At 53.4% G+C, this 285,078-nt stretch overlaps 1 protein-coding gene across 4 annotated transcripts; it reads left to right on the top strand.

Annotated features, from left to right (window-relative positions):
• The first annotated feature begins 69,236 nt into the window (after positions 1 to 69,236).
• ROBO3 (roundabout guidance receptor 3) lies at positions 69,237 to 283,635 on the top strand. 4 transcript variants are annotated; one of them, XM_030538524.1, is made up of 29 exons: positions 69,237 to 69,369; positions 173,290 to 173,616; positions 227,548 to 227,705; positions 228,448 to 228,568; positions 231,169 to 231,307; positions 232,026 to 232,153; positions 232,783 to 232,794; positions 239,828 to 239,952; positions 243,977 to 244,148; positions 259,310 to 259,515; positions 264,918 to 264,999; positions 267,083 to 267,251; positions 267,832 to 267,998; positions 268,747 to 268,868; positions 269,228 to 269,444; positions 270,129 to 270,247; positions 270,458 to 270,629; positions 271,154 to 271,348; positions 273,356 to 273,379; positions 273,881 to 273,923; positions 274,036 to 274,190; positions 274,581 to 274,856; positions 275,230 to 275,389; positions 277,055 to 277,282; positions 280,589 to 280,770; positions 281,059 to 281,166; positions 281,453 to 281,629; positions 282,258 to 282,409; positions 283,229 to 283,635. In XM_030538524.1, the coding sequence occupies exons 1-29, from the start codon at positions 69,252 to 69,254 to the stop codon at positions 283,238 to 283,240; spliced, it is 4,266 nt and encodes a 1,421-aa protein (XP_030394384.1). In that variant the 5' UTR covers positions 69,237 to 69,251; the 3' UTR covers positions 283,241 to 283,635. The 4 variants fall into 4 exon arrangements, with proteins under 4 accessions (XP_030394384.1, XP_030394385.1, XP_030394387.1 ...); XM_030538526.1 differs by lacking the exon at positions 69,237 to 69,369 and adding an exon at positions 144,984 to 145,186; XM_030538525.1 differs by lacking the exon at positions 232,783 to 232,794.
• Positions 283,636 to 285,078: the final 1,443 nt, after the last annotated feature.

The raw sequence follows: 285,078 nt of genomic DNA, 5'->3' as shown, positions 1-285,078 counted from the left end.
GCAACTGCAGACTCTGGATCTGACTACTAGGTCTGGCTGCCCATGACCGGCTGTGCCATCAGCCAACGAGCACAATCGGAGGGAATCTATTAGGACTGACTCTTCCCAGGAATACTGTGTCGGGGGACTTGCCCCACACTACCCAGGCACATTCCTAGCATCTATAGCCCCAGATTCAGGGCCTGACTCTTGCATTCATGAGTCCTTTGTGCCCGCGCACAGTGAGCGCCAAATTCTGCATTCGGAGAGCATCACATTTTACATCCTCTTCCCCCAGGTGTAAATAACTGCGTATTGGCAGGGCAGGCAAGATCCAGATCCTTGGCTTTTGCTGTGGAATCAGAGCAAAGAGCTGCTCCTTCCACAGACAAGCTGCGCAGAGCCCTCTGGCACATGGCATGCCTCATTATGTGTCTCGGCACAGTCCCCCCCCCTGCGCTGTGACTCCTGGATGCCCCCACATTACCCAGCCGCGCTTGTTTGTGGGTCACTGCTGTTATCTCTGTCCCAAGTTACAAGAGTCATAAAATTATCCTCCAAAGGGAGACAATGCAGCAGATGCCGCCTTCCATATTCCCTCAAGCCCCAGACATGCACATGATCAATAGCAGAACCAAATAGACGTGTCAGAAGCCCTTCTGGAGTGGGCGATGGGTCCCAGCAATCTCCATTAAGACATGGCCAAATATCTGCTTCTAAAATCTTAGTGTGCTCACAGTCCCACTTTTAATAAACCACCACAAACAAGTCACTCATTTAAATTTAACAAGACAGTTATTGGGTGTTAATCAAGTGACGATTGATTAGTTAAAAACCGTTTATCGCGTTCTAACTGCATAATGCGCTGGGGTGGAGCTGTGGAACCGATGTTCTGAATATTCGGCCTGGTGACTAGTTAGCAGACATTAGCCACTCCGTGAAATGGAAATAAAGCGTGTGACAGCACCAGGGGAGGGTGGAGCACTGTCACAGCACCTGCAGCAAGCCCCACGCCGAGAAACTCTTGGGGTGGGCGGGGAAGAGGGTGTTTAACCTGACTGAATGGAAGCTGCTGTACCCAAAAGCTGTTCGCTAATGATGCTTTATACACAAGGACCCTTCTTTAACTTCCCCATTCCCCAGGTGCTGGGAGTGGTGGAAGGAAGGACACGCAGATCCTGGGTGCTGTTCATTTTTACACAATAAACTGCAGACAGATATGTGAGCCACACAGAGAGCTGGTTCCTGGGAACAGACCGAGGCAGGGCCGGGGCTCAGCCAGGACTAGGCAGGGGCAGTGGGAGCACTCTTCCCTGGTGTTTACAAATCCAGCTGCCCTGGCTAGGAATTGCTTATCTTTGGACAATGGGGCACAGCCAGGATAATTTGGTGTGTGATCATTGTCACGCCCCCCTCCTTTGTCTTCCTTTCAGAGCCAATATCCCAGACCCAGATGGGTTAATACATAATGCAGGTGGGCAAGTAATTGGCTGCCTTTGTATAGCAGTCAGTCATGGCTCCCTGTCCTCTGATCCCCTATTAGTGGCCATGCAAACACTCCTTCCACCTAATTAAGCACAGCTTTGAAACCTCCCTTCCCAATGATGTTCCGGCCCCAAACTAGCAATTCACACATGAGCCACTACCTGTTAAACCAACAGCCTCCCTCTCTTCTGGGGCACACATCCCTTACCTCCTCCGGGTGACCCAGCTGCTGGAGATGTTTGGGCCCTGAAGGGAGGACGAGATGATAAATGATCTCTGCAAACTCTATATTAAAGAGGTGAAAATGGGATGTTAATATACCCCAAGCCGCCCATCTAGGGAACACATGGGCTCCAGCTTCCCCAATGCCCTGAAACAATGGCAATGTGCAAGGCTTGGGTGAGATGACACCTCTGTGCAAAGAGCACAGTGCTGCCTAGCCTTCACCCATGGTGCAGATGGGGAGTGCAGTGGCACATGTCTGACGGCTCTGCCAGGGCTCAGCCTCTGCACGAAGGGGTCACATCGCTTAGGTGCTTAACAGACCTGCAAGGCAGAGTTGTTCTGATTTCAGTTGCTTTTTCTTTGGGCCTGAAACTTAAGCCCAGGAATTTGAGAAAGTCCCTTCGCTTCCAAGTAGATCTGCTTCCCTCTGACCGATTCCAGATGGACAGAGATTGGCTTCTGGCACCTGAAGCTCCAGGCCCCATTGGGGACTGAAGTTTTTACCTCCAATTCCAGAGTGACAGTAGTGTTAGGGACTTTAACTCAGATGGCAAAGTTTGTTTGACCGCAAGAGAGACAGGCAACACCAGCAAGGTTTGATTAAAAGCTCTTTATTGACAAGTGCATGCATTAATAGAGAGCAGCTTGTTTTTCGAGAGAACCAGCCCGCATTTTACATTTTAGTATAAGCCTATATACACAGTTTTGTTGCGTTATAAATTATTTACTGGAGCAACCCACCCCCTTTTTTTAACAACTAGAAACTAGACACCTTTAGTATACATGCATGCCTAAAGTTAGAAATGTAGGGGAGTTAAAAAACAAACAAAGAACAAAACCAGGGAGTGAAGACAAGGAGGCTGGGAAACTAGGGCTCTTATTAGTTCTTCGAACGAGCTGCTTCCAACACAGCATATCTGGTACTATGCTAGGAATGCAGCTTTTTTCTTATTTTACTTTTTTTCAGCACTTGTGAGACATGCTGCTGCTTCTCCGTGTTTTCCACTCAGGGATTACCCACAAACCTTTGTTAGCCTGACTTTGGTTAGGTTGGCATACCTGGTTTTGTCTGCAATATTTTTATTTAGGCCTAACAGTAGCAAGCACTTCAATCACTCTCCACCGGGTCCCTGACTAGCCATATCCAGCACCTGCCTCTGTTAACGTGTGGCGCACACTGGAGGTTTGAGTCACAGATCAGTGTAAAAGGGGAACTCTACCCATCCAATGTTCCTGCTCAAAAGCTTGGAGAGATCTCAATGCCTGGATGTTAAAGAGGTGCTCAGAGCTCCGGGAAGTGAATGAAAAGGCCCTGAAATATCATCATCATAAAAACTTTTGCTTGCGAGTGGTTCAGCGGCTAGGGCACAAGGCTGGCGTTGTAGAGAGCTGGGTTCAATTCCCCCCCCCCCAGGGGACTGTGGGCAAGCCTCTCTGCAGCAGTGCACTCTGATAATGGCACTTCCCCCTTGAACAGGGGTTTTGGGTGTGGGTGGGTGCATGGACAATTATGAGGTGCAAATTGTCCTGTAGTGACTCGAGCGTAAGCACCAACCTCATTGGCTGTGAGTTCTATTTAGATTTCACCAACTGTCTATCAAGTGTTAACTCCTCAGGCATTATAACAGCCTCAATATGAAGTCCCAGACAGTGCTCATGGATACTCCGAGCTGTCTCACCACCCTGGTGAGGCTACCTGTGTTATAGGTGGTCCCTCACAAGAAGAATCACAGCAATATTCAGGTTCTTCCAAGGGCCAGTCACTTACCCTAGGTCAATTTTACTTTAGAGCTCACACCAAAGACAACGCTTGTAGCTGATCCTATAATAAGTTATCTAAAGGTTGGAAAAGGAAACAAGGGTTATTTACGAGGTTAAAGTGTGTAACCAGCGTGTAGTCGAGCAGACTCACCCCTGCGGCGCCTCCTGCTGGTGACTCCTGGGAATTAGCTTGTTCCAACTCTGGAGCGCCCTCTGCAGGCTGGTGATCCACCTGTTCTCTGGCCCCTGTGTCCCTCCCTGGACCCAGTGCCCTTTTACATGGAGTGCTGCCCCCTGGCAGTAATCCCTTTCTCTCAGGGTCTCCCCTCCCTGGGAAACCCCCACCCTCTATTCCCACCTTGCCTCAGTATATGGCTACTGCCAGTCATCATCTAGCCCCCACACCCTGGGGCAGACTGCAGTATCAGCCTACTCATCACTGGCAAGGTTGGGTTTGGACCTGCTGCCTTGGCCTACCCCTGGGCTGTCCTCTGCAATGCCCTAGTACACCTTGGCCTTCTGCTAGGTCGCAGCCTGGGGCTTTCCAGGCTAGAGCTCTCCAGCTTCTCAACCTGTCCCCAGCCCTGCTCCACTCAGGTACCCTGTATCTGGCTCCCTGCAGCCAAGCCCATCTCCCTGTACAAACAGAGAGAGACTCCTCCTTCTGGCTTCCCTGGCCTTCTTATAAGGCCCTGCTGCTCAGTTTGGTGTGTGGCCCCAGCTGCAGCCACTTCCCCCAATCAGCCCAGCTGAAAAGCTGCTTTCTCCAACCACAGCCCCCTCCCAGGGCTGTTTTTAACCCTTCAGGGCAGGAGCTGGGGTCCACCCTGCTATGCACAGATACACACACACAAATTCCAGTTTTAAGTTTCAAAAAGTAATAGAAGCTTCAATAATAAGCGAGCTCTCTGGGTAGGTCTACACAGGGATTGAAGACCCAGGGTACAGTCACAGTTGGCTCAAATCAGCTGACTTATTAGCCTCATGGGGCTCAAACTGAGGGACTAAAAAATTGCTGTGTAGACATTTAGTCTGAGGCTGGAGCTTGAGTTCCAGGAACCCTGAGTAGGGGGGAAGATCTCAGAGCCAGAACATCTGCACAGCAATTTTTCAGCACCAGAGCCCGAGCACTGCCAGCCTGAGGGCTTGTCTACATCAGAAAGTTGCAGCGCTGGTGAGGGAGTTACAGCGCTGCAACTTTGAAGGTGTACACATCTGCAGGGCACCACCAGCGCTGCAACTCCCTGTTTGCAGCGCTGGCCGTACTCCCGTTTTGTCTCGGGTGTAGAGGATCCAGCGCTGGTGATCCAGCGCTGGTAATCCAATGTAGACACTTACCAGCGCTTTTCTTGACCTCCGTGGAAGGAGGAAGCCTCTGGTAATCAAGCTGGTCTCCTTTCCCGGTTTGCTCTCTCGTTCCCGGAACCCCGAGCAAGCAGGTCTCCTTCCCTGCGGTTTGCTGGGTGGCTCCGGGAACGCGAGAGCAAACCGCGGCGAAGCTGGTCTCCTTTCCCGGTTTGCTCTCTCGTTCCCGGAACCCCGAGCAAGCAGGTCTCCTTCCCTGCGGTTTGCTGGGTGGCTCCGGGAACGCGAGAGCAAACCGCGGCGAAGCTGGTCTCCTTTCCCGGTTTGCTCTCTCGTTCCCGGAACCCCGAGCAAGCAGGTCTCCTTCCCTGCGGTTTGCTGGGTGGCTCCGGGAACGCGAGAGCAAACCGCGGAGAAGCTGATCTCCTTTCCCGGTTTGCTCTCTCGTTCCCGGAACCCCGAGCAAGCAGGTCTCCTTCCCTGCGGTTTGCTGGGTGGCTCCGGGAACGCGAGAGCAAACCGCGGCGAAGCTGGTTTCCTTTCCCGGTTTGCTCTCTCGTTCCCGGAACCCCGAGCAAGCAGGTCTCCTTCCCTGCGGTTTGCTGGGTGGCTCCGGGAACGCGAGAGCAAACCGCGGCGAAGCTGGTCTCCTTCCCCGGTTTGCTCTCGCGTTCCCGGAACCCCCCTTGAAGCCGCCCAACAGCGCTGCAGTGTGGCCACATCTAACACCACTTGCAGCGCTGGTTGCTGTAAGTGTGGCCACTCTGCAGCGCTGGCCCTATACAGCTGTACTAATACAGCTGTAACAACCAGCGCTGCAAAATTTTAGATGTAGACATGGCCTGAGTCAGCTGACCCAGGCCAGCTGTGGGTTTTTATCCCTGTGCAGATGTACCCTATGTGTCCTTTAGGGCTAGGCCAGGCAAAGCACTGGGGATATTATACTTATCCTTAGTAATCCTTGCTCCCTACCCTGGCATTCAAACCACATAAAGATACATTTCCTCCTTGTTAGGGGGTTTTATTCCCTTCCCCACTTCTGCTTTGAGCTGCAAACTCAGCTGATGGGAGAAATTCACTTGTAAAACTAATCTGGGGGAAGGGGGGGGAAGGTGAATAAACAATGAAGTCTTTTGTCTTCTTTAATGTTCCTCCACTCTCCACACTCAGCAGGAGGGTTTTGGCCAAGGTGCAGTGGCAGAGTCTCCTGTACTTGCAGATTTATTAGGTTCACCTGTAAGATCTCCGGGCCTGACAGGTACAATGGCTGCTAGCTGTCCCTGCTGCTGATGGACCAGAGTCTGTTTCATTTAAAGAAAACAAAACCCTTCTCCAGAAATCTCGCCCAGCTCAATGTAGTTGTGTGGCGTTGCAGAGCATGCCCCTATTTTTCTCCCTTTGGGTTCCTATTTATTGATCTCAGACACTGACTGGTGTGCAGAAACTTTTGGGAGATACCTGGTTTTGGACAAGTGATCATATCTTATATCGGGTAGTCAAGCTTATCCCCGGTGGGCAACAGCCAGCACAGCCTGGGGATCAGCACTTTGGAGCTTTCTGATACCTTCATGTATTAGCCCTACCCCTGCTAGTGCTTTGAAGGATTTAATCTTTTATGCTTTGATCCATTTGTGACAGAGCGACCTTGATATTTTCAAAAACACCAGAGTGACTGTGGGCTTGGCTACACTTGCAAGTTACAGAGCAATAAAGGAGCCCCGGGCACCCTAGCTCACTCCCCATCCACAGCGGCAAGGCATATAGAGCGCTCTGACTCCACGGCTACAGCGCTGATGGTTCTCCATCTCGGTGAGTGGAATAACATTTGCTGCGCCCCCGCTGGAGCACCGTGGTGCCAGTGTGAACGAGGTGTTGCATTACTGCGCTGTGATCCACCTCTGGAAAAGTCCCATAATCCCCTTAAGTCAAGTATCCCATCTTGTCGTTGTTTTTGAATCACTGTAGGAATGCGGAAATGCCCTTTGAAAGCTCCATTTTTGACAGCTGGCTGCTTATCTGCTCCAAGGCAAAGCGACCATTAGTGTGGAATACTGTGTGTGTGAAAGAGAGGGGGGTTCTGCTGCTGTCTGAACTTACAAGACAGCATGCTGACATGCTCTCAGCCCCCCCAAAACCCACTCTCTGTCCCCACACATACACAAAACACACTCCCTGTCGCACTCCACCCCCCTCCCCATTTGAAAAGCACGTTGCAGTCACTTGCATGCTGGGATAGCTGCCCATAATGCACTGCTCCCAATGCCGCTGCAAGTGCCACAAATGTGGCCACGCCAGTGCGCTTGAAGCTGTTCGCGTGGACAGACAGCAGCGCTTTCCCTACCTTGCTGAACGAAGGCAGGTTTAACTCACAGTGGTCTACATCGGCAAGTGTAGCCATGCCCTTTGAGACGTATCTAATTTTCAAAAGCGATTTATGCGCTGAGGAGCCAAGACACACTGACAGGCTCTCAAGTCACTTTTGAAAATGAGACTTAAGCTCTGTCTACACTCAGGGCCGGCGCAACCATTTAGGCGGACTAGGCGGTTGCCTAGGGCGCCGAGATTTGGGGGTGCCAAAAAGTGCCCCCCCCCAATTTTTTTTAAATGGTTGAGCAGCCGCTGCTGCTGGGACAGAGAGGGAGTCTGAGCTGCCAGCGGCAGCCGGCAGCCCAGGGTGTCCCCTGGGTCAGGGCACTGCCGGAGGGGGCGGCAGGCAGCTCCTGTGGAGCTGCCGCAGTGGTGCCTGCAGGTGATCCGGTGATCCGCGGCTCCAGTGTAGCTGCCGCAGTGGTGCCTGCGGAGGGTCCGGTGATCCGCAGCTCCAGTGGAGCTGCCGCAGTCGTGCCTGCGGATGGTCAGCTGCTCACACGACTCCACTGCGGCAGCTCCACCTTAGCCACGGAGCACCGGACCTTCCGCAGGCACCACTGCGGCAGCTCCACCGGAGCCGTGGGACCAGTGCGCGGGGCGGCAAAATTGCCGTCTGCCTAGGGCGCTCAAAACCCTAGTGCTGGTCCTGTCTACACTACAGCCTACGTTGGCAAAACTTATGTTGCTCAGGGGTATGAATAATCCACCCCCCTGCACGACATAAGTTACACCAACATAAGCACTTGTGTGCACAGCGCTTTGTCGGCAGTAGAGCTTACAGAGACATAGCTACCACCGCTAACAGAGGTGGGGATTTTATGCTGACAGGAGAGCTGCAGCACTGTACACATCCTAGGCTGCTAGGTCACTGAGGTGCTTTTGAACATTCAGTGATTTAATCCCTTGTCTAAATATGTTTTGATGTCCAATAGGGTTGTGTGTCAATAGGATCAATAGGGTTGTGACATTCTATACCTTGGGGGAGCGGTCTGCAATATGTAATTGTGATATTGCAGATAAGGCAGGCCATGTGAGGTATCAGGGGAAAGGTTATGATCTGCTGAAAAAGCAGCAAAGAATCCTGTGGCACCTTATAGACTAACAGACGTTTTGGAGCATGAGCTTTCGTGGGTGAATACCCACTTCCTCAGTCGCTGTCCTGTCTAATTATGTATATCAGTGCCTATGAAGTTATGAGATTAGGTTGTATGGTTGTCAGTAAAACATGCTGTAAATTGGGGAATCAACCAGATATTAGCTTCCCCAGAGACAACAGCAAGGAAAGTAACCAACACCCTGGCAGGGTGTCAAACAACCATCAACAGCTATTGTCCAGCAAGGAGTTACAATTCAATGACTCACCTCCATGAGGCCACACCAGGGGAATTGCTCAGCCTTGCCTGGGGATACAGCAATGCTCCCCAGCCATGCCTGGACTTGTGTTCTCCAAGCACATGGATTGAGGATATGAAACAGAACACAGGGGGCCCATGCTTGGCCTTTCTCCCACCCCCACCTATGCTGCAAGCAACAAGGATACTCTGAAGACTCCAGCAGAGGAGACTGGCTCAGGTTTCAAGGATGAAACCTGTATACCATGAACTGCAATATCAAGTGGGGTGAGAAAAACTGCTTAATCTAGATGTTGCCCAGTCTAATAGGGTTGAGAGTTTAGACTGCGCTCTTATATTTTGTTTTCTTTTGGTAACTACTCTGACTTTTTCCCTGTCACTTAAAATCTATCTTTTGTAATCTATAAACTGTTTTTACTGTTTATCTTTACCAGTGAGTTTGCCTGAAGTGTGTAGTAAATCTGCTCAGGTTTGCAAAGGCTGGTATATATCTATTTTCCCTTTATGAAGTGGTGAACCAATGAATAAATTTGCACTGCTCATCTTGAGCAGTGCAAGATGGTATATTCCTGAGGTTCAAGGCTGGGAGCTGGAAGGATTCGGCTGGTGCCTTTCTCTGTGTGATTTATGAGTGGCTCTGGGAGCATTCATGCAATCTAGCTGGGTGTGGGGCTCCACATGTGGTTGTACTGAGTGATAACAGCACCTGGAGGGGATTGCTGCTTGTCACTGTCAAAGCATTGTGAGAGACAGCCCAGACTGGAGAGTTAAGGGAGCACGGCAGTCCCACAGTCGCAGGCTGCACCCCACAGATACTGTCACAAGAATGTTTATAAACTATCTAATCTCATCTACTGTGCTGTCTCATTAATCAAATTCCACTAACATACCTGGAGTCTTTGACCAGGTCTACACTATCAACTCACATTGCTATAACTACCCCACTCAGGGGTGGGAAAAATCCAGACCCCCGAGCGACACAGTTATAGCCATCTAACCCCCAGTGTAGACAGTGCTAAGTCGACTGGAGGGCTTCAGAGTTTTAAGTGTAGACCTGCCCTTACTCTCCCTTTCCCGCTTTGCTCTTTATCTCTCTGTTAGGTTTTATCTACACTACAGTGTTGCTCAGGGGTGTGAATACACCGCCCTCCTGAAAGATATGTTACACCGACATAAGCGCTTGTGTGCACAGCGCTATGTCGGTGGGCGAGCTTCTCAGAGCTCTGTGTTGGCTGACTCCCGCAATAAGGGCCCTTCCTATCCATTGCCATATATTTGCCTATTTTAGACTTTAGTCCAAAAAGGGAGGTTTGTATGAAAAATGACAGTGTAAATATGCCATAACCTCTGGGTAGTTTTCTCCAAAGTCCTACACAACCTCTGAGAATTATATTTCCCAAACCAGATGTAATCATAGGTGCCGGCTTCCTCTGGGCCCAGGAGGGATGCTCAACCCCCCCGCTCTGCACCTAGCTTGCAGGCCTCCCAGAAGCAGTGAAGGTCAGTGACACCAGTGCTACTCTGAGCCTACCCCAGAGGGGAAAATGAGAGATTTGCTAAGCTTCCTGCTGCCCTCACGGTGACCAGCAGAGTGCCCCCCCCCCGTGGCTTGCCACCCCAGGCACGCGCTTGGCGTGCCTAGTGCCTGGAGCCACCCCTGGTTTGCATCCGCCGTTCACTGTGGATGAAAACACATCAAAGCTGCTGCATGAAAGTCTCTTAAAAATCTGGTCCTTATTCGTATTTGTATTCCTTCAAAAGTCCAGCTTGACCTGGAGCATCTGGGAGTGGGTGGGAGATTGGCAGATCACTGCCCAGCCTTACTGAATATTTCCTACTTGCTGCTTCATCAGCAAACCTCATCCTAACAGCAGCACCACCTGGGCAGCAGCAGGAGGAGGCCGCAGTCATTATTCTGCGTTAATAGGCAGCCTGAGCTCCTGCAGTGGCATTTGATTCTGTTGCCAGTTCACAGTGTCTCTTTGAATCATCCCTGTCTGACTCCTTGAACACAGGCCTCTAGGTCTGTTTCACATGTGCTCTGTTTTTCCTGGTCTACCTGGAAATTGATGCCATTTTTATTAACAACCCCCAAGTCTCCCCCAGCAGCACGGCACGTGGAATTCACACTCAGCAGTCACGCCACATACCAGGGTGTATAAATATTCAAACCAATGAATTTTTCAGACAGCTGAGCAGATATAGTCAACAGACAGAGAGAGAGAGAGAGACTCAGCCTCCCTAGGGATATGATAATAGGCAGAACTGATAGGGATTTACATTCCCAGCATAGGCACTGAGAAGCACGGGGGTTTGAATTTCATTCATTTGCCCATACAAATGTCTTGTCACTTGCCATTATGCTCCTATTCACCAGCCTGCAGCTAGTTAGCACATGGCCCTGTTTGTGCCAGTGGCATCTGAGCGGAGGCCATGGGAGAGTTGCTATCATTCAGCAGCTGCATGATCAATGCCAGGGCAAGCTCCCGGGCCAAAAATTTGTACCACCCAGCAAGCAAAGCAAAGTGTCCCTTGGAAATAGCCATTTCAGCCCGGCCAGGGTGATGTAAGGCTTGTTTTAGACAACCCAGCTGACCTCTCTCGCTGAGAGCGGCACTAGCACTGGATCTTAGCAAAGGAAAGGTGTGACGTGGGCAGGTCATGGCAGAGTGTGTTCAGGCCAATTCACTCGTGTATGAATATAGCTCCAATATAAGAGTGTGTTTGGCGTTTAAACTCCATGAAAGCTAACAGAACATTACTCGCCTTGTTTTCACTCAGTTGTATCCTATTAGAGTGCACTAGCCCCCATTTACATTGCGTACACCCCTGTAACCAAATAACCCACCAACGAAGCCTTGTGAATGCTAGTGAAGGACTTTAACAGAAAAGTGCTAAGTTCAAAGAGGCCCTTGTGTGAGTGACCAGAGGTCAGAGACTCAGAGTGCGTTCCTCACTCGCCCTCACCAGAGGGAAAGCCCCCGGGGGTGGAGGCATTGGCAACTTGCTTTCTGTCAGAAGAAGCTATACGCAGCATTCTAGGAAAGCTCCTTCATCTCTGCACCGTTTGGACTCTTGCAGGGAAGTGCACCGGATGCAAAGCGGAGAGCCCCAGAGACAAGCTGGGTCCCCTGACAAGCCTTTTGGGAAAGTGGCAGTTTATGACATCACTGCCACGATTGGGAATTACAAACTGTAACTTGCCAGAGCATACATTTTACCTGCTTGAACCTCTCAATAACTCACTTCCTTTTCTTAGCTGATAAACCTTTAGTTAGTTTACTATAGCACTGGCTGCCAGCGTTGTCTTTGGTGTAACATCCAGAGGATCAATAGATCTGGGTAAGTGACTGGTCTCTTGGGACTGGGAGCAACCGGATGTGCTGTGATTTTTGGTTTGTGACCTTTTATCACAAAGTCCAGGTTGTCTGGGTGGCAGGATAGTCTGGAGAGTGGAAGGCACTGTCTGTGACTCCATGGTAAGGCTGGTATAGTCATCAAAGGTTCTTTTCATTTTACATGGGGAATTGTGTCTCTCCCCTCCCTTACATTCCCCTTGCCTGCCTCACCCATCCCTTGCCCTACACCCTGCAATGAGGTTCAGTCAAATGCAGGGACTACAGTTGTGGCTGGCACCTGTAAAGGTGGGGAGGGTAGGCGGGGGAGGTCACTTATGCCTTCCCACCCTGGCAAAGAGCAGCTACACTCTGACCTGATACATACACTCTCATGCACCCAGCTGTTCAGGCTATAAACTGTTCCAAACAATTAAACATACTATTCCAAAAGCAGAGAGGCCAGTGTGGGTGAGCGGTTAGCCCATTGCACTGGGACTCAAGAGACCTGGGTTCCATTGCTGGCTCTGCTGCCGGAGGACCGTGTACATGTCACTTCGCATCTCTGAGCCTCAGTTTTTCCATCTGTGAAATGGGGACAATGATACCGCTCCCCCTTTGTGAAGTGCTCTGGGATCTAGTGATGAAATGAGCTCTGTAAGAGCTAGAAATTGTCATAGAGCAAACGAATGTAGAGAGCGGCTGGCACACAAGCCATGCTGGCAGGAGGCGCAGTTCCAATGCACCACCACCTGGCACAGTGCAAGTGCCCCTTCGACAGCGAGGGGCCTATGGTCCACTTCATCCCTATTCCCTTGGCAGCCTTCAGATGGATGGGGGCCAGGCTGCCTAGGCTCTGCTCTGCTGTGCAGTCTCTAGCATGCTTGGCTGTCCTTCCTTCTGTTCTCTCATGCTCCTGGCAAGCTGGAGGTGACTTTGCAATGTGAGAGGGCATCAACAGAAGCCAGTGGTACACATGCACTGGAGTTTGCATGGATGCTTTTGAAAACATGAACGAATGTGATTTGGCAGCAGGTGTACAGAGATGTGTCCTGGAGCAGGGAGGGGAAAGTGATTGCTTTATAACTCCTATGAGGCCAGCCCGGAAATGGTGGTCTCGCTTCTGGACACCCCAGTTCTGAGAAGATGTTGGTAAGCTGAAAGGGACCCAGCAAAGAGAAACAAGAATGGTCACGGAGCTGGCGGGACTGCTTCAGGGAGAACACTCAGAAGAATTATATCAGTGTCACAAGGCTAAGTGGGTCCATGATGCAAGGTCCATGCAAGGTCCATGATGCAAGGTCCATGATGCAAGAACCTGGAAGAGACAAGCACTATTATGGGCGTATGGGTCAGATGTGCTGCCCACCCTGCCTGGTGTGAATCTGGCCAACTTTATAACTACAGATGACCTTCATCTCATCATTTGTGTTCCATGTGGGCTCTCCTTAAAGCTAGCCGTAATCCTCTAGCTTGAGCGGTGCTGCGTGGAAAAGGTCCGTCTCTATTTGCATGGTAATGAAGTGCCGCTGAAGGTGCTCTCCGGAATGGTTAGCCACACTGCAGAGTGGCTAATGGACACGTCTGCAAGACTTAGGGGAAATTAATACTTCCAGACAATCTAATCTATTCACATGGTGATGTATGTTTGCAACAGGAAGAGAGATTGTTTGACATAAGCTATTAACAGACAATGAATATGGTCCCTGACACTCTGTGTTAATGAACAGACTTCGCAGTCAGGAAGTGACCCTCTTGTGAAAGGACCCTCCAAAGGAGCAGGGGCTGGGGTGACTGGGGACCACAGACAGATGCTCTTAGATGCCTGGCTTGTTGCTCTTTTCTCCAACAGGGGTCAGAGGCAGTGCAGCTTTCCTTTCAGGTTGGAGATCCAGGTAACCTGATTATACTCAGTGACGGTGGTGAGTTTCAGCCCAGCTGTGCATTCAGCAGGGTGTGGCCATCTTTCAGTGTTAGGATTTTCAGAAAAATTGCCAATAAAAATAGTTTGATTGAAGTCCCAGTGAACTGGGGTCCAGTGTCTCCAGGCAGTTGCCGGCTGCTTCACTCAGAGCAAACGGACCTTACATCTGAGGCAGATGAGAAAAGTGAAGGTCCTGGGTCATAAGGCTGATGGCAGCTGAGGTCTTCTCCGACACAGTGTCACTCATGAGCTGAGTAGCAAAAGGAAACGAGCGAAGGACCACCAAGCAGCGGTTATGTTGGCACAAGGGTAATGTAACTAGAAGAAAGTCGATTAATCCGAGAAAGGGAATTGAGATGAGATGACTGTGATTAGCATCCTAGGGCCCCATTGCCTGAGTCATCTGAAGCTAGGCTGGACCAAGCCCCAGAGAACAGGCTGTGTGGACAGTGTATACAGCGTAATGAGGATGGAGATCCATAAGCACAACCAGGGCTGGCCTTAGGGAAAAAGATGCCCTGGACGAACTTGTATTTTGTTGCCCCTGGCCCCCACTGCCTCCTCAGACTTCCCCCTCTCCCATCACCCATGGCCCCTGCTGCCTTCCCCCTCATTGCCCCAAGCTCCCTTCTGTGGCCTCGCACCCTAGGACCACCTCACTCCTTGCTTCTTGACCTCTGACCACAGCGGCCTAGGTGGTCATCCATGTTGCCCACCCATAAGACCAGCCCTGGGCACAGCACAGCAGCCGCTGCAGGGCTCTCTGTGCCCTAATATGCCCCTTCAAAGGCACTTGCTTGGAGGGGCCGGGGGCGGTGAAAGCCTTCCCCAGCCAATATCCCTACAGGCAGTTTGCAGGGAGCCAGATGGCTCTGCAGAGAAATGGAGCAGACTGCAGCTGCCTTCAGTTCTGAATACAGAAGAGTGGCCCCGTAGAATGACTTGGCTCAAAACGGAGCATTGCATGCTGGGCCCCTCACCGCCGCATTCAGAATGAGGGATGCCATGAGCCACAGTCTAGGATATCGTGGGACAAGGTTAGCTCCTGCTATGGCTGCTCTGTAGCCCCACCCTTTTCATCCCCAACCTTAACCTCTCTTTAATATACCTTACGTTTTGGGGGAGAGGGATTCACTCAATTCCAGGGAATTCCTTAGGCCTCTTTCAGGCACAGAATCCTTTCCAGGAGTTAGCTCTGTGGAATCAATGTAATGACGCTGCCGTATCTAGCAGTCGGGTCAGTCAGGCGGGATGTTGGTAATGGCCAACATCATTTCTGCTATAATGTTGGGTTCCTTTTAATGCTGACAAGGAGATAAAATTCTTGCTCACATTGGGGAAACTTCAAGTGGAAGTTAATAGTAAAGGTACAAACTCATTAATACGTAAGTGCCATGAGCACCCAGGTTCTGGACAGCACCACTTCAGGAGCAGAGATGCATTTGTAAATTCTCCCCTCAGTAAGTCTGACAGATCGAATAGCGATGCCGATCTCAGCTGTGTTTTATACTCTCTAAGAATTACTGCTCCCAGCCCTCCCTCTGGCTGGGAGAGATAAGGCCTGTAAAGAACTCGTGGTGCTGATAAATAGGAATGAACTGGGGTATGCTGTTATTTTTCCTGCTTCGGAGTCTTCAGTTCCTTTGCTTTAGAGTTTTCGGAAATATATTTTTCTAATAAATGTTCTTAGCGAGCTCAGTAAAAAAACACTGTCTCCTTAAGAATAAAGCTGGGAGGAATTTAACTTTAAATGTCAGTCTGGAGGCTCTTTTCTTCTTTTCAGATTAACTTTTTAATTAGAAACTGTGGGGAAAGCTGGCCTTGAACTTGCTTTCCCTTGTAGCAACAAGCCACCAGCCCCAGCCTGTGGCTGGCACCTCTTCTTTCAGCTCTGGCTTGCAGGATGTTTCTCTCCATGCTCAGCCTCAATAGTCTCCTGCTTAAATCCATCTCCGTTCTCCTGGCCTCCCCCTTTTCTCCACCTATGTATCTCCTCTCAGCCCCTGCAGCTTACGCCCTTTGGGTCCCTGGCTTTGCCACTCCCTGGCAGGGACGGAGGCATGGATTCAGGCTGGCTGAAACTCAGTAGAGAGATGACACTGGATAGCACAGGGAAGTGCTTGGTGGTGACTAAGTGCCAAATTCTGTGCCCATTGAGGGCAGTGGAAAGCCTCCCATTGACTTCTCTGGGCATTGGATTGGTCCATAAAGGGGGAGGGGAAAGCCAGTGATCCAAGTATTGGGGGGACTATGTCCAGGACCTGCCAAAGAGGCCCTGTGTGTAGGGACCTCCGTCTCTGTAACACACGGCAGCGCCACTCAGTCCCCAAACGGAAGCTATGGAAAGACCCAGCAGTGTTCCCAAGCACCGTCCTGCAGCACCCACAGGCAGATACAAAATTCCCAAACTGAGCCCTGATCCCAGAGGTGGGGTAAGATTTATTGGGGCCTTGGGCACAAAGAACATTGCCCGCCCCCCACACCCTGGGAATTGGGGGGCCAGAACCAGGGATGGGGGGGTTAGAGGGGCCATGCCCCACTTTTTAACATTGGCATAGTATCCTCAGGCAGGTGTGGAGCAGCAGCCATGTTGCACCCCCAAACTGCCAACCTCAGATAAGAGGCAACAGAAGAAGCAGTGTGGCATAAAGTCCATGCAGCGGTGGGGACAGCCGACACCAGGAGCTGGAGAACCCAGCCTGGGGGTTGGGGAGCAGCCTGGCAGTAGAGGCACCCAGAGGGGGCAGCCTGCACCAGGAGCAGGAGGGACCCAGAGGGGGCAGCCTAGCAGTAGGAACTGGGTGCAGACTTTCAGCGAGCCATGTGGAGTGTGGCAGACGCTAATGCTGGGCCAGTAGCAGTGGGACCTGCCTGGCTCCTAGGTGCCTGTGACCTTCCCAGAGCCCCCCATAGGGTGACCAGATAGCAAATGTGAAAAATTGGGATGGTGGTGAGGGGTAATAGGTCCTGAATAGCCAAAGCCTTCAATATTGGGACCGTCCCTATAGAAGCAGGACATCTGGTCACTCTAGCTCCCTACCACCTCCCAGCCAGGGCTGGGCCTCCTCTCCCCGCTGGACCGGAGCCCCTCCCCCGGTGTCCCACCGGCAGCCACATGCCCCTTGGGGGCATGGACACAGGCCGGATGCTGCTCTCTGACACCCCAGCTGGACTTTCCCCAAGGCAGGCAGAGCATCCGGGGCTTCCTGCAGCAGCCCAGGCTCCCTGGGCGGCTCTCACTGCTACCCAGCTCCAGCTTCTGGCCCAGCCAGGGAGTGGGGCCTGCGGGAGAAGAGGAGCAGGGGTCATGGCCACCGTTCCGGCACCCCACCCTTTTACCCAGTTTCCAGTGCTTCTGCGGCAGGGCCCTGGCCACGGCTCCGTAGGCTCATGTGTGAATCTGCCACTGCCTGATCCACATACCCAGCTGCTGCTGGGTCCTTCCTGACTCCCTCCCAGTAAAACCAGAGCGGAAGTCTGCTGTCTCCATGAGCTGGTGAGTACAGCTGATAGGCCCTACATATAGAGGTCTCCCCACGGGATGGGGGAGCAGGCAGATACAGTGTTGGACCATGAAGGAGCTTAGCCAACCTGTGAACGCTTCAGACAGCCTATGGAGAATGGCTGCTATCAGCAAGGCATGTGACCAGATCACATGATACTAAATTCCATTTTGGTATGTGTATTTTTCCAGAAACTGGGCTGGAAACTTAGCTAACTACTCCTAACCCTTAATCTCTGGCATTTTGTACATAACAGGTTAGGAGCCAGAGGGAAAGTGGCGGTGACTACCAGTGGCAACAGGGTGCACACAACCCCTTGTCCAGCTGCATACAACACATAGACAGAAGTCCCCTGAGTAGCTAGTACCACTGGAGCCTGTGCCAACTGACATCTGTCCGCATAAGGGATGTGCTGTGCACAACCCATTCGCTCACCAATTCTCCCATCAGTGTAGTGCAGAGGCAGAATCCAGCTTTTGGCAGCTGGACCTGGAAGATGAAGATGGGGGATGTGATGGACAGAAGCTGCCTGGAAAGGTAGATCCTTCTTGTTTCCTCACAGCAGGTGGCTGCTGTTTGTAAAAGCCTAAAGTGATAAATTGCAAAGCCTGGGGCTGGGGGGCAGCATTAAGAGAGGGCTGGTTTCATATCCCAACACAGCTATGTGGCCATTCTTCCACAGGCTGTTAAATGACTTTCTGGGTTGCCACTTTCATTGCTCCATTTCCACCAGGGGGGAATGCGTGGAGCAGAGCCATTCACCCAGGACACCAGGCTGTCATGACAGCAATCTGCACCCAGATGACACCGCTATAATATGTGCTAATTATGCAGCAGCCGGCCTCAGCCATGGCAAGACGGGGAAATGATAAAAGTCAACAGTTGATCTTTAAAATTTTAATGAAGTGGAAATAATGTCTGAGCGAGCATGTGAGGAGCAGGGAGCAGGAGAGCTGCTCTTCAGTCTAAACAGATTAAAAAACTCCAGGGGATCAAGGCAGATTAACATGTCCAGTGCTAACACTAGTGGCCCTGACTGATGTTTGGAAGGGGGCTGTGCAAACCATCTCACAAGAGAAACTAACCTCTTCTCTGGAAGCCCTGAGCAAACAAACACTAATCGCAGAATAAAGGGACAATTACCTGCCATGGCTGCAGTAATGAATCTACTAACAAGAATATACTCTCCTGGCTGCTGCCACCCAGCTCCCAGGCTCTCTCTGTTTGCCGAGCTGATTAACAGGAACAAATCGGGGAGATTATTATCAGGAACAAGCACAGCTCTTTGTCTGGAGTCCCCTGGTTTGGACGCAACAGAAGGAAGCCAAGCTTGCTCCAGAATTGCATTTCTGCCATGATTCTCATCAGGTGACTCCTTGTCTCCTGTAGGAGATGGGTTTGCTGAAGTGACTGAAAGTGACCAGCCTCTTTCAAAAGCCAGAGCATGACTGCAGCCCCTTTGCTCATCTTCCCCTTGGCACCCTGTACATTAAACGGCCAGGGCCTGATTCTGACCTAGGTTACTGGTGTCAATCCACTGGCATTGCTCCTGCGCGGTCCCCGTGTCGGCGAGAGGCATTTGCTGTCAAAGCTAAGGAAGCCTATGCCCCTTTGGTTAGGCAAAACTTCCCCACTCCTGCTCATCAGATGCATCCTTGCTTCTCTCAGAGCTGTGCGCCGTGCAGGGCCTGCATGCATCAACCCCACTCAGTATAGCAATCCAGCCTTTAGTCCCAAGGCTCTGGATCACCGGGTCAAGGGCCCCATCTGACAGATGGCATCTCCCTCCCCCTGCCCAGGACAGACAGAGAACAGACTCTGGGCTACCAACACAGCCTGGGACCACAAGAACAAACAGGTTCCTTACCCAAGCGTGGTAAGCCCCCCACATCCCATCCCCCCAACCGAGGGGGCAGCGACCATCTCTGCCACCCACTTCTCCTAACCAACCAGCTTCACCTCTGTCCTGTCTGGGCTAAGTCTCGGCCAGTGGGCTCCGGCCCCAATCTTAGTCCCAGCCAGGCACTCGGGAAGCACAGACCTGCCCAGCACTGGGGAATGGGGATTCCTCTCACCAAGAGCTTTACTATTATTTTCAAAAGAGAGGAGGCTGGTCTGGTCTAATCCGCTGTGGAGAGAAACCAGGCTGGTGCCCGTTGAATGCCTGTCTCTTTAATCCACTCCTTTAGCCCAGCCTCAGATTGCCCTCAGGATGGGAGTTAGAGTCCCTGGCCTGCACAGATCTATGCAGGCCAGGTAACTGGTAGCTGGTAACATCTGCACCCTCTAATCCTGTGACCTGCCGCTCCTGCCAGGGGCAGCAGGCATGCATGCCAGTACTCACCAGCATGCTCAGCCTGAGGCTAGGGTCCCCACAGCAGAACTGGGCTTTCACACTCATTCACACATCAATAAAGACATTCAGCTCCTTATTGCAAGACCATTTGCCCTCCCACAAACATTCCTGCTGCTGCCACCTCCCACAAACATTCCTTTCCAAGTTGTATAGTGGTTTTTCGTATGTCGCAACCTTCAGAAAGCCCCAGATGATGGCTGGCCAAGCCAGGGTTGCATGTTGTACCTATGGGCTGCAGAAAACAAAGTTCCCTGGTGCTATAGGAGTTCGTGAGCCATTGTCTCTGGGAGGAAATTAGACCATTGTGCACTGAAGGGATTCACCATGTGGAGAAAGGATTCAATGAGCTTCCTTACACCATAGCCAAGCAACCTCAAGCTGACACATATTCTGGACCTGATGCTGTGTTAGCTTGCACTGGTGCAAATAAAGTGTAACTCTCTGGAAGCCACCAGAGCTACCCCAGTGCACAACCAGTGGAAGTGAAGGGAGAGTCAGACCCAAATCTGTATGGGAACAATGCCACTCATGCACTGCTGTGGAAGTGATCATAATCATTGTAATTTGAGGGCTATAGCCTCTCAAGCGGATAAAGCATCTAAGTTGCTGCATGTGCCATGAACCCTGCTATTATAGCATGAAATCAAACACGTGGAGTGATAGAAGGCCCATGAGCTGAAATCAACCGTACAAGAAGCGAGTACAATGGGCCGTGTTTGAATTGCTCTGAATAGAATGTAAGTTACAATACTTTCAGTAATCTGGATAAACAGTGATAAGCCCGGAGAAAATAAGCCCCATTTAAAGTGGGCAGAAGAGAGAGCGACTGAAGCAAATGTAATAAACCGTGATCCATCCGCATTGGAGACTGCAATCAAAGTGAGCCAGAGGAATGTGATGGAGATAAACTGCAATCAAAGAGGGCTGAATGCACGGAGAGGGAATTGAGGTGGAGAGAGAGAACTAGGCTGAATACATCTTTTGGAATAAACCTCATTCAGCCAGAGCTCATTAAATCTCACTTGCTATAAGTGTGATGCCTCGAACAGCTATGAAGTGGGGGGCGTGGGGGAAAATCGCAGCCAGCAACGGAGATTGAACTGAAACAAACAATCACAGAGCTGCTGATTACATGGGGCTGAGAGCAGATGAGGAGCCCTGCAAAGTACAGAGTGGGAGAGGAAGGAGATGAAGGCAAGATTATCTGCAATTTGATTTTATTAGCCTCATTCAGAAAGTTTTTCCAGCTCCTGACGGCGGGACTCACTCTGCCCTGCAAAGCCAGAGCCCTTACCAACTCCATTCAGGATCTCTGTCCCCATGGCCTGGCCCTGGGCTGAGCTAGAATAATGGATGGGAATCTCTCAGGTTCTCAACATTGCATGCGTGGATTTTTGAACTGAAATCTCAAGCACTAAATTAGAGCTGGAGAATTTGATTCCCCAGATGTGCTTTCATTTTACCCTTTTCTTCCAAATCTCTCGTCCTCCCCCTCTCTCCTCCTGGGCTGCAGCTTTGCCATCCTAGAGCCTGGGCGGGGGCTTTCAGAAGTTAGATGTAGGGAACACAACTGTAACAACATATATCGTGTAACGCAGGAGAGGGAAGTGCCCAGCATTCTTGGGCACAAGATGTGCCCCTCCCCAGACATTACTGCCCTATGGGGAAAGGTCTTCAGCAGAATAATGTGCACTCTGGGCACCAGTCTCACACCTGCTATTAAATCTGACACTTGAGGTTTTGGTTCTAGGTAGACTAGGCGCAGCCTCAGCTCTGTGATCCAGGCGGAAGGCATTTCTTCATGCAGAGTGTTTGCAGAATTGCCCTCCTGCTGCTGCCCACTGAAATAATAATGCTTAGCTCTTTGGGAGGCCACCCTCCATACCATTCAAAGCATTCTGTAAAGTCAGGTCAATATCATTATCCCCGCACTTGGGGGCGGGGACCTGCGGCACAGACAGGGGAAGTGACTTGCCCAGGCTCATGCAGGAAGTCGGTGGTGGGCTCATTCCTGCTCCTTTCATTCCTGCGCCATGCACTCACCTTCTGCTAACACACTAGAGATCAAACCAGCCAATAGGAACAAGTGGGGCAACAGCAAATCTGAAACGAATATTGCAGAATAGTCACAGAAAGTGGCATTAAGAATTTTCATTTGCACCATGAACCTAACTGAAAGAGTTCCTCCCATCAGGCAGAGACATACTGTGTGGCCTCTGCATCTTCCGTTTCAAATACTGAAATTTCCCAGTGAAGAGCAATCCACAGCCCAAGGACAATCCAAATATTTTCCTTGGGCTGCGGATCGCTTGGCAAATATTTCTGCATACAGAATCAGTTCAGTGAAATTGACCCCTGTGTACAGACAATTCACACAGAGAGCAAGAGGTGCCATTTCTCAGGCCACGTCCACACTACAGAGTAAAATCAAAATTAATAAAATCGATTTTATAAAACAGATTTTACGCGTCCACACTAGGGCACATTACTTCGGTAGTGTGCGTCCATGGTCCCAGGCTACCATCGATTTCCAGAGCGGTGCACTCTGGGTAGCTCAGTAAAAGAATGGGACCAATAACTTCGATTTCCGTCCACACTAACCCTAAATCGATTTAGTAATATTGATTTTAGGGTTACTCCTTTCGTTTAGCTGGAGTACAGAAATCGATTTTAAGACCCCTTAAAATCGATTTTAAGTGCCTTGTAGTGTGGACGGGTACAGCGTTAAATCGATTTAATGCTGTTTAAATCAATTTAACGCTGTAGTGTGGACCTGGCCTCAGAGAACTCATTCGCTGTGGGTTATTCACCAGGCTCTAATCAGACCTCTCTGGGGCAGCTTAACCTACAAGAGACAAAAGCAGACATGGCCCAGACCCAGAAGATTCATAGATTCCAAGGCCAGAAGGGACCATTGTGATCATCTCGCCTGACCTCCTGTATAGCACCTGCCAGAGACCTGCCCCACAATAATTCCCAGAGCAGAGCTTTTAGAAAAACATGCAGTCTTGATTTAAAAATCATCAGAGATGGAGAATCCACCAGGACCCTTGGTAAATTGTTCCAGTGGTTAATTACCCTCACTGTCAAATATCTACGCCTTACTTCCAGTCTGAATTTGTCTAGCTTCAGCTTCCAGCCATTGGACTGTGTTAAACCTTTTCCTGCTAGCTTGAGGAGCCCATTATTAAATATTTGTTCCCCAGGTAGGTACTTATAGATTGTGATCAAGTCACCCCTGAACCTTCTGTTTGCTGAGCTAAATAGACTGAATTCTTTGAGCCTATCACTAAAGGCGTTGTGAGGGGTTATCACTCCCAGGGTGCACTCTGGGAGCTGTTGGAACCTCTGTGTCCCCCAACCATTCAGCTGGGTTGGTTTCTCACACTGTTCTCATGATTCAGTCAGTCTCTCCAGGCAGGGGCGGCTCTAGACATTTTGCCACCCCAAGCACAGAGGGTCCGCTGAAGCTGCGGGACCAGCGGACCCTCCGCAGGCACGACGCCAAAGGCATGCTGCCTGCCACCCTAGCGGCGACCGGCAGAGCGCCCCCTGCGGCTTGCTGGTCCAGGAACGCACTTGGAGCACTGGTGCCTGGAGCCGCCCCTATCTCCAGGGACTATCATCCAACACGACAGCAGATAGCACCACTCACCCAGCTGAGTTACCTGAGTGCTTTACCTAAGCCACTCATGGATAAACAGGAGTCCCCTAGGTGACTTCCCAGCTCCCCAACCTTACATCCCTACTGGAGTATAAACCCAATATTATACCATCTTGCACTGCACAGGGATCTGTACGATGCAAGGCCATTAATTAATTCGTTCCCCCCTCGAGGTGGGGAAGATACACAACAGCCTTTCTTTACAGAGCTAGGATTCCCAGACACTTCACTCAAAAACCACTGGTTAAGATAAAACAGAGAACAAGTTTATTAAGTACAGAAAGATAGATTTTAAGTGATTATAAGTGATAGCAAACAGATCAAAGCAGATTCCCTGGCAAATAAACAAAAATGCAAACTAAGCCGAATATACTGGACAGATGGGGGTTGATTGAGCAATTTCTCACCCCGACTGATGCTACAACAGGGCTTGCAGATTCTTAAGGCACAAATTGCATCTGCCTTGCAGCTTGGGTTCCCATCCCTCATTCCAAGTCATATGTCTTTCAGAGCTTCTTTCAGGTGTTGAGTTGTGGGGGAGTGAAGACAAATTATGATGTCACTCCCCATGTTATACAGTATCTCCATATGGTGGGATCCCTTTGTTCCAAGCTAAGTTCCCAGCCCAGTTTTTGAAAAAATACAGGCACCCAAATGGAATTTAGTATCATGTGGTCTGGTCACATACCCTGGCTGCTATCAGCAAGGCATGCAATTCTCCATAGGCTGTCTGAAGCATTCACAGGCTGGCTAAGCTCTTCCATGGTCCATTGTCTTTGTCGATGGGCCATCAACATTAGCGCTTTCATTGCTGTACCTGAAAGGCTACCTGTGGGTGTTTTCAACTTCACATATTTCAGTAGCACATACATATCAAAACTTTATAACTTCACATACAATGATAACATATACAATCCAATAGGGGTATTAATTATCAGTAGATCAAGACTTTTAGAATGATACCTTACAAGGCATACTTTGTACAAGATGCCACTTAATTATATCATGATCATACCATTATCATATTGCTATGGTGAATGTGGAGTGCTGGAGTGTCATAGGCATGTTTTCTAATCCTCAAATTATTCTGGTGGCTCTCCTCTGAACCTGCTCCAACCTAACAACATCTTTCTTGAATTGTGGGCACCAGATCTGGACTCAGTGTTCCATCAGGGTTTGCACCAGTGTCAAATACAGCAGTAAAACAACATCTCTGATCCTACTCCAGATTCCCCTGTTTATGTATCCCAAGATCACATCAGCTCTTTTGGCCACAGTGTCACTCTAGGAGCTCAAGTTAAGGATATTATTCACTACAACCCCCAACTCTTTGTCAGAGTCACTGCTTCCCAGCATAGAGTCCTCCATCCTATCATGTACAGCCTACATTCTTTGGTCCCAGATGTATAACTTTACATTTAGCCATATTAAAATGTATATTGTTTGCTTGCACCCAGTTTACCAAGTGATTCAGATTGCTCTGTATCACTGACCTGAGCTGACATTTACCCCTCCTCCTATTTTTTACACTCGGCCACAGGGATTCTCTGGTGTGCCAATCAGCACAGAGCCCCAGTGAGGAGGTCTGTGGGTTGCACCCTGGAGGGATACCAGGGAGGTTTGGACAGAAATCTGGATCCCAGTGTAAGTGCAGCTATCAGGCTCTGGTGACTCTAGTCATTCCCCGGTTCTGCTGTCCAGTGAGGCCCTTCTAGCCAAAGCGATTCACCAGAAGTCCATGGCTTGCAGGGTTGCTACCATTAAGATGAGAAACTGGAGATACAGGTCAGGTCTGTTCTTGGTGTGATCCTGTTTATTCATAAAAAACATGCACAAAATCCTGTTTCCCTGAACACAGCAGAAACAAGCGGCAGCAGGCAGAAATCCCCAGTCTGCTCTTCCAGCAAGCTCTGTGCTCAACAAGGTCTGTCTCTTTGCTTCCTTTCAGGGTCATGCTCCCAACATCTGCTGCCTTTCTCTGCCCAACACACATAACCTACAGCCAGGAATTAGCAGCCAGGGAAACCCCTGTTAATCTACCTGCCATGGAGCCTAGCCCAGATCCTCAAAGGTATTTAGGCATCTAACTCCCAGAGAAATCAATGGGCCCAGGTGCCTTGGGCAGTCACTCCAAAGGCCCCAGCTGCTTTTACTATATAAAAGAGTTTGATTGTGCCTTCTGTTGAGCCTGAGGTAGCTTGACAGTCACTGGCTATAAAAAGGTCTGCAGCTGTCTTTGGAATTAAGAGTGTGGTAGCCATGTCAGTCCCAGGATATTAGAGAGATGAGGTGAGTGAGTCCATTTTTATTGGACTTCTGCTGGAGAGCTAGACAAGCTTTCGAGCCTCACAGAGCTCTTCCTTTGGGCTGGGCTTGAGGAAGAGCTCTGTGTAGTATGAAATCTTCTCTTTCACCCACATAAGTTGGTCCAATAAAAGCTATTAACTCACCCCCGGCCTCTTTGGAATCAAGACTCACCTGAAGGCTTCCATTAGCTCCTTTCTGCCTGACAGCCCCATGAGAGTATTCAGAACAGCACTAGCTGTGGCAGAGGGAACTCTGCAAAGACCAGCAAATTCATCTCACAGCCACACCGGCCGTCAAACAACTGTCGACTTTCGGCCACTACCAATTTGAGCTGGAGTGATACTGGCGGAAGGCCGTCTAACTTCAGAGCGATGAGCTACAGAAATTGTATAACACAGACAATGTGTGAAACTCCCCAACCGCTGCCCCTGCTCCATTTAATATTCCAGCGGAACGTCGCTGCTCATTTAAATTATTGTGGAGAATAATTGTTTTGATACTTGTTTGATAACCTGTTATTTTCAGGTAATTTATTTCCCACTTTTTCCGCCTGATGGATGCGCCTGCGTCCCTGAGCGCCCCAAGCTGTGGCAGGAGCGATGGAAAGGCTTTGTGTTACTCTGGAATTAATATTTATTTGGTTTCTTTACTTACCCAAGAACAAGAGAGAATATGAATAATACATAGGCCCAAAGATGCCCAGATAGTAGGCTTCACATTCTGAATGCCATGAGGATCCAGGGGATGTGGGAGAAAGCGAGGAGCACAGGCGGGCATCACACACGCAAACGGGAACTAGGGCAAAGGGAGGGCTTGGCTCATGGCCAAGGTATTATAGGTATTGTGACGGGTTGGATCACAGAACCCCCCTTGGGAGCTGCCACCTGATCTGCCAAGACTACTTCTGTGCCTGCCTTCCTGCCCCATCAGCTTAGGACTTCAGGGCCCTGTCTGGTTTGAGCCAGACCCGCTAGCCTGCTGCAAACCTAGACCCAGGTCTGAACCACGTCCCCTGACAGCTGTAGAGTTACCTGAAAGCAGCTAACAGAAGTGTTCCTGCCTTTAACACTCAGATGCCCAACTCGTAATGGGGTCTAAACCCAAATAAATCCATTTTACCCATGTGACGATGCAGTTCTGGTGGGACCCAACTGAGAGTGCCAACTCAGGACTAATTCCTTAAACAGGGCAGTTACAGCCCAAGGCTGGGGTTTTTCCACCTTTAAGGCAAAACAAACCAGCTAGACAAAAAGGACTTGGGTTACACCCCACTGGCTAACCACAAGTTACTCAAGCAATTTCCTTAGACATGCCAGTCTCCCAGTATCACCACCAGTGCCACTCATCCTGGGGATGAATGGTTATGAAAACCAACACCCAATAAAAGAAAAAGGTTCTCTCGATCCCAAAGAATCAAGCCCCAGACCCAGGTCAATATACACATCAGATCTTACCCATAAATCATGCTGTTGCCAATCCTCTAGAATCTAAAATCTAAAGGTTTCTTCATAAAAGGAAAAAGATAGAGATGAGAGCTAGAACTGGTTAAATAGACTCGATTACATACAGTAATGGCAAAGTTCTTGGTTCAGGCTTGTAGCAGTGATGGAATAAACTGCAGGTTCCAATCAAGTCTCTGGAGTACATCCACAGCTGGGATGGGTCAACAGTCCTTTATTCAGAGCTTCAGTTTGCAGCAAAGTCCCTCCAGAGGTAAGAAGCAGGATTGAAGACAAGATGGAGATGAGGCATCAGATTTTTATAATATTTTCCAGGTGTAAGAACCTCTTTGTCCTTACTGTGGAAAATTACAGCAAAATGGAGTCTGGAGCCACATGGGCAAGTCCCTGCATACTTTGCTGAGGCCATGGCTACACTAGAGAGTTGCAGCGCTGGTGAGGGGGTTACAGCGCTGCAACTTAGGATGTGGCCACACTTGCAAAGCACGGCCAGCGCTGCAACTCCCTGGTTGCAGCGCTGGCTGTACACCCGGTCGAGCCTCGGGTGTAGCGATTCCAGCACTGGTGATCCAGCGCTGGTCAGCAAGTGTGGACCCCATCAGCGCTTTTATTGACCTCCGGGGTATAAGGAGGTATCCCAGAATTCCTGTCCACAACAAACCGGAAGAAAGGGGGAGCTCGGAGTTCAGCCAAACTGCTTATTTAAAAAACAAACACAGCTCCTGTTTGCTGAGCGAGTGGAGGCAGGCAGGGGAATTACTTTGGAATGTTCACAGCTGTTTGCTTGAAGAGAGAAACAGCATGCTCACACGGCAGAGGGGGAGGGGGAAGTCCATGTTGAGCAGATGATTATCTGGTCTGACAGCTATTTAGGAGTACATAATTTGCATTTAGTGAGTGAGAGAGGGGTGGGGGAAGGGGGTCAGAACTTTTAAAATGATTGAAGGTAGGCAATGTGTGTCTTCCAGTCCTTAGAACTTGCAAGGCAGGGAGCTGAGAACAGTGTCAGCTCCAAAAATCCATTCTCTCTGTCTCCCCCATGCTCCCTGTCACATTCCACCCCACCCCCATCTTTTGAAAAGCACGTTGCAGCCACTTGAATGCTGGGATAGCTGCCCACAATGCACCACTCCCAACAGCGCTGCAAATGCTGCAAATGTGGCCACACTGCAGCGCTGGTAGCTGTCAGTGTGGCCACACTGTAAGTGTAGCCATGGCCTGAGTTACAAGGCGGATCTGCCTTCTCTCAATGGGTCAATTGTGTAGCTGATGGTCCTTAATGGGCCATCAAGCAGGCTAGGCAGAGCTGACACCAACTTGTCTGGGGTGTTTCCCAGCAGCACAGCACAAATTTGAAATACAGACAGTATAGAGCCAATACTTATAACTTCAACTACAAAATGATACATACTTATAGACAGCATAATTATAACCAGCAACCCATAACCTGGTCTTAGACACCTTATATGACCCCTTTTACATAAGATTTGGTGCCACTACAGGACCTTGGTTGCAACCATGTTCCATATGGTCCCAGATTATATCAATAACGTCACAACCTAGTATAAAGCTTATACAGGGTAAACTCATAAATTGTTCACCCTTTATAACACTGATAGAGAGATATGCACAGCTGTTTGCCCACCCAGGTATTAACACATACTCTGGGTTAATTAATAAGTAAAAAGTGATTTTATTAAACACAGAAAGCAGGATTTAAGTGGTTCCAAGTAGTGACAGACAGAACAAAGGTTACCAAGCAAAATAAAATAAAACACGCAAATCTATGTCTAATCAAACTGAATACAGATAATCTCACCCTCAGAGATGCTTCAGTAAGTTTTTTTCCTCAGACTGGACACGTTCCAGGCCTGGGCACAATTCTTTCCCCTGGTACAGCTCTTGTTCCAGCTCAGGTGGTAGCTATAGGATTCTTCATGATGACTCTCCCCTTTGTTCTGTTCCACCCATTTATATATCTTTTGCACTGGGGGGAATCCTTTGTCCGTCTCTGGGTTCCCACCCCCTCCTTCTCAATGGAAAGACACCAGGTTAAAGATGGATTCCAGTTCAGGTGACATGATCACATGTCACTGTAAGACTTCAAGCCTTCCTTCCTCCCAGCCTGACTCACAGGAAGGCCTGACTGCAAACAGAGCTATCCATAGTCAATTGTCCTGGTTGATAGGAGCCATCAAGATTCCAAACCACCATTAATGGCCCACACTTTGCATAATTACAATAGGCCCTCAGAGTTATATTTCATATTTCTAGTTTCAGATACAAGAGTGGTACATTTATACAAACAGGATGATCACACTTAGTAGATTATAAGCTTTGTAATCAAGGCTGGTGCTTCCATTAGGCGACCCTAGGCAGTCGCCTAGGACGCCAGGATTCGGGGGCAGCATTTTGTGCACTCCCCACAGGGCGCGAGAGAGCTTCTGGTTCCACTCCCGTCGCGCTACTGAAGAAGGACCTTCTGCCGACGTGCCGCGGAAAACAGCGGCAGGCAATTGAGCAGCTCAATGACTGCCGCTGTCGCCTGCGGCATTTCGGCAGAGGGTCCTTCTTCGGCAACGCGATGGGAGTGGAACCGGAAGCTTCCGTGCACCCCATGGGGAGCGCACAACATGCTGCCCCCCGAGTTCTGCCTAGGGCATCAGAAACCCTGGCGCCGCTCCTGTTTGTAATGATACCTTACAAGACACCTTTTGCATGAAGCATATTCCAGTTACATTATATTCACTCATTAGCATATATTTATAAAATCATATAAAGTGCAACGTCACAGGTATTATAGGTAAAATAGAAATGGAGTCATTATGGGTCTTGGGGAGAGAAATAGGGAGATGTTCAAACGGACACAGAGGCATAACCGCAGAGCCAAGAGAAAGGGAACTGATGTGTGGAGCTCTCGCCTCCCCTGTGGAGAGATGTGCTGGCTGGTGAGGGGCCCGCTGATGGCCGTATGGAGTGTTTGTCATGGCAGAAGGTCACGTGACATCAGACGGTTCCTAGGTAGTGTAACGGCCCAGAGAGGAAAGCCCAGGTGCACCCCTTGCAGCAGCGCACGAACCTGGTGGTGGGGGCTGTGAAAACCAGTTCTACAGCCTGGGAGCTTAGAAGGGGCCAGCCCTGGTGCTCCACTGCTTTTCCCAAACATAAGGGCGACCCCAGCTGCAGACACTCCCTGTGACTACAGTAGTTAAAATAAGGTAAATGTACCACTGAAATGTACAGCCCTATGGAGAAAACACACACACACACACACACACACACACACACACACACACACACACACACACACACACACACACACACACACCTATCTCTCCCTCAGAACAGCCAGGCAGTGCTTGCAGGGAGCTGGTCCTCATGCCTCCTTTCCCCCTAGAAATGAGTGCTGAATGCCAATCATTCATCTTTTTCTATCGTACTCAGGGTCTGGTATATTCCACACTTCTATAGCTGCAGAACACATTGCAGAATCCACCACTTGCCACAGATTTAATAAAGCATTTAATCAGAATCTCTGCTGTCATTAAAAAAAAATTACATTTTTAGACCCTGAGGTTACAAACAAACCATTCTAAACACAATAGAACTTACACAATGTAGCATCATCTGCCTGAGTCTGTAGAAAGCCTGAAACAATAGCTCTGAGAGACACGAGCTGCCCTGCTCAATCTCAGTTGAGCGTTGATTCTGAAGCATAATGATGTCACTTTAACTGTCAACACTGTGAAGCATTTCACTGCTGGTCATTTCAGCAGAAACACGTGTTTACTTCAGTTAGTCTGCCTCCCCTGGGCCAGAAGCCCCGCCTCCCACCCAGCTGCCAAAGCCTCCAGCTTCCCTGTCACCACACAACTGCAACGATACAACTCTGTTGTGTGAGTACAGCTGTCACAGAAGACAAGGTGGGAGAGGTAGTAGCTTTTTTTGGACACACCTTGTCTCTAATATCCTGGGTCCAACACAGCTACGCTGCAAACAATGGTCACAGAAAACAGTTCCGTGCTGTGTCCAGTTCTGGTGCCCACAATTCGAGAAGGATGATTATAAATTGGAGAGGGTTCAGAGAAGAGCCACAAGAACAATAAGAGAATTAGAAAACCTGCCTTGTAGAGATAGACTCAAAGAGCTCAATCGGTGTATCTTAACAAAGAGAAGGTTAAGGGGTGACATGATCACAGTTTATAAGTATCTATGTGGGGAACAAATATTTACTAATGGGCTCTTCAGTCTAGCAGAGAAAGGTCTAACACGAGCCAATGGCTGGATCTTGAAACTAGATAAATTCAGACTGGGAATAAGATGTACATTTTCGACAATGAGGGTAATTAACCACTGGAACAATTTACCAAGGGACACAGTGGATTCTCCATTACCCACCATTTTAAAATCAAGATTGGATGTTTTTTCTAGCTTTGCTCTAGGAATTATTTGGGGCAGTTCCCTGGCCTGTGTTATACAGAAGGTCAGACTAGATGATCATAATGGCCCCAGCTGGCCTTGGAATCTATGAATCTATGAATCTACGAATTGGAACTCACAAGCCTCTACTCCAGAAACAAAAGGCCTCTAATGAGCAGACCAAGTCAATAACCTGGCTACGAAACTGCATACAGCACCTGCACTGCTTTGTGGGGCTCCTCCAGGGCCCAATCCGGTGTACACAGACCCAACGGCATGTCTGGTGTCTCACCATTGTAGGATAGATGATTGGTTCAGGCCAGGCTGGCTTGTAGTTTAATGGCACAACATACCTGTGTGTGACCCTCATCTGCTCACTGTTTCTCATCAGCATGGACACTGGAATTAGTTGGTTAATGCAGCCATCAATGTCATGAGATAAAGGGCTGAAGCATACAGACATTTCTTATCAGCCCCTGATTAGAGGCTGGCTGGTCTGTAAGTGTTCAGTAATGTGTTCCAATTGTACGCGGCATGCTGGTGATAGGCTTGTCAGCTTAGTCCAAGGAGGGGCTGTGTGTACCCTTCGATTGACAGTGACATCCCACTTCCTCTCACTCGCTACTTTGAAATGAAGAAGCAGAGCGGTTGCTTCTCTAATAAATCACCCAGCTCCAGCCAGCAGAGCTCTCTGCTGATCTCTAGGCCCATCCCATGGGCTGGCTGTCCAGGGGACTGCACCTTCGGGGGAAGGAATCCTGGGAACAAGGCCGAGGAAGTGATGGAGATGGGCAGCTGGGAAAGATTTACACCCACAAACAGATCTACGAGGATTCGTCAGAGACAGTTAATGCTGTGAAAACGGGGGACAGATGGAAGTTTGTGACTGACAGACACACCAACAAACAGCTGGGGAATGTAGCCCTGAGCCCCTGTCATGGAGAGCATGGGAATGGTATCAGACTCCCCTGGGAATCATAGAATCCTACGACTGGAAGGGACCCCGAGAGGCCATCTACTCCAGTCCCCTGCACTCTTGGCAGGACTAAGTATTATCTAGATGAGTGCTGGACAACCTGCGGCCAGCTGCCCGCCACTTCCCGCAGCTCCCATTGGCCGGGAACGGCGAACCACAGCCACTAGGAGCTGCGACTGTGGACGGTCAACATCAGCAAAATGTCTTATGGGCCACTATCAGATTACCCTGATGGGCTGCAGGTTTGCCCACTACTGATCTAGACCATCCCTGACAGGTGTATGTCTAACCTGCTCTTAAAAATATCCACAGATGGAGATTCCACAACCTCCCTAGGCAATTTATTCCAGTGCTTAACCACCCTGACAGTTAGGAAGTTTTTCCTAATGTCCAACCTAAATCGCTCTTGCTGCAATTTAAGCCCATTGCTTCTTGTCCTATCCTCAGAGGTTAAGGAGAACAATTTACCTCCTTCTTCCTTGTAACAACCTTTTGTGTACTTGAAAACTGTTATCATGTCCCCTCTGTCTTCTCTTCTCCAGATTAAACAAACCCATTTTTTTTCAATATTCCCTCATAGATCATGTTTTCTAGACCTTTAATCATTTTTGTTGGTCTTCTCTGGACTTTCTCCAATTTGCCCACATCTTTCCTGAAATGTGGTACCCAGAACTGGACACAATACTCCAGTTGAAGCCTAATCAGCCCGGAGTAGAGCGGAAAAATTACTTCTTGTGTCTTGCTTACATTTCTGCAAATACATCCCAGAATGATGTTTGCTTTTTTTGCAACAGTGTTACACTGTTGACTCAAATTTAGCTTGTGATCTATTATGACCCCCAGATCCCTTTCCATAGTACTCCTTCCTAGGCAGTCACTACCCATTTTGTATGTGTGCAACTGATTGTTCCTTCCTAAGTGGAGTACTTTGCATTTGTCCTTATTTAATGTCATCCTATTTACTTCAGATCATTTCTCCAGTTTGTCCAGATCATTTTGAATTTTAATTCTATCCCCCTAAATGCTTGCAACCCCTCCCAGCTTGGTGTCATCCTCAAACTATATAAGTGTACTCTCTATGCCATTATCTAAATCATTGATAACGATATTGAACAGAACTGGATCCAGAGCTGATCCCTGCAGGACCTCACTTGATATGCTCTTTCAGCTTGATGGTGAACCACTGATAACTACTCTCTGGGAACGGTTTTCAAACCAGTTATGCACCCACCTTATAGCACCTCCCTCTAGGTTATATTTCCCTAATTTTTTCATAAGCAGGTCATGCGAGACAGTATAAAAAACCTTATTAAATTCAAGATATACCACATCTATTGCTTCCCCCCATCCACAAGGCTTGTTACCCTGTCAGAGAAAGCCATTAGTTTGGTTTGACATGATGTATTCTTGATAAATCCATGCTGACTGTTACTTATCACCTCACTATCTTCTAAATGTTTGCAAATGGATTGCTGAATTATTTGCTCCATTATCTTTCCAGTTACTGAAGTTAAACTGACTGGTTTGTAATTCCCCAGGTTGTCCTTATTCCTCTTTTTCTACATTGGCCCTATATTTGCCCTTTTCTAGTCTTCTGGAATCTCTCCAGTCTTCCATGACTTTTCGAAGATAATCGCTAATGGCTCAGATATCTTCTCAGTCAGCTCTTTGAGTATTCTAGGATGTATTTCATCAGGCCCTGGAGACTTGAAGGCATCTAACTCGTCTAAGTAATTTTTAACTTGTTCTTTTCCTCTTTAGCCTCTGATCCTACCTCCTTTTCACTGGCCTTCATTAAGTTAGATATCCAATTGTTACTAAACTTTTTGGTGAAAACTAAAATGAAAAAGTCATTTAGCACTTCTGCCATTTCCACATTTTCTGTTATTGTCCCCGCAATTCCCCCTTATTGAGTAACAGGCCTACCCTGTCCTTGGTCTTCCTCTTGCTTCTAATATATTTGTAGACTGTTTTCTTGTTACCCTTCATGTCTTTAGCTAGTTTAATCTCGTTTTGTTTCTTGGCCTTTCTAATTTTGTCCCTCCATACTTGGGTTATTTGATCATATTCATCCTTTGTAATTTGACCCAGTTTCTAATTTTTGTAGGACTCTTTTTTGAATTTCAGATATTTGAAGAGCTCATGGTTAGCTACGGTGATCTCTTGCCATACTTCCTATCTTTCCTATGCACTGGGGTAGTTTGCTCTTGTGCCCTTAATAATGTCTCTTTGACATAATTGAAAACCTTTGTTACATCTGATGGATAAAGGGCCACCTCTGTGGTGTTTGGTGGGGCTGAAAAAAGCCATATCCATCCTGGATTTTTCTTTGCATTTAATTCCACCCCATAACTCCCTGTCCTGCACTCTCATTTCAGCTCCTGAATGGGGCTTATGCCCTTGAAGTAGCAGCAAGACAGGTGCCTGTTGTGTCCCCTGAAATCATGATTAAACCCAGCTATTCTGAGCCTTCCCCCAGGCAAGGAGTAGAAATGGTCAATCCTTGGGATTGTCATTCCCCGGAACATTCTGACATGTGGAGGAGGGGAGAGGGGAAGGTAACATCATTCCAAATTGGAACAAAAACAAAAAATGGAAATTTCCTACTATATAATTTTTTAAAAAAATCTTGGGTTGAGTAAACATTTCACATCAATAAAATGAAGACTTTTCATTTGACTTTTGACTTTTTGGAGTATATTATCTTTCGTAATATAACGTAAATAAAATGCATTTTGAAATGAAATGTTGTTTCCAACTAAAACATTGAAATGTTCAATTCAGACAATTAGAGTGACAAGGTGGGTAATAGAGACAAGCTTTCAAACTAGGCACAGATCTTCTTCAGGTTTGCAAGGGGTACTCAAGAGTGCCACAGCTAAATACAAGGTGGACCAGATTGTTTAGCACAAGAAGTTAACATACACTGTAGGAGACTGTTGCAGGTGAAGTGATCAGTTAACACTTCTGCAGTCATAGGACAGAAAAGGGGGGTTAGTAGGTTACAGATTGTTGTAATCAACCATAAATCAGGGGTGCTGGGCTAGGGTGGGAGAGACAGGGGGCCATGGCCCCATCACTTTTTACTGAGTCCCTAGCTGTGGAATTTATAAACTCATGTATACCGAATTGCTTTGATTCAAGGAGGTTGTTAGATGTTTGGCTGTGTGTGTGTTCTCTCTGTGTGCCATCCCAGCTCTGCGCAGACTGCTAGCACAGCAGGCCTCGACAGAACCGTCCAATGACCACAAGATCTGTTTAGGCGTGAAGGCGCTTAGTCAGGTTTATTGTCGACGATGCACAGTATTGGTGCCTTATATTTTTTACAAGTACATTCAGTACATGTATGCCCGTGACAATGGACACAGCTTAGTTAGTGGAAGGACTTTCCACTATCACCTAGGCTGGCCAAAGATACTCTGAGATACCTCTTTAAGCCCGATGCCAACTCTGTCCACATAGCCATTCAAATGACACCATCATAAGACTTAATCACATCAGCCACGCCATCAGGGGCTCATTCACCTGCACATCTACCAATGTGATATATGCCATCATCTGCCAGCAATGCCCCTCTGCCACGTACATTGGCCAAACCGGACAGTCTTTACAAATCTGACATCAGGAATCATAACATTCAAAAACCTGTAGGAGAACACTTCAACCTCTCTGGCCACTCAGTAACAGATTTAAAGGCGGCAATATTGCAACAGAAAAGCTTCACAAACAGACTCCAATGAGAAACTGCTGAACTTAAATTAATATGCAAACTAAACACCATCAGCTTAGGTTTGAATAGACACAGGGAATGGCTGAGCCATTGAATCTATTTCCCCATCTTAAGTATTCTCATACTTTGTTGTCAAAGTGTCTGAAATGGGCTATCTTGATTATCACTTCAAAAGTTTTTTTTCTCTGGCTGATTATAGCTCATCTTAATTAATTAGCCTCTTAGAGTGAGTATGACAACCCCCACCTTTTCATGTTCTCTGTATGTATACATATCTCCTCACTATATGTTCCATTCTATGCATCCGATGAAGTGGGTCGTAGCCCATGAAAGCTTATGCTCAAATAAATTTGTTAGTCTCTAAGGTGTCACAAGTACTTCTGTTCTTTTTGCCAATACAAACAAGTTATTTATTGCCAGGTGCCACCCTCTGACGTATCTAGGTGTCCCCATTACCTTGTCCATGTTGGTTCGAACAAAACATCTCTATCCATCATGCTGTCATCCTGACCGTATCTTTAAGATGGGTCAGCGTGTTTCTGTTCTCTTTGGGGGATGTGTTGGGATTGAGGTGTTCTGGTACCACCCTTCTGGAATATGTTTGTGTGTGTGTGTGTGTGTGTTCTGTGCCTAGCACTTCTTAGGAACGTGTGTTTCTGCAATATTAGCCCTGTTCTTGCCAGGTTCCGTGAACAGGTCCAGCTTCTAGCTCACAACCTAATTTTGTTTTATTTTAGCAAAACTTTGACCACTGCTTTAGCTCAGGCCTCATACCAAGCCTCTGATACAAGCATTTATGTTTCAGGCCTTCAGAGGTTACATGCTGTACATAGCCCGTGGGGTTTCAAGTTTTGTATATCAAAGAAACTGACTGGAAGGGATTTAGAAGCTTTGCAGAAACATCCAATACAATTTCTAAATGATGTTGGTTCGAAGAGATCACAAGCTCCACTGACACAACCTGCAAAGTTTGTCGGGTCAGTAGTTGATAGGGCTTAAAAGCTGGGCAGATTCAACAGCATTTGGTGCAGCCAAATAGCTCCTGTTGAATATACAAGACAACTTCCTGCTGTGAAGCATTCAGTGTCTGCAGGCACTGCTGCCTGTCCAGCTTGCAAGGTGCATAAGTGCATCCTGTCCCTTACACGCTGTGCAGGCCTCTCCAGCAGCTCTTGGAAGCTCCATGCTTCGGGCACAGAGTTCTCAAGGTCCATTGGCATCTGCAGCTGTGACCACCAGTGTATCCTATAATCCAGTGGCCTTACTGTTTATAGAAAGTGTCATGCTGGCTGCTGCATGGGGTCCAATATGACAAAGATGCAGCAGTGATTTGGTCATTTATAAAAATGGAAAAAGTTGTTAAAAATTAATTCACAAAGCCACCTGCCTTCAGTGGGATCCTGTTGGTTATTAGTTGAATGGTATTAATTAAAACAGACATTTGCAATGACTATTCATTCTCACTTATATTCTATATACTAACCAGACCCTCTCAATCATCCCCATCTACCCACAACTCTGCATGTCGTCAGTGTGCTTTCTTTCTGTACAGATCCCATTCATAGCTAGATTCCTGGACAAAACTTAATTCAGTCCGGAAGCAGCACCAACTCCCAGGGAGATGTTTCCATAGGCAGACTTATTACTGACAAACTGTTTGCTGAACCTTAATTAGTTGCTGGGGGATGGAAGCTATGAAAGGCTCTCAAATATATTTTAATCTACTGAGCAGATGCATGTCGGTAACTGATTATGAATCATTTTACGGCACAGGAGTGCTATGATCCAATGAGAAGCTGACAGATGTTCATGCTCACAGGAGAGGGTTCTCCTACAAGTGGCCACACTCAGATGAATCAGTTACCAGGAAGGAAAAACAGTCCTGAAAAGCAGATGAGGACCCACGGGCACAGCAATTATGTCCTGCCAAAAATAGCAAAGATGGTTCAGGGCTGGAAATCTGGGCTCCGAGCCCCAAGTTTCTGATGGAGCTGTTTGTGGTCCTGACTGCGATGATGTCACTCAGAAAAAGTCACAGTGCCACACATGTAACTTCATGATCTTGTGTCATCACGATCTCACTGGGCTCTGGACACAGGTAAGTGGGGCTGGTTTTAGGAGCAGATGACCTGGACAACTGCCGGGGGTGCCGAGATTGGGGGATGCTGGGCTTGGAGGGCTGTTAGCGACAAAAGAGAAAGTAGAATGTATGAAGGAACATGTTTCAGGTATTCCATATGTTGATTCATTTTTCACTAACCTCCTAGAATGTTCTGAGCCTTTGTAGAATCTCGTGGAACCTTCCAGACTTTCTGAGAACTACTTTCTCCTTAATCCTCCTAGAACATTGTCAGCCATGCCCTTGTGGGTATATAAGGGAAGGGGGCATTGCCAGGAGGTTCAAGGAGATGTAAGAATGAACTGAAGCGAAGTGAGAGCCCAGCTGCGATATTGCGAACCTTGTTTTATTGTGTAATTGTGAAAGTGCACTTGTGTTTTAAGACTTGAAGATATAAGTAGCAACTAATAAAGGACATATTCAACGAGATACCAGAGATATCTATCGAACCCCTATCTACACAACAATAAAAGAAATAATGTAACTTCTTTTGGCATGCTGAACACGTAATGTTTGATGACTTTCTAAGACTGCGGAACATAGACTTTTGCTCTCCCTAATACTGTCTCTTTCCTCCTGTAGAAAATAAAAGATGCCCCGAAGAAGCCTTCAGGAGCTCAGTATCAAGAAGTGAAAAGCTCAATTGCAATGTAGTTTACAGCAAGGGACAAATTGAATGGGAAAATATCTGAAACAGAACAACATAGACCGGGCTTTAGGCAGTAGCAATCATCCTAGTGCAGAAAAAATTGAGGAGCAAAGCGTAAATGATGGAAGTCCTAGTACTAAGCCCACGTCCAGACTAACCCGCGGCATCGGCGGGTTAAAATCAATAGCTCGGGGATCAATATATCGCGTCTAGTCTGGACGCGATGTATCGATCCCCGAGCGCGCTTACATCGATTCCGGAACTCCATCAATCTGAACGGAGTTCCGGAATCGACACGGAGAGCCACGGACATCGATGCCGCGCCGTCCAGACTGGTGAGTACCTCGATTTTAGAAATTCAACTTCAGCTACGTTATTCCCGTAGCTGAAGTTGCGTATCTAAAATCGATTTTAATACCTAGTCTGGACGTGGCCTAAGGAATTAGCAGATTTCCCTGAAGATAAGGAATGAAGATGTGAGGAAAGTGATGGAGAATCATCCGCTGTTCCTGGTGGTGTACAGGGGAGTGATGATAAAGAATGGGGGCTCACATGAAAAGGAGAGTAATGACAAAGAAGAATATGGTTTACATTAAAAGGAGAGAAACAATAAAGAAGAATCAGTCTCGCATGATGACAGAAATGGCAGTGAGAAAAATTGCACACCACAATTCAATACATCTGATCCTGCTAATGGCTCAGATATCTCCTCAGTCACCTCCCTGAGTATTCTAGGATGTATTTCATCAGGCCCTGGTGGCTTGAAGACATCTAACTTGTCTAAGTAATTTTTAACTTGTTCTTTCCCTCTTTAGCCTCTGATCCTACCTCCTTTTCACTGGCCTTCATTAAGTTAGATATCCAATTGCTACTAAACTTTCTGGTGAAAACTAAAATGAAAAAGTCATGTAGCACTTCTGCCATTTCCACATTTTCTGTTATTGTCCCCCCAAGTCCCCCTTATTGAGTAACAGGCATTTTTCCTCATTTTCAAGCTAAATTATCCTCTTTGGTGGTGGTGGTGTTTTTTTCATTTCAATCGATTGCTTCCAGCTCCCTCTACTCAGGTCATGCAAACACACAGGACGGCCATGCTGGCTCAGAGCTGAGGTCTGGCTGGCCCAGTAGCCTGTCACTGACAGTGACCAGTGAATGAACTAGCATCCCTGTAATGGTCAATTATGGGTAGGGCCCTACCAAATTCACAGCCATGAAAAACACATCACAGACCATGAAGTCTGGTCTCTTCCTATGAAATCCAGTCTTTTTTGTGCTTTTACCCTATACTATACAGATTTCACAGGGGAGACCAGCGTTTCTCAAATTGGGGGTCCTGACGCAAAAGGGAATTCCTGGGGGGGATCACAAGGTTATTTTAGAGGAGTTGCAGTATTGCTGCCCTTACTTCTGCATTGCCTTCAGAGCTGGGCGGCCGGAGAGCATAACCTGTCGGCTCACACCCAGCTCTGAAGGCAGCACACCACCAGCAGCAGCGCAGAAGTAAGGGTAGCAATACCACAACCCCCCCTCCACAATAATCTTGCAAACCCCCGCCATACACACACACACACACACCTCTTTTTGGGTCAGGACCCCTACAATTACAACACTGACATTTTAGATTTAAATAGCTGAAATCATGACATTTATGATTTTAAAAATCCTATGACCATGAAATTGACCAAAAAGGACAGTGAATTTGGTAGATCCCTAATTATGGGATAACCTGTCCTAGGGGAACTTATTTCCTGACCCCTGCTGGAGAGTGGCAGTGGGCTACAGGGCCACCCCGAGGAGCTTTGAGATATTACCTGAGGGCTAGATTGCGACTCAAACTATGTCACAGAGCGAAGCCAGGAGGACAAGAGACCCCTTGACACCCTGCATGGCTACCCAGACCTGGGATCTGGGCATAAAGGAGCAGGCAGGCAAGTGGGCGAGGAGCGCCAGGGAATGGGCAGAGCCCAAACCACCCCAACGTGTCAACTTCTGATGTAGGCAACAAATTACCAACCCACCAAACAAGGGTAACCAGAGAGGGGTCTGTGCCTCAGAGGAGTATTTCCGAGGTGCAAGGCCCCATAGCTTTGACATTTCAATGTACAACACAACCAGAACTAAAGTCTATTGCCAAAAAAGCTGAGGTCACCTTTCTCCATGCAGCTCTGTTTTTCTCCAGAGGTCCCTTTGAATGATGCATTAAGGGAGGTTTTTCCATTTAATTGCCTTGTTTTCTTAAGCAAAGAGAAAATCCCACTGCTGCTGCCCCATTAGGGTGACCAGATTTTATAGGGACACCTCTGATATTTGGGAGCTTTGTCTTACATAGGCTCCTATTACCCCCCACCCGCTGTGCCGGTTATGCACACTTGCTGTCTGGTCACCCCATGCCCCATTGGCAGATGGGCTGTAGCGACAGACTAGTTTGTATATGTCTCACTGCCCTCTACTGAAGGGAACTGGAACTGCTAGGGTGATGATGATTCTCCTTTAGCTCACTTGGCCGTGGCCAGCGCTTTCGGAGAAGAAGAGCTCAAGTTCTAGTCTCACCATCTCTGTGAAAGTCTCATTGGCCCTGACATGCAGCACAATGGCAGCCACAAAGTCCCAGCTGGCTACAGATTTGCTACTCTCCTGTTTCAACAGCAGGCTCTTGTGCCTGTACAGTCAAAGGAGAGCAAAGAGCCCTATTCCCAGCCACACCAGAGACCCAGCAACCCCCACCTACATGCAGAAAGGACCTGGCACCAGTGCTCCGTGGGGGGCTGAGTTCCATATGGTGTGTGCTCCAGCACATCCTGTGATGCCCCATAATTTCACAGGGATCCTGTCCCTCTCTGAACACAGAGGGCCAGATTTTCAAGGGTATTTTAGGCATGCAGGGCCAATGTGCTGCTAGGGCCTGCGCTAATGCCCACTGGAGTCACAAGATCCCGATTAGCTCTGGCTGTGGTTCGCTGGGAGGTAACTGGGGCTGAAATGGTATTTCACTGGAAAATGCCAATTCGTCAAAACCAAAACGTTTTGTGGAAACATTGGTGTCAACGAAACTTTCACCAGGGGAGTGTCTAAGGGCCAGGGTGGGATTTATAGTCAAAACCAGGGAGAGCAGACACTACCTTAGAAAAGCCAGTAGCCCAGGAGTTTAAGGCCCTTGACTAGGGGTATTCTACACTGAATGAGACATCCACGGCTGGCCAGTGACAGTGACTCGGGCTAGCAGGGCTCAGGCCGTGTGGCTGCTTCATTGCAGTGTAGATGTTCCGGCTGGGACTGCAGGCCAAGCTCTGGAACTGACTCTTCCTCCTCGCAGGGTCCTAATGCCCAGGCTCCAGCCCGAGCCTGGACATCTACACTGCACTTAAATGGCCCTGCAGCCCGAGCCCTGTGAACCAGAATCAGCTGGCATGGGCCAGCTGCAGATTTTTAATTGCAGTGTAGACATACCCTAGGAGGCCCTGCTCTGAGCCAGGCAGAGCAGGTGATGAGCTATTCCCAAAGGTCCTGGTTTCATCCCAGAATGACCAAATACAGAAACATGAGTATTTAAAAAAAACAACAACAAGGAGTCTGGTGGCACCTTAAAGACTAACAGATTTATTTGGGCATAAGCTTTTGTGAGTATCTGAAGAAGTGAGGTTTTTTTACCCACGAGAGCTTATGCCCAAATAAATCTGTTAGTCTTTAAGGTGCCACTGGACTCCTTGTTGTTTCTGTGGATACAGACTAACATGGCTACCTCCGGACATTTAAAAAAAACCGATTTTTCTTTTCAAACCAGCTCCAGCGCCTGGCTGCCCTCCCATTGCAAGTGACCGGCATGCACAGACTGCACTCCCCTGCAATTGCTAACTGAATACGGGTAACTGATTCCCATCTCATTGATAGTGACAGTCTTTGGTTACTGCTCATTACCATCGACTGCTGTCAATCACCATCTCAGTGCTCTGATTGCTGTTCATTAGCTACCCTTTCTTACCGTTAATTGCCCATCTTCATCTGTGTACCATCTCTCCGCTCGGCTAATTACATTTTGGGTGCTGTTTTATTGAAACTGGTTGGCCTTTCACCCCCACTTTTAACCACTTCCCCCTACACACTCTTTTTACCACTTTATATGATTATTTTTATTAATGTAGCAACTAGAGACCCCAGCTGAGCTCAGGACCCCATTGTGCTTGGCGCTGCACGTACAATAGTGACAGACGCTCTCTGTCAATTGAGATAACGGGCAGGCTGCTAGCCCCGGGGAAGTGAGGCACAGAGAAATTAAGTACATTGCTGAGGGTCACACGGGTCCGGAGCAGAGCCAGGAATTGAATCCAGCTCCCCTAGAATCTTAATCTAGGACCTTAACTGCAAGATTAAAAAAAAAAAAATAATGGAGATATCCTATCTCCTAGAACTGGAAGGGACCTTGAAAGGTCATCAAGTCCAGCCCCCCACCTTCACTATCAGGACCAAGTAGTGATTTTGCCCCAGATCCTCAAGTGGTGCCCTTAAGGATTGAACTCACAACCCTGGGTTTAGCTGCCTGTGGCCTGCTCTCGCATTCCCTTGTAGCCATAGCAATCCTGGGATTCAAACCAGCCTGGCTGAGAGCAGCAGCTGGGCCAGTTAGGGTTACCTGGACACCAGGCCTAGTTGTTTTGTTTAACTTGCCCATTAAAACAATGAACCATTTAGTAAGATGGCTGCTCGATGCACCTAGTATGCTCCAGGTCGAGTTTTCAACCAGAGGGACTCTGCATGCCTTTGGCAGTCCAGCCCTATGGGGAACCAACTGAGCCAGAAGGAAAGAAGCAGCTGAATGCAGCACTGGCCCCATCACATCCATCCCCCTTTCATTCCCGCCACATCCACATGACAGGGCCTCTCCCTGGGAAATTATTGGAGCACTAAACCTTCTTCCCACCCAGACGGTCTCTGTTCAGTGTGTTAGGAAGGGCACATTCTCTGTCTGTACACTCTGTGATGTTGGCAGGCCTTAAAGCCAATTGCAGTGTTACCAATCCTCATGATTTTGGCATGAGTCTCATGATCATTATCGTTTTCCTTAAAGACCCAGCTCCTGGAGTCAAGTGGAGCTCAAATGATTTCAGCCTTCATTCTTAAAGAAAAAGTAAGTTTCTAGTCCTCGTAGCTGTGAAGAAAGCTTCAAAATGTGACCCCAGTAGACCCTAAAGGCCCAGAAAGCAGAAGGAAAATAAAAGGAACCCCAAATTCAGTATTTTTACATAATCTTGTGATTTGAAAGCCAATCACATGATTTTGGTGAGCCTGACTCAGGATTTTTTAAGATTTGGGGCTGGCAATGCTGCACACAGGACATCAGAGGCGCAGGGGGCCCTGCTAAGCTGGGGAGATGTGGGGCAGGGGGCCCTCATAAGCTAGGGGACATGTGGGGCAGGGGGCCCTGCTAAGCTGGGAAGATGTGGGGCAGGGTTAGGGGAAGGGCCTGGGACCCAGGAGGGTTGTGCATCCTTCATGACCCTGCCCCATCCATTTTCTTTGCAGACCCCTGGCTGCGGGAACTGCATGGAAACCAGAGGCTGTGTTAGAGCTGAGATCTAATGGTACGTCTGCACATTGAGCAGGAGCAAGGCCTGATTAACCTTTTGTGGACCCAGTGCCAAACATATTTGTTGGCAATGGAGCATGGTGCAGGGAGGTTGGTCCTTGGAGTGAGGGGCTGGCTGGGGCAATGGGGCATGGCACGGCTGGGATGGCTCTGCTGTGCCCAGCCCAGTGCAAGGGCACTGCTTACAAACTAGTAGTCACCAGATGCACACTGGCCTGCCCAGCTCTGTGCTGCCAGCATGCTCCTTCCCCTCGGGGGTGTGCCCAAGCTGGGCACACCACCACCCCTGCCCAGCACCCCACACAGCTTCCCAATGGCCCAGCACCCCACACAGAAACCCCACTCCCAAGTACCACAACACACACAGATCTCCCCCATACTCCCATCCCCACAGTCTCAAGTACACACCACCTCACAGATTTTCCCCAGTGCGCTCCCAACAGACCCCCTACTGCCTAGCTTCGCACAACACACAAACCTCCCCCATTGCCCAGAGCCCCCACACAGCGCAGCACCTCCTCACAGACCCCTCCAGAGACCCATTCCCCCCACCCTGACCCCAGGCCACCCTCAATGGCCTTACTGATCATCAGTTGGTAAGAGCAAACGAACAAATGCCCAATTTACCAAAAAAGTCATGTTTGCTCCCCTAGCAGGCACAGAGGAATGTTTGTGGGGGGCAGCGATATGAGGTGCCAGGGAGCGGGGCTCGGGGGGGTCAGCACCAACCCCAGGCAGTGCGGCACTCGGGGGGGGGTGGAGGGAGAAGGGTGATTCCCGAGCAGTGGTGTGGGGGGGGGGGCAGCAGCTGTGCACAGAGCTCGGGGGTAGGGGTGGGGTCAGCAGCAAAGCTCGCGAGGGGGTCAGCCCCAGCCCCAGATAGCATGGAGCTGGGAGGGCGGGAACAGCAGTTCCAATTGGGTAGCGCAGAGCTCCAGCTCTCAGCCCCAGCCCCGGCTGTGGGCTGCATGGGGCACGGAACTGTGTGGGCTCAGCCCTGGGCAGTGGTGGCTCTGGTGAGCCCTTCGGGTAGGGAGGTGGCTTGGCTGAGCCCCTGGCCATCCTGTCAGGATGTTAGGTCACTTTACCTGGAGGGGCCCAGCCAACCTCCCCCCTGCCATTGGTCCCCGCACTGGCTGAGACTGGCCCGGATTTTCCACTGGTCCCAGGCGGCTCAGCCCCGGGGATGGAGGCAGGCGGGGCGCCCACAGGTGGTGGGCAGCAGAGATTGCTGGGAGCCGGAGCTGCACTGGGGTCTGGACAGGGCGCAGAGAGAAGTCCTTGGCCAGCCTGCGAGCCAACAGGAGTGAGTAGTGGGGAGGGTCAAGGGGTCAGAGAGGAGCCAGCAGGCTGGTGGGGCTGGGCTGAGGCCCCTTTGGAGCCCAGGTAAGCCCAGTACTGAGTGGGAGGTGGGAATTCCAGTGCTAGGAGACATATCTGCACATGCTCTGGTTGAACTGGAGCACAAAAAATAGCACATGGCCATGGCAGCACAAATAGTGGGAGGGCCGAACTGAGCCAACCTGAGTACGATCCCCTTGGAGACACTAGCTCCATACCCAGGGGCTATCAGATCCCCCCCTTTGTGCTGCCCTGGCCAGATCTATTTCTATATGTCAGCCCTAGCACGGTACATCTGCTCCAGCTGGAATTTCCCCTCCTGCTTGACATGTCAACGTTCTTTGGAGCTGCTGTGTTTAGTGGGGCTCTGGTTCCTCCCAAGTTTTTGACTGATCTCCTTTCCAGAAGTTGCCCCAGAATGCCCTTCTCTTGCTGGCCATGGAGCCTATCCTGCCATGTGTAAGCAGGGTCAGACTGAACTGTACCCCGACTTCTGGTGGTGAGCTGTGGCAAGCAGTCCCCCGCCTAGCATGATGGACTGCTTGCCCAAGTGGTCACTTTGGCTGCTGTGGGATCCCCAGTCTCTGTTATTGGGGCAGGAGTAATAAAGTGTTGTTATCCTGGTTATGTGACTCAAGGACGGTAGATCTATACTTGGCATTTTATGATGGAGGGACTCGCCCTCAACTAAGTAGCACTCGCTAGGCAAGGGACATGAGTTCCAAAGCCCAGTGACCTGAGAGAGGCTGGGGATAGATATGTGCACCTTGTGGTGTGTGCTGCTTCTGAGGGCCCCAAACACCACTTTGATATCTCTTGCCACTGTGTAATAACCAAGCTAATTTTGACTCTATTAGGAGTCTTGTTAAATGCTGCAGAGATGAAATCTCTGATATCTAGGTCTATGCATGATACCTACTTTGGACTAGGGGTTCTGAGTGCACCAGCACTGAGGCTCCCCTAGTAACAGCTGAAATCACTGAGATCTGTGTTGAGGGGGAAGAGCTGAAGACATAGTGGTGAGCAGCTAGCAGGACTGCTAGTGGAGAGGCATGGCTAGCAGGACAGCTAGTGGAGAGGCACCGCCAGCAGGATGGCTGGTGGAGAGGTCCGGCTGGTGGTGAAAACTGCAGAAGAACCCCATGGAGAGGCGTGGCAATCAGCCATCAAGCTGAGCAGCGGAGCATGTAAGATGCCCCCCTTATACCTCCCCCACTTCCACCCAGGCTGGGAGGTAAACTCTTCAGATGAACTTTAGAACTCAGGGGTGGGGGGGAGGGGCGGGGCTGCACTGACCAAAGACAGAAACTGCAGGAGGGCCGACTTTGGGTCGGCTGGACTTCAGACCCTGAGGGGAAAAGGACATGTTAAGATAAGTTCCTGTCTGCATCCTAAAAGACTTGCCCATACCGGTATAGCCCTGGCCTCTTCAGTGTTAAAGGCATTCTGAACTATATGCATTTCCTCACCTTTTGGGGGCGAAGCCAGACTTTCAGGCACCTGCTCCCCTACTTGGTGTAAACTTTGCTTGTACCAATCAGAATCGAACACACACAGTTTTTGGGCCCCGTCCCCTATGACACTTCTATGATGTCATAGTGGGTATTTTAGGCTGGTCTGCCATGTGCAGGCAGAAGAGGAGAAAGAAAAACGAATCCTGTGTACCTTGTGCACACCCGTAACCGAGCCTGATCACCTCGAAGCCTCTCTCAGCTCACGTGTTTTAAGCAGAGTTTCTACGTTTGCCGGTCGTTATGAGTTGGTTTGTATTCATAAGTATTGGTTATTACTAAATGCTGCATCCGTGTTTATAAATATTGTTTACTGCATCTTTGTTTATAAATATTGTTTAATAGTAAATACTTTAGCCATTGTATGTTTTAAGTTCCATTAACCCTATTAGCTAATCATACGCTGCTCCTCTACCCCTTGTAACTATCCCCAATAAAACTTTTAATTAATTAATTTTAGTTGTGTGCGTGCCTGCAGTTTGCATCGTGACCCAGACCCTCCTTGCATCCCTTACCTATACAGTCTATTGCCATGTGCAGCCTGGTAAATAACGGCTCTGCATTTTTCTTTCGCCCCTAAAAGTACGTGGCAATCTACAGGACACTGCTAAACTTACTTGGGGGTGGATCTTTTGCTCATGGTTTGTGTTATGAATCCTGTTTGTGGTGTTCCCCCAACCTAATGCCGCATTGTTTCCCTCCTTTATTATTCCTTCCTTTGCTACACTCAGACTCTGTGCTTGTGAGAGGGGAAGTATTGCCTCTTAGAGGTGCCTGGGGGCTGGAGAGGGGATGCAATTGTCCCAGGTCACTGGGTGGGGGCTCGAGCCGGATTTGCTTTGTGTTATTGAAACGGAACCCCTAGATACTGAACCCGGCCCTTGTTGCTGCTCCCTCTGGTGGGCAGAAGGGTTACATGGGCAAGAGTCAGTGTGCTTCCCTCTGGAGGATGCCCCCTGCAACAGCTGCTGAGCCACAAGCAATTCCAACTCCAGCCATTGTCATGGTAACAACCCTCACAAACAAGGTGTTCTCCTCCCTTGCCTGCAGGAACATTTCCTGACCCTCCCTGTGTCCCCCCAAAGGCCTCTCTTGCCCCGTGAGCAGAGTTTGGTGATTTCCAGTTGCCTTTGCAGAGGTGTGCAGCATGCCTTCCCTTGCAGCCGCCTCACGCCAGCCCCAAGCCTTCTCTACTCATGATCTGCTGCGTCTCAGTGGGCAGGCTGTAAACTCTCTGGGAAAGCTGTGTGAGAAGAAACCAAGGGGACGGAGCAGGTGCCACTTTTACTCCTGCATCATGCTGACCTTGTTTCTCTAGCAGGGTGTTACAGTGGCTTCTGGGTGGGACCTAACACCCAAGAACTGCCCCCTTGTGGTCTAAACCCTTATAATTAGGATAAGGGAGATAATCCCAATATCCAGACCAAATTACAGGTTGGGTAACTGCATTTTGCTTCCTTGAATTCCTCCACCCCTCCATGGGTCTGAGTGTGTGTATTACTGTCCTGCACTGCCCAGCCTAACTTGTTCTGCAGCGCCAAACAGCTGTCATGTTCCACCCCAGAGATGGCTGCCTTTCATTGCAGGGAGAGTGCTCACTGTGTGGATTTCGCAAAGTACTCTTGGATCCTGCAGGATGAGATGGATGCTGGGTAATATTACTGCCTAGACACGATCAGCATAGCAGAGCCATCAGTATTGACCATCAGAACCCAGAGTTCCTACAGCAAGTTCCTACTCCCAGACATGCAAGCGTCTCAGATCTCATATATGGGAACTGCTGACTCTGTCACGGTGACTGTTGTGCCATGTGCAGGGAAGGAGGCTTGTGGGTAACAGACACACTTGTAGAACTCAGGAGCAGATCACAACCAGGGAAAGGGATATGTTCATCAGACAATGCATTCTCAACCAGTAATTCAACACCTTTGGAAAATCGGCCCTGTATGGTACCCAAGGAAAAGACCTAGTGGTCCCTGCCATGCCCCAGCAGGTACCAACATCCACATACAGATCATAGCCATTGGAGCGGGGAGCTGGCCCAGCAAACAAGCTGATGCTTCCATAGATAAATCTGCCTCATCAGGAGGGACGGAGTGGAGAATGCATTGTCTGGAAAGAGAACAGACAGCTCTTATTTATCTGATAATCAAAGGACAAGAGAGAAATGGAATTGGAAAAGGAAGAGAGAACAGTGTCTGCCTCGCTCGCAAATTAATCAGCAATCCCCTCTGAGCATGACGGGGAGCACAGGGCTACAAGGGAGTCACATCTGTCTGCAAACCTTGGGCCGAAATGAGGTCTAGCGGCAGCCGGAGCTGGACAATCATTTCAGACTCGGGCTGAGTCCTTGTTCCGTACACATCTCAGTTTAGAAATAAATAGGCCATTCCAAGCTAAATGAAAATAGATGACTCTGTGCTTCCCTGGAACACACCAGGCCTGCACTTCTGAGCAGTGGGGAGTGCTGATGTTCCGCCCTGGGATCGACCAGGGGCCCTATCATTCACACCTTTTAAATGCTACAATCCCATCATACCCCTAATAGTCTGTAGTGTTGCCCACCCAGCTAGAGAGGGTGGGAAGCAGCCTCCATAATGTCAGCAGCCTTAGATTTCTGAGACAAGCATCACATCAAGCTCACATAATAAACAGATCAGACAGAGAAAGGCAAGAGCCCTCAAAGTGCCTTTGTGATTAAAAGATCAAGAGTGGGCTCCTTGTATTGCAGGCTGCTCTAATCAGCTGGCTCTGAAGACAGGCAACCAAAGCAACCGGAGTAAATGCTGAGATTAAAATCCCTGCTAATCAAACTGCTTTTGAGGAAGATGGAAGTGAAGTGACGGTGGCTTGTCATCTCTGGCCAGGGGCTGGGGCAAGCGGGGCTGCCCTGCTCAGTCTGGGACGAGGATGAGGATGGGAAAAGCAGCACCACAGCTAGGTAGTCTGACCCCTTGCTGCAACAGGGGCATTTTAGGGCAGGTCACTGGAATGTCGCAGAGTCAGGTACCAAGATCTTTTTGGTCCTGCTCTCTGGGGCTCAGGCCATTAGACAGCAGAAAACACCTACTGGACTCAGCTCAGCACTGACACACAGGGTGGAAGTGTCATTGTCTGCCATGCCAGAGCCAGGAATTCCAGGTGAAGCTGGACATGCACGGAGCTGGGTGCAGAGGCCTTTCCTGCAGAGCTGTAAATACACTGAACTGTGGCTGTTTTGCTTGTGTTCAGCTCCCAGCCAGGAAGGGAGAGTTGCTGGGAATACTGCTGTGCTAATGTCATTTAAAATAAAATGATGTGCTCAGCATCCAGCAAGGTGACTTTAGACCAGTGAGGAACTTGACAAAGATGAGTTCCGGGGATGACAGCTTCACCGCTGGACTGGTGTCACCTTCCTACCTATCCCCAAGAGACAGATGGCTACCGAGCCTTGGCTATCTCCAGTGATGGAGACTCTGCTGCCTCACTTAGCACCTTGGTTTGCGTGATGAGCCAGTCTCATGTCTTTGTCAGGGACTCCCCTGCAGCAGACCAGGCCTGTGGCCACTCGCTTTGTCTGCCTTGGGACCGGATGGTGACTGAGCCCAGCTCTGTTCAGAAGCTCCCATTATGTGCATGCAGGTGGGCGTGATACTCTCTCCTGCCGCCTGCTCTCCACACTGATCACAACTAGCAAACGCCGGGTCAGTTTTTGCAGCTCCCCTCTTCACTTAAATAATTACACCAGCCACAGCAGCTTGCATTGCGACAGTGCCGAAAAGGCCGGCCTCCTTAGGAACCAGCACCCCTTAGTGCTTGGCGCTGTAGCCTCTGTAACAGAGACAGTCCCTGCCTCCAAGGAGCTTGCAGTCCCATTCCCAGGTTAGTATGCAATGCAAGATCCTCATGACCTTTCTAGGGCATGCCTCCCTGAGCTGCTCAGGGGGGTGTTCCAGGTTAGATGCCGGGCCATGTTTTCCAATGAATATACAAGGCCTTTCATCCTGAGTGCAGTGGCACCCTGTCAAACTAACTGTGAAATCAGACAATTGCCTCCTTAAAAATCTTTCAGATCCAGCATCCTTTTAATCTACTGTTATCCCAATTAGAGAGTCTTCAATAGAAATAATAGCATTGCACATCACAGTGTCAGTCCTCCTGCCATCTGCCCTTGGGTTTTTAATCAACATGCAGAACTCTGCTTTGGCACTTTCTCCTGCAGGCCAGGCGTTTCATTAGCAGACCCTACCAGACTGCAAAGGCAATGACAGGAAAGTCATTTCCAAAGGAACAAATGGCGGTTGGATTTAGAATGCAGCCCTCTCTTTCAGGCTCACAAGCCGTCTTGGCCTTGCTAGAGAATCTTCCCCCAGTCACCACGGCAGCCATGCAGGCTGGCCAAGCCAAGCTGTCTCTGAGCTGCGGAACTCCCCTCTCACATGGATTCAACAGAACTGGGAGAAGATGCTGAGGCTCCCTGCAGATCAGGAAGTTTTGGGGCCTAAGTAGATTTTAGGAGAGGGAGAAACACCAACAGTAAAAATGTAACTAATCATAGCCCCACTCGTGCAGATTACCTGGATCAGCCCTGGTACCTTCAGCCCCACAACCTCAGGCCTCTGCCAATTCAGCTATGGGAGTTCTTACAGCACATGAAGCAGGCCACCAGCTGGGGCGTGACATGCCCAAGCTTGTGGATTATGCGGGCACTGGGCATTACCCATTGTGTAAGTGTGGCCTATATTCTGTGGTCCCAGATGTTTACATTAAAACACATACCGTTCGTTTGCACCCAGTTTACCGAATGATCAGATTGCTCTCAGTCAGTGACCTGTTCTCTTCAGTATTTACCATTCCCCCATTCTGTGGGTTATCTGCAGGCTTCAGAGATGATGTTATGTTTTGGGACCCCATCAACAACACATCCACTCAATGAAGTCTAAATAATAGGATGGGTGAACTAGAGTGCCTCATATTAAATGAGGATATTGATATAATAGGAATCTCAGAAACTTGGTGAAATGAGGCTAATCAATGGGACACAGGATACAAAACATATCAGAAGGACAGAACAGGTCATGTTGGTTGGGGAGTGGCACTATATGTGAAAGAAAGCGTAGAATCGAAGTAAAAATCTTAAATGAACCAAACTGTGCCATAGAATCTCTGTGGTGTCACAGACCCAGACCAGTGGGGTACAGGAGTCTGGTAATGGGCAAATATACTGGTCACTGGATGAGTAGTTTTCTGTTCCCTGAGTGACCAGAGCAGGGGCTGCACTAGAGTAATCAGGAACCTGCTAGAACCGATTAAGGCAGACAGGCTGATTAGATCACCTGCAGCCAATCAAGGCAGGCTAATCAGGGCACCTGGGTTTAAAAAGGAGCTCACTCCAGTCAGGCGAGGAGAAGCCAGTGGAGAGGAAGTGTATGTGAGAAGCTGGGAAGCAAGAGGCACAAGATGCTGAGAGTGAGAGGGTGTGCTGCTGGAGGACTAAAGAGTACAAGCGTTATGAGCCCTCGTCCAGACTAACCCGCGGCATCGGCGGGTTAAAATCGATAGCTCGGGGATCGATATATATCGTCTAGTCTGGACGCAATGTATCGATCCCCGAGCGCGCTTACATCGATTCCGGAACTCCATCAATCCGAACGGAGTTCCGGAATCGACACGGAGAGCCGCGGACATCGATGCCGCGCCGTCCAGACTGGTGAGTACCTCGATTTTAGAAATTCGACTTCAGCTACGTTATTCCCGTAGCTGAAGTTGCGTATCTAAAATCGATTTTAATACCTAGTCTGGACACCAGGAGAAAGGTCCTGTGGTGAGGATAAAGACGGTGTTTGGAGCAGGCCATGGGGAAGTAGCCCAGGGAGTTGTAGCTGTCATGCAGCTGTTACAGGAGGCACTCTAGACAGCTGCAGTCCACAGGGCCCTGGGTTGGAACCCGGAGTAGAGGGCAGGCCTGGGTTCCCCCCAGACCTCCCAACTCCTGATCAGACACAGGAGAAATTGAGCCAGACTGTGGGTTCCTCCAGATGGGAAAATCACTGAGGTGAGCAAATCCGCCAATAAGAGCAGGACCCACCAAGGTAGAGGAGGAACTTTGTCACAACAGATAGTAATTCCATGCTCAAATAATAGAAATATAGCAGTAGGGATATGTTACTGACCACCTGACCAGGATGGTGATAGTGACTGTGAAATGCTCAGAGGCTATTAAAATAAAAAAATTCAATAGTAATGGGGGATTTCAACTATCCCCATAATAACTGGGTACATGTCACCTCAGGACGGGATGCAGAGATAGTTTCTTGATGCCTTAAATGACTGCTTCTTGGAGCAGCTAGTCCTAGAACCCATGAGAGGAGAGGAAATTCTTCATTTAGTCCTAAATAGAGCACAGGATCTGATTTAAGAGGTGAATATAGCTGGACCACTTGATAATAGTGACCATAATAATTAAATTTAACATCCCTGTGGCAGGAAAAATACCATAGTAGCCAAACACTGTAGCATTTAATTTCAGAAAGGGGAACTACACAAAAACGAGGAGGTTAGTGAAACAGAAATTAAAAAGTACTGTACCAAAAGTGAAATCCCTGCAGGCTGATGGAAACTTTTTAAAGACACCATAATAGAGGCTCAACTTACTATGTTTTTTAAATTAGGGTATACATTTAAGAGAACTAAAAGAGTGCCACCATGGCTAAACAACAAAGTAAAAAGAAGCAGTGAGAGGCAAAAAGGCATCCTTTAAAAAGTGGAAGTTAAATCCCAGTGAGGAAAATAGAAAGGAGGAGCATAAGCTCTGGTCAATGAAGTATAAAAATATAATTAGGAAGGCCAAAAGAATTTGAAGAACAGTGAGCCAAAGACTCAAAAAGTAATAGCAAAAAAATTAAGTACAACTGAAGCAGGAAGCCTGCTAAAAAACCAGTGGGGCCACCAGATGATCGAGGCGCTAAAGGAGCACTCAAAGATGATAAGGCAATTGTGGAGAAACCAGATGAATTCTTTGCAGAGGTCTTCATGGTGGAGGATGTGAGGGAGATTCCCAAACCTAAGCCATTCTTTTTAGGTGATAAATCTGAGGAACTATCCCAGACTGAGGTGTTGTTAGAGGCGGTTTTGGAACAAACTGATAAACTAAACAGTAATAAGTCTCCAGGACCTGATGGTATTCACCCAAGAGTTCTGAAGGAACTCAAATGTGTAATTGCAGAACTACTAACTGTAGTCTGTAACCTATCATTTAAATCAGTTTCTGTACCAAATGACTGAACGATAGCTAATGTGACGCCAATTTTTTAAAAGGGCTCCAGAGGTGATCTCGTCGATTACAGGCCAGCAAGCCTGAATTCATTACCAGGCAAACTGATTGAAACAATAGTAAAGAACAAAATTATCAGACACACAGATGAACATAATTTGCTGGGGAAGAGTCAACATGTTTTTTGTAAAGGGGTATCATGCCTCACTAATCTACTAGTTGATTTAGTTGGGGATTGGTCCTGCTTTGATGACCCCGAGATCCCTTCCAACGCTGGTATTCTATAATTTTAAGAGGGAAGGTCCACTCATGGGTTGGTAACTGGTTAAAAGGTAGGAAACAAAGGATAGGAATAAATGGTTAGTTTCAGAATGGAGAGAGGTAAATAGTGGCATCCTCCAGGGGTTGGTACTGGGACCAGTCCTATTCAACATATTCATAAATGATCTGGGAAAAGGGGTAAACTGTGAGTTGCCAAAATTTGAAGATGATACAAAATTGCTCAAAGCAGTGAAGTCCCAGGTTAACTGTGAGGAACTACAAAAGGATCTCTCAAAACTGGGTGACTGGGCAACAGAATGGCAGATGAAATTCAGTGTAGATAAATGCAAAGTAATACACAGTGGAAAACATAATTCCAACTATACATATAAAATGATAGCATCTAAATAGGTTGGAGTCATTGTGAATAGTTCTCTGAAAACATCCACTCAATGTGCAGCGGCAGTCAAAAAAGCTAACAATGTTAGGCATCGTTAAGAAAGGGATAGATAATAAGACAGAAAATATCATATTGCCGCTATGTAAATCCATGGTACGCCCACACCTTGAATACTGTGTGCAGATGTGGTTGCCCCATCTAAAAAAAAATATATATATTGGAATTGAGAAAGGTTCAGAAAACAGCAACAAAAATGATTAGGGGTATGGAACAGCTTCCGTATGAGAAGAGGTTAATAAGACTGGGACTGTACAGCTTGGAAAAGAGACAACTAAGGAGGGATACGAGGGAGAGGTCTATAAAATCATGACTGGGGTGGAGAAAGTAAATAAGGAAGTGTTATGAGAAGGAGTGAATAACACAAGAACTAGGGATCACCAAACAAAATTAATAGTCAGCCGATTTAAAACAAACAAAAGTAAGTATTTTTTCACACAGTGCACAGTCTCAGACACAGGTAATGCCATTTTCGGCCGAGTGCCACTCCCCACTCCTTTGCCCAATCGATTCCTTCCTAAATAGATCTTAACATTTCAATGGTGGGAATCATCCCGCCAGATTTCAGTGATACCAACTAAATCAGTGCCAAACCCCGACCCCATTCTCTCTTCCACCCCTCAGCTCTGTGGCTCCTCAGTCTTCTGCAAAGGAGACCACCTGCTGTTTCTCAGCATCCGGCAGGGTGACATAACATTGAGCTTTGTGGGAGCTGCTGGACTTGCAGGGCTAGAGGAGGGGAACAGGGAAGTTAATTGGGATATGGGATTGGAGGGGGACTCCTGGACCAAATGTCAGGCTAGTTCTACCACCACCCCTTGGGACTTTCCTGATCCTCTACAAACCTAGCAGTACCCATATCTACGCCTGCCCACAAGCATCCATTACACACTGATGAGGCTAAAGGTGGGTGAGTGATGGGACTCCACCCTAAGAGAAGAGCAGACTCTGGGCCTGTCACTTGAAAGTGGTGTCCATGGAGAGGCTGCGAGCGGGTCACAGGCGCAGCTCAGCTGGATCGGGGACACCTGGCAATAAGCCTTTTTCCCAAATTTTTTTCTCATGGACTCCCTCCGGAACTGAGTTAAGGTTGTTAGGGAGCCCTATCTGTCCATGCCTGATCATCCTGGGATTTACTTTAACTATGGATTTCTGGGTTTAGCACACTTGTTTCTGGGATAATTACAACATCATTGACAGGTTTCAGAGTAGCAGCTGTGTTAATCTGTATCAGCAAAAAGAACAGGAGTACTTGTGGCACCTTAGAGACTAACAAATTTATTTGAGCATAAGCTTTTGTGGGCTACAGCCCACTTCATCAGATGCATAGAATGGAACATATAGTGAGGATATATATATAAGCCCTCCCCCAGCGCCTCTCACCCACTGGCGGGCCCCACAGATCAGCGCCTCCGCCTCCCACCCACCGCAAACAGCTGTTTAGCTGCATGCAGAAGCCTGGGAGGGAAAGGGGAGGCGCAAGGATGCAGCGTGCTAGGGGGAATGGGTGGAACTGGAGGCGAAGAGGCAGGGCAGGGTGAAGCAGGGGTGGGAAGAGGTGGGGCGTGGGCAGGGCCTTGGGGGAAGGGGTGGAACTGGGGGGCAAGAGGCAGGGCGAGGGCAGGGCCTTGGGGGAAGGGGTGGAGTGGGGGAAGGGCCTGGGCACAGCTGGGGATCAAGCACCCCCCGACTCTTTGAAAAGTCAGCGCCTGCGATCACCAGATCCCTCTCAGGGGCCCTCTTGCAGTAACCGGGGTGGCTAGTCCCCCAGTCCCTGCTACAGAGAGGTTCAGTAAACTCTCCAGGCCTTGAGAGATTCCCACTGGACTGAAGCATTGGGACAGGTTTGTCCAGCTCTTGCTTCACCCCATGTTACTGACCCAGCCCTAATGAAATCATGGTCTGGAAGGCGTCCCCTGCCTGGAGGAGCCAGCCAGGACAGGCTTTGGCCATGGCAGAGTGCTGGAAATGTCTCCCCATGAGTCACATCCACCACTGAGAAGAATGGAGCAGTCTCAGAGCAGACTCTGCACAGCGGTTCTATGCAGGGCAAGGGTGCCTTTCACAGGGTCAGATTCTGCCCCCTTCCTCACACTGGGAGGTACCGTATTCATGTGAATAGACCCAGGGCCTTCAAGGGGGCTGCTTGCGGGAATGGGTTACAGCTCATCATGCATGCTACAGAGAGGGGCCTTTCAGCTCCCTAGTGCTCCAGCCAGCTGACCAGCAGTTTCACCAATTCCTAATGTGAGGCACCAGCCTCCTTTGGATTAACTAGGCAGAGTATCTGCTTCTGATGCCGACTATTGTTGTGCCTTTGGGAATGCTCCCTGGTGCAGGGGGAGCCGGGCTGGGAGGTCCCTTTACTCTTTTAGTGGGTCTCTGACACGCTGGCAGCTTGCCCACGCTGAAAGCATGAGAAACAAGACACTTTCCATCTGCCAAGTGCCATCCACCAGCTACAGAATCCAGGCTCTAATATAAGATTTTCCTGGTGCATCCCCTGATGGGAACTGTGAAACCACCTGCCCCCACCCACCCCACTCCCTGATAAACCTGAGCCATTCTGGCATGTTAAGGACCTGTCAGGAAGCAATGCTAATGGGTTAAGAGACATGGGAGAGCCGCCACTCAGGAGATATGCATGGGGAGGGAGAGAGAAAAATTCCCTATCACACAGCTACACATTTTCTTATTCTTGTGTCTGAACCCTAAGAGTAGCTGCCCTAAGGCCAGTCTGTTCGGCAAGGAGCTCCCTACTCGGATGCAGGGCAGTGTGTAATACAGGGAGGCACCATTTCACCCCCTGGCCCTGGACCTAATGAATGATTGTTTCAAGAAGGGGCATAACTCCAGATCTGCCCCATTCTCACCACCCAGCCTGTCTGGGGCTGGAGCTCTGCACTGCCCCCTTTGAGAGCGTGCACTTAGGCTGCTGGGGGTGAGCAGCTAATGGAGGGAGAGCGAGCCGAGATTTGTGAGCTGCCCGCCCTCCCATGGATAAAGCAGCTGAGCAGGAGACACGGCTCCCTGGCACTACGGGGGAAGGGGCACTTCCAGCTGGCTTCAAACAGCAACATGGGCAGGTTCAGGGGAAGCAGTTTCTGCAGCAGGGAGCAAAGAAGTGACACCTCATCCTGGGGGAGAAACACTGCAAGGAGAGGGGGCCAAGGAAACCAGGGCATGAGGGTGTGGAAAGAAGAAACTCCTCAGAAACTGAAGTGTGGGACCTGAAATACCTGTGCATGGAGGAGGAGGGAGGCACAAGAGCTTCCCCCGAACAGCCCTTCATCTCACCTGTTGCTGAGCTCCCAGGCAAGGTGCTCACCAGCACCACAGACTCTTTGCTCTCACTGGCCCTCCAGGTCAGAGTGCCTGATCAGTGCATTGCCAGGCCAGGCAAGCTGCTCTGGGGCTGGGAGCTCTGTGACATCCACCGAGGTCTGGTGAGGGAAGGGTCAGCATCATTGTCCCTACGAAACAGACAGAGAAACTGAGGCATGCTGGGCTAAATCCATCCCGGCTACCATATTAATTCTAGCGGAAGCAGAATCAGCCACTTTGGGACTGGCCGATGATCACATAGGAGTCTGTGCCAGTCACGATAGCAAGCCATGGCCTGATTCTCTGCAACTCCCCTCCTGATACAGGGAAGGGGGTGCACTAAAGTGACTGTATCTGAGACCCTAAGAACACTCCAATGCCGGCTAGCCCAAAAGGTGGCCTGTAATAGATCACTGGGGAACTAATAACTCACTAATCATTGATATTTTGCATGATGTACATCTAGTAAACCCACAAAGGACATTACAGATCTAGGCTGGAAATAGGTTCTTAATACGTGTTTGGCAAGCAGTGCCACAGCCACGCCTGTACCAGACAGAGGCACCTGCTTGACTGTGTCAGTGATGTGAGACCACAGACAAAGAAAAGTACATTTACTTGCAAGGTGAACAAATCCATCAAGAGACGCGTCCCTTGGCCAAGGGGGCTGAAGCCTCTGGGAACGGAACAGAGGGGAGAAACCTGCTTAGGCAAAGATTTTCACTTGCTGAAATTAAGTGTTAGTCTTAGAAATGTCATTTTACTTGTATGTGATTGTTTGTAACCCTTTCAATCCTTACTCCTTATACTAGGAGTCACCTAACCATAGGACCTTTGATTTAATACATGTATTTTATTTTTACTGTAAACCAATTCAAAACTTCAATTAAAACACTTTGTTAACCCTAGTTAAGCTGCTGGGTACTGTCTTTTTGAGGGAGCAACAAACTTAATAATGACCATAAGTGTCCAGTCAGAGCTGGACACTCCAGGACAGACAGTTTGGGGGAAATTCGAGAATGGGAGGGTGCTGGCGTTAATCTGCAAAAATCACCTGGGTGCTGGAAGCCAGGATGGGCCATGCATGCGTTCAGGCTGGCTGTTGGTGTCAGGGCTGTAAGAACAGAAGCACAGCACTGAAGGCACCCAGAGTTGCAGGGCAGGTGATGACACAACCCCTTGCTGGTCTGGGCTGAATTGCAAAGCAGCCCAATACTGCCTTGCAATCTCCATATCCCAGGGCTGTGCAGGACCTGGCCTGGCCTCTGGAATAAACTAGACAAAGCTCAGGCTCTAGAATCCTAGCTCATGCTTTATCCACTAGGTGCCAGGGAACCCCTCTGAGAGGATGGGACTCACCTTTGGAGTGCCTCCTGTCAGCTGGGTGTGATGCTGCAAGTTCTCAGCCAGCAGATGCCACCATAGAGGGTTGACCTCCCTAGACAGGTCTTCAGAGGCTCAGCCCTCCAGCCAAGTCACACCCAAACAGTTTCAAATGGATGAACTCCTTCCAGGGCAGCAAAGAATTCAGCACTCTGTCTGCCCTCACCAGAGTCTTCAGCCCTGGCTCTGGGCCCCTTTAAGCCCTGCCCTTCACTTGGGCTTCCCAACAGAGCCTTGTCCTTCTCAGCTCTTAGACCACTTGGCTAATGACCAGTGTGGGGAGCCAGTCCCACCACCCACCACTCCAGGTTACAGCCCAGGCACTCTTCTCACAGCTGCCACACACACTGCTCCTTTCAGTTTGCTTCAGCTATTCCCAGGCCCTTTTCCCATGCAGCCCCCTCCTCTTCACCTGACCTCAGGGATGAAGGTTTCTAGCACCATCGGTGCCTCCAGGTAGCAGGTAAGGGGTAGGTTTGGCTGGCCCAGCCAGTCCTCATGTTGGCGGTAGCCTGCCAGCATTTCTCTACCCAGAGCTAGGCCACAGATATCTGGCCTCTCCGGTGGCTGGTTTTTAAGTGAGCTCTGCAGTTGGGCTTTTCTACTTCCTGTCCTGCGTTGTGACCTCTGGGGGGCAGGTGCAGGATCCATGGGCTCCACCCACATTGGTGCTAGGGGAGGATCATCCCTCAGCGGGGCTGTGAGGTATCCCACCACCTTGCTACATAGGACCACGGGGCCTCAAAGGGCCTGGTGCACCCTGTCACATCCTCTGACAGCTCTCAATTTACATATATCAGGAGAGGCCAAATTTACTGATCCTCTGAGCCACATAGGACAATCTTCAGAACTTTGAGAGCTGAGGCACGCCTGCAGGAGCTCAGGGCTTCTTCCCCGCAGGAGGCACCTGCCAGGGCTTGGGGCTTCAGTCCTGCTCCTTCCTAAGCCCTGAACCCCAGCAGGCATGCCTCACAGAGATGAAGCCCTGAAACCTCCCTATCTGCCCCAACCACCTTGCTGCAAGGCAGAGGTCCCAAGCTCCCCTCCTCCCAAGTCTGGTAGGTGGAGAATGCAGGGAGTTGTGGGGGGCTCCCGAGGCACACTTTAACTGTAAAAGAGCCCCATGCAGCTCACAAGCCATAGTTTGGCTATCCCTGACAAAAATACAGACTGAAGAATTGTTATTTGTGGCCTGTCTGGACTTCAACAACGGCTTCCCAGTTGTGGGACTTATGGGCCCTCCAGCACATGTGACTCTGGGATCCCTTCTGGACCAAGCATGCAGCCAGGATGGCATTAGCTCTAGTGGTAGAAGCAGGACCATGAGCATCAGGACTCCTGGGCTCTCATCTGAGTTAAAGTCATCATTATAAGAACTTTCCAAATGTTTGATAGCAAGGGCATTCAGATAAGGCACCCAACTAGCTGTAACACAGCTGCTGGATTGATAGTGGCCTCTCCTCTCCTTTTCTTTGGAGATGAAGTGCTGCTTTTGGATCAGAACTTCAAAGAGCTTTAAGCTTGTGCAGCCAACTTCACTCTTTGAAGAGCCCTGTGCTGGTGGAGCTGGAGATGGCTCCCTGCATTGTGCTGGTTTCACACATAACATCTGTGATCCCCTTCACCACCTCACTACGCTTTTCTCTTCTCACAGGAGTGCCCCAATTTCGTGGTCTGGGGCAGGGAGTTTTGTATGTGGAGATATGCTAGCTCTATGCCAACAGAAACGGGCAGAATTGGAGGCACATGGAAACTTATTGAAAGATAGGGAGGGGTGACCAATTACCTTCAGAGAGCTAAGTGTCTAACCAGGAATGTATTAAAGGCCCCAAAGTTCTGTTAATGCAGAGATATGGTTGCCCTGTTAAAGGTTCTTCAGGCCCTTCCTGGAAATACAAGGGGGTCCTTGCCCCCTCCCCATCCCGAGTTGGAGTCACTGCTGCCCCATTCCTGTCCTCCTTGTGTGAGACTCATTCTTCTCCTGTCCCCAGTCATTCCCTGAGAGATGTGCTGTGAATGGGAAGCATGTCATACTCCCCGCACTGCCCAGCCTAGGCAGGACAAGGGCCATTGGGAGAGGGAAGAAGACCGTGTGGCAGGTTTAAATGGGAGGTAAAACTGTGATGCTGACAGGCTACCCCACCCCAATCCCCCTTTCCCTCTGTCACCCACCTTCATGTTCCCACTCCCAACTTCTTACTCCTCTCCTTCCATGCCCCTCAGTCTCCATTCTCTTCTCCTGGCCTGAGCTCTTGCAAAATCTCTCCCCTCCTATTAATCCTCTTCCCCTAATCCCATCTCCTCTCACAGCAGCCCCAAACCTTTCTCCCCCTATTGCTTCCCCATAATTCCCACTCCACTCATCTCCCTGCACCCTCGCAATCCCTACACTACTCCAATCCCATTATCCACCCCCTCACATTCCTCATCCCTGCTCTGACCCCCATATTCTCTAGCTCTGCACCAAAACCATTATGAGAATATGAAAATGTTCTGAGCAGCTCATACTAAGGGCTGGGTATTAGGAATCCCTTCATCAAATGACCCAATGATTGCTTTCCTCTGATCACACTCGGTCCCATTGTTCACAATGATGACTTTATCTTAACTGCTTACTAGAATCTTTCATTTTACCTATATTTAATCAATGATCATTTCCCTGAAAATACTTCTAGAGTCAGAGTCTGCAAAGAGATTTTAGAGCACTCTAAAATATCACTCTTAAACCAGAAACATTGGTCTCAGGGTGAAACTTCCAGAAGGAGCCCCTGTAGAAGGCAAGGATCACATATAAGACACAACCCCTGAAAGCCGACAAGGAGAGGGCTTTGACCTCATAGGACATGGGTACAGCTAGGTTCAATAACCACAGCATGTCTTCTTGAGCTACCCAATTATCAGACCAGGAGGCTGCTTGACAACCTCTTTGGCTGTTAACAGCCTTTTAATATTGCAACACGTGCATTTTATTCTCTTTGGCTTGAGCTACTGACTTGCCAGTTGGAACTGCTAACTTAACAATGAGTAAATTTTTACTATAACCCCACCCCCCATCACCCCAAATAAGCAGTGAGTGCTATGCAATAGCTCTGATAAACCCGAGTGACTGATATCAGTTGGGGAGGATTCAGACCATCCTTTGAGACACAGTATGCACAAAAAAATTTAGAAGAACCTGGTGATTTTGTACATGTGTTTTAGGGGGGCTGTACCCTAGAAACCCTTTGTTCAAATGACCTCAAATCTGATTACTAGCCCTGCCCTGTACCCCCCTGGGAAATGGAAAATTTGAAGACAATCCAAGTCAGCAAGTGGGTTTTAGAGAACTTAGAAGAGTTGTCTTTTATACAGGAAGTAACTCTGTAATTATAGCAGAGCTGCTGCTTTACTATAATACTGCCAGTGAAATATTGGCCCCAGTGGAGTCAATGGGAGTTTTGCCATACACTTTAATATGAACAGGTGTGATGAGATGAAGGGGGACAGGTGGACCAATTAACTGCCTAAGCTGCACCTGGAGGAGGAGTTAGGGAACAACAAGGACTAATTAAAGGATGAGGCCCAGCTGGGACAGGAGCAGGTAAGGCTAGGATAAAGCCAGGTAGATGAGGGCAGAAGGGGGCTGTAAGGAGGATGTAGTCGTTCTCCTTGGGGTTAGAGTGAGAAGGGGGCTTGACCTTAAGGAGGATGGAGAAGGAGCCTGCTAGAAGCAATCTAGGAAGATGTCCAGGGAAGAAGCAGTAGCAAAGGTGGGACAGTGCAGACCTTAGCCATTGGTTTTAGGGTTCTGGGCTGAACCCTGGAGTAGAGGGTGAGCCTGGGTTCCCCTACCACCCACTAGGGGAAGTAGCACCATTGAGGGGTAGTGGATTGGAAAACTGCCTGGGATGGTAATGAGACTTTGGTACACAAACCCAGAAGGGGAAAACTACCTTGACCTGGCTAGAGGGCGAAGCCATGAAGAGGGAGCTGTCAAGTCCCGAGAGAGAGCACCCACAGGAAGGGATGTCAGACTGGCAGATCTAATCCCTAGCTGTGGCCACAAGGAGGCGATCCAGAGGTGAGTAGAGCATCCCATTACACCAGCATTTCACCAAGCATATCTAATCCTGTGGACTGTGTCTGGCTCTAAAGGCCAGAATTGGAAAAGTTCTGCATGCTCAGGAGTGAGAAACTCAAGTGACTGAGATAAGCATACTGTGAAGGAATAAGGTAGTCTTCAGTGTTTCTGATTGGTCCTGTGGGTTGTTGGATCTCTTTACTGTGAACGTTCTTGCTATAAATTTTGAGATGAGGTGTTTTTAATCTTAATTTATAATTTTCTGTTCTTTTTAAAAGGTTATTTTTTTTAAATCTAAATGCTCATGTGAGGCTTTGTCTACACTGGCAACTGAATGACAAAGCTTTTGTCTTTCAGAGGTGTGGTGGTGGGGGGGAAACACCCCAAAAGACAAAAGTTTTGCTGACAACAGGAGCTAGCGTGAACAGCCCCAATGCAAACGCTGCTAGTTGGGGTGGAAGTTTTTTTGTCACAGCAGCTACACTGTGCAACTTTTAGCAGCACGGCTATAGCGACATAGCTGTGTTGTTAAAAGTTGTGTAGTGCAGACATACCCTAAGATTCTTACAGCCGTAACTCTGAAAAGGCTGGGTATATACAGACAGATCTACACCTCAAACTTTTGCTGGTGAAGCTGGGGTGTGACACTTCCCCCCCTCCCCCTAAAACATTTCTGTACTGGCCAAAGACATAGGGAACTGATGTGCCACTGTATGGAATATGGGAGATGTTCTATGATATTATGGATACCAATATTATAAAATTGCAATGAGTTGTCAGATATGCCGTGTGAGGTATCTGTGAAAATGTTATAATTGACCAAGTAGGATAATCTTGTTTATATGCTGGTATCATCATTGTATTGGGAGTTACAGATATACCCTACATATCTATATTTCAAACTTGTGCTGTGTCTCTGGGTGACACCCCCAGACAGGTTGGTATCAGCGCTGAGCCTGCTTGAGGGTGAGCCTGGGTTCCCTTACCACCTATTAGCAGGGGGGAGGGATAGCTTAGTGGTTTGAGCATTGGCTTGTTAAACCCAGGGTTGTGAGTTCAATGCTTGAGGAGGTAATCTGGGGCAAAAACCTGTCTGGGGATTGGTCCTGCTTTGAGCAGGGGGTGGGACTAGATCTCCTGTGGTTCCTTCCAACCCTGATATTCTATGATTGATGGGACATCACTGTACAACAGTGATTCTCAAACTCTTGTACTGGTGACCCCTTTATCCTACTTGGATGGACAGCAAGTTTCTGAGTGTGTGATTTCCCCCCCCGCTTCTGAATTATAAACACTTTTATAACACCATTATAAATGCTAGAGGAAAAGCAGGGTTTGGGGGGCAGGCTGACAGCTCACAACCCCCCCACATAACCACCTCATGACCCCAAAAGCATCCTGACCCCCAGCTTGAGAACCCCTACTGTACAATGAACCCATTCAAAGGGCCAGGGGCTGCACCTTATGATTCAGATGCAGAGGCATGTTTATGGATAGAACTCAAGGTTTCCATGCCATGTGCTGGGCAGCTTGTGTTTGGAACAAAGGAAATACAAGCGGGCACATGGAAAAGACTGGAAAAGGCAGCTGCATCTATTCTTCTCCATTTTGTCTTCATTCCTGCTGCTTACCTCTGGAGGAACTTAGCTACAAATCAAACTCTGAACAAAGAACTGAATGACCCATCCATGCTGCGGATGTTGTCCACAGTGACTTTCAAGCCAGCACACTCACCAGAACTGCTAAGAACCTGATACACGGACTTTGAATCATTGTATGTATGTGACTGCTTTACCATTTAACAACGCTCTTCTTGTTCGTTCGTTTTTTCTTTATTATAAATCTTTAGTTTTAGACATTAAAAGAAGTAGTAAGATCCAAACTAATACTGATGTGGCAATGGGGCTGGCCCTTGGGTTCAGAAGACCATGTTGTATCATGAGCAGAGTTTTTAAATAACTTCTCACTGTACTGGACTTCTACGCTGACATGGAGCCAGAGAACTGGAATGCAGTAAAGGGGGCTGAGTGATTATTTTTCCTTCTTGATAACCAGTGTGGGGATCAGAAGCACAGTCTGTGATTAGTTGGGGAGTTTAACTTCAGTATTACTCCCAGTCCTGGGAGTATCTGCTCTCCTTTTTGCAGCCTGCCCTGACCTTGGCATTCCCAGTGAGGGCTGCCCCAGGCACACTGAGTCACAACTGGTATATGCTATACCTGCATCTACACTAGGAGGGTTTGCCAGTAGAGCTCTACCTAATAACTATACCCGCAAACCTTTTCTAGGGTAGACTAGGTGCAGTAGTGTGGTGTTGCTGACAGCTCCAGTGTTCTTGAAAACCTTTCAACACTCCAGTCACTGAAATGCATTTTCAGCCCTAGCTCCAGCTGAACAAAGTTGTTCGTCTTGCCATTTGGAATTCCAGCACCAGAAGATCATTAAGATTCAAGGTGAGTAACAAAGCTCTCAGGATGCAATCAGAGTCCCTTTAAACATCAGGGAAGAGCGCACACAGATTTATTACCAGCCTGATTACTACACATTAAATCACTGCAATATTTGTATTTTCAAAGAATAAACAATAGGATCAACCTTTAAAGGCCTTTATTAGACTGGAATTCATTTGCCCCAGAGTCCAAGTTAAGCTGGAATTGGTTACACTGGCAGCTTTAGGGTGGGGTTTTCATTCTTGTTTTCTCCCCTCACCTTACATATGTTAACTTCTATAGACTCAGATTCCTTTATTTCTTGTCTCCTCCATGGTAATACCGCAGTCATATTAACAGGCTGGGAAGTGATCTTAAAAAATGTCCCATTCTTGGTATTGCCAATCCCAAATATTTCAAAAACACAAGTCGGGCCATCCATAATCATGAACAGGGCTTAAAAATCATGATTTTTTTTCAAAATATTTTTTGGCTTTTTTAAGGCCTTCTGGGTCATGTTTTCCAGTTTTTTCTCTCCAACCAGGAGGGCAAGAAACTTACGTTTCCATGTAAATGGAAACTGAGAGTCCCATATTCACATGACTCTAAGAACTGGGGATTTAAGTGAACCACCAACTGGCAGGAGACTTACAATGAATCTTGAGTGTTGGCCACTCTGCTGCCTGCCTGGAAACTAGCAGTTACCACAGTTTCACCTGAATTATCTTGTCAGGTTTGAAGCCCATTGGTTGTTGCAAGAGGCTAGCAGGTCTGGGAAAGAAAGCAGCTAGCTTTCTGGTTGATTTGTTTTTTTTAAAGTGATTAAACACGGAAACTTCTGCTGTGGGTGGAAAAATAATGGTCTCTGGTGCAGGGTGAGCATCACATCAGTCCGGGGTAAAGCCCCTTGCTTGGTGGTGACATGCTGGTAGAAAAGTGGTGCTCGGTGCTACCAAGTTAGGTTTGCAGCCAGCCTCAGCATGCGGCACCTGACTTTGGAGGGCTATGAGGGAGGGGAAGGAGAGATGCTGTCTTTCAGCAGGAGCAGTGTTCACAGAGTTAGCAATGGGAGAGCATTCTGAGCAAACAGTCACTCCTTATGGCCTAAATGTACCTGGCACATTCCAAAGTCTTTAAAGACAAGAGGTCAGAAACCCTTCACTGGCACCTGTACAACACAGGAGTGGCTCTGCTGATGTAAATATTTACAGTGGTGCAAAGCTGAGGTGAGAGGAATATTGAGGCCCTGATCCAGGCCCAAAAAACATGGAACTGAACTCCAGCACAATTAGGGTGACCAGAAGGCCCAATTTTATAGGGACAGTCCTGATTGTGGGGGCTTTTTCTTTTATAGGCACCTATTACCCCTTCACCCCCTGTCTGGTCCCCCTAAGCACAATGCACAGGACAAGGAGATGGAGAGCAGAAGCCAGTGGCATGGCTCAGGGGAGGGGAAGGAGATGATCTGACTGACAGTGTTCTGGATGGACAGGAGTGGAGGCACCAACACATTCACCAGGGTGATCTATCCCCTGGCGCAGCACTAGAGCTGAGATGTACCTTGTGACTTTCCACCTTTCTTTCTTCTGAAACATTCAGTGGATTCTCAGAGCTGTACAGGGCACCAATGGACACGCAGGTCACAATATACAGTGCAAAGAGACAGAACAGAGAGAAAAGGAAAGGTGAGGTTGTGTTTTGTATTTACCAGCACTAAAGGACAATTACTGGGGCTGGTTGCTGTCATGCTGAACTATTTATATTGCAGCACACAGGTGTCGGCAATAAACTGGAACCACTGTATTGATGGCTTTTGCGACTGTTTGCAGGTAGCAGTAAATGGCTGTATCAGCAAGTGACTGCATGGCTGACTGTACGTGCGGGTGACTGGACTGTGGCTGTATGTGTAACTGTCAGAAGGAATGCCACCCAGAATTTTCTTTTCTTGATGCCAATAGCAGGGAATGTGCCAATGCAGAGCTCACAAAGGGCAGGGCTGGCTGGTGCAGGAGCTGGGACGCTTGACCTCTTTCAAAGCAGAGGACAGGAGCTGTGAGGGGAAGTTTCATGATGAGGAGATAGTGGAGTCCCAGCTGCTGGCATTCACACCTTCGGCCCTCCTCGGTGTGTACATGCCACCACTTTAGATGCCCTCTGACTCAGTGTCTAGGCTGCTGTAGGTTAGGCCTTGTGTCTACCAGCAAAGTTGTGCCAGCTGAACCACACTGACCTCGTTAAATCCGTGCAAACGCCTCACTCAGCCCCGCTGCAACCTTGTCATCCTTCCTCGTGTCCATAAATGCTGGAATTAACCCGCACCAGACTAAGTGCCTCTACCCCGCGGGGCGTTTGCACCTTGCCAGGGCGCCCGGCGCTGCGCCCGGGGCCAGCGGAGCCAGGGGCCATGGCACGGTGCAGCGCGGAGAGCGGCTCTCTGCGGGCAGCCCCCGCTCTGCAGCGCGCAGGGACTGGAGCCGGGGCCGCCCCGCCCTCCGCCAGCCCCCCACCCACCCACGGGGGGGTTCTTAATCCGGCAATTAAACATTTATTGGCGCCCGCACCTGCTTTCCGCGCCCCCCGGGAGCCCCGCGCGGCCGGCAAGGAGGCTGCGGCGCCGCCAGCTCAGAGCGCGCTGGCTGCTCGGGCGGCGCCAGGCGGCTCCGGCTGCCGGGACCGCGGGCCCCCGCCGCCGCCGCCGTCATGCTGCGCTACCTGCTCAAGACGCTGCTGCAGATGAACCTGTTCGCGGACTCGCTGGCGGGGGACGTGGGCAACTCCTCCGAGCTGCTGCTGCTCGGCCTCAACGGCTCGCTGCCCGCGCTGGACCTGGCCAACTTCACCAGCGCCAACGGTAGGTAGGAGCTGGGCCGCTGCGCCCGGCGCACGGGCTGCCCGGCCGCGGCTCGGCTCGGGGCTGGGCTGGCCAAGTGCCGGGCGCAGCCGGGGGTCGGAGCCTGGGCTGAGATCTTCGCGGCGGCGGCTGGTTCGCAGGGACCGTGCAAAGCGCGGGGCGGTGGGTGCGAGGCTGTCCCGGGTCAGCAGCGCGGGGCGGTGGGTGCGAGGCTGTCCCGGGTCAGCAGCCCGGGGAAGGGGGGGGTGCGAGGCTGTCCCGGGACAGCAGCCCGGGGAAGGGGGGGGTGCGAGGCTGTCCCGGGACAGCAGCCCGGGGAAGGGGGGTGTGTGTGTGTGCGCGCGCGAGGCTGTCCCGGGACAGCAGCCCTGGGGCGGGTGTGTGTGTGTGTGCGCGCGCGAGGCTGTCCCGGGACAGCAGCCCTGGGGCGGGGGAGTGGGGTGTGCGCAAGGCTGTCCCGGGACAGCAGCCCTGGGGGGGACGGGGGTGCGAGGCTGGCCCGGGTCAGCAGCCCTTGGGGGGAAAGGGGTGCGAGGCTGGTCCGGGACAGCAGCACGTGTGCAAGCGCCTGTCCCTGCCACCGCATGTGCGCGTCTCTCGTAACGGCGCGTGTTTCCCGGTTTCTCTTCTGGTTGGGATCTTCACTCTTCGGCAGCCCCCGGACTCTGCCCCCGCAGATCCCGGCTAGCATCTTGGGAGGCGCCCAAAGGATTTGCCAAGTCCCATTTTCAAAGGTGATTTAGGCACTTAGGAGCTTTTCACTTCAACGCAGGTTCCTGGTCCCTTTTGAAAATGGGACTTCGGCGCTGGGTCACTTAGACACGTGATTAAAATGTTACCCCCCCCCCCTCCCGGGATAACACCAAAAAGGAGCATCGCTGTGGGAGGGGGGCTCTCCAGGCGAGAGCTGCGCTGTCCCGGCTGTGACAGTGGTGCCAGGAGCGGTTTGTTGTGTTGGGGTGTTTTTATGAAATGGGTGCGCTATAGGAGTGGGGCGCCTAGAGAGCCTCTTGCGGGGCGGATCAGTTGGGTTTGTTCCCCTGTACGGAGGGTGATAGGGCCGGCCAGCGCCCTCTGGTAGCCAACACTGGTAAATAACTTGCGCCCGATTTTTTCCTCCTGGTTTGTATAACTTTGCAACTCAGAAGCGGTGCGCGCCAAACTAGTTCCTAGGGGCGAGCGAAGCCAGGGGTGACGGCCCTCAGCGCTGCTCAGAACCTGGATGCTACACTGGTAGGTGGTGTGTAAATGCCTTGGATGGACCGTTCACATTTTGCAAATCCAGACCGGGGTTTGTTGAATATTGGACGCAGTCCTTCTGGTGCAGGGACAGATAAACCATGCGTGTCTGGTCTCCTACCTATGACATACAGATGTCTTCCCCGACCTCCTGGCCTGGTTCATTGATGCCATGGAGATTAACTATGTCCAGGTGAGTTGCTTACAGCACCCTGTGCCTGAATGCTCTGGGGGTAGCCAAACACCTGTGCCCTCCTTAAGTGATTTCAGGTCTGTTTAACAATAACACCAGCAGCCTGCACTGTCCCCATGGCCTGGGCCCTTCAGCATAGCCCCAGGTAGGCGAGTGCCCTGCACTGTTCCTGTAGAACCTTTCAGGGCTGCAGTGGGGCTGCCCCGATCTCCTGGCCCTGCTGTGTCCCACTGCCATCCCTAGTGGACTTCTCACCCCATCCGGTAAGCAGCGTCTCTCCAGGGCATTGGGCTGTCGTTTGGAGCTGAACTGGGCTGAATATGGGAATCTCTTGCCCAGGAAAGGACCAGGAGCCCTGGCCTGATGTCACATGTCCCTGGACCTGACAGGTTTGACTCCCAGTTCTTCCTCCTCCGTTTGGTGTATTTTCCATAAAGCCCTCATGCTCTGGGGCAGCTGTGGGGGGAGATGATGGTGTTCCTCATGATCTGGAGGCTCTCAGCCTCACTGAAGGTCCTTCAGCTCACTGTGGCACACTCAAAAGGCTTTATGTTCCCTGCCTATCACAGCTGTGACACTGAGGCATTATCCCTGCCCCTCTAACCCCCACCCCCCATCCAGCTAGCAAGAGACCCTGTCAATGTAAATAACACACAGTGCTTCTCAATGTGGTGCATTCACGTGTCTTTTGAAATAGCGACTCCCTGGCTCACAGGAGCTGGGACAGCTGTGCTGCCCAGCAGGAGCTGAAATGCTGCGGCCCCAGCATCCAGCCCCGCAGCGATTTATCCATTTACTGGAAGGAATTAAGTAGGGGGGAGAGAGAGGAGGAATTCTTCCCCTTCTTGAAAGAAGCTGTCAGTTTGCACTGGTGCATCTCATGGGGAGCCAGCCTCCTGGAAAGCCCCAGCTTTTCCTGGAAAGGCTTTAATTGCTCTGAACAAGGAGCGAGGAACGGGGCGGGGTGTCAGCCCTTCATGGCCATGTAAGTACCAGCTGGGAAATACTGCGAGGTGACTACTATCCACTGCATTGCCCATTGTACCAAAGTAGGTTAACACAGCCGTGTAGATCCTGCTCAGAACTTTGATGCTCTTCAAGTGCCACTGGAAACTTGACTTTTGGGAGAGATTACAATGATGGGGATGCAGGTAAAGGGGGAATTTTACCCAGCCTGGCCAATCAGAGGGGTAGGAACAATAACCGTCAGCGGGCTCTTTTCTCATTGGAAGCACCACCAAAGAGTGTTTGGACCTTGGAGGAGAATGGTCACTGCTCCTGCTTACACACGGTCCCCTGCCCTGCACCTGCTGCTCAGAATGCCCTTTCCTCTTCCACTGATTATTGGGGAGGTGTATACTGGGCATGGGCCCTTTATCCATCTTTTCCCCCAGTGTGAGCATCCAGCCACATCAAACGGATGAGTCTAGGGCCCTAGGCCAACCTGGGTATTCCACAGCTGCTGAGTTTGTCATTGATTCCACTTCTGGTCCCAGCACAGAGCTCCACTAATCACCACTAAAACCCCCTGGACCTGATCCTTGGTGTCCGTGAGCATAAATCAGCACATTGACTTCAGTGGTGCTGTGGTGATCTACACCAGCCGAGGCTCTGGGAACCAGCTCTAAGCAATGCAGTGTGACCTGCCTGAGCCAGCAGCCAGCCAGAAACAACAGGTGTGAGCAGTGTGACTAGACCAGGGGTGAAAGCAACTCACAGGACTTCCCAGTACAGCCAGAGTCCTGGGTGGGGTGGCCTCATCTGGAAGAGGCGGGGCCTCAACCAGAAGAGACGGGGCCTCAAGATTTAAAGCCCCTGAGGCACCAGCTGTGGCTGGGAGTCCCAGGGCCTTTAAATCACCCAGAGGGCTCCCATCTGCCGAGGTGACTGGTAGCCCCCGGGGCGAACTAAAGGGCCCAAGACTCCAGCTGCCATGGAGCTCCGGGGCCTTTAAATGCTGGCCCCAGCCTGCCCGCCCTTTAAATCCCTGCTGCAGAAGCTGATGCGGTCTGGCACGGCGTACTGGCTTTTGCCGGTATGTCATACTGGACCATACCAGCTTACTTTCACCTCTGGACTAGACTCATCCCTTTCAGGTTGCTGGGGTGTTAACGCTGCAGCCCAGGGATATTAGTGGTGAGCTTTACACTGTCAGCTGTTTCACTGATGGCCTTTAAGCAGTGACACAGCCAGTGGTTTTCTTCCACAATCCCAGATGACCTCCCCAGACTGCCCCTGCCCAGCTGCTTAACCTTGCTGTTTCTGCCGTGCAGCTAATGTCTTTAAGGACCGAAATGAGTTTGTTATCTTGATACAATTTATCATAACCCCAGGGCCTTGCCGCCCTGGCTCATCCTTAAGGTCCCATGGGGGATCCTTTGCTACTATTTGCAAAAGTCTGAGGCTCCAGCATGGGGCGCGGCTGGTAGATCTCTAGGGGAACCTGCCCTGTAGCTGTAGAGGGGTCTGGGACATTGCCCTTGTAAACTCCAGGCGTAATGCTGCTCCTGCTCCTGGCCTGTGTCTGTTGGGGGGAGAGGGGCTCCATGTGAGGGGAAGGCAGAAGGTCTGTGACTAAGAAGTGTCTGGTACAATACAGGAGGCAGCAATGCTGCCAGTTGGCCCTGCAGCTTCCTAATGAACTGCTTCTGTTCCCCAGAGGAACAGCGAAGCTGCTCCAAAGGGCTGGCAAAGCTTTATGCACAAAGGTTGTGTGGCACAACTGGGGAATGCTGGCTTCAGCTTTAGCATCAGCTTTTTATTCAGGTGATTTGGCAACTTTTCAGGACAGTTGGAATAACAGAGCTGGCAGCTGTCTGTGGAAACCATTATCCTTAGGGAAGGAAGAAAAACTGCATGAAGACCCTTTGCAGACCTGGCCTGGCTCCTGCAGAGCCAAATTCTCAGCAGTCTTTCTATTGGGCCCATGGTGGGCTCCCCTTGGGGACACGCCACAGCGAACTGAACAAGACCTGCAATTCCTAAAACAGGGAGGAAATGGCTCCTGCTGCCTGTCCAAATGGGCAAAGAGTCACATTAGCTGAGGCCTTGTCTACCTGGGAAAGTTGCACTAGATGTACTTAAGGTGTGAATTTAAACTGGTTTAATTAAACCAGTGCAAACCCCTGTGTGGACACATTTGAGTTTAGTTTAATCAGGAGTTGTTTAAGAATGATTTACTAGAGGTCCAAAAAGGTACAATCAAGGAAGAAGGCCGGACTGGTTAAAAAGCTGACCTGGTTTAGAGGGGAAGTCAAGGCAAACAGACACACACACACACACCCCAAATGGAAGAAGGGAGAAGTCAGTAGTAATAAATATAAATCAGAAGCTGGGAATTGTAGAAAATTGATAAAGGAAGCAAGGGGACAGAAGCAGAACTCTATGGCCAGCAGAGTTATGGACAATAAGAAGGAGCTTTTAAAATATGTTAGGAACAAAAAGAGTCCTAACAATGGCATTGGTCCCTTACTAGATGGAAATGTAGAATTACTAGTAATAATTCAGAAAAGGCAGAAGTGTTCAGAAATCCAGATAACTTGCATCCAAGAAAAAAGCTGTCTGAGAAACTTGCTGGATCATTCATGTCGATTTTCTTAAGTCTTGGAACACTGGCCAAGTTCCAGAAGACTGGAGGAAAGATAATGTTGTGTCAATATTCAAAAAGGGTAAACAGGATGACCTAGGTAATTTTAGGCCTGTCAGTCTGATATGGATCCTGGGCAAGATAATGGAGCAGTTGATACAGGACTCGATTATTAAAGAAGGGTTTTATAATTGATGCGAATCAACATGGGTTTATGGAAAATAAATAGTGTCACACTAAGTTGGTCTCTTTTTCTGATGAGATTATAAGTTAGGTTGATAAAGGTAATAGTGTTGATGTAATATACATAGGCTTCAGATTTGGAACTGCATAATATTTTTATTAATAAAACTAGAACAATATAAAATTAACATGGCACACATTAAATGGATTAAAAATTGGCTGATAGGTCTCAAAAGTTAATTGTAAACAGGGAATCACTGAATGGGTGTGTTTCGAGTGGGGTTTCGCAGGGATCGATTCTTGGCCCTACGCTATTTAACATTTTTATTAATGACCCAGAAGAAAACATAAAATCATCACTGATAAAGTTTGCAGATGGCCCAAAAATTGGGGGAATGGTAAATAATGAAGAGGACAGCTCACTGAGACAGCGTGATCTGGATCGCTTGGGAATCTGGGCGCAAGCCAACAGTCTGTGGTTTAATGTGGCTAAATGTAAATGTATTGGAACAAAGAATGTAAGCCATACTTATAGGATGGGGGACTCAGTGACCCTGGAAAATATTTAGGGGTCACGATGGATAATCAACTGAGCATGAACTCCCAGTGTGATGTTGTGGCCAAAAGGGCTAATGCGATCCTTGGATTTATAAACAGGGGAATCTCTAGGGTAGGAGGAGAGAGGGTTTTTAACCTCTGTATTTGGCACTGGTACACCTGCTACTGGAATACCGTTTCCAGTTCTGGTGCCCCCAGTTCAAGAAGGATGTTGATAAGTTGGAGAGGGTTCAGAGAAGAGCCATGAGAATGATTAAAGGATTGGAAAACATGTTCTTGGGGCCACACTGCTGCGGATCTGGGAAGGTGCGACCTGCTCAGGGAGGGTGCAGGGGCCTGCCTGGCTTTGAGGAGAGCAGGCTTTCTCCCAGTGCAGCCAGGTGACCTGTTCTGTTGCAGGTAGGATATTGTAATGAAGAGTATTGCCTCCATCGCCTTGGAAACTGCTTCCCTCCTGCTGGCGCCTCTCGGCAGGAGGCAGCTAATCAGAAGGCGCCATGCTGAGCCGCCTTTGCAGCCCTCTCACACGGAACTTGCACTGATGCCGCCCAGGTTACGACTGCACGTCACAGAGGTGAGGGCCAGGCGGGTGACATCAGACATCAGGCCTATTGGCCTGGGAGGCCAGAGGCTAACAGCACGTGGGCTGCCTGCTACCAGCTTTGTGTGCATGGATCAGGGGGACATGAGGGAGGCGCTGAGCATGCTGGGTGGAGACTCCCACATTTCCCTGCCTCAGGAGGTCTAATCAGGGCTGCGGGAATTGGAGAGCCAGGAACCAGCCGGGGCAGCAGCCAAGAGGTGTGTGTGCAGGCAGGGAGGAGTGATTCCCGGCCATCTGCAATGCACCCAAGGGCATGAATGTGTCACAGGTGCCCCAGACCCCGTTAGGGAGCTGCACTGGGGGCCCCTGGCAGAGATTCTCTAAATCATCCACTTCTGAAAACCAAACTCCTGGGCTGTCAACTGGCCCCCATGTGTCTACCCCACAATTCCAGCACCTACAGCTTGCAGCTTGGCCCTGACTGAGGGCAGGGGGAGCCGTTGGTCTTTCTATTAAAACAGCTAACTGCCTGAGAGCCAGGTCTGCAAAGCGAACAAACTGTTCTCTGTTTCTGCAGGGGCAGAAAAGGGTTAATGTTCACACTAGGGTAAGGGGAAGCCGCTGACCTGCCCTGGAGAAATGACCTGAGCTGCTAGGCCTGGGCTCAGCCAGAGGCTGGTTGTCTGCTGGTGAAGAGCATCAGAACTGACCCGTCCTGGGGAGAGAGGAAGAATGGGCCCTGTGGTGTATGGCCCGTCCCCTAGGAAACCCTGAGTCAATTCCCTGCTCTGCCACAGACTCCCTCTGTGGCCTTGGTCAAGGCTTTTAATCTGTCTGCACTCAGCTCCCCCTCTGCACGGTGGGGCAATGGCCTTGCCCTGCCGCACAGGGGTTGTGTGATGGTTGTGAGGTGATGGGGGCCATGGAGGTACCACTTATGCTCTGGTGACAGCTTGGATTGCCAGGGGAGGCAGATGTGATTTCTCTTCTTGGCTCCATCCCTGCATGGTCTAGGACAAGCCACTGCCCCTCTCTGGGCAACTGATCCCCATGTGTACAGCACGCCTGGTGAGGGCCAGTTTAATTAGTGTCTAAGGTGCTTTGAGATCTCTGGAGGGAAGGGCAGAGTGTTGTCATCAATGACAGTGAGCCTTGGGGAGTTAATTTCTGTGCCCCCTTATGGAGGGGAGCAGGGTTTGCTTGACAAGCTGAAGCTGGGAGGAATTGTTTTCCTTTGCGGGGGAAGGAGGGTGTTATCTCCAGCAGGGAGCAGATGCTGGTTTGACATGCAGCATGGAAAGCCGGGCCGGAGCCCAGATCTCTCCAGCATCCTCTGTGCTGGACAATGATGCAAAAAAACCGTTTCACCTCTTAACAGTGTCCTCATCCTCTTTAACTGTGCCCTTTGTCCCTAGCTGTCCAGTGCCCGCAGGCTCTCTCGTGTGTTTCTTGCTTCTGATAGAAATTTTCTTGTCTGCTCATTTTTATCTTTTGGTGATTTGCTGGTCAGATTCCCTGTTACATCCTAATTTCCACCTTTCATTTCCCCCTGGCCAGTGATCCAGAACTCAGGGCACGTGCCTTTTGTCGTCTGATTAGTGACCCCAGAGCTTGATCTCTGGGTTTGGCTCTTCAGCCTCACATGTAACCAGGCAGGTGTGTCTCTGGTCTGCATGCCTCCTTGCGAGTTGGGTGGGTGGGTGTGTTTGTGCCTCCAGGAACCGGAGATGGGTCCTTATGTCTCCCTCATACTAGACTCAAGTTTTTAATTCCCTCACTTTTGCCCTCAGGACTTTCTGATGAGCCTCCTCCTGTTCTGGAGTCGTGTGGCTCCTGACTACACTGGTCCCTTCCTCCCCCATCCCTGCTGAGCTTAGACCTTGGCCACATGAGGAAATGAGGTTGGTCTAACCAAGTCACTCAGGATGTGAAGAGTCCACACCCCTGAGAGACACAGTTAAACTGACTTCACCCCTGGTGTAGACAGGGAGAATTCCCCATCGCCCTAGCCATCACCTCTTGGGGGAGTGCAGCGGGAGCATGTCAGGTGTAGACCAGCCCTCAGGGGAACTGGTGTTTAGTGGCTTAACAATTGTCACCTCTTGAACCAACTCCTCTGCACGGTTCTTAGGGCTGAGTTGTGTGTCCCCTGCCCTCCTGCCTGCTCTGGAGACCTGTTCCAAGGGGCAATCCTTTAAAGTGTCAAGCAGCTGTTTCTCCCTCTCCTGTCCTGCTGTGAGGTTTGACCCCTGTATAGGTGCTATGTGAACAACTCCTCCGTTGCGATCACTTTATTCAGCTCTGCCTCCAATCTCTCCAGCGTTGCAGCCTCAGTCTCCTGTCCTTGGTTTGCAGGCTGGCAGTACAACCCCACTGCGGTATTTCAATTCCTAGGACTTGGGATTTGCCTTCCTGCAGACTCTCTAATGAAATCCCATTTGGATCCCACAGTAGAGTCTACGGAAACGTCTAGGTACAGTGCTAGCCGCCCCCTCCCTCCCCCTGCCCCCAAACAACCTGTCCCTGGGATAGTTCATAGCCAGGTATTATAGTTCCCACTGAAGTTTGTCATTCAGGGGTGCAGCCAGTTGCAGTCTGGTGGGGGGGCGGGATTTATGGGGTTGTGTTAATAAAGGAAATGCTGAGTTAGGAACAGCAGCCCCGGCTGCCAGCCTCCACATTCTCCTGGCATGGAGAAGGAGTTGGATTAGCCCTGGGGGCACTGCCAGGAACATTGGCTGATACATCACTGCTTCCAGGGAGTTGGGGGGGCTGTTATCCCCCAGCACATGCTGGCCCGTGGGCCAGCCCCACTGGCACACAGATCAGCTAGGCTGGGGCAGGAAGAGCCAGGAGGCAGGCAGAGCACCCCTGGGGCAGGTTTGGGGTTTCCTGCTCTGCTATGTGAGGGCAGAGTATTGACAAAGAGTCAGATCCCCAGCTGGTGTTAATCAGCCTCCCGCGGTGTTTGCTGTGTGTTGCTTTACACCCAGTTGGATCTGGCCCTCTATGCCCCTCCATAGGGCTGGCTGCATGGGACTCAGCTAGCCCAGTGATGATGCTGGGCAGGAACCGAGACCGACAGGAGAGAAAGCCAGCAGATTTGGGGGATTAGCTGCCATGGCAGGGCTCCTTCCACAGGAGCTGGCAGCTTCCCTCGGCAGCGGAGGGGTTAATGGGTTGCCGGTCAGGTGCTGATGGCCCTGCTGGTGCTGTGCCATGGGGAGTCTGTGGTGGCTCAGCGTGGGGTACAGGTGTGCCTGAGGCCAGGCCTCTCTGACCTGGCCGAGCAGGTCTGTGTCCCCTCTGAAGGGCCTGTTAGTGAGAGGCTGCTAGGGCACTGGGCTCGGCAGCTGGGTTACAGCCCCCCTTCCTGGTGAACTTTCTCACTAATTAGCTCCAGCAGCGGGAGTGGAAAAGAGATGGCGCTTGGCTGGCGGGGGTGAGGAGACAGCAGGGCCGAGGGGAAGCACCAGCCCCGGCACGTGCAGCGCGCTGGGCCTGGCTTTGAACAAGGGCCTTGCAGGGGCTGCCTTTGCCCAGGGCTGTGCTCTCTGCTCCTCCTGGGGGCTGAGGTGCCAGGGTAACACTGCTCATCACTGCCCCACCGGGGTCTGGAGCAGCGTGTGCAGCGCTGGGGGGTGAAAATCACATCAGGCTCTGAAAACCAGGAAAGTGACTGAAAACTGCCAGCTTGGAAATGCCAATGCAGAGCTCATTCCTTGGGCTGTGAGCTCGCTGGGCTCCAGCTTCATGTCCCAGCCCCCAGGGCTAAAACATATTAAAGTTTGAAATGGAAGCCAGGGTTCTCCCAGGATCTCCTGACTCCAGCTGGATGGATCTAAACTGTTCTCAGTGGTGGCGGATGACAGAACAAGAAGCAATGGTCTCAAGTTGCAGTGGGGGTGGTTTAGGTTGGATATTAGGAAACACTATTTCACTAGGAGGGTGGTGAAGCACTGGAATGGGTTACCTAGGGAGGTGGTGGAATCTCCTTCCTTAGAGATTTTTAAGGTCAGGCTTGACAAAGCCCTGGCTGGGATGATTTAGTTGGGAATTGGTCCTGCTTTGAGCAGGAGGTTGGACTAGACCTTCTGAGGTCCCTTCCAACCCTGATATTCTATGGCACCGGGCACCTCAGCCTGGCGTCATTGCTGCGCTCTGGGGCGCAAAGGAAGAGCCCAGCTCCCCAGAGTGCTGGGGGTGGAGGCCCCCAATCTGGGCTAGGCTGCGCTTCCCACTGGCTCTCTCTGGGATCTGCATGCTGGACTGTGACTGCAAGCCCCTTTTCCTGCAGCTGGACTCCTGGCAGTGCCCCCCAGTGGGGAGCCAGCCTGGGCACAGAGGCATAGCTCAGCCACATCTGCAAGCAGAAGCACTGGGCTGGGCCAGCCGGGGCTGAGGTTGACATTAATGCAGTCTCATAAAAGTGCCTGTCCCACTGGGACCCAGCCAGGAGCCTTGCCCTTCCCTGCCCCACTCCCTGCCCTGTTCCCCCACCCCCCAGCAGTCCCTGGCTGAGCCCAGGAGCTGCTGGCCAGACTGCAGGGTTAGGGGTGTCGCAGCGGGAGTGAGGGGAGAAGTGGGGGGCTCTGGGGAGAGGAGAGGGCAGTGGGGGGCACTCGGGCACCACAGGACACAGGCGGTGGTGTGGGGGTCTGGGTGGGGCAGAGGCCTGTCCCTTGCTCTAGGGGCCGGGGACATCTATGGGGGCCACGGGCTCTTACACTGACACCTGCCTGTGGCCCCCATAGATGTCTGGGGCCTGGCTCTCTCCTGCTGCATCTCATGGGGATCAGCTGCGGTAGCGTGACCAGAGACTAAGTGTGAAAAAATGGCATGGAGGTGGGGGGTAATAGGCGCCTCTATAAGCCAAAGCCTTGGATAGTGGGACTGTCCCTATAAAATCAGGACATCTGGTCACCCTAAGCTGTGGTGACAGCTCATCTTGGTGCTGTGAGAGGGGGGTGGGTTTCACTTCCCCAGACAAGGAGCTGAGCCTGCCCCAGGGCACATGACACTCATTCCCTGTGAGGATAACCCAGCTGGGCTCTAGGGGCACCTCAGTGGAAGCCCCCCAACTCCTCCCCCAGGGGAGCCTGGCTGGGCCATGCAGGTGCCCCCAGTGGGTGGAGCTTGGGCAAATACTGTCCCTTATGTTTGCAGTCCCCACCCCCCATCTGATCTGGGACAGCCCCTTTGAACCCACATCATTAGGGCTGCATGAGTGTCCAGCGGCTGTGGTGATGGGAGTTGTAGCAATGTGTCTGTGACATAACCCTGGAGGATCAGACATTCATTGCTCCAGCCAACTCCTGGGCTGCACATCCACTGCGGGGTGCCCCATGCCCCACAGGAATGGGCCTTTGCTCCCAGGTGTCAGCTTTGCCAAGCGGTGTCCTCTCAGGAGGGGGGGTTGAGGCCCTCGCTTCCCAGCCCCATCCTGTCCTGCCCACAGCATTTCCTGTGCTGGAAATGGGACCTGGAGCCTGGATTCCTTTGGAAGGGGAGGAGTATGTGTGTTGTGAGTGTGAGCACACACGTGAGTGGTGTGCATGGATGAGCACACTTGTGTGCATCTATGAGTGAGAGCACACAAGTGTGAGCATGCACGTGATTGGTGCGTGTGTGAGCATGAATGTGACCATGCATATGTGTGATGGGTGCTTGTGCATGAGTGTAGGTGACCAGACAGCAAGTGTGAAAAATCAGGATGGGGGTGGCGGGTAATAGGAGCCTATATAAGAAAAAGGCCCCCAAATTGGGACTGTCCCTATAAAATTGGGACATCTGGTCACCCTAATATGAATGTGAGCACGTGCATGGGCGTCTGCATCTGTCCCCCTGAGCCCAGGTCACTTTGCGGGACCAGAGAGAAGGGAGCACTCACCATGGCCATAGCCGGGCAGGTATGTTGGGTAACGGTGACACCCAGTGGCCATTTGGGGTAAGTACAGCACCCTGTTGGCTGTATTGGGAATGCTGCGCTGGGATAGGACACTGACCCCACAAAATCCATCGGGCCGCCTCATTCTGTCCGTCCATTTGTCTATCTCAAAGGAAACCCCACTGACTCACAGGGCAGGTTTGTGACACCCCAGTGGGGCCTGGCTGCTCCCCCTTTGCCTAACTCCCCGGCAGGCCTGCAGGACGCCAGCTACTGCCAGTGTTACCCCTACAGCATTCAGACCCATCGGCCGGGACACAAACCATGATCAGGGCTGCCCTCGCTCTCTTAGCCTTTCAGTATCTGAGCCCTCAGGCCACACTGCATCACCTTTACAAGCTTTTCTTCACAATCACAAAGGCTTTTTCTAGTGGAAGCCAAGAATTTCCTATAGTCCCATGACTCCAGGAGTTGGTGCCTTAAGAGAAAGGCCAAAGGGGAGTTGGTGACATGGCTGTTGACTGAAGTGTCCCCTCTTTGGAGAGCATATTTGGCTGCCCCCCATCTCTGCTCCCTTCCCCAGCTCACCCCAGGGCCCTTTTCTTCCCACTTCTGAGGTAGGTGGATGAGCATACTGGGAAGCTCCCCTCTGCAGAGCACCTCTCTCCTCTGGGCCCTGCAAGCCTGCAGCCAGAGTTTCCATACGGCCCTGCTCACCCTGGGATCAAAAGTCGAAGGATGAAGACCCACCCCCTCCAAGCATGGAGTGCAGATTCCCAGAACACCTTGAACTAATGAGAACTGTCTCTTTAAGAAGAGAGGAAGACTGGCCCAGTGGTTAAGGTGTTGAGCAGGGAGACCAGGCTTGTCTGTGCCTCAGTTCCCTCTGTGTACAGCCGAGAAGACAGCACGGCCCTGTTGTACCGGGTGTGAGGCTAAATCCAGCAGTGACGGTGAGGTGCACGCACTGCAGCAGCGGGGGCCATGTCACTAGAGCCCTAGAAATCCACGGATATCTGCTTTATATCTGCGAGTATCCGCATCCGCGGATGCGAATATCTGCAGATCGTTTTTGCGGATTGGCTGCGGATACAAATTTTGTATCTGCACAGGGCTCTGCGTGCCACTGCCTCTGAGAGATAAGCACGGGGTGTGGCACTTCCCTGCAGAGGGGGCTTGAGGCCGTGAGCAGGGGGCGGCCATGCCTGTGTGCGCTCAGATCCCGACTGTCATGCTTTCTTGGAGGGCCCAGGACTGTGAGTCACTTGTTACCCTTCCCCCCAGTGAGAGAGAGAGGCTGCTGGTGCTGAGCTGGGTGCCCCTCCCCACTCTGTCAATCACCCAAACAATCTCCTCTGGGCTCTGCCAGCTCTTACATTGCTTTGCAGGGTAACAACAAATGCACCTCTGGGTCCCTCTCGCTCCACTAAAAGGATCCCCCAGCATCCAGCCCTTACCCACTGGCCACCCAGAGCAATGACCAGGTAAACTGTCCCTGAAGAGATGGTGTATGCACAGCGTGATTGGCACAGCTCTGGGCAGGTCCATTAGCACAGCACGCAGATATGTGTACAGTGAATCAATCATATCTTTAGTCTCAAAGGTTAAGTATTAGTGAGGGAAGATGAGACGTGGAAAGAGAAATGGTGACACCTATAAACCAAAACACAAACGCAACCCTTGCTCTGCACTTGTCCGTGGTTACCCTCTCTGCTTCCTACGGGCCATTTTCTCCCAGAGATTCAGCCTTTGGTAGGGCTGCCGGTTTCCATGAATACCCCACACCCTTTCAGGGGTTTCCTCAGTTAATGTGTCCTTTTGCCTTCCCCTTATGCTACCCCCGAGTCAGTAAAATCCACTAATGCTTCTTCTCTGGTGCCTGCTGATGTCACACATCCCTCTTCTTTCTTAGCACTTGATTCAAGCTGGGGATGGAGGCATGTGAGTGAGCTAGATGGCCTGGTCTGGGAGAAAACCTGTCCCTGCTAGAGGCTCAGACCTTGACACAGGCTATATTTTTTGCTACATACATGTAACTTTTAGTCCCATCCGTATATACAACTCACAGTGATATTGAAGACTAGTGTGGCATCGGCTTTCCTTTGACAGCTCACACGGCATTCTGTCTGGATAAATATTATGACAGCAGTGTGCTGGGCATAGTGAGTTTGGCAGGCCTGTTAGAAGTTCCTGATGCTGAGCAGTGAACCCTTTGCCAGCTGGCTCCACCATCTTACACTGATGTGGTGCATGTCTCTGCCCGGGACTGAGCTGGTGTGAAGAACTGGCCTTCTCGGTGCACGAGCCCAGAACTCTGCTCTGTGTGCTCGAGTGCCACCTGGTGACAGGTGGGCTATGTACAGCCAGACAAGCTATCGAGCACCCAGTAACCTAACCCCAGTTTGGTCAGGTCTGGCGCTAGCTGCTTCAGGGACTCACTAATACAATGTGGAGCCTTTCCTCTGTAGGGCCCCGCTTTGAATCCAGCCCAGCGCAGCAGGGATACCAGCCCTGCCTAGCTAACAGCCACTGGTGGCTCCCAGGTGCAGCTCCCCCATGCCAGACTCACTCCCAGGCTTTGCGCTGGATTATGAGCTCTGCCAGGGCCATGTCCAGCAGAATGGGGCCCTGATCTCAGCTGGGGGCTCCTCCTGCAGGGGCCAGCATCATTGCCGCATCCATGGGGGGGTCAGCGCATCCATGGGGGGGTCAGCCCATCACACAAACCCCACCCATCTGCTTTGGTTTGCAGTGTTGGCCACGGCATATAAAATACTGTGATATGCGGGGGGCTGAGCTGGATATTGAAGTTTTGGAGCTGGTGATGCGGCAGCTGAAAGACATTGCTCCTGCCACAGCTCTAGGCGCGGTTCTGCCAGCCACCCCCCCTCCCCGAGGTCATTCTGCCCTGATTACCTGCACCACCAGCTGTGACACCTGTCAGCAGCCCCCTCCACAAAGCAGGTCCCTGTCCTGTCCCTGGTGCAGTGCTGTCCCCTGGTGGCCATGCAGTGCTGCTCACTCCTCACCACAATTCCTTTTGCAGCCCGCTGGCCCCAGGATCCCTAGTCAGGAGTGGTGGAAGCTTCTTAAAAGTGAGGGGACCTCTGTGCCCAAAGAGGGGCCTTCCTCCCAAGGCCTGTTCCCTGCACTGCCCCTTCCCCCTAAGGCCCTGCACCCACACCACCTCTTCCCCCTAAAATCCTGCCCATGCTTGCTCTTCTCTGACCCCTCCTCACCCTCACTCACCCTTATGGCCAGAAAAGGGGCCTTCCCTGTTCCATTGCCCCTGTCCCCCGTCACTTAGGGTACATCTACACACTGAGCTGGAGGGGTAAATTCCCGCTGGTGGAGACGTACCTGTGATAGCTCTCATCCCAGTAGTGCCCTAACAGAGTGTTGCCGCAGCAGCGCACCGGGCTGGCCACCAAGGACAATCCTGGCCTAAGTTCCCTGTAAGCTGCGCAACCACACAGCAGCCTATTAAGCACCGTGCAGTTGCTCAGGTAACCTGCATGGGAGGGGTGCCATGCATCTGAAGTGGTGGGGGTTTTTACCCACAAAAACTTATGCCCAAATAAATCATAGAATCATAGAATATCAGGGTTGGAAGGGAACCTCAGAAGGTCATCTAGTCCAACCCCCTGCTCAAAGCAGGACCAATCCCCAACTAAATCATCCCAGCCAGGGCTTTGTCAAGCCTGACCTTAAAAACCTCTAAGGATGGAGATTCCACCATCTCCCTAGGTGACCCATTCCAGTGCTTTGCCACCCTCCTAGTGAAAAAGTTTTTCCCAATATCCAACCTAAACCTTCCCCACTGCAACTTGAGACCATTACTCCTTGTTCTGTCATGTGCCACCACTGAGAATAATCTAGATCCATCCTCTTTGGAACCCCCTTTCAGGTTGTTGCCCTCTGCTGTACTCTCTCCAATTTTTCCACATCCTTCTTGTAGTGTGGGGCCCAAAACTGGACACAGTACTCCAGATGAGGCCTCACCAATGCTGAATAGAGGGGAATGATCACGTCCCTCAATCTGCTGGCAATGCCCCTACTTATACAGCCCAAAATGCTGTTAGCCTTCTTGGCAACAAGGGCACACTGTTGACTCATATCTAGCTTCTCGTCCACTGTAACCCATACGTCCTTTTCTGTAGAACTGCTGCCTAGCCACTCGGTCCCTAGTCTGTAACAGTGAATGGGATTCTTCCATCCTAAGTGCAGGACTCTGCACTTGTCCTTGTTGAACCTCATCAGATTTCTTTTGGCCCAATCCTCTAATTTGTCTAGGTCCCTCTGTATCCTAGCCCTACCTTCCAGTGTATCTATCACTCCTCCCAGTTTAGTGTCATCTGCAAACTTGCTTAGGTGCAATCCACACCATCCTCCAGATCGTTAATGAAGATATTAAATAAAACCAGCCCCAGGACCAACCCTTGGGGCACTCCACTTGATACTGGGTGCCACCTAGACATGGAGCCATCGATCACTATCCGTTGAGCCCAACGATCTAGCCAGCTTTCTATTCACCATATAGTCCACTCATCCAGCCCATATTTCTTTCTTTAACTTGCTGGCAGAGGGTTAAGGTGGAGGGGTGTCAAGGCTCTGGCTGGGGATGTGGGCTCTGGGCTGGGGGGAAGAGGCACCTGTGCCTGGGGCTGGCTTGGCCCACACCACCCTGGCCACAGCTGGGGCCATGCCTGGGCCCGATCTGGCCAGAGCTGGGTCCGGGCTGCTCCAGCTGTGGCAGGTCTGGGCTGCAGCCTGAGTTGTGGCTGGGGGAGGGGCACCCCTCCTGCAGCAGGTTGAGGACCAGGCTAGGTGGGGTCCGGGGAAGGGGCGCCCCTCCCCTGGCTGCAGCAGATCTCCGGGCAGGTTCCCTAAGCAAGGCGCTAAATAGCCTGCTGCGTAGCCGCGCAGCTGACAGGGAACTTAGTCTGGCACCACAAGCTGGCGTGACCCCCTGCTCAGTGCAGGCGCGCCCATGGAAGAGGGTTATCCCATCTCCTGGGAGAGCAGGTCCACAGGTACCCAGGTGCCTGGCTCCAGCTCATAGGGCCTCCGTGAGGGGAGGGAGGGGCAGCAGAGGCTGATGCCTGGGTCATGTTGGCACAGAAGAAACAGACAGGGCAGCCTAGCCTCTGGCCAAGCCCAGCCCGTTTCTTCTCCCACAATGCCACTGGGCCACATGATCCATTTGCTGCATCATGGAGCCAGTTCCTGCTGGCCAGTAGGTCACAGCAGGGCAGGGCTTCCAAGGTACTGGCTCTGCCAGAATCTTGCTTGACCTGGAGAGTCTCCATGGATTGGATTGTGCCCTGTCCCTGTCCTCGACCTTGTCCGAGGGCCAGACAAACTCCCAGTCCCAGAAGAACCCCTAAGCTGGGCTGGAGGAGCAGACACAGGCCAGCTGAAGATAACCTCCAAGAGCCCCTGCCCTGTGTGCTGGTGCTGGCCCCTGGACCAGCTCCCACTCAGCGGCTGCCCAGCCACAGCACCAGGCCCCACTGGCTCTATGGAGGGAGGAGCGTTATTGTGAGCTGATGTGAGAATGATTTTTCTTTACATGCAATTTCCTTAAAATCCCCCATGGGCCCTTGGCAATGCACACCTGGGCCCTTAGCATCACATTCCCAGGCCCTCAGCCTTGCACGCCTGGGCCCTCAGCCTTGCACACATGGGCCCTTGGCTAGAAAGAAGGTGCCTGCCATCCATGTGCTCCTACTCTGCAACTATTGGTGCTAGTGCCCTTCATCCCTAGGGCGCCCTACTGTTGCCATGGCCGACCTGCTTGTGCTCCATCCCCAGGGCGAGAGCAGGAGGCCCCACCTTTGAAATGCAAAAAAGCCAGTATCCCCACCCCCCGACAAGGCAAGCCTTCTGCCACCCCAGCCGCCAACCACAAGGCAACTCCGCAGTTCCCCCTTCACCAGCCCTTAGAGAGAGAACTCGTATAGATCCGATTGATAACAGTGCATGTCTCTGTGCTCTTTCCTGACTCAAACCCTCTCTCACATGCACACATGTGGTGCACTTGTGTGTTAGTGGGCAGGCAGCTGCTGTGTTTTCAGCAGTTTTGATCAGTTATCGCTTAAACTGCGGAAGCGGGAACGCTGAAGCATCTTTAGCTGGACACACAAACTGTCCACAGTAGCCATTCCAGTGTATTATTATAATAATGCAAATCTTTAGACCCGCATGAAAAAACCCCAGCAGATTCAGTTATTTTTCTTGCAGTTAGCCAGGCCGTAACCCTAGCTCCACCGGCTCGGGTGTGACCTGGAACCAGCACTCCAAACCCGGGCTGGGATTTCACAGCCATTCATATTGATCACGGTGCTTGGGAGCAGAGGTGGCTGCCCAGAGGTTAGGGGAGGCTGCAGGGGAGAGCAGAGACGGGACAAAACGGAAGAGGAGCTGGCTGCATGCAGCAAGTGAACCGGGGAGCAATGGGAGACAAAGGCTTTTGGCCAACTGGGTGCCTGATGCCCACGAGAGTAGTGGAAGCAGTTTGGCAGGCGCGGTGCAGGGGGGCAAGCTGGGAGTGTGCTTGGGGACGGGGGTCGGTGATGCGGTTGTTACCCAGAGCCTCTTGTCCACCAAGTTTCTGAGGCCCAGAACTTCAAGGGTTCCACCAAGTTTGAACCCTAGATCCCCTGGAGGCTGGGCCAGAGAGGTTAAGGAGCCAGCTCCGGCTGGCCCCGGGGGTCTTGGCGGATGACTGAGCTACATGAGCAATGAGCATTCAAACCCTGGGGCTGCCAGGGTAGCCACAGGACTCCAGGAGTCTGACGTGGGGCAGTTCCATGGAGCCCACCTGCTCCAGTGCTGAACTGCCTTAGTCTGGCCTCCCTCCTGGACCAGGGCTACCTCTGCCCCTCACTCTGAGCCCATCCATAGCACAGTCTAGTGGACAGTGCTGGTGACAGTCATCCCCTCCTGCCGGCCCTCATTCTGTGCTGCTCCCAGAAGCAGCTGGAACGGCTCTACAGCCCGGGGGAGGGAAGGGAGGGGAGGGGGGGGAGGGGGTCTCCAAGTTCTGTCCCCGCCCCGAGCACCGACTCTGCAGCTCCCATTAGCTGGGAATTGAAGCCAATGGGAGCTGCAGGGGCAGTGCCTGCGGGCAGTGGCATGTGGAGACCCCTGGGCCCCTCACCTAGATGCCGCTGCCAGAGGGGTGTGCTGGTCATTTTTGGGAGCCACCTGAGGTAAGCACTGAACCGCTGACCTCCTCCTGCACCCCAACCCCCTCCCCTAGCCTAGAGCCACACCCAAACTCCCTCCCAGAGCCCACACCCCCTCTTGGAACCCAACTCACTCCCAGAATCTGACTCCTTACCTCCTCCTGCACCCCAACCCCCTGCCCATCCCAGAGCATGCACCATGCACCTAACCTCCCTCCCAGACCCTGACCTCTCACCCCCTCTTGCACTCAAACTCTCCCAGAACCTGCACCCTGCACCGCTTTCTGCAACCCCCTGCCTCCACCCAGAGCATGTACCCTGCACCCAAACTCCCTCCCAGAGCCCAATCTCTTACCCCCTTCTGAACCCAAACTCACTCCCAGAGTCTGACTCCTCACCTCCTCTTGCACCCCAACCTCCTGCCTCAGCCCAGAGCATGGGGTGCACCCAAGCTCCCTCCCAGAGCCCGACCTCTCACCCTCTCCTGCACTCAAACCCTCCCAGACCCCAACCCCCTGCCCCAGCCCAGAGCATGCACTCTTCACCCAAACTTCCTCCCAGACAGTGGTTTCCCCAGGAACTGAAATTAGTGGGGGTGTTCGAATTTCCAGGGGGGATGTCAAGACAATGAGATATATAAAAGAGATGTTTTGTTAGGAAGATGCAAATTTAACATAAGAATAATGCAAGTTACACCAAAACACACAACAGATCTAGATTTCTAAAAAAATATAAATAAAAAATAAGTTTTTAATTTAAATTGACTCAGTAACTGGTTAAAAGATGGGAAACAAAGAGTAGGAATAAATTATTCAGAATGGAGAGAGATAAATAGTGGTATCCCTGAGGGGTCAGTACTGGAACCATTACTGTTCAACATACACATAAATGATCTGGAAAAATGGGTAAACAGTGAGGTGGCAAAAGTTGCCGATGATATAAAACTATTCAAGATAGTTAAGTTCCAGGCAGACTGCAAAGAATTACGAAGGGATCTCACAAAACTGGATGACTGGGCAACAAAAAAGGCAGATGAAATTCAATGTTGATAAATGCAAAGTAATGGACGTTGGAAAACAATCTCAACTATACATACAAAATGAAAGAGTCTGAATTAGCTGTTACCACTCAAGAAAGAGATCTGGGGGTCATTGTGGCTAGTTCTCTGAAAACATCCACTCAATGAGCAGCGGCAGTCAATGATTCCCAACATTCTGTTGGCTTTTTAAAAAAGAACAGGAGTACTTGTGACACCTTAGAGACTAACAAATTTATTTGCGCATAAGCTTTCATGGGCTACAGGCCACTTCATCGGATGTAGCCCACGAAAGCTTATGCTCACATAAATTTGTTAGTCTCTAAGGTGCCACAAGTACTCCTGTTCTTTTTGCAGATACAGACTAACACGGCTGCTACTCTGAAACCTTTGCTTTCTTAAGAAAAGGATAGATAATAAGACCGAAAATATCATATTGCCTCTATATAAATCCATGGTACGTGCACACCTTGAATATTGTGTGCAGATCTGGTCACTCCATCCCAAAAAAGATTTCTTGGAAATGAAAAAGATACAGAGATGGGCAACTAAAATGATTAGGGGTATGAAACAAGAGGAGAAATTAAAATGACTGGGAATTTTCAGCTTAGAAAAGAGACAACTAAGGGGGGATATGATAGAGGTCTATAAAATCTTGACTGATGCGAAGACAGTGAATAAGGAAATGTTATTTAATCCTTCACATAACACAAGAACTAGCAGTCACCCAAAGAAAGTAATGGGTAGCAGGGTTTGTTTTGTTTTGTTTTTTTAAAAAGGAGTACTTCTTCATACAACATGAAGTCAACCTGTGGAATTCTTTGCCAGGGGATGCTGTGAAGACCAAAACTATAACAGGATTAAAAAAAGAACTAGATAAATTCCTGGAGAATAGGTCCATTAGTGGCTATTAGCCAGGATGGGGAGGGATGGAACACCATGTTCTGAGTGTCCCTAGCCTGTTTGCCAGAAGTTGGGAATGGGCAACAGGGGATGGATCACTTGATGATTACCTGTTCTGTTCATTCCCTCTGAAGCACCTGGCCTTGACCACTGTCGGAAGACAGGATACTGGGCTATATGCACCATTGGTCTGACCCAGTGGGACCATTCTTATGTAAAAATTAATTATAATAATAAAAATGTTTAGTACAGAAACTCCCCAACATAATGATCTTTCAAGATAGCAACAATGTGAGATAACAACCTTGGTGAATAATGCATTTTAAAAATCTTGGCCTACTAGGAAACATATTTATGTAAGTTTCCATTCCCAGTCACCAATCGAGCATTCTGGAGCAAGGTCACTAAAATATAGTCCAGCAAACAAATGTTTATTTAACATGCCCCTCACTTTTCCCTCCACCGCACCCCACTCACCGGTGTTGTCCTTGGTCAGTGGAGACTCAGAGTTCAGAGGTGCTTTCACGTGAGTACACCTTCCAGGTGGGGGGCAAAAAGGCACCTTGCTCGTTTCTCCAGCTGCTCACTATTCGCTCTGACCACTGTTGTTCGCTGGGCCACCGTTCACTCCATCGCTCTGTTGCCGATGGCCCTGTGCCGTCACCTTCTGCTGCCACCTGCCACTGTGACCTCTGCGAGTTGGTCTCTTGAGGTTCCAGCTCTCAATGATTTCAGCTGAGTTCTCAGTGGGGGAACCTTGCTGGGAGTGCAGTCTGGGCTGTCTTTTACACAAAAACACTGTTCCCATAGCAGGACTAAGCACTTAGACCTGATTATCAGTGATTTCAGCTGTGGTGGTAACTTAACAGAACAAAAGACTATCTATGGAGCCTAATCACCGCTGTCTTTAAACAGTGGGAGAGGAACAGGTCCCCACCCTCTCTTTTGATGCCCTCAATCAGCACAGGCTAAGTACAGTTCAACTTCCCTTTACTCATACAATAAGAACAACAACATTTCATTCCCCCACCCCAACCCCTCACATTCAAGTGATTTGTAACCCAACCCCAGCCAAAATATATCACTTGGGCCACACAGCTCTGTTTGCTGGATACCTAGGTAGATTAGATGTGAATGTAAATACAGTCTGGTCCTGAAGCCTTTCCCTCCATCTCATCATTAGCTGTCAGGGAGAGCTCATTTAGACTTTGCTTACAAATCATTTGAAATTATTAGGTTGGCCAACATCACCGAAATGAATGCGCTGACATTGTCATAAAAAACCACAGCTATATAAGGAAGCTAGTCTATGTTCATATTTTTCAAATCTATTATACCTTCAGATACATGTATTTTATCATAACTATATATGCTTTTAAAGTGTGTATTAATGTTTCAGCTTCAATTCAAATTTCCAAACAGTCGCTAAATTGGCATGTTTCAGAGTAGCAACCGTGTGAGTCTGTATCCACAAAAAGAACAGGAGTACTTGTGGCAGCCTAGGGACTAACAAATGTATTTGAGCATAAGCTTTCATGGGCCCACTTCATCGGACGCATAGAATGGAACTTATAGGGAGGAGATATATATACATACAGAGAACATGAAAAGGTGGGACTTGCCCAACCAACTCTAAGAGGCTAATTAATTAAGATGTGCTATTGTCAGCAGGAGAAAAAAAAAAGTTTGTAATGATAATCAAGATAGCCCATTTAAGACAGTTTGACAAGAAGGTGTGAGGATACTTAACATGGGGCAATAGATTCAATGTGTGTAATGGCTCAGCCATTTCCAGTCTCTGTTTAAGCCTAAATTGATTGTATCTAGTTTGCATATTAATTCAAGTTCAGCTGTTTCTAGTTGGAATCTGTTTTTGAAGCTTTTCTGTTGCAAAATTGCCACCTTTAAATCTGTTACTGAATGGCCAGAGAGGTTGAAATGTTCTCCTACTGGTTTTTGAATGTTATGATTCCTGATGTCAGATTTGTGTCCATTTATCCTTTGGCATAGAGACTGACTGGTTTGGCCAATGTACATGGCAGAGGGGCATTGCTGGCACATGATGGCATATATCACATTGGTAGATGTGCAGGTGAACAAGCCCCTGATGGCGTGGCTGATGTGCTTAGGTCCTATGATGGTGTCACTTGAATAGATATGTGGACAGAGTTGGCATCGGGCTTTGTTGCAAGGATAGGTTCCTGGGTTAGTGTTTTTGTTCAGTGGTATGTGGTTGCTGGTGAGTATGTGCTTCAGGTTGGGGGGCTGTCTGTAAGTGAGGACTGGTCTGTCTCCCCAGATCTGTGAGAGTGAGGGATCATCTTTCAGGATAGGTTGTAGATCTTTGATGATACACTGGAAAGGTTTTAGTTGGGTGAAGAAAGTAATGGCTAGTGGCGTTCTGGTATTTTCTATGTTGGGCCTGTCTTGTAGTAGGTGACTTCTGGGTACTCTTCTGGCTCTGTCAATCTGTTTTTTCACTTCAGCAGGTGGGTATTGTAGTTTTAAGAATGCTTGATAGAGATCTTGTAGGTGTTTGTCTCTGTCTGACGGATTGGAGCAAATACGGTTGTATCTTAGAGCTTAGCTGTAGACAATGGATCATGTGGTGTGTCCTGGATGGAAGCTGGAGGCATGTAGGTAAGTATAGTGGTCAGTAGGTTTCCGGTATAGGGTGGTGTTTACGTGACCATAGTTTATTAGCACAGTAGTGTCTAGGAAATGGACCGCTTGTGTGGATTAGTCTAGGCTGAAGTTGATGGTGGGATGGAAATTGTTGAAATCATGGTGGAATTGCTCAAGGGCTTCTTTTCCATGGGTCCAGATGATGAAGATGTCATCAATGTAGTGCAAGTAGAGTAGGGGTGTTAGGAGATGAGAGCTAAGGAAGCTTTGTTCTAAGTCAGCCCTAAAGATGTTGGCATCCTGTGGGGCCTTGCGAGTACCCATAGCAGTGCCACTGACTTGAAGGTATACATTGTCCCCAAATGTGAAATAGTTGTGGGTGAGGACAAAGTCACAAAGTTCAGCCACCAGGTTTGGCATGTAACTAGTTCCAAAAGCTGGGGAGGGAGTTGGGGAAATTCAAGGGGGGTGTAGGGAAATCACTGCTCCCAGAGTCCGACCTCTCACCCCCTCCTGAACCCCAACTCACTCCCAGAGCCTGACTCCTCACTGCCTCCCGCACCCCATCCCTCTGCTGCAGCCCAGTGAAAGTGAGTCAGGGTGGGGGAGAATGAGCGACAGAGGAATGGGGATGGAGTGAGCAGGAGGTAGGGCCTTGGAGAAAGAGCGGGGTAGGGGGCAGGGCAGGGGTCTTTGGGTTTGCGCAGTTAGACAGTTGGCAACGCTACCGGGCCGGCATGTGGAAGCTCTGGCCGTGCCGGAAGAGTGTGCCCAGCAGTGCAGCTGGCAGCTCGCTGGGCACCAGCCAGCGCAGGCGCAGCACCGCCCAAATGTCAGGCGGCCTGCGTCTGGGCGCGCGTGGGGGTCTGGAATTGCTGTCGGCGGGTCTGATTGCAGTAACCAGTGCAGAAGCTGCTGCTGTCTAGCCGCCTTCCCATTCCCAGGCACAGCCACCCACGCTGTGCAACTGGACCCACGCAGCGGCCCAGCTCCCGCGTCTTTCGTTTCCGAAGGGCGAGAGCAGGCTGCAAAGAGCCTCTCTCTACCCAGCTCCACCCCAGGGGAGCAAATGCTGCTGTCTCCACAGCCCACAGCAGAGGGCACCAAAGCCTCACCAAGTGGTTTCCTTACCACTGTCTGGAGCAGGGCTCATTTCTGGACTAAGAAAAGAAGCGTTTGCCATTCAGTGTTACTTTTCCTGCATATAAAATTCATGGTGAATTCTTATCCCCTGTGGTCAGCCAGGCGCTCTGTTAATGCGACAGGGGCGCGAACTGTGTCGATGCCCGGACAAGTATCAGAGGGGTAGCCATGATAGTCTAGATCTGTAAAAGCAGCAAAGAGTCCCGTGGCACCTTATAGACTGACAGACGTATTGGAGCATGAGCTTTTGTGGGTGAATCCCCACTTCGTGTGACGCATGTCTGATGCAGGGACAGAGTGACGGAAAGGGAATGCCCTGAGCAGAGCTGGGCAAAGAGGATGAGACGTGGCAGGGACAGCAATACCAGCTTGTTAACAAAACGCTTTGCTGTCTTGCATCCTTGTTTGCCCTGTGCTGCAGGTCAGCACAGCTGAGCCCCCCCGTCGCTCCCACAGAAGCTGTGCATATAGCATAGCGGGGGGCGAGGGGGTTAGCAGGCAGGAATGCTCCTGGGAAGAATGGAAAGCTGTTTTTGCAGGATAGTCACTGAAAGTGAATTTTAGGCCCATGGCTCTAGGCACTCCCCAAGGGGAGCTGGAGCCAACGTATCCCCCTGGGTGAAGGAATAGTTCACCTGAGCTGTTCCCACCCAGCACCAAGCCCAGACCCCTGATAGGGCCTGTACCCACCCAGCTCTGATCCCAGACACCTGACATGGCCTGTACCCGCCAAGCCCAGACCCCTGACATGGCCTGAACCCACCCAGCTCTGAGCCCAGACTCCTGACATGACCTGTACCCACCAAGCCCAGACCCCTGACATGGCCTGTACCCACCCAGCTCTGAGCCCAGACCCCTGACATGGCCTGTACCCGCCAAGCCCAGACCCCTGACATGGCCTGTACCCGCCAAGCCCAGACCCCTGACGTGGCCTGTACCCACCCAGCCCTGAGCCCAGACCCCTGACATGGCCTGTACCCACCCAGCTCTGAGCCCAGACACCTGACATGGCCTGTACCCACCCAGCCCAGACCCCTGACATGGCTTGTACCCACCCAGCTCTGATCCCAGACCCTTGACATGGCCTGTGGTGTGGGAATCCCCACAGGCACAGAGGGAGCTGTTAGGCCCCAGGGCTGCCCAGAGGATTGAGGGGACCTGGGGAAAAGCAGGGGAGCTGCAGCACTTGTACTCACCCGGCAGTGATCTGGGTCTTCAGTGGCATTTTAGTGGCTGGGGGCCCTTCAGTGCTGCTGAAGACGCGGAGCGACTGAAGGGCCCCCTGCCGCCAAAATGCCACCAAAGACCTCGACCGCTGCTGGGCCAGGGCTCGTGTGGCCCCTGCGGGGCCCGAGGCCTGGGGAAAATTGCCCCACTTTCCCCCCTCAAACAACCCTGCTTGGCCCAAGGTATGGGGGAGCCCCATGGGCACAATGGGAGCTGCCAGGAGCAGGGTGTGGGGAGCCCCGTGGGCACAGATAGATGATCTGGAATCAATGATCTGGAAGAATATATAAAATTTCTGGTAAAGTTTGCAGATGACAAATTAGTGGGGCGGTGAATAAGGACAGATGGGTTCTACAAAAGCAATCTGTCACATGGGAAACAGACATTTAAACAACACAGAGCAAAGCAAGGTCATACATCTGGGACCAAAGAATATGGGTCACGCCTGGGGGAGGGGAGCCCACACCCTGGACTCTGAAAAGGATGTCAGGGTCATGCGGAAACCAACTGGCCACATGCTCCTAGTGCAATGCTGTGGATAAGAGAGCAAACGCGATCGTTGGATGTATAATGTAATGTTGGGTAGGGAGCACCAACTGCATGATCTTAGTGAGACCGTTACCGGATCCTTTGTCCAGTTCTGGTGTCAATCCTCTGAGATAAGAAGGAAGTTTTAAAATGTATTAGGAACGGAAAGAATCCTGACAATCGTACAGTCCATTACTAGATGGAAATGGTAGAATTATCAATAATAATGCAGAAAAGGCAGAAGTGTTCACTAAATATTTCTGTTCTGTATTTGGGGAAAAAAACAGCTGATACAGTCATGTGATGATAACGCTCTTTCCATTCCGCCAGTATCTCTGGAGGATGTGAAACAGAAGCGACTACAGTTGGACATTTTAAAATTAATAGGTTCAGATCATTTGCATTCAAGAGTTTTCAAAGAACTGGCTGGATTTCCAATGAGTCTTGGAGCACTGGGGACATTCCAGGAGCCTGGATGAAAGCTAACGTGGCAATTTTTAAAAAATGGTAAATGGGATGACAAGGGTAATTACAGCTCTGCCAGCCTGACATTGATCCTGGGCAACATAAGGGAGCGGTTGATAATAGGATTTGATTAATAAAGAATTAAAGGAGCATAATATAATTAATGCCAATCAACATGGGTTTATGGAAAACAGAACCTGTCAAACTAACTTGCCATCTGTTTTTCATGAGATTACAAATTTGGCTGATAAAGTAACAGTGTTGATGTAATCAACTTAGACTTCTGTAAGGCGTTGGACTTGATACCACACAACATTTTGATTAAAAAACTGGAATGATATAAGATAACGTGGCACACATTAAATGGATTAAAAACTGTCTAACTGATAGTTCTCAAAATGTAATTTAAATGGGGAATCATCACCAAGCAGGTGAGTTTCCAGTGAGATCCCACAGGAATTGATTCTGGCTCTACATCAGGGGTGGGCAAACTTTTTGGCCCGAGGGCCACATCAGAGTGTGGAAATTGTATGGTAGGCCATGAAAGCTCACAGAACTGGGGATTGGGGTGCAGGAGGGGGTGAGGGCTCCTGCTGGGGGGTGTGGGCTCTGGGGTGGGGCCAGAAATGAGGAGTTCAGGGTGCAGGAGGGGGCTGCAGGCTGAGGCAAGGGATTGTGGGCTCTGGCTGGGGGTGTGGGCTCTTGGCTGGGGCTGGGGATGAGGGGTTGGGGACACAGAAGAGTGCTTCAAGCTGGGACCAAAGGGTTCAGAGGGTGGGAGGGGGATCAGGGCTGGGGCAGGGGGTTGGGGTGCAGGAGGGGGTCAGGAGTGCAGGCTCTGGGTGGCGCTTAACTCAAGCAGCTCTCAGAAGCAGCAGCATGTTCCTCCTCCGCCTCCTATGTGGTGGCGTGGCCAGTCGGCTCTGCGCGCTGCCCTGTCCGCAGGCAACCCCCATGCAGCTCCCACTGTCCACGGTTCCCGCCCAATGGGAGCTGCAGGGGTAGCGCTTGGGGAAGGGGCAGCGTGCAGAGCCCCTTGGCTGCCCCAATGTGTAGGAGCTGGAGAGGGGACATGCCACTGCTTCTGGGAGCCATGTGGAGCTAGGCAAACCCTGGACCCCACTCCCCAGCGGGAGCTTGAGAGCCAAATTAAAACATTTGGAGGGCCAGATGTGGCCCCCGGACCATAGTTTGCCCACCGCTGCTCTACACTGTTTAACATTTTTATCTATGATCTGGAAGAAAACATAAAATATTTGCAGATGGCACAAAAATTGGGGCCGTGGTAAACAATGAAGAGGACAGGTCACTAATTCAGAGCGATCTGGATTGCTTGGTAAAGCATTTTGATATGGCTAAATATAAACATATAGGAACAGAGAACATAAGCCATATGTACAGGATGGGGGACGCGACTCTGACAAAATTTAGGGATTGTGGTGGATAATCAGCTGAACATGAGCTCTCAGTGTGATGCTGTGGCCAAAAGCAATTCTTGTTCTAGGAATTGTTTGCGGGGAAATTCGATGGCCTGTGCTATATAGAGGGTCAGACTAGATGATCATAATGGTCCTTTCTGGCCTTGGAATCTAGGAATCATCCAATCAGGGACAGACACTGTAGCAGGTGACCTAGGTGACCAGTCACACAGCCCAGCAGGTGAATGGGAAGTCCTCCCAGCAGACATGTCCTGATTCTTCCATGCTTGGGACATATCACCCAGCTGTGGTGACAAGTGGTTGCAGATACTTCCATGGGCACCATTCCATGGCCAAGCTCTTTGTGGGGAGAAGCTGGCCTGTGTCCAGCTCCCGGTGATCGGTGTTGCTCTCTGTGTGCCTGCTCTCCCAGCTGGCGCAAGCCCCCTAGCTGCACACCAGGCTGGGTTGCCAACACCTGGAGCTGATGGTTCTAGCTGAGCATTAATTATGTAGTTTTTCAGGAGGCTAATGAACCCCTGTGCTTGCCTTATCCCTGAGCTCAGCTATGATCAGCTGGCTGTGTGGACAGCTCCACATCACATAGAAACACGCCCTGCACAAAGGCTGTTTGCCCAAACTGGGCAGGCTCCCTAGGGGGTGACCTGTGACTGAAACCAGTGCAAGTTGGGTTCCTTCCCTCACTGCCCCATCTGCCTGAGAGCTCCCCAAGTGCCCAGCCACCCCTGTGTCCTCCTCACTCCTCTGGCTGCTCCAGCAGGGAGGGTAATGCAGACCCCTACTCTAAAAGATCAGCTAGGTGGGCCAGCTGCCTTCTGTTGCTCCTGGCATGGAGCAGATACACCTCTCCTCAAAACCTCCCTCCCTGCTCAAGGCCCCTGATCTGCATTTGTTCTCCACTGATTAATTTCTCCCCGTGCTTCCCAGAGGAGGGGAAATGCCAGTGATAAATTGCAGACTCTGACCTTCAGGATGACCTGTCAATAACTGCAATCTGTGATCACCCATGATCTCGCACAGCACCTAGAGCTCCTAGGGACCCCGATTCCCCCTTCCCACCCACTCTCCCCTCCCAGCGATAACCAGATGTTTCCCAGAGCAGGTGCCCCCATCTGAGGGTCATCGTCTGGCCCGCAGGCTCTGTCCCACCTAGCCATGGAGGGGGGCTGCATTGACCACTGGGCCAAGCTGCCCCCATGGACCTGATCCAGAAACAATACAGAGTAGGTGTGGAGAGAAAGGGGGGGGCAGCACCAGAGAGGGGGCACCATCCTCACCACAAGCAGCCGTACCCCCCAGGCGGGCTTCGTTGCCCATCTGACCCCCCCAGTCAGGCTCCATCACCCCTCTGTGGACACTCCTCCCTCCACCCCTACTTGACCGCCTCACCTGGTTCCACTATTCTACGTCCCACCTGTTCCTTGCTGGCAGGAGTGGCAGCTGCCCCTGCCGCACCGGCACTGGACAAGCTGCAGAGCAGCTCTCTTGGGAAAGTTACCCCTTGTTCCCCGCTGCTGGCCAGGGCATGGAGCTGATACCTTATGGGCAGTGGAATCTCCTCTGCAGGCAGCATTTGTCCTGGGGCTCCTACTTTCTTTGACTAGACCATTGGTTTGTACGTGGGGTCTGGAGGGCCTGTTCCCTACTAGCCCAGCCCACTGAGGAGCAATGGGCAATGCTGAGAACACCTGTGATGGACAACCTGCTGCAGCCACGCCTTGGCCCAGACCGCTTCTAGACAGCCCCAAAGCTAGCTGGGTTCCTTGCCTTGGGAGTAGGGTCTCTCCTGCAGCTCTAGGTCCTGGGGTGTGGGCAGGAGCTGGGGCTCACTGGGATTGGAATTGGAGCTGGGCCATGAGGCCCCTTGAGAACAATCAGAGCTGAAGTTTCAGGCTGCTGCTCTCTGTTCCCATGGAGGCCCTTAGGTGACAGTTCAGTGACCTCTAACCAGGATGCAGCTATGCAGATGTCTGCCCCAGTCCACCTGCCCTTCGTCTCCCTCCCACCTCTGCTGTGCTGCTCTGGTCCCTGGTAAAGATGGGGGAAGGTGTCAGTGAGGTGCAGCCCAGACATAGCTGCTGCATCATCTTTTATCTCCTCTAACAGGGGCCTGGGACTCTGATCACATCTATTATTGAGCTGCTCAGCGACAACAGAACAGCACTGGCCAATCTCCAGTGCAGGCCCAGCCTGGCAGAGGTGTTTTCCCTGTGAGGGGTCGCTGTCTGTATTGAGCATGGGCTGGGGCCTCACCAACCTTGCCGTGCTGCCAAGCCCAGGGAAAGGGCTGATGTGAGGGTCGGGGGGTGGAGGGCTGCTTGGAGGGACTATGTGTCTGGCTGGGGCTCCTCACTCATAATCCTACTCTGCGCTCAGCCCTGTGTGGGGCAGGGACACAGGACTACCCATAGGGCACTAGCACTGCAAGTCCACAAAGGTGCCAGCTGGGTACCTCCCACCTCTCGAGGTACCTGGCATTTACACAGGGCCAGAGGGATGAGTCAAACCGTTCTGAGATAGTAGTTCGCAGTGGTTCACAGTCAAGCTGGAAGGGCATAGCAAGTGGGGTCCTGCAGGTGCCAGCTCTGGATCTGGTTCAGTTCAATATCTTCATCAGTGATTTAGATAGTAGCATAGAGAGTACACTTATGAAGTCTGCAGACAATACCAAGTTGGGAGTGGTTGCAAGTGCTTTGTAGGATAGGGGTTAAAATTCAAAATGGTCTGGACAAACTGGAGAAATGGTCTGAAGTCAATAGGATGAAATTCAATAAGGACTAATGCAAAGTACTCCATTTAGGAAGGAACAATCAGTTGCACACATACAAATTTGGAAATGACTGCTTAGGAAGGGGTACTGCGGAAAGGGATCTGGGGGTCATAGTGGATCACATGCGAAATATGAGTCAACAATGTAACGCTGTTGCAAAAAAAGCAATCTTCATTCTGGGATGTATTACTAGGAGTGTTGTAAGCATGACACGAGAAGTCATTCTTCCACTCTACCCTGTGCAGATTAGGCCTCAGCTGGAATATTGTGTCCAGTTCTGGGCACCACATTTCAGGAAAGATGTGGACAAATTAGAGAAAGTCCAGAGAAGAGCAACAAAAATGATGAAAGATCTAGAAATCATGACCTATGAGGGAAGACTGAAAAAACTGGGTTTGTTCAGTCTGGAGAAGAGAATACTGAGAGGGGACATAATAACAGTTTAAGTACCTAAAAGTTTGTTACAAGAAGGAAGGACAAAAATTGTTCTCCTTAACCTCTGAGGATAGGACAAGAAGCAATGGGCTTGAATTGCAGCAAGGATAGTATAGGTGGACATTAGGAAAAACTTCCTAACTCTCAGGGTGGTTAAGCACTGGAATAAATTGCCTAGGGAGGTTGCAGAATCTCCATCATTGGAGAGTTTTAAGAGCAGGTTAGACAAACACCTACCAGGGATGGTCTGGATAATACTTAGTCCTGCCATGAATGCAGGGGACGGGACTAGATGACTTTTTGAGGTCCCTACCAGTCCTATGATTCTAGGATTCCTCTGACATCTTAGTCAGGGACAGCTCTTCAGATTTGGCACCTAAAAAGAATGGTTCAGGTGTGGTAATCTCCCTCATGTTCTCTGCAGTGAAGACTGATGCAAAGAATTCATTTAATTCCTCTGCAACATTCTTGTCTCCCTGGAGTGCTCCTTTAGCATCTCGATCGTCCAGTGGCTGCACTGACTTTTTTTGGCAGGCTTCCTGCTTCTGATATTGCTGTTAGTATTTGAGTCTTTTGCTAGTTGCTCTGCAAATTCTTTTTTGGCCTGCCTGATTGTACTGGTCCACTGGACTTGCCAGAGATTATGGTCCTTTGTAAGTGAAAGAATAAAATGGATCTAAAATCTGAGCAGAGAGGCTGGTCTCCACATTGCTCAGATGTGGCTGGGCTCACTCTTTTGGGCACCAGGGTGCCTAGGGTGTGTTGGTCTGAGCACCGGGCTGCACAGTGATGCCAGGGGCAGGGCAAGGCTAGCTAGAGAGGCAAGGTGACGAAAGAGAAGAAATGGAAGGAGGAAGAACAGAGCTTGCCATTAGGGCAGGGGCTGGCAAGAAAGGTTTTGCAGGGGGGGCAAAATCTGAAACTGAGGCCCCTGCCCTTCCAAAAAAGTGACCATGGAGCTGGTGAGGGAGTGCTCCTCAGGGTGTGTGTGGGGGCACAAGGTGGAAGTTTCGCCTAGGGCGCGAAACATCCTTGCACCGGCCCTGACAGCTGGCCCGTGCCAGCTGACTCGCTCTAAGGGGCTGTTTAATTGCAGTGTAGTTGTTTGGGCTCAGGCAAGAGGCCATGTTCTAGGACCCTGCAAGGTGGGAGGGTCCCAGAGTTTGGGCTGAAGCCCGCACCTGAATGACTACACCATACTTAGCCCCGTGATCCTGAGTCAGCTGGCATGGGCCAGCTGCAGGTGTGTGTCCTCGGCCACAAACTCACTATGCAACCTTAGGCAAGTAACATTGCCTCTTTTGCCTCCTTTTTTCCATAGTAAAACAGGAATAAATTCCACCACCCCCCAGGAGTGTAGCAAAGCCAAATCCATTGCTTGGGAGGCAATAAATGCTTATGGATGGCACAGGAGCATCCAACATTGAACCTTATTGAACCTCTCAGGAGCCCCTTCTGCCATTGGCTGGGATGTGCCGCCCTTTGGCAGCAGCCGAGAATGTGAGGTGCAGTATATCTGCCAAGAATGTCACAGACCTCGGGGAATTACTGACAAAACGGCTTTGCTGACGGGCTGTGACCTCTGACCTCAAGTCATGGATTAAATTTGGGACATATCTGTTATTCCACCTGGGAAATATGTAAAGGTCAAATGACAAATGGAGAGATTTTTCTCTCCCCCTCCCCACTTCAGAGCTCATTAGAGAGATGCCTGTCAGGCTCCTAAGACAACAGCACAGGGATTTCACAGAGAACATACGAGGAGTTTAACAAGGATCCCCATGGAGCATTGGTGTCAGTGCCCCTCTGCCAACAGAGTGGAATTCTTGTTCCAATGAGTTGCATGTGCTGACTCTGTGGCAGTGAAATGGCATTCCCTGCTCTGTGCTTCGCAGCCTAGTGACTAGGCTAAGCTAGGGCTGGGGGGATCCTTGTCCCATCTTGGGGGGAAGGGATGTTTGGGAGAGGAAGGACGGTGCAGCGGTTCGTGTGCTGGCCTCGGGAGACCTGGATTCAGTTCCTGCTCTGCCATAGCCATCCTCTTACCTTGGGCAAGTCACTTATGTCTCTATGTGCCTCCCTTCCCCATTAGTAAAATGGGGACAAGAGCACCGCCCTACCCCCCACAGGGCTGTGAGAATTAATATAGTAAAGATTGTGAGATGCTCCGATACCACAGTGACGGGGAAGTACCAAATTGAGATGGACAGCGGTGTCTGTGGAGCAGCAGTCACCACACGCTTGGTTTTTCGGCATCCCCAAGTCCTCGCGGTAGTAAGTTTCATGTTCCTTGTTGCTTGAAGTAAATGCTGATGTGTCGTAGTTCTTGGTCTCTGACTTCTGGAACAAGATCCTGGGATTTAAAATAAACAGGATGGCAGAACCCAACTAGGAACTGCAAGGCAGAGACTATGGTGTTCAAACCAGCGGCCCATCTACTCTGTATCCTGTCTCTGATTGTGGCTGGTATCAGATGCTGCCCACAGGGAAAAGCTCTCTGTAGCTTTCAGCAATGAAATCTGGATGTTCTCATTCTGCATATAAAAGTCCAATCCTTTTTTCAAACTTGCCAGCTCTTTCCCTCACTAATATCTTGTGGCAGTGAGTTCCACAGACTAACCTTGCATTGGGTGAAAAAGCAGTTCCTTGTCCCAGTTTTAAATGTGCTGCCTTTCATTTTAATTGAATAGTCCCTCTTCCTTCTATCAGGTGTCAGGGCAGATCTAGGCACACAAATGATGTTCTCTCCCATTCATTAGTATTTGTACCTTTATCAAGTCCCTTCTTATTTGTCTCCTCTCTCAAGTAAATGGTCTTAATCTCCTACAGTTCCTCTCTATTGGGAGCCTCTGAATTCCCTGAATTTATGCTCTATCCTTTTGGAGCCGGGATGGCTAGAATAGCACATAGTGTTCATGGAGAAGGGATACCCGTGATTTATAGAATGGCATTATTTGGAGCGGCGAGCGCTGCTGATTATTAAGGTTGCCTGATATTTCCCACAGTAATACCCTATTTTTACTTGCTTAAAACATTGCTAAACTCTAACTGTTCAGGCTGAAATTTTCCATGCTGTCTGCCTGCCTCAGGCCTCTATTTATTTATTTGTTTGTTTGTTTTTAGTGTCAGCCAAAATGGTTCAGCCATTTCCAAGAATAAGACTGGGAAAAAAATACATTGTTTTGCCATGTTGAAAAACTTCCTTTGAAAAACATTCCCCCGGCCCCATGCTTTGGAGCAGGAGAGTGGCCCTCGTACCTTTGCGTGCCCCAGTGAATATCCACCCGAATCTGGCCAAGTGATAAGCCTTTGAAAAATTACAGTTTGCAGACGCTCAGCAGAGACTTCTTGGAGCTTTGCAGCTGGGGGGAGGGATAGCTCAGTGGTTTGAGCATTGGCCTGCTAAACCCAGGGTTGTGAGCTTAATCCTTGAGGGGGCCATTTAGGGAACTGGGGTAAAAATCTGAGAATTGGTCCTGATTTGAGCAGGGGGTTGGACTAGATGCTCTCCTGAGGTCCCTTCCAATGCTAACATTCTGTGAACTCAGAAAATTCCATCCACACTGAGCATGCTCTGTCTCATCACCGCTCCTGGCGCTGAGCGGACTGTGTGCACCATTCCCCACAGAATGACTGAGCCCCAGATTCTGGGGCCAGATGGGACTTTCCCTGCAATTGCTGCTCCTGGCTGCTGTCCCTCCTGTGCTCTCAATGACCCCCTGCAGGCATCTAGGCAGTATGAAGGAGGAAGATACTGTACCACTCGTCAGCACTGAGGGGACATGAGTCAGATTGTGGGGAGGCAGGAATAGATTGGGACCAGGAGCCTGGCAGACTGGGGCTGGGAAGAGTAACTTGGACTGGGAGCTGAGGGAGGTAGGTATGGACTGGGGCAGAGGGAGAGTAGGAGTGACTGGGGAACCCATGTGTTAGGGAAGGAAATGGAATTGTGGCTGAGGGGAGACAGATCTGATCAGGAGCCAGGGTTGCAGGGGGAGAACAAGGACTGGCTGGACAAGTATCACGGGGCAGCCGTGTTAGTCTGGATCTGTAAAAAGCAGCAAAGAGTCCCGTGGCACCTTATAGACTAACAGACGTATTGGAGCATGAGCTTTCGTGGGTGAATACCCACTTCAAGGAACCAGGGACAGGGTGGATTTGGGTGAGGAGCCCTGGGAGAGAGACTGGGAGTGGGAGGGAGGGGGAATGGGGATGAGGAGGATAACTAGGGGCCAAGCCAGCGGGGTGGAGAGACAGACCAGATGAGGATCTGGGAAGAACTTGGGCTGTCTGGGCTGGAGACTGGGATGGGGGAGCCTGTGATGCAGTGTCTACCCCACACAAGACCTGAAGAGGTTCTGGGGGCCCAAGGGGCCAATTAACCACCTTAGCTGCACTGGAGGAGGAGCCAGGGAGCAGGGAGGACTAATTAAAGATGAGGCTCAGCTGCAGAGGGACAGGAGGGGCCTGTCAAAAACCCAGTAGCAAAAAGCCAAAGGGGGCTGCAGAGAGAGAGGCTGCAGGGACACTCAGGGTGAGCGAAGACAAGGTGGGAGGTAGCCCAAGGATACAGCAGTAAGGGGTCAGGACTGTGCAGACCCTGATTGCTTGTTGTAGGGTCCCTGGGCTGGAACCCAGTGTAGAGGGTGGGGTCTAGGTTCCCCTTGCAGCCACTGGCTGTGGTGCTGTTAATGGGCAATGAAAGGGAAGACTGCCTGGGACAGTGGGTCCTGACAGACCTAGATACACACACGAGCCCCTAGAAGGAGAGGATTACAGGGACCAGCCAAGCCACGAAGCAGAAGCAGATGAGTCCCAAGAGAGTGAGACTGAGAGTAACAGAGAGCAACTGCAGGAAGGGGTGTCAGCCTGGCGGAGCTAATTCCCAAATATGGCCAGAAGGAGGCGCTGTAGTGGTGACCGGGCCCCAAGGGGGAGACTAGGACTGGCTGGGGAATGAAACTGGGACTGGGATAAGAGGCCTGAGGAGTGGAGACTAGGGCTGGGTAGGTGAGAAGCCAGGGGTGGGAAGGGACGGGTTGGAGGGAAAGGGCCAGAAGAGTCTGTGCTCAATAGAGCACACTCCTTTCCAAGGAGGAGAGGAACCCAACTCCCCTGAGTCTCTCCATTCCTCTGCTGTCAGCAAACATCTGTGAGCTCCCGGTAAAGTGCATCTCATCTTCTCCCGTTGCTGCTCCACGCAGGGAATGACAAGCTGCAGCTGTTATCTTAGCTCAGGGGGCAGAGGGCTGTGTGGTGGGTGTAAACGTTCCAGTCCTGTGGATGGCCCATCCTGGTGTCAGTATGAAGCCACATGGTGTTTCCCTGTTTGCTTTTTTAAAACCCTAGAAAATCACACACACACACGATTATATTAAGGTTGCAAAGTCAAGCACTCAGAAGATGGGAAATGCCAGCATGAGGACTGCCTGTGTAACTTTTATCTGGCATTGTGATATAGGCTTGATACAGTGATGGTGAGGGAGGCAGAGAGCTGTCATGTACCAGAGACTGGCTTATTGATAGAAGACAAAAGGTGTCAGTTTTCATGGTCAATTTTCATTATGGCCAAAGGGCCAGGGACCATGCATTCACAAGCTTTGAGCTCACCTGAGAGGCAAAACAGAAGGAATCAGTAGTCAGGGTGCAATCAGGGGTGCTGGAATGGGTGGGAGGGGGAAACCAGGGGGCAATGGGCTATGCCCTCCCCCTTTTTACCTACCATAAGGACAAGCGAGGGGGAGGGACGTGGCCTTGGGGGAAAGGGGTGGGATGGGGGTGTGGCCTCAGGTGGAAGGGGTGGTGTGGGGGTTGGCCCTTGGGGGAGGGGTGGTGTGAGGATGGGGTCTCAGAGAGCAGGGGTAGTGCAAGGGGTGGGGCCAGGGTTCAGGTGCTCATTCCCCCCGCCTCCCCCACACATACACTGATAGGAAGCTTCCGCTGCTCCTGGATGCAATACACCCAGCTGCAGGGGGGGCCTGCCTGTGCAGTGCAGTCAGAGAAGGGTTAAAGGAAGTTGTGGTTGATGGGGAACATGTGGTTTCAGAGTCAGGTCTACCTTGCCAGGCAAAATGGTTTCCAAAGACTTGCTTTTGCAAAGACAGGAAAACCACATACATTATTTTCTCTGGGGATGTCAGGCTCTTTTACATTGTTTCCTTTCCCTCTCCCCTGCTTTCTCCAGCTCTGACACCACCTTCCTTCACAGCCCTGCAAAGGTCTGTCTGACCAGTGTAACTGTTGGGATGGCAGGCTCTATTAAGCAGAACAACATGATTTATTTGGGGATTGGTCCTGCTTTGAGCAGGGGGTGGGACTAGATGACATCCTGAGGTCCCTTCCAACACTGATATTCAGTGATTCTGTGAACACTGTGGATTCCTGTGACCCCACAGCCTGCTGTGAGCTGTTGGGTTCTAGGCCAGCACCGCAGAATACTGTTGTGTAATTATGGCTGATAGTCTCTCTGATAAAAATGTTACATAGTGTTAGACCAAGAACCAATCTGTGCTGGATCCCACTGGAAACACACCTGCTTGATAAGGAATCTCCATTCACAGTTACATGTTGAGAGCTATCAGTTAGCCAGTTTTTTAATCCATTTAATGGGTGCTATCTTAATTTTATAGCATTCTAGTTTTTTTTTTAATCAAAATTTCATGTCGAACCAAATCAGACACCTTACAGAAGTCTACGTTTATGATGTCATCACTATTACCTTTATCAAAAAAGATATCAAGTTAGTTTGACAGGCTCTATTTTCCTTAAACTATGTTGACTGGCATCAATTACATTGCCCTCCTTTAATTCTTTATTGATTGAGTTCCATATCAGCCGCTCTATCATCTTGCCCAGATATGATGTGAGATTGACAGGTAATAATTACCTGGGTTATCCCATTTACCCCTTTGAAAAGTTACCATAACAATAGCTTTCTTCCAGTTGTTGGGAACTTTCCCAGTGCTCTCAGACTTATTGAAAATTAACATTAACACTCCAGTCAGTTCCTCAGCCAGCTCTTTTAAAACTCTTGGTTGCAAGTTCTTTGGGTCGGCTAATTTAAAAATGTCTAACTTTAATAGCATGCAGTGCTGTTGTTTAGCAGGCCATTTCAAATTGAATGGTCTCTTGAAATATGTGTTAACTACATATGCTAAACAGTCGGTTCCACCTTGTATTTTGCAGTGACACTCTGAGTAGGTTTCCCAGACCTGAAGAGCTCTGTGTAAGCTCAAAAACTTCTCTGTCTGACCGACAGATGTTCCAATAAAATATATTACCTCACTCACCTTGTTGTTCTAAGTCTAGTAGCTTCTGTTTAGCATCCTCCAGCGATACTGGTGGAATGGAAAGAGCATTAACATCACCATTTGATGAGACTGTATCAGCTGTTTTTCCGCCAAATACAGAATGAAAATATTTAGTGAACACTTCTTCCTTATTAATTAGAGATATATCTATCTCCTAGAACTGGAAGGGACCTTGCAAGGTCATCGAGTCCAGCCCCCTGCCTTCACTAGCAGGACCAATTTTTGCCCTAGATCCCTAAGTGGCCCCCTCAAGGATTGAGCTCACACCATGGGTTTAGCAGGCCAATGCTCAAACCACTGATCTATCCCTCCCCCCATGAGTGATCTCTCTCTCCCCCCGATGATTGATGATTCTACCATTTCCATCTAGTAATGGACTGTACCATTGTCAGGATTCTTTCTGTTCCTAATACATTTTAAAACTTCCTTCTTATCTCAGAGGATTGACACCAGAACTGGACACAGTATCCGGTAGCGGTCTCACTAAGATCATGCAGTTGATGCCATCTCCCTACCCAACATTACACTATACATCCAAGGATCGCGTTTGCTCTCTTATCCACAGCATTGCGCTAGGAGCATGTGGCCAGTTGGTTTCCACATGACCCTGACGGCCTTTTCAGAGTCACTGCTTTCCTGGGTGCAGGCTCCCCTGCATGATTAGGCATGACCCATATTTTTTGGTCCCAGATGTATGACCTTGCTTTTGTCTGTGTTGTTCAAATGTCCTTGTTTCCCATGCAGGGTGGATAAAAATGAATGATAGTATTAAAAAATCTAAAAAAATTGATTTTTTTTAAATTGGATTTTTTTGATAAAATGCTATCTGAAGATAGTTTTAATTAACATACATTATAGCTCAAAGATATCTCATCATGGAATAGGGATTATAAATTCTAGTTCTATAGTATGAGACAATATATTTGTGTAACGTTTAAGAAAAGTTCTGTAAATGAGTTCCAATAGTTCATAGATTAGGGACCCAATTTTATGGGGTTCCAGGGGCTTCTGTATAGATTATTTAGGTTAATCTTCCTTTCTACCCAATGGGACTCAGTGCTCAGTCTAGAAAATACCATCTGAGAGGCTTAGTTCTGCATTTCTCAAACTGTGGATTTGTCTCTCCAGAGGTAACTTGCTTGTTAACAGCAAAAATGTTTTTAAATAAATAAATAATGTATAGAGGTGAGAAATAACTGACCTCAACCCTATTGTCCCTCTACAAATTTGTGTACACAGAGGCAATCACCTACCTCTCTCTCATAGTGCCAAGTTTCAAAAAGTTCAATGAATAGAAGATTGTTGGGGGTGGAATAGATCTGGACAAGGAGAAGAAGTCTGGAGATAAATGTGAGAAGGGAGGGGCGTATGCTTGTTTTTTTAAAATATTATATGTTTGCTGTTGAAGAAAAAAATCCAGAATACAAAACATTGTTTTAGTTAAATAAAACAATTTAAATGTCTGTCTGGTGAACTTCTCCTCCTAATACAGCCTGGCAAGAAAATCCTCCAAATATTAATGATTAACCTGTTGAATTGGAGATAGTTCAGCTCCCAATGGCTTCATAAATATCTGCTTCAATTACCTTTGGTAAATGAAATAACCAAACAATCATTCATTTTCTGATATAGCTGCAAAACTAATCGGAAAGGATTTCAAAATACATCCCTGTTTAAAAATGTATGGTGTGTACCTTCTAAGAATGAAACCTACATCTATCTCTGAGTTGTGAAGAATATGTGTTAAGGTTATAACAACCAGCAAGAATGCACTTTTATGTAGAAAACCATGATTAAATTGACTCTTCCTGACTTGTGATTTAAATCATGATTTAAGTCAGTTTGATTTAAATCAAATCCACCTTTTCCCATGTGACCCAGAACCAACCTGTCCTTATTCACCACCCCATCAATTTGTCATCCACAAATTTTACCAGCAATTTTATATATTCTTCCAGAACATTGATAGTGATACTGAATAGCATCTGTCCATCTGTACCTGTGGGGCTCCCACACACCCTGCTCCTGGCAGCTCCCTCTGTGCTCATGGAGTTTCCCATACTGGGTTCGGAGTGTGGGAGGGGGTCAGGGCTGGTGCAGAGGGTTGGGGTGCAGGGCGTGAGGGCTCTGGCTGGGGATGAGGGGCTCAGGGATGGGGAGAAAGGACTCCTCGCCACCCAGCTCTGTCTCCCTGCAGCAGTACCTGGGCTGCAGGGGAGAGTCACTTCTCCCCAGGCCAAGGCAGGCCTGGGCTGGGCTGGGACACTGCGACAGGTCCAGTGCTTGGGGAGAAGCGTCGCAGCTCTGAGCACCTGCGCAGTGCTTAATAGGCAGCTGCATGGCAGTGCAGCTGAGAGGGAACTTAGCCCAGGAGTCCCAGCCCAGGCAGCTGTCTCTGCTGCTGTTGGAATACACGAGCTGTGTCAGAACCCTATGGAGCTGCAGGGTCTTGTAGGGTTTAGTGTCTTCACAGCCACGGGACCCAGACTTGTGCCCCTCAGCAAGCTCAGAGCCTTCCTACATTCCAGATGCTCTGCTGGGTTGGACGCAAAGTTCCAGAAGCTCACGTGTTACAGCAGCTGATTCTGGCAAATACAGGCTTTGGAGACCAGCAACTCTGCAGAGTTTTCATAGAGTGGAATAGCTCTAAAATGAACCTACCAAACTCTCCAGAACGTGTCCAAGGAACCAGTCCTCCCAGAGTAGAAGAGCATAAGCCTTTTGTAGATTTCACAGTGCAGAAAATATTGGCAAGGCATTCGCTCAGTTACCCCAGGCTGTAGGAACATCTGGCAGAGGAGCACATAAGAGAAAGCCCAGGCTGGTTGATTAGGACCTGGGGAGGGGTCAGAACACAGGGGCAACCAGAGCAGGAAAGAAAACTGATCTCAACACCACCCTTCTCCTGTCCTCTCTTGGAGGCTCTGATCTCCATTTGCTCTGCAGATCCTCACCAGACTCGCACAAAGACTCTGTTGAACAGACCGAGGATGGAGTTAGCAGGGCAAGACTGAATTTGTATTTCCTCTCATTGTCATCAAGACTTCTGTCTTACAGCATCACTACAGGCCTTGGTGATAGGGCCTGTGTGTTGCACGATCAAATCAGCTGCTGTTTGTGCTGCAGCCAGGGTCAAATTGGCTCATTGTGGGCCAGGCACAGTTTCCCACGTACCAGTATTAAGGAGTTAGGCCTGGAGAACTGATGTGACTAGAAAAACAAACACGTGTTGGCTTATGAATTCAGGAGACTCAGGAAGGGGGCACTATGGATCCATGAGGGGTAGGAGTCAAGGAAGGGTGCTGGGGTATTGCTTGTGGGCTCACTGGGGCTGGGAGGCTGTTGTGGGACCATCGTATGATGCTCTGAGCTCACAGGGCCGTGAGATAGCTCTGTGGACAAGCTTGCATTGCCATAAGTGGACCTGATAGTTCTTCTCCATCTCTAAGGTCTATAACTCCGGGAGCAGCTGGCCCCTGGGGGTCAGCGAGCTGTGAGGTGCTGGGTGGGCTCTGGAGCCAACATTGGCTCAGCCCCATTGCATGATGTTTGCTCAACTGTCAATTTAACAGAGTCAACAGTCATGGAAAATTCCCACTCTGGGCAATGAGGGCAGGTCCCTCTTGCTGAGGGAACCTTAACTTCCCAGTACCCTCACATGGATGTCCTGGCTTTAGTGTTTCTGGATGTCTCCCGATGGGAAAATACTCCTGCTTATTATCCATCCTTTTAATATAAGTGGAGTGGTACCCTGGGTAATATTAAGCTGTCTAACACTTCCTATTGTAATCCTCCCTTTTCATGACTTTGGCAAACTAACTGGGCTGAAATTTCCCTGCTTTGGTCTCTGTTTCAGGTTGAATTGGTTTGGGATGCTTGAGCCAATGCAGCTGCACTGTTCAGCTCCTGCCATCTCTCCACTCACATCCCCACTATCCCACTTCATCCCAACACACTACGACCCGTCTTCTCACACTCCTTTGGCAAATCCTCTCCCTGCCCCAATCCCCAGCATCCCTGCTCCCAGACCATCTATTCCTGCTCCCACCTCCCACTCCCCTTCCCTCCCAGCCCAGTCCTTGCTTAGCAGCTTTTCTAAATAAACAATGCAAAAAATCCTGTGGCACCTTATAGACTAACAGACGTTTTGGAGCATGAGCTTTCGTGGGTGACGAAGCGGGTATTCACCCACGAAAGCTCATGCTCCAAAACGTCTGTTAGTCTATGGCCACGTCCAGACTATGTATTAAAATCGATTTTAGATACGCATCTTCAGCTACGGGAATAACGTAGCTGAAGTCGAATTTCTAAAATCGAGGTACTCACCAGTCTGGACGGCGCGGCATCGATGTCCGCGGCTCTCCGTGTCGATTCCGGAACTCCGTTCGGGTTGATGGAGTTCCGGAATCGATGTAAGCGCGCTCGGGGATCGATACATCGCGTCCAGACTAGACGCGATATATCGATCCCCGAGCTATCGATTTTAACCCGCCGATGCCGCGGGTTAGTCTGGACGAGGGCTATAAGGTGCCACAGGATTTTTTGCTGCTTTTACAGATCCAGACTAACACCCCTCTGATACTAAATAAACAATGTCTCACTTTAGGGCAGGGTTCCCACCCCTGATCTTAGCAAGTGGCAGGAGCAGAGGTGTTTGGGGCAGCAAGATCCTGGTGTATCAATCACATGGTGAGATTTCCTCTCCTTTTATAAGCTAGGAGACTAACCTGCTTGGGGAGCAAATTGGCTTTAGTCCCTAGGCAATGTGATTGATTTGGGGTTCATTCTCTAGGCTGATGAAAAATGGCTTTTGCCTGTAGGGAGTGGAAAGATTGTTCAGTGACAATTGTGCCTGGTGGGAACCCCCCAGGACTTGCTCCATAGAGGTTACACCAGGGAATAACAATGGAAATTCCTTTGGAGAATGTCCCTAGCAGCATCAGCTGTACTTCGCTGGATGAGCCTGCAGCTGAAAGGTTCCCTCTGCTTGGCTAATGTGCCGCACATCAGACTCACTTCCAGCCTGATTGCAAATGTAGTCCTTGAAAAGAGAAGCTGCCACTTCAGAGGCCCATTGCAGCCCATTTGCATCGGTCCAGGTGGTATTATTGACCTTCCCTCCTTCAGGATGTATCTCTGTAATCACAGCCAGGGCAGGCATCACTGGTGTGACCTTTCCCCACTGCCAGCTAATGAGGTTATTCTAGTCAAGAAACAGCTTTGGCAATCCAATCAGGATTGATGCTTGTAAATCAAAGCTCCCTCCAAATCCCTCACCAAACTCTTTGTCTCTGGCTGCCCAAGGGAGATTAAAGGCTAGAGGATTCCACGCTGCACAGTGCAAGACAAATGAGCTTCTCGTAAACAGACGTTTCTCTTGCTCTCAGCCTGGATGGGGTTGAGGTGAGGTGCACATACTGCTCCAGCTCCCACCTGAGAAGCCGAGGAGTTTGGCAGAGGTGCCAATCAAAGCATTTACTCTCCTTCAGCGATCAGTTTCTCCAGCTCAAGGATCTTTCCAGGGATTCAGTAGCTTCCTCTGTGGGAGAAGAATGTACAGACTGTCTGACCGAGGGCACAGGACAGCAGCAGGGTCCATGTAACCCATGAGATGAGTCTGGCTAGTCGCTTCTCTGGCTCCCCTCACTACAATGTCTGAGCACCTCAGAAAGGCCCATGAAATTATCCTCCTAGCCCCCAGGAGGCAGGAAAAGACCATTGCCCCCACGGCACAGACAGTGACAGAGGCAAAGCAGAGCCTAGTGACTAGAAACGTTGGGGGAACCATTGTTGAGTGAATGGAGGAGGAAATGTGTGAATTGGTGTTTGAACCTGGAAGTGAATTGCAGTGTAACCCTGGTGTGCACTTCCCTAAACATCCTCCGTGCCCTCCAACAGGAATGCTGAATGTTAGCTTGACTTTGCTGAAACCAAATTGGCAGCAACACAGCGCCAGTTGTGAATATCCTAATCAATACAGCATTCAAAATTCAGGCTTTAAGGCACATAACTAACATACACTGCTATTATACTCTGAAAAGTACACGTCTTAGTTACATGCCCTGGGGCACACGTTTTGAATTGTGCATTGGATTGTAATTTTTGCAATTCAATGGACCAAGAACACAATACTGAAGAAATTTGCAAAGACACTGGAATAACAAATATACTCAAGAATTTCTCAATCTGTTCATGGATAATTCAACAACAGAAAAAATGGCAAAGTTAATGGAGAAAGATGTCGTTTTGGATTATTCACTCAAGTCTAGCAGACATTATTCCCTGCAATGCATTGTGTATCCATCTGTTATATATGACAATAAAAGACACTACTCTCCGGATAGTGCTGTTTGTGAGCTCATCGTTATATTTTATAACACCTCCTCTGGCTATGGCTTGTTGGAACTCACAAGCTAAGCAAGGTCAGGCTGGGTTAGTACTTGCATGGGAGGTCTCCAGGGAACACCTAGGAGCGGTGGAGAGATGTTAGTCATGGAGCACAGTTCCCCAGAGTGGAGGAGACGTCTTTGAGATGAGACAGAAGAGTGATGTACTCTGTAAAAATTCCATAGTGCTCTTAGGAAGAGCAGGGCCTGATATTTTGCCAGATTCTGATTTGCTGCTCACCACCACAGAATAGGCTGAATTTCTGCAATAAGGGGTAGTGATTCCTAGTGTTAAAATCTCCATCACTTGAACTCTTTAAACCAAGACTTGGCATTTTTCTATAAAGTCTTCTCAAGTGCATCAAGGTATTCATCTCAGTGCAGGAGTCAGGGGGTGAAGTTCTGCAGGAGGTCAGACTAGATCAGTGGTTCTCAACCCGTGACCTGCTTGCAGCCCAATCATCTCACAGCCCATGTCACATCATCAGAGTCATACAGGTAGCCTATATGTTGTGTGGCTGCAGACCGCATAACACACAGAGAGCTGCATGTGCAGCCCACAATGGTCGATAGGTTGAGAACCACTGGACTAGATGATCACAATGGTCCCTTCTGACCATCTAGGCATCTGTGAATTAAGAATAAGAATACCTAGCTGCTCTTATACAGCACTCTCCATCTATAGAACCCAAAACTTCTTACCAAGAAGATAAGTATCACAATTTTGCCAGGAAGTGGCTACTAATTTAGGTGTCTCTGTTTTTGGATGCCCAAGTTGAGAATCCAAAGATCTTATTTTCACAGATTTTAGCACCCACATCTCCAGCTGAAGTCAATGGGAGATGCAGGGACTCAGCACTAGAGCTGGCCAAAATTTACAAATTTGCTTTTATTCCAATTCAAAACGAGATGAAATTCACCAGCGTTTCCCAGTGAGACAGTGAAATGTCATTTCAGAAACACCAAAATAATGCTGTTCCTGACATGAAATGTACAAATGGCATTCTTGTCAATTTCATGTCTGCTATTCTCCGAATCAGTTTCATTGCTGGCATGCCCTCTGTGCAGGGTGGGCGGGATGGCAGCAGGATGGTGGGGTATGGCGTTAGAGGGTGGGATATAGTGTGTGATGTCAATGAGATGGTAGAATACATTGTTACATTTGCACTGTGATGTTATAGGAACTCCAGGGCTGCCATGTGAACCCTACCTTCCATCGAGGAGCAGTTACTCACCTGAGTAGTGCCACTGCCGTGTATAACCACTGGCCAGAGCTAGGCAATGGCATTGTGCTTCCTTCTGTGCGCCTTCGCCTCCAAGGCTGTGGCATATCTGTGACATGGAAATAAAGACGAGCTGCAGCCCTGTTTGCCTTTGTTTTTCATCTGGTACAAATGGTCCCATCTGCATTCCCCATTCCCTCCTGCCCTAGCTGCTTTTCCAGGACTGCCTCAGCCCAGCCTCCCTGAGGAAGCTGAGGACATTACCCCACCAGCTCCCAGGGCTTTAGGCTGATGCTAATGATCCCTTTAATTGCTAGTTTGACTCTTGGCATGACCAGCTTTTTGGTTGGCTGTTCATCATTCCAACTGTTTGCAACTGATGTAACATTGACTTTTTCAGTTGCCGCTTTGCCCACTAATTTCATTAATATTTGTTTGTTTTCCCCACTCGGAACAGTTTGTTCATTCCACAGGGAGCCTTGTTCGGGGCTCGGATCTCCGCTGCCTGTGTACCGCTGTCTCACAAGCTTCAAATGCCGTTTGTATTTCGCTCAGGGCTCTCACTGACTATCAAGCTGCTGTTATTTAAACAATAGCATATTTATTATTCCACTGAGTACTGGGTATGTGACGTGAACCACTGAGAGACCCGTGCAGGACTTCCTATGCGAGGGGGGATCATTAGGAGGGCTGGGACTCAGTCATCAAACAGAATAACTGGTGGGAAATAAGTAGGGTTGGAGTGGGGCTTGCAAGATGAACCCGGCTTTGATGTACAGAGAGAGCAGTGCCCAAAGAGACATCTAACCAAGTGTTGGGAGAGCCGGTTTGATGGCTCTGCTCTGAATGATGCCCATTTTTTATCTTGTGTGTCAACGCTCAGCCCTCATTATCCGTGTGTGTGTGTGTGTGTGCGTGCGCGCGCGCGAGGAGGTCAAGCACATTACCACGGGCTGTTCTCCAGCCCCACAAGTGCACTCGTCTTGCAAGCCACCAACCACAATCCATAAACAGCCCCATTGTCGCGCACGGCGGACAGTTTGTCTCGATATCGTTTTGGAAGCGAACGTAGTCTGAAAGCAGATACGCCTCCTGTCTGCTTGTAAAGATCAGCACCTCATCCTCTCGTGGTGGTTGTGGAACGGATGTTCAAATTTCAAGGGGCTTGGCTGCCCACCATGTCCTCCTAGAAAAAGAGTTATACCATAGGGGCCTATTACTTCACATCAAATTGCCTCAAGGGATAAGAGCTCCATATAAAGCAATTACCCAGGCTATTAAAAGGATTGATGTAGTTGTGCAAACATTTTCAGCAGCGTTAACAACTCTGCTGGGGAAGAAAAATCTAACCACTGTGTCCCTGCTTAGTAATAGTTCCGATATTTCTGTTGCAGGCCAGGTGAAGGCTCCTGGTTAACACTATCCAAGTCTCATTTGTTACCTGTCCAGAGCAACCTGCTCACTGGCAGATGCTGTCTGTGGTGTGCACCTGCCGTCTTCCATCTTTTCCAGCAGAATCCGTTATTAAGCTGCATCAGGACGAGGTGATGGCAGATCTTCTCACCAGCTGCTCCTTGTCTGAAACACAACTTGGAAGATTTCTGCCCGGAGTGTTTTAAATACAGGAAATAACCCAGTGTTCTTCTTTGAGTGATTGCTCATGTGTATTCCACAACAGGTGTGCGTGCTCGCCACGTGCACCAGTGCTGGAAGTTTTTCCCCTAGCAGTACCCACAGGGGGGCGCCCCTAGTGACACCTGGAGTGGCACCTCCATGGCGCGGTATAAGGGGCTCTGTGCACTCCCCCCACCCTGGAACTACTCTGCTCCAGCTTGGCTGCAGGTTTCCTCTAGAACTCTCGTTCATTCATCCAGGGGCAGCTCTAGGGTTTTTGCTGCCCCAAACAAACAAATTTTTGGCCGCCCCGCCTTTTTTTTTGGCTTTTACATGTTTGCACTTTGCAATAGTTTTTTTTTTGACTGTTTAAAATTTAAAAACAAGAAAAGAGAATTTGTAGTTAGTGAAATAAAACAATTTCCTACTAGTGCCCCCATTTAATTTTAACAAAATCACAATTACAAACGTGTACTTAGGGCCACCCCACAGGCCCTAAGTACCACGTTCATTACAGGGGTCCCAGGCACCCAGCGCCCCGACGATCAGGACATCAGTGTAAACCTCGTAGCCCTTTGTCCGCGGGGTGTCAGCCAGGGGAGCGTATTGTTCGAGTTTATGCGTTAAAAGAAAGCGTAATGCTATAGCAGTGTTTGGAGTGAAAAAATCATTTCTTGCTATAAATTCTAATACTTTTAGAGGAGACATTTTAGGACTTATTAGCTTAGATAAAGCTATGTCTGATTCAGACGCAAGCAGCTGCCAGCAACTCCGGACCCAGAGAGGCAGCAGCACACACAGATTTCTCCTGTCCTGTAACCTCTGCTTAGTGGAAATCGGGTGTATGGGTAGAGGGAAGGGGGACACCCTGCCATTAATCAGCGTCCACCCTCACACCCCGCAGAGCAGACAGGAGGACGCTCCCGGTCTGGAGTGGTCAGAGGGTGGCGGGGGGGGGAGACAGGAACAGCAGCAGCTACATATGTGGAGCAGGATGGAGGAGGGGCTCCCCCTGCTCTGGAGCTAGAGCTGGTCAAACATTTTCTGACAGTGCAGGTTTCTGTTGGGAGATGCCAACTGGATGGAATTAATACATTCCACAGGAGTGTGTCAATCCCATCAAACTTCCAATGGAGACTGGGCAGGCAGACTGGATCCCTGAGCTCCCCAGCTAGATGGCTCCCGGGATGTCTGGAAGGCAGGCTCCTTGGGCACCCAGCTTTTGGGCTGGCAGGCTCCCTGGGCACCCGGCTTTTGGGCTGACAGGCTCCTTGGGCTGCCCAGCTTTCAATCTGACAAGCTCCTTGGGCTGGCCAGCTTTCAGGCTGGCAGGCTCCCTAGGCACCCGGCTTTCGGGCTGGCAGGCTCCCTGGGCACTCGGCTTTTCACTAGGAGGGTAGTGAAGCACTGGAATGGGTTACCTAGGGAGGTGGTGGAATCTCCTTCTTTAGAGGTTTTTAAGGCCCAGCTTGACAAAGCCCTGGCTGGGATGATTTAGTTGAGGTTGGTCCTGCTTTGAGCAGGGAGTTGGACTAGACGACCTCCTGATGTCCTTTTCAACCCTGATATTCTATAATTCTATGATTGCACCCTGCCTGCTCCAGGACGTGAGGCCTCGTGCATCCAGCCTCCCATTCTGTCACTATTTTTTTGCTGGCGTATCTCATCTCAAACTGATGTCTAATTAGATGTCCACCCACAGCCCTAGGTCTTTTACAGCAACCCTATTGCCTGGGTTCCTTCCATCCACTGAAGGTCTGTGTTTCAGATCGTTCTACCCCAGGCATATCAGCCACATTTTGCTAAGTCCGCCTGGTTTAGTTATCTCCTGTCCATTCTCTGGTCTCTGCGGGTGGCTCGGAATGATGTCTCTGCCCTGAGTTGGTGCCCATAGCTCCTGCTAAGTTAATATCATCGGTGACTTTCATTAATGTGCCCTTTCCTCCCTCTGCCAAATCATTAATGAGGATATTAAATCCAGTGGCTCTTAGCACTGAACACTGTCATTTATCATTACCCCTTGTTATTGGTCTTTTATCTAGTTTTTGATCCACACTTGTTCCTGTCCAACCCAATTTTAATTACATTTTTCATTAAGATTTCATGAGACTCCACTTCAAATGCATTAATAAAGCAGATACAGCATATCCACAGCATGCCCTTTGTCGATTCATTTTGTAATTCAGGCCAGAAAAGTAATCACATTTGTCTGGCAAGACGTACTTTTTATGTCCCTCTGTTACTGTGGAGCAAATTTCCATTTCTTTCGAGATGGGTTTCCTTCTGGTTTGCTTCTTCCTTTCCCTAGGGATGGGGGTCCTGGGATGCTGTCTGCCGGGATTGCATTGTTTCCATGGCTGGAATATCGGTGTTTGTCATTTCCTTTGCCAGCATGGGCACTCATTTCCTTAGCACACAGGGGTACATGACACACTGTGTCATAGAATCATAGACTATCAGGGTTGGAAGGGACCTCAGGAGGTCATCTAGTCCAATCCCCAGCTCAAAGCAGGACCAATGCCCAACTAAATCATCCCAGCCAGGGCTTTGTCAAGCCAGGCCTTAAAAACCTCTAAGGAAGGAGATTCCACCACCTCCATAGGTAACCCATTCCAGTGCTTCACCACCCTCCCAGTGAAAAAGTTTTTCCTAATATCCAACCTAGACCTCCCCCACTGCAACTTGAGACCATTGCTCCTTGTTCTGTCATCTAATACCACTGAGAACAGTCTAGATCCATCCTCTTTGGAACCCCCTTTCAGATAGTTGAAAGCAGCTATCAAATCCCACCTCATTCTTCTCTTCTGCAGACTAAACAATCCCAGTTCCCTCAGCCTCTCCTCATAAGTCATGTGCTCCAGACCTCTAATCATTTTTGTTGCCCTCCACTGGACTCTTTCCAATTTTTCCACATCCTTCTTGTAATGTGGGGCCCAAAACTGGACACAGCGCTCCAGATGAGGCCTCACCAATGTCAAATAGAGGGGAATAATCACATCCCTCAATCTGCTGGCAATGCCCCTACTTATACAGCCCAAAATGCCGTTAGCCTTCTTGGCAACAAGGGCACACTGTTGACTCATATCCAGCTTCTCATCCACTGGAACTCCTAGGTCCTTTTCTGCAGAACTGCTGCCTAGCCATTCAGTCCCCAGTCTATAACAGTGCATGGGATGCACTGGCTGATTCCTGTGAGAACCGTTCCAGGAGTGCTGTGTAGCTGTGTATCTGTAATCAGGTCGTCAAAGCTTCCAGGTGCCAGTGGGTGGTGCTCGAGGGCAGGTAGCAGAGTTCCTAGGGGGGAGTAAAATCTTGGTTTTACCCGCAAATGGCTTCCTCTGTGCCACTGTGAACAGAGGACAGACCAGCTTGCCAGCCACAGTTGTTTACATGGGGCTTCCCAGATAGGGCCAAATCTTCAGAAAGGGTGAAATTCAGTCAATGCAGAGAGGCCAGCACAAGGCCTAGGCCACACCTAATCCTCTTAAACCCTGTTTTGAGGCCCTGTGCCCAGCATCAGTTTCACCCACTGGGACCCAGCTCCTTGCTTGCTGTGTGTTCAATGCCTGGCACTGACACTAGGGTGCTGGGCCCGGGGCATGAGTGACACCCAGGTCTCGGCCTTGGCTCCTGAGCTGGGGCACAGCAGCTGCACTGCCCTGAGCAGGAGTGACCCTGAGGCAGTCTGCAGCTCCTGGCTTCTGCAGGACCCCAGTGCATTCAGGCAGTTTAGGATTCTCTCCTGGGTTTGTGTCAGGTTAGGGACTGTGCCTGTGACAGCACAGGGCACCAGCCAGCCCCCAGAGAGCCTCTTCCTGTGTCTCAAACATGCAGTGCTCAGAAGAACTCCTGGCTTTAGGCGCTTCCTGTACCATTCTGCCTCATTGCTCCAATGACACCATTTGCATGTGCCTTGCTGAGAGGCGCTGGCGCAGAGAGAGAGCAGCAGTCCCCACGATTCTGCAATCAGCGATAAAGTGGGGATGAGAAGAAGCAGCTGCCACGTGCTGTGAGTGTGATGGGGAAAGGGACAAGAGCAGCGCTGGGGCGCTCTGCCAGGGCCGCTGAGTCACACAGCTGGGGGCTGTGCTCCCCTCACTCCATGCGGGCTGGTGGCGGGTAAGCCATCGCAACCCTGGGTAGTGATTGGGGGAGGTGCGGGATGTAGCTGTGTGTAGGGCAAAGGGCTGCCAATGGGAGCAATTTGATTCATGGCGGGAGGGCAGAAGCACCAGGATGTTTAGGAAGGGATAAAGCTTGGTGGGGCAAAACTGCAAGTGGCCTGGAATGAAATGAGCAAGTGGGGAACCTGGAGAGCCCTGCCTGGGAAGAGCGGGTGCTCTGAGAGGTGGAAATACCATCTGAAATCAAAGCTAGCGATGTAAAAGAGCTGCTATATCGCCAAGCCCATCGGTGTCCAGCAGCAGCATATGCTGGGTGACCTGGGTAGGTGGCTGGATAGATGTGACAGTGGCTGCATTTGCTCCCCTGATGCTACATGCAGCTCACGAGCCAAGAGGAAGCAGTGCAGGGCTCTAGCCGTTGGCAGAGTAACATTCCAGCAGAGAGCCAAGGAGACCTGGCTGGAGACCAGGTCCTCATTTGTAACAACAGCTTCCCCAACGTTGACTGGAGCATGAGAACAGCCTCACCACCACGTGGAGAACTGGGTAGGGTGACCAGACAGCAAGTGTGAAAAATCAGGATGGGGGTGGGGGCTAATATGAGCCTGTATAAGAAAAAGATTCCAAAATTGGGACATCTGGTCACCCTGGAACTGGGTGAAGTCCTCTCTGAATGCAAACGTGAGCTGTGCATTGATTCATGCTCCTGGGAGCCAGCGAGCAGGTGAGAGGGCCAGCCAGAGGGCTGGTCCCAGCCTCAGGGTGAAGCCTACTCCCCTGGAATATTTACTAGGCTCCTCCTGGCCCCTCTCCAGGGCTGCATCACTCGGGTTGGAGTGTGCAAGGAGCTGCTGATTGCCAGCAGATTACATCAGCTGGTATTGATCATCCTGCCATTTATTACCTCATCCCACCACTGGGAAGAAAATGACTTTGCTGCACATTATGCAGTAGTTCCAATTCCTGAGCCGTGCTCCAGGGCCAGGAGAGTGGGACACCAATGATGAAGCTTAGGGGAGCTCTAGGTCTCCCCCTGCTCCTGCAGTGATAACAGAGCACACATCCGACTCCAGGGGGATTTGCATGTACTGTGCAGGAATCTGGGGTCCCCACTTATACACAACAGCTTGGCAGCCCTCTCTGTGCACACAGCTGTTGCTCTCCTGCCCTGTGCATAGCAACAAGGCGCCGTGCTGGGGCAGGCAGGAGTGAGTGGAGGAGCTGGCGTCCCCAGACACTTGGGAGACTTGCTCCTTCCATCCAGGCTTAGTGCCCCTGGGTTGACCAGGTCCCCAGGTGCTTGCTTTCCAGTGCTGGCAGGGGGCTGGAGCCCAGTTCAGCCCATGCAGAGCAGCCCTCTCCACCTACTCACGTCTCTCCCATTTGCTGCTGCTGTGCCCAGCTGGGCACGCAGCTCTTCGGTGACGTGCGTTGGGAACTCAGTGGGAGCGAAGTCCAGCCCTGGAGCTCCCCTGCTCTGCCCAGGCCTCAGGGCCTCCTGTTGAAAGGCCACCTGCCATCCTTGTCCTGCAGTTCTGCATCCTCTTTCTGACCGGTCACAGAGGCTCCCTGCAGGTGGGAGGGTGGGACTCTTCCCATGCTCAGGGCAATGAAGTTCCTTCCTCCCCATTGGCTGCTTGGCAGGGGGACACCTACTCCACATGGCTGGGGAGGAGAGTGCCATCTTGGGGACATGGGCCATTCGGCCACCTGCTCTGCCTGATGTGTCTGCCTCAGGCAGGCAGCTCCAGGGCCTGGTGTTCTGGGTGCAGCCAGCTGCCCCAGTGGCAGTCTGGACCCTGACAGGGCAGGGTGGCTTGTGGTGACCATGAGCACTGTGCTGCCTTCCCAGCTGCCTCAGAGCAGAGCAGCGTGCGAGGAACCAGGGTGAGGTGACAGGGAATCCAGAGCCTGGTGGGGCCTGGGGAACTGGACAGGCCCGGCCGGGGACATTGGCACACCTGGCTGGCATTTCAGGCATTAAGTATTCTCCAGGCCGTTCCTGTGGCCTTGTGCTCACCACATCTTTCTAGATCTTGGTAGAGGTTTCACAAGACAACCGCTCTCATCAGCAGGTGTGACCAGGAACTCCCCAGCCCCCTGTGAGTGGAGACACCTCAGAACTGGCTGGAATTGGACCCGCTGGGAATGTAGAGCAATAATGATAATTGGATAAACATCGGCCCAGTGTCAGTTCTAATGGCCCAGGGTTGACACATGCATAGACTGAGCCCGGCTGCTCGGAGCTGAATAGAAACTGACTTTCCATTTGCTGAGTTCCTGGAGAGGACAGGCCCCCTCACACGTAGTGTTTGTGTGCCTGAGTCGGTGTGGGTGTGTGACAGAGTCCGTGGGTGGCAATGCCATTGTGGGTGTGTGAACAGCTCCGGGGGCTGCTGGGAGGTAATGGAACAGGGCGTGGAGGTTGTAACGATGCTGCCTTTGGTGAGACACTTCTGAGAGTATCAATTTAGGACAAATTGCTTAGAGCAGGGCAGTTACAGCCCAGACTGGGGGTCCTTCACTACTACGGCAAACCAAACCAGCCAGCCAGAGAGGACTTTGGTTTTACCCCCCTGGCTAACCATAAGTCATACAAGTAATTTCCTTAGACACTCCAGTTTCCCAGCATCACCACCAGTGCCACTTGTTAAGGGGACACATGATTATGAAAACCAACACCCCAGTAAAAGAAAAAAGGTTCCTCTGATGCCAAAGGACCAAGCCCCAGACCCAGGTCAATATACAAATCAGATCTTACCCACAAATCACGCTGTTGCCAATTCTTTAGAATCTAAAATCTAAAGGTTTATTCATAAAAGGAAAAAAAGATGTAGATGAGAGCTAGAGTTGGTTAAATGGACTCAATTACATACAGTAATGGCAAAGTTCTTGGTTCAGGCTTGTAGCAGTGATGGAATAAACTGCAGGTTCAACTCAAGTCTCTGGAGTACATCCACAACTGGGATGGGTCATCAGTCCTTTGTTCGGAGCTTCAGTTTGTAGCAAAGTCCCTCCAGAGGTTAGAAGCAGGACTGAAGACAAAATGGAGATGATGCGGCTGCCGTTAGTCCTTTTGCCATGTGGCTTGTTCTTTCTTTGTTCCAACCACAAGCCGCCCAGCACTTGGCATGGAAGAACCTTAGAGCTCTGTTCATAGACATGTCACTGCAAGCCTTGCTGAGTCACAAGGTGTATCTGCCTTCTCTCAGTGGGTCAGTTGTATAGCTAATGGTCCTTAATGGGCCACCAAGCAGGCTAGGCAGAGCTGACGCCACATATTCTAGGGTATCACCCAGAAGCACAGCACAAGTTTGAAATACAGACAGTATAGAGCCAATACTTATAACTTTAAAAACAAAAATGATACATGCATACAGACAGCATAATCATACATAACTTTGTCATGGACACTTTACTTAACCTCCTTTGTACAAGATTTGGTGCCACTATATGACCTTGGTTGCAGCAATGATCTATACGGTCACAGTCCATGTAATTTCCACTACATGCGTCTGACAAAGTGGGTATTCACCCACGAAAGCTCATGCTCCAAAACGTCTGTTAGTCTATAAGGTGCCACAGGATTCTTTGCTGCTTTTACAGTCCATGTCAATAATGTCACAGAGGTGGAGCTGTGTGTTACTGGGACCATGGATCTGAATGTAGCTCTGTCTGTGTGCATGGGAATCAGTTTCCACTAGTTGAGGATTGGGCCCATGAGTGGGAGAGTCTTTCTGGATTAGAGAGAGTGGTTGAGGGTCAGTCGGGGTTAGCTGTCCTGTCTCAGCCCTGCTCCCGTTGAGTCAGCCTTCAAAGTGATGGGTGTTAACCTGTGTCCACACTAGGGAAAATGTTGAGGTTCTGCCAGAGCCCAACTGCCAAAGTATCATTTCTCTGTTCCCATGGTGCTCGGTTCCCCCAGGAGAAAGTGCCTGCAGCCCAGCCCCATGGAGCCACCACAGGACACCACTCTTCCAGCGCAAGCCTATGGGGGATGGGGCAGAGGTGACGTGGGGGGGGCATGCAGGGTCATGTGCCCCCCCATTTGCTGATTGGCTTGTACTGAGCACGCTCACATGGATTGTACATGCATAGTAACGCTGTTGAAGCCAGCTGCCCTCACTCTGCCCCCTCTTCCCCCACAATCATCTCTCCAGGGGAGAGGGGTGGGGGAGTGGCTGGATTCTCTCCTGCCTTGTGGCCTCAGGCTCACTTAACCCTGTGCAAAGTGAGTACAACAGGTGGCTGAAGCAGCGTGGTTGCACTTTACATGCACTTTGCACAGCAGCGAGTGGGAGGTGAGAGGGCAGGACAGGGAGAATCCAACCAAAGGAAAAGAACAAAGGATCTGGAAAAGTGGGACAGAACAATAGAGAAACAGAACAGCAGACAGCCTTGTCTGCATTAGGAAGGGTTTGCTGGTATAGATATACCTTCCTAGTGCAGACACATACTGTCAAAGAGTGCTTTTGCCGATAGAACTTAAACCAGTTCCCCAAATGGAGTTAGGGATTTTTTTCCTGGACTAAGTGTGGGGAGGGTGGGAATCACACCCCAACAGACATAGCTTTGCCACCAAATTATGTAAGTGTAGACCAAGCTTAAAACGGATGAGAGAAAGAGAGAGACCGTACAGAAGAAAAGACAAATGGAAGCAACAGAACCTGGAGTGAGAGTAGCCTGTGGAACTCACTCTCACAGCTCCTCAAGGCCAAGAGCTTAGCATAGTTTTGAGAAGGTCCATACAGCTCTGTGGGTGATGAGAGTATCCACAGCTACATGAGCAGGCTTAACATTTCAGGATTTACAGCCATAAAGCAACCTGTAACTGCTTAGGGTTAGGAGGGAACGTCGCCCATGTACAGGTTATTCCACCATTGTCCACTAGGGGGTCTCTTTCACCTTCCTCCAAACATCTGGGGCTGGCCATTGACAGACAGGACGCTGGTCTGATCTGGTCTGGCAATTCCTGCCATCCTTCCATGAGTCCATGGCAAGGGGGCCTCCAGCAAAGCTGGTTTGCAGCCGCAGGCTGAAATGTCACGGCCCATGCTGGGGAGGGGCCTAGAGAAGTGTCACAGGGATCAGAGCTATGGCAGCTTCACTTCCTCTTCCAGATCATTCATAAAGAGAACGAGGCCATTCGCAGATCACAGCACACTGGAAGGTATTGAGGGCAGCAGAGAGCACGTGGAAATAATACGAAGAGACACAGGCAGGAAATCCCACGCACCTGCGGAGCTCTCTGGGGGAAGTGATACGCTGGCACACTCCCTTTCCGTGAGCAGTGATGTTGAAAGACGCCAGGGCTGGAGGCTGGGGAGCTTGCAGCAGGACATGGGTGCCAAAAAAATAAATAAGATAAAGCAAATTTGGGCCCATGGGCCTGAGGCAAAGTCCACTGCACTCAGTGGGAAACCCATGGGTAGAAGCATCACTCCACAGAGCCAGACTGTCTGTATCTGCTGAGACCCAGTTCTGGGCACCTCAGGGAGAGACAACTACTGACATTTGCTGGAGGGCCTGGCTCAGGTGGGGTGGGGGCACATCACTGAAAGATCTCTTGTAGTTTGGCTAAGAGGGGACGAGAGCCTGCTAGCGGCCGAAGAGATAAACCCCAAGGAGGAGATAGCTGAGCTGGGGTAGTTGAAGGGGAGCAATGAGGATGGAATTAAGGAAGACATGGGACAAATATGAGGAGACCTCCCAGGCAGAGGGCCTGATACTGATGATATAGTCTAGGAAATGTACAGGGTGCATCACTGTCCATGGAACAGGGCATGTCCCAGCATCAAGAAGCTGATGGATCTGAGCACTGACCCACTCCCAGCAATGTTGCAGCTGGGGGAGGCTGTGGAGACCCTAGTGAAGGAAGGAAGTCACATGGAGGTGATATTTCAAGGAGGAAGGAAGATGCCTGGCAGATGTGTGTGTGCGGGGGGGGGGGAGGGGAGTTGTTCCAGGTTTAGAGGTTCAGCCTGAAGAAGGCCTCAAAGTGCAACAGAGCGATCCCAAGCTGGGGCGAGGGGTGCAGGGAGAGCCCAAGGAAATGAGCCCAGAGATAGGTGTGGTGAGGGGAAACTGGCAGGGCCTGGGGAGTGAAGATAAAGAGCTTGGCTTTGATGCAGTAAAGGATAGGAACGTGGAGAAGGGGCTGGAGATGGGGGCGCTGTGTGGGAGCCGTGGCTGAGTGGGACAGTCCTATAGCGTTCAGCACAGACAGGCAGGGTTACAGAGCTGTGGAATCATCTCCCAAGGGAAGTCTGGAAACCGCCTCCCTTGGGACCTGTAGCCACAGGCTGGATGCCCCTCTCAGAAGTGCCATACGGAGCAGTCCTGCATTGCCCTGGGAAAGGCTGGCTGAGCTTACTGGCCTTTTCCATCTCTAGCACTCCGATCCTCTGCATGAGCAGGGGCACAGGGCCGGCTGCGATGGGAACGCAGCAACTGGTGCCCGAGTGAGGTACACTTGCGTCGACGGACAGACAACTAGACATGGAGCTGCCAGAGTGAAAAGCCCAGGAGGATGCAGAAAGACTGGAGCAATGAGGAGAGGAGGGAGGATGCAGAAGGAGAAAGGGGTCCTCAGGATATAGAAAGACCTGGAAGCACCTTTGCTTCTCTGGGGATTCACAGGCCAGTGCCTCTGCTAGACTGATTTTACCAACCGCCCTATTTTTTGCTCTCTGCCTGTCACCAGTTTCTCTCCTCCTCTGGGGGAGCTGCTGTTGTCACCACAAAACCCCTCTGACAGCTCCATTCCTATTGCCTGTCCCCAGGCAAAGATCCTGCTTCCAACAGCCCTTTCTTGTGAGTGTGAAGGTTTGTGGGGGTAGGGGGTGTGTGCCTGTGTGCATATATGTATATACGTAGGGATGTGTGTAGGTTTTAGCACCAAAAGTATCCTACAAGGTAATGGCAGTTTTCTGGCTTACAGACAGATTTTCCCCCATGCAATCAATGGAATGGCAAACCCACCTTTGATGATGACAGGGTTAGCACAACCCTCAAAGCGACCGATCGAAGCCACAGTCACACTGCGTTCTAGGCTGGGATTTCCAAAGCAGCCGAGGCCAGATGCCTGCCTGCCCTCCCCTGACTCCATTAGAGCGATCAGCTGCTATTAATATCCTTGATCACAAAAGGCCATTGATGGGCTCTGGCAGAGCTACACTTCAGTAACTCCGTTCTTTCACCCCTGAGATGTCTGAGCCGCTAGCACCCTAGTGCTGGGTGATGGCCCGTTTACCACAAAGGGTCTCTCATGCAGGGTCTTGCAGGATTTCTTTAGCTGCTCCTGTGCAGCACTCATGCAGGTAAGGCTGCTAGGGATTGCAATGTGACAGTCTTGGTTCCAGAGCACTCAGCTCCGTGCCTCTGTTTCCTCTGAACTGATTGGTGAGGTTGGGCCACTTCCCATCTGACTGAGTCTTATGTGAGGCAGAACTGGGTTAACCCACCCCGGCAGGGGCCTTTCCAGCTGAGAATTGCAGAGGTGAGGGCTGCCCTCTTGACCGAGGGGCTGCACCTGCCTTTTCTTACTGGAGTTTGCAGAGGACCCCACTTGATCTGATGAGACAGCATTCAGAGGTGGATTCAGGCATGGCCAGGCTGGATTAGCTCTGTGTGCTCTGCTTGGGGTTCCCCCCAAACACATCTGAGAGCTTCCTGCCCCTGTCCTGCAGAGATTGCACCGACTGCCACATCACTTCCCAGGGCAGCCATAAAAGCCCTTTGTGATTTGGGCCCTGTGTGCCGAGCCACCTCTCCTCTCCCTCCGCACTGGGCCCCTACAGCGGAGATCAGAAGCTGCTTGTGCCTCCTCCATAGACCTCTCGCCTCATGGGCTGGGCACTCTGGTATTCATCCCCACTGCTCCTGCAGCCCCTACTCTTGTTGACCTCCTGGGCTTGCCCAAGGCCCCTCTCTCTATCCCCAGGCTCTTTGGGAGCAGGGGAGGAAATGTAGGAGTTCCTTGGGGTGGCAGAAGAGCATCTGATTGCAATTGCTGATGCTGGGGGACGGATATTCCATCCTATTAGGTAGTCACTCTAAGTGCACATGATGGACTAACAGATGTATTGGAGCATAAGCTTTCGTGGGTGAATACCCACTTCATCAGACACAAGTGCGTATTCACCCATGAAAGCTTATGCGCCAATACTTGTGTTAGTCTAAAAGGTGCCACAGGACTTTGTTGCTTTTTACGGATCCAGACTAACACGGCCACCCCTCGGATAAGTGCACATGGACACTGCTGGGACATCATAAACTGTGTAAATAAATCAGAACCAGGCCCTGATTTCCACCCTGACCCCTGTCTTGTTAAAGATCAAAGCAGGCTCAATGGCTTGTTAGCCAAGACTCCACCCTGCTGTCCTCAGGCACATTGCAGGCCATTGGGGCGATGCTGCTTGGCTCCTCAGTGCCCTGCCTTTCTGTGGTCTGTGTGCAGAGGGCGCCCTTTCTCCACCTTCTTTTATCTGAGTCTTAATTGTGCTGAGTATCAGAGGGGTAGCCGTGTTAGTCTGGATCTGTAAAAGCAGCAAAGAATCCTGTGGCACCTTATAGACTAACAGAGGTTTTGGAGCATGAGCTTTTGTGGGTGAATACCCACTTGTGTCTGATGAAGTGGGTATTCACCCACAAAAGCTCATGCTCCAATACTTCTGTTAGTCTATCGTGCACTTAGAGTTGTGCTGGGCTCCTTCCCTCTGGATCTCTGGATGCAGTTAACAATTCTCCTTCCACGGGCCACCCCCTGCAACTGATCATCGATTGCAGCCACTCAGCACATGTTGCCTTAGGGGAAGTCTGCCGGAACTCACAACAATTTCTCCGTTATCTCCTTCAGAATCCTCTCCGTCTCCTTACAGGAAATAGACTCTGGGCTCCAATTCTGAAATATCCTGAACAGAGGGAGAGGGGGGGAACCTCTTAGCAAAGAATGTGGCCCAGGGGTCAGCTGGCTACGCAAGCAATGGAAAAGTTTTCAATCTCATCTCTAAGAATCATAGAACAGTAGCTGACGAAGGGAGACCCTTGAATTCTCCCATTAGACCCGTGGCTTTTTCTCCCGCTGCCAGGATGTTACTTTAAAAGAAGAGAATCTCTTAAATGAATTTCTTTATACATGTGGATTTGATCAGGCAAGGTGTAAAACCTCACCTGCTTTCTGATCCCAATGGTATACATTTACTAGCTGAAAACAGCCCATGAGGAGAATAGCCAGCCAGGGACAATGGAAAGCAGGGAGGAATTTTGGCAAAATTGCCAACAAAAATGTGCAGTGGTCTGATCCTGTCTCTTTAGACTTTCTGCTGAGTGTTTTACCCACAGGCATGGGGTTTCTCCTTTCTCTCTCCTGTTCTGCTTGCCTTCATTCTTCCCAGGAGAAATCATCCCGTTGTAATTCATAGGAGATGGTAGTGGTTGGGGGGAAAACTTAACTATGTATTAGTTTAATAGCATGAACAGTAATCCAGCCCAACCTCCCATCGCATTCAGGTTGTAAACTCTCCCTCCCCCAGTACGCAATGAGACCTTGTAGCAAACTGCAGGGCAAGTCCTATCGCACACTCAATTAACCTCCCCAGAGCCCTTGATATAACTGACTTTGCAGCAGGCGTGAGGAACAAACAAGAGATTTCTACACGGCTTGAGAATGATGAATCCATCAATAATAGCACATTGCTTGCTCCCCAGACCTGAGGCTGGGCCCAGGAGCTTACTAATTAACCATCTCTCTTCACATTTGTAAGTGCCCAGGCTAATAGCATTAAATGGTTGGTGAGTTTCATTAATGTGCCCGCAGGATAGTAGCCGTGCAGGTCCCAGGGTATGAGAGAGACAAGGGGGTGATAGCTTGTATTGGACCCACTTCTGTTGGTGAGAGAGACCAGCTGCGGAGCCGCACCCAGCTCGTCTTCAGAGTTATGTTGTGTTGTTTAGCAGAAGTAGTTAAGTAAGTGCTCATCTCTCCCACCTTCTATTGAGCTGTGACACTCCCAGTAAGTTTCCGAGACCCGAAGCAGAGCTCTGGATAGTTCGAAAGCGTGTCTCTCTCACCAGGAGAAGATACTCCCTACCCCGCCATGTCTCATTAAAGATGTAGGTGTTTTAGCCGTGAAGAAACTGGCTTGGAAACGTGGGTGATGGGATGTGATGGGATCTGTGGAGGGCACTTGCCTTTTTCGGTGGAAGAAACAAACAAGCCTTTGTGAGCGGCTCCACCAACTGTAGACCCTGCATCCAGTTATGCGGCATGCTCCTGACGGCAGGAAGGTTAGATGTGGCAGCATGAACACAGGTGTCCCTGGAGACTGTTGGCAGCGTGGACCCAAAGAGCATTGAATGGGCTGATGTGCCAGTTCATGGGGGTTCCGATGTGAAATGAGATTCAGGTGCTGAGTCCAAATAAACCCAGATCTGAGCCTCTATCCTACCACCCTTCACCCTAGATACCCTCTCTCCAACAGGTCCAGACGCTTCTTAGAGTATACGCCATGGGCCAGTGGCCTTGCCCTCCACATCTATCCAGATGTCTTTGGACCCTCACTCCTTGCCTGGGCTCTTCGGGATACTGGGCTGGCCACTCCTTCAGCCTCTGTCTTTGAAGGAGATGGCAAGGAGAGCCTGGCCTCTCCCCTAAGTCCTCTGGCTCTTCCGGCAGCCTCGTCCCCACACCCTACAGCAGTGAGGTGGAGGCTGCTGAATGGGGGATGCGGCCTGCTGCCCAGAAGATGCCAGGGGGCCTTGCTGCCCCCAGTGATAGAAGATGGAGGAGAAAGCCAGCCAGCCCCTCCAGCCTTCCCAATGAGGCACATTGAGAGAGGGCTGGAGGCTTCTTCTTGTTAAAATAAACTCAGTAGCCCAAGCTGGAGAGCTAGGAGGGCTTTGGAGACCCTGGAACCTCTGGAGACCTGGGGTTTGGCTAAGCGGGCCTGAAAGCTGGTGCCATGAGGGATGAAAGGAAGGAGGGGATATGGTACAAGTTTGCCATTTGTGCTCCACTGATGGGTTCCCATGGATGGTGGGACATGGCTGACAGTGCTGGCTTTAGAACAAGGGCCCTGGTGAGATGAAAAGACGTCCTTGTGACAGCTGTTCCCAGATGTGGCAGTGGATCCCAGAGAAAGGCTCTTTGTGTGCGTTGTTGTTCCGGCACAAAAGCATGATGTTCAGTAAAGGCGGCTCACATCCAACCGCCACCAGCCACGTTAAAGCACTAGGAAATCCACAGCGCCTATGGGAAGCATGTTCTTCATGTGACCCCACCCCTGTGCCATTCATCTCAAACATGAGCAAACATACCTGAACAACCTTAACCACTCCCATAGTGAGGCCAACCTCCAGACTTCAAGTCTTTGTTCCTTTCCTACCTGCAGCCTTGTTTTAAAATGACTGTTTTCACAATTAAGGATTTCCATAGAATCATAGAATACCAGGGTTGGAAGGGATCTCAGGAGGTCATCTAGTCCCACCTCCTGATCAGAGCAGAACTAATCCCCAACTAAATCATCCCAGCCAGGGATTTGTCAAGCCTGACCCTAAAGACCTCTAAGGAAGAAGATTCAACCACCTCCCCAGGGAACCCATTCCAGTGCTTCACCACTCTTCCAGTGAAAAAGTTTTTCCTAATATCCAACCTAAACCTCTCCCACTGCAATTTAGGACCATTACTCCTTGTTCTGTCAACTGGTACCACTGAGAACAGTCTAGATCCTTCCTCTTTGGAACCCCCTTTCAGATAGTTAAAAGCAGCTATCAAATCCTCCCTCATTCTTCTCTTCTGCAGACTAAACAATCCCAGTTCCCTCAGCCTCTCCTCATAAGTCATGTGCTCCAGCCCCTAATAATTTTTGTTGCCCTCCACTGGACTCTTTCCAATTTTTCCACATCCTTCTTATAGTGTGGGGCCCAAAACTGGACACACTATTCCAGAGGAGGCCTCACTGATGCCAAATAGAGGGGAATGATCACGTCCCTCAATCTGCTGGCAATGCCCCTACTTATACAGCCCAAAATGCCGTTAGCCTTCTTAGCGACAAGAGCACACTGTTGACTCATATCCAGCTTCTCGTCCACTGTAACCCCTACGTCCTTTTCTACAGAACTGCTGCCTAGCCATTCAGTCCCTAGTTTGTAGCGGTGCCTGGGATTCTTCCGTCCTAAGTGCAGGACTCTGCACTTGTCCTTGTTGAACCTCATCAGGTTTCTTTTGGCCCAATCCTCTAATTTGTGTAGGTCCCTCTGTATCCTATCCTTACCCTCCAGTGTATCTACCTCTCCTCCCAGTTTAGTGTCATCTGCAAACTTGCTGAGGATGCAGTCCACGCCATCCACGCCATGATCATGGGTAAAAGTTTCCAGCGTACCCAAATGACTTAGGAGTCCCATTAACTGTTGATGACAATTAGACTCTTTCGTGCCCGAGTCACTTTTGAAAATGGGACTGCAGCCCTTAGTCATTTAGACACTTTAGAAAATTGTGGCCCATGCCTCCAGTGCTATTTCCTAGATTCACAGAGGATCCATTGGGCTTATCTAGTCTGAACCCTGGTAGAACATGGGCTAGAGAACTTCACCCAATGACCCCTACATGAAGTCCATAACACCTGGTTGAGCTTGATGGCTCTACTAATGGTTTTGGATATTTATGGGTCTAGTAATTTTTCAGAGGGGCATTTGGCTCTGTGCAACACAGAAATCTGCTCCCCACCCAGCAGGACTTAGAAGTGCTAAAAAGCTAACACCTGGGTTCTAGAACCCCCATCCAAGGATTTCTCCCAGCCCTCGAGGCAACTCAGCTCCATCCTAGTAGTTATGAATGTTAGAGAAATATGACCGTGATTTATGCAAATCCAATAAGGGTTCCCTAATGCCTTTTAGATCTAAATCAGGATGATGTTGAGATGTGTTTTTTCAGGCTGAACGGTGCCCATCTAACATTAATCCCCTGCAACAATCCCCTGGTGTGCTTTCAAAGATTCACATACATAACAATTCTATTCATGAGGGATAGTCAGGAGAGGATAGATTATGCTGGAGCAAGTTGGGGCTCTTCTGATTAGAATTTAAAAGTCAGGAGAGTCTGTTGTTAACTATGCTAATTAGCTGCCTCTTTTTCTTGATCCAAATTCTACAGGGCACTCTAAAGTTCTCCCAGGCCCGTGTGATGTCTAATGAGGGGATATTTGTGTTTTTGAATTAAGAATTTAGCATGCCACAGTAAGCATTTTACAAAACAAATCAACAATTACCATGCTATGGTGTTTGACCTCACTGTGGCATCTGCAGTGTTCCCTATACACCTCTACCTCTATATAATGCTGTCCTTGGAAGCCAAAAAATCTTACCACGTTATAGGTGAAACCGCATTATATTGAACTTGCTTTGATCCACCGGAGTGTGCAGCCCCGCATCCCCGGAGCGCTGCTTTACCACGTTATATCCAAATTCGTGTTAGATCAGGTGGCGTTATATTGAGGTAGCAGTGTATTTTGAAGGGGAAATGCTGCCACATATTTAACTGCCACAGGTGGGATAGATTTTTGTATTGCATTTGGGATATACTAATATAGAAACATTTAGGGGATGATCTGAACTTGCTGAATATTCTATCAGAGAACAGAAGTAGAAGGAACAGGGAGTTATATTATATTTTAAGATGCTAAGAATCCATGACTACCAAATTTGATCTGTCTTCTACAAATCAATCATATTTAACACAGGAATTAGAAGTGACAATAGAAGACTTTCCCTTATATTCAGCTAATCTGCATTATAGATTTCAATACCAAATACTAGCAATAGTTTGCACAGCAGATTGATTGGCTGGAACACAACGCAGGTATCTCTTGAGTACGGCAATGGAGTTACTATGTAGTAACATCCCAAGACACGTACATCTAGGCCCCTAGTTTAGCAAAACTTTGTTGCCTGGGGTTGTTATGGTGCTTTTGCTCTTAGCAAGTTACAGTAAGGCTGACTCCATTTTCCCATCTCGGTAATGTGGCCTTTGTAGGTACAGTCAATAGACTGCAGATAACCTTCGATCCACCATAGTCATCAAGTTCTGTATCCTAACCCTGTGCCAGAGATTTGGTCCTGTGGGTTGTTTCCAGAATGTACAAAAAAGGGTTAAACATAGAGGGTGAAATCTTGGCCCAGTGACAAAATGCCCATTGACTAGGGGTTTTCTCCGAGTCCTTTGCCAACTTGGGATGTATGAAATGGTGGCTGAATGTCCAGAACAGGCATATGGGACAGCAGCAGCTGCCTAGACAATATGTGTCGAGGTGACTGATAATGACATAGGAGCATTTTTAATGTAGATCTGGCTTCATTTTGTTCAAAACTGGAGGGAAATGATCAAGTCTGTGCAGTGTGAAGTTGCAGATAGAGACTTCAGAGGACTGTTGAATTGGTTTCTGCCACTGATTACCCATAAGAGGAAATTGAAACTTCTGGAGTCGGTGTTTGGAACGTGGGATATAGACGCACAAGAGTTCTCAGTGAAGAAACTCTGCCTTGGTGATAACTTGTGTGAGCTGAGTGCCTGTTGAAGTGTTTCTACTAAATGCTGTTCCTTGATCCGCAAATGATCTAGGGTGTTTCTGTCTTGTAGTTACATAGAGAAGTCCATGAAGGCAGACGACAACTGATTGCGAGCTGGTTTACACCACGGAAAAAGTCTCCAATGGTCCCCAGACTTTGGGCCCATCCCACCTTGTAACACAAATGACTTCCTGACCAGAAGGGGAACCTGGTATCTGGGATCTTGGAAAGTCAATGAGAATGTCGGCACTGGACCAGGTATCTGATTACCTCCTTCCATAGTTAGAGAGTGCTCTCTAGGTCAGGGTGTTGTCTGGTCTCCTGAGGGAGCAAAGTGTCTTTACCAGACACCAGGTTGGAAGGACTAGAAGAAGGGAAGCATAGAAGAAGGTTCAGAGTGTTGCCATGTGGGTCTCCAATTTTGGAGTTTCTGTAAAATAGAACCAGCTTCACACATACCAAGTGACAATGTTCCAGTTATGGAATTCCCGCTTGGGAAGGTTAATACCTCCTTAGGTTTTCAGTCTTTGGAGCCGCAACAAACTAATTCCTGTCTCTCGTCATTCCTTCTAAAATTTCTGCTTCTTCTCTCTCGCTCTGTTTTATACCAGCTAGCTAAAGGTGCTGGCAGGACTTGTAGGCAGAGCAGTACTCAGGAATGCCCTCCCTTTGGACTGAGGTGACTCAGCCAAACGGAGGGAATGATGAGCTGTATCCCTCAAGGGCTTAGCGTTAAGCTGGGTCAAAGAGGCTGTGCATTTAGCAATATTAGTTTAGGTGGAAAACGCTGACGTCTCTTTTTATGGGATGGATAAAATCTCATCTGATGAATTTAGTGCTCTCCAAGCCTTCAGAGTGATGCTAGCTCATGCTGTATGTAAAATCTACCTCAGGAAGGGGCTGGGTAGACAGGTCGGCCAGTGTTACTGGAATAATCTTTCCATGGAGCTAGACGGTAGGAATCCTAGTTGAGGGTTTCCAGGATTTTTGACATCTGCCCATGTGCCATGTGCCTGATTCAGCTGAGGAGTCAGGCAGTGATGTACAGAATACCCAAGGGAAGGGGCAATGGGTGGCAGTCAGATTACATGGTGGGTCTCCAGGTCAGGGTGTCAATTTAACTGAGCAACAGAGTTTATGTTAATGCTCTTCATATTCTCCATTTCCTGCAATCCCATCTTCCCCCTTAGTATGTCTGTTGTCAGCATGTGCCAGAGCCTCTGCTCACTTGTCGCTCCTGGAGAAACTTAGAAACAATCCCGAAGCAGCACTTTTTCAGGGCCTATAGTATCATGGGCTGTGCTGCCAGAGAGGCAGCAGCTTAGCTAGTGTACGTTCACAGATGCTGGTCCCACACTGGCTCTGTCATAGTCCTGGACTATGGAACTAAAGGGAGCAGAGACACGCTGGCTTGTGCTCCACAAACAGAGCAGGGAAAAGATCAATGTCTGTCAAGTGGGAAAGGATGAGAGCAAGAGAGAGAAAAAGGATGTGTTCAGGCTCTTAGGAGACAGTTCCCCTTTACTATGACTCAATTAAAGAAGCCTCTGAAAAGGTCTGTGGGTGCCTCTCCTTTAATTAGTGGTGTCTTAAACCACAGAATTTTTGGCTTGCTAATTTGTGCTCCGGAGACCAGCAGCAGTGGGAGTCCAGGAAGAGTCTGAGCGGGTGAACAGGCCGGGCGTATGTAGAGGTGTAAGCTAGCGGGGTGAGAACAGAAGCTCTCTGGCGCCTTCTATAGGTGAAATGAGAGAACCGAAGGGTGCGTCCTACCTGCTGCCAGGTATAATTTGCCTGCACTTCAGAGGAGTCCCATAAAGTGCCCAGCGGCACCGTCTGGAATTTCCCTGTGTCCCAGTAACCGGGCTGTGTAGCTGCAGATGGATGCGAGGGTGAGAATTCATGGTGCTTGTTCAGAGGGAAACTGAGCCACCCTGAGCTGGAAGCTGGGCCCAACATGGCAAGTAGGAAGAATGGTGATTTCTTGTGGAGTCTGAGTTTGGCTCTGGCAAACGACGCTCTAATTAAGCATCTTGGACTCCATCGGCCAACCGGACGGGACCTGGCAGTGGGAGCTGAGCTGAGCAGGGGAGTGGTTGCAGTAAACTGGAGGGGAACTGTCCATGGATAGCTGTGGGCCAGAGAAGACCAGATGGAGCCAGTATCAGCAGGCTGGAGCCCATCTCCCTTTGCTCCTGGGGACGCTTGCCCAAGATGGGATTGGATGGAGTGGTGGGGGAGGGCTCCTGCTGGCAGTCAGGGCATTGGGGAGCCCAGCCAGCTGGTTGGGTTGTTTCTTTCTTTTTCCCAAACCAAACTGGCTGCGTCCAGAGTTCTTCGGTCCCTGGAGCACTCTCCCCCAGTGCAGCAGGGTGCTTCAAAGTTAATTCCTAGAGCGGCAGTGTGAATGGGGTTCCAGATGGGGGCTCAGGCCAAATGCCTCACTGCAGCAGGGACTCCAGACATCCTGTTGCACCTGGTCCTTGCTGCTATTGATTCCTGGCAGAAGGTCACCTAGCACGACCTGAGCAGTGAGGAGGAAGCTGCAGAAGGGGTCCTGGAGGCAGCCAAACACCTTACTTTGTTTCTGTTTTAAACGAATTAAAGCAGCCAACATGTTCTCTGGCTGCTGAACAATTAAATTACACACCCGACTGGGCGGCCACTCAGCACGACTTTGACACAGTCAAGGTCCAGCGAGCAGAGGAAGCCGCACTTGTGATGCAGGCTGATCAGAAGTAGAGATGGAGCAGCCCCAGCTCGGGGGTGTCTCCCCTGGGGAGGGCCAGGTACATGGCGAGGTTGGTTAGGGATTAAAACATAGTTTCCAGAAGTCATTTCCTACTGGCATTAGACAAGCAGCCCTTGCCTGTGCTGATCAGGCCGGCATCTGGGCTGAAGGGTGAGACTGGGAGTCATTTTTAAATGGATATTTTTGACGCCTCTGTAAGAATTCCTTACCATTCTGACTGCCACTGGGGCACAAGCAAACAACGTTGCAGCACCCAACGATGCCAAGTAAAATCACTTGTAGCCTGACTGACTGGCCTTAGCATTAACATATACTCTACGAATTAAGTCAGGGCAGGTCTCTGGCCCGTGTCCTACAGGAGGGCAGATTAGATGGTCACAGTGGTCCCTTCCGGCTAATCTGAGACTCTCTGAATATGCCTGGTAGGACTTGCTCTGCCCTGGCAAAGTGGAGGTTTGGCTCTGTGGGCTTGTCTACATCACAAAGTTGCAGCGCTGGTGAGGGGGTTACAGCGCTGCAACTTAGGAGGTGTACACATCTGCAGGGCATCACCAGCGCTGCAACTCCCTGTTTGCAGCGCTGGCCGTACTCCCGTTTTGTCTCGGGTGTAGAGGATCACCAGCGCTGGTAATCAAGTGTAGACACTTACCAGCGCTTTTCTTGACCTCCGTGGAATAAGCAGGTATCGCAGCATACCTGAGGAAGCCTCTCTGGTAATCAAGCAGGTCTCCTTCCCCGGTTTGCTCTCGCGTTCCCCGAACCCCCGAGCAAGCAGGTCTCCTTCCCTGCGGTTTGCAGGGGGGTTCGGGGAACGCGAGAGCAAACCGCGGGGAAGCAGGTCTCCTTCCCCGGTTTGCTCTCGTGTTCCCCGAACCCCCGAGCAAGCAGGTCTCCTTCCCTGCAGTTTGCGGGGGGGTTCGGGGAACGCGAGAGCAAACCGTGGGGAAGCAGGTCTCCTTCCCCAGTTTGCTCTCACGTTCCCCGAACCCCCGTGCAAGCAGGTCTCCTTCCCTGCGGTTTGCTCTCGCGTTCCCCGAACCCCCCTTGAAGCCGCCCAACAGCGCTGCAGTGTGGCCACATCTAACACCACTTGCAGCGCTGGTTGCTGTAAGTGTGGCCACTCTGCAGCGCTGGCCCTATACAGCTGTACTAATACAGCTGTAACAACCAGCGCTGCAAAATTTTAGATGTAGACATACCCTGTGTGTGTCTTGACTGGGGAAGCTCATGATTTTACAGACCTGCTTGTAGCGATCTGGCTCGAGTCACTGCTGCTTTTGACTGGCTTTGGGCAGTGGAACCAGGCACAGGACCTCTGGCAGCAGCAGGTCTATGTGGAGGAGGATACAGTGGCACTGCCAGTTGTTTGGTAGGGCCCATTGGTGCCTCCCAGGCCATGGGTCAAATATGCCCTCCCCGGGTAGAGGCCTCTGGGAAGACAGCAGTCCAAGCATTCCCTGCCCTCCACAGAGGGAAAGCCCCCAGAAATGCAGCGGCCCCCATTGGCACAGGGAATGCCAGGTGAAAGATACCAATAGAGGCAGACTATGGGAAGCATGGAGGTGCTTAGCAGGTAGGATCTCAGCTGGGTTAGATGTGCACAAGGAGGAAGGATGGAGAACTGTGGCATTGAGGAACACCAAGAGGAGCTGGAAAAACCAAAGTGAAATGTGTATGGAGCCTAGAAGCCTGCTGTTGGGCCCCTCCCTTGACAAGATGAGCGGGGATCAGGCTGAGAAAGTCCCAAGGGAATTTATTAATTCTCCAGGAAGAAACAGCCAACGATTCTGATCAGTGGCTCCATAATGGAGAACCAGGCAGGAAATAGGAGGAGGAGGAGAATGAAGCTTATCTTGGAGGATGCTGGGAAATTCATGCTTATTATAGATCATGTGGAAACAATTCATTCCCTGCCCCCAATGAAGGGAGTTTTAGTACAATCAATAATAGCTGCAGGGGAAGTAAAGACAGGAGTGGCAAGTGCCAAAGGACGGCTGATACTGGAGAACAATCGGTGGCTGTAGTGATGGTGCAGAGATGTGGGTGCTCTGGATTCACGGAGTGATGTATGTCTGCTGTTCGGAGTGGACAGTCACTGTTTATGCAGAAGGGTTATGCTCAGAGCCTGCAGGGCTAACTGGGCGGGCTGTAAACCAGACAGGAAAGGGGCATTAAAGATGATGTTTAGATCAGATAACCCAGCATACCAAACATACCAACATACCAGATGAGACTCAAGATGACATCACTCTGCAGCAAGTTAAATAAGTAATAAGAACAGGTGTGCCAGTGGACTTAGGCGCATGTACACAAATGGCAGGAGTGTGGGAAGCAAACAAGAGCCAGAGGCGGATCTGAAGGACAGCAACACCCATTATGGGCATGAAACCTGGGCGGGGGGAGAGCAGGGGCATGGAAACAGAGGCAGAGGAGTGAGACTTTCCTTGCAAAGTATCTGCTAAGCCAGCAGATGGTAATGAAATGCTTTTGAGAATGATACAAGGGATTCAGCACCGAGGAGGAATTACAGACAGCATCTGCACCAGGTCTGACAGAGTAGGAGAACCACAGGACACGTGTTCTCCTGGGGAACTAGCTGCGCTAACAGTTGGGCAACCAATACAGTCCGACATGCACAATCAAGAGGTTCTTAGGATCCGTGGAGGGCAGCGTTCTGACCCAGAAAAAGGAGGAAGCCACCTTGCCCTTTCCTCCTCACAGTGAGAAGGGGAGGGGACAGAAGACTGTTCCCACCGCTCACTCACCGATACTGGTGCTCAATGCAGTAAGGAATTATTTCACAGAATGCTGCTGTTCATGGATGTTGGGTTTCAGGAGGGAAAATTGGGGGGAATTAAAAAAATCCCATTAAGAAGAAAAGAATCAGGACAGGCAGGAGACCAGCGCGCACCTCGGCCTGCGTGTCGTTGAATGTGTCTGAATGCCACTTCCTGTGACTGGTTCAGACTGGGAGCTTGTTGGAGTGGGAACGTGTTTTCTTCCATGTTTGTGCAGTGCCACTCGGACAGCGCTGGTCTGTGAAATCACCAACCCCCCGAGGAGGGCTTGGGTATGAGCACAGCTGTGTACAATGAAAACTGCCCCAAAGACCCCAAACAAAAGCAGTCTATGGAGTTAGGAGTTGCCGTACAGAAGAGAGGTGCCTCAGGGTCACAACAGCTCTGGCTCTTGCTTAATGCTTTCCTTGGTCACCAGGAAGAGGGAGTAGGATGCACAAGAATTAATCTTGCAGATAGATGCTAATCTGGGAGTAGTGCACACCAGTGAGGATGGAGAGAGAATAGGAAAAATGAGGGAAGGAGAATCCAGAGCATGTGGGAAGGGTGGTTTGGGAAACAAGCCCTAATTGCTGCCTTGTTCAGGACCCAGACTGCAGAATCATAGAATATCAGGGTTGGATAGGACCTCAGAAGGTCATCTAGTCCAACCCCCAGACAGATTTTAACCACAGTTCCCTAAATGGCCCCCTCAAGGATTGAGCTTACAACCCTAGGTTTAGTAGGCTAAGGTGCAAACCACTGAGCTATCCCTCTCTCCCAAGTCCTTAAGTGCAGGGCTCCTTACATCAAGATCTGGATTCTGGGTTCTGCTAAAGCCACCTTGACTCACGTAAAGGAGTCTACACCAGCGCTGACACTGCACAGCCCGAGTTTTCTCCAAAGGTGGGCAGGGAGCCCTGACTGGGTCGCTTGGATGCAGTGGAGAAGTGGAACCTTTGGATTAGGGTGCTGCATAGCTATAGAAGGTAACATTCATATTGGCCAGTCTCCGCTCTCCAATAGGAGTGTGCATGCTGCAGGGTCAGCTCACCTACAGCCTGAGTGAACATCAAACCAGGCTCTTGACCCTTCCATAATGCTGGAAACGGGCCCACGGTAACACTCACTTCCATGTACACATTCCACATGCTCCTGTCCCTAGTATCTGAGAGCCTCACAAACACCCAGGGCCTTCCCAAGGGCTGCTGAGAACTGGGGGTCTTGGGCCATTGATGTGGCCTGAGGTCACTCACCCAACTGCTGGGGCATGTGAGTTTATTTTCAAGTGCTGCTAGCAAGCCAGGGTGTAAAGCTGTCACAGCTCCCTATACCCCTGCCAGGCTGGTGCCCGTTCATGTATTAGCAGGTGTGCCTTTTCAGCACTTTCTTGGCTCCAGGATGAACATCCATTCCGTGCAAGTTTCACCCATTGTTGGATATTTAATTCTTTGCTCAAAACCTGCGGAGAATGTTGTACTACAAAGGGCCATTTCCATTTCCATCTCTTTCAGTCTGCCTCCGAGACAGCGGCTTTGCTGCAGCAGGATCTCTGAGGCAGGGCTGGCAGCAGAGAAGGAATGAATGAACTGTCTGCTCTCCTGTGCTGATGAATGTCACCATCATCTCTATAGTCGAGCCAGGCAGCATTGCAACAGATTTCATCTTTGCCTCCCTTCATTAAGAGCTCCTGGCTTCCTCTCCATCACTCTTGCCCTTCATTTTAGGGTGAGAAGCTGCGGGGAAAACGTTCTTATCGCTGTGTGAGAACCTGCCATTAGTACGTCTCCTTGCTGGGCGATCTGTCGCTGCCCTCTTGCCACTGAAGGGTGCATCAAAGGCCAATCCATCACTTGGCAGAGCCAAAGGGCACAGGAGCTGCGGTGACACGTTTAAAAAGTGATCACGCTGGTTCGGAGCGGATTAATCGAGGACAGGAACCTCCCGGCTGGAGCTGCTGTCCGCCCCGGTGCCAGGCTCGCTTGGCACAGACTGCGGCTAAGGCGCAGGTGGGGAGATCAGCTGGGCAGCCTGGCATGGGGCTGGGCCAAAGAGGAGGCAGCAGCTCTGCAGGGCAGGGGGTTCCCGTGTGTGCACAGGGAACCCGGGCTGCCGCCTGGCCTCGCTCATTGAGATGCAAATGTCCGTGTGCCCGGGAGGCTCCTCGCCTCGTGCGCAAAGCAGGCGCGGTCTCCAAGCGTGCCCGGGGCGCCAAGCCCCTAGTGCACCCCCGGGGTGTGTGGGATACCCCAGCCCCAGGGGCCCCAGAGGCAGAACTGCCTCTACCCTGCTGCTCATGCCCCCTGCCCGGCTCCCGGGGCTCCTGCCTTGCCCCTGCGCGCTGGGGGGTGGAGGTGGGGGGCTGTTCACACACACCCCGGAGCCGGCGCCTCGCTGGGCTCGGGCAGGCTCCGGGGTTGGTGCGTGGCCCTGCGGCGAGGAGAACAGACTTCCCCCCCTCCCCGCCCCGGCCCTGCAGGCGGAGCCCCCGGCCCTCCCCGCGCGCCGCTCCTGCCCGGCAGGTCGGTGTCTCTTTAAGGCGGCGGGGGAGGACTCAGCCTGACAATGGGCCGGGGCAGCCGAGTTGAGGCAAGTTCCCGGCGCTGCAGCCGCCCGGGCGCGGGCTGAGCGGGGGGCAGCGGCTGCGCCTCTGCGGTGGATTATCGCCGGGAGCAGCGGATCCTGGGGCGGGAACGGGGCTGGCAGCGAAAGAATTAATTAATCCCCTGCCCCCACCCCGGAGTCCCCCCCCCTCCAGTGCGCGCCGCCCCCTCCCTCCCGAGTCCCCCCCAGTGCGCACCGCCCCCTCCTGCCCGACCCCCGGGACCGATCAGCAGCCCCCGGGCTCCAGGTCCTTCCCCCACCCCAGTGCGCCTCGCCCCCCCCCACGGGCGCCCCTCTGCTGGGTCTCCTGTGCGTCCTCCTTTCCGCCCGGCTCCCGGCGCTGTCTGCGCCCCGCCGGGATCAACGGGGCTGAGGATTTCCCGGCTCGGCTCGGCTCGGCTCGCCCTGCCCCTCGGGATGTGGCCCTGGAAGGACGGGGCCATGCGGCGGCGGCGGCTGCTCTTGGTGCGGAGCCTCCTGTGTCTGGTGCCGGCTCTCCTGGGACCAACTTTCGGTAAGACCCCGCCGGAGCGGCTCGTGCGCCCTGGGTCTGGGGAGGGGCCCGGAGCCCCCGGCCCACCGGGTGCAGCTCCCCGGCCCGGCTGGGCACCTCTCCGGCGCCCTGAACGCCGCATCCAAAGGTGCCCTGAGCCGGGCTGGTGTCGGCGATCGCCCCAGCCGAGCTCCCGGCTGCGCCTCCGGTCTGCGGGCTCGGGGGAAGCCGAGAGCGGCCGCCAGCCTAGTCCCTCTGCTCCGGGCAGCGGCTGCAGCGAGTGGGACCTCCCCGCCTCCTGTGCTAGCTGAGTGGGCACAAGGAACAGCGGGCGCTGGGCTTGTCTGGCAGCCCCGTGCAGCTGCTCTGTTCCCTGCGGACCGAACCTGGGTCTTGCCTGGCGCCCATCCCCGTCTTCGCTGAGCCTGGGCCAGGCTGGGTGGGGTCCTGTGCGCAGCCTGTCAATGCTCACCTTGTGCAGGTGGGGAAACTGAGTCATGGGGCAATGAAGTGACTTGTCTCAGGTCACGCTGTGGGTCAGTGGCGGTAGAATCAGCTCCCCCCAAGTCCCACCTGCGAGGCCGCCCGTCTGCCCCAGGGAGCTGGCTGTTGTGGCTCTGTCCGTCTCTTGGCCATTGGTACTGAGCACCTTTCCTCCGCTTGGGCTGCTGGCTGTAAAATCACCAAGAGGCGGGAGGGTTTGGCTGGTACGGTGCCAATGGGCAATGTGCCCTGCCCCCAGGCAGTCCTGTGCTTCTCTGCTGGCAAGGAGGGAGAGTTGCCAGCGCAGGGCACCATTCTGCCAGCACTGCCCTAGGGGTGGGTCCTGGGGTGATAAAGGCTCGTGTAGGGTGTGGGTCATGGGAGGAGGCCTGGAGTGGTGGAGTCAAGGCAACTCTCTTCTCCTGCTCCCCATCCCCCTGAAATCCAAGCCGTTGACATTTAAATGTCCCCACTCCAAGCCCTTGATTTGTGGCCTTTTTTACTGAATTTACCATCACTGGATCCTCACCAACCTATTTCCAGTGACAGCGGGTGTGCTGGCCTTGTCAATTCTCAGGCTGGAAAAGACACTGGCTGTGCAGCAGTTCTCCGCCTGGCTGCATCTTGCCAACAGTGTCACTGCAGTTTGAGTGGCAGCAGCAGCGGGGCTCTGCAGCATTTCTAGGGGGATGTGTGAACTCAGGAGCCAGGAGGACCTCTTTATACTGTCTCTGCGATTCCCTCAAAGGGAGCATGTCTCCTTTTCAAAGAGATGATACTGAGAGCAAAAGTGACTGAATCCACCCACTAGAGGAAGTAGCAAGATCAGTGCCTCCTAGAGCTCATCAGCCAGAAAAGCCCAATTAGTCAAAACAAAAACTTTTCCTGGGAGCCTCTGGGTTTTTGCCAAAGCTTTCTCAGGTCCAGGATGGAGTTTCGGACAGATAGGTAGACAGACCCGCACCCCAGAATAGTCCAGCCGTTGTGACACTCGCCTGAGCTGAGTTTGCCCAGTTCAGAGCAGGGACTTAATCCTGAGTCTCCTACAGCCGAGCTGAGTGTCCTGACCATCGGGCTAGAGTCTGTCTCTCTGGCTCAATGAATATTTCATTATTTATACTGAGTCGGGGGAAGGGGAGAAATACACATTCAACTCCCTGCTCTGACATGGCCTGTTTTTTGTTCCAACGAAGAAGGAAAACAAATGCTGAAACCTCAACATTTTTTGCAAAACATAATTATTGTTTTCTGGCCAGCCCTAGCTCCAACCCTGTCATTTCCGGGAGCAAGTGCTCCACCAGCACCAGAAGGGAGTCTGAAATGTAGTGCTTGAAACAAAGCTGGAAACCAGGTCATTATTCCAACCAGGGCCAGTCCTTTACCATAAATAGAGGAACATGCAAGGGGGAGGGGATCTGGGGGGATGGGGACATTGAGTGACAGGTAGTCTGAGCAGGATTCCTCTGCCACCATCCTCCCCATCCCTCACTCCCCCCAAGACCCTCAACAATTAAAATGATTTCAGCACTGAGTTAGTCTACGCTCCAGATGTTGCTGTCACTGGTATCAATGCTTCTATTCTGTGTATGATGAGCCCTGGAGGAGCACTGTTAATCTTGAAGGATAACTTTCTCTCTATCAAAAAGAGCTGATGGATTCTCTCTAGCAGCACTGGCATTCAGAGGACAAGCAGTGACTCTCTGGTACAGCTGTATGTATGTGAGCAAACATTCAGGAGTTTGCAGTAATTCATTAATGTTTGCGTGCGGGAAGCCATCCAAATAGACAGTACAATGACCAGCGCAGCATCTGTAGGCAAACCTGTTGGAATGAGCTAGCATGCATGTTTATAAAGTCACAATCTTAATGTGATGGAATTGGTACATCTTCCTCTGCAACTTCTAGGCTGCTGTATTGTTTGCAAGAGGCTTTGCATGTTTTTTTAGAAAAGATATAGGGGAAGACGGGGCTCTCACAACAACAAAAATCATGCAGAGAGGTTGTTTGTGAGCATCAAGACACAAGAGTGTCATTCATTATAAATGCTGCCAGTTCTCAATAATCTTTTCTTGCCAAACCAGTCTCCTTTTGAAATCACAGTCCATCCCTTGGCCTTCGAGGTTATTCACTGTGTTACATCTCTGGGTTTGATTGTCCTTGCAGCTCATGGTATTTATTTATTGATGTCTTCAAAAAGACCTGAAGGGAATCTGGTGCTGAAGAAAGTGCAGCCTGCAGGCTCTGCCCCAAGTAAAGTAATTTGTGTAGGCAAGTGCTGTGCACATCCCATTATGCATTGCCAGTGCACCTCAGTCCTGACCCGTAGCACCCCCTGTTGATCTAGACGTAGACAACTCTTGCCATGGGCTAGTTGGGCTGGATTATGCAATAGTTTTGGGATGTAGATTATAGAAGTCTAGGATGAGATGATCAAACTTCTGCTCCTAAACACCTCCAGGATCTGATCTTGAGCTTTCTAGCAGGGAACTATTGGGGTCAGATTCTTCAGAGGAGCTGAGTGCATTGGGTGCAGGACTCTGAAAATCTGGCCTTATGGGCACTAACCCTTGCTGTCCTGCCCAGCACACCCCTCCTAGGAAGAGCTGGTTTCTTGTCATTTGTAAATATCAGTGCTTTGGGATTGGGATAGCCCTGAATGTTGCAGCTGTTGGTTCAAGACAGTGACTTCTGTTGGATGCTGATAGGTTTGGGTGAGGCCACGTACCATACCAGGGAAAGAGAGTAGATACAGTTGGTGTTGGGTTAGTTCATTATGTGCTTATTCCATTGAATATCAGGGTTGGAAGGGACCTCATCTAGTCCAACCCCCTGCTTAAAAGTAGGGCCAATCCCCAGACAGATTTTTACCCTAGATCCGTAAGTGGCCCCTTCAAGGATTGAACTCATAACTCTGGGTTTAGTAAGCTAGTGCTCAAACCACTGAGCTATCCATTCCTGGTAAGACAGGTGCTGTGTTAATGAAACTCAGGCCACGTCCAGACTAGGGTATTAAAATTGATTTTAGATACGCAACTTCAGCTACGTGAATAACGTAGCTGAAGTCGAATTTCTAAAATCGAGGTACTCACCCGTCCAGACGGCGTGGCATCGATGTTCGCGGCTCTCCATGTCGATTCCGGAACTCCGTTCAGGTTGATGGAGTTCCGGAATCGATGTAAGCGCGCTCGGGGATCGATACATCGCGTCCAGACTAGACGCGATATATCGATCCCCGAGCAATTGATTTTAACCCACCGATGCCGCGGGTTAGTCTGGACGTGGGCTCAGTCATTCTAAGGTCCCAGGTTGCTTTGCAGACTACATAGGACTCTCTTCATTCCCTCAGAAATGCAGCCATCTGCTGCGCTTTCAAGTCGCCAAGCCACGCTCCAGGACTTTCCCCACACTGGAGCAGTGTCCACACAGGACATTACTGCACAGCAAGCTGATGTGCTGTAGATTCACACACCTGACTTGCCATGTAGACAAGCTCGAAGCACCCTGGCCAAATTCTAACTTGGGTAGTTACAATCCTCTTTAAACTAGAACAGGAAATGAAGGAGAATCCTGTAGCCAGGGGAAATTTAAGGAGGCAGATTTGGCTGGGATGCCAAGGTTAATGCTGCTACTCTTACGGCATGGCCTAGCTAAGAGCACATCATTTTGATGTCTGTCTTATGTCTAAATCAGACTACTCCCCACCCTAGGAGCACAGGGTCTCCGAGTCCTGGGCTCGGCACGGAGCAGGGCTTTCACCATAGCAAAGACCACATCTTAAGAGAGCTCCCCACACCTCTCCCATATCAGCCCTTTGTCACCTAGATCAATCGCTTATGGGGAAGGTCATATCGGGAAAGCGATTATGTCTTGTGCTGACTTTAAAGCGCTGAGTGTTTTGTCCTTTTTGGAGTGAAAACGTTCTTTTTGCTCTTTATTTCTTCTCCTTTAATCTGCAGCAGAAGCCCATGCTAAGGGCAGCGGGGCTGGCTCGTCCGTGCTTTCAGTTGCTTTCATAGGCCTTTTAATTGCAGTGAAAAGCTTTGATAGCTGTAGAAGCAGCTAGGGCCAAGGAGCCGGGACCATGTTACCAGCCAGCTTCCCAGGGACCATCAACAATTACTCCATGGATCGATGTGGTCTGTGAATAACAACTGAGGTGTTGCTTGTATATAGCAATAATAGAAACCCCCTGATTGTTTCACTTCAAATCTACAAAGATCCACACACACACACTCCCATCCCGTTTGGAAGATCCAGAGAGAAACCTGGAGTGTATTTGGATGTTTTCCAGCTCAGCGGTGCTGGGTTGGCCTGGCTCTGCAATTTACGATGGTGGCAGATTAACCTTGGTGAGATGATGGGGAGGAGTGATGTGGCAGCCCTGAATTTCTCTTTAATCACACGCCAATACTTTTGGGTCGCTTTCCAAGGCTGACGGGGGCACTCCAGGATGGCTGCTGACCGGGAGACAGGAAGATCCGCCTGTATGTGGTTTATTGGGGTGGTGCCCAAGGCAGCAGAAGCTGAGACCTAGTCACTGATGTTCTTGGCACCATTTTTTTCTGGATAGTGCTCACACTCTGCACTCGTTCTCCTCTGCTCTGACAGCAGAAGTCCAGGCTCTGTCGGGGGATTGATTGGTACCAAACTAGAAAAATGACCGTCAGCAGAGGCCAGGGCCGGCTCTAGCCATTTCGCCACCCCAAGCACGGCGGCACGCAGACGTAGCTGCGGATGCTCCACCGGAGCCGCAGGACTGGCGGACCCTCTGCAGGCACGCCTGCGGGAGGTCCACCGGAGCCGCCTGCCACCCTCCCGGCAACCAGCAGAGCGCCCCCCGCGGCATGCTGCCCCAAGCACGCGCTTGGCATGCTGGGGCCTGGAGCCGGTCCTGGCAGAGGCTGCAAGTTGTCTGGTCTTTTTTTAATGTCACCCTTAATTAATTTAAAATCTTTTAGAGGCTGAACCCTGATTTCTAGAGTGTTGACGTCCAATCCCTAAGTGTATGAGAGTCATTTGTAATGTGCCTTGTGACTCTTCAGGAAGAAAAGCTGGTAAGAAGCACCAGCTGTGGGAGACCGCTCATGTGACAGCAGGAGCCAAACAGTGGCTTTGATGTCGCTCCAGAAGGAAGAAATACGCACTGCTCAGGACAACTGCTTTTCGCTGGGCTCAGGCTTGTCGGATGGGGACACACATGGGGTTTGCTCACTGAGGAAGCTGATTGCATGAATGGCTGGCTCTTCTGTGCCTCATCACACCAATCAGCGCAGCCCACACAGCAGCACTCTTTGTGTCAGTCCCCTTTGGGCAAGTCCACGCGGAGCTGTGTCCGTGCTGCTGCATGCTGGGACTCCCGTGCATCACCCATAGTGCTGAGCCCCGCTGCATGCTGGGATGTGGATGTACTGAATCCATAGGAGCCAGCTATGTTGCCGGGAGTGTGGAGGCTTTGGAGAGATTTCAGGCTGCCAGGCCCTGTACTCTGGGATGTAGCTGGGGCTGGTTTGCGGCACTCTCTGCGGCTGGGCAGTAATGGGGTGTCGCAGTGGCCTGTGGTGGCTGCGTGGGTAGGAAAGAGCTCAGCATGGCTCTCGGCTCCTGGGGGCAGGTGGGGCTGGCTAGGGCCTCGGGCCCCCACTCCTGGAATCGGGATCCCAGTGGAGTCGCTGCTTAAATACAAAGTTTCCAGCCTTCTGGGCTGTGAAGAAAGGCTTGAGAAGGAGCCCTGTGTTACCGAGGCGGTTTGTCCGTGAAGCCTGTGAGGATAGCTCTGAGTGGTAACCTTATAGACTAACAGATGTATTGGAGCATGAGCTTTCGTGGGTGACTACCCACTTCGTCAGACGCATGACGTGGTGTGACCTGCCTCATTACTCTCTGGGGGTGCTGGCTCTGAGCCCTGAACCCCTGATGGCCCAGCCAACCCCCAGCAGAGGGCTCCCCAGTCCTGTCTTCACTAGGGAAAGTGGGTGACTGTAAGCTGGGTTTAGATAACTCAACCGCTTCTCCTAGTCAAGGCAAACCCTGGTGTGGCAGGAGGGGAAGGGTGCAGCCCTTCCCAACAGAGCCCTCCCAATAGCTGGGAGGTACACCTCCTGGCCTCTCTGTGCAGGGGAGGAGGCGTCTGCTGCCGCTCTTGGAGAATAAGTAGGCTCTGTGCAGCTGCCCTTGCTTCTGTAGGAGGTGCCCCCCGCCCACCACACATATGCACACACTGCTGCTCCTGGTGGGGCCAGCGCGCTGTCCCCACAGTTATTGTCTAGAGCCCCACTTCGGGCGGACCCACGCCCGCCATGCTGCCAGCGGCTCCAACAAGCAGCACAGCTGGAGAGCAGCTGGGTCTGAGCAGAGCACTGGTTCTCTACCACTTGACACTATCAAAACTCTCTCTCTCAGCCACAACTACTGTCCTGCCCCAGTCCAGCCGCAGCTGGTGTGAGTCGGCCCAGCAAGAGATTCAGTACGGCACTTCGGTGGGTCACTGAGCCTGGCCTGAGAGGTTTGGGGCATTCCCACAGACCCAAGGGAATATTTCTGCAGTGTCCTGAAGGGGGACCTGAGGAGCGTCGGGCAGAGCAGGTATCTAAGCTGTGTCTGAGCTGAAGCATTGCAGAGGACAGCTTTTCCCCCTGTGGATGTGGTGTCCCACCACAGAGTCCATTAAACCTTCTTCTCGGTTCTAGAGGCTGGGAGCTGCCAGAACCTTGTCTGCACTAGGGCTCTCGCTGCCCCCATCACCGCAGGGGGACTCCTGTAGAGCTCCCTCATGGAGGCACTGCCTTGGGCCTCGCCTGTGCCTGTCATTGACAGTGCCCCAGCACCCTGTGCCACTCAGCTCATGTTGAGCCCCACTTGCCCTGGCTAACGCTCTCAGTTGGACTGTGGTTCTGGGCACCAATTCAGTTGTGCCCATCCCTGGCACCCACAGCTGGGAATGGGCAGCTCGCTTCCCCCAAGAACACTCCTCCCCTCCTGGGGCAGGGCTAGGAAAGTGCTTTTAAAATAAAGGGTCTGTTCCTTTGGCCAGAGATGCTGGGTGACCTGGAGCTGTAACCAGGTCCAGGCGTGGCTCTGGTCTGAGGGACACCACTAGACAGAGCAGAGAAGGCACATAACATTCAGGGCAGGGCTGCGGACGTGGCCCTGGAGTAGACTCACTGGCTCCTAGCAGCTAGCAATGGCAGTTTGTGCTGGAGCTCAGTTACCTAGTGCCAGTTCCCCCTGCCTGGCGCGTGCACGTGCTCCCACAGTTCAGGACTGGGCCCCACCCTTACGCTGCTTTCTAAACCGCCAACTTCCCTTCTGAAGGGAGTTGGGAGGAGGGGATTCCTGTGGTGTAAAAACTTGCAGAGGGGATAACCCAGTCCTCCTATTGAGAGTAGCCTTATCTGTGTTCTCCAGGGAGTACGGCCCAGAGCCCCTCAGCAGCGTGATTTGCCTTCTTCTCATGCTAAGAGTTTGCTCTGCTCCCTGCGTGGCTTTCAGCAAAGGTGCAGGGGCCGTGTTAGAAATAAATTGAATTGGTCATAAACCCAGGGTTGTGAGTTAAATCCTTGAGGGGGCCATTGAGGGAACGGGGGCAAAAATCTGTCTGGGGATTGGTCCTGCTTTGAGCAGGGGGTGGGACTGGATGATCTCCTGAGGTCCCTTCCAACGTGGATATTCTATGATAAATCACCCAGTCTGTCCACACTGTGTCATGTCGCAAAACAACTGTGAGTGGCGCCCCCGTCAGCTTCCTTCCCTGCTATGCTGGGGGTGGGGGAGCTGGGTAGGGCCATCTCCTTCTTGTTCTCTGGGAACACCCATTTTGTCTGCCCTTAGTTGTTGCGGGAGGGGGCTGCTCTATTGTGAAGCCCATTCTATTTCCGCTGCCCTAATCAGGGAGGGTGAATTTGCAACTGAATTCCCAGGCTCTGTTAGGGACAGTAAAGGGGGCGGGGAAGGGAGTAGGTTGACTTTTTTTAAAGAGGAAAGCAGCATTGTTGTGGGGTCGGCGCATTCTTTGGCTATTGGGATCAAGACAGATTAGCTGGTTTAGGGGCTTTTTTGAGACATGGCTATAGCAACAGCTGCAGTCAGGATCAGAATGTGTGAGGGCTCCAGGACCCTGAATGCCGAAGCACCAAACAAGTTGAAATTTACATGGGGAGCAACAGTGGGGGTCAGCTAATGAGTAACCAAGGGCGTCCCTCTCAGATGCAACTGTTTCCTTCAAGGACTCCGCGGGGAGGTGGGGAGAGCTGGGGCTGCAGAGGTGGCGAGGGCCAGGGTGGAGTCTGTTAGCTTCAAAGTCAATGCAGGTGCTCTTGGAGATGCAGACACAAGCTGGCTGGGATCTAAGCTCTGTGCTGCAAAGTCTTTCCCGGGCCTGAAGGGTTAATACGCTAGAATCCTCCTGATTTCATTTTCATAAACATCTGCTAAAAGCAGGAGATTTAGCTTTCCTGTTCCTAGGGGATTTACGGGGCAGGAGTCAGATCTCTGGGGAGGTTTATTCTCATCCCAGGATTAACCATCTCCAGAGTTCTGCTGGCTTTGCCCATGTGACGTACTTAGCAATCAGCTGTGGTTAACGGGCTGGGCAGAAGTTCTTTGATCCAAAGCGTTTCATTCCAAAGGGCTGTGGGTGTTGCTGGGGGAGTGTGCAGTAGTAGAGCGCCTGGGATGCGCCATCCTGCCAGAAATCCCTGGGTGCTGCTGGGGGGGAATTGCAGGGCTCTGACGGGAGCCATGCTTGTTCCACAAGGCCAGGGCATTGATGCTCAACGTGGGCGCTCACCAGCATGGGGTCACTCTTAGAATAGCTTTCTCGTTCATAACTCACCAAAAACGCTCTCCGTGCCAGAGTGCCGCTCGCTGCCAAGTTGGCCCGTGGGCAGGCCCTCTGGGAACCTGCAGCCAGACCTCCTGAGGCTGGCGTGATGCAGGGTCAGCTGGAGTAGGGTCCCCACAGAAAACCCAGGTGTGCAAATTGCCCGGAGCTGCATCAAGTGCCCTTGCTGAGTCCTCCTCCCCAGTCACTGCTCTACCCAGGAGCAGCAGGCGTGTTGGGTAGAACAGCAGTGCCCCCGCCCCACATGCTCCACAAGTACCAGGAGCCTGATTCTACCTCTCCCAGTCTGGCGGCCGGCCGGGGGTGGGTGTCCCTAGGGCAGGCACTCCCATTAGAAGGTGAAGACCCTGCTGGTCACAGTGCTGGCCTGGAGGATGAGAGGGGCTGAGTAATATTCTCTCTGTCCCCTCGGCCCAGGCGTGTGCTGCAAGCAGTTTGTTTTTCTCTCCTCCTCTGTCCAGCACTGACCTTCCCCTCCCAAGCTCTGGCTCTTTCTATGGGGTAGCCTTTCCCCTTCCACTGGCAGCTCTGGGGCTGAGCTGGTGCTAATGACACTGTCCCATGTTCTCCTGAGTCTAGGTTCCTGCCCATGCAGGGCTTCCTGGAGACCACCTCAGCCCTATCAGGCCTGCCTTAGCACCATTTCTGCAGCTACGCCCTCGCCTCCCACAATCCCTTCCCCTTGCTTCAGCTCAGGGATGGGCCCTGGCTGCTCCTGCCAAAGCTCCCTTCCCTCTGAGCTGGCACTGGTCCCAATGCCACTTTGTGGTGGTACGATGGCATCGTCAGCCACCCAGTGCCCCCTAAATTCAGATGTAAATCCTAGGCCCTAACCACCTGTGGCCACTGGAGCGCACACGTCACTTTTCGTCTGCCGGGGCTGCTAACTCTGGTGCCCAGCTAATTCCACTGTGCCTCCTTCAGTTCCTCTTGTGCTTTCCCTTGGAGGCAGGGGTGCTCAGTGCCTGCCTTAAAATGGTTTCCAAATCTAAAATAAATGCTAGCTGCACATTGTCAAGGAGCTGCAGCAGAAGGCTAGACATACCCTACAGAATAGAGGAGGACAGTAAGTCTGCATGGTTCCTGAAAGTTGCTGACTTCGAATGTTTGTGGCATCAAGTTACTGAACCAGTTTCCTTCAAACTTGGCTTCTTTTGTAGATTCGTTGAGGCCATCAAGCCAGTGATGTTAACAGCTTTTTTTCCTTTTTTTTTTTAACCCTCTTCATGGTTTAAGCAGGCCTCGGGGCTCACCTGAGCTGGTTTGTGCTCGTGGTATGCACAGTATACTCAGATGAGTAGAAGACTTTCCCTGGCAAGTGGTGACCTAAACCATTGCCTTCTTCAAGACTTCATTTGCTCTTCAATGAAAGCTCAGGTTTCTGTCGCTGGGGATTGGGATGAGAGCTGATGCAGTGCCTCCTTCCAAGTCTGCAGACAGATCGCGCTGCTGTTGCTGCTTGCTGATCTGGCACATGGCAGCTGGGTGAGATTAGCAAGACTCGAGTCAGTTCTGCTGCTCCTGTGTCGGACCCTGTGGGCAGCCAGGAAGCTGGATAAGGCCGTGAGCAGCAGCAGAGAGGCAGACGTTGAGCTCTTAATGGAGGAGAAGGGCATAAATAGGGGGATTAGAATGGGGGAGCCCCTCCCTCCTGTTCCTTTCCAGAGTGGCAGCAGCTGGGAGGCCTCAGGGGAAAGGCTCTCCCTTGCAGGAGCCCGAGGGAAGGTGGCCATTGGATTTCGGAGATCCACCAGCCGGAGAGTGCAATGGAAATGTTGGATAGTCCGTGCGCAGGGCTCAGAGACCGCACCTGGCAGGAGCCCCAGCACCTCCATCCCTACAGCTGGGCTTTCGTCCTTGAGCATTGCCTTGGCCCTTGCTGTTGGGAGGGCGTGTCTGGTGAGCCCTAGGTGCACCCTTAGCCTACAGGACTTGGACCATATTCAGCCTCTGCCTCCGGCTGATGAGCGCCGAGGGGTACGGCCATGCTGCAGCTAGAGTGAGCCTCCCAGCCCAGGTAGACAGATTCAAAGTAGCTGGGTGAGCTAGTGGCTGCACCGGTGGAGGCTTGGGCTAGCTTGGGTGGCTAGCCTGAGGGTCTGCTGGTGCCGCAATGGCCACACTGGAGTGAGTCTGTCCACCCCGGCTGGGAGGCTTGCTGCAGCTACAGTGTGGACGTTCCCTGTGTGGCCTGCAAGCCCAGAGATCACTGGTGCTGCTGATGGGCACAGGCTGGAAACTAGGCCTTGTTGGTTGTAGAAGTGGGGACTCTGGGTTCCCCACCTTTGTAAAACAACCCCGGTTACAGCAGCAGTGGGAGACCTGGGAGTTCAGGGCAGGATTTTATGCCAGGCCTGCTCCCCAGTTTACATTCATTCCCGTGTGCTGCAGCTCAGGGCTCTCAGCTTCCCTACATGTGCATTGAAGTCTGGAGAAGGAACAGAGCTCTCCATGGAACGTGTGCTCACGTATCATCGTTCATGTCTGTGCTAATACGGATGTGATGACATGATGGCGTTAAAGGCTGGATATGCTCCACAATCTCCTCTCCCACTGCTGGGCAGAACCACTGAACCTAGCGTCTGTGTCTTTGGATCCCATGTCAAGGAGAATGGGGTTCTGAAGGGATGATGCTGCAGACCTTGCAGTCTGGTAGAACAACTAGTATGTAGCCCTGCCAGGGTGAAGGATTGGCTGCATCTTGGGTTCAGGATAATAATCCATTGATCAAGTCACCAGAGATTCAGTTGTGTCCTTCGGGGCAGCTCTCAGCTAGAGAAGGCCCAGGAAATGGATAAATCAGCTCGTTCGCTGGGGTATGCGGAAGCCTGGGAAGCTAGTGGGGCCTCGCTGTAACCTGGGGTTGTTACTAAAATCCTGATTCCTGCAGCAGTCCGATCCCCAGTGCTTGTTCTCTTCTGGCTCTGTTCATCCAGTCGGATGCAAGGACTCCAGGTGATGCAGGTGGATGCATGCTCTGGTGTCAGCTGGTTCTGCTGTCGGACTAGCCCAGGCGAATCCCGTAACTCGGCAGAGTTGACATTCCTTGCTGTTGCTTTGAGATGACGACTTCTGAGAGTTCACACAGATGCTGCCGAAGGGAACTAGTGATTCTGAGCCGCTGGCAGAGTTCATTAGTGGAGCGAAAGGTTGGCTGGAGGAGGGGTACTGTGATAGTCTCCTACTTGGGATGCTAATTGGACAGTCACAGAGTGCAAGCCGCTGGCTCCAGCAGCAAGCCCTGCTTGGAGCAGGCCTGCCTCTCTTGCTGTAGCTGCGTGTGTTTGAAACCGCGTCGTTCCGTTAATGAGAACTTTGCTTCTGTGTGGGTCTCTGTTACCAGCAATGGCAGCAGTTTAATCACTATCAAACTTTGCAAACTATGGCAGGTACGTTTATAGCCTTCTGGGATCCTAACGGCTCCCACATGTGGCTAATTTGAAGCCTGTTCTGCTCCCCGTCACTTGTCACTTTGAAACTGCTTGTGCAGGACCGTGCGGGGCCTATGTGGCTGCTTTGCAAATGTGCCCTCAACTTCCTGTCTCCAGGTGAGACTCACTAAGAGAAGGCAGCGTGGAGGCCCGGTGCTGCCTGAGACAGCATGGCCTTTCTGGTAAGGTGCCGACTGGGACCCAGAATACCTGGTATCAATGCCTACCTCTGCCACCGACTCTCTGTGGGACCCTGATCAAGTCACCCAGTCTCTGTGTCTTAGCACTCGTCTGGCTGGGAAGAGCCAGCCTTCCTTTCTCCCACCCTTTGTCTTGTCTATTTAGATCACCAGCAAGTTGGAACAGAGCTTGGCTCTTGCTCTATCTGTGCAGCACCAGGCCCAATGAGCCCCTGCTCGCAGCCGGAGCCTAGATGCTGCTGTAATATGGTGTCTGGTCTGAGGGAAGAGTGCCGCTAGCAGATCGTCACTAGCCCCTGTGCTCAGCAACTGCAGTTGCTGCCCTGAGTCAGGGTTCTGGGGTGACGTTCACGCTGTCTCTAGGTGTGTGAAAGGGGGAACATCACTTCTTCAGCCCAGTGATGGGCCCTCGTCCCTGGCACTCCATGAACTCTAAGGCAAAGTAAAGGATCCAGGTGATCCTGAACTCCTGGGGGGGACGAGATTATAAACAGCTGCCAAGAAGGCGATGCCCCTGCTGGAACATGGCTTCTCTTTGCAAACGTAGTAACCACTGAAAGGGCTGGAGCAGCAAAATAGCCGGTTACATCCTCACCAAAGCTCCAGAGAAGCATGTTGGAGTCTCCATCCTGGGTTCTCTGCTGTCCCATCCACCCAGCTTCTTGCCAGCTGCTGGTGCCTTTCATAGCTGGGAAGTCCCGAGTCTGTCGTACAGGAGCAGGAGTGCTGGGGCTGGGCAGGGTCGGCGATGCCTTGAAATGACACCCTGGAGAGTCCTGACTGCTCTTTGTAATTGAAGGGTCTCTAACCTTCACCCGGGCAGTCCTCTGGGCATAGGAGGAGGGTATATCATACAGAGACCCTCACAAAAAGGGGTCAGAGGGCTAGGATTAGAAACCCCAAGCTCCCTGGGAGGACTCCAGGACACATAGGGGCATCCCTTCAACTCCTTAGCACTTGTGGGAAATTCATCAGCTGTCTGCAGAGCTCACACATGGCTGCTAAGTTCTGGGCCCGCCATTGGACAGGGTATGCAAATGACTTAGTTTGAGCTAACTTGGCTATTTGGATAGCCACAGCCCTCACTCAGCCTGTGGGCGATGGGGGGCGAAGGAGTACTGCCGAGAGGTGCCTGTCTGACAGCCCTCTGGTCACCCCACAGACCCAGCCCTGCCAGCTGGCTTCACCCCTATTGGGAGATACTGGGGTAATAGGTGACACTCTCTCCATGGCTCAGGCAGCTCTTGGCCTCTGCTTGCTAACTGGCCCACTCAGCAAAGCGTGATGGGGAGTTTGTGACATGGAAGCTGGGCCTGAGAACTACCAAACTCATCTCATCTCAGGGCCACCCAGCACTGGTCAGATGGGAACAGGGTGGATTTGACTTAAATCAAGTCAGGAAGACTCGATTTAATCATGGCTTTCTACATAAAAGTGCATTCTTGTTGGTTGTTATATCTCTTTATACATATTCTTCACAACTCAGAGATAAATGTAGGTTTCATTTTTAGAAGATACACACTATACATTTTTAAAGTGATTTATTTTGAAAATTTTTCAGATGAGTTTTACAGCGATCTCAGAAAATGACTGATTGGATGTTTCATTTACCAAAGGTAATTGAAGCCAATAGTTCACCTCCCAATGACTTCATAAATATCTCCAATTCAACAGGTTAATCATTAATATGTGGAGGATTTTCTTGCCATGCTGTATTAGGAGGAGAACATCACCAGACAGACACTTAAACTGTTTATTTAACTAAAACAGCAACGTTAAGTATGCTGGATTTTTTTCTTCAACAGCAAACATATAATATTTTAACAAAACAAGCACCTGAGTTTTTGAATTTAGTAAAACATTCAAGTTTTTTTTTAATCGGGTTTGTTTTTGTTAAAGTTATTTTTAACTAAAATAGTTAATTGAAATATTAAAAAAAAAATTAAATCAACTATGTCAGCCAGGGCAACATGAGAAACTTAAAATATTGGCTTCTGCAGCTAACTTAGTCACCTTCACCTTCATTTTCCTGTTTGTTCATAATCTGGGAAAGAAAAACAAGCTTTCCTGCTTTTTCAGATCCCAAACGATTTTGTCTATTTGGAATGAATTAGTCCAAAGGAAGAAAATATTCTTTCTACACCAGTAGAAGCAGCTACTGCTGTTAAAAGTGAGATTATCACTTCAACAGTCTCTGAATCCAAGTGCTTAAGTGACTTCCTCCATCACTGGTGTAACTTGCTTTAAAACATCATCAGCAAACCTATATTTCTTGAATGGTTCTTATTCCCAAACTGGGTCTCACTTATGGCCTGATGCCATTATAGGTTTTCCCTTCTAGTGAGCGAATGGAATGTTAGATCTCAAATCAATGAAGGCTACACTCAGAAGGACCTCAAGACTTCTGGAATATGCTGCTCAAACAGTTTCACTTCTGTTTCTACTGCCTGTCCCTCCCGTCCCACGTTTATCTCCAGACTTCTTCTCCTTGTCCAGATCTATTCCACCTCCAACAATCTTCTATTCATTGAACTTTTTAAAACTTTGCACTTCTAGAGAGAGGTAGGGGATTGACTCTGTGAACACAAATTTGCAGAGGAATAATAAGGTTGAGGTCTGTTATTTCTCACCCTTATATATTATTTATTTATTTAAATAATTTTTTTTTGCTGTTTACAAGCATGTTACCTCTGGAGACACAAACCAACAGTTTGAGAACTGCAAAACTAAGCATCTCTGATGGTATCTACTAGACTGAGCACAGAGTCCCATTGGGTAGATAGAAAGATTAACCTAAATCATCTATACAGAAGCCCCTGGAACCCCATAGAACTGGGTCCCTAATCCATGAACTATTGGAACTCATTTACAAAACTTTTCTTAAACATTACATGACTATATTGTCTCATACTATAAATTTAGAATTTATAATCCCTATTCCATGATGAGATAGCTTTGAGCTATAATGTATCTTAATTAAAACTATCTTAAGATAGATTTTTCCCTCAAAAAGCATTTTATCAAAAAATTTGATTTAAATAAAAAAAAAATCTGATTTTATGTTTAAAAAAAAATTGTTGATTTTTATCCATCCTGGCTCGGCTGGATTCAAACCATTGACCTGCAGGGTCCCTCCATAGCACATTAGCAGGGCTCCAAGGCAGCTGGTGTGTACGAGAAGCCCCAATGGGAGAGCTGGGGTGGGGACACGGTTGTATTTGGAGGTGGGAGCCGTGCCCTCAAGGCTTTGTCCTGGACACCCCAGGGTCACAAGTCAGCTGGCCCATTCCTGGCACGCTGATTTTTTTTGGCCCACTGCGTCTGCCTGTTAACCACGCTCAGCTCCTAGCGGTGGTGGTGCCACGAAGCTCTAATCCGGCTTGCGTCTCTTTGGACGCAGCTGCTGAGCCACTCTTGGGGAGGAAAGGGAGGTGCTCTGTAATTCTCCCTCTCGCCAATGGATTTAGCCTGGATGCTGGGGGTTTCCAGCAGCACTCGGTCACCCATGATGCAGGGAGGTTGTTCTTTGGGCCCCTGTTCCAATATCAGTGACAGCGTGAAGGTGTCTCTGGGAGCCCTGCAGAGGGGGTTCATGATAACCACATAGCCCTCACCGAGCAGTGCCTCCTGCAGGCAGACGGGGGCACTGGGTTCGCAGGAGGGCTTTGCGGGGGGTTACAGGAAATCAAAACTAGAAGCCAGAAGGAAATTCCCCTTCCGAGCAGGACAGGTTAAACTGCAGCTCCCAGGAGTGAATGATGCTTCCAGCCAGCCTAGGAGCTGCCAGACCGGGATTGCCAGAGCGCAGGAGAGGAGCAGGCTGTGATCTGGGGCCCAGGAGGATCCAGAGCGGGGTCAGGTGCGAGGGCTGTGGGGTGGGGCATGGGAGCGGCTGTCATTGCTCTAGCTGGCAGCCTGGTCTCTCTGCTGCTGATGGGAACGGCCCAGCGGGGAGCCGGGCACTGGCCTGCTTGTGTCGGAGGACAGGTGATGCCCCCTTGCTGTGTACAGTCTGGGCTGGGGCTGAATATGTTGCTGCCCTTGGATCATTCCACTCCCCCACACTTTCAGGGGGAGGGGACAGTGGCTGGGCTGGAGCCTTACTCATAGTGGGAGGAGGGCATCATTCAGGGGGCAGACTTCCCCCAAAGCTACATGGCCAGGCCAGGGCTGTGCTGCTGCAGCAGGTCCTGAGGGAGATGGGACCTGCTATGGTGGCGAGGACACTGCCAGGCCGGTGTGTCTCAGAGGCATTTCTCCAGAATGAGCGCTCAAGGCCTGACACCAGCCTGTCTGGAGTGTGGTCTCTTCCCCAAGTGAGCAATAAATAAACCAAGCTAAGCTCAGCCCTTCTCCCCATGCTCCTCCCTCAGGTCTACTCAGCCCACACCCTAGGTCCCCTCTCCATAGGGATCTAATGCCAACTCTGTGATATCTGGGAGGGGTAGTGAGTCAACAGAACTCACGGGCTGGGGTGCTGCAGGCAAATACTGCTGCCTTGTTAGAGTCTGGCTGGGGGAGGAAATGGCACCCTGAATTTAATTAGCCAAACCTTCTGTCTTGTTCACAAGTGTCGTCCAGATGAGCATAACACAAGGATGGGCAAACTACGGCCCATGGGCCACATCCGGCATGTGGGACCATCCTTTCCGGCCCCCGAGTTCCTGGTCTGGGAGGCTCTCCCCCCTTCCCGCTGTTCCCCCTCCCCCACAGACTCAGCTCGCTCACTCCACCGCTGGCACAATGCTCTGGGCGGCAGGGCTGTGAGCTCATAGAGCGGTAAGGGGGCAGGGAGCGGGGGGGGGGGGGTTGGATAGAGGGCAGGGGAGTTTGGGGCGGTGGTTGGGGTGTGGATGATGGTTGGGGGGAAGAAGGCGTTGAATGGGGGCAGGGGTTCTGGGGGGCAGTCAGGAAAGAGGGGGATTGGATGGGGTGGCAGGGGGCAGTCAGGGTCAGGTGTTCTGGGGGCCATCAGGGGACAGGGAGAAGGGGTGTTTGGATGAGGCAGGGGTCCCGGGGGGGCGGTCAGGAACGAGAGGAGGCATTGGATGGGGCAGTAGGGGTCCGGGGGCAGTCAGGGAACAGGGGTCCCAGAGGGGCCGTCAGGGAACAGGGCGGGTTAGATGGGGCAGGAGTCCCGGGGATGGGGGGGGCAGACCACGACTCCCTCCCCTAACCGGCTCTTCATACAATTTACGAAACCCGATGCGGCCCTCGGGCCAAAAAGTTTGCCTGCCCCTGGTGTAACAGCTCTTGAGCTAGGCCAATTGAGGAAAAAGCAGAATCTGGAAGCGCTCACTTTGGGAAAAACCTCCCTACCAGCGCAGGCTCCTGTAAAGACCTCCGAAAACACAGCTGCTCACTGCAATCCATGCCACTGCGACAGGATACCGCTTGCTGTTCCCCTGATTCGGCGTGTATTTAAGGAAGCCGTTCCTTTTAACGCAGTGAAATTTGAGGCAGGCCACCTGCAGCAGCATGCTGTTGAGATGATTTTGGTGGGCTGGAGTAAGTTTAGGCCTTAATGTGGGTTGTCGTCATTTCAAGTTTGAATCAGTTTATTTTTTAGCTCCCTGCCCGCCTTGTTGGTATGACTCGGTAGCTCTGCTAGCAGCGTCCAGCAGTCACTGGTGGGTATGGCCTCTCGGTGCCCAGGGCCTTGCTGTGCTGGAGAAGGAAGGGTCCCAGCGCATGGCGGGTGGGAGAGCCCGGACAGGGTGGGGCGAGGCTGAGCGTGGGAGCAGGCAGAGGAGAGGTTCTGGAGGAAGGTGCTGCGTGAGTTGTGGAGCCAGGCGGCTGCAGTATTGGGCTGGATGTTTGTTCCAAGCAGGCAGCGGTGAACGAGTGGGGCTGTGCCTGGAGGGAGGCACCCGCCCTTCTGGCCTGGCCCAGAGCAGGAACAGGCCGGCCCCGTGACCTCACAGAGCAAAAATGCTTTAAGTAAATATTTAGCCTTGGCCCTGCCTGTGGTGCAGGGGGTTGGGGGGGAGGCTTTGTTTCCTGTATTCCCAGCTGGAGGGCCACGTCCGGCATCTGACCCACTGAGGGAGGCAGGAACAGCGGGGAGCATCTGCTCTCAGCAGCTGGGAGCCCTCTCTGACACTGTCAGCCTGGGCCCGCAGTTCAGAGCTTGGCGAGGGGCTGGGGACTGGCTCACGTGCCAAGGAGATTGGGCCGGCTGAAGCCAAGTGCGGTGTGTCTGAGAGAGGGAGCAGGAAGGAAGGGGCCCAGGTGCCATGTGTTCTCATGGAGACTGGCTCGTTTGTCCACTGTGCAAACCTCTGTGCCTGGCACTGCAGGAGGATTCACAGCATCTGGCGAATGTGGGATGCTGGAAGCAGACAGGCTACAGAAGAGGCTAAATGGGGCTAGTGCAGCATTCTGACCTAGCCCTGATGGCGTGGGCCAGACCCGCAGAGCTGCTGTGGGAGTTGGCAGTGCCTGGGGTGGTCTGGTTCGTGCTCAGTGGGGACTGTGAGATCTGACAGTCCTGCAGGGCTAATGCTCGTGCTTCTGAACACCCCAAGCTCTGGGGCTCTGACCACCTTCTCCTGGTGGGGATGCTGCAGCCTGATGCATCTCACTTTCAGGACGTTTCTTCCAGTGTTTTAGTGCGAACTGTGTTACCCCCAACTCTTACCCAGCTGATCCTTCTGCCCTTGGCATTAGCACTGCTCGAAAACTTGTGGGTTCCCACCGTGTCCCCGCCATGCCCTAGCTGTCTGTCTGCTGTGCTGGCTTCCCACTGTACCTGGCTTCTCCTGCCCACTGACTGCGGGTCCGATTCTTTCCCCAGAGGCATTGGTTGCTTTTTCCCTGGTGGGAGTTCAGTTTTTAATTTCTCCCATCCCTGTGCTACTTCATCCATCTCACAAGTTTCTGCAGCTCCTCCCGCTTCAGCTCTGTTGTCTCGTGCTCATTCCACTATTAATAGACTATGAAGAACACACCTGGGCGCTGGGCTGTGGGGGGGGAGGTGTGCCATGTCAAAGGAGCTACTGCCTCCAGCTGGGATCAGACTGATGTTTGCTCCCCTCCCTGTCTGTGAAACACAGTGCGCCCGACCGCTGCTCCTTGCAGGACCCCGTAGATCCTCCCTGCAGTTTTCACTCCATGTCCCGGTCCAGGCCTGCTTGAATTAATTTGTCCAGGGCGATGTGCGCTGCAATAGCACATGCTTGGCTAATGCTAATGTATCCCACATGCAGCCGCTTCACGGCAGAACTGTGATGTTCCCGACTCAGTCTGGCAGAAGCTGTTCTTCTCAAAGGCCTCAGATCCGCATCTGCTTCCTATTTCCTGGCCCTCCTGTCTCTCTCCCCGGATTTTTTCTGGTCTGTTATTAGCAGCAGAAGTTAGAGGAAATTGTCAGGATTGTGCTGCTCCAGGGTTTGAAAACTGGACCACCCCACCGAACCCCGCACCTCCCAGCTGTCTGATATTTCCGCAGGGGCCGTGTGTCCGGGTTGTGAACAGGCTACTTGCCGGGCAGCCGAAGCGGCAACACAGACACTTGAGCTTGAAGCAGAAAATCAGTATTAAAGTCTGAGGCTTTGGGCTGGAAGGCTGGTTCTCAGCTATTCCCAAAGCTGGTCTGCCTTGTGTAGCTGCTGGCCCTGCAGTCTCTGCCAGGCTCGGAGAGTCACGCTGGGTGCTCTCGTCCTCGCATGTTCTCCCCACCGGTATGAGGCTTTGCAGGCTGGCTGCAGCCCTAGGGGATCTCCATGCCTCCAGCCATCGTAGCGGAGGGCATAATTCTGAGCTCATGGGTCCCACTGGGATGAAGCGTAATCCTGCTGGTGAGGATGCTGGAGAAGGAAAAAGCCCAGCGTGACTCTTGGATGCCCGGCTGAGTCTGCAGGGCTGGTGGCTAGAAACATGCCTGTTTCCCTGCTCCCAGATCCAATGTGTGAAGCCAAGCTTAGGAGCCAGTAGTGCTATTGCTGGAGAAACTTCCTGGGTGAATACGTCACTAGGGTAACCCCACTGCTTCCCCAGATTGTTCCACTCGCCTCCGAACATTCCCTCCTTCTGGGATGTCCCGTGAAGGGGATTAGCACCCACACTGTATTAGGGCTCTGTTTATAAAGAGTTAATGCGTGGCTGAGAGATCTTTCCAAGCACAGAGGTGAGCAGTAGGATGTGCTCTAGAAAGCTGTAAGCAGCCTGTCGGAGTCTCACAATTGATGAACCGTTTATTAAAACATCCATAAATGGTTTATTAACCTGGTGTATCTGGGCCCTCACTTGGCAGCGTGCCCTCGTCAATTACAGCATTAATGTACAGCACCAGCTCTGCCCTTCCCCGGGGGCCCAGCTCACTAGCCCGGGGCCTGGCTTTAAGGCTGGATCTTGCCCAGCACCGAGCACGTTGGCACTTAATCAACGTGGTGTATTTTGTGTGTTGTGAGAGGTGTGTACCGTGCTCCTGGGGGAGCCACGTGATGCGCAGGTGGAGGGACACGCTCCCCGTGGACTGGCTGGTTGAGTAAACATATAGTGAACTGATGAGGATGATGGCTTGGCACAGATGCAGACGCCAGCTTCTCCTTCCAGCCCAGGACAGTAGAAAAGCTATTGCTTTCTCTTGCCATGAGAGACGCAGAGCCCAGTCCCCCCCCGTGGCCGTCCCTGGGGCTGTGTGGTTGGCAAGCTCCTTGGCTGCCATTCACCGGTGAGATGCCAGCGCAGCTGGGAGGCGCTGGCAGGCCCCCAGGGGCGAGGCAGTCAGTGACTGTGGGTTTCTCAGCCTTTTCGTTTCCAAGCAGATCCTGGGGATGTTTTTCAGTCTGTTGTGGGTTCTGGTGGAAGGATGTGAGATTTGGGAGGGGAGGGTGCAGGAGCAGAGGAAATAAAACGGGGGATGGGGAGAGGAGCAGGAAGGAAGGGGCCTGACGTAAGGAAGGGGATGTCACAGGTGCGGGGGTGGGGAGCAGAGGGGAGAGTGAGGAACTGGTGACTGAGCTGACTCGTGGGAGGCCTGGATTTCATTCTCTTCTCTGCCACTGACTTGCTGTGACCTTGGACGAGTCCCTTCCCGTCCCTCCAACTTTGACTTGTCTAGTTAGGGTGGGATTGTCCGAAGTCCCTGAGTCACTTGGAGCATGTGGATCAATGGGACTTGTTCTGAGGAGCCTGGGAGCTCCTGGAAATCTGACTTGGACAAGACGGGACTGTCTGTCATTGTCTCTGCAGCCCCCAGCATGGGGGGGCCCACTGGACATTCCCGTAATGCACAGAATTAGCAATAAAAACAAGGGGGGCCAGGTTCTCTGGCGTTAACGCCGAGTTGAGTGTTGGAATTTGGGCAGGTCAGCAGAACATGGATTGCTTGGCTTAAGGTGATTGAATGCCCTACCCCTGCCCTGATCTCCCAGGCAGAGGGTCTAAGACTTCCCTGGCGTGAGGTGGCCAGTCTGTAGCAGAGATGGGAACTGACATTTCACTGCTGGGTGAGTCCAGGTCAGACGTGCTCCATCCTTGGGTCATCACCACAAACTGGGCTGGGGCTCTGGCTGAGTTCCTCTGGATTCTGTCCCCCGGTGCATCCTCACCAGGGGCAGGCTCTGCTCTCAATTATATCTTGGCTATCTCCCTGTCTTCAGTGGGGCTCAGGGGGGCAGGGGGCTGAGGGCAGAACTGGGTTCAGTAACGGGAGCTGAGTTAACAGCTCACCTAGGGTTCTCAGGACTGAATGGATCCAGCTTGTGATGGCAGTCTCAGTGGCTCTTCGGTTTTCAGGTGTGTCCCCACGATGTCCCCGCCGGAGTGCGACCCCTCATACTCAGCTCTGTGCAGCTGCTGGGGTGATGCAGGCCTTGCCAAGGAGCTGGCAGTCTGGGCTGCACACGCCCACCTAGCAAGGGGCGGGGTAAGGGCTAGATCTAAAACATGCCCCTGGTTTGTGTGTGTGTGTGAAGACAGACATGTACATTTGCCGTGCCCTACCATGCTTTAGCCAGCTGATGATTTGGTGGGCTTGAGGTGGACTCTGCAGGGCTACCAGGAGGAAGAATCAGAGCGGTGCCCCTGTGGCCGCAGAAGCAGCTCTGAGACACAAGCAGCAGACTGGCTGGGCTGGTGTCCCAGGGAGTGCAGCATGCACTTTCGGGCCAGAGGAAGGAACAGACTGAGCCATCTCACCACGAGGGGCCCATGAGCAGGGAGGGAGCAGGGCTTGGTGTGAATGGATCAGGGCTACGGGGTGGGGGGATGCTGAAGAGGGGACGAACCATGGGGATGAGCCAGAGACCCTCAGCTGACATCTCTGGCAGGGACCCAGGGGGGCTCCAGGTGGTGGCTGTTCCTACAGCCCGACTGGGGACCAGGCTGCCTGCGGACTCTGGCGACGTCTCCAGCCAGCCAATTGTTTCTGAGCTGGGGCCTTGCCATGGGAGTCCCTGAGTGGGAGCCTGGTGTCGACAGAGCCGTGGGACCTCAGATGTTGTGAGGCTTTTAAACGGACTCATTTACAAACTTTCTGAGAGAGCCCCTTTAAACAGCCATCCCAGATCGCGTCCACAGAATTGAGCAGGGTCTCTTGGCTTCTAGTGAGGGGTGATTAGATGAGGGAGAAACTGGCTAGACAGGGCAGATAGTGCCCCAGTTCCACACACGCTGCTTCCTAATGCCCAGCGCAAGCAAAGCAGGTGAGTCGAGAGGTGTCGAACTCTCACCAGTAGAGCCCTGTCAGGTGTTCCCTGTGACCCACGGCTGGGGTTCCTAGGCATTACTCCAATGCAAGAATAGCAGGTTCAGGCTTTTCAGACAACAACGTGGCTGGTTGTGTTAGGTGGTTGATGTCCCTTTAAAAACACCCTGGCTAGGGATGTAGCTTGTTTAGGGTCAGTGAAGCCCTTCTGGCCCTGATGCTGTAATCCATGGTCAGGCCGGGGATGCAGGCAGGCCATTGGCGTTGCTTGTGATGAGCAGGGAGAAGGTGGAGGGAATGGGGTGTTAAAAGGTGTCTGTGCTAAGTCCTCCCCCTCAGTGAATCTCCATGCACTCCTAGCTAGCGCTGCACTTCCGGTGGGTGCGGGGACCAGAGCTGTTCACTGTGTCAGCCTCGGGGGGCTGGGAAGGAAGGAAGTGGCTGCAGAATCAGCTGGTGATGCTGTGCTGTGCAATGCTCTGTCTAAGGTGCTGAAAACTTCTCAACGTAGGCTCATAAACACTGACTAACAGGGTTAGTACAGTCTGTAGCGCTCCTCGGACTCTCCTACTCCAGCTGCACAGCTGTCTGGTGAACGGGGCACACCCCACACAATGAGGCACCAACGTGTTACATGCCATGTCACATGGTGTCATGTGTCACAAAGGGGACCCAACAGACATCATGTCGCTTAGGTGCATGGGCAGCACTCTGCACAGGGAGGGATCCCGGAGAACTGCACCGATCCGCCCCCTGCAGTGCGTTAGCCAGCTGCCCAGATACCTCGCACGGCAAATGGCTCCTGCGAGCGGGTATGTTTGGCTGACAAAGTTTCAGCAGGAAGGCCTGGCTAGTGGTGTAGATACCAGAAGTAAGGGCCAGCCCGAGGCAGGGGGAGGAGCACCGAGATCTCTGGCAAGGTGGGCAGAAAAGGTTTTGTAAAATTATGGTTTTGTTTGAAAAGGCATTTTCTTGGGGGGGGGGTGTTGGCTGACCAATACCGCAGCTCTGCCAGGTTTTCCCGTGTGCTCAGCTGTACTGCCTGTCACACACTGCCATCAGCCTGGCAGCGCTGAGCTTGCGGGGTAATTATGCTTTGATAGTAATCGGGTTAACTTTCAGTAAGAACAATAATTTCTCCTTTGTGGGGACATGAGAATCCCAGCAGGAGAGGCCGAAGCATCCTAAAAGTGGGGGGAGCATAGCCTCCTGCCCCCCCCCCCATTCCAGCACCCCCGGATCCCAGCATCTCTCATCACTCTGGAGATGTCCCCTAAGGGACTTTTCAGGTGGTGAGGGGCAGATCACTCACCGTGAGTCTGACATCCGCTAGCTGCCCCAGTGCAGACTTGTAGCAAGACTGGTGGCGTGTGAACTCCCCTCCCCTACTGCCTCCCTGCCTACCCCACCGCACTCTCCATGGGCCATTTGCTTCTTGCTTATCTGCTGATTTCATGATACGGACACTTGCCCCAAAGAAGCTAGACTGAGACCCCAATTCACTGAGATTGGTCCACTGATCAGCTTAGACGTGACAACAGAGTTCCCTCTGCCCTGAGCTGGGTGTGATGTTCTCAGTGCTCTGACAGCAATGGCCACGTGCAGGGAGCTGTGCCGGTGCATAGGGACGCCCCATCCTTACTAGCATCCAGACTGTGACTCTGCTGTGACTGACGTGCCAAAGGTTGAGGGTGCAGTCTTCAGGGCAGGTTGCAGGCATTGCGTGCTCTCAAAGTGGCTATGCCACGAGCCGGAGACTGGGCGCAGCCTGGAACAGTCGAGAGCTTTCCCCATGAATCCTATCAGGGAAATGAATAAAATGCTCCTGTCTGAGCATGTCCCAACCAGCCAGCTTGCTAGGCTCTTCCTGGGAGCTCGGGCCGTGTGGTTCTCCGCTGCCATGGAGCAAACAAGGCAAGATGGCTGAGCAGGCTGTGAACCTTGAGGGGCCACTCACTTGGCCTAACCTGGTGTGTTGGGCCCATAAGAGGCAGCCATTGCCCTGCTGGCTGGGGGAGCCTGTATTCCAGCCTGGCTGAGCTGGGGTGTCGGAGGAGTACGATGCAGTGAGAGCTGGAGCTGTCGAATGAAGTGCTCATCTGCAAGCTGCTTGTGCATGCGACTTCCCTGCCCCTCTCTTGTAATGTCCCCGGAGGTTTGCCCTGAGCTCGACAGATGATTGGTGTGACGATCGCCGTGCTAAGAAAGGCCTCCTGGTGTAAAAGGTATGAGGCTTACGCTCTGCTCTCAAAAGGGCAGGAAGCTGTAGGGCAGCCAGCTCAGTGACGGTATTCGGGACACCGAGTTCCTGGGGTGACTCCTCCGGGCACACCTGTGCTGTGGTGCTGTTTCCCATGCTGGGTGCAAGACAGGGCTAAATATAGACCCAGAGCCACCAGCTGCAGACAGCCTACTTCCACCAGGGCTCCTGGTAGCCACCCAAGGACTTATCAATACTGGTCTGCTCTTCCAGCCCCTTCACAGGATCCCTGTGCTCTGGCCCTGCCTGCCTTGGGGTTCCCCTTCTGCCTCCTTCCCCAAGCTGGAAAAGCTCCTTTCCTTGTCTCTGAGTATGGGCTGTAGCGTGTTCTCCCAGAAGGGATCAGGAGAACTTGGCTTCAGTGAGACTGTAGGTCAGAAAGCGAAACGAACGATAAAAGGAACAAAGAGCTCCCCAGGTCCTGGGCCCCAGGATTCCAGCGTGCAGAGAGGCCATCGGGAAATGGTACAGAACCCCTGGGAACGTGAGCTTCTCTCTCAGGTGTTTAGTGTTCTTGGCACTGCCTGGGTAGACTCCTGGAGTCCCAGCCCCTTGTGATGGGAACCCCCGGGATACAGCCTGAAACTGGGGTACTGCTTGTCACGGAGTGTGGGGAGTCCAGTCCTGCACCCCTCTTCCTGGGACCCACAGTGACTCTCAGCCAGCCAGTAAAACAGAAGGTTTATTGGACAACAGGAACACAGGTTACAGCAGAGCTTGCAGGCACAGTCAGGACCCCTCCACCGAGTCCTTCTGGGCTTTCAGGGTGCTTGGATCCTAGCTAGGATACCCTGAATTCTGCCCACACAGCCCCAAGCCCAAACTCAAACTGCTTCCCTCCTGCCACTCCCTTCCTTTGTCCCCCTTCCCGGGCAAAGGTGTTGACCTTTCCCCTCCCTTACCTAGCTCAGGTTACAGGCTCCGGTATCGGCCATCCCCTAAAGTCCTCCCCTGCTCTCCCATTCCCCATACAGACAGCCCCTACTCCATCACACTGCTGTGCCCCCTTAACTCTCCAGCCTGGGCTGTCTCTCACAATGCTTTGCTAGTGACAAGCAGGAAACCACTCCAGGTGCTGTTATCCCCACACCCAGCTAGATTGCATGGATGCTTCCAGAGCCACCCATGAATCACACACAGAAAGGCACCAGCCAAATCCCCCCAGCTCCGCAGCCTTACGCCCCAGAGCTGAACTACCGTCTTACCCTGGTCAGAAGCTTGCCCAGTGTAAGTTTATTACCCTGTCTGCCCCTCCCTCAATGTGGAGAGGATATGCACCGGCCTTTGTAAACTGAGCTGAGCTTGCCCAAGCTCTTCAACCAAAACACACTGTTTTAGGTAAAATATAAACAAATTTATAAACTACAGAAAGATAAATGTAAGTGATTATAAGTGGTAGGCATGAAAGGTCAGAGATCGTTACCAAAGAAAATAAAAGGTAAGCACACAGTGTAAATCTTAAACCTTATTAGACTAGGCAGTATTTGAATCAAGCAGTTTTCTCACCCCACTGGATGTTACAGTTCTTAATACACAGGCTTCTCCCTTAAGCCTGGGACCAGTCCCCTCAGCCGAAGTCTTTGTCTTCACAATGTTCTCTTTGCTTCCAGCATAGGTGGAGGAGGAGAAAGGCCGTGGCATGATGCCGCTGTCCATTATTTTATACCCTCAGTCCACGTGCCTGGAAAATTCTAGCCCAGACACGTGCTGGTGGGCTTTGCAGAGTCACAGGTTGGAGCTATCCCCCTGGCCTGGTCTTCTGCAACTGGGTCAGAGCTGAGCAGTTCCCATTGTTTGATGCTTGTGCAACTGTCATTGATTGTAAATCCCTTGATAGTGACTCCCTTGCTGATTAATTGTCATTGAACACCCTCCTGGGAGTGGTTCATCTCCTTTGTATGGTACTAGCAAATTACAACATTTTTCAGTAACAACCATACAGCAAAATCTCATAACTGACAATATACATATTTGGACAGAACAATGGGTTTCAGCAGATCCTAACTTTCCATAAGAGATCTTTGTATGAAATATACATAATTGTTTGACAGGGTGAATATTGGTGTTCCAGGGGCTGCTTTGAGGTACAGAGTGCCACATCCCCTACTCCAGCCATGTGGCCGCACAGCCCTGTTGAGACCAGGGTTGCTGAGGGTCATTGTCTCCATTCCCAATGGCATGGCTGTTAATCCCCTTGGGAGCTCTGCCCTTCCCAGCTGGAGCCCTCACCCTGATCTCTGCTCTCTCTTCTGCCTCTCAGGCTCCCGCCCTCGGCTCGAAGACTTTTCTCCAAGGATAGTCGAGCACCCCTCCGACCTCATCGTTTCCAAGGGGGAGCCGGCGACGCTGAACTGCAAGGCGGAGGGGCGTCCCACCCCGATAATCGAATGGTACAAGGATGGGGAGCGGGTGGAGACGGACAAGGAGGACCCGCGATCCCATCGCATGCTGCTGCCTAGTGGTTCCCTCTTCTTCCTGCGCATCGTCCACGGCAGGAGGAGCAAACCCGATGAGGGCGTGTACGTGTGCGTGGCCAGGAACTACCTGGGCGAGGCCGTGAGCCGGAACGCATCGCTGGAGGTGGCCAGTGAGTGGGGTTCTGGGCACACTCTCAGGGGGTTAACACATGTGATGCTTTGCTGGGTCTGCACCGTGCAGAGGGCCCAGGATGTGGGAAGTCGTGTTCTAGGCTCCAGGGCAGAATTTGGCCCGATGACTTTCCCGGTTGTTTTAGAGCTACAGGAATACCCCGCTGGGGCTGGCTCCTACTCGCTCTGCTAAGAGGCTCCGTTTCCACAGGGCTAGTGGCAGCGCAGCTCAGCCTGGCCAGGGCTCTGCTGTGCTGTTGTGCCAGCTGCCTTGCTGGATAAGTGCATTCCTGCCGAGAGGGGTGGTGGTGCCTTCCTAAACATGTGCTGCTGGCTGGTATGGTGGGTCAGTGTCACCCCGCTGGCCATGGTTATTATAGGCACTGGGCAATGGGGATGTTTGAATGTATGACGATGTCATGTTCTTTCCTGCTAGCACTCAGCATCTTGCCCCAGTTCTCTGACGCGACTCTGTGAGGAGTTAACACCGCAAGGCCGTTTACACGGCGCTCTTGGCTTTGTGCCCGCAGTCTGAGGAGACCGTGCTGTGTCTCTCTGGGCTGGAGACTTTCTCAGCATTAATCAACCCTGTTTTCCCAGCCGAGCCCTGCAGTCTGAGTACGTTTCCAAAAGTTGCCAAGTTGATGGGCAACCCCGGCAAGCCCATAACAACACCCTCTGCCCAGCTCTGCAGGCCTCAGCCCCCTCAGGAGAAACCCCGAGCCCTGCTTGCAGTGCATTCGATTTTCAGCGGGAAGCACCCTGTCCCATAGAGGCCCTGAGTGCAGACCAGCAAAGGAAGACAGGCTGCCTTCAGCCGGACCCCCAGGGAGAGGGGGCCTCTGAGTGTTACCTGCACAACTTAGGGCTCCTACCCCCTACATTTCTTGTGGGCACTCAGGAAGTAAGGGACCCAACTCTACCCCTCTGTGGGCTCAGGGCTAACACCCATTCCCAGTGGGCTCAGGGCTGTATGGGTCTCTGGGGCTTTTTACCAGTGAAAGAGCCTTACACAGTAATAACCTATATTTATTAACACTCAGTCAACAGACTCCACACGCTAAGCATACATTGCCCACTGCTCCTAATAAGGCAGACAAACTTTTCCGGGTGGCCAGGCAGAATCACGTTGTCCAGGGCTCCAGCTTCTGCACAGTATGGTCAGCGGGGTGTGATGGTTTTGGCAGTTTTGACCTTGGGCTGTGTTCTCAAGTTAGGGTCCAAAGAATTTCCCTTTGGACCCTAGTTTATATAGTTAAAATTTGGGTCCTGCTTAGCCGTACCTTAGCCAGTCGTTTTACACTGAAGTCCTACAAAATGCTATTTTCCACCCATCCTAGCTCAATATAAAACACTTCTTTAACCAATCACGCCCCACCACCTTAATTGATTCAAATCTTGCAAAATGAGTTATGCCATAGGCGCCAACTTTTCTCTTTCCCCGCCCCTGGCCCCGCTCCCATTCCAAACCCATCCCCAAAGTCCCCACCCTAACTCCGCCCCCTCCCTGCCCTTACTGGATCCCTTCCCCAAATCCCTGACCCACCTCTTTCCCCCAGTATGCGGCGTTCCCCCCTCCGCCCCCACGAATTAGCTGTGTCACGGCGCAAGGGCTGGGAGGGAGGAGAAGCAGGATGCAGCGGCATGCTCACGGTGGAGGCGAGTTGGATCAGGGGTATGGGGCGGGGTCACCGGGAGCTGCCGGTGGGTGCTCAGCACTCGCCAATTTTTTTCTGTGGGTGCTCTGGCCCCTCTCTGCCCCTATTGGACCCCTTCCCCAAATCCCTGCCCCGGCCCCACCTCTTCCCCAATGCGCTGCGTTCCCCCTCCTTCCCAGCTGCGCGAATCAGCTGTTTCGCAGTGCAAACGCTGGGAGCTAGGGGGAAAAAGCGGGCATGCAGCACGCTCAGGGGAGGAGGCAGAGCAGAGGTGGAGGTGAGCTGGGCGGGGGTTGGGGATCTGCTGATGGGTGCTGAGCACCCACCAATTCTTCCCCATGGTCCGGAGCGCCCACAGAGTCAGCACCTATGAGTTATGCAACAGACCAAAACAATAAAAGAATCAGCCAGAGATCACACAGATAAACAGTAGAAAAGTAGGGACCGCAAAGGCCAAACAATAGAAGTAGATTTCACAAATACAAGTGTTGATAAGTGGTTCCTTGCCAGGCAGAATGCTGTCAAACAAAGTTTTCTTTAAATGCCTTAAGATCTGTTTCTTTATCCGGTGACGGTGGGTACTCTTAGGACAGGAGTGCCTTCCTAACAGCCCGATAATACACCGTTTTGGTGCAATTTAGATGGAACATGAGGATGTGACTCTCTGCACCTTAGCTCATGGCTGCTGTTTTTACTGCAGAAAAAGGCCTCAGACCTGATGGGGGGTGAGCATCCTGCAGGAACCTGCCTATCTCACATGCGCAGCTCCCTCCCTGCTCTGCTCTCTGCCTCTGGAAAGCAGAGAGATGCTTCCTCCCTGGGCATCCTGAGCGCAGATATCCCCGGGGCTCTTCTCCACTGCAGTCCTGCAGCCTAATCAATCCTTGTGCCTGCTAGGGACAAAGCTTAACCTCATCCCTACCACAACCCAAGCGGGGCCTCTTCTTTATGTCACCCCATTACCCCGTTCCTGAGATCTGCACTGATGCTAGTTGGAGCCCTCTGTGTTCCATGGGATAGGCTGCAGAATCCATTCCTCGTCGAGAGGCCAGGTTCCATTTTGCATTATAAACTTGATTCCAGACAGGATGTGAACTGATGCAGTGCTGTCTGCCTGAGTCTGCAGCCAGCCTGAAACAATAGCTGTGACTGCCCTATTCATTTCAGTGGGACGTTAACTCTGAAACCTGAAAGGAGTCGTTTCAGTGTCGCTCAGCTCCAGTATTTCTCCTACTGTCTCAAGATGTCCTCTCCCCAGCGGCCTGACCGTCCACGGCTCCCTGCCGCTGGCTCCTACCATGCCTCTGCGTGTTGTGCACACCAGCTCTGCCACGTGTTGCAAACTGACCGTGGGGGGGTGGGGGCTGCATAAAGCAAACAGAACGAGGTATCAAAGCAATACAGCGGCTGCTAAACTGACTGGTTCGTGTTCCGTTCTGTAGAACCCACCAGTTCAAACTTCAATGAAGCAGGAACAGACTCTCCCGTCAGTGCAGAACCCAGGGGCCTTGCCCTGGGAACTGTGGGATAAGCAGGGCTTTGGTGAGCACGAACGATAAGATAGGCAAAGACAGCTGACAGCACTTGGAAGCTAAAAGGACCTTGCCGGCTTGAAAAGTCATTAGTTTCAAGAAGTGAGCTGAATGTGGTTTCAGAGCTGCGCCTGCCCTGAGACCCCCCCCCACTCCTCTGGCTTTAATAGTCCCATTGACTGTGTTGATCTCACTCACACACTGGGGTGACTGACGATTAACCACACACAGGGGCAAGGCAGCGCCTCTGCCTCCTCTGACAGGTCTAGTTTGCTGGTGCTGGCACAGCGACCTGCCTTGTGGGTCCTGCTTGAAGCTGGGTGAGCTGCACAACTGGATCAGGGCCAGAGATCAAACTCGAGTCTGTCGGTCTCTTGGCTGCTGGTGACTTGGGAGCTGCTGGGGTGGGTTACTGGTCTGCTTGCCTCATCGCTCTAAGAGTTGCAGATCTGACATACTGCTCCTAATTGGCAGAGGCAGCCTCTGCTCTTTAGCCTCGTTTAGGGGAAGGTTTCTCCTGGTTAGATTCCTTTGTGCTCCTGAGCTGTCAGCTATGAGCAGCCCAGTCCATCAGTCACCTGCTCCTGACGTGGGGTCTTTTCACATGCCTTCAGGATTAGCTTCCGAGAATTCCCCCAGCCCGATAATGGGCCAGAGCCTTGGGAATATCTCTGTCCCCAGGCACCCAGGTATGCGCTCCCCTTTGGCTGGAAGCACCAACCCTACAGAGAGGGACTCATATCTGCGATCAGATTCTTTTCTCTGGCCTATCTGCAGCTGTTCCTTTGTGCTCCTGACTCGGAGGTGAACAAACACTCCTGATTAGTCAGCTTTGTCCACAGCCGTCAGTGGCAGACTACATTCCAGGCAGGCTGGGATGTGTCTTTCCTACCTCTCTGAGGGGATTCTGTGCTCCTCCAGCCAAAGAAACCCTGGCTGTATTTATCTGCCCTGACCTCCCAACCAGTCTCCTCTGTGCTGTTCCTTGGTGCCCTGACCCCATTGTCTTCCCTAATGGCTCTACAGAGACAAAGATCTGCAAACAAACAGTGCAAACCCCAGCCCGGGACAGTGGCACAAGATAAATGGCCGTGTTACCTGTGACAAGGCCGTGTAATGTCACTCGCCGCATAGGAAATGAAATGTCATTTCTGCTAAGCCCAACATTACAGGCTGAGACCCGGCATTAGCAGAGCTCAGGAGCAGACAGGGCTGATACGAACCTAGGTGATTTGTTGCTGGGCTGATAAATCGCAGTCTAAATAAAGCTATCAAAGGAGCGTGCTGCAGCCAGGGTCATTGTTCAAAATGCAGCCGTCAGATAAGGGAGATCTATAAAAGGCTCCCGAGAAGCAAGCACACAGGGTTGAGTTATTCCAAGGCTCGCAAGGATTTGCGTGCAGCAGCTTTGGAGCCTTGGAGGTGCTTGGATTTGCTCCCAGCAGTTAGTTTGTAGAACCCGAATCATTTGGAACGTGGAAGCATCCAATAAATAAACGAAACGGACACTTGGTCAAATGAGGCTGTGATTCCTCCAGCTGCCTCTCAGAGCCGGACACAAACCCCAGCCCTGAGCCCATTAGAGCTTTACAAACCAGCTCGATTCCTGTCTCTTCCCCAGTGCCCCAATATTAGGGATGGGACAGATAATAAGACAGAAAATCTAATGCCACTATATAAATCCCTGGTACACCCACAGCTTGAATACTGGCTGCCGTTCTCGTCACCCCATCTCAAAAAGGATATATTAGAATTGGAAAAGGTGCAGAGAAGCACAACAAAAATGATTAGGGGTATGGAACAGCTTCCATCTGAGGAGAGATTTCCAAGGGACGTTCTGAAAGCCAGAAGTATAACAGGATTCAAAAAAGAATTTGATAAGTTCATGGGTGATAGGTCCATTAATGGTTATTAGCCAAGAACACAGCCCCATGCCCTGGGTGTCCCTACGCTTCTGACTGGCAGAAACTGGGACTGGATGACGGGATGGATCCATTGATAATTGCCCTGTTCTGTTCATTCCCTCTGAAGCACCTGGCACTGAGCTAGGTGGATTCTAATGTTCTTAATATGGGCATGATGTAGTAGTGCTCCGCCACTCCCCACCCCTTCCAATGCAGCGGTGCCTCTCTCTTCTGGCTGGCTGCCTGCAGGGCAGGGCATGCTCTCTCCTGGCTGTGTGGGCCTGAGTTATTCTCTTTGCAGGATACAGGTGGGGGGTTCCCGATGTCCCTCTTCTACCACATGCTCCTCCGGGGAGCTGAGCCAAGAACCATGGACCTTCTGCTCCAGAAGCAAGGCCTCTGCTGCCCACGTGAGCTGTGGGAGAGTCCCTGTTTTCACTAGTGCATGTTGACTGGTCTCCTGGAGTGCAGCGAACACAGCAGCCCTGGAGTTACAAAGTGCTGGATCCCTGCCCGAAGGCTGGCGAGGCCTGGCTTTCATGTTCAGGGGAGTCCTGCCATGCTCTGAGCCTGCTGCAGCTGCTCCTGCCCTGTGCACTCCTGGCAGGGAAGGGTGAATAGACCGGCACTCTCGAGGTAATGGGCTCCAAGCTCGTTAGGCCAGTAACAGCGAAGAGGAAAGGAGCTGCTGGGGGTGTTGTCAGGGGAAGGGAGGAGCGTGTGGGTGGCCAGATGAAGAGAGAGCTGGAAATCTGGGTCCAGCTAGTATCCCAAGGGAGCAGTGGGTTAGGTGGGGGTTCTTAGCTCAGGCCTTCAGTGCACCTGCCCCTTGCTTCCCAGGCAGTGCTGGCCCCCACCTGCCAGTACTGACGCAGCCAGGTGGGGCAAGCACAGGGAGCACCTCTGACCTTACGGCCTTTGTCTCGTGCCAGAAGCTCACAGGGTTAGATTTGGGGCTGGGGGAAGGGAAGCCGGCGCTGTGTGTGACTGAGGACACGCTGACAGCTCCAGGCGGAGCTGCCCAGGCAGCGGCTCGGAACAGCAGCCGGCCATCTCCAAACGGGAATTATTTATTGATTTTTGTGTCACTTCTCAGTCCATTACCCAGACAGGAGGCATTTATGTAATTTGGAGAGGGAGCAGCTGCGGGACAAACAGAATAGCAGCAGCTCCCTCCCGCCCCCGCCCCCCAGCCAGGGCTGCCCTGGGAGAGGAGGGAACTGGGGGGCAGGAGCAGTCTCGGGGGGCTGAGGGAGCCGTGACTCGGTGCTGACAGCCCGTCAGGGCGTTGACGCTGGCGCTGGAAGCAGCGGCTGGAACCTTGTGCTGACAGGCTAATTTTAGAAATTCCTAATGGATTTCAGATGTTTTGACCTTGTGATTTTGAAATTTGGGGCTGTGGAGCTGGCTGAAGATAACAATAAACCAATGATGCAGACACCCCAGAGCGCTCTGTCTTCCCCTGGCGCATTCACAGACAGGGCTCTGGCAGGAATAACTGTGTAGCGCGGCCACTTACCAAGCCTTGTAATCAGACGGCCGCCTGGCTTGCAAGCTATTCTCTCACTTGGCCAGCAATTTCTCTTCCTAGTGCTTACAGGACCTCCTAGTGGTAAAGTGCAGCCGCTCCAGGAGGGGCTAGTGGAGGAGAGCATGTTATTAGAGCTCTTCCTTTAAGGGCTTCCAAACCAGGGGGAATGGGAAGAGAGCTGCTTAGCTGGGGCCTGCGCTAGGAAATGAGTGCTGGCTACCAGGGGGAAGGAATTAAGTCATTTCCTAAGTAACGGGAGCCCTTTGGGTGACCCTCTTAGCCTCCCATCCGCAGGCAGAATGTGCTTGGGCAGATTAGACGCTTTGTGTTTGAAACGTGAAAGGGTCACTTGGGTTCCGAGTTAGAAACTCGGAAAAACTCCTTTCCCTTGTGGTCTCAGATCGTGGTTGTTACTGAGAGAGGGGCAGACGTGGCTTGATGATTTTCGCCTGTTACATTTGGGCCAGAGAGGTCTGGTATCTCTCTTCTCTTGCATGTTCCAACTGAGGATGAGAAATGGTGGGGCTGTTATTTACATTACAAATTTCCACTGCTTGATAAATCCACCCTCTCCCCTGGCTCCGAACCACCAAAGTTGTTGTGCGTGTGCTCAGCTTTGGAGTGGTGCCACTCCTGCTAGCCAACGGGAAAATCATTTGCATAGAGTTAATCAGCGTTTCCAATGGTGGGTGAAATTGATTGTGTTGCAGCCATGCAATCCCATTCTCCTCTAAAGAGGCTCAAAGATGTGTTGATCTGATGCCTGCATTGATTGCCACAAAGGCTTGATCCCATGCAAACTCTTCCGGCACAGGTTCACACAATGGCTAGGCTCCCAAAGGCTGCTTTCTAGCTGAAATGTTTTCAAGATCAGTGTAACATGTCCCAGAGGTTGCAGACGCTCCTGTTAGCTCAGAGGCACCCACTTGGAGACATAAGCCATTCCCAGTGCCCGGATTCTGCCAGCAGCAGCGGGGAGAACAGGCAACATGTTCTGAGAGTTTCTAAGGCAGTAAGATGAGTAAAATGAATGTAAAGGGGGAAGCAGGAGTAGAGCTGGCCATTGTGATGGATCTCAGGGTACCCAGAACTCTGCGTCGCCTTGTTATCCCCCTGCCTCCAGCGTGAGGGAGTTTTGTCTGTGGTGACTGGGTGTCCACTTCCTGGTAGCGCCAGCCTTTCAGCACTCAGGCACTCTCCTGAGGGTTCAAAAAAGAACTAGAGAAGTTCATGGAGGACAGGTCTAACAATGGCTATTAGCCGGGATGGGCAGGGATGGTGTCCCTAGCCTCTGTTTGCCAGAAGCTGGGAATGGGCGGCAGGGGATGGATCACTTGACAATTACCTGTTCTGTTCATTTCCTCTGGGGCACCTGGCATTGGCCACTGTCAGAAGACAGGATACTGGGCTAGATGGACCTTTGGTCTGACCAAGTCTGGCTGTTCTTATGTTCTCCTCTGGGCTGTGCCAGGCCTAACTTCACCTTGCAGTTAGCGATAGGTGCCCCCCAGTCCCCGACTCCCCTTGAAGCACTCCCCTGTGATATCCAGCCCCTGACACTGGCTACGCACAGAAATCCCAGAGCCTCTGCCCCCAAAGGTGCAGGGACCCCAGTTAAACCACAGCTCCTGTATAACGCATGGCACTGCGTTATACAAATGGCTACAATACAAAACAAAATAATAAAACATGAACTAGGGCCAACACTTGTTAATGGTTCCCTCTTCTAGCTGATAAAGTGGGTTCCCCGCACCCCCAAAGTTCAGTCTGTTGCGAGGCTGGCTGGCTTCACGGGAACCAGGATCTGGTCTTCCATGAAACACGCCGTGCTCCACAAGCTGTCTCCTCAGCGAATGGACCCACTCGACGTTACACTGAAACAGTCTTTTTCTGTGTCCACAGACAGGCGACCCCCATCTGGTACCATGTCCCTTCTTCCCCTCCAAGTGGTTTTGGTTGTTTGCAGTTGTCTGTGATGGTTTTCCATTGACTGGCCTGGGATAGGGCTGTGGTGGTGAACTGAGCCTAGCATAGCATCACCAGCTGACAGGGAGGGGTGGCAGCTCCTGCCTGCATACAGGCCATCACCCAGTGATATCAGTGCCTGCTGATGCCCCTTAGCGTTAAGCCCATAAGATATAAACCTCGATATAGGTACGTTATTCCTTAAGTGTCGCCCATGCACATATCCTGCCATGGTTACGAGCATCAGAAGGTTCAATAAACTCAACTTCCGATGGAGATCTTCCGTGTTGTCCTTTATGGACGAATCCTCTGCAAGCCATGTATTTGATGTAGTGAGTTTGTCAGGTCTGAGACAAGAGTTGTTTGCAAAGACCAGGGGACCCTTTGTCAAAGGGGCCTGTTTGTCACAGTCGGAAACTTGGTTTAGTCAGAAAATGCTGGTTCACTGGAGCAAAATGTTTTGCTGATTCTGTGGCAGATTCAGCAAAACTTTTACTGAAACGCCTGCCCAGGATCCAGCAAAGAGCATCCACCAGTGCCCTGCCATGGAGTGGGAGGAGGGATAGGCCCAGCTCCCAGTGAGGCTGTCCTGGAGCCATGCAGATTGCCCTAGGTGAGGGACCCCAGGCTTCCAGACTCCCAGGCCAGCTGTCTGCCTTCTTGGGCTGCCCCGGAACAGCAGCCCCTGGAGCCAGTCTCAGGACTTCCAAGCTAGCCGGGACCCCAGGAGCCCCAAGAGCCCAGGCTGTGGGCGCTGACAGGCTCTCTTCACAGCTGCTGAGTGCCACAGACATTCTTGTCAGTTTCACAGCTCCTGTTTAGACAAGAATGTCAGTTTCACATACTTCCTTTTGAGAATATTGTATTTCCCTGTTTCCAGAACAAAACACTGACACTTCTCCGAACTGAATTCCCCCCCAGGTGTTGGCCAGCTATAGATACAACTTCCAGGCTTTTGTTCTCCAGCTTACAGAAGCCTAAAAAAAGTGCACACCCATTTCTCCCCTTTGCAGGCCTCGAACCTCACTTGTAGGGATCTGAGCACTTCTCATCTGGGCTCAGCTTCTTAGAAATCCCATTGAAGAGCTTGGCAGTTTGGTGTTTGCTCCCCAAGTCGCACCAGAGATGCCTCAGCACCATGGTGCTGGCCTCTGGCCACCTGGCAGCAGGCTAGATGCTGTCTTGGGGGGTGCTCTCTGTTCTGGCGGTGAAGGAGAGCAGTAGCTGGTACTGGAAGCCACATGTGCGCTGGAGACTGCATGCTGAGCGCCCCTATATGCAGTGCTAGGTGATTTCCAGTAAGTAAACAGGAAAAGGACAAGAAAAGGCCACGGGTGCAGGGACCTGGGGATTGTGGGGAGGCTTTGGCAGACTAGCAGTCCTTGATTGCTCTTGCAGCACTAGCCTGTCTCAGCGCTAATGATTGCCTCTCAAGGAGAAGCTTGCTCAGGTTCTGCCCGACACCCCCAATCCTGTTCACATGGCTGCCCCCACCCAAGGTCTGGATGGGGGATGAGTTAAAGGAGCATTTCACTGTCCTGCACGTGTGTGTGTGGTGGGGGAAGGCAAAGGGGGCAGGGGAATGAAGAGAACGTACTCAAGCAATTTCTCCTTTTGAATCACACAAACGGGAAGCACATTCTGCTTTTCTCAATTCAAATATTTCTCTAGCGGCGCTTTTTTTTGGTTCCCTAAAAAACATCCCTAGGCTGCTGAATGTTAAAATGTGCAGCCAGGTTTGCAGCCAAAAGGCAGCGAAGGGCAGTCGTCGTGAGGAGGAAACGAAAAGCAACGAAGACAAAGCAGTTTGATTTTGCTTGTATGCACATTGGGAAACATCTTCGCTGAGTTTGGATTTGGGCAGCCGGTGCTGGCACAGTGGAATTGTCTGTCAGAATGACCCACTCAGCAGTGAGTGGTGGTGGACTATGGGGGAGGAGTGTATTTTTAAAAAAATAAAATCTGGATTTTTTGGTTTTTTTTGGCATACTGTTGACCTTACAATGTGGCCTTTGTTCCTGGTGTTGTGCTGTGGTTGGTTCTGGAAAACAAACAAAAACCTGTTGTGTTGAAGCAAGCTGGAGCTGGCCAATTTTTTTCAAATGAAAAGGGTGTTTTTTTTGTTTTTGTTTTTAAAGGCCTTTTTTTTCAAAAATGAAATTTTTCACCAAAAAAGCCATTTGTGAACATTTTTTGTGCCTTTCACAATTAAAAAAAAAACACGTTAGCAAACAGACAATTGAAAATTTTTGTTCACCAAAAATCTGGTTTTAGGTCAACCAAAAAATTAATAGTCATTTTGTATGAAAGGAAGCAGGTGCTTGGGGCAGCCAATACAAAGGGGCAGCACGTGCGGGTCTTCGGCGGGAATTCGGCAGCGGGTCCCTCGGTCTCTCTCTTCTTCTTTGAGCTGCCGCCAAAGTGCTGTTGAAGAGGAAGAGAGGGAGCGAAGGACCGGCTGCTGAACTGCTACTGAAGACCGGAGCTGCGCAATTGAGCTGCTGCTGAAGTGCCGCCGATCGGCTTTTTTTTTGCTGCTTGGGGTGGCAGAAAACCTGGAGATGGCCCTGGCCGTGCCTAGAAACTGCTTCTCCACATGCACTAACTCCATCTCTCCCCGTGTGCATGCAGCAGGCTCTGCCCACCCTGCACATGCTGCCTTTGGTGCAGGCCCTGGGCATGGCCGCATGGCCCATTTCTCTTCTTCACATTTTCCTGTTTTTAAAATAAATGAATCCCCCTTCCACTGTCATGTTGAGGGGCACTGTTAAGCATGGAATCATAGACTATCAAGGTTGGAAGGGACCTCAGGAGGTCATCTAGTCCAACCTCCTGCTCAAAGCAGGACCAATCCCCAGACAGATTTTTACCCCAGATCCCTAATTGGCCCTCTCAAGTATTGAATTCACAACCATGGGTTTAGCAGGCCAATGCTCAAACCACTGAGCTCTCCCTCCCTCTCAAGCATGGGCCCAAGGAGACTCTGCAGCTAGGGTCCAATGTTCAGCACGAAGCCAGATCTCTGATGTGCCTTCCTGGCCTGTCAGGCTGGGCGGGGCACTGCACGCTGGCACTGGGGGAGATTAGGATCTGCTAAAACCTTAGCAGGTGCCTACTTTACCCACTGAGTGACTTTAACCGGCTGCCTTCACAGCTTGCTCAGGGCCTGTGAGCAACCAGCCTTACAGTGCTCCACACCCAGCTTGCTTTCCGTTAACTCCACGAAGGCTGAAGGGATTTTCCTCAAGCTTCCCACCAGAGCTGGGCCCTGGGCCTGGAGCCAGCAGCACAAACTCTAAAGCCAAGGCGCAGAGCGAACCAGAGCCATGAGCATGTGGAGACAGGTTCAAATGGGAGGCTCAGCACATGGGTGGGAACAGCCTGGCGTGGCCCATCTATCCTGCGGGGCCTACACCACATTCTGCTGCCTGACTGGTGCTTTGCTCAAGTCTAAGTGTCCTGGGGCTCCCATCAGTCCCTTGGGAGGTTACTTCAGAGCCCACTACGCCTTGCCATGTGGGATCACCCCACAAGGCCCAGGATAAACAGTCCCTTCCCTGGTATGCGACTGGGCACTGCCCGCAATATCTCAGCCCTCCACTTCCCTGCAGATGGGTATCTCAGCCCTGTCCTGCCCAAGCTAGACACAAATTTAGCTCTTCCTCCTAAACCAGCCCTTCCAGGACATGTTGCTGCTTTCCTGTGGTTCTCACTCTGCTCTGCATTCCTCCCGGTTGGTCAGTATTCTCCGTGCAGTCATGCCAGGGCCATCTGGACCAGGTGTCCCCTCCCTGACACTCATCTGCTACCCAAGAGCACCTTGGTCTTTAATGCCCTTGTGCAAACTCTCCAAACCTGCTTTTGCACTCGGTCTCTCTGTTGGCCATTCCCGTTCCCTTTGCCGTAGGATCAGCTCTCTTCCCCCCCAACACCATTCACACCTGGGAGGTGCCTGACTCATAGGACTACATGCAAATGCAAGCCTTTTTCCTGCTGTTTTCCACTCTGGGAGCATTGGTTCGTGGTGATGGAATCCTGCCCGGTCAAGTAGGACAAGGATCTGCTCAAGGGGGAAGGTGGAGCCTGGCAGCTTGGTGGGCCATGAGGGCTTATTACAGGGTTCTTGGCGGCTGCCTCTTCCGTCCCCCCCCCCCCCACACACACACTGGAGCAGGGCTCCAGGCTGCACTTGCGTTAAAGGGAATGGCAGATTGGCTTGGAAGTGAGGCTCTGGTCCATGTGGGCTCAGGAAACGCAACCATGCATTGCAGTCACTGTGGATGCCTGGTGGAAAGAAAGACGGTGCAGTGCAGACTCCTGCCTGTAGGGGGCTGCTCTGTGCCCAGCTGTGTGGGTGTGAGGCTGCAACTGGCTCTCCCCCTCCCTGCCTAGACCTGATGCCCATTCATGGCTGGCCTGGAGTGGGCAGGGCAGGGGTGCATGCAGCCATTCTCCTCCCTTTAGACAAGGGAGAGGTGACAGTGGGGCTCTGGGAGTGTGTGAGCAGGGGGATGAGAGGGGGAGAGGGAAACGAGGTCACTGCATGGCTTAGTCGGCAGCTGTTGGAATGAGACTCCTGTGCCCCACTCCTGGATTTCCCCGTCTGGGGCTGGTGAAGGTTTGGGGGAGTTTCCTTTACTGATCTCACCTGCTCACCACTCTACATCTCACCTGTCTGGCTGAAATACTCCAGGTCTGCTCTCTGGCCACATGTAGAGATTTTATTGGCAAGTTTGGAGAAGCCTCCTGGGCCATCGCTGAGTTTGGGGAGGGTGGGAAAATGACCCTTCCCCGTGTAAAAATGATTCAAGCTATTTCATTGTATTGTGCTTGGCATGACTCAACAGTGGCTCAACTGTGAGGCATGAAACTTGGCAGGGGTCAAGTTCCCAGGGCCGCTTAACGTACTGCTGTGTTCTCAACTGGGGCTGTAAATCAAGTAAGGAGTGTCTGAATGGAGCAGGGTGGCAGGCCCTGCACTCTGTGCCAGAGCTGGGGACTTAACTCCATGCACCCAGCCCAGCAGCTACTCAAGTGCCTCCTCCACGAGCCCCTCTTGATCTGCCAGGACTCCTGATTATAGAATCTGGCCTCTGCCTGTTTGAAACCATCCTTCCCCAGCAATCGCTTTTGCTCTCACCAAGGAGAGATGCCGCCTCTCCTACTGCTCTGAAACAGTTGCCCCCATCCTGCCCCATAAGCCCCACAGAGTGCAGTGTAACTCAGTTATTGACATGTTCCAGACCGAGGGCCAACACCTCTCCAGTTCCTTCTTACTGCCCAGTGGCCTGAGTCAGACTCCCTGTGTCCAAAGATTTCTCCAGCTTTCATCTTTGGCCTCTAAATACGTTTGTAAATAGTCACATTACCGTAGTGAGTTTTTAGTGTAGTTAGTATAAGTCATTTTTCTCCCCATACAGGGACTCCATTCCTGCAGTCTGGGACTATACCCAGAGCCCTGGGTTTCAGGAGCTGTCTCCTGCTCTCACGCCTTCTCCACAAGAGCTGTGCACCACCGCTGTCACTGTTTGGGTGAGATGCATGTTTCTGCAAAATGCAGTGTCTGTCACTCTTTTCTGCTGCAAACTTGCAGCGCTTCTGAGCTTAGATTAAGAAAAGACCTTATGGAGAATGCTCTGAGGCCTCACTCTGATCTGGGCCAAGGAGACCCCCAGCACATCAGCCCCATCAGACGAGCAGCTCTCTGCCAAGCACAAACCCCTCACTCTGATCTGCCAGGAGAGGGTTAAAGACAGGACAGAGCTCCCAGCTGCCCCAGACCATTTTGGTTTACGGAGCTCCTGAGGATGTCAATCTGTTCTATCAGGATTCGCCCTATCCCAGATCTCCTTACTGTGGAAGGCGGCAGAATCAGATGCCCCAGTCCAGACCCACTCCAGCTCATGGCCTGGTGTTTGGATGAACATCAGAACTAGAACACTCATGCTCAGCACCCGTCTGAGCTATTCTTACTTGGAGTAGGAAAGACTCAGCTACAACCTGCTACCCAGCTAAGTGGAGATACTTCTCAGCCGGGGCTCAGAATAAGCTCCTGTCCCCACATTCTGCAGATATCTCAGTCATTTTAGAGCCCCTCCTGTTTATACAGAACTTGAGTGTTTCCATTAGCTCACTGCAGGTCCATCGTGCAGCGATCGATGCCTTCTTTCCTCCAGTAGATGGACGTTCCATCTTTCCTCACCTTACAACAGCAAGGTTTAGGAAAGGCCTGGTTAGGGTCTTTCCACCAGTCATCAAATCTACAGCACAATGGGACCTCAGTCTCATCCTATCACCACTCACTGGGCCACCATTTGAACCCTTGGCAACAGGCTCCAGGTCCCACCAGTCTAGGGAGGTCACATTCTTAGTGGCTATTACCTCAGTCAGAAAGGTGGGCGAGATGGGAGCCCTCATGATACTCACCATGGGAAAGCTCTTTTCATTTGCCTTCTGAATTCCTCCTCCATGCCAGCCAAGCTATCCACTTTCCTGTTCTCCTCCCCAAGCCTCTGCCTCTGGTGAGGAGAGGAAGCGTCCTTCCCTGGATGTCAGGCGTGCCTGGGCGTTCTACCTGCAGAGAACCAAATCTCTCCAAGTCTCCACGACTATTTCTTGCCACTCCTGAGAGGTCGTGGGGCAAGCTGTCCGCTCAGGGGATCTCTGAATGGATTGCTGGGCATATCACCCATGCCATCAGTTAGTGTGTATCCCTCTCCCTAATGGGGTAAGGACACCCGCCACTAGAGGACCACTGAAGGACCATCGCTGAACATATGCAGGGTGGTGACCTCGCATTCCAGTCACACACTCATCAAACACTACCTGCTAGTCAAGCCTCTGCGGTGGACGCATGTTGTACAGAAAACTACACAGGATCTTTTCAGGGAGCAAGACAAAGATGCCACATTTATTATGATAATTTGATTTATGACCAATAACTAATATCTTAATCCTTATACACACACATTATACCTAATAACTATACACACACACACATTCACACACACATACATCCATCAGATGTTCTGCAGCTGCTGCATAGTTACCAGTCCTGAATATAGCTTGAGTTCGTGGCTTGATTTTGCAGCTTGGGTTCGTAGCTTGTGGCAGCTAACTGGCCAGGAAAGTCAGGCACAAGATGAGCTGGGTCTCTGTTGGGCATGCACCGATGCCCTTCCATGTTGGCAACAGAATGTTACCCTCCAAACTCTTCCATCTCACCCATCCTTTTCATAGAATCATAGAATATCAGGGTTGGAAGGGACCTTAGGAGGTCATCCAGTCCAACCCCCTGTTCAAAGCAGGACCAATTCCCAACAAAATCATCCCAGCCAGGGCTTTGTCAAGCCTGACCTTAAAAACCCCTAAGGAAGGAGATTCCACCACCTCCCTAGGTAACCCATTCCAGTGCTTCACCACTCTCTGAGTGAAAAAGTTTTTCCTAATATCCAACCTAAACCTCCCCCATTGCAACTTGAGACCATTACTCCTTGTTCTGTCATCAGGTACCACTGAAGCCTTTTTGTAGGCTTTAGTTTGAATCCAGAGTCTATAGGTCTTGCTGTGTCACGCTGCCTCTGGGTTTGGTGTTTGATTACCCCTCAGTTGCAGGCCTGACATTCAGCCTCAGATCTGGCTTTGATCTTCCTTCTACTGTACCTTTTCTTTTTAGAGTGGACTCTTTTTACTTTGTTAGGGCTCTTGTCTGCATCTTCAGCCGGTGGGGTTTGAACTCTATTTCATCAGGACAGGCTGGGGCTGGAGGTTGATTCCATCATTCATACATACCTCAGTCACACATCTAAACTAAACTAATAAGAGTACAGCAGGATTTGCAAAAATGAAGGTTGGAGGAAGCTTTTACAAAATGGAGTGAGCGTTTTAAAATGGGGTTTGAATTACAATATGGCAAACAGTGAACAGAAGTTACAATATAGACAAGTGTAGTGGATGGCAAACAGTGAACAGAAGTTATATTGATAAAGTGAACAATTAAAAACAATTTCATTCATCAGTTCTACACACAGCACTGGGAACTGCCATATTTCCAGCATCATCCTTTGCCAGCATCTTCACCGCCCTCCAATCTGAACACTGCGTGTCCGTCACCCATGGGTGGAATACACAACCAGAGAGCAAACGGAGTAACTGGAGATTCTCTGTGGTGCAGAGTTCCTATCTGTGTTCCTCTACCTACCTTCTATTTCTCTGTTTCACGTCTGGTTGGATTGCAGTGAGGAGGAACTGGAGAAGCATTGGCCTGAATGGCCTCTCACGCCCGTGATCTGGAGTGCGAGGTGAAGTACTGTTCATGAGCGAGCCAGTGGACACCACTGGAGCCTCCGCACTTGGGTGCATGGAGCACAGATAGGGCCCACACTCCTCAAAGCACTTCCAGGTACACAGCCCCACAGGAGTTGTTGGCCTGCTATCAAAGGGGCTGAGCAACTGCGCTTCTTACTGGCTTCCCTGGAGTTTACAAGGGCTCGGCCAAAACAGTGTGCCAGGCTGGAATTGTGTTAGCCCTTTTTTAAACTTGGGGGTTGACCACTTTCTCACTCCAGTTCATTGAACAGCCTGGGGCCTTCTTGCCCCCTCCATGGCTCCCTGCATGCCACCCTGCCCTCCCCCCTCCCCGCCATACCAGCTGTGACAGACTGGTAATGTCTTGACTGAACGTACTGGCTGGAGTTAGGGTTAACACCTTTGGGGTGCATTGTATTGGAAATGCAAATGTTTATGTGCTAGTGTGAGATTGTGTGGAACGTCTTTAGCAGTTAGACAAGATCACTGGAATCTCTGGAAGTTAGGGGGAAGTTCACAGGTCTTTTTGGAGCAGTGTGTGGGAGGTGGATTTCCTTGGAAATACCTTGAGGTGAGAGAAATGCTAAAGGATGCCCTCCAAAGCAACCTTTGGAAGACACCCTGGGGAGAGAGACCCTTTGTGTATGAACTCCCGGCAACTCCAGGTCAAAGACCCTGGATCTGTGTAAAAGGGTAGACTGCCTTTGTCATGGATGTGCTTGTTCTGAGCTGAAGCTGTGGTGAACTGGTCACCCCAAGGGCTCACCTAGGGTGCGGGTCTGTGTGGGTGAGAAGGGTTTATCCTGCAAGAATCCAGGTTGGGGTTGGGGTGAGCGCTGGTAAGCTGATCAGCATGCCTGCAGGTTCCTTTAGTGCTGGTAATATGTTTTCTCTGTAATGCTTTTATCCTAAGAATAAGTAGGTCTGCCAAGAAAGAGCTGTGCAGTGACTTATATCCGTAGCCTCTGTTACCAGTCTCTGCAGGGAAGTCAAGCGGGTCTGTGCTAAGAAGCAGGCAGGGAACTGTACAGCCTGGGGATTTCCCAGTTGGAAGGGAGAGACATGCGTCTGCCCCCAGAAAGGCACTGGCTGGGGAGCTGAGAGTGGGTGCCCTTGCTGTACATGGAGAGGCAGTACAGGTGCAGTTGCCCTGACTTGTGCAGCAGGGGCTCTGTGGGCCCCCCATTACACACAACCTCCCCATGTGCCAGGGGATCTGTGTGATGGAGAAATGCCATAAGGTGGGTGGGTAGGGCCTTGCTTTCCTCAGGCCAAAAATGATATGGGTCATAAGTCGCCATGGGTGTGACCGTTAGGTTGCTGGAAGGGAAGGGTGGCCTTGTGGTTAAGGCAGGGGTTGGGAGTCAGGAGATTGGGGTTCTCCATCTAGTTCTGCCTGACTCCCCATGTGTAGCCTCGGGCACACTTCCTCTGTGAAATGCTGGTTCCCTCCCAACAGGGTGCGATGGAAATCAGCTCCACAGTCTGGAAACGGCCCCTTGAGCACCTGTGTTTCTCTTCCCTTTAGAGGGTCACATGGTATTTTTCAAATGATGCAGGGAGCAGTTTGCTTTGGCCGCAAGTGCAGCGTCGTGTAGCGCATTTGTCATACACTGCAATGCAAGCGTGCAGGAATCTTCTGTACGCTGCAGGAACCTGACTTAAATGAGTGTGTCGCCTCTGCTGTCGTGTGACCAGGGTGACTTTCCATGCTGTGCGCAGAGAGACCCCTCATTCATTAGATCGCTCTCCACACATTCGTTAGAGAAATACCCCCGGAGCTTGGCAGCTTGTGTGGTTTCCCTAGGAATACTCTGCCACTGGTCATCCTTTAGTTACCTCCGGGGTCTAACCCCGGAATCTCTCCCAAACTAGGACTGGATGCTCTTTCTTTAGAGCCTGGAAAATCATTTCTTTTACTTTCCATTTCAAAACCTGTCTCACATTGACCCTTGGGCCCAACTGCTAGGGCGGCGATGCTGGACCTCTGCTCTGTGCATGCCTCGAAAAAGGAACCAAAATCCTGTTTGTAGGTACCTACATGAAAGTGGCCTGCATTTCTGAGCTCCCCCAGCCGCACTCCAGCTAAGGGAGTCTGGCTTGGGGAAGGAGTGCCGGAGCTAGGTCAATTGCGCCAGTAATAGTGACACTGGGCTAGCTGAACAGTAGTTAGTTGAAATTGGTGAGCATGCCATGCATAGGTGCCTACTCCATTATTGCTCTGGGGCTGGAGCACCCACGGGGAAAATTGGTGGGTGCTCTGCACCCACCAGTAGCTCCCAGCCCTGCCCCCCAGCCCAGCTCACCTCTGCCTCCGTTCCCTCTCTGCCGCCCCTTCCTCCCCTGAGCGAGCCGCTGAGTCCTGCTTCTCCCCCCTCCCTCCCAGTGCTTGCGCCGCGAAACAGCTGTTTTGCACAGCAAGCCTGGGAGGGAGAGGGGAGGAGGGGGAACATGGCATGCTTGGGAGGAGGCGGGGCTGGGGTGGGGATTTGGGGAAGGGTCCAATAGGAACAGGGAGGGGTGAAGTTAGGGCAGGGACTTTTAGGGCAGGAGTGGAGTCGGGGCAGAGGCGCGAGCACTCACCGGCGCAGAAAAAAGTTGGCATCTGTGATGCTGTGAGCCCTGATGCTGCCAGGCCTGAGGGCTGGGTGTTTGCTATTCCAGCCCAACCTGGCCACTCAGGTTGCTGTTTGCATGGCTGGAAGTCACTCAGGGATGGAAAAGACTCACCACTAACATGAGGCAGGCCCTTTGCTGGAGCAGGTTTGTTCCATACTCTCTGTGTTTCAGGATTTAATTCCGGCTCCTTCTAACTGGCCAAGGCCCAGGGGTTCCACCTTTCCCTCTGAGATGCTGCTGAGCACCTAAGAACTCCCACCCTGTGCAACTCATTCCTGACATTCGCCCAAATGCAGGGTCCCTTGATTTAATTTTCCGTCATGTGGAGCCCTCTTTCCAATTTAACTGTTTGCCGCGGGTAAGGGTCACACTTTCCCTGTCTTCCGAATAGCTAGGCAGTAGTTCTGCAGAAAAGGACCTAGGGGTTACAGTCTACGAGAAGCTGGATATGAGTCAACAGTGTGCCCTTGTTTCCAAGAAGGCTAACAGCATTTTGGGCTGTATAAGTAGGGGCATTGCCAACAGATCGAGGGACGTCCCCTCTATTCGACATTGGTGAGGCTTCATCTGGAGTACTGTGTCCAGTTTTGGGCCCTACACTACAAGGACGATGTGGAAAAATTAGAAAGAGTCCAGCAGAGGGCCACAAAAATGATTAGGGAGCTGGAGCACATGACTTATGAGGAGAGGCTGAAGGAACTGGGCTTGTTTAGTCTGCAGAAGAAAAGAATGAGTGGAGATTTGATAGCTGCTTTCAACTATTTGAAGAGGGTTCCCAAGAGAGCTAGACTGTTCTCAGTGGTAGCAGATGACAGAACAAGGAGCAATGGTCTCAAGTTGCAGTGGAGGAGGTTTAGGTTGAATATTAGGAAAAACTTTTTCACTAGGAGGGTGGTGAAGCACTGGAACGGGTTACCTAGGGAGGTGGTGGAATCTCCTTCCTTAGAGGTTTTTAAGGTCAGGCTTGACAAAGCCCTGGCTGGGATGATTTAGTTGGGAATTGGTCCTGCTTTGAGCAGGGGGTTGGATTAGATGACTTCCTGAAGTCCCTTCCAACCCTGATATTCTATGATTCCTGGGTGTTTCCCTCAATACACTCGGCCTGGGGCCCTTGTGTAGCCAAGCAGCACATATTTAGCTCTGCTAATTTCTCCTCCTGGACCAGTCCCTCCAGCCCTTTGATGAGTTGTGTGAAACTTACCCGGGAACATCTCCATCTCCTTCCCTGCTCAGGAGGAGCCAAGAACGGACATCATTGTGCTGTGCTGGCTGGAGCTCTGGTTCAGTACAGGTCTGCCGTGGGCACGCTGGAAAGGCAGCACGGCTGTGTGTGGGGGATGGGGGTGGGGAGGGAACATGCTTTGTTAGCAGATGCTGCTGGGGGCAGGGAGGGGGCTAATGAATAGCTTCCAGCTGGGCTTTTGCTCATCCCAGATTAGCGCCATGCAGAGGGCAGGGCTCGCTTGGCTGCCAGGGTACAGTTGCTGCTAGAGCTGAGCTGCCAGCCCCAGGGAGCTAAGGAATGTGCCCCTCCTCTTTCGCTAGGCACCCCTGGCTGCAGCATCTGCCTTGGGATGCTTCTGGTGCCACCATGTGCAGGGCTGCATGGGGCAGCCTGGCTATGCTCTTGGCAGGGACACACACCATGCAGATGCTTCCCCAGGGGCCTGGCCCATGTGCCTGGGCAACGAGAGGCCTGACTCTGCTCTCCCTACTTCTCACACACAAGTTGAGGCTTTTCCCTTGGCTCCCCGTCAGCCTGCCCAGGTGTGTGCTAAGAGTGGCTGTTCCATGGAGCCGCGGCCTCCTGTGCTACCACCCACTGGGGAGCTGCTAGGGAGCCAGACCTCCCCGCCAGGCAGTGCTGCCTCGTGAACAGCCCCCGGGTCGGGCTGCCCTGCTGCTTTGGTCTAGTGGGGCTGGGAGGAAGCAAGCCCCTGCTAATGCCCACAAGAGCTGCAGATTTTAAGCCTCTCTCTTTTCTTTGCAGTGTCTATAAATGAAGTGGCGAAGCCAATGGGCTTACCATGCCCGTCTGCTTTGCTGCTGGGATCTCCCTGGATGAGATTAGCTGCAGAGCTCGGCACTGTTAACTAACTCCCTGAGGAGTAATTAGAAGTGTCTCCCCCTCCCCCCAGCTGGGATCCCACCAAGCTCTCCTGCTGGAGGGCTCCCCTCTCCAGGAGGGGCGCGGGGAGCTGGGCAGGGTGGGGACGTGCTGCCAACACAGGGCAGTAAAGTGACTGGCCGGTGCTTCGAAGCATGGCTTAAGTCCAGTGTTGGTGTGATTAACTATAAGCCAGCGCTGGCAGCAGCCGTGATTACTACAGCTAAGAGGAGACTGGTGTGTAAAAGCCTCTGAGCCGTGGAGCAATCCTGAGCCAGAAGGGCAGTGCCGCCAAAGCCCAGCCACGCAGAGCTTGGATCCGGCTCCCACATGCTGGCCAGCCACGGGTGCCTCTGCAGGCAGCTGGGATGTAAGAATGGGAGAGGGAGGGAGAATGGCCTGATCCTAGGAAGGGGAAAGAGGGGAAATGAGCCCCAGGGACTGATTCAGCTTCTCTGCTTTAGCCTCTGCTGCGCAGCTGGGTTCTGAGCCTGCCATGGCTTTGCTGGGCCAGCCCTCTGCCTGGGATTCGGGATGCTGGCTGCCATGGTAACTGATCAGTCCCCGGAGCCAGTGTGATGTCAGGAGGCCATGAAACGCATCCTGCACCGGGGGATCAGCTGAGCTGTTAGGGAAGGGGCTAAGGAGACCTTCCTCTGAAGTGTCAGTGCTACCACTGTCGGCAGGAGCGTGGGCTAGACAGACGTGGGGTCTGGTCTGTCTGGCAGGCTGAGGGAGGCTGAGCACACGTGGGCTCTGGTCTGGCACTTCCTAGGTTCTGTCCTGAAGGATCCAAAGCTTAAATCGATACCGAATGCAGCCGCTGTCTGAGCGTGACTCAGGACATAGTGGGTTCTGAGAATTTCCTTAGTTCTCCTTCTAAACATCTCTTTGCTGAGCCAGTTCTCTGCTCCACCCACCAGGGCTTTGATCTTGACACTGGGAAACTCCAGTGAAAGGGAGGATCTACCCAAACCAGCCAAGGACTCCACCCTATTCCTCTGCAGTCTCTAAACCAAGTCTTTCCTTGGATTTCATTGCCTGCCGGGTGACTGAGCAAAGAACGCCTGCCGGACTCCTTGCTGGCTGGAGCATTTAAGTGTTTACAGTCCAGCCAGCCAGGGGATTGCAGTGTCCGCTGTCTCCTTCCTTCTCAGAGGGCCTGGACCTGGGCCCCTTTCTCCTGCTCTCCCAATCTCCTTGTGCCAGGGCTGCAGCTGGTAGTGAAATGGCAGTGTCTGTGCAGTGCTGACGCTGGAAGGCCTGCCCCCGGCCCTGTGCGTCTGGAGCCTGGGGCCTTCTGGGGTTGCATGGAACTTTCTGAGGCGCTAAAAACACAATTGAAAAATTAGCCCTTGTCCTCTCCCACCAGCCCTGCAGTGACTAGTCCTCACTGAGACCAGTGCGATAAACCAGACTGGGGACCCAAGCGCTTCGGGAGACAGGAATTTCTGCAAAGTATATATTGGAGCAGAAGAGGGAGGAGTGAGAGTTAGAGCATTGGAGTTAGAAGAGGGAAAATTCTCACCTGGCCCAGCAACCTAGGGGTTACCTAGGGAGGTGGTGAAATCTCCTTCCTTAGAGGTTTTAAGGTCAGGCTTGACAAAGCCCTGGCTGCAATGATTTAGTTGGGGATTGGTCCTGCTTTGAGCAGGTGGTTGGACTAGATGACCTCCTGAGGCCCCTTCCAACCCTGATATTCTATGATTCTAACCCTCAAATGTCCCTTAAATCTCTGCTCTAGCAGGGGAGCCCTGGGATTTCTCTCTAGTGAAGGGACACAGAGAGGGGCAGAAATCGAGAGCTGGCTGGTTCCCTCACTTCTCTGGTTCTATGCTGCTGTAACTCTTTGCCTCCATGGAGCTGTGTGGCACAGCAGTGGAGTAACGGGGCCTCAGGCCTCGTCATCACCTAACAATTGTGTCCCCGTGCCATGGTGTGAGGAACGTTTGCTGCGTGAGCGCTAGGCATTGAGTGGGTTGTAGGGGCTCATGAGCCTGTCTCTCTGCACCTGCCTTTATTGCTCTCTACGGGAGGGGCAGGGTGGCAGTGGTCACACCAGCCCCTCAGACTGCCCAGCCATGAGCCACTCCTACTGCCAGCGAGCTGGAACGAACAGGAGAAGGATCTTTTGCTTGGCTTGGAAAGTGAGCTCTGGGGGTCGTTTGTGTTGGGGGTGACGGGCAGTTCCCATTGCAAGCAGAGAAGCTGTCATCTCACATCTGCAGGGCGGGAGGGATGGGGACCCTTCTCCCTCGAATCACTCATTCAGCTACAGGGTGTGTTTCAGCAGGGCTTTGCCCAGCATGCCCCAAGGGGGGAATTGTGAGAGATGCAGGGGCAGTTATTAAGCTCAGGGATGTCTGAAGGGTTGGGACAGAAGCCAGGGAGATGGGGCTGCTGGAGGGTGTGCCTGGCTCTCAGGAGGGAGGGCTGGCCTGCAGGTCTCACCCTGAGCATGCGAGTAGGGACCCCAGCATTGGGGCAGTGGCTGGATTTCTCCTAGGATCCCGGCTGGGCACTCCCCAGCTCACAGCAGGAAGGCTGGGGTGTGTGGAAAGGCATCCCGTGGCATCTGGCAGCCCTTCCAGCATGTGAAGGGAGCCAGGAACACACAGCATGCAGTGCTGCTCTCCTCAGCTCCTGCTGCGTCGAGGCAGGAACGTATTGGCCAGCGGAGCATTTCCAGGCTGGTTTCTTTCTGGGCTGGCTTTCTCCCCCCCGAGCAGCACTGATGCCAGGAAGCGACACGTGTCAGACAGCAGGCATGCTGCTGCCAACCTGGGCGGGGCATGGTGCCAGATGGCAGCGCTGGCTGCATTCCTAGCCAGGCCTGAGAACATCCATCACTGCAAATGGCATCTGCCCTGCGGGTAGTGTGCTCCCTCCCCAAATCAAACCTCGCCACCTCTCCACCCCCACCACCCTTCCTTTGCGCTGTGCTGAAAGGGAGCAGCTGGCCTGGGTGGCACGCTGCAGGGCAGATCATGTGATCCCCTGGAGTCCTGCTTGCCAGCTCTCATGCACCAAGTCGCGGTGCATAGGAAAGTACAAATCCCGGCTTCGAGGGGCCCTCAGCCCCTGCCAGGCTGAGGATGTGGCAAAGGAGGCCTGTTGCAGTTGTGTGACCAGCGCTCCTCTCCCTCTGTTCCCCCTGTGGAAGGAGCTCTTAGCAGATCAGAGTGGGACTTAGCCTTTCCTCTCCACCGCTGACATGTTAGTACCCAAACCACCAAGCCAACCCCAGGAGATTGCTGGGCAGCCAGCAGGATGGTCCTGGAGGTGAGCGCACAATGCAGGGGCTGCTGCAGAGCAGGGTAGGGCCTGGCCAGGGACGTTCCTATTCAGAGGTCAGGCCATTCACATAACTGTCCCCACTAAATCAGAGGGGAGGCTTGGAGCCAAAGGCACAATGTGGAGTTTGTCAAGGGCTAGCGGAGAAGAAAGCACATTCCACAGCCCGGCTCCTGCTGGGAGCTGCCCCGCCACAAGGAGCTGGCTCCTTTTCACAGCCGCCTGCCTGGGCCTTTGTCCCTTTGAATGAACGAAGGGAGCCCAAGGGCTGGAATGTCTTTGCAGCACCCCTGCCACTGGCAGGGGGATGTTTTCATCCAGAGCCAAGCAGAAAGGGCTCTGTAATGTTTAAAACCCTCATGTGCCAGGGCCTCTGGAGTCTCTGGCTGCCCATTGTGAGCTGCTCCCAGTCCAGGGGTGTGTATGTGTGTAAGGGAAGGGGAGAATACAGCCCCATCTGTGCCTGCTCCATGCCTGACACTCTGCAACTCTCTCCTTCCAGAGATTGTTCACATCCAAATTCCCGTCCCTGCGCGTCCAAACTGGCGGTACCCCTCCCTTCAGCATTAGCCAGCCAGATTGGATCCTGCCCTTTTCACCTCTCTAGGGGGGTCGCAAGGTCATTCTGTAGAAGCTGAATTCCCCTGATTGCTCCTGGGGTGCAGCCTGGCCCGCTGGCTCCAGCTCTGACATTCCTGAGCGAGGCGCGCTGGGGAGAGTCGCCCGGCTGGCTCTGTAGGAGGGGCAGCAGCTTGCTTCATCCTCCTCCAAGCCCCCATCTATTAACAGGGCTATGCAGGTGCCTGCGCCATGAGGGGGCCTTCCCTGGGCTTGGGGACGCAGCTCCCCTGGCCTCCTGCATAGCTGTGAGTTCTCCCACAAGGCAGGTCCCCACCTCTTCCCTCCAGCCACCCTCCCTCTGGCTGCAAACGCTGCTTCTTAAACTGCAAAAAGTGACTCCCACTTCTCCTTTCGTTGCCACTAACCGAAACTGAAGCACTGCAGGCAGGGCGAGCTCCACGCAGTGTGCGTAGCTGCTCCATAAAACCAGTGAGCGCTCCGCTTGTGAGCGAATGGTGGAACGGGCTAACGTGCCCTCTGCAGCTTCCCACACAGACCTGCCGCCCACTGCTCCGGTTCGCTAGCCATAGCCCCTCACCCCTGACCCACTGCACTCACTGCTCCCAGCCCTTAGCCCTCACCCACCTCCCTGCCGATTCTGCCTTCAGCCCTGGGCTCCCCGCTGTGTCTCCATCCCTCTCTGCTGCTCTGCTCCTGGGCTGGTAGGGAGCAGTGAGCAGGGGGCACGGCTGTCTTTGTGTGAGCTGGACTCATGGCTCTTGCATGGTGTAAAACTATCGTCTCGTTTCCCTCAGGACTCATTGCTTGTTAAATCCCAACCCTGCGGACGGGCCACCCTGGCTAGGCCGAATACGCTGTACCCACTCGGCCTCCCCTTTGCAGATCAAGGACACAAACAGCCAGCACATTTCCACGGGCCTGGGCTGAGGGGAAAGTGTTTGCCGATCCAGGTATTGCATCTGCTCCAGGGCTCAGGCGCTTGGGAAACTGTTCCCTGCACCCCTCCGCTGAGCGGCGATGGTGGAAAGGGGCTTGTGTCGGCTGTGCAGGTGGAGGGGAAGGGCTCTGCGCCCACCCAACCCTTTGCCTCAAGGAGACCAGCTGCTAGTGCATCAGGCTCCTCTCCTCTCGCCTCTCGCTGGAGCCCTTGGCAGGAGGGAGGCGTGAGGGGCTCAATGGGGGTGTGGAGGGAGCAGGGGGAGCTGGAGACAGACAAGCATGTGTCGGCTCTCCCCCTCCCTGCACGCCCAGCCCCTCCCCGTCCCTGCTCCTTTGGCCCAGCCCATCTCCTGCACTGGATCCCCTCCATTTGCTCCCTCACTCTGCAGTCTGGAGCCCTCTCAGCCGCAGGTGCAAGGCGCTGCTGGGGGCCCTGCAGGCTGGGACAAGCACCGGGCAGGTCTCATCGCCTTGTGCCCAGTGCGGGGGCGGCCAGCTTCATGCGGACTTCTCCCATGTTCCCGGCAGTCCCAACGGTCTGGCTTTGGTTTGTCGGTGACATGGTGGAAACGGGGCCTGCAGCCAGGACAGCTTCTGGCTCAGCTGTGTGTCTGGGAGCCCCCGGGAGGAGGAGGTGTGCGGTGGGGGGGGGACCAGCTCAGAGTCCACACCTGCAATGCTGTTGTTCTGGCAGCAGGCAATGGGCATTCTCATCCCTCCTGGCCTTGGCTAAGGGGGGCATAAGGCAGGGTCACTGCTGCTCGCACCATCAGCCTCCGGGGCATCATGTGCTCTGGCCAGGGAGCAGTTCAGAGCTGGTTGGGCTGCCAGGGGATCAGGCTGGCATGGGAGGGCAGGGTCAAGGAACTGCCACCCCTCGCTGCCCACCTGCTTAGTGCTTGGAAAGGGAATGGCCCCTACAATCAGCCCTGACTTCCATGGGTCGCTGCCCTGTGCTGTGCCAAGCACATGCATCCACCCTCCCACCCCACAGCACAACCTCGTAGTTGTGGGGCTCCGGCTGTAGTCACTGAGGAGCTGCAGGGAGGCAGGTATTTGGGAGTGCAGGCCCCAATCCTTCTGCCGGGCCTGGTGTGGGAAGCCATGGGTTCCATGGGACCGTAACAGGCTGGGCCCCACAGTTGCCTACAGCTCCCAGCACGTCCCCTCCTTCAACTGTGTAGCCTGACGGGAGCCTGGTAGCTGAGGGGCCCCTGGAGCAGAGAGCACTCCCAGCAGGGCATGAGTCACCACCAGCTGAGAGCATGGACCTGGGCACGGCCCGCCCGGACCCTGCAGTGCGATGGGCCACGGCTCATCGTTTGAGAGGCAGTGGAAGGGTGAGGGACCGAGAGAAACTTGCACACAGGGATGTGCCACACCACGGGGACCCGCGCAAGCACCCAGCAATCTCCCCAGCTGGTGAGGACCGTCCCGTCCCCTCCTTTCCCTCCCATCCCCCTCCAGGTGGGGCCTCTCAATTGTTGGAGCTGCTGTGGTTTTTGGCAGTGGCATGGCCCAGTCATGCTCAGCCCCGTTGGCTCGTCAGGACGCGCCGATAGCCCGGACACAGGATGTGAGCGGAGCTGCTGCTCACTCACTCTTCCCACCCCCAGGCCAGCCCATCAGCTTGTCTTCTGGTGTGTCAGCTCTGAAGGAATGCCACTGTTTGTGTGTGACTTATTGATGGCTGGGCTGCTAATTAAAGGGCTACTTCCCTCAAGGAAGTGAGCCGAGTGGCTGTCTTGGCCTGAGCGCGCATGGGGTCCCCGGGGGCGTGGGGCCATCTGCTGCAGCTCGCGCTAATGAAAGCCTGTTCCTGTAACAATGGGACGTATTGATTGGAATGTAATATTCACACATCAGCCAACCTTTGTCTGACAGGCCACCTTCTGCCTGCCCCGAGCAGAAACCCAACCGCAACGTGGGCCAGGCCGTTTTGGGGCCAGGGCTGCAGGCTCTGCAGTGAGGGCCGTGTCACTGTGCTAAGGGAGCACTGCCCTTCTAGGGGGCTGGGATAGCCTGGGACAGGCCTGTGCTGCAGCCGGTGCCCTGCAGGGAGAGCTCAGAGGCAGCATACAATGGCCTTTTCTATCACCAAAACTCCTCCAGAGAAGCTGCTTGCATCGCGTGCTTCACAATGGGCAGGAGCCCAAGTCCTGGATTAGGGCCATGTTATGCTACAGCCTCCTGGCCTGAGGGCAAGAGGGGAAAGTCCCTGATCCTGCTGTGCTGTTAAAATGGCTAGAAAGTTACAACTTGGGGCTGGCCAGAGTTCTGTGCCCCAGGCCCTCTAGCCACAGCCCCAGCTGCTGGCTCTGCAGACCCCTTGTGACGAAGTGGGAATGTTCTTGCTGTGTTATGTGAATGCTGAGTGGGGAGTATTGACCTGGGAAGGTTGCAGGGGAGTTGGGCTGGGACAGCCTGCATTGGGGAAGGGAGCATACCTGAGTATGTAACCTGAGAACCCAGGACGGGGGTTGGAGGCCAGGTGACACCTCTGCCCCGACACTGAACAAAGGACACAAAGGCTAGGGGAGGAGCTGGGGGGAGGCTGGGGGAGTTTTCGGTTTTGAAGCTGTCTGGGAGATGGAGAGGGGCACCAGGATGGGGCTTGGGCTTCCCAGCTGGGCTGTGGCCTCCCTGGGGGCCCCAGATGGACCTAACTAAAGGGGGTCCTGTTGTCTGTACTGGCAAGTCCTGTTTTGGACTGTGTTCCTGTCGTCTAAATAAACCTCTGTTTTACTGGCTGGCTAAGAGTCACATCTGACTGCAAAGGTGGGGGGCAGGACCCTCTGGCTTCCCCAGGACCCCACCTGGGCGGACTCACTGTAGGAAGCGCATGCAGGGGCAGAGGATGCTGAATGTTCCAAGGAGAGACCCAGGAGGTGAAGCCATGTGAGCTTCTTGCCCTGAAGACAGTCTGCTCCAAGGGAGAGGAGGCTCCCCAAAGTCCTGACTGGCTTTGTGGGGAGCAGTTCCAGAGCATCGCATGGGGACTCCGTGGCACCTCTCCCCACAGACTCACTGCTCTCTGGCCAGTTGGGAGCTGCAGCTCCTAACACCAGCCAGCTGGCATGCTGCTTGCAGTCTGCTGGCAGCCTGCAGCACCCTCACTCTCCCAAGCCCTTTGCTGACCGCTAGTCTGGCCACTCTTCCCCATCTGCTTGGCTCCCACCTGGAGGTGCCCTGGGACCCCAGCAAGCTGACCTGACACCCCAGATTCCTGCATTTGATAGACTCCCTGGAGAAGACCCAGGATCAAAGGGGCTAAGAGCCTTCTGGCACAGCCCGGCTCCCTTTGCTCTCCTGGCTTTCCTCTGCCTGGCTGGTAATTGAGAATCACTCTCACCTGGCAGGTGGTCAGGTTTAAAGTGCAACCATGATGCCCGTGGAGAGCAGCCCCTGCTCTCCCGGCTGCCCTGGAGGTGGCCATGCTACCCTACCGGGATTACTTTGTGAAACAACAGCAGAGGAAGCACCAATCATTAATGTCAGGGGCAGATCCTCACGGGAGGGGGTGGGAGCAGCATTGTGGAGGCTGAAAGCCTCCATCAGCTCAGGAGCCTCCCGGTGGAAGTCAGGCTGGGCTCTTGGGGCCCTGGGGACACAAACCCTCTGTGGGAGCCTGGAGCCTGCAGCCAAAGGCACTGCTTGGTCATTCTGCACTTCCCGGCAGGGACCCAAGCCAGCTACAGGGGTGGCTCCTCTGGGTAGGACTGTGGCCAGGACCCGAGCGAGGGCGTGTGAAGGGCCCATGTGGCCCCCCTAGCCAGGACTTTCAGCCCTGCCTGTCCTACTGCCCTGCTTGTCAGCAAAGGTACTGACCTGCTGCTCCCCCCGCTCCTGCCCCCCCCCCGTGGGAGCTGCTAGAAGTAGTCACAAATGCAACAGCCCTGTCTGCCCTGGGTGTGTGTGGCACGGAGCAAGGTTGGCATTTGCTGAGTGCCATGCCCCAAACCCACCCTGGCATGGGCATGCAGAGTGAGAGGCGTAGTCCAACCCCCCCCGCCCTCAGAGGCATTGGAATTCCGGGGGCTCCTCTGCTCCCCTCTGCCAGCCCTTGCCAAGAGCCCCTGGCTCTGGGGTCTAGCACCCTGCAGCCAAGCACACCTCACACCCCTGGGCAGGGGGTACAGTGGAAGGGCAGCTGGGCATTGGGTGGCATTTCTGGCTCCACACTCAGCGAGCATTTTGTACACTAGCAGTGACTTCTTATTTTAGACCAGGGCCAGGGTGAGCAAGGCTTGGTGCCATCTAGCATTTCCAGCTGTTGCAGACTCAGGCTGGCAGCCCAGCATTGAGGGCAGAAATTGTACTGCCTTGACATGCAGGTGTCTTGCCCTCCCCATCCCTGGGGTTTGTGGCAGCTTCACCTGTCTGGCAGTATCACTGCCAACTCCTTGGGCAGGACCCTGCCCTGCAGGGCTGCTACATGACATGCCTGCACTGTGGGATTTGTGCCACAGGGAGTGGAGGGAGAGCCGGCTTCTCGATTCCCCCCTCCCCAAATCTACATGTGCACACAGGTGCTTTGTGTTGGCAGGGCCCCACAGCCCTGGATCTAGGAGTTGGGAGCCCATGCCGCCTCCTGAGAAATCTTGGGATGTGCACAAGGCCACCTGGGAAACATGCCACCCTTGCCCTTTTGTGAAACCCGATGTGCTCGGCACAGTGTAGGTTCTCCAAAAGGGCAGCTGCCAGTTGAGGGCACAGCCGGGACCCCAGCCTGGATGGCAAGGCTGATGCCTTCAGCGCTCCCGGCACCCTCTTGGGTTCCTGGCCAACCTGAGCTGCAGCCTGGCTCCTCCCATCCTAGGAAGCTGCCAGCCTGGCTCAGCCCCTTTAATGATCCAGCTGCACGTCTGCAGATCACATTTGAGCAGTTGTCTGTGGACGGGGTGGTGGCAGCTCCCAGCTTTGTGGGGAGGACACATGGCCATGGACAGATAAGAGGGGGTGCAAAGCCCAGGCGCTGGAGAGTCAGCAGCACTAGGCCTAGGGGAGACCTCAGGAGAGGGGTGTCAGAAAGAACAAGGAACAGTCCAGGGGAGGGGAGCAGTGACAGGCCACATGGCCATTTCCCTTGGGTCCCAGGTCCTGCCTGTATCGGGAGCCCTGGTGGCAGGGCACTAGCACTCAGTAGGGTTAGTCTGATGAGTTGAGCAGGGCTTTGCTGGGCAGGGCAGCAGCTGTGCTCCCAGACTGCACTGCGCTTTGGGAACGTGGTGACCTGCAGTCGTGTCCCGAGAGCCGCACAGCAGATCCAGTGGGTGGATGTACAGGGTGTGGGAGAATACAGGAGGAATGTAATGGGAGAGGCGCTGTCTGCGGTGGATCCCCCGAATCCAGGAGGGGGCAGTCTGGGAGGGGAATGTTGGAGGGCACATTGTGATTTGGGAGGTGCCCGCAGAGTATGGCCAGGCCCACGATCCAGGAGGTGCATGTGGAGTGCAATAGGGGGTGCTGCTGTCTGGAAGGCAGGTGAAAACAGGGAGAGCACGGGGAGGGGCCACTTGGTTGTAGGGCTTGTCTGCGTGGCAAGTTACACCAGCATAATTACCCAGCTCGTTGAACTGCTCTAGTTCCGCCTGTCTAACCCCCGGCTGGGTGCTCTGATCAGCGCACGAGCAGCTTGCTTCAGTTCATCCCCAGATTCCAAGGCCAGAAGGGACCTTTGTGATCCAGAGCAGATAATTCCCGGAGCAGAGCTTTTAGAAAAAACATCCAGTCTTGATTTAAATATTTCGCATGGCGGAGAATCCATCTCAATCCTCGGTAATTTGTTCCAGTGGTTAATGACTCTCACTGTCAAAAAGGCACAGCGTATTTCGTGTCTGAATTTGTCTAGCTTCAACATCCAGCCATTGGATCACGGCAGACCTTTCTCTGCTAGACTGAAGAGCCCATTAGTAAATATTTGTTCTCCATGCAGGTACTTATAGACTGTGATCACATCACCCCTTCACCTTCTCTTTGTTAAGCTAAACAGACTCAGCTCTTTGAATCTCATAGACTCATAGACTCTAGGACTGGAAGGGACCTCGAGAGGTCATCGAGTCCAGTCCCCTGCCCTCATGGCAGGACCAAATACTGTCTAGACCATCCCTAATAGACATTTATCTAACCTACTCTTAAATATCTCCAGAGATGGAGATTCCACAACTTCCCTAGGCAATCTATTCCAGTGTTTAACTACCCTGACAGTTAGGAACTTTTTCCTAATGTCCAACCTAAATCTCCCTTGCTGCAGTTTAAGCCCATTGCTTCTTGTTCTATCATTGGAGGCTAAGGTGAACAAGTTTTCTCCCTCCTCCTGATGACACCCTTTTAGATACCTGAAAACTGCTATCATGTCCCCTCTCAGTCTTCTCTTTTCCAAACTAAACAAACCCAATTCCTTCAGCCTTCCTTCATAGGTCATGTTCTCAAGACCTTTAATCATTCTTGTTGCTCTTCTCTGGACCCTCTCCAATTTCTCCACATCTTTCTTGAAATGTGGTGCCCAGAACTGGACACAATACTCCAGTTGAGGCCTAACTAGCGCAGAGTAAAAAGGAAGAATGACTTCTCGTGTCTTGTTTACAACACACCTGTTAATCTCTCACTATAAGGCAAGTTTTCTAATCCTTTGTCATTCTGGTGGCTCTTCTCTGACTGCTTTCCAATTTATAAATATCCTTCTTAAACTGTGGACACAGGATTCCAGCAGTGGTTGCACCAGTGCCAAATACAGAGGTAAAATAAGCTCCCTATTCCTACTCAAGATTATGCATCCCAGGATTGCATTCGGCCTTTTGGCCACATTGGGAGCTCACATTGGGCTGATTATCCACCACAACCCCCAATCTTTTTCAGAGTCACTGACAGCTTAAACAACGTCCAAAGTGCCACAAATAAACCAAAGGCAGGCCTCTTTGACTGCACTGGCTGCTCTTGCAGCTATAGATAGGATGATCTTACACCCTGGCCCCCTCCCTGCTGCCCTGTATCAATCTCTCCCAGCCCAGAGCCCCTGGCTGCAGTCAGGAATGTGCTGCAGCTGGACAGATGTCTGCATTCTCCTCTGGCCAGGCACTGCATGGCTGGAGCTAATGCAGCGCTTTCTGCATTTGGATTAGCCGCTCCTTACAGGAGCCTTTGGGGAAGCGGGTCTCTGCAAACCCACGGAGATGCAGAGAGGAGTAGGAGCAGGATGGAATGAGCAGGAGATTTGGGGGTGAATAAGCAGTGGTGCAGTGCCTTCTGCTGCAGAGCAGGGAGGAGGTGCCCCAAGGCCTGGGATATTTAGCACCAAGATGACCCAGCTGGGCTTCTTAATCCTGCAGGCCTGAGACTTGCCAGTGGGGGGATGCCGAGGCAGATTTGTCCCACGGGGCATTGATAGGAATTTGAACACTGCTTTTCATTGGTTTATCCATACTGGGCTCCATGCTGCTAGCGGGGTGACTGAATGAGCATTTGGGATGAGTCTTGTCCAGGGAGGCTGCTCCGTCCCCTCCATCCTTTCCAAGCCCGAATTGGGGCCTGGGGATGGGATCTTGGAAAGATTTAGTCCACAGAGATTTACTCCACCCATCGGAAGGCAGCTGGTTGTTTTAATCAATTCTAATTGGCCATTCTGGAGAGGGATTAAACCACATTTTTTTGCATATAGCAGGGAAAGCCCGGGGGAGGGAGGGTCAGAGGTCAGACTCATAACCCACCAGGGTCTGCAACGCATTGTGGGTAATGGCAGAGCCCATGAGGACTGTGCCTAATGCATTTTGGATGAGGAGAGCTGAGCCGGGAATGGAGCTGTACCATGTGCTGGCCATGTTGACAGCGGTGCTGTACCAGGCATGACAGTGCCATGGTGCTGCTCAGCACTCACTCGCCTGTAGCTCTTCCTGTGTGTCTGAATAACCCCCGTGCCCGGGGCCCCGCGGTACACAGCACCTCTGTGTAAGCGCTCGTCTGCACCCTGCAGGAGCGGGCAGGCGTGCCAAGGACTCAGCTGGAGCTGCCAGCCTGGGGTGACCCAAACGAGGGAAAGGAAAAGCACCCAAGGTCCTCACACTCCCACTGTCAACACAGCCCCACTTTCCACCATGCCGGGGCAGGTGGGAGATCCATGCTAAGGTGGCAGGGTCCTGGCTTTCCATGGGGCCGTGTTTGAAGGTCCCAAAGGGCCCTCACCGGTGACTGCTGCCTTTGCAGTGGGAATCCAAGGACATGTTCAGTGCAGGGGTTTCAATAGGGTCCCTGGCCATTGCCACGCCAGCCAGGCATGGAGGGTTACTAAGGTTAGCCTGGGTGGTAGGACTGGCTGGCTGGTTAGCCTGGCTGGTGATGCAGAGATTCTGCTCGGTGTGGGTTCAGCTGGCTGCCTGGGCACTGAGGGGGAAGAGGGCTCCACTCCCTAGGAGCTGGTACCTGTTGTTTTGCCATCTGGGCGTGCAGGGAGGTTAGAGGGACACCGGGGGGTGAGGAAAGAATTCGGACCTGTTGTGTCGGCAATTCACAGCCAACCCTTATATCCCACGGCCTGTCCTGGGGCTGGAGCCTGGCCTTGGGAATTCACAGCCCTTCGCCTCCTGTCCGGCCCAAAACCTCACAGTCTATGGGGCCGCAAAGGGACTCCCAGCCAGTGCAGAACACAGGCCCTGCCCAGCCACGCCGAGCCCTGACCCCTGCCTTCCGCTCACCCGCAGGGACTCTGAAAAGCCAGCCTTAAGGCAAGATTTCAGCCTTTGTCTTCCAGGCCCTCAGCAACCCCAGGCTTTGGCACCTACAAGGTGCCTGAGGCGCCTGGCTTTTGGCCACTTCTGAGGCTGAAAGGAATGACCCTGAAGCTCATCTGGGTTAGGGACGGGGCAAAGTCGAGCCAATCCAAAGGTGGATTGAATAATCCAGGACCGCAGAGACCTCAACCCTGCTGCTTTTCGGTCAGAGCCCTCGGGCCCGTTCACCCAGCCTGCGCTAAGCAAAGCACTGGCATAGCCTTTAAAGAGAAGCCGCTTGAGAAGAGAATGGCAGTTATTAGCCACGTGGCTTTGTGCATGGCTGGCAGGCGCTCGTACCTCCAGCGGCAGGACCAGGATAGCCAGAGAACGCTTACAGCGCAGTCCACAGACTGCGGCAGGCGGGTTTGTAACCCATCAGAGCCCATGCTGTGTGCGTCCAGCAGCAGCCCCGGTCTGCACAGCAGCTGCGCTCAGCACAGGCCTGCGTATGCTGCCAAGAGAAACCCTCCCCTTGTTAGCAGAGCCTGTTTCACCGAGAGGTTAATTTGTAACCAGCAGGAGCCAGACCCTCCATTGTTACTAACTCTATCTGTGAGGCCTGCATCCAAGAATGCATGTCCCTGGTGCCTTTTGCATGGATCAGGCCCCTTTTCTAACCAGGTCTTTGCACCTGCTCATGGGAAGGCTTGTTTGTCACTCTATCCCCAAGGAAGTGCTACGGGTGTGTGGTTTAATAACCCCCAGGGGCCAGCTGGCCCATCTCCTTTGCAGAGTGGAGCTGGATGGGGTGACTGCTGGAGTTTAGTGGCATTTGCCAACAATTCTGGGTGCAGAGGAGCGCCGGTCAGACCCTCTTGTTCCTGGCTGTGTCTGGGAAGACAGCGCAGCTCACCTTATTTTACATATACTTTCCTCCAGTTCGGGACATGTGCTGGGATGATGCTACATTGGCGTCTCTGCCGCTGAGTGTTGGAAGGGCTCTGGGGGCCCTGGCTGCTCTTTGAGGCAGAGAGGTCCAAGGCGGAGCAGGCAGCTTTACAAGCCTCGCTCTACATGAAGAGAATGGGTGTCTCTCCCCTAGCCTCAGAGCTAGGGCAGAAGGGCTGGCTGGGGGCACCCCGCTGCCCTGGCGATAGGCTCAGAACAACCCATCCCAGGCAGGGTTTATCCAGCAGTGAATGGGGTGGCAGCTAGTGCTTTGATGACTCTCTCTGGGCATGGTGGCATCTGGGCCTGTGCTACATGCCAAAGACAAGCAAGGCATCCCAATGGCCTCCCAGGTCAGTGCAGCCTGCCCTTTACCCCTCCCTGCCCAAAGCAAAGACCTCTCAGTGCCCATCTGCATGCCCGGTAGGCTGGTGAGTTCACGCTCTGGCTGGCACCTTCTGTGTTTAGGGGCACACACCAGGGGCTGTCGGCAGAAGCCCCTCATCTGGGCTGAGCTGCGTCCATAGTGCCTGAGGCGGGAAGGAAGGGGGAGCTCCTGAAGGCAGGTGGGCTCCAAACCACAGAAAGCTTCAGACCTGCCCCTTGAATGGCTGGCATGAAGCCTGTGCCATGCGAGGAATCCCAGGGGGATGGGCTGATGCCAACCTGACCTGCTGAGCAGTCCAGGCTGCTGTAGTCCCTGCTGGAGCCACCTTTCAGGCAGCCCACAGAGCCCCCACTTGACTGCTGCACTAGGCCAGTCTGCAGGGCAGATGGAACCAGCCCCACCAGCCCTCACTGCTGCCTGGGAATCCAACAGCTGGAACCTCCTTGGCACGGGCATGGCACACCCAACTGACAGATGGAGCAGTCACAACCGCTGCCAGTCTGCCAAATTGCTTCCCCACCCACCCCCATGATTACCGTCCTGTGCGGGGCAGCCTCCCGCCAGACCCTTCCCTAGGCCTCGGCTAAGCGACTGGGACAGCAAGGCCATAGGAGCAGCCCCCAGCACCTCGGAAGGACAGCTCTGCTCAGGTCCACCCTGTGCTGCACAGTCACCTCTGCTTGGCTGGGCCAGGGCAAAAACTGCCAGTGACAGCTGCTGAGGGCTGTGTGTTTCGGAGTGAATGGCCTCGTGCGTGTCTGCAGGGAGAGCAAAATGCAGTGGACACCAGGGCCGCCCAGAGGATTCAGGGGGCCTGGGGCAAAGCGGGGCAACAGCTGTGCTTGTACTCATCCGGAGGCGGTCCAGGTCTTTGGTGGTATTTTGTCGGCGGGGGGCCCTTCAGTTGCTCTGTGTCTTCGGCAGCACTGAAGGGCCCCCCACTGCCGAAATGCTGTCAAAGACCTGGAGTGACTGAAGGGCCCCCTGCTGCAGAAGACCCAGACCCCTGCCAGGCCAGGGCTCGCTGGGCCCCTGCAAGGCCTGGGGCAAATTGCCCTACTATCACCTCCCTCTGGGCAGCCCTGGTGGACATGGTGATGAGCTCAGAGGCCTTGGGGAATGGGTTCTGGTCTCGCCTCTGTGACTGAGCTGTGATGGGAGCAGGCAGTGCAGCCTCTGAGAACAAACTGAGGGCACTCGCCCGGGAGGGAGGCTGTGAGGGCAAGTGTGTGAAAGAGCCCAGCATTCCCAGGGGGTCGGGGAGGCTTTGGAGTCCCAGCATCGCTCAGCAGCCCCTCATGTCAAAGGGTGAAATCCCAGCACGTTTGGTTGGGTGCCTGGGGAAAAGTGTCTCCTTCAAAAGTCCCATAGCAGGAAAAGCCATTCCTATCAGCCCTGTTGAGCACTCGTAGGACAGGGTGTGATCTCTGCCTGGAGCTGGAGTCATGCTCTCTCTAGCAAACTGGAGCCCAGCCTACTCAGAGCCTGGACGACTCTGCTCACTCCATCCATGTTGGCCAGCTGCTCCATCGTGATGGGGAGGCATTGTGCTAGGGGGGTCATAAACCCCCCAGAGCACTTTTATAGGAAAAGACCCATCACCACTGGCCTCGTGGCTGCCTGTCAAGTTGTGTGCTTCATTTCTGCCTCTGTGTAATCCCCCCTGTGCTTTCTGCTGGATATAGTGCTCCTAGCTCTCTGCTGTCTAGCGATGCTGTGAGCTGGTAAACAGCTGCTGCGTGGCACCCTAGAGGTGGCTGCATTTCAGGCTGGCCCTGATGTGCTAGCCCTGGCAATGAAAGGTGTAATACTCTGGCAAATATGGATTGCTAACAATCCCTGCCCATGGTGGAAAGCTGATTGGAGCACAGGGATTCAGAGTTCCCATTCATCACTCCTTTCCCCGGAGTTCACGCCACCCCTCCCCTACCTCATTAATCTCAGGGTCCCTTTCACTCCGCGGCGGTTGTGCCGTCTGCGGGAGGGCGATGCTGCTGGGCATGTGTGATTAGAATAATTCCTGGCATTAGCCCCCACCTCGACGTGGGACAGAAGGAATTATTGACTGAAAGGTCAAGTGGCCGCTCCGTCAGGATCTCACAATTCAATTACACAAGGGCAGACTGAACCCAGTGAGTGACCCAGCCATGCTACGCTGAGCTGGCCTCCCCTCTCCTGGGGGATGCTCAGGGAAGCTCCCTGCCCAAGCAGCATAGGACACGCAGCTGCCTGCACCTGCCCACAAACGCTGTCCCCTTGTCTCCGGTGGCAAGACGCCTTCAATTTGCACAGCCAATTAAGCAACTCATGCTAATCACACCCGGACCTCATTAAGAAAGATGATTAGCACTTTGCATAATGATCCCCATTACGGAGTGAGCCTTCCTCCCAGCACCCTGCAATTATGGAGAAAAACAGGTTTGTGTAGCGTTTGGTTCTGCTAATCAGGGAAAATTGAACTCTGAACAAAGGCCAGCCCTGGCCTGGCCCCTCCTATCTGAGCAGTCCCCCGGCCTAGCCCCCTGGCACGCACTCTGCGGTGATATTGAAGGACCTCACAGGCGAACAGGTTTGGGCTGGCTCCATTTCTGCATGGGGAGGCTCCAAGGAGCAGGGAGGGAGTGGAGTTGGTGATGTAGCAGGTGACATCTTCCCTCGCCAGGGCTGCCTTATGGGGTCTATGCTGCCCAGCGCGTTTGGGATGAGCTATACAATGAGGGCCCTGACAAAGGGGACATCTACACTTCCAGCAGGAGGGGCGGTTCCCAGCTTGCCACCACACACCTGTCATCGCTGTGCTGGAGCTGGCATGTTAAAAAGAACATGTGGCCATGGCAGCGAGTGGCCGGAGGGGCCAGCCGCCCCGCATGCTTACCTGTAGCTATGCTCTGCTTTTAGCACACTAGCTCCCTCCAAGTGAATGCAAGTGTCTCCTTGAGCTGGGAATTACACCCCCAGCTGACAGTGGGGACTGTCCCCAAAACGTGTCCCTGAAAGCTCCCGGGCGGCTGTCTGCAGAGCCCAGGTGTTACTGCCAGGGACCTGGCTGCATTGAAACACAGGGATCCGGGTTCTGCCACTCCCTGTGGGGATCAGGAAGCTCCCGTGTTATTCCTGCTGTCATTTGACCTATGCATGGGATGTGTGCGGTGGCCATGTGGATCTCATCTATCCTGGGAAGATGCCTGGTGCTAGGTCATAGAATATGAGGGTTGGAAGGGATCTCAGGAGGTCATCTAGTCCAACCCCCTGCTCAGAGCAGGACCAATCCCCAACTAAATCATCCCAGCCAGAGCTTTGTCAAACCGGGCCTTAAAAATCTCCAAGGAAGGAGATTCTACCACTTTCCTAGATAACCTAGGTCCTGCCCATGTCCTTCACTCACTTCTCCTCCTGGACAGTGGCCTTTGCCTCTGCAAGCCCAGACCTTCTCCTCTCCCCAACAGACCATCTCCTCCCGCTGCCTCCTGTGCTGAGCCTGAGCTGGGTTCCTCCCTGCCAGTGGCTGGGGGAGCCCGACAGTCCTGCTTCTCTGTCATGTTCTGCAAATTCTGCCGCAGTCTTTGATGCATTAAGCACAGGGAGCGTTGACATTAATCATCTCTGAGGGGCTCTCTCCCTCGCTGATAGCGCGGTGACACAGCCCTGGAGAGGGGCTGGAATTTGGTGTAATGAACAATTAGAAGCTGACTGGGGAGGTTGAACTGTCATAAAGCAACTGTGTTTATTGCTTTGAATCTGAATAATTCAGCTGGCGCTTACTGTGGCACAAATGGCAGCAGAGCTCTCAGGGAGGCAGCTCGTGAGGACATGGCATGCAGAACAAGTGCTCTAACGTGTTCCTGAGGCTCGCGGTGCCCAGCAGTGCCCTACATGGTGAGAGGCAGCCACAGGCTGGCTGGGAGTTTGATCTGAGACAATGCAGGGAGTGAAGGTGGAGAATGTGTCGCTGCTTTTCTTGCCCTAGCACTGGTATGAGAAGCAAAAGAGGAGGAGGAGTAGGTGTGTATCCACATCCTTCGTGCATGCATTTGCACGTGCCCACGGGAATGTCACACTAACCCATCCCCATCCAGAACTTGCTTATCTACATGAGGCCATCCAGCCCTGAGTGATTCCTGCTGTTAGTAGGAGACTGGAGATTTCTTCCAGTTTGATTAAAATAAGTGGATTTCCTCCCCATTATCCCTTGAATTCTTCAGTTACTAAGTGGGCTTGCTGGAGATGATGGACCCAGCTGTGCACGTGTCTGGGGCTGTGTGTGGGGAGGCAATGGGCCAGGTTTTGCATGTCTGGCGCTGCCTGTGAACATAAGAACGTCTATACTGGATCAGACCAAAGGTCAGATACTAGACCAGTATCCTGTCTTCTGACAGTGGCCAATGCGGGGTGCCTCAGAGGGAATGAACAGAACAGATAACCATCAAGAGATTCATCCCCTGTCACCCATTCCCAGCTTCTGGCAAACAGAGGCTAGGGACACCATCCCAGTCCATCTTGGCTAATGGCCATTGATGGACCTATCCTCCATGAATTTACCTAGTTCTTTTTTGAATCCTGTTATACTCTTGGCCTTCACAGCATCTTCTGGCAAGGAGTTCCACAGGTTGACTGTGGGTTGTGTGAAGAAATACTTCCTTTTGCTTGTTTTAAATCTGTCACCTATCAATTTCATTTGGTGACCCCTAGTTCTTGTGTTAGAAGGAGTAAATAACACTTCCTTATTTACTTTCTCCACACCAGTCATGATTTTATAGACCTCTCTCATATCCCCCCTTAGTCGTCTCTTTTCCAAGCTGAGAAGTCCCAGTCTTGTTAATCTCTGTTCATACGGCAGCTGTTCTGTACCCCTAATCATTTCTGTTGCCCTTTTCTGAACCTTTTCCAATTCCAATATATCTTTCTTGAGATAGGGCGACCACATTTGCACATAGTATTCAAGATGCGGATGTACCATGGATTTACCTAAAAGCAATATGATATTTTCTGTTTTATTATCCATCCATTTCTTAATGATTCCCAACATTCTGTTTGCTTTTTTTGTGCAGCACATGGAGCAGATATTTTCAGAGAACTATCCACAATGACTCCAAGATCTCTTTCTTGAGTGGTAACAGCTAATTTAGACCCCATCATTTTGTATGTACAGCTGGGATTATGTTTTCCAATGTGCATTACTTTGCATTTATCAACATTGAATTTCATCTGCCTTTTTGTTGCCTAGTCATTCAGTTTTGTTAGATCCTTTTGTAACTCTTTGCAGTCTGCCTGGGACTTAACTATCTTGAGTAGTTTTGTATCATCTGCAGATTTTGCCACCTCACTGTTGACCCCTTTTTCCAGATCATTTATGAATATGTTGAATAGGACTGGTCCCAGTACGGACCCTTAGGGGACACCACTATTTACCTCTCTCCATTCTGAAAAACTGACCATTTATTCTTACCTTTCGTTTTCTATCTTTCTGATGGGGAAGCAAAGGGAAGCCACAAGAGTGGTCATGTGACCCTCCTCAGCAGTATGTTTCAGGTGCCCAGAATAGCCGGCAGAGAGGTAAATCACTGTGAGGTAGGAGGCGGGACTAGTGAAGACCCAGCTGGTAGCCCCCACCCTGTGCCGAGTTCAGCCGTTAGTCCAGGCTGGACTGGGGAGGATGGGACTTCCTCTTCCCCTCCATGGCATCCCGGGCCAGGTCAGACCCACAATCAGATTTCTCCCCCAGCTGCAGGAGGCTCTTCAGACTCCTTCCCTCCCGCCCGCCCTTCCTGCACTCATCAATCCTCAGCTGCAGGGAGAGGGATCCCTGTACAGAGAGCTGCTCCCCCATCCATCCAACCCACCACCGCATACCCAGGACATTTCACTGAGCCTCACTCCTCTGCACTCCGAAGCCCTGTCCAATGAGCCCCACTTCCCCCACACTTGGACCATCCTGACAAGCCACCTGCACCCAGATCCCCGCCCCACCAAACCCCAAACAGTTGCACCTGGATACCCACCCCACTAAGCCCAACTCCCCCAGCATCTGCCCCCCTCACTGAGCCCCCCACACCCAGACCCCACTGCTGAGCTCTGTCCCCCTACACTGAACCCCAACCGTTATCACCTGGACCCCACTGCAGAGACCCATTACCATTGCACCCAGAACCCCCCATCAAGCTCCTGTGCATCCAGATCCCCTGCAGATCCCCCCACTGAGCTCCCTATGTAACCCACACACCTCCTGGGTGTGGTGTTCTGGCCCATCTAGTGGCATTGAGACCACTTAGAGAGAGAGAGATTAATGAGTCTGCTCTACAGCATGAGCTAATGGACAGTTGGGTTTTAGCTCATGCATTAAGCTCTAGAGGTCCCAGGTTTGATCCCACCTGCTGATGACCAGGATCTGTCGGCGTTACACCCACACACAGAACCCTCTCAACCCACACCTGGATCCCCCCTACTAAGCCCCTCCACACTTGGAGATCCCACCTGCTGATGATCAGGATCTGTCGGCGTTACACCCACACACTGAACCCTCTCAACCCACACCTGGATCCCCCCTACTAAGCCCCTCCACACTTGGAGATCCCACCTGCTGATGACCAGGATCTGTCGGCGTTACACCCACAAACAGAATCCTCTCAACCCACACCTGGATCCCCCCTACTAAGCCCCTCCACACTTGGAGATCCCACCTGCTGATGACCAGGGTCTGTCGGCGTTACACCCACACACAGAACCCTCTCAACCCACACCTGGATCCGCCATACTAAGCCCCTCCACACTTGGAGATCCCACCTGCTGATGACCAGGATCTGTCGGCATTACACCCACACACAGAACCCTCTCAACCCACACCTGGATCCGCCATACTAAGCCCCTCCACACTTGGAGATCCCACCTGCTGATGACCAGGATCTGTCGGCATTACACCCACAAACAGAATCCTCTCAACCCACACCTGGATCCGCCATACTAAGCCCCTCCACACTTGGAGATCCCACCTGCTGATGACCAGGGTCTGTCGGCATTACACCCACACACAGAACCCTCTCAACCCACACCTGGATCCACCATACTAAGCCCCTCCACACTTGGAGATCCCACCTGCTGATGACCAGGGTCTGTCGGCGTTACACCCACAAACAGAACCCTCTCAACCCACACCTGGATCCCCCCTACTAAGCCCCTCCACACTTGGAGATCCCACCTGCTGATGACTAGGATCTGTCGGCGTTACACCCACACACTGAACCCTCTCAACCCACACCTGGATCCCCCCTACTAAGCCCCTCCACACTTGGAGATCCCACCTGCTGATGACCAGGGTCTGTCAGCGTTACACCCACACACTGAACCCTCTCAATCCACACCTGGATCCCCCCTACTAAGCCCCTCCACACTTGGAGATCCCACCTGCTGATGACCAGGGTCTGTTGGCGTTACACCCACACACAGAACCCTCTCAACCCACACCTGGATCCACCATACTAAGCCCCTACACACTTGGAGATCCCACCTGCTGATGACCAGGGCTGTCGGCGTTACACCCACACACTGAACCCTCTCAACCCACACCTGGATCCGCCATACTAAGCCCCTCCACACTTGGAGATCCCACCTGCTGATGACCAGGGTCTGTCGGCGTTACACCCACAAACAGAACCCTCTCAACCCACACCTGGATCCCCCCTACTAAGCCCCTCCACACTTGGAGATCCCACCTGCTGATGACCAGGGTCTGTCAGCGTTACACCCACACACTGAACCCTCTCAATCCACACCTGGATCCCCCCTACTAAGCCCCTCCACACTTGGAGATCCCACCTGCTGATGACCAGGGTCTGTTGGCGTTACACCCACAAACAGAATCCTCTCAACCCACACCTGGATCCACCATACTAAGCCCCTCCACACTTGGATCCTGCCTTGCTGAGCCTTCCTCCCACAGCTGGCATGGAGGGGTAGGGCCCTGGGGTGTTTCTGGAGCAGGCCTTGTCCTTGCGCTGTGTCAGAGTTGGGTGCAGCCTCACCACTGGGTCCGTGTCTCAGTGCGGGGAGCTGCACAGTGATCTTCCACCTGTGTGCAGCCAGTGGCCTGTGCTCCCCACTGGCATGCTGGAGCCTCCCCATTTATTTGACAAATAAAATTTGCAGAATTTTAAAATATTGTGTGCAGAATTTTAATTTTTTTTGGCACAGAATGCCCTCAGGAGTAACAGTTTCAGACCATTATCTCTTACTCCAGGGGGTCCCATAGGCAGAGACTTGTCTTGGGACTTTCTTTTGTTTGTGTAAATCCTCCCACCTGCACCTGGTCCTGACAGTAAAAGTAGATGTCTCCACAGATGTCCCCTTTTCTTAGTGTTGGTGGAGTGAGCTCGGAGACCTGCCTCGCCTCAGGCGACAAGTTTCACTTCCACAGTTTTGAAACCCAATTTTCTACATTTTACATCTCTGACACTATTTCCCGTACAAACATCTTGCAGTAATCATGACCCTCAGCTAGTTCTTTGCCTTCAGTGAGACATTGAGAAGCTGGTCGGATGCAGGGGTAATATCATAGACCCACAGGATTAAAACGGACCGCAAGAGTCATCTAGTCTAACCCCCTGCCAGGCTGCAGGATTTGTCGTGTCTAACCCATCCAAGCAGACGGCCATCCAGCCTCCTTTTGTCAACCTCTAGTGAAGGAGCTTTCATGACCCCCTAGGTGTCTGTTCCATTGTCCTACGCTGCTTACAATCAGGGAGTTTTTCCTGAGATGTTATAGTTTGGATATACCTGCCTTAGCATGTCTGGGGGTAATTCCAAGGGCAGTGACTGTGTGGGGACTGTGCGGTCTCTGGCTTTTGGGAAAGGCAGTCAGATGGAGACTGGCAGGGGCAATACCCAGCGTCGCTCTCCCTCCTGGCCCTGCCAATATCTCCTGCCAGCCCCCACTGTTGACATGTGCCCCGTCTCTTGCAGGGAAGAGGGCAGTGTGCATTGGCAGCTGCATCAGGAATGAGGCAGAGCTGGCAGGGGGACAGGGAGGGGGCCCCTGGGCACAAGAGAGAAGGTTGTCAGGGATGAGTGGGGGAAGGGGACCTTTGCCAGTCCTACTCATGGAGCCAGGGAAGTGCTGGCCAGCCTAAGGGATACTCTGCTCAAGGGTGGGAGCCAAGTCTCATACCTGGGTTCAAAGAGTGATAGGAAAATGCCAGTAAAGTCCTGCACCCAGCACCCCATGGGGCTGATCTGAGGGGGGGCTGGGCACTCCCAGCTTGACCCAGGAGGGATTCTTCCCCAAGGCTGCCATGTCCCCCTGCACCAGGCAGGGAGCAGACAAAGAGTCTGGACGGTGCTCTCCCCCAAGAGCACTGGGAATTTCTTTTAATGTAACTTTCTTTTGTTTTCTCCCTGCTACCAAGATGGTCTCGCCCACCACCACGTACGGCACAGGGGAGGCTGCCAGAGCAGGTGCTCCATGACATGGTGGAGAGGCTGCTGCAGTTGCCGCTGGAGCCTCTGACACCCCTCAGGGGGCAGCAGTGTGTGTTGGCCATGGGCAGTCGTGGGGGGAGGTGTCTGTTGTGGTAACTGGGCTTACAAATGCACCCCAGTTGTGAGCTCCGCCGTGAAAACTGAGTGACCATTCCTGAAGTGTCACAGGATCTGGAGCAACACATGGTGACGGGCAAAGGGGCCGGAAAGAGAAAGAAAGCCTGACTGAGGGCTTGGCTACACTGGAGAGTTGCAGCGCTGGCGGTGGGTTTACAGCGCTGCAACTTACTCACCGTCCACACTAGCAAGGCACATACAGCGCTGCATCTCCCTGGCTGCAGCGCTGGCTGTACTCCTGCTCTACCTGGGGTAGAACGATTGCAGCGCTGGCGATGCAGCGCTGCTCCGCCAGTGTGGCCACCAAAAGCGCTGTAATTGGCCTCCAGAGGTATGCGGAGGTATCCCAGAATGCCTGTTCAGCCACTGCCAACAGCACTGCAAATGCTGCAAATGTGGCCACACTGCAGCGCTGGTAGCTGTCAGTGTGGCCATGCTGCAGAGCTTTCCCTAAACAGCTGTACGAAGCCAGCTGTAACTCCCAGTGCTGTACGGCTGCAAATGTAGCCATACCCTGAGTGCGAAGGACAGGGCCTCCCAAGAGAACTCAAGGGCTGTGTTAAGATCGGAACAAACAAAACCAGTGTGAGACTAGAATCAGGGAACTAAAACTGGTGTGTCAGCAATGAGGGCTTAACAAAGTAACGAGAGGATGGGCTATTCCACCCAGCACTTCCTTTGAGGTCCTTAACAGACCTTGGGGAGAAAAACTGACTATTGGAAGACGCTTCCCCATGGCTGCCACCCTGCTGTCTCCTGGGCCTTCTTCATCTTTCACCTCCACCAGCTCTTGCTGAATCCCAAATACCATCGGGGATGAAAGAATTGTCTCCCCGCCTGACCTCGTGTGTCCTTTTCCTTCCTCATCTTATTTCTTCTCTTTCCTAGCCCTTTCCTTCTTCCTTCAGCCTAATAAAAGTCTGGCTTAGCCAGTCAGCACTGCATCCTTTGCAACTCTGCAGCAAGCCTGTGAGCAGAAAGCGCCCCAAACAGACCTCCAATGAGTTTTCCAGGTCTCAGAGTAGCCGATCAGACCAGGTGCCATCCCTCTGTCTTTTAGCTGTGAGACTGGAAGTGAAAGTCCTTCCCATTTCTTGTGGGTTCGTCTGGCTTTGTCTTCTAAGACATGGGATCGGACTTTACTAACATCAACAGCAGCTCCAGCTCAGCTCAGCTCACTTCTCTTTTCCCCATCTAGACAGTTATTACCATGGTTATAGCATCTAAGAGACTCCCTAATAAGGGAGATTTCTCTCTCCAGTTACAGGGAAAGGAAACAACCGATGTTTATGTATGCATGGGGAGACACACGCGCGTGTATGTATAGATTGTGTGTGTGATATGCATAATTTCATGGTGGTAGAGGCCCTCTCTGACTCATGTCAATAAAACCTGTGTCAGGGACTCTGTCTAAGGCCTGGAGAGCTGCCTCAGAGGCATTTTTACTGTCATGTTCTCACCAGGATGACTATGCTGCACTGGGGCTAAGCCAGCAATCAGGGCCAATTTGAGACAATCTAGCCCTGGCAGCTGAGCCTTCTGGGTGACAGTCCCTTTCCTGGCTGTGAAGTCTTTGCCAGATAAAACTGAGCCAGCCCCAGCACCTGTGCTGAGATCGAGCTGTAAGACACAATACAGCCCCCGACAAGCAGTCCTGCATGTGCAGATTTTGGGCCCTCAGCCCAGTGGGAGACAGAGAAAAGCACCATTTTGTTCTGGGCTTGGTCCTGTAGCACCAGGGGATGTGTGGAGCTGGTGGATGGATAGCTACAGAGCTGGGAGTACAGCTGAAGGCTTCCGGCCCCCCGCTGCACTCCCACAGCTCTTGTCCACAGGAAGCTAGAGAACAGCATGCCCCCATGAGAGGGTCTTGCAGAAGTCCCATATCAGAGGGGTCCCTGTAGCTGGCATGAGGTGTGCAGTGTCCGAGACAGGTCCCCTCCTTGGGAGCAGGAGACATGGGCGGGGGGTGAGCACAGCGCAGGGCCACAAAGGCTATTAAAGGATCCGCGGGACGAGGCCCCAGAAGACACTGACAACGCTGGTATTCTCTGGCCTCCAGAGAAGCTGCTGAGAGGCAGCCTGATTGGAGTGTCTGCACTAGAGGAGGGTGTTGAGTAATGAAGCGTGAAGCTGTTTGAGGTCAGTGGAGCTGGGAGGGGGTGTCTCTTGGAGGAGTTGGGGGGAGGGAGTGGGGCTGGGTCCAGGTAGCATTATTGTGGGTCAGCTGGCTGCCTGGCCTTTCACATGTTCAAGGGTTCTCCGACAGAAGGTGACTCCCTGGCAGGACAGAGGGATGGGGGCGGGTGGGGACGTGTGCCTGGGAGGGCCCTTGTTTTGGCACAAGAACTATAAAAGCCTATAGAGTGGTGATGGCAGGGCTGGCATAGGACAGTGGCCAGCTGTTGGCTGGGCGTAGCTGTGATGTGGTGGCGAGGAGTCACTTGGGTGGGTTGTTTCTCTTTCCTCAGCGCTAGCCAGGGCTCATGACTCTCCGTGACTGATCTGAGCCCAGCCAGAGGAAGCCACAAATCCATCACTGAAACAGCCTGCGGGGGAGTCAGGGGGTAAGGAGACAGACTCAATTTAACACTTCATTAAGGATACAGCAGCCATTGATCTAGATTATCAGGGTTACTGCCAGCTAATTGCATCTTTCTGTATTTATTCATTATAGTGGGAGAAAGGAGAGCAGGGCTCAGCCCTTCTGCTATATTTAGAAAAGCTCCAGCAGAGAAATAATTACCGAGGAGAACCTCCACTGGTGCTGGGCGAGCCACTGCCGTTTTCGCTGAGCAAGGGGCCTCCCCTCCGGGGCAGGGACTCCACCCTTGCTCCCCTGCCTGCTGTGGCCCGTGAGGTTAGACCCCGTGCAGCTGGGGTTGTGCTGGTTGTGGTTAGGATTAGTGGAGAACGCTGAGTTGTCCGAAGAGCAGACGGACCCTTTGTTTTGCGCCCTTGCTGTATTCCTGGGTGTGAGACTCTTGGAAAGCAGCCAGCTTGGGAACGCTCCTGGATTTGGTACATAAATACTTAATAAGCAATATACCCATGTTTTATTGCTCATTACTGGCAGGATTATTTGAGTGTATTACCCTTGAATACAAATATTTATGGTGTATTACTCCCACGAAGTTAAATGGCTTATTGAGAAGCTATTCACGTCTGGAAAGTGCTGCGTCTCCATTCAGCCACCAAGAGCTCCTAGGAACCTGGCAACATTGCGTTCCCTTGGCACCCCGGGGCTCACCTCAGCAAGTTTGCAGATGATATTAAGCTGGGGGGAGTGGTAGGTGCACTGGAGGGTAGGGATAGGGTTCAGCGGGACCTAGACAAATTGGAGGATTGAGCCAAAAGAAATCTGATGAGGTTCAACAAGGACAAGTGCAGAGTCCTGCACTTAGGATGGAAGAATCCCATGCACTGCTACAGGCTAGGGACTGACTGGCTAAGCAGCAGTTCTGCAGAAAAGGACCTGGGGATTACAGTGGACGAGAAGCTGGGTATGAGTCAGCAGTGTGCCTTTGTTGCCAAGAAGGCTAACGCCATATTGGGCTGTATTAGTAGGAGCATTGCCAGCAGATTGAGGGAAGTGTTTATTCCCCTCTATTTGGCACTGGTGAAGCCACACCTGGAGTATTGCATCCAGTTTTGGTCCCCCCACTATAGAAGGGATGTGGACAAATTGGAGTGAGTCCAGCAAATGGCAACAAAAATGATTAGGGGGCTGGAGCACATGACTTATGAGCAGAGGCTCTGGAACTGGGGTTATTTGTCTGCAGAAGAGAACAGTGAGAGGGGATTTAATAGCAGCCTTCAGCTACCTGAAGGGGGGTTCCAAAGAGGATGGAGCTTGGCTGTTCTCAGTGGTACCAGGTGACAGAGTAATGGTCTCAAGTTGCAGTGGGGGAGGTCTAGGTTGGATATTAGGAAACACTATTTCACTGGGAGGTTGGTGAAGCACTGCAATGGGTCACTTAGGGAGGTGGTGGAATCTCCATCCTGAGAGGTTTTTAAGGCCCAGCTTGACAAAGCTCTGACTGGGATGATTTAGTGGGTCTTGGTCCTGCTTTGAGCAGGGGGTTGGACTAGATGACCTCCTGAGGTCTCTTCCAACCCTGATATTCTATGATCCAGCAGAGGGGATGCAGAGAGGAATTCTGCATGGCTTGGACAATCGCCCTGGCCCTGGCAGAAACTGACCTCGCCTCTGTGCTTGGCTGGGTTGCCCTGAGAGCCGGGATTGGACATGCCTATCCTTTGCCTATCAGCACCACACCCATCTGACTGGCACGGAGAATCCCTTAGAAAACCAAAGAGCCTGGCGCTTGAGGGAACCCACATCTGGATGTAGCTCATGAGCATTCGGGTTCCACAGTTGCAGTGGGACCCTGGGAATGCCACTGTCAGACATGCCCAGGCCTCCCCGTTTACAGGGGAGTTACACAGGGTGGGAAGGGGCCTGCTGGCTCCTCAAGTCCATGCCCTGCTGGCTTCTCAAGTCAAGGCAGCCCTGACATCCAATCCCGGTCATGAACTGACCCAGCTCCAGCTGAAGCCCAACCACCTTTTTCGCCTCTACTGCTCCTTTTGGGAGGCAGTTCCAGAACTTCTCTCCTGACAGCGGAACTTCTGATGGCGAGAAACCAGCTTCTAATTTCCAGCCTAGATTATTCCTGTCCTTTCACATCCGTTAGCTCTTCTCCCGCTCTGGTGTGTCCCCGCCTGCACCATGTCTTCACCCAGAGCAATCTGATCCCTTTGCAGCCTGCATTTGCTAAACTAACTCAGCCCCACTCTTTCAGTCTCCTCGTGCAGGATCGGTTCCCGATTCCCGGAGCACCCAAAGAGCCTTCTCTGCTCTGCTCCCTTTGGATTCCAGCTGGGTCTGCAGGGCCCCTTTGCACACCCGAGTAGTTAGCAGGGCTTTTTCTGGGCCCTGTATAAGTTGGCTCCCACTGCCTGAAATGTCAGCATCTGATGATGCCCAGGGCCTGTGCTGCTTGGGTCAGAGGCCCTGATACCAACAGGAGGCCTTGTGCTTTATACACCATGCACTCATCATGTCAAGGAGAGTCTTAACCTCCCAGTCAGTATTCTGCTGTCCAGGAGGCCAGTTTGCATTGTCCCAGGCCGGGGGAGCTAAGGGCACTGCCCCGTTCTGCCCTGCTTTGCTGGGAAAGTCCCATTGCTCTCCTGCCCTGGGGGGAACTCTGAAAGGGTGTGACCATGCCACACTTCTGCAAATGGCCAGGACTTGTTGTGGGCTCCTCTCCCACCCCGTGCAGCCAACGGGCATCCAGTTCTCCTGTCCTCATGTGCCCCAAGGTAGCATCCCACGCCACAGAGCTGTGATGCTGCACCCCTGGGGGGCATTGGCCACAGAGTCACAGCTCAGTGACAGGCCAATGAGGGCTGCTAGTGTCTGGGAGTCACGTGTCCTGGTGCGGAGCCCCTGGTTGGCTCAGGGCATATGAAACCCCTGTGTGTGTGCATTCATCTGCAGTCTGGTCTGTGTGGTAACTCCTGGGCTGCTGGAGTGCTGGGCATCCTTGCAGAGTCTACCCCCAGGCTGTGCAGGCCCAGCACATCCATGCAGGTCAGGGCACCCCATCCCACAGATGTCCTGTACCCAGGGGACACAGTGTCAGGGAGTGGAGGAGTAACCAAGGCCACCTTCACTTCATTCAGAAAAAACAGCCATGGCACAGTCTGCCCGACAGCCCTGGCCTTGCCGGGGGTTTGGAGGAGGCCTGGGAACCCTTGGCCCCAGGCCAATGAACCTGGCTAGTGGGCTGGCTGCAGGGACCTCCGTTCTCCTCCACCGAGTTCTGGTTCTCCCTGTACAGAGCAGCTGGTCTGTGGGCTTCAGGCCCCGCTCTAGCCATGGTGCAGGGTCCAGAGTCTCAGCTGTGGGAGTACGGGGCCAGCCTGAGTCTGGGGGTGTCACCACGGGAGACACAGCCCCTTGGCCACAGCGGAAGCTCAGGATGTGCCAGGGCCTGCCCCAGCAGCCACCAGTACAAAGAAGACAGAAGTGGCTTCAGACACCCACCGTCCTTTGGACCCACCGCTAATGGCTGCAGCGAGCTCTCGGGTCATCGGCCTTCCCAGACTAGCCCCCTCGTTGGTTGAGCTTTGTATGAAAATCCCAGTGGTGCCCCCAGCTGAGTCTCCAGGGGCCAATGGCTGGATGCGCTGGGGTGACGCTTTGTCCCCCAGCTCCCTGGGGCCTCCCCTCTGGCTATGGCCACTCTGTGGTGTCCTTTGTGCCTCCTGCTGCTCTGAGTGCTAATCGGCTACTGCACGAGTCCCCAGGGTGAGCAGCTGGCTTGTAAATGCAGCTAATGAATTGTTGTTCTTCCTGCAGTGGTAGCGCAGGTGCGTTTGACAAGCAGAGGAGCAGTAAATGGTCCCACAGCCAGTTGTGCATTAAAAGCCTGACACTTTTCCGTAACGGTTATAAAACGCTGGGTTATTCTGGCCAGCGCTGGGTGATTGGAGAGCTGCCCGGAGCAGGAGAATGAGTGCTGCTTCAGCACAGGAATTGGTGGAGTCTCTGTAACTGGAAGTCTTTAAATCATGATTTGAGGATGTCAGTAACTCAGCCAGAGGTGAGGGGTCTATTCCAGCAGTGGATGGGCGAGGCTCTGTGGCCTGTGATGTGCAGGAGGTCAGAGATAATTCGGAGATGCTGGGGGGTGGGCAGGAGGCAGGGCAGCAGCAGGAAGGCTGGGGCACATGGAGGACTCTCCTGCCTTGTCTGCGATGGCAAGTTCTGTGTGTTGAGCAGGAGCAGTGACCTGGGGGAGCTCTGAGTCCCTGGAGCTCTGGCTGGAGAATCTGGTAAGGGGCACAGCGGGGATGAGCTGGGGTTTCTAACGGCTTTGGAGTGAGTGAGAGTTCTGGAGAATAGCCACTGCACTGCACTGCACTCCTTCCCACTCCCCAGCAGCCTTCAACTACCTGATGTGGGGTTTCAAAGAGGATGGAGCTCGGCTATTCTCAGTGGTGGCAGATGACAGAACAAGGAGCAATGGTCTCAAGTTGCAGTGGGGGAGGTCTAGGCTGGATATTAGGAAACACTATTGCACTAGGAGGGTGGTGAAGCACTGGAATGGGTTACCTAGGGAAGTGGTGGAATCTCCATCCTTAGGGGTTTTTATGGCCCGGCTTGACAAAGCCCTGGCTGGGATGATTTAGTTGGGGTTTGGTCCTGCTTTGAGCAGGGGATTGGACTAGATGACCTCCTGAGGTCTCTTCCAACCCTAATATTCTATGATTTTATGATACTAACAGCCCCCATCCCAAAGTGCACCTGAGGCTTTGGGCAGGCAGAGCGTCCCCAGCTTGCTCTGGGCACTTGTGTAGGGGGGTGCTTCCCTCCAGACCCGGTGGGGATCAGCTCTCACCCACAACAGGACATTTCCTGCCCCTCCTGACTCCTGTGGAAGGCTCCAGGCCTGGGAACCTAGCCATGGGATTTGGTTCCCCTTCTTGTGGTGTTCGCTCCCTGACTGGCTCTGCCTTGTATGAAGAGACTGCCCCTGCAGGTCACACACGCAGACTTGGGCATGCTGGCAAAGCGAGCCAGGCCGCACCTCCTGCTGGGATTGGGCTTGGGGTTGGACACACCGGCCACAGGGACATGGCTCCCTGCAGGGCTGTCCTCACACCGGGCTCTCTGCTCCCACGGGCACTGGCTGGTGACAGGACAGCGAGGCAGGTGGAGCGGAGGGTTGGGGAGGCGGAGCGTCCATGGCCGTGGTTATTTCTGGAGGGTACCTGCAGCTTTCTGCCCCTTCGCTGCCCGTGTGGCACCTTGCCCGGGAGCCTTGGCTCACGTGCTTATGGTTCCCTTTGCAGTTCTGCGCGATGACTTCCGGCAGGCCCCCAGTGACGTGGTGGTGGCGGCAGGTGAGCCGGCTGTGATGGAGTGCATCCCGCCCCGGGGGCACCCCGAGCCCACCATCTCCTGGAAGAAGAACAGCATCCGCATCAGCGATAAAGACGAACGCATCACGGTGAGGTCTTGCCCATCCCACGGGGCTGGGCAGGGAGGGGGCGAGCAGCGGGATTGGGTGGGAGAGCTCAGTGGTTTGAGCATTGGCCTGCTAAACCCAGGGTTGTGAGCTCAATCCTTGAGGGGGCCATTTAGGGATCTGGGGTAAAAAACTGTGTGGAGATTAGTCCTGCTTTGAGCCGGGGGTTGGACTAGATGACCTTCTGAGGTCCCTTCTAACCCTGATATTCTATGATCTGTTCCCAAGGTGTAAAGGGCGTAGGGCATGCTGGGGGAATATGTCCTGGAGGGTGTTGGGGTAGCATGCAGCGAGGGGGCTATGGGAGCATCTGTCCTGCGGGGTGGGGGAACTAATGGTGGTGTCTGTCCCATGGGGGCAGAGTGGAATGCGGGGAAGGGGGCATCTGTCCTGCAGGGGGGGGAACTGGGTAATGGGAGTATCTGTCCCATAGGGCAGAGTGGAATGCAGGGAAGGGGCCGTGGGAACGTCTGTCCTGTAGGGTGCAGGAACTAATGTTGGTGTCTGTCCCACTGTGGTGGGGGTGGTATGCAGGGAGGGGGCATATGTCCTGCGGGGTGGGGAGACTAATTGGGTAATGGGAGTGTCTGTGCCACAGGGATGGAGGTGGTATGCAGGGAGGGGTCCGTGAGAGCATCTCTCCTGCGGGGTGACACGGGGACTGCGTGTGACTCCCCATACCGTGGCACGGCCAGCTACTCTGACCTCGTCCTCTTTGGTGCAGATCCGTGGGGGGAAGCTGATGATGTCCAACACCAGGAAGAATGACGCCGGCATGTACGTCTGTGTGGCTACCAACATGGTGGGGGAGCGGGACAGCGAGCCGGCCGAGCTGGTGGTGTTTGGTGCGTAGTACCTGGGGCCTGGGTAGGGAGGGGCTGGCCAGGGTGGGTGGCTGGGTGTCAAGGAGCTCAGCTCCATGGCTGTTCCCCCGCACAGCACCAAGCCTGGCTGATGAGCTAAGCGCTTCGAGACATGCCCCCTAGCCATGGAACCAGAGCTGAGTGGCCAGGCATCAGGCTGGGAATACCCAGACTACATCTCAGCAGCCTTTCCCCCTAGGTGCAAGCTGGTCTGGCTGGGTCTGGCCCAGTGTGGGACCCCCAATGGCCACTTCCTGGCTGCAAGCTGGGACTGAAGGCTGCGCTCCGCCCCAGAAGTGGCTGCATGGCGGCAGTGCTGTCTGTACGTGGTTAGGGCCACCCGGGGTGCCAGACGTTATTAATCAAACACCCTAAACTCACAAACAGGATCTATGTAGGAACATTTGCAAGCTGCCCCCAGGAATGCTCCAGCCCAGAGCAGCACCACTGAATCACTCACTCTCCATCGTCAGTCACGCCAAGGAGCCTTCTGTGTTTCCACTGCTGGAGGGGACTGAATGGCCATTAACGACCATCACCTTCTCCAGGCCCTGATTGCCTCCTGCAGATCCAAGCCAGAACCCACTAGCCAGCTAGATCCAGGGACTTGGCTTCTGCAAATAGCAGCCCTGGCCGCAGCAGCCTGATGCCGCTCAGAGCTCGGGACTATTCGAGATCCCATCCCTGCTTGGCCCTTTCCTAGCCCTCTAGCTCAGCCCTGCCATTCTCTGCTACTCGCTGAGTCCCATACAGGCTTCTGGTCACAGATCCGCAAAGGTACTTAGGTGCCTAACTCCCATTGATTTCAGGGGAGCCCAGGAGAGCAGCCCTGCCTGGGAACCCTGTGCCTTGGGAGGCAGAGGTGCCATGCTGGGAGCTGGAAATGGTTTACTGCTCTGGCCAAAGGAGTCATAAATGAGGCAAGGTGTTTTCCTGAGAAGCCGTGGCCGGATCCTGAGTGGGAAACCAGTTCCTGCCTATGTTGTTGCCAGTCTTGGGTGCTGAGATGTTTCTCCCTCTTCCTTCCATTGCTCCATCCCATCTGCTGGCTGGGAGGCGGTGGGACCTCTCTGTGCCAGCCGGGGAGGCCATGCCACAGCCCAGCACATTGCTAGCCCAGCAGCATCCCATGGGAATTCTGCGCACTGATTTCTGCAGCTCTAGAGTTGCTGGTTGGCAGCTGTGAACTGGACAGGCAGCTGCATAATGAGGACTAATAACACTGCGGCCCCAGCCAGTTCCTACAGGGCAAGTGCCAGGGCAACAGAGGCCAAACTCCATGGGCAGGGCTGGGCCATGCTGGCTGGGTACGTACCGGGAGGCATAGGCACCAACTTCTCCTGGTGCCAGTGGGTGCTCAACCCCCTCCCTGCCCCCGGCCCTGCCCCAACTCCACCCCTGACCCGCTCCCATTCCAACTCCTTCCCCAAAGTCCCCGCCCCAACTCTGCCCTCTCCCTGCCCCTATTGGACTCCTTCCCCAAATCCCAGCCCTAGCGCCTCCTCTTCCCCATCTCCTCTCCTGAGCGCGCCGCATTCCCACTCCTCTCCCCTTCCTCCCACAGCTTGTTACGCTGCGAAACAGCTGTTTCATGGTGGCAAGTTCTGGGAGGAGAAGCAGGGACATGGCATGCTCAGGGGAGGAGGCGGAGGTGAGCTGGGACGGGGTGGGGAGCTTGGCTGCCAGGGGGTAGAGCACCCACCAATTATTCCTTGTGGGTCCTCCACCCTCGGAGCACTCACGGAGTCGGCACCTATGCCGGGAGGCAGAGCCTGATGGAGGAGGAGCTTGTCCTCTGACTGCTAGACCCGCTGTGTGACTAGAGCCCTCTGAGCTCCAGGCCCATCAGCCTTCCAGCAGCCAGCGGGGGGACAGAGCCCCCAGGGAGCAGGGGGTGAGGCTGTGTGTGCCCCCAGGGAGCAGGAGTGAGGTTGCGAGTCCCCAGGGAGCAGGAGTGAGGTTGCATGAGCCCCCAGGAGCAGGGGGTGAGGCTGTGTGTGCCCCCAGGGAGCAGGGAGTGAGGCTGCGTGTGCCCCCAGGGAGCAGGAATGAGGTTGCATGAGCCCCAGGGAGCAGGGGGTGAGGCTGTGTGTGCCCCCAGGGAGCAGGAGTGAGGTTGCATGAGCCCCCAGGGAGCAGGGGGTGAGGCTGTGTGTGCCCCCAGGGAGCAGGAGTGAGGCTGCGTGAGCCCCCAGGGAGCAGGGGGTGAGGCTGTGTGTGCCCCCAGGGAGCAGGAGTGAGGTTGCGTGAGCCCCCAGGGAGCAGGGGGTGAGGCTGTGTGTGCCCCCAGGGAGCAGGAGTGAGGTTGCATGAGCCCCCAGGGAGCATGGAGTGAGGCTGCGTGTGCCCCCAGGGAGCAGGAGTGAGATTGCATGAGCCCGTCTGACCAGCGGAAGGAGGCTTCTATCCCATGGGGCCGGCTTCTCTGACATTTTCCGTGTGCATCCTCTGAGCCTGGCATCGCTGCCCATGGAGGGGTCGGATGCTGCAGGGCGGCAGCTCTGTGGGGTCTCTGCACTTGGTGTGGGCCATACGGCTCCTGTGCTCAGTTCTGACGCTGCCTTTCTGGCCTGTCTTGGCAGAGCGCCCCACGTTCATCCGCAGGCCCATCAACCAGGTGGTGCTCGCTGACGACAGTGTGGATTTCCACTGTGAGGTGCAGGGGGACCCAGTGCCGACATCCCGCTGGCGCAAGGAGGAAGGGGAGCTGCCGCAGGGCAGGTAAGAGATGAGAGGCGAGGCCCTTTCCTGGGATGGGGTGCAACAGAAATGTTCCAGGCCAGGCAGGGCTGGGCTGCCTGTGCGCTCCCAGCTTGCTTCACGCACACAGCTGCACAGGAGAGCTAGGGGTGAGATGCTAAAACGATGTAGCTAAACCAGTTCTGCGTTGTGTGTGGACACCCCAGGGCTGCTCTGCATGAGACATGCAGCAGGTGAACCCAAGGGTGACTTTAACCCAGGTGGACACATGGGTTCCGGTCTGAGCGGCTTATTCTCGTTTAGTGAACCCTGTTCCTACCCAGAATCAGAGCATCCACACAGGGTCTGACAGCTTTCTCACCAGACAGGCCTGGACTGCCTGGCTCCTGAGGGGTTCGCTTGCCCCGTTAGAGCTGTTCAGTCTGACTCCTGGAGTGAATGTAGTCCCAGGGCAGGACTCATAGTGGAAATCCCCACCTACTCAGAGAGGATCGCTAGCCCTCAATACTCTCCCGCTTACCTAGATGGGTCTGGAAGCCAACAAAGGCAGGTGTGCGCACTAATCGGGCCCGAGGCTGGGCCCTGACCAAGGAAATGCCAGGCAGCATTTCTCCCCCAGGGTGGGCTGGGTGGCAATGGTCTCCGGGTGCAAAACTGGCACCAACGTGGCACTGGCACCTTGGGCACCGGTGCTGGCGCCAGGCCAGGCTCTCACAGCATTTGTTTCTGTCAATCCCAGGGCAGAGATCCAGAATGACAACACCTTGCGAATTAGTCGGGTCAGCGCTGAGGATGAGGGCACCTACACTTGCGTGGCAGAGAACAGCGTGGGCAAGTCGGAGGCCTCTGGCTCGCTCAGCGTCCATGGTAAGGGGTCACTCAGGGGGTCACTCAGGGGGCCAGGCAGTGATGGGGGCTGCTGGTGGTGGGACATACGGAGTCAAGGAGGAGATGAGCAGCCCCGTTCTCTCAGCACTCAGGAATGGGGAGATCCCAGCCCAGGGCCTGAGTGCTCCTCAGAGGTGGCTGACACTAGTCGGGCACTTAGCGTGGCCGGGGTGTTAGATGTGAATCATTTCCAGTGCTAGGGGCTGGCAGGATGGAGGGAGATGTGCCAGGCTCCCTTGCTGAGCCAGACCAGTGTCTGTCGATCCCCTCTGGTTACAATTCAACACCAGCAACTGGGCCCAGCTAGCCACAGCCTCGGTACCGACTGGCTGGGCGGAGGTTAGTGCGTGGAAGTCCCTGGGAAGGCGATTCAGCCTGGCCATGTAGGCAGGCCCCCTCCTCGCACGATCCGTCTGTTCCATGCTACTGGCACACAGCAGCCTCAGTCGCCGGGAGGCCGAGTGGGCCCGGCACTCAGCAGAGCCAAACACGGCAGCGCGGATTCACTCTGCTTCTCGGCCCCTCATGCGTACTGTCACTGTAACGCTCCCCCGGCTTCGCTGGACCCTGCTCATCTCACGCCTGTTTCTCTGTGTTCTCTGTTCCAGTGAGCCCATTCCGTGAGTATCCATTTCATCTCATACCCTGGGGCATGCGGGGCGGGGCGGGGCCGTGCATGTGACATTCCTGTGGGCTCAGGAGGCCATAGTGGGAGACGATCTATGCAGGAGGCTCTTTGCCCGCTCTCTACATGCTGCTGCGCTCTGGCCATCTGCTGTGTTCGAGCATCGGAGAGCACTCTAAAACCCCCGGCAGGGACACCCAGCCCTGGCTCTCAGCAACGGGCCTGGCTGGCCTACAAGGGCTTTTCCAGCTCTCCTTTCTGGGAGAAGAGGGAATTCAGAGCAGCCTGCAGTGGGAACCCAGCTGGCCTTCAACTGGCTGCAGAGCATTTGGCTAGTGAATCTGATCAGGTCTCTCCCACCATGGACACCTCCCTCTCTTCCCTCCCTCCCTCTCTCTCTCTCTCTCTCAGCTGAAAAGCCACTGGGTTCCAGCATGGAGCTTAATTAACACTAGCCCACTCTGTGGCCTTGTGATTGCCCTCTGGCCTCAGAACCGCTGTGCAGTGTGTGAACCCGCAGTGTCCCTCTCCCGTCTCCAGCATGTGGACCAGCCACTTGTCAGCCCCGTGGAATAGCGACTATCTGGAGTGCATTAAGTCAGAGACACAGACAGCTCCCCCCCACCCCCCCATCGCTCACAGCAGTAATTAGGCCTGGCCCTGCGGCTGATGCAGCCAGAGGGCTATGGGAGCAGCAGGCTGTGGGCAGGGTACGGCTGGCTTCAGCCCATCAGGTGTGTATTGGGTCAGCAGTAAAATGCCCTTGACAAAATGGCTTTCCTTGTAGTGGAGAAAATGAGGGCACGAAGGTGAGCTAGTGATGGGGCCAATGCAGAGCCTGGCTCCCTTTGCTCTGCCCGCTGGGCAGCCCCAGTCCAGTCAGTTTCCTGCCTCTGATCTGCCCCCTCCGATCTGCCCGTGCCCCTTATCAGCAGCACCCGTTCAGGAATAAATGGGGCTTCCTGGGGCACCCACGTCATTCGCCCTCATTTCCTCCTGGCCTTTGAAGTGAAGCAGGAGCAGAACATGGGGGTGGATTTCCTGAATCAGTCTCCATCGACCCTGCTCCATGCGGGCGCCTGGCCCCTTTGAATCCCAGGGGGGAGGAGTACTTTGTGAAGAGGCTTCTCCGCCGCTGCTGCTGCCCGCTGTCTTCCAGCCACGGCCATTGAGATATGATTGTGGAGCAGGTGGTTGCACAGACACAGGCTGTTGCTGGGAGAGGTCACAGGTCGCAGGATTTGAATCCAAACACTGGGCAGAGCCAGCTGAGCTCCCTTTCCATGAGCATCCCACAAGAGCATACAAGGTGCATCCCACTTGCAGCCACTGCTCTGGACCGGGGGTGGGGGGGGGGCAGCCTGCCTTCCAGGCTAAGGGGAGGGGGCAGCATTGGCTTCCTCAAGGCTTGGTTAAGCTTCCAGCTGCAGATCTGTTTCCCAAGCCAAGCCAGGCCTGCGGGTTCCTGGCATGTGCCAGTTCTCTGTACTGTGTGGGGATGGCTCTGGGAACTCAGCTCTGGGGACTTACTGCACTAAACAGACTTTGTGATGGGAGCCAGATCCTAAGCTGGTGTACGTGAGCAGAGCCGTTGGGACAGAGCACTAGGCCCTGCTCTGGATTTGCCCCGGTCTAGGCCTGACAACCCCTGGTCTGTCCCACATGCAGCTCAATAACAATTAAACAGCCCCAGGTTTTTCTTTTCCTGCCATGGAAATTCAGCTGGGGAGAGCTAGCAGCTTTGGGGTGGAGGGGTTGCATTAGCATGGGGGTACCTAGCAATCCATAACTTCATTAAAGCAGTGCCTTCAGGGATCAGTATGACAATGGCGCACCTGAAATTCTGTGTGATAGTGCCTGGTGCCCCATAAATACTTTACAGTGCTGCATTGTCTCCCTGCTCCTGGAGGGAGGGGGAAGGGGCGGGCAGAGGGGAGATAAGATGGGCAATTAGCATTTGTAAAACCTGATGTCATTTGTCTTCCATTGAGAGGAAAGAAAAGGCTTTGAACAGCTAGTGGTGGATGGGGGAGGGTTAGTTATTTATGGGAAGGTGGCTGATTTAGGAGACTTGCTCCTTTTCTTCTCTGTCCCTCCTTCCATCTCCAAATCCTGCTCTGAGGGCCCGGAGGTTATCAGGAGACACATCAATGCACCAATGCAGTGGGACTCTCCTGTTATGGCTCTATTCAGGAGAGTCCCACTGCCATATCCTAGGGCCTTGCCTGGCTCCCTCTTATCTCTCCCTTTGTAAATACTTCGCTGGGTGTGGCTAGTTTAGAATTGTCCCCTTGCGATCCCTCTAGGAAGCAGGGTCAACAAACATGTGGACAAGGGGGATCCAGTGGACATAGTGTACTTAGATTTCCAGAAAGCCTTTGACAAGGTCCCTCACCAAAGGCTCTTAGTAAATTAAGCTGTCATGAGATAAAAGGGAAGGTCCTTTCATGGACTGAGAACTGGTTAAAAGACAGGGGACAAAGGGTAGGATTTAATGGTAAATTCTCAGAATGGAGAGGGGTAACTAGTGGTGTTCCCCAAGGGTCAGTCCTAGGACCAATCCTATTCAATTTATTCACAAATGATCTGGAGAAAGGGGTGAACAGTGAGGTGGCAAAGTTTGCAGATGATACTAAACTGCTCAAGATAGTTAAGACCAAAGCAGATTGTGAAGAACTTCAAAAAGATCTCACAAAACTAAGTGATTGGGCAACAAAATGGCAAATGAAATTTAATGTGGATAAATGTAAAGTAATGCACATTGGAAAAAATAACCCCAACTATACATACAATATGATGGGGACTAATTTAGCTACGATGAGTCAGGAAAAAGATCTTGGAGTCATCGTGGATAGTTCTCTGAAGATGTCCATGCAGTGTGCAGAGGCAGTCAAAAAAGCAAACAGGATGTTAGGAATGATTAAAAAGAGGATAGAGAATAAGACTGAGAATATATTATTGCCCTTATATAAATCCATGGTATGCCCACATCTTGAATACTGTGTACAGATGTGGTCTCCTCACCTCAAAAAAAATATTCTAGCACTAGAAAAGGTTCAGAAAAGGGCAACTAAAATGATTAGGGGTTTGGAGAGGGTCCCATATGAGGAAAGATTAAAGAGGCTAGGACTTTTCAGCTTGGAAAAAAGGAGACTAAAGGGGGTTATGATAGAGATATATAAAATCATGAGTGATGTGGAGAAAGTGGATAAGGAAAAGTTATTTACTTATTCCCATAATACAAGAACTAGGGGTCACCAAATGAAATTAATAGGCAGCAGGTTTAAAACAAATAAAAGGAAGTTCTTCTTCACCCAGTGCACAGTCAACCTGTGGAACTCCTTGCCTGAGGAGGTTGTGAAGGCTAGAACTATAACCGTGTTTAAAAGAGAACTGGATAAATTCATGGTGGTTAAGTCCATAAATGGCTATTAGCCAGGATGGGTAAAGAATGGTGTCCCTAGCCTCTGTTCATCAGAGGATGGAGATGGATGGCAGGAGAGAGATCACTTGATCGTTGCCTGTTGGGTTCACTCCCTCTGGGGCACCTAGCATTGGCCACTGTCGGTAGACAGATACTGGGCTAGATGGACCTTTGGTCTGACCCGGTACTGCCATTCTTATGTTCTTAAGCACTGCCGTCTGGGAGCTTCACGGACCTGGGAAGTACGAGTTGGATTTCACAACAGGAAAAAAGAATTGTTCCCAGTGTTAGCAATGTTCTTCTTGAGCAGAATGTGGCTCCCAGAGCCAAAGCTGGGATTAGTGCAGGGTGCCCTGGGCTGGGCTGTTCCTCTTTAGGGGATGGGTCTAGTCTCAGGCCTGTTCTTGCTTCTTCCTCATGGAAGACGTGGAGTTCTGTTTTTTCTCCCCCCTACAAATATGGGGAAAGTCAAGTCTGCCCTGGCTGGAGAGGTCTGGCTAGAGACTGTTTACTGGGAGCTCTTGCATCTGAATGGAAGGGGAGAGGATGTGGAACCATTAGCACAGGCTTCCTTTATCCAGACTGTTAATTAGACATTGGGGTTAAATGTGTTACCGTAAAACCCCTAAATCCAAAGGGTTTTACAGTATGATTAGGAAACCAGCCCTTCTGTTCTGCTGTCACTCTCTTGATTAACGTGCTGCTGCCTTTCATAGCGTCTGCCTTTCGTGCAGCTCTGTGTGTGATTGTTTCTTATAGATGAAAGTGTTGCCAGTTCTCCCACCCTGCCCCAAGCAGCAGCAGGAGGCGGGACGAGGAGCTATTGAACATGTGGAAGCTATGGTTGAGGCTGGGGGGGTTGGTGGTTCGCTGAGTGAGTGGATGGGTGCTGGGGATGTAGGTGGATGAGTGGATGCTGAAGGGAGTCACTGGGTGTCTGAGGTCAATGGGTACTGAGGTATCTTGCGGACAGCTGGGGGCTGGCTGTTCTGGAGACTTGGCAAGAGGTAACTGAGAAAGCTGGTTGGCACCAGTACTGGCCCCCCTCCCTCTTCTGCTGCCCTCTCCCCTCCCTGCTCCTTCCCTACTCGGACTCAGCCTGGGGAACAGGAGTAGAGGCAAAGGAGCTGCCTGGCTGCCTCCAGAACAGGGCCACAGCAGCCGGCAGGTGCTATCACTAGCATCCCCTGCAGCCGGGGCACAGTGAGGTCCCAACAGGGCTGCAGGGAGGCGTGGCAGGGCTGCCCGTGCACAAGGGCCGAGCAAGATGCCCCATTCAGCAATGCTGCCTGTTTAGCCTGTTCTCTGGGCCCAGGCAGACAGTGCTAGTGTCAGAGAAAAGAAGGAAGAAAATGTGGCCCCTTCCGGCCTTCGCTATGGGTGACAGAGAAGGAACGAACTCCCAGTCCCAATGGGCAGCCTCTGCCAACGCACCCCGCAGCTCTGGGCCTCTCTCCAGGGACCCAGCAGCACTCCTGCTCTGTCAGAGAAATGGCAGGCGGGGGCTGTGGTATCTTTGTGGCTGTTCTCCTCTGTAAACAGCCCATCAGATGCCCCGGCACCTGGGGAGAAGGGCCAGTGTTTCCCGACTGTGCTGGATTCCCCAAGCTCAGGCTGCCATGTTACCACAGAATCATAGAAATATCAGGCTGGAAGGACCCTCGAGAGGTCATCAAGTCCCACCCGCTGTGCTGAGGCAGGACCAAGTAACCCTAGACCATCCCTGATGGGAGTTTGCCAACCTGGTCTTAAAAACCTTCAGTGTTGGGGATTCCACACCCTCCCTTGGAAGCCTGTTCCAGAGCTTAACTACCCTGAGAGTTAGAAAGTTTTTCCTAATGTCTAACCTAAATCTGCCTTGCTGCAGACTAAGTCCACTGCTTCTTGTCCTGCCTTCAGTGGACATGGAGAACAACTGATCACTGTCCTCTTTATAACAGCCTTAACCGCTATGAAGGCTCTCAGCCTTCTTTTCTCAAGACTAAACACGTCCAGTTTTTTTAACCTTTCCTCCTAGGTCAGGTTTTTTAAACCTCTGATCATTTTTGTTGCTCTCCTCTGGACTCGTTCAAGTTTGTCCACATCTTTCCAAAGCGTGGCACCCAGAACTGGATACAATGCTCCAGCCGAGGCCTCACCAGTGCCAAGTAGAACAGGACAATTACCTCTTGGGTCTTACATACTACACTCCTGCTAATACACCCCAAAATGTTGCCTTTTTTGCAACTGCATCTCGTTGTCTCACATTCAATTTGTGATCCACTATAACCCCCAGATCCTCTCCAGCAGCACTGCCACCTGGCCAGTTATTCCCCATTCACTAGTACCGGACCCAGGACTGATCCCTGCGGGACTTCATTAGAAACCCTCCCAGTTTGGCAGCAGACCATGGATAACTACTCTTTGAGGGTGGTTTCTCAACCTAGTGGGTCCCCATCTTACAGTAAATTCATCTAGAGCACTGCCCTAGTTTGCTGGTGAGACTGTCATGCGGGACTGTGTGAAAAACTTTACTAAAATCATGCTCTATCTCATCTCTGGCTCCCCCGTAGCCCCTAGGCCAGTGACCCTGCCACAGAAGGGAATGAGGTTGGTTTGGCATGGATTGTTGCATCTCCCTTGTGCTTGTTGCCCCAGCATTAGCTTAGGCCAGACGTGCAGAGTGGCAGAGCCCCAGCCTCCAGGAAGGACACTGGCTCCTGTGTCACTACCCCTGCATAGATGCTGTGTCCTGGTACGGTACCATAGGCACCAACTCCGTGGGTGCTCTGGGGCTGGAGCACCTACAGGGAAAAATTAGTGGATGCTCTGCACCCACCAGCAGCCAAGCTCCCCTCACCCCCGGCCCCATCTCACCTCCTCCCTGCCCCACACGCTGTGTCTCTGCTCCTCCGCCTACCTTCTAGTGCTTCCCGCCCAGCGGCCGCCAAACAGCTGTTTGGCAGCATTAGCATGCTCCAGGAGGAGTGGGAATGTGGTGCGCTCAGGGAAGGAGGTGGGGAAGAGGCGGAGCCGGGGCAGGGATTTAGGTAAGCAGTTGGAATAGGGGTAGGGAGGGGGCAGAGTCGGAGCGGGGACTTTGGGGAAGGGGTTGGAATGGGAGTGGGGCAGACATGGGAAGGGGCAGGCCGGGGCGGGGCCTCATGAAAGGAGTGGAATGGAGGCGGGACTGGGAGCAGAGGTGGGGTTGAGCATCCATGGAGAAGTGGGGAAGTTGGCACCTATGTATGGTACCCCATTAGGCTGCGCCCTGCAAGCCCAGCTTTGCCCCAGTGCAGCATGTCAGCATTAGGAGTTTGCTCTGGGGTCCCTGTAGCCACATAGCTGTGTGCTGTGAGCTCCCTTGCTGCAGACAGGGCCAGCTCTCCAGTTCCTGGTCAGCTGCCTGGAGGATCAGAGAAATGTACAGACCTCTGGGCTATGGAAATATGTTCTGCTAGCCAATGCAGCGTCCCCATCCCACCTCCTGGGGGAGCATTTCTGCAAAAAAGCCCCAGGCGCCCCAAGCCCCAGTGCCTGGAGACCCCATGCTGTTGGACAAAACCCCTTCTAAAGTTTTGCAACCCGTGTCCGTTTGTTTCTCTTTCTTTTCACCCGTTCTCAGTTCCACCCCAGTTAGTGACGCGCCCTCGGGACCAGATTGTAGCTCAGGGCCGCACTGTGACCTTTCATTGTGAGACCAAAGGAAACCCGCCACCGGCTGTGTTCTGGCAGAAGGAAGGCAGCCAGGTAGGTTCTGCATGCCCCCCTCCCCTGAACGTGTACCAACGCCTACCCATGCCCCTGTCCCATGCCCCTGAGGAGCTCCGTTCTCTCAAAGCCAGATTGCGAAGCTCTGGCTGCCTAGCCCAGGACTCTGAGCCCATCGGGAGGCTGTGACCTGCCCTCCAGCCTCAGCGGGTGTATTCACATCCGGGGTCTCTGGCTAGTGTGATCACAGTCCCCAGCAATGCTTCCAGGGCCTAAACCTGGTCCCACTCCACCCAGAGCCAGGAGGGACCCAGTCCCTGGGGACAAACGAAGCAGCGTTGTGTTCTTTGTGTGAGACAGCATCTAGGCCTCCCTGGACAAGCAGCTGGCTGATTCTGCTTTTGTGAGCTGGGCAGCTAGGACCCGTGGGGACGTCTAGGCTGCAGCGGGGAGGTGTTAGCCCCAGGGAGGGCAGACTCATGTTAGCTCAACGCCCAGCTAGTGCTAAGAATAGCCCACCCGATGCCTTGGTGTGAGCTCAGCAACTCACCTTAGCCACTGAGGGTACAACAACATTCACGCTGCTGGAACTGAGTGAGTGCGAGCTGGGAATCCCACTGTCCATGGAGAGCGAGTGTCTGCGTGGCAGGGAGCAGGGGACCCTGCGCTGTGACAAAGTCAGCAGGAAGCCGGGAAAGGAACATCCTCTGCTGGGCGCTACAAGTGAGAAGCCTGGCTGAGTCAGTCAGGCAGTGACTCCCCTCCCTTGCCTGGGATCCAGCCCTTGGGCTATGTCAAGCCCAGTTCATTCTGGCTTGGCTTCGGGGAGATCTCCCAGGCATGGTCCTGCTGCCCAGTTCCAACCAGGTCATCCTCGCAGCTGAGACATTTCCGTGCCCAGCCCCGCTCCTAGGCCCTGGCTTTGGGTGGCTCCCAGCATGGGGCCATTTGGTCCATCCCTGGAGCTTTGCTCAGCTGTTTAAGTGGTCCTGGCAATGGGGCCCACCCTGCAGCAAATCATCCCCAGCTGCACTGCTGCCTGGAGCGGTGCTGTGGCCATGCCAGGGCTATGCTGGGGGTGGTTGAGGCTCCTGCAGGCAGACGAGGCACCGGCGAGACCTTCGTGCAGGAGTCAAGAGACCAACAGTATTGTCCTGAGAGGGTGAGGCTTGAGGAAGGCAGCCCCTGGGGTGAGGGGGGGGAGGCAGCACTTTGCCTATGGAGGGGGAGGGGTGATGAGTGGGGAGGGGAGGTCAGTAAGTGCAAGGCGGGAGGTACAGCAGGGCCAAGGGGGGCCAGCCCAACAGTGTATCCAGCTCTCCTCCTCTGCCAGACGCTGCACCCTCATGCCATGGGCCCCTGGCCTTGGCTTGGGGGCCAGCTGTTTTCTGCTGCCCCCTCAGAGTGCCATGTCTTCTGCAGTGACTCTGCTCTGCTGCCCTTCTGGGGCCCCATGCCCTTGCCCACGAATGCAGGGCTCCCCTCTTGCCCACTGGCCGTGCAGAGCCGAGGGAATCGTACCGTGTGAGTGAGAGCACTCTCAGCTGGAGCACTCTGGCAGGGGGTCAGTGTGCAGGGACCCAGGAACCTGACACCAGGGCCAGTAAGCACTGAACCTCGTTGGGAACAACCGTAGGAATGAACCAAGCCCCGGAGAACAGGGCAGCGCCTTGGCCCGGGAATATCGGAGCCCAGGCTGGAGAGGCAAAGGGATCGAATCTCAGGGACTGAAACAGGGGAATGCTATGCTCTCTGGGGTCCCGCAACAGCTCCTGGGCAGCGGAGCAGGGCGACTCTGTTCTGCTCGGCAGGGCCTTGCCAGGGTGTGCAAGCAGATTCCAGTGTGTGCTCAGCTTCCCTCTGTCAGAATCGCTGGGTGAGCTGCGTGCATGCCTGCCATGTGCTGTCTGCCCAGCCTGGCACCCAGGGGCCCGCATGACACCACAGGCTACACAGCTCAGACGGGCAAAGCAGTGTGTTTGCTCTTCTGTGCCTAGCACACCAGCTGCCAGAAATCCAAAGAGCCGCCCCTGCCTGGCAGCTGCTCTTTCCATCTCATCCCTTCTGTTTTACTCAATCGTCTGTTGTCCGTTTCCTTTGGCTCCTCTGGCACGTTTGCAGCAGAGGCCCAGAACTGCCCCCAGGGCCTGGCGTGGCCAGGAGTGCTGTGCTGTGATGCAGCCTCTCTCTGCCCACATGCTCGGTACGAGGAGAGGAGGCGTCAGACAGGGATTATGGCACGCCAGGGCCTTCTGCTGTACACAGCTCCCTCCTCACTCAGGAACAGAAACCCTAAGGGAGGGTGGGGTGCAGACATCCACAACCTCCAGCAGCCATTCTCCTTGGGGAATGCTTCCTTTGTTAAGGGGAAGGCATCACAAACGCGAGCTCCAGGTACTTTTCAGATGGAGTGTGCCTGGCTGCGCGCTCCGAGAGCTGGTGGAGAGGCTGGCTGCGCGCTCCGAGAGCTGGTGGGAGAGGTCTGGCTGCATGCTCCGAGGGCTGGCGGGAGAAGCCTGGCCGCGCGCTCCGAGGACTGGCGGGAAAGGCCTGGCCACGCGCTCCGAGGGCTGGCGGGAGAGACCTGGCCGCACGCTCCGAGGGCTGGTGGGAGGGGCCTGGCCGTGCGCTCCGAGGGCTGGCTGGAGGGACCTGGCCGTGCGCTCCGAGGGCTGGCGGGAGAGCTCTGGCCGCGCGCTCCGAGGGCTGGCGGGAGAGGCCTGGCCGCGCGCTCCAAAGGCTGGCCGGAGGGGCCTGGCCGTGCGCTCCGAGGACTGGCTGGAGAGGCCTGGCCACGGGCTCCGAGGACTGGCTGGAGAGGCTCGGCCATGGGCTCCGAGGACTGGCTGGAGAGGCTTGGCCACGGGCTCCGAGGGCTGGCAGGAGGGGCCTGGCCGCGCGCTCCGAGGACTGGCTGGAGAGGCTTGGCCACGGGCTCCAAGAACCGGCGGGAGGGGCCTGGCTGCGCGCTCCAAGGGCCGGCGGGAGGGGCCTGGCCACGCGCTCCGAAGGCTGGCCGGAGGGACCTGGCCGTGCGCTCTGAGGGCTGGCGGGAGGGGCCTGGCCGCGCGCTCCGAGGGCTGGCGGGAGAGGCCTGGCCGCGCGCTCCGAGGGCTGGCTGGAGGGGCCTGGCCGTGCGCTCTGAGGGCTGGCGGGAGGGGCCTGGCCGTGCGCTCCGACGGCTGGCGGGAGGGGCCTGGCCACGGGCTCCGAGGACTGGCTGGAGAGGCTTGGCCACGGGCTCCGAGGACCGGCGGGAGAGGCCTGGCCACGCGCTCCGAAGGCTGGCCAGAGGGACCTGGCCGTGCGCTCCGAGGGCTGGCAGGAGAGGCCTGGCTGCGCGCTCCGAGGGCCGGTGGGAGAGGCCTGGCCACGCGCTCCGAAGGCTGGCCGGAGGGACCTGGCCGTGCGCTCCGAGGGCTGGTGGGAGGGGCCTGGCCGCGCGCTCCGAGGGCTGGCGGGAGGAGCCTGGCCACGGGCTCCGAGGGCTGGCGGGAGGGGCCTGGCCGCGCGCTCCGAGGGCTGGCGGGAGGAGCCTGGCCGCGCGCTCCGAGGGCTGGCGGGAGGGGCCTGTCCGCGCACTCCTAGGGCTGGCGGGAGGGGCCTGGCCGCGCGCTCCGAGGGCCGGCGGGAGGGGCCTGGCTGAGCACTCTTAGGGTTGGCAGTGGCTTTGTAGGACTGTTATTCATGTTCAGTGAGATTGAAGCTGAATCTGGGAGCCTGAAACTCCCCTGAAAAGCTCCCATAGTCCAGGCTGGCCCCTTGCTACCCAGCCCTGCCCCACACCTCAGGGCATGGGACTGTGCTAGGTCCTCTGTCTGTCTATGCACTAGTGCAGGGAGCTCTGCCTGATGTCATGAACAGCCCCTCCGCCTGCCTGCATAGTGTCTGGGGAGGGCTGGCCTCAGTGGTGTTTCCTGAATTTGGCTGGCCCTGGGCAAGGCACTACCAAAATCAGCCCAGCCGCTCCCTGCAGAGGCCCTGTACTCCCCATGCCTCCGGGCTGCCCTCAGCTCTCACTAAGTGGAGAGTCTGGGGCTCTCCCCTTGTGTCTGCCCTGCAGATCCTGCTGTTCCCCAGCCAGCCCCCTCAGCCCATGGGCCGCTTCTCCGTGTCCCCGAGTGGCGAGATGACCATCACGGAGGTGCAGACAGCAGATTCCGGGTACTACATGTGCCAGGCCATCAGCGTGGCAGGGAGCATCCTGGCCAAAGCCCTGCTGGAGGTGGAGGATGGTGAGTACCTGTGAATGTAAAGGCTCCAGTAAGGTCCTTCATGGTCAGGGAGAGCCCTTGGTGTGGTCCCCAGGCCAAGCACGGCGGAGTGGGCCTGGAGGCATAACCCCCTGAAATGCACAGGCCCCGCAGCAGGCTAAGTGCCCTGTAGGAGCTTGGAGTCGTGTGGTCGGCGTATTGCAGAACTGAGGGGCTCTGGGCCCCGGAGCTCAGGGTGGAGCTGGCTCTAGGGGAGAAGTGGAGGGAGCGTGACATCTCCGTCCATGAGCACTGGAACGTTTGCTGAGTTCCCAGGGTGCTGGTGAGGGAAAGGCAGAGCACAGGGGTGAGCCTGGCAAGGGGGCTCTGCCAGGGGGCTCCAGTGGGCTTCGTTCATTCAGGCTGGTAGCTGGTTTGGTCCAGTAGTGCTCCCTCTGAGTCTGGGTTAGCTGCCATTCAAACCCCACCTCGCTATCTGGGCGGCAGGTTCTGGACAGTTGGAGCTGAATCCCCTCCGCCTTGCTGAGCTGGGGGCAGGGGACAGCCTGAGTGCTGAGCCTCTTGGAGCATGCTCCCTTACCCGCAGCACGCTCCCGTCGTGGCCCATTGCTTAGGGTCGCAGGGCTGTGTTTCAGCAGCTGGTTAGTTCAGCTTGCAGGCTGCATTTTCAAGGGCTCAAGGCTTTAAAGTGTTTCCCACCTTGGAGGAGAGCTCTAAACCTCCTAGCTGCCCAGGTACACACAGGGACTGTGCCAGCAGGGCTCTTGGGTGTGAACCACTGATGCCCAGAACAGTGGAGTGCCCAGGATCCTAACCAGCTATAGCCATTGGGACAGCAGCCTGCCTGGCGCCCTGAGCAGGGAATGAGCGAGAGGCGGTGAAGGGGTAGGTCAAGGGGAGGAAGGGTCTGGTGCAGGGCACAGGAAAAAGGCAGGGGAAGATCTGAGGGGCAATATGGGGAGGGATCAGAGAGGAGCATGGAAGAAGTGGATTATTGCTGGATTTCTCGTGGGGTGGCTGCAGCCCTTTCGGCCTAAGACGAACATGGCTGCTCAGCTCCCAGCAGGGCCAGATCTGACCGCACCCCCGCTACACCAAGAGAAGAATGCTTCTGTCATTCAGGGAAGTGGTGTTCCTACACCAACGGAAAAACCCCTTCCGTCGGCATGGGCTGCGTCTGTACGATGGGGTTCTGCCGGCAGAGCTCCGGCATCCCAGCCACAGTGGTATGGTGCCCGTCCTGTAGCTCTACCCTTGGAGAGGGAGCCAGTCGCTCCTGCAGCGGCTGGGCCAGCGGTTCACGCTCCCCAGGTTTGCAGTTGTCACCCCTCACTCAGCCCATCTCCAGTGGGAACATAGCTGTCAGGGCACGAAGGTTTGGTGGGACCCAGCTGGGTGTGCAGCAAGGTTTGGCTGCTCTGCCCTGGTTGCAATGGGGTTTGGTAGGGCGCAGAGCAGCATGTGCTGAGCGAGGGATTAGCACAGCCCTGCCCAGGCCCCCAGCTGGTTCCCTTGTGGAACTGCAAAGAGCCCGGGAATGTCTGAGCAGCGAGGCCGGGAGCGGAGCTGCTGCCCAGTCTTTGCCAGTGGAATTTGTTCCTGTGAAGTTTTCTGGCATTTTTCTGAACTCTCCTGCTGTGAATTTCATTTGTCTGTTTCCTTGGCATTAGCCAGGACCCAGAAAGTGTTATAGGAACCACGGCTTCGAGCAAATCCTTAGCAGAGAGGCTCTCCTCTTATTGCAAATAAAATCCTTGCCTCTCTCTAAGGGATTTCTTGTTAAAACCCAGCTGAACAGGCAGGCATCCTTCCCACCTTTGTGGAGTCTGTCTCCCCGCTGCCCGCCTGCTGCCCCTTCCTGCAGGCATCCTGCGCTTTGTCCAAACGAACTATTCTCCTGTGAAATGCTGTCAGGTGCCAGCCACGGCCCATATTAAAGGGCTGAGCCCTGCCAGTGTGTGCAATAATGCCTTGGACTGAGAGCGCTGAAAGGATGGGGCCATATCAAGTGATGCTCTTTGCCTTCCTCTCTGCGCAGCCCAAACAGTGTCCTGCTTTGTCGTTCCTGTGTGAGTTCCCTTGGCAATCCGCCGGCGCTAGCACCACGCTGCGTCGGTTGTTACAGATGGCGCAGGGGCCAGGTTACAGGCGGGGACTGAAAAGAATTCTGTTAGTGCTGTTCGCATATTTGATTTGTTTAGTTAAACCTACATTGGGGGACCAATCCCTGAAGGGCAGCGAGTGTCACTTTGAAACCCCATTGGCGGGAGCCCGGCTTGGAAATGCCGATGGAGGGCTGTGCTCTCCAAAGGCCATGCTGACAGCACAGCATGCCAAGGTGCGAGCAGTGCTGTGCTCCATGCCGGCTGCCTCAGGACTTCACGTCACCGTGTGCACAAGGTATTGCTCGGTATGGATCTGAAGTCTCATCCTTTGCAGAAGATGGGGTGGGAGGAGGCAGTTTTACCAGCACAATTGTGCTTGTCACCAGCGTATCTTCTGCTGGTTCTTGACTTGTACTGATACACCTGTGCCCGCTTAAGGACGGCATTGTCGATTTAACTCCACCGAGATGGTTAAACCTATTCCCAGCAAAGCAAGGAGAGAGACAGCCAGCCCAGCACCATTTCCTGAACCCAGCTCTGCACTGTGGCGGCATGGGCCCAGCGTGTGCAGAGACCTTACACCAGCCCACAGCCAGGCCTCAACCCTGAGCTGGAGTGGCCATCTGTAGATACAAGAGGGCAGCCACCCCCATGGCACGTTACGCCTCTGGCCTCTGCTGGGGCTGCCAGTGTGGAAACCAGCTTCTCCCTTTTGTGCTTCCCACCAGACTCCTTGCACGCAGGCCAGTGAGTGCCCAGCAGATGGTACCTACTAGAGGGAAAGCCTTTGTATACCCTTATTTCTCCCCTGAGCTGGGCAGCATGGGAGTTCCATCCCTGCACTCCCTGATGATTTGGGTTTTCTGGTAACACCTGATCCATCAGCCCAGCTGACAAGGGCGAGGTGATTAATGGCAACCGTTGGACAAAGAGAGTTGTAACCTAGAATCCTAATTCTGCAGCACAGATGGCTTCTTGCAGTGAGAGGGTGGCTAGACAGCACAGCACTCGGCAGTAGCAGATGAGCCAGCCCTGGCCTTTATGTGACACTTCATGTGTCTGTATCTTGTGGAGCACCTGTTCCGACCAGGGGCCTGTTAACAAGAGTCACAATCCAGAACCGGGAGCCAGGCCTCTGCCAGATGAGAACACAATGCCAGGGCAGGAGGCAGCTGTGGCCTGTAGCATCCTGCTTGTTGCACCCACGTCAGCAGTGATGCTGGCAGGCACTTTGCTGCGTGGGAGGCCAGGGAAACGCCGGTGAGCTGCCCCCCTTGCGAGTGTTGAGTGCGGCGCCTGCCTGCTGCCAGCTGATTTCTGTCTGAGCCAGCTCCTTTACCTTGGCTGGGGTTTGTTCTCCTTCTCCCATGCACTTTCTTTGCTGCTTGTTACAGGCAAATTCAATTCTGTGGGAACTCTCCGGGGCTCTTTGTCCAGCCACTGCTTCCCAATCAACGGAGCGTAATTAGGGTCATAAATAATAGGTGGATCCTGCAGTCTGGCTGCTGAGCTGAACGTCTTTAGGGTGCTAGCTTCGGTGGAAGCTTGTCTCTACGTGGTTGGGTAGTTAGGGTGGGGGTGGGTCATCGTTAATGCTGTGGAGGGTGCCCCTTATGGGCATCACCATGGTGACACTTGCAGCAGAGTGAGGGGAGAATAGGCCTGACTGTACTCTGCACCCACCCGGCCCACTTCAAGGGCAGCCACTGAGTAACCCCAGGGGGATCATAGGACAGGTTGCAGTTCATCTCTGACTCTGACAGCACCTGGTCCTCCCTGACCACCTTGCCCCGTTCTCACAGTGACACCTATAGTGACTGTGGCACCACTTGGGCTTCCCACTGCCCCAAGGGACCTACCTCGCTCACATCCAAACCACCTCACTCTCCCATGCTTGCAGCGTGTGCTCCGATAGCTGTGATCTGTGCAGAGAGAGGGGCAGGGACACAGCTGGCAGGGTAGCATCAGTGTCGCAGCACCGTGAGTTCTTGGAACAATAATAGAGGGGAAAGGTGGCTCAGTAGCTAGCCTGGGCCATGCGAGAGCTGGGGCCAGTTTCCTGCCCTGCCACTGATTTGCTGCGTTACCTTGGGCAAGTGCCTTAGTCTCTCTGTGTCAGTGGTCCTCTGTAAAACGGGGGGATAGCGCTTCCCTGCCTTCCAGGGGTGATGTGAGCTTACTGGTACAACAGGGATGGGGGTAGTTAAGGACCAGGTGTACAATCCAGTGCCTACCAGGCCCTGTCACAGGTTGGGCACCTGAAATTTGAAGCAGGGCCACCCAGAGGATTCCGGGGGCCTGGGGTCTTTGGTGGCGGGGGGGGCCCTTTCGTTCTGGGACCCACAGCTTAAGTGCCCCGAAGACCCACGGCGGGGGCCTCCCGCTGCCGAATTACTGCCGAAGTGCGACCCACCACCAAAGTGCAGCCGGGCCTTCAGTGATAATTCGGCAGCGGGGGGCCCCCGCCGCGGGTCTTCGGGGCACTTTGGCGGCGGGTCCCGGAACGGAAGGACCCCCCACCGCCGAATTACCACTGAAGACCCGGCTGCACTTCGGCAGCAGGTCCCACTTTGGCGATAATTCGCCGGTGGGCGGTCCTTCTGCCCCGGAGCGGAAGGACCCGTCACCGGCGAAGACCAGGAGCGGAAGAAGCTCCGGGGGCCCAGGATCCGCGAGAGTTTTCCGGGGCTCCCGGAGTGAGTGAAGGACTTCGCTCCAGGGGCCCCGAAAAACTCTCATGTGTCCCCTGTGGGTCCCTCTTTCCCCCACCCCCTCTGGGCAGCCCTGGTTTGAAACATCTGTAATGGCTAGTCAAGCCTGAAACCACATCCGTGTGGGTGTGGGGCGGTGGGTGCTGGGGACCCTTTGAGAATGAGGGGTGCAGTGTTCTGTGGGCTGTGGCACAACACATGGCATTGGGAAGGTCGCTATACACACAGCATGCCTGATGCTGACCCACAAAGGCAAGGACGTGGGGAGCTGATCCCCTCTCACTGCATCCCCCTGTCCCCCGTACACCACACCCCACAACCTTGGCTCTGCCCCGAAGGGATGGCACCCGCCAAGCACTGCACTGCCACATCCCCACGGCCAGACAAGCCCCACACCCTTCCCCACACTGCCCCTCCCTGCTCTGTCCAGGGTGGAGGCTGGGTGTGTTTTGAGCCACCCCCCAACCTGCACGAGATCCTTCCAGGCTCACAATCCTACCTTATCTGCACAAACAGGGGCCTCCCCCACCCCATCCACTGGGCTGGGGAATACCAGGCTACCTGCCCTCCCCTATCAAACCCAGCCTCCCCTGCCCAGTCTTCAGCCCCCTCCCCATCCCTGGGCTGGGGAATACCAGGTTATCTGTCCTCCCCTATCAAACCCAGCCTCCCCCACCCAGTCTTCAGCCCCCTCCCCATCCGCTGGGCTGGGGAATATCAGGTTATCTGCCCTCCCCATCAAACCCAGCCTTCCCCGCCCAGTGTTCAGGCCCCTCCCCATTTGCTGGGCTGGGGAATACTAGGCTACCTGCCTTCCTCTATCAAACCCAGCCTCCCTCACCCAGTCTTCAGCCCCCTCCCCATCTGCTGGGCTGGGGAGTACCAGGCTACCTGCCCTCCCCTATCAAACCCAGCCTCCCCCACCCAGTCTTCTGTCCCCTCCCATCTGCCCTTCCATTCTCCCCATTGTCTACTGGGCTTCCCTTGCCCTGCCATTCCTCAGTCTCCTTCTGCTTCTCGTACTAACCTGCTCCCTCTGTCTCCCTTTAACCCCCCCATACCTGTAGTGTCCCTCCCTGGTGCCCACTTTCCCCCAGCACCCCAGTGTCTTGGATTCCCCTCTCCTCCCAGTGTGCCCCTTGGCCTGTTCCCAGCATCAGGGCTGCCATCAGCACTCAGGGCAGCTTGGCTTTAGAGCCAGGATCTCAAACACGCGGCCCACGGGGGTCTTCTGTGTGGCCCGCCAAGCTCCCTGCGCCCTCTCCCGCCCCGCCCCTCTGCCTATCTCCAGGCCAGGGGTGGGCAAACTACAGCCCGCGGGCCAGATTCGGCCCATGGGATTGCCCCCCGTGGCGCCGTGAGCCCCGCACCGCTCCCTTAAGTGGCTTCAGATCAGAGGGGAGTGGGCAGGTGGCAGAGGGCTCCTGCATTACCTTGCTTCAAGGTGCCGCTCCCCGCAGCTCCCATTGGCCGGGAACAGGGAACTGCAGCCAATGGGAGCTTCAGCAGCGGAGCCCTGTGCCCACCCTCGCTCCCCCAGGGGCTGTGGTTCCAGCTGCTTCCTGGAGTGGAGCAGCGCGGCAAGGCGTGGCACGGGGCCAGGAGCCTGCTCTGGCCCTGATGTGCACCGCTGCCACCCCGGAGCTGCTCTGGGTAAGTGGCCCCGAGCCAGATCTCACACCCCGCACCCCTCCTGCACCCCAACGCCCTGCCCTGAGCCCCCTGCCGCACCCCACACCGGTCCTGCACCCCAAATCCCTGCCCTGAGACCCCTGCTGCACCCCTCCTGCACCAAACTCCCTGCCCTGAGCCTCCTGCCACACCACACACTGGTCCCGCACCCCAAATCCCTGCCCTGAGACCCCACTGCATCCCACACCCCTCCTCCACCCCAACTCCCTGCCCTGAGCCCCCTGCTGCATCCCACACCCCTCCTCTAAACCAACTCCCTGCCTTGAGCCCCCTGCTACATCCCACACCCCTCCTCCACCCCAACTCCCTGCCCTGAGCCCCCTGCTGCATCCCACACCCCTCCTCTACCCCAACTCCCTGCCCTGAGACCCCTGCTGCATCCTGCACCCCTCCTGTTCCCAACTCCCTGCCCTGAGCCCCCTGCTACATCCCGCACCCCTCCTCCACTCCAACTCCCTGCCCTGAGCCCCCTGCTACATCCCGCATGCCTCCTCCACCCCAACTCCCTGCCCTGAGCCCCCTGCTGCATCCTGCACCCCTCCTCCACCCCAACTCCCTACCCTGAGACCCCACTGCATCCCGCACCCCTCCTCCACCCCAACTTCCTGCCCTGAGCCTCGTGATGCATCCCGCACCCCTCCTCCACCCCAACTCCCTACCCTGAGACCCCACTGCATCCCGCACCCTCCTCCACCCCAACTTCCTGCCCTGAGCCCCCTGCTGCATCCTGCACCCCTCCTCCACCCCAATTCCCTGCCCTGAGCCCCCTGCTGCACCCCTCCTGCACCCAACTCCCTGCTCTGAGCCCTCTGCTGCATCCCGCACCCCTCCTCCACCCCAACTCCCTGCCCTGAGCCCCCTGCTGCATCCCACACCCCTCCTGCACCCCAACTCCCTGCCCTGAGCCCCCTACTCATAGACTCTAGGACTGGAAGGGACCTCGAGAGGTTATTGAGTCCGGTCCCCTGCCCTCATGGCAGGACCAAATACTGTCTAGACCATCCCTGATAGACATTTATCTAACCTACTCTTAAATATCTCCAGAGATGGAGATTCCACAACTTCCCTAGGCAATCTATTCCAGTGTTTAACTACCCTGACACTTAGGAACTTTTTCCTAATGTCCAACCTAAATCTCCCTTGCTGCAGTTTAAGCCCATTGCTTCTTGTTCTATCATTGGAGGCTAAGGTGAACAAGTTTTCTCCCTCCTCCTGATGACACCCTTTTAGATACCTGAAAACTGCTATCATGTCCCCTCTCAGTCTTCTCTTTTCCAAACTAAACAAACCCAATTCCTTCAGCCTTCCTTCATAGGTCATGTTCTCAAGACCTTTAATCATTCTTGTTGCTCTTCTCTGGACCCTCTCCAATTTCTCCACATCTTTCTTGAAATGCGGTGCCCAGAACTGGACACAATACTCCAGTTGAGGCCTAACCAGCACAGAGTAAAGCGGAAGAATGACTTCTCGTGTCTTGTTTACACGAGACCCCTCCCGCACCCCTCCTCCACCCCAACTCCCTGCCCTGAGCCCACTGCTGCATCCCGCACCCCTCCTTTACCCCAACTCCCTGCCCTGAGCCCCCTGCCACACACCCCCCTCCTCCACCCCAACTCCCTGCCCTGAACCCCTGCCACACCCTGCATACCTCCTGCACCTCAACTCCCTGCCCTGAGCCCCTGCCACACCCTGCACCCCTCCTGCACCCCCTGGTGACAGGGAAGGGGCAGCATTGGGGTGGGGACTTTGGGGAAGAGAGTGGAAAGGGACTGGGAAGAGGCGGGCCAAGGGCAGGGCCTCATGGAAGGGTTGGAGTGGGGGTGGGACTGGGGACAGTGAGGGTGGGGGTGTCAGTGATGCGGCGCTTAGGCCAATGCACTAGATCTCCTGTGGCCCTTGTGGTCATTTGAGTATGAGACCCTGCTTTAGAGGCAGTGGCCAGTTTTACTAGAGGCAGCCTAAACAGCATCCTGCCCATGCTGTAAGGAAATGTGTGACATTGCCCAGGTGTCACGGAGTCACCGGGCGATGCTCTGGAACTGCTCCCCACCAAGCCAGTCAGGACTTTGGGGAGCCTCCTCTCCCTTGGAGCAGACTTGTTCAGGGCAAGAAGTTCACACAGCTTCACCTCCTGGGTCTCTCTTTGGAGCATTCAGCATCCTCTGCCCCTCCGTGCGCTTCCCACAGCGAGCCCACCCAGGCGGGGTCCTGGGGAAGCCACAGGGTCCTGCACCCCCACTTTGCAGTCAGACGTGACTCTCAGCCAGCCAGTAAAACAGAGGTTTATTCGATGACAGGAACAGGGTCTAAAACAGAGCTTGTAGATACAGCGAACCGGACCCCTCAGCTGGGTCCATTCTGGGGGGCAGTGAGCCAGACCCCCAGGTCTGCCCTCCACCCTTGACCCCAGCCAGCTCCAGACTCACAACCCCTCCTCTCTCCTCAGCCCCTTTCCTGGGCCAGGAGGTCACCTGATCCCTTTGTCTCCAACACCTTCAGCTGGCACCTTTGCAGAGGAGGGGCCCAGGCCATCAGTTGCTAGGAGACAGAGTGCCAGGCATTTAGGTGCACTGGCCCTTTGCTCTGCCAGATACTTAAGAACTGCCATGGGGACACTGAGGCACCAACACAGTACTCAGAGAAAACATTAAGAACTTTCCCAGTTCGTCACACCAGGGTACAATCTGGACAGATGGACAGCTGTCTCCCCTGAAATCTCCAACCTGGGGTACCTTTAACCCTGCTTCGCTGTAAGAGCTACCACTCCTGGCCTGCTCACACACAGCCTCTAGCATGTAAATCACTCCCAGCTGGATTGTATGAGTGTTACAGCTAATCACACATGAATTACATTACAGGGCGACCCCAGCAGAGTCCCACTCCCAGACTTGCCCCCTGAAATGTGTGTCTTGTACTGCTCAGCTCTTTCTGTTACTCATCTGGAGGGTCCCAAACACTTCAATCCAAGCACACACTGGTTTAGATAAAATAATAAAACAAGTTTATTAACTGCAGGAAGATTTTAAGTGATTACAAGTAATGAGGCATAAAAATCAGAGTTGGTTACAAAAATAAAAAGATAAAACACAAACTAATACCTAACTTAGTGAGCTAAATGAATTTGATGCAAAGACTTTTCTCAAAACCTGCTCTTTACAGTCTTTACTGTCTGAAAGCCTCCAGGCCAGGACCCCTCCCCAGTTCAGTGTTTCTTCAAGCGTTGATACTGCCGTGAGCAGAAAGGAATGAAGGAAAAGGTAGTTTGTGTAGCGTGTCCTCTAGTCTTACACCTTTCTTTCCTCTTTGAGGATTATCTCCAGCAGGGGTATAGGCGACAGCTAGTCTGTCACACGGGGACCCCCAACCCAAAATGTAAATGTCTCGTTCACGCCCTTCTTCTTGCCAAAGAATGGCCATTTACCCAGCTGATAGTCCACTTGATTTTGTTGGCACCTGGCTGAAGTGTTGACAAGTTTTTTGCTTTTGAGGTACTGGTCTGAGGCTGTTTTTCTAAACTTGGAACATGTCTCAGCAATGTTGTACAGTAGAATTTTATAATTTTACATACAGTGTCGCCACACGTATTTTGCCTAGACAATAATGCTCAGCAGATTATGAGTTTCCAAACGATACTTCACAAGGCATGCTTTGCACAAAATGTATCAGAGTTTTGTAAAAAGGCTGAGCATAGGAGTACAGGCTGTCACAAAATGTCCCATTGTGATTGAGGGCAGCCTGTGGTCCTAATCTCACTGAGAACAGTGGGTGATGATCACCGTTCTGCAAAAGGGACGTTCCTTGTGAGCATCTGCCAAGGAGATGATTCTCCAGCCATGGCGGTAGGAGCACAGCATAAAAACCTTCACGGGAGAGAAGAGAAGAAATGTTATGAAGCACAATAGTAAACTGTGGTCCTTAGTCCTACATGACTCTTTTCTAACATTGTCCCTTGCCCCAGATTACTCCACGTTCACCTCTCTGCCAACTCCATGGACCTGAACAATGGCTTGTAAAAGACGACCTGTTGACAAAAACTGTTCTGGGCCATCAGCCTCAGACCAATTTCAAACCCTTCCTATTAAACATTTATGGAAAGAAACTGAGCACAACTCATATGAAGACTCCAAAGGGCGACAAGTACCATGTGAGGATTTTCACACCCAAAGGCCGCCCCAGGTCCTTGTGCTCCAGTTCCCAACACAGCCTTACCACTGGGCTACGAGATTAGGGCAGAATGGTGTTAATTTTCCTCTCATCCCCTGTCTCTTTGGCCCCGTTACCCACTGAGGGGCCTGTGGACTCCCCAGCACCTGTCCTTCCTCTTCCATGTGGATTGCCAAATTGTTCAGTGGATGATAATGTGCCAGCTTCTTAAAAGAACAGTGACACTTTATAAGGCAGACAGAGCACAGAGAGGGAAGCAGCTGTGTTCCATCACTGCCTCTTTTGTCCTATTCTGGGATATGATTTTCTGGTGCATGTCTGTGCAGTTGATGTGAAATGAGCTGGCATCTCTGCCAGCAGAGGCCCTGGCAGTCACCATCATGGCCCAGAACACTGATTTATGCCCCCAAAGCCACATTTCCCAAATTAGGATTAAACCCCCAGAGTTTAGAAAGTGGCCCCATGTGGCTGGCTGCCATTTTAGCTGAGCTGTTTGCTGATGTCTTTGTAATGCCAACCAGGCCAGTGACTGAGGCTCTGAATACTGGTTGCCAGCCAGTATGCAAATTGGAGGCCGTCAGCCAGCCGCTGAGCGACAACGACATGTGAGCCATCCGCCTCAGTCTTGTTTAAAAATTAGCATAGATCCTGATTAGAACAACAACAGCCACACTTCTGGTGCAGCTGGCTCCTGCCAGACAGAACTGGAGTTGAGTTGTTTAGCTCCTGGGGGGCGTTGTCAGCTTCTGCATAAAACAAGCCACGTCACAGAAAACCTCCCAGCATTAGGGCTACAAAAGCAGATTCCCTGTTTTGCCCCAGCCCCAGTAGTTGCTGTTTCATTGTTGCAATGAGCATTCTCACCCACTCCTAACAGCAACTCAAAGCCATGGGGGGCAAGCCCTGTTCACATCTGTCATGTCCCTGTACCAGACGTGTGCAGGTCACAGAGCTCGCTTCTACACCTCAGCTGTGTTCAGCATCTAGGGTGACCAGATGTCCCGATTTTATAGGGCCAGTCCTGATTTTTGGGTCTTTTTCTTATATAGGCTTCTATTACCACCCACCCCCTGTCCTGATTTTTCACATTTGCTGTCTGGTCACCTTATCAGCATCAGATCCTTTAATGCTGTGCCAAGTATGGCTGAGGATCGCTTAAATAAGGTATTTTACACACAGTGAAGTCTAGTGGCTGAACGGTATAATACAGTGTAGCATTCCACTACATCTCCCCCTTTAAGTTCTTCTACATGCCTGCCATTTACAATATTTACATTATCATGCTGTCTCTGAAGCTCAGTATGAATCAGATTGTTAAGGATCTCTGGGTTTTTTAATTACAGGACCCAAACACGTAACAATTGGTCATCTGGCTGTCCGGTAGTTACAACAGCTGGCTGTGGTCAGTTTGGAATCCTTGAGTCATCTCGTTTTATGTCCGCCAGCTGTAAAGTTTGCTCTGTGGATTGTTCTGTCTGAGGAACAAATTGTAGATGTCAATAGTTTCTGTTGAACTCTCCACTGTCGGTCTCAATCGCATATGATCTGGGCAGTAAATTATTTTTCTTCATGACAGCTGGGTGTCCTTTTTCTCCATCTGGTTTGACATAAACATGGTCACCAGGTTCTGGACCTGGCAGTTCTCTGAGTGATGTCTTGTAAAAGTGTTCATGGGCTTTTTGCTTTTTATCCAATTTGGCTTCATGCCTGGCCACTGTGGAAACAGATTATTTTCCAAAATTGGAACAGTACTTTTGAGTTGCCTTCCCCTCAGGAGTTGTGCTGGACTATATCCAGTAGATGTTATTGGTGTTCATCTGTAACTCAGAAGAGCAAGGAGTGGATCTTTCTGCTGTGGGACTTTCTTGGCTGTCTGTACAGCTCTCCATTCACTACTAGTAATATGATCTGTATTATAGTTCCTTCTGAATGACGTAAATTCTGCTGCAGTGAATCGTGATCCATTGTTCATCATCAGTTGTTCTCTAATACAGAAGTGAGCAAAAGTGCACTTCAGTTTCTCAATAACACCGTGACATGTCATGACTTTCAAGTACATTATGTCTATATAACTGAAAAGTCCACAATGACCAGGTAATGATGACCCCTGAATCTGCATAAATCTGCCGCTTGTGTCTTCAAAGATCTGGCTGGTACAGGTGTTCATACACTGTATGGTCCAGCATTGTCTCTCAAACCGATTTTTACTGGCTCTCCATTCAAAAGGCCAATATCATCAAATTCTCAATCAAGTTCTTCCAGTTTTCTTGCTAGGCCCATCATGGCTGCCACACTGCGGCCGAAAAGGTTGTTGGTCTGTCATCCGATCGTCACATACACTCTGAATGCAAAGCTTTTGTCTTTGTAAGTTGTTTCTGTGGTGAACTGGCCCATGCAATTCAGAATACCTCCAGGGCCAGTCAAATCAGTGTCAGGTGACTTCAGCTCTGGGAGCGGTTCCCTTCTGAGATGACTGTCATGTCTGCTCCTGAGTTAATTTTAAAGTCAATTGTCTTGCTGTGAATATTTAGTTTCACTCTCCAGACAGGATTTGTGTCATCACAAGTGAGAGATCCCAGAAACGAAGGCTCTGAATTGTGTGTGTAATATGAGTCAACTTTCTGACTTCTTTGGTGTAGCAAACAGCTCCAAAATGTCCATATTTTATACATTTATTACACTACACACCTCTGGCTGCACATGCATCATCTCTCGGGATATGACTTTTTCCACATCTTATGCATGTAGTTTGTCTCTCTTAGCCTGGGAGTTCTCTACATGAATTTGAACACTCAGGTGTCTTGTTTACAGCTTCTAAGCTAATTTTAGGTTTTTTTTGTTAATGAAATGCTTGCCTCAGGTCTCATCAAACAGGCCTCCCTTTGCCCCTCGTGCTGGCCTGCCCCACAAGATACGGTGCCCACAGGCCTCTCTGCACCCTGGCTACTGGCAGCCACGTTGTGCAGCAGCACTACCAACCCAAAGTCAGCCCATTCTGACAGCTTGACAAGAGTCCTGCAAGGGCTGGCGACTAATAACCTCCCACTCTACTGCCCATGCTGCCCCTTGGGCCTTCCCGCTGCCGACAACAAATGTGCTCTGGTGTGGAGGACTTGACCCACAGCCTGCTGAGTGAGCGGGTGACCCTGCCCTCCAGCCAGCTCTTGCACTCCTGGGCTGCCTTGGGCCCACAGGCAAGGGGTATGTCCTACCTCTCGAACATAGTGTGTGGGTGTAAATGATGACACTGGAACCAGGTGCTGGGTTCCCGTCTCTCTCTGTGCCAGCTCTTCCTGTCCTGTGTGCTCTAGGCCAGATGGGGCTTGCCACTCCGCCCTAGATCCCCTGTTAGCCATGGTTCCCCACTGGTCACTTTCCCAGCATAGGAGGGGCCAAGGAGATGAATCCGCCTCCCACTCTGTTCCCCAATCTCTGCACTCTGGGTCTCCATGGCCTGGCACCCACCATCTAGCTACCTGCGTTGTGTGCTTGCTCTCTAGCTGCCAGCTGTGGCTGCTGGCACAACACGCTCCCTCTTCCCCGGGGCTGGCACATTTCTGCCATGACACTCCAGCCTCAGTTGCCCCATACCCTCCCCTGCAGCCCAGTCAGCACAGCCTGAGCTCCAAGGCCTGTACGTCCACCACAAATGCCCTGTTTCTAACTGGCCCCCCGACAGGCCAGCAAAGGAAGGTGAGCATGGAGCTGTCAGCAGGGTGCAGCACTGGGGGTGCATGCGGAGAGATGCTCAGAGCTGCCCACAGTCTGTTAAACAGTAGCACAGGGAGATGGGGCACCAGGGGTCAGCTGTGCCCATTGCCCTGTTCAGAGGAAGCCTGGTGCTCCAGAGAGCGGAGCATCAGGTGCCTAGTGCCGTCTAAGGAGAGCCCTTGGGAGGGGCCAGGGGGGAGGAGGTGTCGCTGTGCTGCCCATGGGGTGGGCCTCGGGGGAGAGGGGGTGTCACAGTGCTGCCCACGGGAGGGGCCTCAGTGGGAGGGGTTGTTGCGGTCCTGCCCACAGGAGGGGCCTCAGTGGAAGCTCCCTTGTGCTGGGAGGGGCAGGTCTGTGTGGGACGAGTTTGGGGCTGCTTGGGGAGTCTCACATTGCCATCCCAGAGGCAGGGTCTCTGAGGGGCTGGGCTGGGTGGGCTTCTACTGCAGCAACCCTGCCACCAAACGGACACTCCTGGGCCCATGGGGGAGCCTCAGCAGACAGTGCAAGGATCAAATGGGCCTGAATCTCAGCCCTCTCCCAGCGGGCCAGGCTGGCTCCTCGGGGCAGGGTGGGCACCATGACCGGTTGAGGGGCATGGGGCTTGCTCACTGCTGCCTATGTGGCACTTGCTGAGGAGTTGCCCAGAGGCCTTTGCGCTGTCACGGTGGGGCCGGCTAACCTGGGGAGGAGGAGGCGTGGTACTGGATGTGGTCCCTCAATATCAGGACTGGTATTTTTGGCCCTCGATGCAGGCCAGGAGAGCCGCTAACACCTGCTCTGGGCTGTTTCCCTTAAGTGACATCCGACCGTATCCCACCAATCATCCGCCGAGGACCCGCCAATCAGACGCTGGCCGTGGATGCTACAGCCCAGCTGCAATGTCATGTGAGCGGGAACCCGCTGCCTAGCATCCAGTGGCTGAAAGACGGGCAGCAGGTTGTGGGCAGGGATCCCAGGGTCAGCCTGTTAGACAACGGGACTCTGCAGATCACAAACGTGCAGGTAAGCTGCTGCTCCCCCCCATCCTCCAAAACTGTGCCTGTAGCCCCACAGTACGCACCAATCAGGTACCGGGAAAGGGCTGCAGTAGTCTCGGGGGGCCCCTCCTGTCAGTCAGCCTTTGCCGAGCCCCAGCTTTGTTACCTGGAGAGGAGTTCGCAGCTGGTGCTAGCTCTGTTATTCCTGGAAGTGCAGTGGGTCCTGGTGGGGTGTAGAAATCACAGAGCCCCTAAAGCTATCGCTGCTGTTCTGACTCTGCTCACGCAGCATCTCTTTGGCAAGTTTGAGACCCATTGGCACACATGCATTTGCAATCTGCCATTTTACTGGGCCTTTTGGTGTTCTGTGATGTTCTGTTGATCCTCCAGTTGGAACGGAGACATTTTGCAAGTACTCTGGCTTATTTAATTTGCTGCCTGCATTGATCCACCTGGCACAGTACAGCTTTCCTGGCTGCCTTCTGCGTTAAATTGACTCTCCCTTCTTGGTAATACCGCCATGCGCTTATTCATAGAGGTGCCCTATCAGGTCTCACGGTGCATGTCCCTGAATCCCTGTGTGCCACAAAGTGCTTTATCCTCACTGCCCGCGGGGCAGCTGAAGCACAAAGATGGAGGGCCAGATTTGTAAAGGTATTCAGGGACCAGATGAGGCAGATAGAAATCAGTGGAAGTTAGGCGCTTTTGAAAATCTCGCTAGGCACCTAAATACCTTTACAAATCTGGCCCTAAGTGCTTGAGGCCATGCAGTCTCCAGGGTAGTGCAGGGACTTGGGTGCAGGTCTCCTAAGTCATGCACGAGCACCCAAACTGCTGGCCCAGCCGGCCTCGCCAATGCAAGCCACCAGGAGAGAAAGGAACGAGTGTAACGGACAGGAGCCCAATCGGCGGCTGGGGGCTGGACTGGACACAGGGCCGGGACAAAGAGCCCTCACAGCAAGGGCCAGGGGCTTCCCGTGTGGGGATGCCAAGGGGGATGAGCAGAGGACATACTACCAGGTGCTTGGCTGGAAGGGAAGGGACTGCTGGAATCAAGGCAGCAGCAGCACAGGCAGTGTTAGCAGCAGAGGCCAGAGGATGGGACAGCATGTCCCCCACCCAGATGCTGGGCCAGGGTTGTGAAGCATCTCCCTGGACTCTCCCCATTGCCCTGGCAGCCTGGCTCAGACACAGACAGGGGAGCAGGGGGATAATGGGGACAGGCTGGGGCAGGGTGCTTGGGACTGGGCAATGAGCCCATCCAGTCTTCTCCCCACACCTCCAAAAGCCCCTGGGATCCCCTCCCAAATTGACCCTGATGGCCACTGCATCCCACAGGGCCCCGCTCATGTCAGGTGCAAGGGACGGGTGTGGAGCTGGAGTGGGCAAGGGTTCTGGATGGGCAGGGAAATCCTGCCACAGTGCCAGTGCTGCTGCCCTGGGCAGAGGAGGCTCTGGGAGGGAGGAGCCCCAGGGCTGAGCTGGGACAGGGAGAGTCGTTAGCAAAGCAGAGGGCAGGGTTAGCTGAGCCTAGCGCAGGAAGCCAGCATGATGCCCGGACTCAGGAGGCTGCTGACTGGGGTTAGGGGCCAGCCAGGCTCTTGCTCCGTACAGGGATGGGTTAGTTAGGTTGGCCTCTCGTGGTATGGGCTTATTGGACCCGATTCCCTATTGTCCTGCCCTTGTGCACCGTGGGCGTGAAATGCTGCTGCTCCCATTGGGCAGCGTTTCACACTTGTGCGCTAGTGTCCATGGCTGCCCCAGGGCAGGCAAGGGGAAAGCAGGCCCTTTGTTCACCACAGCTATGGAGGGTCACGTTTATGTCTAGTGACTGAGTACCTTGGCGTGCTGTCAGCTTACTCCTGGCTTGTTAGTTACACTCAGCCTCGGCGTCACTGTTTGAACTGAATCAGGGGCCCCGACCCGTCACTGCACTGGCCCACAGTGGGCGGGAGGAGATGGAAGCTGCTTTACTGGAAGAGGAAGAAACATTGATTTCCTCACCTGCAGGAGCGGCGCCAGGGTTTTTGGCGCCCTAGGCGGGGGTCCTTCCGCGCTCCCGGTCATTGGCAGCAATTCTGCAGTGGGGGAGGTTCTTCCGCACTCCCGGTCTTCGGGGCACTTTGGCGGCGGGTCCCGGAGCGAGTGAAGGACCCGCCGCAGAATTGCTGACGACGATCCAGATCCAGGAAGAAGACACATTTTGCCGTGCTCTCTAATCCTGGTGCTGTAGGCGACTGCCTAGGTCGCCTAAATGGAAGCGCCGGCCCTGCTCACCTGTCTTGCCAGACTGCCACGCTCCTCAGTCAGGTGGATCGGCCAGGGCTTTGTTGTTTACAGCACTGGTTCCACCTGTGAAATACCCCAGGAGAGAGTCAGGTGGAGGTGGAGGGGTCCCCAAACTGGCTAGGCTGGCAGGAGCAGACAGAGCAACACAGGGCGTGCACCTTCAGCAGATCCAGGGAGCAGGATCCCTGAGCCTGCCCTGCGCAGGAGAGTCCAGCCAATATCTGGGTCCAGCGAGGCTGGGCTGACCCCTGGGAGCACACTCATTCTGCTAGAGGAGTGACTTCTACTGCTCCTCGAGCAACGGAAACTAACCCCCGAGCCCTGTTTTACAGGGCTGGCCAGTGTACCTATAGTCATCCCAGAAACATCACAGTAAAGGTGTCTTCTTCCTGGATCACTTATTCTCCTCCCTGTGCTGGACAGAGCACCCTTCTCCCCTGAGAACTGTATACACCTGGGGATGGAGGAGAGGCTGCTACCACCTTTGCTCTCCCAGTACATTTACGCGGGTGCGGTATTTGGGTGCAAAGGCCTACATTTGGGAAGGTGTTTTGGTGTTGCTTAGCATGGCAAAGTGACATAAGAGCCCAAATCCCATTGACTTTCAATGAGATTTACAATCCAAAATGGGCTGCACTCTGAAATTAGGTCAGTATAAACCCACCCCACTGAGCAACCCAGTTAACCTGTCCTGAGCCCTGGAGTCAACCCAGCTAGGGCCTCTCTGCTTCAGCGTTTGATGTGTGGACAAGCCCTAAGTCATTTTGAAAATGAGACTACACCTAAAACTTTGGTTGACCCAGCTACAAGAGTTTTCTAGCCCTCACCTCAGTGCTTGCATTGATTTACCTGCATTGATAGAAAAAGCCCTTCCATCAATGTAGGAAGGATCTACAGCCCAGCGCTGCAGTGCATCCCCGTTAAGTGCAGAGCCATAGCATGTCGTGTAGACATGTCCTCAGGCTCCTACGTCACTTAGGCCTTGTAACGCAAAGCTGAGCAACACTTAAACACTTCTCAAAATCTGGCCCCCAGGCCTAACTCAGTCCTAGTTCATTTAAACTAACTCAGGGTTAGACGTCCACCTAACCTTGCACCAGGGCAGGGCCTGGAGTCGGTGCAGTGCCTGGTACCATGGGGCCCTGCTCACCTGACGGTAATGGGGCATTCGGCTAGGATAACAGCAGTGCACAGGACTACATAAGCTGGAAATCACATCGGCACTCAAGGTGGTGCCGCTCTCCTGTGGAGACAAGGCCTCGCTCAGATCTGGGGGCTTGGCCTTAGGGATGGCACTTCCTCTGAGTGGCAGTGGGCTGGGCGGTGGGAAAGGGAGAGCGGTGCTTTTTTACCATGTGTGTGTGCAAATTACGCAGCAGTAGAGTCTTAAGTGTGTGTGCACATGTGGGGGTGAGGGGTGCACACAAGCACACGTGTGTGAGCGTGTACACCTGTGTGTCCATGCATGCACCCATCATTTATTTTTAAAGAGCAGATTTGGCAGGGGGTGGTGGAGGAGAACGAAGAGCCCTGAGCACCCTTGGGAACAGCAGCTCTCTGCAGGGAGTGCAGGCTGGCTCACAGCACTGCTGGTTCCAGGCACTAAATGCCATTTGGGACTGGGCCTCGTTCCAAAGAACGCCCTGCTCCCCATGGGTGCTGAGTCCCCTGGCTGTGCACCACCTCCTGATGTAGCCACAATGTGCTGCCACGCCCTCCCTCCCCCACCCCCACCTGTCTGTTAACCACACCTGTTGCAGCCTTCCCTACATTCAGATGGGGAGGGCAGGGCCTGGAGTCGGTGCAGTACCATGGGGCCCTGCTCACCTGACGGTAATGGGGCATTGAGCTATGATAACAGCAGTGAGCAGGCCGGCTCCTGTCTCTAGGAGGTGGGTGTCAGGCGCTGTCTTGTGAAGGGCTGCTGGGCGGGCACGGCTGGGGTGCTGTGGGAGCTGCGTTCCTCCCCCTGGCCTGGAGGCAGACTAGGCGCGTCTGCAGCCTGGCGCAGCGGAGTCAGACGCGGCACCGGGGTAAAGTGGAGGTTATTCATAAATTACTTATCAAAACACACAGCTAACGCTAAATAGTGCTTTAAAAATTGATGGCAGGCGTCAGCAGGGAGCGAACTATTTCACGTTCGCTTTGGGCCGCCGTTGTGTGCGAGTCAGGAGGTTAATGCATCTGCCAGCTCCCAGCACACCTAATAGCATCGGTGGATAGCAGTTGTGGCTCTATGCCCAGGAAGCAATGAGAGCTGTCAGGCAGCTAGCAGGGCTAGCATGAGTTAATGGTCCCCAGGGACGGCCACCTCCTCAGGCCATGCTGCTTCGTAGGGAAAAGTGGGGCAGCTCCTGCCACACGGACAGCCCCACCTGACGGGTATATTAAAGTATCCCCTCTGTGCATGCTGCCTTCCTGTCCCCCAGGCCTGCTGCCGCCCTGGCCAGGGCTCCCCCGACCCTCTCTGCACAGCCTGTCTGCAGCGCCCCCCCAGCCAGGGACATGCCACCCTCTGCCCTGCTCAGAGGACATTGCCCCATGCCTTGCTCTGCCAGTGGAGCTCCCCATATCCTGCAGCCCTCACCTCCCAGCTCCAGCAGTGTGGAGAATGCGTGGCAGCGTCATGCGGTGGCATCCCGGTGAGTGGGGTGCCAGGGGATCACTGCGGATAGCAGGCTGGGCTGTGCAGCTCTCTCGTGCCAGGCCCTGGCACCTCCGGCAGGCAGGCATTCCCTGAAGCTCAGGCTGAGAAGTCCGTGGACACTGATGTGCCATTTCTTGTCACTGGGATCTCGGAGTGGCACAGCCTTGCGGGAAGGGCCATGGGTGCGGCAAAGAGACAGGCTCACTGCATCACTGCGCTCGGCCCCGTGCTGCCGCAGGGACCCTCTGACCTTCCCTGCCCAGCCCTCAGCCGGATGTGTTCCCCAGAGAACTTTCCCCCATGCCACAGCCTGGCTGGCCCCGAGGGCATGGGGCGAAGCAGCAATCCCGGCGCTACAAAGGGATCCCCAGAACGGAGCCTCGTGCACAGCACCCTCTGGGTGTTCAGAGTGTCCCATTCCCCCTAGCTCATCCCCCAGGGACTCACCCATGGCAGCTGCACTATTCACTGGCTCCCCTTGGTGTGCGCAGGTGACGGACTCTGGACTGTACGTCTGTGTCGCTACCAGCTCGACGGGGGAGACAACATGGAGTGGGGCCCTGGCAGTGCAAGGTCAGTAACGGACCGGTTCAGCTGGGCCCTGCAATGTAGGGGCAGGTCGGGGGGCTGGGAGAAGGAGGGGGGGCGAGTGGCCCAGACACACATAGTAGTTGTGCCAGGGGCGGGTTGGGGGCTGGGAGCAGGGAGTGGGGGTGAATGGCCCAGACACACACAGTAGCTGTGCTGGGGGCAGGTCGGGGGCTGGGAGCAGGGAGTGGGGGTGAATGGCCCAGACACACACAGTAGTTGTGCTAGGGGCAGGTCGGGGGCTGGGAGCAGGGAGTGGGGCGAGTGGCCCAGACACACACAGTAGCTGTGCTAGGGGCAGGTCGGGGGCTGGGAGCAGGGAGTGGGGGTGAATGGCCCAGACACACACAGTAGTTGTGCTAGGTGCAGGTCGGGGGCTGGAAGCAGGGAGTGTGGGTGAATGGCCCAGACACACACAGTAGCTGTGCTGGGGGCAGGTTGGGGGCTGGGAGCAGGGAGTGGGGGTGAATGGCCCAGACACACAGGGTAGCTCCGCTAGCAGCTGCTTGGGGCAGGGCTTGGTCCCTGATGGTTACACCGGGCGGGAAGGTGCTTGTTTGGGTGGACGCAGGAGCCATGGGGGAGGCTTGCTGGCCTGTGCTGTGAGGGAGCTCAGACAGGGTGATCAATTGAATCCAATGCCTTTGGTCAATGCCCATGGGCCTCCCTGGGCCTGCCTAGGCCTGCAGCTGTCACTGTGGGTGCCTTGCCTGTGCATAGCTCAGATTCGCTCATGAGACAGCTTAGCGCTGGCCTTGCATGGCGAGCTGCATCCCCTGCACGGGACAGCCAGCAGGGCAGGTAATTGCCACATGGGGTTCCTGGTCTGCGTGCCCCACAGGAACTGTCTGTTCTCCAAGGCAGGTTTTTTGAGGAGCAAAGAGGCCGCTCAGTGAGCAAACCCAGGGAGCTCCAGGTCTGCAGGCATAGGCACCGCATCCCTCCAGAGCTTTGGACCCAGTGCCAACATCGGCTGCTCTGGGGGAATCCCACTGCCATTGCTGCATGTGCCACTCACTGACAGGAGTTACAGACACGCCAGCTTCCTCTGCTCCCCAGCCCCAGGCACACCCTCTGGCTGGGCATCTGTACTGCTGTTCCAGCAGCCCCCAGACTGCAGCTGTGCTCAGATCATAGGCGCCAAATTTCCCCGGCGCCGGCGGGTGCTAGCCCCACCCCACCCCGACTCCACCCTTTCCCTGCCCCTGCCCTGCACCCATTACAACCCCTTCCCCAAAGTCCCTTCCCCAACTCTGCCCCCTCTCTGCCCCATTGGATCCCTTCCCCAAATCCCTGCCCCGGCCCTGCCTCTTCCACAAGCGTGCCGCATTCACCCTCCTTTCCCCCTCCCTCCCAGCCATGCAAAAAGAGCAGTTTCGTGGCACGAGCATTGGGAGCTAGGAGGAAAAAGTGGGCACACAGCACGCTCAGGGGAGGAGATGGAGCGGAGGCGGAGGTGAGCTGGGAGGAGGGCGGGCAGGGAGCTGCCAGTGGGTGCAGAGCACCCACCAATTTTTCCCCATGGGTGCTCCAGTCCCAGAGCACCCACGGAGTCGGCGCCTATGGTTCAGATGGGTGTAAAGTCCCCTCCGCTCCAGGAAGCTCTGAGCCCACGTTCCCGTTGGCTCCTCCTGGGACATGTCACCCAGCGCTGGTGAGGGAGTGGGCTCTGCCCGTGTGATGAGCTTGAAAAACAGGACCGCTGTGCCAGCGCTGCATAGGGATGGACTGCTGGTGAGCCACGCTGCACTGGCAGGCCTAGAAACTGACGTCCCTCGCCTGCAAAATAGGTGCAGCACAAGCAGCTGGCCTGGCCCTGTGTCTCTCCCCTTGGCCTCATCCGCCAGAGGTAGCAGTTGTGGCAGCCCAGCTCAGCTCACGGGTGGTGGAGTTGGCAGAGCCAACACGGGCTGAGTTTGCAGCAGGGCCCGTGCACTGAAAGGCTCTGAATTTGCCAGCCAGAACCAGGGCCCGGGAGCTGGAATCAGGTCTGGAAGCACACGCCCCCGGGCTGGACTCGGTGCCTCCCTGGAGCTCCCTGTCAGTCTGTCAATCTGTCCTTCTCTAGAGACTGGGGCTGACCTCCAGGTGCAGCTCCCTGAGCCAGGCCACCTCCCCGGGCCCCCCTCCGTGCCTCTGGTCACCGATGTCACCAAGAACAGCGTGACCCTGGTCTGGAAGCCGAGCCCCCAGAGAGGGGGTGCTGCAGCCACCACGTACATCATCGAAGCATTCAGGTAAAGCCTCGCACGCTGCTGCCCAGGGCGCCCACCAGAGAGGCCCCAAAAACCGAAACATGGGGGGCCATGCTTTGGAATTGGGGAGGGGGGCCAGGCTGGGAACACAAACCCAGCCCGAGTGCTCCTGGGCTCCCTGCCCGATCCTATCCCACCCCCCATCTCTCGCTAGCTGGAGGAACCCAGTCAGGGGATGGTAGCTGGAGCGGCATCGCCCAAAGGCTGATGGGGGAATCGGGCCAGGCCAGTGACACCGGGGGCTCATGGCTGGCAGCAGGCTCAGGGCTCACACTTGGAGCAGGCAGTGTTGGTAACACAGGAGGAGGCTCCGCTTTCCCTTCGGACACCCAGTGAGAGAGGGGCCAAGTGCCTGGCCCAGGCTGGGTCCCGGCTCCCTAGTGCCTCTGTGCTGGGCCTTGGCACCGTTGGGCCTGCTGGACTCTGGAATCGCCCTCACATGGTGAGCCCTGGCTCTGCTGCTGCCCCCCTGTGCCCGGGCACTACCCATCCCTGCCCGGTGCTCAGGGAGGTGACAGATGACCTGGCTGTGACTCACCCCTCTCCCCAATCCCCATTGCAGCCAGTCCGCAGGCAGCACCTGGCAGACTGTGGCCGATAACGTGCGGGTGGAGAAGCACACGGTGAGCGGCCTGAACCCCAACACCATCTACCTCTTCCTCATCCGCGCCACCAACGCCTACGGGCTGAGCGACCCCAGCCCCGTCTCAGAGCCGGTGCGCACGCAAGGTGAGGTTGCCTGGACGCAGGGCAAAGCACGGGCCGGAGGTGGCTCAGCAGAAGGCAGGGATGGGCAGAGCCAAGGGGTTCTCATGGGGGGATGGGCAGGGCCCAGGGGTCTCAATCGGGGGGGGTGGGCGAGGTCAGAGAGGAGGACAATGGACTGGGATGGGCTGGGAGTGATCAGCAGCAGGGGGCTGGGCTCAGTTGGAGTCCCGCAGACCTAGCCATGGAGCAGGGCGGGGGCTGGATGGCAGGACACCCAATGGCTGTCCAGTTTCTGTTGCCCAGAGCCAGCAGCCTGTGCCCCCTCGGCTAGCAGGAAGACCCATTCCTCTTCCCGAGCACGGTGCCCCAGCAGCCTTGCTCCGAGTGTCATGGCCTGTCCTGATGCAGAGGCTGCTTGGCCCCCACCTTCCCCACCAACACCTGCACTGGGCTTTGGAGCCACATGTCTCCCCTAGGCCTGCCCTGCGGGCTCTGCTCCAGAAGCACAGGGCAATGGTGCGTGTCCAGGCAGCAGAGAGGTGAGAGCCAGCTCTTGCCATTGGTACAGCAGTCCCAGCAGAGGGCAGGGGCTCCTGGCCATCCCTGCAGGCTCCCTGGGCCGTAGAGCTTAGTGGGCACCTGGAGACAGTTATGTTCCCAGCCCAGTGGCTAGCTTGTGGGGCACCTGTGCCCGATCCTGGGCCTGTGTCCTCTGCCGTGTCCAGTGGGGTGACTCCAGGCACCGCACTCATGCTGGGTTTGTTGGCAGACGTCAGTCCCACCAGGCAGGGTGTGGATCACCGGCAGGTGCAGCGCGAGCTCGGCCAGGTCGTGGTACAGCTGCAGGAGCCCGTCATCCTCACTTCGACCACCATCCAGGTGTCCTGGACTGTGAGTACCGGCTCCGGAGGTGGGGAGGTGGAGGCGGGCTTGGAAGTGTAGAGAGAGCCGGGTGGGCATGCCAGGGCATTGTGGATGGTGCGCTGCTGGGGTGGCATAGAGGGACAGTGCACAGGTAGGGGGCAGGGGCAGCAGGGGGCCTGGAGGGGCAGGGGGGGTACAGAGGGCATGGGAAGGCTAGTGGGTGGAGGTGTGTCAGTAGGAAGGAAGGGGGGCAGTGCAGTGTATGGGGGTGGGGCTGCAGAGCATGCAGAGCAGCGTGGTTCCAGCTCTCCAGGGGCTGGGGGCCATGTTGGGCCACGGGCAAGCACTCCTCAATGCTGTCCCGTGGCTTGGTCCCACTTCCCCAGGTGAATCGTCAGGCCCAGTTCATCCAGGGCTACCGGGTGCTGTACCGCCCACGAGGCAGCACCTGGCTGGTGCAGGACGTGCCGGCGCCGGCCCAGCGCAGCGCCGTGCTGCTGGAGCTGCACAAGGGCCAGGAGTACGAGATCAAGCTCCGCCCCTACTTCGACGAGTTCCAGGGCATGGACAGCGAGGTGCTGGTGGTGCGCACGCCTGAGGAAGGTCAGTGGTGGGGTGGCAACCCCAGTGCAGGGCTGGCATCTCCCCAGGCAGCTGCCGTGCCGTGGGCCAGCGCTGGAGCCGTCTGCAGGGCCTCAGGCTCCCTGACCGTGGCTGCCGCAGGAGGGGCCGGGATCGCCCAGCTGGCGCTCCCTGGCGTCCTCGGGCAGAGGAGCCCGGTGCTGAGCAGAGGGGGAGGAGAGGCTGGGGGGTCCGGCACTGTTGTGAGGGGAGGAGTGTAATGTGCATCTGGGCATAACGCTAACCTGCCTGCCCCATGGACGGGCTGTCCCGTAATGCCTACCTTGGCCGGCTTGCCCGGGCCTGACAGCTCTGCAGGCCATGGGCTGTGGCTGCCTAGTGCCCATCACGGAGCCAGCGGCCATGCTCTGGGACGGGCTCCCTCCCTAGCCTCTGCCCACAGGGTGTTGGCTCATCAGAGCCATGGCCGAGCAGCTACAGCCTGGGCTGGGAGCAGGGCTTGCTGTCCACCCCTGGTGCTGCTGGCTCCCTGGGGCTGGGCCAGGTGGAGGGAGCCTGGGGCAGGTCCAGGGGCCCCAGGAGGCTCTTGGGGCCTGGCATGGTGCTCACGGTTGGCCGGTCCCCTTGGCGCCCATGCCTAGCTCAGCACACAGGGGGCAGCTCCCCCTCACTGCTTAGCACTAAACCCTCTTTCCTCCCTCCCAGCCCCCAGTGCCCCCCCTCAGGCGGTTTCTGTGGTAACAGTTGGCAACAGCACCAGCATCAGCGTGTCGTGGGAGCCGCCCCCTGCCGGCGAGCAGAACGGCATCATCCAGGATTACCGGGTAAGGTGGTACTGCAGGGGGCAGGCACCAAGTGAATCCAATGTGCCGGGCACGGGTGCTGCCGGGAGGGTTCGACCCCACTGGCAAGAATCACCAAGTCCCACACTGCCTACATGCTCTGGCAGGGCTGATGCCAGGCACCTGGGGGTGGGGGCCGCTGCTCCGTGTCGTCCCCGAAGCCGTGGGTAACCAGATTCTTCTCCCTGGCAGATCTGGTGCCTGGGGAACGAGAGTCGCTTCCACATCAACAGGAGCGTGGAGGGCACGGTGCACTCAACAGTGCTGCAGGGGCTGGTGCCCGGGGTGCTGTACCGCACCGAGGTGGCCGCTGTCACCAGCGCCGGCATAGGAGTGAGGAGCGCGCCCGTCACCATCCAGATCAGTGAGTGCACCCGGCAGAGCGGGCATGTGGCGGCTCTCGCCCCAGGACCTCCCTTTACACCCCTCCCTGGCCAGGCTTTGCACGTCTCTCACCCGTGCCTGCCTGGAGTCGTTGCAGTGCTCTGCTGAGCTGGGCACTGCCCATGTGCAGTGAAGGGTAGTGGAGTGAGGGTGAGACGACTCTGTCTGGACACGCTGCCAGGGCGCTGGGTTGCTCGGAGCTCAGCAGACTGCAGGCAGGGCAGGCAGGGAGGGGAAGTCTCCGCCGTGGGTGTCAGGGTTCAGTGCCTGCTAGGGTCAGAGGGATGCTGACTGCCGGGATGCTGGGGTGTGTGTGACATGGCACCGGTGGCGTTCATGGGGTTGCAGCAGAGCCACTGACCACATGAGGGGGGGTTGTGGCGTGAAGGGGGTACAAATGCCAGCTGCCCTCCTCTGCCTTCCAGGCAGATGAGTCCTGCAGCCCCAGTGGGCCATGCAGACACCCTCTGACTGCCTTGCCTTTGCCACCTGTACCCACCGCAGAGCCTACCCTGGACCAGGGCTCAGTGCCCATCAGCAGTGAGGAGAACGTGAGCCTGGCCGAGCAGATCACAGACGTGGTGAAACAGCCGGCCTTCATCGCGGGCATTGGCGGGGCTTGCTGGGTCATCCTGATGTGCTTCAGCCTCTGGATCTACTGGCGCCGCAAGAAGAGGAAGGAGCTGAGCCATTACACAGGTGAGGGGCCAGCTCCCCTCCACCCCCACCCCAACCCCCATCGACACGCACCAGGGACCGCCCCCACCGCCACACGCCAGAGACCACCCTCACCCCAGTGCGCCAGAGACCACTCCCACCCCAGTGCACCAGGGACTGCCCACACCATCACACACCAGGTTCTGCCCCCACCCCAGTGCGCCAGGGACCCCTCCCACCACAACCCCTCACTGGCACGCACCAGGGACCAATCCCATCCCAGTGAGCCAGGGATGACCCCCACCCCAACTCCCACGCACTAGGGACCGATCCCACTCCAGTGTGCCAGGGACAGCCCCCATCCAACCCCCACTCCACCGGCCCCAGGCTACACAGGCACTGCTCTCTGGGCCTCGTACGCCCCACACTCTCTGCAGGATAGCATGTAGCACCTTGCAATCCCCGAGACCTCCTGTGCCTCCCTGGAGCATCCAGGCCCAGTCCCCGGCTCTCTCAGTGTGTCCAATCCACTGCTCCCAGAGGTACAGTGCACCCAGCTTACCTGTTCCCCTCCACTCGCCGCCCTGCTTCACGCTTACCTGGTTACATAGCAAATGAAGGCTGAGCATGTACTCGAAAACCTAGCCACTCTCCTGTCTCATGCAGCAGTGGTTCTCAGCCTGTACTCTGCAGAGCTCTGGGGGCCTGCACACTGTCTGCAGGGGCCGCGAAAGACAGACTGAAAAGTGATTGAACAGAATTCAATTATATACAGACAATCGGTTTCCAAAGGGGTCTGCAAATGAGAAAAGGTTGAGAATCACAGTCATACAGTACTGCTCGGCCGCACTTCCCAGCCAGGCCGGCTGCGCCCCTCGGCCAGGAGAAACGGCCTGTCAGTGAAGGGTCCAGGGGCCTCTTGGTACCCTGAGTACGTCAGACCAACCCGTTGGCCCCTGCTGACTGTCCATTTTTTGAGTGGAACACCCAGTCGAAAGGGACCTGGTGGCTCCGGTCGGCACCACTGACCAGGCTGCTAAAAGTCCAGTCAGCGGCGAAGTGGGGGCCCAGGGCTAAGGCAGGCTCCCTGCCTGCCCTAGCTCTGCATGGCTCCCAGAAGCGGCCACCAGGTCCCTGCATCCCCCACATCCCAGCCCTGAGCCCCCTCCTGCACCCTGAATCCCTCATTTCTGGCCTCACCCAGAGCCTGCACCCCCAGCCCAGAGCCCGTACCCCCCTCCCGCACCCCAACCCCCTGCCCCAGCCTGGTGAAAATGAGTCAAGGTGGAGAAGAGCGAGTGACAGAGGGACGGGGGGATGGAGTGAGCCGGGCAGGGCCTCAGAGAAAGGGCAGGGCTGGGCTGGGCTGGGGCCTCAGGGAAGAGGTGTTCGGTTTTATGCCTTTAGAAAGTTGGCAACCCTAAGAATGGAACTGAGGGGGGCAGTACCCAGTGACTGGGCGGAGACAAGCATCTGTTACCACCCCCTGAACCAGCTGCCCCCTGCCGGTGACCGGCCTTAACTCCCCGTCCTAGGAGCAGGGTTCTCCCTAGATACATGACTTCTGCAGTATTCTCTGTGGGTCCATCTCGCAGAGCTTATGGTGACCCAGGGGGCTAGTGGCCCTCAGCTGAGACCTCACAAGCCACCCTTTGATGAACCCTTATGCAGATATCTGCCATGGGGATCTCTGTGCCCGCTGCCCGTTGGCTCCCAGGGGTCCCGGGGTCACAATGGCGGTGGGGGAGGGCTGGAGCAGGGCTCCTCAGCGTGGCTGCTAGCACCAGACAGCTGGGAAGGAGGCAGCTCCAGAGGAACAAGGCTGGGACACAAAGAGAGCAGGGCCTCTGAGTCACCCACCCCCTGTCAATACAATGTCCCAGCCTGTGGGCTGGGGTCTGATGGGGGTGAGGTGTGCCGTGCTCCTGTGAATGCCCCTGTGCTGCCCTCTGCCTGGCCCCAGCTCCCACCCCCTGCCCTGCCGCTCTCTTCCCGCCTGTGCCCTGGCATTCTCCTGCGACTGACGGTCTTTCCCCTCCTCTCTTGCAGCCTCCTTTGCCTACACGCCAGCAGGTAAGGCCCTTCCCTAGCCCCAGCCATGGGGTTGCCCGAGAACGTGTTGGGGCCCCTTGACCCAGCTTGAGTTACAAAGATTATCTACAGAGTCCCATTTCCCTGAACACGGGAGGCGGCGAGCAGCAGGAGGCGAGCCTGCTGTCACTTGCACCCAAAGAGCTTTCTTCTGCTCAGCTTTCTCGCTGCTGCCATATCTCTCACCCCCTTCACCCAATGGTGCCTGGCCGAGCCCTCTCCACATAGGTCAGAGCCCGGCCCGGGCTTGGAGCTGTCTTGGTCCTGGCCTGAGACATGGGCCTTTGTTTGGGGGGTGGCGGGGTTCGGGCTGCTGAACTGCGGGAGCTGCCTGCTTAACACAGCCTTGTCACCGTGCTCTGCAATGACAGCTGGGCCCGACCACCTGACCCCCAGCAGCCGGGTCTCACCTGACCCCCAGCAGCCAGATCCCACCCGACCCCCAGCAGCCGAGTCTCACTGCAGCGTCTCTGTCTCTTTCAGTCTCATTCCCGCATGCAGAGGGGCCGGCCCGTGGCAACAGCAGGTGAGTACAGAGACCCCCCTACGCCACACTCCGCAGCTGCTGGGGAAACCCTCCAGCAGTGCTATCCAGCATGCAGTGCACCTAGACCCAGCCCTACCCTCTCTTCCTGCAGACCGGGCATGCTGGCCATGGCCACCAGCGCCTCCAACTACCCCTGGCTGGCGGACTCGTGGCCCGCCCCCAACCTGCTACGCAATGGGAATGCCAAGGAGCCTGGCACGAGCTGCTGCACAGGGATCCATGATGCCACGGAGAGATATTACAATGGTACTGGTGGGGAATGGGGAGTTGTGGGTGGCCAGGCTGTGGCAGGGGGTTGGGCTTAGAGCAGTCAGGAAAGGGGCCAGGACGAATAGGCTCATGTCTGGGGCATCTCCGGCCCCAGGACTGTGGGAGCTGGGCGGGTAAAGGAGCTGACCTGAGTCCCTCTCTGGGGGCCCAAGCCGGCTTCACTGTTTCTGGCTCTGGGGAGCAGCTGGGCCGAGCCCCTGGAGAGGGGCAGGAGAAGCAGCCCAAGGCAGCTGGGCCAATGCTGGCCACTCTGGGGCAGCAATAGCTCAGAGCCCACGTGGCAGGCAGGATAGGAGCCAAATGGCCCCAAACGCAGCTGAGCTGTCCCCATAATGAGGTGTCCTGTGTCTGTGATTTTCCCTGCAGAGGCCGGGATTTCCAACTACCTCGCCCAGACGGAGAAGTTTGGGGTGGGCACGTCGGACGGGCCCATTTACAGCACCATTGACCCTGCCAGCGATGAGATGAGGACCTTCAATGGGGCCTTCTCGCAGCACACCACACCTTACGCCAGCACGCCCCTGATGCCATATGGGGTGCCCAGCCTGCCCTCCCCTGACGCGGAGGAGAGCCTGCGGAGTCCCCAGCCTGGCCCCTCCGGCAGCCAGTATGCGCTGCCGGAGTGCAGCAGGGCTGAGCAGGGTAGGGATGCCATGTGGGAACCACTGGGTGTGGCACCTGGGCGGGCTGTGGGCCCGGGGGATGTGGAGGTGGGGCCCAGATGCCAGGGACAGAGTTGGCTCTTCCGGCAGCTGGGCTCAGTCGCTCTCTGGGAATGGGAGCCACATTCTGCTGCCAGGAGCACCCCAAGGACAGTGCAGAGTGTCTCCAAAGGGGATCGGCTGGACCCTGGGCCTAGCCCATGCCCTCAGCAGCCGCTGTGGAGCCCCCTCCCTGCAGGTGAGCCCCTGCGATGCAGGCACAGGGCTCCGAGGGTGAGCAGGAGACAGGGGCTCACTATGGGGCTGCCCCACTCACTGTGTCAGAAACGCCTGTCTGGCTCCGGTCTCTCTAGTTGCGAAAATCGGCAAAGCAAAGTCAATGGGGAAGACGGTGAAAACACCTTCTCTGAACTGGATGGAGCTGCTGCCCCCTCCGCCTCCAGCCAACGAGCTGAGCCAGTACGTGGAGGAGGAGGAGGATGAAGAGGAGGAGGAGGAAGAGCTGGCTGCCAGGTGAGCCCAGTTACCGCTCTCTCTGTCCTAGCAGGGATGGTGGCAGCAATGCCATGGCCAGGATCTCGATGCCCATGGCAGCACAGACTCTGCACTAGTGGCTGCCAGGGCCAGGCAAACATTGCCACTGGCACCAGACTGCCCCAGCCCTGCCAGAGGCACCGCAGGAGCTGGGAGGGTCCAAGCAGACCTGTGGCATTGCCAGCCTGCCCTGGACTCGCATGGGTCAGGTGAGAGGCTGGGTCAGGAGAGTCTATGGCAGAGGCTGATCACAGCTGTAGCCATGGGGCACCTACCACTTTAGCCTGGCTTTGCCTCAGCCCAGGATGGCAACATGTACTACTGCTGGGGGGCCCAGGGGGCCCTCCCACCAGCCCTGGCAGAGCCTTAGCTATGGGCTCCAGGCAGCACAGTGGATGTCACCCCTGCCACGGCCTCTCCAGAGCGAGGCAGGGTCCTGCCAGCCATGAAGTGCCACAAGGCTTGAGTCTTGGCCTGCACACGGGAGCTGGGCCAGGGGGCCGTGTAGAGCTGGGTAGGGTGGGAGGTGTGGGGGTCAGGGCGGGGCAGGGCAGAGAAATGTGGGAGGCATATGGGGTAGGGAAGCACATGGGGAGGCATGTAGGGCTGAGCAGGGAGCTGCATGGGGCTGGGCAGGGCGAGGGAGGCACCTGGGACTGGGCAGGGAGGAGCGTGGGATGGGTGGGGAGGCGCAGGGGGTGGGCAGGCGTGGCGTATGCAGGTGGTTGGGATGAGGAAGGCACATGGGATCGGGCAGAGAGACCTGTGGGGTTGGGCAGGGAGACCTGCGGAGCCAGGTGGGGAGGCACGTGGGCCGGGCTGGGTGGTGTGTAGGACAGACAGAGAGGCCTGAGGAGCCAGGCGGGGAGGCGCGGAGACACGTGGAGCCAGACGGGGAGGTGCGTGGGCCAGGTGGGGAGACACGTGGAGCCAGACGGGGAGGTGCGTGGGATGGGTGAGGAGGCCTGTGGAGCTGGGAGAGGAGGCGGGTGGGCCGGGTGGGGAGACACATGGAGCCGGACAGGGAGGCGCGTGGGCCAGGTGGGGAGACACGTGGAGCCAAATGGGGAAGTGGGTGGGATGGGTGGGGAGGCGCATGGGACAGGCAGGGAGACACATGGAGCCGGACAGGGAGGAACGTAGAGCCAGATGGGGAAGTGCGTGGGACGGGTGGGGAGGCGCATGGGACGGGCAGGGAGACACGTGGAGCCAGACAGGGAGGAATGTGGGCCGGGCAGGGAGGCCTGTGGAGCCAGGCAGGATGAGGGAGGCCTGCGGGGCTGGGCAGGCTGGCTGCAGGAGCGCCAGGGTTTTTGGCGCCCTAGGTGGGGGTCCTTCCGTGCTCCTGGTCGTTGGCGGCAATTCTGCAGCGGAGGGGTCCTTCCACGCTCCCAGTCTTTGGGGTACTTTGGCAGCGGGTCCCAGAGTGAGTGAAGGACCCGCCACAGAATTGCCGCTGAAGACCCGGAGCACGGAAGGATCCCCCGCCGCCGAATTGCTGCCAAGGGTGGCAAAATGCCGCGCCCCCCAAATCCTAGCGCCGGTCGCCTAAATGGAAGCGCCGGCCCTGGGTGGCTGTAAGAGCCAAAGGCGCCATCCAGGCCTGTGGTGCCCAGCAGAGTCTAACATTCCCCCCGCTTGCAGCATGGACGCAGAGGAATGGTGCCCCCCGCTGCCCGAACGCACCTACCTGATGGAGAACGTCCAGGAGGAACAGTGCCCCCTGCCCCCGCCCCGCGGCGACATCTCCTCACCCGCCCACTCCTACGGGCAGCAGTCCACGGCCACGCTGACGCCCTCACCCCACGATGAGATGAGAGCTGCTGAGGACATCCCCAGGCTGCATCACTTCGAGATCCCCCACCTGGCCCGGTAGGAGGCGTCCCCACCCCTGGGACAGGTGCTTCAGAAGGAAGGAACAGAATGGGGCAAATATCAAGTGATTCATCCCCTGTAGTCCAGTCTCAGCTTCACAGTCAGAGTTAGGGACACCCAGATCATGGGGTTGCCACCCTGACCATAGGCGCCAACTTCCCCTCTACCCGGTGGGTGCTTGACCCCCACCCGTCCTTGGCCCACCTCTTCCTGCCCCTGCCCTGCCCTCACCCACCTCCATTCCACCCCTTCCCCAAAGTCCCCGCCGCACCCCACCTCCTTCCTGCCCCCATTCCACCCCTTCGCCAATGTCCCCACCTCTTCTCCGCCTCCTCCCCTGAATGTGCCACATCCTCATTCCTCCCTCTCCCTCCTGGAAAGTCCTAAGTGTCGCCAAACAGCTGTTAGGCAGCGGTGGGGTTGCGGGAAGTGCTAGGAGGGAGGGGTAGGAGTGGGAACAGAGTGCACTTGGGATGGGGGTGGGGAGAGGAGGAGAGGCAGGGGCGGGGGGTGAGGAGAGCTTGGCTGTCGGTGGGTGCTGAGCACCCACTAATTTTTCCCCGTGGGTGCTCCAACCCCAGAGCACCCACGGCGTTGGTGCCTGTGGCCCTGCCCCTCTTGGCTAACAGCCATAGTCAGACCTATCCTCCATAAACTTAGCTAATTCTTTTTTGAACCCCATTATAATTTGGCCCTCACAACATCCCCCACGGGCAACAGGTGGAGCCACCCTTTCGGGAGGCTAGCTCTGGCCCTGCCCCTTCTGCCCAAGCCCCCCTGCTCCCCCACAGCCAGAGCCCCAAGAACCCCCCTCCCATCCAGAGGAGACCTGTGCACCCACCCATCAGCCAGACCAGTTCTGGGCCACCTGGCGCCCTGAGGGACCCCTGCCCATACAAACACACACACACCTGCTCGGAGGTGCCCCAAGACTCCCTCTCCACCCTCCATGGCCCTGAGGAGTCCCAGGCCAGATGTACCTCACCCCACTCCCCGGCCCCAAGCTACATCTCTCTGGTCCATCTCTCTGCTATGCCCCACGCAGGTTCCAGGGAGGCTGAGAAGGCAATATTTGTTACTCAGCTTCCTGGGTTCCTGAGTAATCTCCATTGACTCCCCAGGCCTATTATACCCGCTGCCCATGACATCCCCTGGCAGTGAGTTCCACAGGTTGGCTGTGCATTGTGTGAAGAAGTGCTTCATTGTGTTTGTTTTAAATCTGCTGCCTATCAATTTCATTGGGTGACACCTGGTGCTTGTGTTATGTGAAGGGGTAAATAACACTTCCTTAGTCACTTTCTCCACATCGCTTGTGATTTTATAGACCTCTCTCATATCCCCCCTTCCGGAGCACTGGAACGCTTTTTCTAGGAGGGTGCTGAAAGCCAGCAAACCGATCCCCGCGGCCGGCAGCTGGGATTCTGCATAAACCTGGGGGTGCTGCAGCATCCCCCGCACGCCTACTTCCCAGGCCTACGCCCCTCTTCGAGCTGAACAGTCCCAGTGGTTTTAATCTCTCCTCATGTGGAAGCCGTTCCACACCCCTAATCATTTTTGTTGCTCTGCTCTGTACTTTTTCCAGTGCTGATCTATCTTTTTCGTGATGTGGCGACCAGAACGGCAACGCAGCATGAGCTGTTCACCCCGTTCTGCCTGCGCTAGCCCCTTGCCCAGGGAGCCAGGGCTCAGGGCTCAAAGGACGGCAGGCTAGAGCCTTGTTAAGAAATCCCAGGCCACTAGCTGCAGCACACGGCCCCCGAACAGCCCACACTGTAAACTCCAGTCAAGCAGGCACATGGCAAACGCACAACAAAGTAACAGATAATCTGCTCCCCTCAAGGGCCGCGTAGTCGCTCCTCCTTCACGTGGAGAACTCGCTCACACAACTCCCTGTGTCCTAGCTCTGCCAGTGCCCCTCACTACCGACCCACAGCCCCCTGCGACCCTAGCCCTGGGCCCCATATGCAGCTCTGCTGGGCCCCTCAATCCCGACCCACGGCCCCCTGCTACCGCAGCCCTAGGCCCCACACACAGCTCTGCCAGTGCCCCTCAATCCCGACCCACAGCCCCCTGCTACCCCAGCCCTGGGCCCCCCCCCCACAGCTCTGCCAGTGCCCCTCAATCCCGACCACCAGCCCCCTGCTATCCCAGCCCTGGGCTCCCCCCACAGCTCTGCCAGTGCCCCTCAATCCCGACCCACAGTCCCCTACTACCCCAGCCCTGGACCCACACACAGCTCTGCCGGTGCCCCTCAATCCCAACCCACAGCCCCCTGCGACCCCAGCGCTGGGCCCCACACACAGCTCTGCCGGTGCCCCTCAATCCTGACCCACAGCCCCCTGCGACCCCAGCCCTGGGCCCCACACGCAGCTCTGCCGGTGCCCCTCAATCCCGACCCACAGTCCCCTGCTACCCCAGCCCTGGGCTCCCGCCTCAGCTCTGCCAGTGCCCCTCAATCCCGACCCACAGTCCCCTGCTACCCCAGCCCTGGGCCCACACACAGCTCTGCCGGTGCCCCTCAATCCCAACCCACAGCCCCCTGCGACCCCAGTGCTGGGCCCCACACACAGCTCTGCCGGTGCCCCTCAATCCTGACCCACAGCCCCCTGCGATCCCAGCCCTGGGCCCCACACGCAGCTCTGCCGGTGCCCCTCAATCCCGACCCACAGTCCCCTGCTACCCCAGCCCTGGGCTCCCCCCACAGCTCTGCCGGTACCCCTCAATCACAACCCACAGTCCCCTGCTACCCCAGCCCTGGGCCTCACATGCAGCTCTGCCAGTGCCCCTCAATCCTGACCCACAGCCCCCTGCTACCCCAGCCCTGGGCCCCACACACAGCTCTGCGTGTGCCCCTCAATCCCGACCCACAGCCTCCTGCTACCCCAGCCCTGGGCTCCCCCAGCTCCACTGTATCCTGACCTGCAGTATCCACGCTTACCCTCGCCTGGGACTATGCTGTGCTGTAGCTTTAGACTGGGGAGCAGAGCTGAAGCTGAAGGGGGCCCAGAGCGGTCCTGCGGCGTGGCCCTTGTGCAGCAAGTGGAGATGGGTTGCTGGCTCTTGGTCCAGTCTCTGCTGGCCAGGTGCTCCAGAGCAGAGTTGTGTGCACCCCTGAGGGGGCCAGAGAGGCTTGGCTCTCCTCTCAGTGGAGCCCATTGGCAGGGGGCCGCTGTAGCAATGGCTGGTGTTTGCAGGTCTGCCCGGGTGCGGTGGGTGGGTGCCAGGAGACCTGTCCCTGGCTCCTGGAGCCGCCTGCTCCCAGGCAGTGCGTGGGTTAACTGGGCTGTCCTTGCTGTTTTCCAGGCGATTACCGAATGGCTCGGGGGCCTTGCCCAGGGCCCCGAGCCCTCCCCTGACTCAGTCCAACCCAAATCTCAATGCCCTTGCGGACGGGGCTGATGGCCACACACCCAGACATGGGCACAGGCGCAACCTGAGTCAGACCCCAGTGCACAGTGCTGAGAACGTCAGTTCCCCGAGCCCAGGTGAGCCCCCGACGCTCCCGCAGCAGCACCTGTGCCCAGCCAGAGGGACCGACACCCCTTCTCCCGCCATGGTCAGCCCCTGCCAGGCCTGGTGTCTCTGCGGGTGCCAGGGTGGGATCAGTGCGCCCCAGCTGTGGAGAGCCTGCCCAGAGCTGGGGGAGCAGCGAGCCAGGCACTACGGGCACATGCTGGGGGTGCGGGCGAGGACCGAGCGCTCAGCCAGCAGCGCTCGTGGGAGGAGATGGGCGACGGAGGCATGTCAGGGACTCACGCTGCCTTTGCCGACAGGGAAAGTCCATCCCGCCCCCGGTGACGTGTCCCTGCCCCCGGCACAGAAAACGAGAACGAAGAAAAAGGCCAAGTCCAGCCACTACCGCCGGGAGAAGAAACAGGGAGGTGAGTGTGGGCGTGGCACATGGCAGTGCCAGCAGCTCCTCCTTCTGGCAGCGAACGCCCCGGCAGCCCAGCCGGTGAGGGAGCTGCTAGCTCTGACGCCCGCGGCAATGCCAGCCGGGCAGCACAGCTCCTGGCTCTTCTGTCTGCCGGGGAGCCGATGACCCCATTGGTGTAACCCCCATGTCAGGGCCCCCTTCCAAGTCACACCAACCCCCATCAGGGGCTCTGCTGGGAGGGGCACAGCCTGATTGGCCCGCTGACACAATTCCCTCTGCTTCTCACACAGATCTGCCACCGCCCCCACTTCCACCACCCAACGAGGACCCCGGGGCCTCTGCTCAGCCCTCAGCGCCACCACCGGCCTGCGGCGCCTCCTCTCTGGAGAGGGACGTGAGCAGTGCCGGCGCCGCAGAGCGGAGAGCTGGCCATCGGACCACGCTGGGCCAGCACCAGCACCGAGACGGTAACGTCAGCCACCGCCCGACCGCACTGGGGGCGTCCCAGCTCGCTCTCGCTGCCCCTCGCTGGGCTGGGGGCTGGTTCCCAGAGTGCTCTGGGTCGCCCTGTGCAGCACCCACCCGAAACCAGCCACCCTTGGGCATGGACAGGCATGTGCCTGGTGTGATTCCATTGCACATCCTGTGAGCACAGCACCCTGCTAGCCATACATGGAGCCTGACCCTCCCGATGTCTAGCCCCACAGCTGGCTCCTGGGAGGGCCCACGTGGCCCCGGGGCCGGGCTGCAGGATGGGGCACACGTGGTGGCAATGCAGTTCCATGGCAGGGCACTGTGGGTCTCTGAGGTGCCCTGCAGCCAGACTCCAGAGAAGGCCATGGGCCTGGATACCCCCTGCCCAGGAGCTGTGGTCACTAGGTACATTAAAGATCAAACGCCAAGAGGCGGCAAGGCTTAGCCACGGGTGCCTGAACTGCATCTGACCCTGAGCGACTGCGTGTGCCCATCCCCTGCCATGTGCTGCAGGGGGCTCCCTGCAGGGCCCCATCCCGCCGGGCGCATCCGCTGCGCATGTTGGGCGGGGGGGCAGGAGGCAGCGCCAGCCCTACCCACCCGCCTGCCCTTCCCTTGCAGCGGAGATCGTCCCGTACAGCAGGCCCACCTTCCTCTCCAGAGGCCAGGTGTCAAGCAGCTGCTCCACAACCGGCAGTTCCTCCTCCAGGGGCTCGACGGGGTCCCGGGGCCACGGCTCCGGCCGCAGCAGGACAGCCGGGGACCGTAGTGAGGTGAGCCGAGGCGCGTAACCTGGGGGGCCTGCCACACACTGGGGAACAGGATGAGGTGGCACCAGGCAGCGAGCTGCAGGGACAGTGTCTTGCCACATGGCAGAGGCAAGGCAGGACATGGGGCCCCCTGGGGTGGGGCTGCTCTGTGGGGTGCCGAGCGTGGGCTGGATGGGGCTGGCGCCCTTTCCCTGCACTGCAAACTGCACTGGGGCTGGTTTGCTGTCCTGGAGCTCCAGCCGGTGCGGGAGGGGCTTCGCTAAGAGGGCTCAGAACAGGCTGCCTTGGCACCCAGGGGCCTGGCCTAGCCAGGGGAGTCTCCTGGCAAAGCCAGACCCTTTTGGGGGATTTAACCTTGCCCTGGGGGAGGGAGAAGCCCCATCCACATGGGCCCTGCTGTGCTGTGGGGAGCCCTGGGAGGGGCCTGCTGGCTCGGAGACGGCTGGGTGGTGCTGTGGTGGGCTGGGCATAGCTTGGAGCGTTCCCAATGGATCCCACCTCAGGGCAGCAGCCCCAAAGGAGTCCTGGGGAGGGGAATGCCACACCAGGGCAGGGGAGGACGGCCCCACAGAAAGAGCGAGCTTGGATCCCTCCGGCCATGGCTGCCAGCGAGAGGTGGGGCTGCTGTGGCATTTCCCCATGGCCAGTGGGCATCGGCCCAGGAGCTAGCGAGCTCTGGGGCTGGGGCCCGTGCTCTCTGCAGCCAGGGGCAGGGTAGAGGGGCCCGGCCAAACCGTGCTCCAGCTGGCCCATGCCCGCGATGGCCTTAGCCCCTCCCCGGTCCCAGGTGCCAGCCCCGCTGACAATTTTCTCTCTTTGCAGGAGAAGAGATGAAGCCAGCGACCCTGGCTGAGTGAGCGGATGCAGGCTGAGAGCAGGGCTCTGCCCTGAGATCTGGGCTTTGGTTTGGTTTAATTGATGACACTGTGACTGGAGCCAGACGGCCCAGTCCCTTGTAAATAGGTGGGGTTGGGAGCGGCAGGCCAGGGCCCAGGCAGGCTGTGGGTGAGGCCTGCATGGGCCCGGTCAGTACCAATCTGGCAGTTCTGCAAAAGAAGGTTTGCGCCCAGCAGGGCAGGGGCAGGCAGCTGGGGCAGGACCGCCACCCCAGCCAGGCGCAGAGAGCAGCCCACCCGCATGGCACGCATTGCCCATGGGGCACTGCCAGCCCAGCCAGCCTCTCGTGTGGGCAGGGCTGTTTTTTGGTAGCTAATGAACCCTTTTGTAAAACCACCAATAAAGCTATTTGTTACCCTGGACGGAGCGACGGGCTTTGCTTATGGAGGGGGGCGGGAGGGCTGGGCCCTGGGTGATGGGCGGCAGCAGGGGCTGCCCTGGGGCAGGGGAGGGCATGTCCTAGGTCTCAGAATATTCCCTAAACGTGCTTAATGCCACACGCCAGGCTGGCACCCGTTGCTATACGGGGCGGGCTCCTCGCCTGCACCGTTAGTCAAAGCTCAGATTATCGCAACCATCTCACCTGTTCCCCACCTGGTGCCATTTACCCACTGGCCCCTGCCCCTGGCGGCCCTGGATTCATTCTGTGTCTCGTCCGTGGCACTGCCAGGCTCTGGCCCCCGCACCAGCTGAGTGAGGGGTCACTTCAAACCCTTGTCAGTGGGGCTGGCAAGAGCTTTTTATAAACCCTAAATTGGGGCTTGGCCCGGGGGCCAGATGCAGTACTCAGAGAAGGGGGGAGGAACAGCCCAGCGTGGCACTCAGCATCATGGCAGCTCACGAAGGGCTGAGCCTGCTGTGCGGGCATGGGGGGGGCGGGGATCTTGGAGCTGAGCAGGTGGGGCACTTGGGGCACTGTAAGATGCCATGTCTGCCAACACGCTGCCTGTGACAGCCTGTGCCTGTGCCCAAGCCTGGCCTCCCACACATCTATGCCCAGTCCACTGTGAATCTGGGCACAAGCTCACCGGAGCAGGAGACGTGCTACTGCTCTGGGACGGGCCTTGTTCCCCCTCCCCACCCCGTGCACAGATCCGCTGCACCGTGCTGAGCGCAGCCCTAGCCATGTCAGTTGAGCCTGCTTGGGGCATGACTAGGGCACATGGGGGTCAGAGTGCTAGTGCCCCAGCTACACGTGTGTCTGGCGAGTGCAGCTGCCCCAGGGCGATGGCAGGGGCTGGCAGCAGGTCACAGCTTGGCAAGTGCTGAGCCGAGGGGTCTCTGTGTCTTCCCTCACTGCTGGGACAGCTGTACCTCTGCCCATGGGGCCAGCATGCCATCCGCTGGCAGTGCCAGGCCATAGGGCCAGTGCAGGGGAGGGGAGCTGCAGACGCAGTGTTTACAGGCACCAGAACATGTCCTGGAGTCCTGGCAAGCTGGGGACATTCAGAAGCCGAGGTGTCTGGTGCTGATCTCCTGCAGCACTCCCTCCCTCAGCAGCCCGTGAGCGGGGAGAGCGGGGCTGACGGTGTAGAAGTCACCAGCGCTCCCAGCAGTATCTGGGCGAAGGTCCCGGGCTAGCGGGCACTGGCACACTCAGCTCTCTGCTGCTGGTGCTGCTGTGCACAGACTCAGATCCCTGGCTGGGAATTGTGCCCAGGTCTCCTAGGAGCAGCAGGGCTATGGGTCACCTCCCATAACGCCCCCTCCCCCATGGTTACCTCCCTCCCTGCCCCCGCAGGAATGGGGGGAGCAGCAGCAGCAGAGTGAACGTC

This window comes from Gopherus evgoodei, chromosome 19, assembly GCF_007399415.2.
Source record: "Gopherus evgoodei ecotype Sinaloan lineage chromosome 19, rGopEvg1_v1.p, whole genome shotgun sequence".
In the NCBI taxonomy this organism is placed as follows: domain Eukaryota; kingdom Metazoa; phylum Chordata; order Testudines; family Testudinidae; genus Gopherus; species Gopherus evgoodei.
This window is presented reverse-complemented; position numbering and strand designations above follow the sequence as displayed.

What these genes read in the sequence shown, in the direction of transcription:
- ROBO3 (XM_030538524.1), top strand. Translation starts at nt 69,252, where the DNA reads ATGAACCTGTTCGCGGACTCGCTGGCGGGGGACGTGGGCAACTCCTCC. An exon ending in GGCCGAGCTGGTGGTGTTTG is followed by an intron (nt 228,569 to 231,168) that starts GTGCGTAGTACC and finishes CTGTCTTGGCAG; the next exon opens with AGCGCCCCACGTTCATCCGC. An exon ending in CCATCCAGGTGTCCTGGACT is followed by an intron (nt 268,869 to 269,227) that starts GTGAGTACCGGC and finishes CCACTTCCCCAG; the next exon opens with GTGAATCGTCAGGCCCAGTT.